At 41.3% G+C, this 288,358-nt stretch overlaps 3 protein-coding genes, 1 long non-coding RNA gene and 3 other non-coding genes across 18 annotated transcripts; 1 reads left to right on the top strand and 6 right to left on the bottom strand.

Annotated features, from left to right (window-relative positions):
* Nucleotides 1-46,938: 46,938 nt before the first annotated feature.
* Nucleotides 46,939-73,094, top strand: LOC127581667 (delta-type opioid receptor-like). Its single transcript, XM_052036263.1, has 3 exons — nt 46,939-47,425; nt 69,722-70,077; nt 71,616-73,094. The coding sequence occupies exons 1-3, from the start codon at nt 47,160-47,162 to the stop codon at nt 72,140-72,142; spliced, it is 1,149 nt and encodes a 382-aa protein (XP_051892223.1). The 5' UTR covers nt 46,939-47,159; the 3' UTR covers nt 72,143-73,094.
* Nucleotides 73,095-83,036: 9,942 nt separating this feature from the next.
* On the bottom strand, nt 83,037-111,694 carry rcc1 (regulator of chromosome condensation 1). Of its 2 annotated transcripts, none has more exons than XM_052036297.1 (10): nt 111,469-111,694; nt 109,973-110,063; nt 102,275-102,465; nt 96,027-96,206; nt 91,482-91,578; nt 89,407-89,529; nt 88,647-88,799; nt 86,158-86,277; nt 85,779-85,931; nt 83,037-83,615 (listed from the first exon to the last, which is right to left on the bottom strand). In XM_052036297.1, exons 2-10 carry the CDS (start codon nt 110,046-110,048, stop codon nt 83,440-83,442), a joined length of 1,269 nt encoding a protein of 422 aa, XP_051892257.1. In that variant the 5' UTR covers nt 110,049-110,063; nt 111,469-111,694; the 3' UTR covers nt 83,037-83,439. The 2 variants fall into 2 exon arrangements, with proteins under 2 accessions (XP_051892257.1, XP_051892256.1); XM_052036296.1 differs by lacking the exon at nt 111,469-111,694 and adding an exon at nt 110,812-110,917.
* A 5,915-nt stretch (nt 111,695-117,609) lies between these two features.
* Nucleotides 117,610-121,109, bottom strand: LOC127581763 (uncharacterized). The gene is made up of 5 exons (XR_007958009.1): nt 121,016-121,109; nt 120,070-120,148; nt 119,315-119,350; nt 118,593-118,675; nt 117,610-117,804 (listed from the first exon to the last, which is right to left on the bottom strand). It is a non-coding gene; the product is annotated as an uncharacterized LOC127581763 (long non-coding RNA).
* LOC127581906 (small nucleolar RNA SNORA73 family) lies at nt 118,343-118,554 on the bottom strand. The gene has a single exon (XR_007958031.1). It is a non-coding gene; the product is annotated as a small nucleolar RNA SNORA73 family (small nucleolar RNA).
* LOC127581905 (small nucleolar RNA SNORA73 family) lies at nt 118,749-118,963 on the bottom strand. The gene has a single exon (XR_007958030.1). It is a non-coding gene; the product is annotated as a small nucleolar RNA SNORA73 family (small nucleolar RNA).
* On the bottom strand, nt 119,819-120,025 carry LOC127581907 (small nucleolar RNA SNORA73 family). The gene has a single exon (XR_007958032.1). It is a non-coding gene; the product is annotated as a small nucleolar RNA SNORA73 family (small nucleolar RNA).
* Nucleotides 121,110-129,407: 8,298 nt separating the features above from the next.
* LOC127581662 (phosphatase and actin regulator 4-like) lies at nt 129,408-258,753 on the bottom strand. Of its 11 annotated transcripts, none has more exons than XM_052036246.1 (16): nt 258,609-258,753; nt 236,431-236,513; nt 217,290-217,352; nt 192,838-192,880; nt 162,057-162,224; nt 154,727-154,807; nt 146,502-146,693; nt 144,986-145,336; nt 143,192-143,750; nt 140,492-140,700; nt 140,009-140,165; nt 138,725-138,780; nt 137,794-137,855; nt 135,716-135,853; nt 133,777-133,853; nt 129,408-132,297 (listed from the first exon to the last, which is right to left on the bottom strand). In XM_052036246.1, exons 8-16 carry the CDS (start codon nt 145,302-145,304, stop codon nt 132,282-132,284), a joined length of 1,593 nt encoding a protein of 530 aa, XP_051892206.1. In that variant the 5' UTR covers nt 145,305-145,336; nt 146,502-146,693; nt 154,727-154,807; nt 162,057-162,224; nt 192,838-192,880; nt 217,290-217,352; nt 236,431-236,513; nt 258,609-258,753; the 3' UTR covers nt 129,408-132,281. The 11 variants fall into 11 exon arrangements, with proteins under 11 accessions (XP_051892206.1, XP_051892208.1, XP_051892204.1 ...); XM_052036248.1 differs by lacking the exon at nt 154,727-154,807 and adding an exon at nt 254,092-254,127 and having other exon boundaries at nt 258,574-258,690; XM_052036244.1 differs by lacking the exon at nt 236,431-236,513 and having other exon boundaries at nt 258,609-258,724.
* Nucleotides 258,754-288,358: the final 29,605 nt, after the last annotated feature.

The raw sequence follows: 288,358 nt of genomic DNA, 5'->3' as shown, positions 1-288,358 counted from the left end.
CTTCTTAACCTGTATGTCTTTGGAATATGGGAGGAAGCCAGAGCTCCTGGAGGAAACCCATGCAGACATGGGGAGAACATACAAACAGACATCAGTGGGAATTGAACCCAGGTCGCTGGCACTGTAATAGCATTACGCTAACCGCTACACTACCGTGCCATCCAGACAGATCATGCCATACATAGTTACAGTGAGGTAGTAAAAAGAAAATAGAGTGCAGAATACAGTGTTGCAGTTACAAAGAAAGTTCAGTGCAGGTAGACAAATAAAGTGCTAGGACCATGATGAGGTAGATTGGGAGATCGAGATTTCAAGAGTTCACCTCTTAGTATACGAGAGGTCCGCTGAAGACTGATAACATTGGGATAGAAGTTGTTCTTGAGTCTGGTGGTTCATGCTCTCAGGCTTTTGTATCTTCTGCCCGACAGGAGAAGGGAGAAGAGAGAATGACCAGGGTAGGAAGGGTCCTTGATTACATTAGCTGCTTTTCTGAGGCAGTGGGAAGTATAGACGGAGTCAATTGGTGGAGGGGGGGGGGGGGATGGAATGGTTTCTGTGATGTCTTTACTTTGAAGATTTTAATACTTGGAATTCTCTACTCTGGAGCACTGTGGAGGTGAGTATATTTGGGCCACTAAGGAAATCAAGGGATATGGAATTGAAATGGGAAAGCAAAGCTGAGCTAAAAGATCAGCCATGATCTTACTGAAAGTAAGAATGGGTTTGAGATGTTCATACAGCCTAACCTTCCTTAGATTTCTTAACTTACTACAGAAAGCTGTTAACTCACTAATGTCTTTGACATGTATTCTTCCAAATAAACTGCAAAATAGCACATCCATCCATTTTGAACCATGTTCTGAAAACAAATGCATTAATTTCGAGAAAATGCAGAACATTTGATCTGACACCCAGAAAGAACATGATGACAGAAAAATGAGAAGTCCAAATCTGAGAAAAACAAAAAGCAAACACCATACTGCCTTTGAAGGGAATTTAATATTCAAACATTACCTGCAATTTAGAATTTTGTTATCTGCTTAGTATACCCAGCCCTTGAAGAGTACACAAATTGCTATTGGCAACACGAATGTGTCAAGTTTGAACTTGGTGTAATTGGACATAATAAATCATTGGGTATTTTTTTAAATAATTTCCTTGGTCATGTAGGGACCTCAGACTCCTATAATGAACTGTCAAGGTCTGACAGTCATCAGTGGTGTTGTAGATCTCACTGGTAATATTATGCCTGGGAATACAAGTATTTTATAATTAGGCTGCAGACCCGCATAGCAAGGTCTTGCCTTCAGTCTCGTCATTCAAAAACCGAAATGCAATTGTGAAATTTAATGAGAAAAGAGTAGCTTCCTGGCTGCTGGCTTTTAGTGAGTCTCACAGCCCAGTTTTAAAGTTTTACTATCAGTCTTGGACAGAGCTATGTTGTGCAAATTGGCTCGATTTCCACACTTGAAAGTGGCCACAAGAAACCCCATTAAAGGCAAGTTTGGAATTACTTTTGTGGGACCTGGATAAGCATTTCTGCTCCCAGACATTCCATACAACTAAGCCAGCATTTGTCCGACAAAAATTTCCATCCTCCCCATCATCTCCCTACCCCTACGATGCACTTATATTTGGAGACAACTTCTTTTATGATTAATAGCTCACCTGCCCAATGATACAGGCTAGTGCCTCAAAAATACATGGCTACCTCCTCCCCACAGCTACAGACAACCAACAGGAGCCAAAAACCAAATCTTATAGCGTGATTGACACATAGAATTGACTCTCAGACAGAGCAATGGAGGAAAGTACCTTGCAGTCAACTTAGAAACAATTGGAAGTGCAATAAAGGTAACAATAGCTGCCTAGAAATTCAGCTTTGGTCAGACCACTAATGGCAACATATAGCATGTCAACACATTCAATTAACTGAATCTTAAAGACAGATACAATAGGGGCAAGTATGTAGTATGGCGTGTTCAGCTCTATTGGTTAGGGTTGAATTTCTTGGCATGCATCTTTGCAGAAAGACAAACAAATATTTATCATTAATTCCATAAATACCTTAATACATTTATTCTTAAAGGCAGCCATTTAGCTTTAAGTTTGAGCAGTTGGACAAATTTTTGCATATACTCTGTTCTGGAGCACCAAGCTGAATCACAAGGCTTGGAGTCTTTATTCAAATACCATAATGTTCTTTTGGCTTTCTCTGCTTCACCAGCTTGGCAGTGAAGCATAAACTAAGATCTCAGAACAAATCAGCCCCTTATGTTTCTCCACCCTGGTCTCTGTGGCAGTAACTATCATATCGACAGCTGAAAGAAGCTCAAATGGTCCTCCTTACAACCCAATGGAATTTATTAAACTATTTTCTCTGCACCAACGCAATATAATTAATACTATTGGTGATATAATTAATACTGTTAGTAGCCCGCCATCTTGTTAAGCTCAGCGAGACTTCCTTTGTTGGACATGAGGGTTGCAATACAAGATTAACACCTTAGTGATATGACCCTTTTCTAGCTGAGCTGAACTGCAGATGGACAAATTTTCAGTGGAGCACTAATTCCAACTTTTCACCGAATCCTTAATTAAAATTATTAGTCATGCAGTAGTAACTAATTATTATCGTTGAAAAGTTGCTGGCGTTGCTTTAATTCCACTTCACAAGTCAGACACTTGAACATTATGCTCACACATAACCCAAGGCATGGCAGGTCCAACCTTTACAGGAAGATTATTCATCCCTTAATGCCAACCCTTCATTGATTAAGTTCCTTGCAACAAATTTTAAAGATCATAGTTTAGCCTCATTAAGCAAGGCATGAGCAATAACATTTCTGGCCCTATATAGTATTAACACCCACAAACATTGTTGTGGTACTGTGAAGTGTGAAATTAAAAGCATGATTAATAACAATGAGTATAGTGTCATGGGCTGTCTAGTGCAAATTGGCTCTAGATCACCTTTGGCTCAAGACCTACCTGGAATTTGACCTTAAGCCTCAGTTCAGTAATCCTAGCAAGTCACTCTTCAAAAGAGACTTGAGGACTGAATAACCTCATTCTATACTCTTCTATGATTCTACTCTCATCTCCAGAGAGCAAGACATCAAAATTGTGTCTCTTCACCTGAAGCACTTGTGGAATGGCCAATCAGTGGTGCACTGGAGTTGGCAGAACATCTGCACCTTGTTTTCAGATCCTTCATCAATCCGCCCCTCTCCTTCCCTATAACCTCCACATCCTAAAAACTTTTGAAATCTCTCCTCTTTTCCAATTTTGGCTTCTTGCGCATACCCAATTTTCAATGTGGTGCTCTTGGAAGCCAAGACACTAATCTCTGGATCACCCTCCTCAAACCTCTCCTACTCTTTTAAGAGGCACTTTTATTCTATTTTTAACAAACAAGCTTTAGTGTTCTATCATAGTTGGCTTGGGATCATATTTTTATTTGACTATGAACTTTTGGACCTTTCTAGTATTTTAAAGGTGTCACATAAATACAAGTTGTTGGTCTTGTTGTTTCCTCCTCCTGGCCCCACACCAAATAACTACTGATACACTTAAAAAGACCACTCGCATATCTATTTGCCATGAAGAATCCCAGGCAAGCAAGCCCAGCACCTCTTCCACTAATTGGTAAAGGGTCCAAAGTAAGCAAAGAAATCCTCATGAACTCATAAGTTGTTATATTTATATCTACATACTCACTGCTCAGCAAAATGTGCTTTCCTTTATTGCTAAAATACTGGGCATGCTCAGAACTATACTCAGTCTTAAAGAGGAAGTGCACACAAAGTTCTTAAAAAGGAACTGTATTAAGATAGCAATAATCACATAATATAATAATATTATATAATATACATAATATATTTACATAACATAATATCTTACATAATATAATACACTAATACGACAGTGCCCAGAATGAAGTTGCTGCATTGGAGTGAAAACATGTGACTCATAATTCTTTACATTCAGGAAAAAAAAGGGGTACCAGTGGGAAGAATTCTTGCTTGAATCTTTAACCTGTCTGCCTCTCACTTGATCAGTAAGGCCTCCATCCCTCTTGGTACTGAATACCTCTTTAATTCAATATAACACTAAATCAGTACCTTGCATCTTACAATCCCATTAACATGGTAAAACTTCCCAGCGATCTTAACAGAGAATCACTGAGAAATAGTAACAGAAACAACCAGAAGCATAGTTGTATTGTTAATTTTTAAGGGGCATTCTAAAGGCAGTGACTAACAAAGACAGGCATTTTGGGGCAAGTGTGTCACTAAGTCGGACCAGGATGGTTGAAGGCTCTGCCACCAAGGACAGAGTGAATGGAGCAGTAAATAAAGCCCAAAGTTGCAAGAGAATCACTAAAACGATAGCAGGGCTTGGGGGTTTGACTGGATGAACTTGTGCTGCATTGACTTGGGCTTGAAGCTAGAGAGGTGATTTAATTTTGATATTTAAGATGTTAAAATAGTTTAACGGTTTTGATACAGAGAAACTATTTTCTCTGGTGCAGGAATCAAGCAAATTTAGATCTAGAGTAACTCAGGAGAAAAATCTGGAATAAAATTTTTAATTCAGCAGTAAAAGTCAGTTACACTTACTCCTAAATGACAGTGGATCCTGGTGACTGGAGCTTTCAGGTCTGAGACCAATGGATTTCAAACCAAAATTGTGTCTCTTCATCTGAAGCACTTGTGGAATGGCCAGATGGCCAACCACTGGTGCACTGGAGTTCGCAGAACATCTACAGCTCACCATGGCTAAAGCTTTCATGGACTAGGTAGGAAAGGCACGTAAATGGAGTTAAGATCAGCCACCTCCTCTCGTAAAAATCTTGGCTCATTTTGGAATGCAGAGCTGCTGATACCAGCCACCCTTCACCGATAAGCTATGCCACTGCAAAAGGCATCAAATATAAACCTGTTCAGCAATTTCCTCTTAGAGTACAGGATCAGAGAGTGGGTGGGAAGGGGGTGGTGGGAGGGGAAACTAAACTAGATGGTGTTAAATAAAGGGTCTAAGAGTCCAAGATGCACCATTAGCTCATTAACCTGATAGAGGGAGTGTACCATATTCATCCTGCCTGCTAATTACCTTGACATCACTTTCCAGCCAACATTAGCAGCACTGCCAGCTGATTTAATACATCAGCACCAAATCATGAGTGCCAGGCAACAGTTCAGGTTAGCTTGCAGTGCCTACACCTCTTAAGTGTAGCAGAAAAGAGAAAGTAATGGAAATATTTAGCGGGGCAAGCAATGTCTGTAGAGAAGGAAACAGTGTTAACATTTCAGGTTGAAGACTGCTCATTGGAGCTGGGAATAATTGGAAATAAAACAAGCTTTAAGGTGCAGAGAAAGGGGGCAGGAAAGAGACACAAGGAAAGGCCTGATTGATAGTGTGGGAGGCAGGAGAATTAAATGACAAGAGAGGTGACAGGGCAGTGTGAAAGAGGGCAGTAAAGGAATTAGATTGAAAAACAGCAAATCTGGAAGAGCTATAGAAGGAGACACAAGAGATTCTGCAGATGCTGGAATCTGGAACAACATGCACAAAAAGTGCTGGAGGAACTCAGCAGGTCAGGAGAGATGAAGGCTCTCAACCTGAAACGTCGACTGTTTATTTCTCTTCATTGATGCAGCCTGACCTGCTGAGTTCCTCCAGCACTTTTTGTGTGTGAGCTATAAAAGGAAGCAGAATTTGACATCGCCAGAAGCTGTGAATGCTGGAAATGTGAAATGCAAAAGCCGGAAGTGCTGATTATCTGAAGTTGTTGAACTGATCACTGAGTCCAGAAGGCTGCAACATGTTCTGTTTTCCAACACCTGCAGTATTTTGCTTTGGATTACTCTTGATGAGAATGTGACAGTTGCTGGATATCAGTTCAGAGTTGATCGCATCTTGGTAGAATATGTGGAACAACATGGGGAAGAGCTGGATCCATGATCATCAGATGCTTTCAGGATGGCAACTGTCTGTGGGGATCCTGGAGATTCTCCAGGTACATGTTGAAAAGGCAGTGGGAGGATACGGCTGCGGCAGTCACTGGCAAGAATCAAACAGGGAGGATATGAATGTAGTGTCTTAAAAAATTCAATCAACTGGTGAAGGTCAGTAAACACATTGTCAAATGGCTCATCTTCTCAACTGCATCACAAGCCAACAGACTCTCTAATAGATTGTACTCTCATCACTCACTTACCAACAGTCATGGTCTAGCAGTATTCAGATCTGTATAGACCACCACATCTTAATATAAAAACCAAGCTTTCCACCCACAGGTCATGTTGCCACACAACCACTGTCACAAGTCAGGCAGGATCTGTAGAAAGAGAAACACATTGTTAACATTTCAGATTGAAGACTCTTCATCAGAAAGAGGAAATGTCAGAAAGCAAACATGTTTAAAGTTGCAGAAATGGGGGCGGAGGTAAAGAACGTCAGATAGGCTGGAGATCAGGAGGGACGATTTGTTACCAGTGGTGGTGGTACTGCTTAAGTGAGAGAGAGGGAGATGAAAGCCTGTTTATCACAGCTGGTCCATCTACAATCCAGTAGTTTCTGTCGTCACTGAATTTAATTAGCTGAGTTCAGAGATCTCCAGCTGCTGCAGTAAAATTTGAATTTGTGGCATGTTTTTATTGATAGTTTTTGCAACATAACCACTATGCCACCTTTCTGCTGAGTATAAGTAGCATGAGCCTCACTTTATGAGAGCAGTTTCATCCTCACCTCAACACAAAATGTGTCTAAAACTCATTTCCAATTAAAATCTACCATTAGAATGAGAATCCTCTATTTTAAAGTAATTTCAATTCATTTCACAAAAGCATTTGCTTTCCATTTGAGCAAATTATTTTTTTTACAAAAAGCTGCACTGAAATAAGTGTACTCCCTATAAAACAGATAAATGATGAAGCCATGCACAGTTTAAATAACTTTTCTTAAATGTTCACCTTTACAAGCTTTCTGCATGGAGAGTTTCACTCTATGACTTTAGACATAGTGAAAGGTTTACTGACTGTTATTATACATTCTTCTTGAGTTGTCATCTGTAATGCTGTAGAATCTATTTGTTGGGATCATGCAGATAAGTGCTCAATTTTTAAAAGCCAACAACCACATTGAACTTTACTTTTCCAACCACCCATGATGATAATGCAGCTTAATGGGTCAATCATTTTCCCAACCCATTCATTTTGTGAAAATTTGCACTTTGCATGTGGACTCCACTGACAAGACTAAGATTTATTGCCTTTTGCTAGTAGACTGAGTGACTCACTAGTCTACTTCAAAGGACAATTAAGAATTGGCATTGGACTGGAGTCACGAACAGACCAGAGGAAGTAAAGACAGGAAATTTCTTTCCATAAAGGATATCAGTGAACCAGTTGGGGTTTTATGGTAATCCAAAAATCTCTGTTACTAATAGCAGCTCTTTAATTTTAGTATTTATACTGATCAAATTTTCAAACTGCCATGGTTGGATTTGAACTCACATTTTCTCCTGACTGCTACCTCACCACAGTTTTACATTCACCTACTCAACCATTTACATGCACATCAATTGTCACCAAAAGGTGAAGCCGCTTCCTTGATGCATTCTCATTGATGCATTCCAAACTAGTTCTAAGAGTTAGCAGAAAAATCCAACTGATCACATAAGTATTGTCACAAACATAAAGATGCACCCATCAGCACAAAATCTGTGGTAACAATAAGCCACGTGAAAAGTAAACAGTAGAATGTAACAGGGGTAAGCTGGCAGAACAATTTCCGCCATTAAGGATTGAGTCCTACATCAGGCAGGAGAAACTCCTGATCCATTGGCCAAGCCTCATAACTTAATCCTTCAATCACTCTGGTGAGTTTGTGCTCCCATCCCTCTCGCTACAGATAATGCTTTGGATTTGAACCAGTAATTTATGGGAATTATCAGGGCCCTATGGTGTATGTTAAACCCAGCTCCAGTAACGTCTTAGGGTCACCCAACTATAATACTTCAGACATTTATAGCACCAGCCAGAAATTGACCACAGGCCAGAGCTGACTGGCACTGTACCATCACCATCTCTCTATATTCCAGCCCCCACTCACAACCCACACCCCCCACGAAGCTCCTCCTTGAGAAAAAGGCCAACTTGTTCAATAAGTTTGGAGCGGGAGCTTTGAAAAGAGGTGAGTCTCTATGCTTGTGCGTTTCACCTTGCAGAAGTCTAACCGAGCCACAATTGCAAATTGGTAATAGTTGATTGGCTAATTGACAGCAGCCAATAAAAAGAAGGTAGCATCAAGCAGAGTAGCCATTTTGGAGCAGCAATTGTGTGAGTGGACCAGTGTTAGAGTGGGAGACTGAGGCTTTGGCTCAAGAGGTTTCAGTGAGAGGAGGCAGAGGCTAAGGTAAGTCTCTGTTAAGTTTCTTTCTTTCTTTAATTTTTCCTTTAGTGCCAGGCTAGAGTATTTAGTACGGCTCCAGGGCCAGTGGTATGTTCATCTTGCAAGATGTGGGAGTTTTGGGAAACCTCCAGTCTCCCTGATAGCTACATCTGCATGAGGTACATCCACCTGCAGCTCCTTACAGACTGTGTTAGGGAACTGAAGCTGCAGCTGGACAACCTTCAGCTCCTACGAGATAACAAGGAGTTCATAGATAAGAGCTACAGGGAGGCAGTCATTCCTAAGCTGTAGGAGGCAGGTAGCTGGTTGGCTGTCAGGAGAGGGAAAGAGAATAGTTAGGTAGTGCAGTGTACCCCTATGGCCGTCCCCCTGAATAACAAATATACCTAAGGTTTAGAAAGCATTGATCAGACAGGGCTCTGGAGAGTTACAAGGTAGCCAGGAAGGAGCTTAAGAATGGACTTAGGAGAGCTAGAAGGAGGCATGATAAGGCCTTGGCAAGTAGGATTGAGGAAAACCCCAAGGTGTTATACACGTATGTGAAGAATAGAAGGATGACTTGAGTAAGGATAAGACCGATCAGGGATAAAGAGGAAACATGTGCCTGGAGTCAGAGGAGTAGGGAGGTCCTTAATGAATACTTTGCTTCAGTGCTCACCAGAGAGAGAAACCTTGATGTTTGTGAGGATGGCGTACGACAGGCTAATACGCTAGGGCATGTTGATGTGAAGAAAGAGGTTGTGGTGGAACTCTGGAAAAACATTAGGATAGATAAGTCACCGGGCCAGATGGGATATATCCAAGGTTATTACAGGAAGCAAGGGAAGAGATTGCTGCACCTTTGGTGATGATCTTTGCATCCTTGCTAGCCACAGGAGTAGTGCCAGATGATTGGAGAGTGGCAAATGTTGTTCCTTTGTTTAAGAAAGGGAGTAGGGATAACCTTGGGAATTACAGACCTGGGAGTCCTTACTTCAGTGGTGGGCAAATTACTGGAGAAGATTCTTAGAGACAGGATTTATGAGCATTTGGAGAAGCATAGGCTGATTAGAGACAGTCAGCATAGCTTTGTGAGGGGCAGGTCATGCCTCACCGGCCTGATTGAATTCTTTGAGTATGTGACAAAGCACATTGCTGAAGGTAGAACAGTGGATGTGGTGTACATGGATTTCAGTAAGATGTTTGATAAGGTTCCTCATGGAAGGCTCATTCAGAAAGTCAGGAGGCATGGGATCCAGGGAAACTTGGCTGTGTGGATTCAGAATTGGCTCGCCCATAGAAGACAGGATGGTTTTAGATGGAAAGTATTCTGCCTGGAGGTCAGTGACCAGTGGTATTCCACATGGATCTGTTCAGGGACCCCTGCTCTTTCTGATTTTGTAAATGAATTGGATGAAGATGTGGAAGGGTGGGTTGGTAAGTTTGGAGGTGACACAAAGGTCGGTGGTGTTGTGGATTGTATAGAAGGTTGCTGTTGGTTATAAAAGGACATTGATAGGATGCAGTGCAGATGGTGTTCGACCTGGAAAAGTGTGAAGTGATACACTTTGGAAGATTGAATTTGAAGGCAGAATACATGGTTAATGGCAGGATTCTTAGCAGTGTGGAGGAACAGAGGGATGTTGGGGGTCCACGTCCATAGATTCCTCAAGGTTGCTGTGCAGGTTGATAGGGTTGTTAAGAAGTCGTATGGTCTGTTGGCCTTCATTAGTTGGGGTATTGAGTTCAAGAGCCGCAAGGTAATGTTGCATCTCTATAAAACTCTGGTTGGACCACACTGGAGTATTCTGTTCCCTCCTAGTCACCTCGTTATAGAAAGGATGTGGAAGCTTTACAAAGGGTGCAGAGGAGATTTACCAGGATGCTGCCTGGATTGGAGAGCATGGTCCTATGAGGATAGGATGAGTGATCTAGGACTTTTCTCTTGGAGAGGAGGATGAGAAGTGACTTGATAGAGGTGTACAAGATGATAAGAAGGCATAGATCAAGTGGACAGTCAGAGACTTTTTCCCAGTGTGACAATGGCTAACACAAGGGGACGTAATTTTAAGGTGATTGGAGGAAGGCGTGGGGGGATGTCAGAGGTAAGTTTTTTTTTTTACAAAGTTTGTGGGTGCGTGGAACGCACTGACGGCAGAGGTGGTGGAGGCAGATACATTAGGGACATTTAAGAGATTCCTGGATAGACACATGAATGAGAGGCTATGTGGGAGGGAAGGATTATATAGATCTTAAAGTAGGATAAAATGTCAGCACAGCATCATGGGCCAAAGGGCCTGTACTTGTGCTGTATTGTTCTTTGTTTAATAATGACAACCGCCTTACAATGCAAAAGCATGGAAGTAAGAATAGATTGATGTAATGACCTATTCTGTGTGTTGTAACAGACTTCTAGCATCATTTGTTTATTCAAGTGACATTCAAACGGGTCAATAATTTGCTTATGATGAGAACATTTTTGCTGTTATTGAATTGATGTGTGATTTTTTTTTTTTAAACAGCTGTAGGCTGGTTCTATTGAATAGACATGCACATGACCAAAGGGTTAAAAATCTCTGATTTCTATTGATACTGGCATATGTTTACTGCTGACATTTTCAGAGAAGCAGGGATCGGCAAGATCAAGATGAACTACTTGTACAATGAAGGCCACAGGTTGTTCCATTTGGAACAAGAAGCCATTTAGTAACGACCTGGAAAAGCCTCTCAGCTGTAACCCTGGCCAACAGAATTAAGATCCTCTGTAATCAGAGGTGTTAATACATATGTATCATCTTAACAGGCAAATGTATTTTTGAAATATGATGCGGTTGATCAGATTATAAAAATTGCAGAATAAGATCACATCCTAATTTTTGAAAACTATTGCTGATGTGCATCTGCAAAGGCTGCTTTTTTTATTTTTGCAAATGAAAGTGCACTGGTGATTTTTACAGTTAGCCAACTTTTTGTGAAGACCTTGATAACCTTTATTCTGATGTTTAATATCTCCCTTTTCTTTGAGGACAAGGAACGATCATGCAATTGCTTCTATTAACTGTGGTCAGTTATGGTATCTGAAGGTAACAGTTCTATTAAAAAAAAGGTTGACATCCAGGATTCTGTTAATCTCTAACCATCAAAATAAAGGTTAACAGCATCTTCTCAAATCTCTCCTCATGTTTTCTTTCATTCATTGCATAACAGCGGGCTAGGCTCCATATGCCTTTCATTCTAATGTTCCCAGCAGAGCTCTCCATTATGTGTTCCTATGGCATTACTCTTCTGCAGAAATTCAGTAAAGGAGACAGGGTGGGAGTTAGAATTCATACAACTGTATGTTCTCATCGCTCTGGAGATTTGTGTCAGAGTTGAAATACTTGAGCGAAAAGCAGCATTAGGTGAAAGATTTAAAAAGGGAAGAAAGTGCAGAGAATTCAGGAGAAGGATTAATCAGAGGAAAAACACAGGCTAACATTACAAGTGTGATTTCTGTACTTTCAACAGAAATTGACTTGACTACCATATGAGAACATTCACTGGGCTTTCATTCTTAATTAAAAATTATATTTTTTTATGTAACCCAAGTTGCATTAGGCCCCATGACAGCATGATCGCTGGGTGTTAGAAACTCCTTAAAAGCCATTCTTTCTTGATTCCTCACTTCTTCCTCCTTTCCACCTCTGAATACTGCTTGGATCTTCTGCCATAAATGATGCTGGTGAAGTGACAATAAATGTGGCAAATGTAATATAATTTCACACAAAGGGCAGTGTTGATCACCCGATATATTCCATAGAATTCACCACTTTACCTGGTTGTGTGAAAGGAAGGCTTCTTAGTGCAGTAATTTCAGCTGTGCAAAAGCACAGAAAACAGTAACAATGACTGGTTGTACCATATTCAAAATTGGAATGAAACTTGGGACTTTTCAGACCAGACATGGGTATGGAAACAGGAATATGCTCCTCATACTGCTCCACTATTTACGGCTGATCTAATTGTAGCCTCAACCCCACATTCCTGTCTACCCCTAGTAACCTTGCACTCCCTTGTTTATCAAGTAACTATCGACCCCTGTGTTAATAATATTCAAGGCTCCTTTTACCATCCTTTGAGGAAGACCCAAGGATTCCAAAGGCATGTGCTGATTGGGCTGAAGGGCCTGTATCCATGCTAATTGCTCGATGACTCACGACACACAGAGAAAACACATTCACCTCAAGTCTGTCTGAAATGGCTGACACATTACTTTTAAACCATGATACCTGGCTCAAGGTTCTCTCACAAGGGGAAACATTCACCCTATCAAAACCTCTCAGGATCTTGTATGTTTCAATCAAGACCTGACTCGTTGACACTCCAGTACATTGCATTTTTTTTTGGTTTCTGTAGAATTGTGTACGGTATCTTTTGCTGGACCAACTTTGGAATGCATTCATAACTCTTTAAGGTTCTCTTGGATATTTCAAGAGTAAGTAATTGATGTGGACACTTCTAAATTTTATCCCCTATTTACACAAGAAAGCCCTCTATACCACAGACTTCCAATATCACTTTATCCAACATCCCATTTCTGATAATTATTTAGGCAATATTAACACACAAACTCTACACATTGTTTAAAATATCTTTCTGCAGCTGACTCATAATTTCACTTTTGTTTTGACTGTCTCTCTTCTACTGTCCTCCAGATTTGGCTGAACTCAGCTCCTTCATGTTCTAGCTTCTACATATTGGCAGCTCAGCAAGAATACAACCTACTTTGGTAGGTGGAGTATTTCTGTAGTTCAGCAAAACATTTGCAGATCAATGGCCCATTGTTAAAATTAATCACCCTTGTAATACTTGTTTCTTGAGTGGTTCCTTAACAATTCCCAGCTATACCATTTGACTTGGTGAAATGGTTATGTAAGCACATAAACCATTTTCTTTCATAATGCACCCAAAGAGAAATGAGCAAAACTACAGGCTATTCTCCAAGACCAACTCTTTTGGTGATCCATGACAGGAGAAAATCAATCTCAGTTCTTTGATAATATAGCCTGTTATAGTATAGGACATAGCACGAACCTCAATCCATTTCAAGTGACAGTCCATGAGTACTAGAGAAACAATCCTGAAGAAGGGTCCTGACCCAAAATGTTGACCGCCTGCTTTTCTCCACAAATGCTGCCTGACCTGCTGAGTTCCTCCAATACCTTGTTGTATTTTCAACCCATGAGTACTAAGAGTTTTCAATCCCCATCTCACTATAATCAACTCTTTGGAAAGTCATTGATGGCAATTTCTAACTTTGTAAAAGTGTCCTCACTAGCTAGGCATTGCAGTCTTGGGGATTTTCACATTTCTTTGCTTTTATGGTTGCTTTCCTTTTGCTTTTGACTTGTTGCAATCCACTTGCATCTATCTTTAGCCCAAGCTAAAGTACTTCCTTCTGTATGAATGCACATTTGCTTCTTTTGAGATTTACATTGTGTTTGTATAGCTTCATTCAATATTCAAAAATTTTCTTTGTTACTTCTTGTGGTTATTAGTGCATCATTGAATAGATAATAGTCTCATCCACTTGCATTAGATTCTGCTTTGAAACTAATTTTCACTACCCGTCTATAACAGTAGACTGGTGTTGTAATTGTATCTTGCATTGAACGCAACTCTTTAGCTTTCCTCTGAGCAGTTTCCACAGACATCATAATTTTGCACACAAGGTCAAATGCAAGATTCTGTGTGCTTCATAACTTTGAAATTGTTCATCAGTTGAACCACAAACTTTTCACATAAGAAAGCCAAGATAATTCTGAAATTACAGGACCAAGACAGAACCTTCAATGAGACAACATATTCACTGACAGCCTCTTCTGACTTCTGATTTCTAGTTCCAAATTCATAGCTCTCCACGACGTGAGTGTTTCTGATAAAATTGACCCTTTTAACCTTTGCACTAAATGAAACATATTTGCTTTTTGTTTTGTTAAAGATTTTGTTAAATAGCATGCACTTCTGAACCCATTTCAAATCACACAACAGCTTATTTTGAGCTCGTGCGTAGAAATCACTTTGTGTAGGCATATTCTCAAGGTTCAATATGTTATGCTCAATGATCAACTTTCAATAAGTTATTTGCTCCATAAATAACATTTACACATGAGCCACATCTGAGCTGAAAGACACCAATTCATAACACCAAGACTGACAATGTAACCAGTTGGCATCCAAGCAACCATTTTGTTTTCATCATCTTCCGATGCCATTCCCACTGAGACTGATGATGTTACACTAGAATGGGTGAAGCTTTCCACTGTTTCCATGAAACTACTATGCTTTTCTCAAAGTAATCCCGATACAAATTGGTATTGGTTTATTATTGTCACTTGTACCGAGGTACAGCGAAAAACTTGTCTTGCATACTGATTGTACAGGTCAATCATACAGGACCTGTCAAGTGCTCTCCCATCCCAGCCCACACACACACCCAAAGTCACTCCACTAGCCATACTACAGCAGTGTAACTTCACTCTTCTCTGCAAGAGTTGTGCCTGTACTCACCCAAAATATTCGCCCAGGGGCTTCTCATATCCTGAAGCAGAGCTAGGCCAATGTTCTTCCATTGCTGGTACTCACTCGGGATTCGTGGTGCTCTGCTCAGCAATGCAACCATCCTGCTGCTGTAGTCACCAATGCTGCTAAAATGCTGGTAAGTCTTCTTGCTTGACTCAAAGTTGTTTTACCTCTTCACATGAAATCCATTCTCTTTTCTTCATGCAAGGTCCATCTTTATTGCTAATTTTAATGTATGTGTGGGTTCTTATCTAACTGCACATAGTTTCAGAAACATAATTAACCATGAAGAGACACAGAAGACTGCTAAAACCTGTGCATAGTGTTCATTTCACTCTTTCCAACAGCACTGTGCATACGTCATGTATAATCGAGCTTGGCAGGGGAAGGGAAGCAGAACAAAAATTCAGAAGGGGGGAAAGCAGAGCTGTACATGGAAAGGAGAAAATTATTGAGGGAGTTTGAAAGGCAGAGAAAACAAAGGGTGAAAAATTGACAAGAAAGGAGAGGCTGTTTTTTTGATGGCATATACCTAATAACAAGGAGTGCAGGGAAGAAGGCAGATGAATTGAGGTCACTGATAGACACATGATATTATAACAATTATGGAAAAGTGGCTTAAAGAGGGACAGTACTGGCAGTTTAATATTCTTGGTTAGAGGGTTTCCAATGTGATATAGAAAGGGAATAAAAAGAGGGCAGGTGACAATGATGGTTAAAGAAACAATCACAGCTGTGAGAAGGGATGATTGCCCAAGCAGTCTGAGGAAGATAGAAGAATTTTATGATAGGCTGGTCATAAAAGTAAAAACTCATGGGATCCAAGGGAAAGTGACAAATTACATCCAAAATTGGCTCTGCAGCAAGAAGCAAAGATTAATTGTTGATGTGTGTTGTTGTGACAGGAGTGTTGTTACCTGTAGAGTTCCACAGGACTCAATACTCACTTCTCTGCTTTGAATATATTATTCAGTCCGAACTGTTGGGGGAATATGTGGCCTCCTCTACAAAGACGAGACCAAGCATAGTTATGCAGAACACTTTACATATCAGCAATCGCCATCCTGACTTTGCGATTTCATGCCTTTTTAAATCCACTTCCCATTCCCACACCGATCTGTCAGTCCTCGGCCTTCTCTACTGCCAGGGTGGGGCCAAACACAAACTAGAAGGGCAGCATCTCCTTAAATGTATCTGTCTGTAGTTATTTTGAAAAGCTTGGATGATTTATTCCAGTTGATTCCACATTGTAATTACTCTCAGTTTCTCTGGAGTTCCACTCTTCCTTCAGCATGCATCTCCAAAGTGTGGAACGAGATATAAACCTATGCTGACAGCTGTGGAGGCGCACTGTTAAGAGACCCCTCTCACCCTGCTTGGTTGGGCATTAAAAAGAATAGACTATGTTGCTTGCAAGTTACCTGATGACAGATCGATCTTGGTCCTGCTCTCTGGAACATTCTGCATACACTCTCCTAACTTTCCACTCCTTTTCCCTTTCAAAATTACAGAAATAACTGGATTAAAGTCATAAGGCATGTAAACAGTACCTTGGGCCCACTGAGTCAGTGCAGACTATCAAGCATCCATCTGCACTAATCCTATTTAATTCTCCCCATGTTCCCATCAACTCCTTCTGCTTCTACCACTCACCTACACACTAGGAGCAATTTACAGTGGCCAATTAAACTAACACACAGCAAGCCTTGAGATGTGGGAGGAAACCGGATCACCTGGGGGAAAGCCAAGTGGTCACAGGAAGAAAGTGCAAATTCGACACACAGTACCAGGATTGAACCCAGATCCCTGGAGCTGTGGGGCAGCAGCTTTATTAGCTATGTGACTCTGGCTTCCAGCTTAGGAAGATCATTTGGACAAATCCATTTCAAACACCCCAAAAGTTCTTCCAATGTAATGAGCAACAATTTTTTAAAGTGATTCCAGACTTCCTTAAGGTAACTTGCTGTTAACCAATTGATGGCATCGCAACTGTTGGATGCTAGAACTAATGCCTTATGGTAGAAGAGCATAGACATTGAATTGCACCTATTTTAAATGTGCTAAAACACGGCTGTGTTTAGTGCCAACACTCAATGTGCCAACATTTATTTGGGTCCCCTGTAAAATTAAAGTCGCAAAATTGGCCAGTACGTTTTCAAGCTAGTTTACACCCAGAAACATGACCTCAAACAGGACCATACTCAGTTCCATGCATGTCCCAACACTTGTTCATGCACAGCAGCAAGAGGTTGGCATCAACTTTTTAAGGTGCGCTTCCCAGAGAAGCTACACGGCAGCAACTTTCGTTGCCATGAAGGAGACAGAGATAACTATCATAATCCCTCAAAAGGACCCACAAGTCCTGCTCATCAAGATCTAAGCCAGGAGGAAGCTGTCTCATTAAGTCTCCCAATGTCAACAGAGTGTCACTTTAAATAGTATCAAAAGCAACAGAGTACTGTCACACATTCCTGATTCTCCTATGAGGGTTCTATGACAACCAGGAGTGTGGAGCTTTCTGCTCGGACAGATTCATGCATTATGTGAATAGTAATGTCACTTGATGCACACCCGATGCCAGGAAACCATCGGGTGCACTAGAATCGTAGAGTAATACAGCACCGTAGCAGGCCCTTTGGCCCAACTCATCCATACCGACCAGGATGCCCATCTGAGATAGTCCCATTTGCCTGCATTTGGCCAATATCCCTCTAAACCCCTCCTATCCATGTACCTGTCCAAAAGTATTTTAAGTGCTATTGTACTTGCCTCAACCACTTCCTCTGGCAGCTCATTCCATACATGCACCACCCTCTGCATGAAGAAGGTACCCCTCAAGTCCCTTTTACATCTTTTCCCTCTTGCCTTAAACCTATGCCCTCTAGTTTTTGATTCCCTTTTCCTGGAAAAAAAGACTGCATTCACCCTATCTATGCCCCTCATGATTTTATACACCTCCATACAGTCACCATTCAGTCTCCTAGGCTACAAAGAATAAAGTCCTAGCCTGCCCAATCTCTCCCTAAAACTCAGACCTTTGAATCCTTGCAACATACTTGTAAATCTTCTTTGCACTCTTTCCAGCTTAAATACTCCAGCTGCAGCCTCACCAACGTCTTGTACAATTGCAACATAATGTCCCAACTCCTACAGTCGGTGCCCTGACTGATGAAGGCCAGTGTGCCACACGCCTTCTTTACCACCCTGTCTACTTGTGATGCCACTAAAGTGAATAGCACATAGAACTACCTGGCCTAATTTTGCATCTGGTCTGATTTACCATATACCATATGTAGTATGAAAGGCCATGGCTGTCAGATGACTGTAATAACACTACTGACCCCCATGGTCGGATGATAGCATTGCCCATCGGGTCAGAAGTGACACCACTGTCAATCGAGGGTTCAGCTCTGCCCCACCCATCAAGAGCACACCTAAGGATTGGCTTTGTAACACACCTTTGTTCTTGACCCTGAATCATTGGCTTGTTTGAATTACCTGAGCGAGCGGGCTCCAGCCCTATGAAAGATGGTACACGTGGGCAGCTCTTTCTCTTTTCCGATTGCTGCCAGAGTCGAGACCACAGGTAAAAGGGTGCACTTCCACAGGGGTCTAGGAGTGTCCTAAGTAGATTCTCAGTAGCGTAGAGGTGTTGTTTGTCCAGATTCAGGGGGTTCAGACAACGTATTTGTTTGTTCTCTGATCATTTGTACTAGTTTGTTGCGTGTGTGTGTGTGTGCGTGCGCGCGTGTATGTGCACTTCACCCTTGTTGCGACTCCCCTCACGTTTCGCGATCACCCGAGTGCGAGTGTGCATTTGTTCCTTCTCATTCTGTGCCCACATCAGTCTTTGTAAATAAAATTCTCCTTTTTAAAGTACAAAGACTGTGTGACCAGGAACCTCTATCTTTGAGATCCAGAAGAACCTTTCTCATAACACCATATTTCTTTATGACATACAAAGAGGCATTGGGCCCATCAAATCCATGCCGGCTCACAGACCAATCCCATTTCCCACTAAATTTCCCTGCAACCTATTCTTCCCCAATTCCTACAGAAATAATCAGGCAAAAACTGTTGTAATGATGACTCCAATTTCACAATGGCATTCGGACTCAGTTACAAGTTGCCAATTGAAAATTGACCTGGCATCAATTGCCATCTACAAGAGAGATTCAAAGTTCTACCAACTATGATATTGACTTTTATGCAATATGCACTGTGCAAGGCATCAGACACAAATATATAAACACAAAAATGTCTTGTGGGCTTATTTTTTCAGTTACCTGTAATACAATTATAAAATAAAGTCAGGTGACCCAGTGAATTATTATTCGCCAAAGGAAATAATAGACCTCATCGGGTCTAAAACAGAAATAAGTTCATCCAATACAGACTCTCATAGCAGAAACACTAATGGGCTGCAAATTTTTCAGAAATATTTCCTTGTTTACTAGCTGTGTAATTAAGCAATGATTAATGAAAATGTTCCATACCATCAAATAATCCATATGAGGAGTAATATAAGCAAAAGTCATAGTGTGTTAAACTAACCAATTGAACATAAACACATTATATTTGAGAATAGCATAAATATTGTCATTTTATGTTCCAAACAGCTGCCACGACAAAGTTTTCCATATTCTCACTGGCAGGGGATTAACTTTCAAATCCAATTTACGTATCATTTTCATAACCAATTGTCCAACGATTTCAGTTTAATACCTGCATAAAGCATGATAAGAGTTGATCACTGACACTGGATGTTATTTTTCTCATTTGCATTGCTACAATGGTATTGCTATGGGAGCTGCAGCAGACATAACATGTATTGAACACTAGGAAAAGCAGGAGATCTCCAGGAATTAAGCATTAATCTCCCGGCTTCTACTGAGAGCAATTGGGCAGAAAAATAGTGTGTTTATTTTATTGCTTTTTAGTTAAAAGTGGGAAGAAAAAGCACTTGTTTGTCTGTCTTTTCATTTCACGTCATCTTTTACCTCATCTGCCAATACAAAATAGCGCTCATGAATGTAACAACCATGAATGTAAAGGTTTTTTTCTTCCTTTGCATATATTTTTTATTATGAATAAAGTCTATTTTTGAAATTAAGAAAAAACTGGCCCAGTATCCAGCTCAATTATATTTGAACACATTGCATTGTTCCTCTGCGGTGTTATCCTACAACAATTTTCAATAGTTTGCTGTCACCTGTATCCATCTCGCCCTTTGGCCAAAAAAACTTCAGCCTTGCCCATATCTAAAATCTGAGTAATTATAATCTGTCTGTCCTTTTCATTGAATTTGGCCATATAATGCTTCCTATTGGACAAATCTGACACATTACTTACTCTAATTAAGTACAGAGGCATAGACATCATTTTCCAGAAGTAGTAATCCAAAAAATTGAACTAATGATTTAATGACATGAATTCAGATCCTGCTAATACATCCGTGGATTTCAGGTCGATTAATTCAGATCCCACTAATACAGCTGTAGATTTCAGGTCAATTTATATTTAGAATTAAAAGCCAAGGACCATGAAACTACAGGATCATCCTAAAATCCACTATGGATAGAACAGCTGAGTCAAACTGCATTAGTAACAATAAGAAAAGGTTGATGGACACCAACAACATCTCTTTACTCTGTTGGGTTTGACTGTTTTAAGTAGTTTTTTAACATGTATAGTGTTTAATACACCTCAAGTGGCTGTACAAGAAATGGCTGCTTCCTAGCTTATTGGTTCATCCATCAGGTGAATATTTGTTTTCTCAATAGTTGGTTTTGCAACAGATATCTAATAGGTTTCTTGATTGGACTATTGTTAGCTAAGGAGTACCTCTTATCTCAGGTATAAAAGGTGTCATTTTTTGTTAATCACTCTCTTCCCTCTATCTATCTCTAGGTCTCTTACCCCACCTCACCCACCCACCCCCCAGCCTTAGCTCGTCTTTAGTTTCCTTTGTCTTGGCTCATCTTCCTAGTAGTAAAGCTAGTGTCATGTGCTCTGTGACTGTTTCTTTGTTTTAAACTTCTCCAATAAAACTTTGTGAAGCACCAAGTTGTTTTCAACTCATTCTTGGACTCCTGAAAGAACCTGTGGATTCGAAAATAAACTGATCTGACAACTCCAAAAACACTTCTCTCCTCCAACCTGTGCTTAGCTGACATTGTTGATCTGGGCCTTGACCAATCTAATGCAAGGTAAGGTATAGATTTATAGAGATTCATAGGGTTATACAGCACATAAACAGGTACTTCAGCCCAACTCATCCATGCCGGCCAAGATGCCTATCTTCGCTAATCCCATTTGCCTGTGGTTGGCCCATATCCCTCTAAACTTTCCCTATCCATGCACCTGTTCCAAATGTTTTTAACCTGTCACTACCGCCTCCACATACCCACCACCTTCTGTGTAGAAAGTTTCCCGTCAGATCCCTTTTAATTCTTTTCCCTCTCAGCTTAAGTCTATGCCCCCTAGTTTTAGTCTCCCCTACCCTGGGAAAAAGACTGTGACAATCCCCACCCCTTTATAGGTCTCTATTTTAGTCCTGCGCACCCTGTTCTTCCAGTTTGGACAAGAGGGGAGTGTTGGTTTATGGTATCCAATGACCCAACCAAGGAATTCAGAAACAAACATGGTTAGAAAGTGAATGACACAGGGACACCAGTTATTAGATAGTACTTAAAATTAGATTCATAAAGATTCCCTCTCAAAATAGCAACATAGCCACAGAACAAGTCAACATGGTCCTTCAAGCCTGTTCTGCCATTAAATTAGATCTTGAACAACCTTTGTGTGAAGAATTGCTTCCCAACATCATCTATTTGTGAACTAAATTTTAAACACATTTTGCACTGGACTTTTCACCATAGAAGTAAAGGTTTATTTTACCTATTTTATCAACTTCTTTAATTATCTTTAACAATAAATTTTTTCCTAATCTTTTGAAGGTGTTGATTTACACACAATATATTTCCTTAGATGTTGGTTTCCTTTTAGATTCTACCCAGTCTTCCTTGACATATCTGCAATCTCTTGCATCTTCCTTGATTAATGTTGGATGTAATGATACCGATACAATGGGCTGAAAAAGATTAAAGCCACTACAGGTTGAAGCCTGCAATGGACTGAATGTTGCAGGCAGTAGCAAATCCCCAAGCTCACAGTCTATCCAATTTCTCAGCTGCCTTTCATAACCCATGTTAAGAACTCCTTGGACAAAGCCAACTGCAACCACAGTAATGAGATTCTGCATTGAGGGAGGGTATTCCTTTGGGAGAATTCTATTGTGGAGCTGTGGGTGAGGAGCAGAGCAAGATCCACACATAAAACTAGTGAAAATGCATAGGCACGCTGACTAAGCCACTTCTCTTAGCTTAACTGGCTGTCGAACCTGTCAAAACAAATAATATTCCAAAAACAGCCCAAAGCTATTAACAAATTTATCAAACTCCAAAAAAAAGCTTAATTAGAAAAAGTTAGAAAAAAACAAAAACAGTTAAAGCATTTAAAAACGGTAAAATAAACAATAAAAAAAAATCTGTAAATATTTCACGTTAATCCCTCAGAACCATTCCCCTCCAAAGAAGTTTATAGTGAGAATTCCATGACAATGGCAGTGAGTAATTTTAGAGTTGCCAACAACAGCTGCTTTCAATTTTGAGACTTTCCATAGTCTCGCACACTTTCATAAGAATGTTAAGTATTGGCAGGAAGGAAATGCTGGCAGATCTATGTGGAATTTTTGACATTCCCTGCAAAATCCAACTCATTACCTTGTTATCGGTATGGAAGAAAATCTTGATTTCTTAAACAGTTTGAAAGCTACCAATACACATCAAAGCTTCTGTGAAACAGTCATGAAACAGCTTTTCCAATTGTCAGTTAAGATAAACTAATCATTTCTAGCCATCACTAGTTTTGTTCACTATATCACACTCTGTACAACAAGCTGCTGGTACCTACCTTTAAAATATTCTGACTTTTCTCAAAGTAAATCTCACAACTAGCTGCCTTTGCCTGATCTTGCAATTTTCTTCTTTCAGAGCTAGTCACAGCCACTTTTTGACAGGTATGCATATTAATGGCCTTCATTTATCAGGGGTGTTTGTCCAAGCTCATTTTGCAACTTTGACATAAACTTGGTGGAAACCTCGGGCAATCAATGAAAATCAACATGAGGAGCTGCAGTAGAAATTCTACCCTAGACAGCAAAATAGCAAATTTAGTACAAAATCAGGGGATTCATGGACCAGCTTGCAATTAATAAATTTCATGGAAAACGGACATGCCAACAAGTAAATAAATGGATCAATAATGGAAGAAGTGAATTAATAACCACAAATCAAGATATAATGGAATAAAAGCTCACATTAAAACATTAATGGATCATTGGGCATCACTGAATAATAGTCATACAGCACAGAAACAGGTCCTTCAGCCCATAACGTGAATGCCAACCATGTATAATAATCCCATTTACAGCACTCGGTCTGTTGCCTTCTATACCTTGGTTATTCAAGTGCTCATCTAGATACTTCTTAAATATTGTGGGAGTACCTGCCTCCACCAACCACTCAGGCAGTGTGTTCCAGATTCTACTCACCCTCTGGGTGAAAAAGGTCCTTCTCAGATCCCCACTAAACCTCTAACCCCTTGCCTTAAACATATGCCCTTAAATTTTATTCTTCTCTGCTGCAGAAATTGCCTTTTCCTGTTTTTGGTGCCATAGTTCTATGAATCTATGGTTACTAATCAGGTTAGTTTTACAAGTAGAGACACAAGAGACTGCAGATGCTGGAACCTGGAGCAACAAACAAACTGCTAGAGGAACTCAGCAGGCCAGGCAGCATCTGTGGAGGGGATAGTTGGCATTTCGGGTCAAGACCCTTCATTTGGACCTAGTTTACAAGTAGTCTTCTCTTGCATTATTCACATGCTGACTGTGAAGGTGAGTTTAAAATAACAAATAGGATGCCTTCAATATTTTTAAAAAACTGCTTTTTCAGATTGGAAAACACGTTCACCATTATTCATTGAAGTTCCAGAGAAAATCTCTGTTGGGAGTTATTGTAAGACCAGCAAAACCTAGAAGAAATGATTTCCCAAATGTCCTTTTGAATTCAACTATAAAACTACTGCGTGTTAAGTGTGGAATGTGGGGCAAGCAAGAGCATTGGCCTCCACAAGAATAATCTAAAAGTATAATTAATGTGCATTTATGGTTGCTTGTGTTCATTTGTTCCATAACATTAAGAATATGTGTCCACAAGCCAGATTCACTTCCTGTTCCAGATTTTTTGCATTTTAAACTCAAACACAACACTAACCTGTTTTTGACAGCTAAGGATCAGCTTGTGGTCAATCCCTGCAGCCTAAGTGAGTGACAAGGCTTACTGCTTTTTAACAAGTGCATGGGCCAGAATGTCCATCCCCACCCCAGTACCACCCTTTGACTGATAGTCACTGGCTTTCATTGTGGTTTCCTTTCGGAAGGATTGGCAGAGTTGCTTGCCAACCATCAAGCCACTAACCTGTCTGACTGCCCACTCGCTGGTGAAACCAGCCTCTTGCTGTGCCGCTGGGAACTGTAATCTCCCAGCCTTAGGGTCAGTGGGTGACCTCCATCACTGTCGATACAGGCTCCAGCCACCTGAACCACTGAGTGGTGGGAGACCTCCAGCTGAGTGAGACCCCAGGAAAAAACAGAATTTCCAGCTCAATGTGGGTTTAGAGGTAACAGAGGGAGGAGCAGGCTCTAGAAAACATTTGATTGCAAAAGTAACTGCTTCCAGCTACTTTCAGTGGAATAGTAGAATTATAAGGCAGTCAAAACTCGGCATTTTAGGATAACATTCAGATATTGAGTCTGTACTTTTCCCCTGAAACAAAATTAATGCCTAAATTGATGCAAATATATCAAAGGGGGCATGTTAATTGCAGACTTGATTGGTATCTTTGAATTGTTGTGGCAAAACACCTCCTCATGTGCTGCTGATTAACCATCTGGCAGCCATGGATACATAATCTGGAATGTCGCCATTCTCACTGTGAATTTAATGTTTGTGTCATACAAGGTTGCACTCATCCAACTGCATTTCACACCTCTGACTCTACTTATATAAAAAAACAAATCAAAAATTTTCCCAGGGCGATATTGGCTAACACAAGGGGGCATAATTTTGAGGTGATTGGAGGAAAGGTATAAGGGGAATGTCAGGGGTAGGTTTTTTACACAGAGAGTGGTGGATCCGTGGGGGCAGATACATTAGGGACATTTAAGAGACTTTAAGATAAATACATGAATGAAAGAAAAATTGAGGCGATGTGGGAGGGAAGGGTTAGATAAATCTTAAAGCAGGATAAAATGTCGACACAACATCGTGGGCCAAAGGGCCTGCACTGTGCTGTAATGTTCCATGTTCTATGTTCTAAAATTTTATTCCAATCTTAACAGCTCTCATGTAGTAGCAGTTAATGTTACGCTATTACAGCGCCAGTGACCCGGGTTCAATTCCCGCCACTGTCTGTAAGGAGTTTGTATGTTCTCCCCGTGTCTGTGTGGGTTTCCTCCAGGTGCTCTGGTTTCCTCCCTCATTCCAAAGATATACGGGTTAGGAAGTTGTGGGCATGCCATGTTGGCGCCAGAAGCGTGGCGACACTTGCGGGCTGCACCCAGAACATTCTACGCGAAAGATGCATTTCACTGTGTGTTTCGATGTACAATGTGACTAATAAGAAATCTCTAATCTCTAATTTATGATGCCAAACCAAATAAAAATAAAAAGTTGCAGATGCTGGAAATCTAAAATAGACACAGAAAATGCTGGAAATACTCAGAAGGTCAGGCTGCATGTGTGGGGAGAAGAACAGAGTTAACATTTCAGTCGAACCTTTCCAACTCCTACAGTCTTTTATATTCTCAATAACATGGACCCTTGACCTCACAATCTACCTCATTATGACCTTGCACCTGATTGTCTACCTGCACTGCTCTTTATTTGTAACTGTAACACTTTATTCTGCATTTTGTATTGTTTTACCTTGTACAACCTCATGCACTGTGTAATGAATTGAATTGTATGAACAATATACAAGACAGGTTTTTCACTGTACCTCAGTACAGTGACAATAATAAACCAATTCCAATTCCAATTTTGTCAATGTTCTGTTGTCTATGTTCTCACTCTCTAACTGCTCTCATTCACTCATTGACCAGATAACTTTGTTTAGTAACATAAAGACGCAAGGAGTAGGAGCAGGAGGAGGCTATTTGGCCCGTCGAGCCTGCTCCGCCATTCAATAAGATCATGGCTGATCTGGCTGTGGACTCAGATCCACCTACCTGCCTTTTCCCAAAAAACCCTTAATCCCCCTACCATACAAAAATCTATCTGTGTCTTAAATATTTAATGAGCTGGCCTCCACTGCTTCCCCGGGCAGAGAATTCCACAGATTCACTACTCTCTGTGAAAAGCAGTTTCTACTCATCTTTGTCCTAAATCTATTCCCCCAAATCTTGAGGCTATGTCCCCTAGTTCTAGTCTCACCTATCAGTGGAACCAATATTCTTGGCCTCTATCTTATCTATCCCTTTCATAATTGTATTTGTTTTCTATAAGATCATCTCTCATTCTTCTGAATTCCAGCGAGTATAGTCCCAGGCAACTCAAACCTCTCTTCATAGGCTAACCCCTTCATCTCCAGAATCAACCTGGTGAACCTATTCTGCACCGCCTCCAAAGCCAGTATATTCTTCCTCAAGTAAGGAGACCAGAACTGCACGCAGTACTCCAGGTGCGGCCTCACCAGCACCCTGTACAATTGCAGGCATAACCTTCCTGCTCTTAAGTTCAATCCTTCTTGCAATAAAGGTCAACATTCCATTTGCCTTCTTGATAACCTGTTGCACCTGCAAACCAACCTTTTGCAATTCATGCACAAGCACTCCCGTCCCTCTGCACAACAGCATGCTGCCATCCTTCACCATTTAAATAATAATCTGATCTCTATTTTTCCTTCCAAAGTGGATGACCTTGCATTACCAACGTTGTACTCCATCTGCCAGACTCTTGCCCACTCACTTAACCAATCTATATCTCTCTGCAGACTCTCCGCATCCTCTGCACAATTTGCTTTTCCACTCAATTTAGTGTCATCATCAAACTTAATTACGCTACACTGGGTCCTCTCTTCCAAATCGTTAATGTATCTTGTGAACAGTTGCGGGCCCCGCACCGACCCCTGCGGTACCCTGCTCACCACTGATTGCCAGCCAGAGAATCACCCATTTATCCCAACTCTCTGCCTTCTATGAGTTAACCAATCCTCTATCCAGGCTAATGCATTACCCCCAACTCCATGCATCTTTATCTTATGGATGTCTTTTATGCGGCACTTTATTGACCACCTTCTGGAAATCCAAGTATACAACATCCACCTGTTCCCCTCTATCCATTGCGCTCATTATATCCTCAAAGAACTCCAATAAGTTTGTCAAACAGAACCTGCCCTTCCTGAATCCATGCTGCATCTGTCTGACGGACCATTTCTATCTATACGTCTCGCCACTTCTTCCTTAATGATAACTTCAGCATTTTCCCAACTACAGCCATTAAACTAACTGGCCTATAGTTACCTGCCTTTTGCCTACATCCTTTTTTAAACAGTGGAACGACATTCACTGTCTTCCAATCTGCCGGGACCTGCTCAGAGTCCAGAGAATTTTTGCAAATTATCACAAACGCCTCTACTATAACTTCCGCCATTCCTTTCAGTACCCTGGGATGAATCCCATCAGGACCAGGGGACTTGTCTTCCTTTAGGTCCACTACAGTTTATTCCCAGGGTCACCCCAGTTTTACCCTATCAGAGACCTCCCCTCCCCCATCCTCCCTGCAGATTAACAAGCTTCTTTTGTCTCCTTCCCATTTCTGACGGAGGGTCTTCGACCTGAATCGTTAACTTTGTTTCTCTTCCCACTGATGCAGCCGGACCTGAGTATTTACAGAATTTTCTAGTTTTATTTTAGCTTAAGCTAAATATGAGATGTTAATTGCAGAAACAGAATAGGTCTATTACATGACTATAACCATTGTTCCCCCTTGCAGGGCTGGTTATCCACTACAGCTGTTCATTATTCTGCATTCTAGTTTGCTTCGAAGCAACCTTCGGCATTCTAATGTTAATGCGATTACCAGAGGCAGCTCTGGGTACGGCAAAAGCAACAGCTTTTGTACCATTTCTTGCTTTGCAATAGACTAAACTTGGAAAAAAAAACCTAATGCACAGATCCTGCAACCAGTGGAAAGCATATTCAGGGTCAAATTGGTATTTTTTAATATATAAAAAAAAGTATTTATTCGTCACACGTACATCGAAGCACACAGTGAAATGCGTCTTTTTGCATTAACAACCAACACAGTCTGAGAATGTGCTTGGGGCAGCCCGCAAGTGTCGCCACGCTTCCAGCGTCAACGTAGCATGTCCACAACTTCCTAACCCGTACATTTTTTGGAATGTGGGAGGAAACCGGAGCACCTGGAAGTGAACGCAGTCATGAGGAGAACATACAAACTCCTTACAGCCAGCGGCGGAATTGAACCCGGGTTGCCGGCGTTGTAATAACGTTATGCTAACTGCTACACTACCGTGACAAGGAAACACCCAGATACTCAAGGCAACATTGGGAGCAGATCCCAACCTGTACTCACTTTGTCCTTTGCTCTCTAAAATGAAGTTCAGTTCCACTTCAGTTTGTAACTAATAAATCACATGGTAAGTATCCCTTCTCTTACACTTGGCTGAAATAAATTATTACCTCTACCTGCAGAAATCGGTTTTGACTTGAAGTCTCTCAACCTGTCAGGTGTTGCCTGTGATGAAGTTGAAAAGCCAGTATTTCTTGAGGGGGGGGGGTGGGAGAAGTGGGTGGAATTGGTTGCTTTTAAAGCCGATATCATCTGCAAAGCTGAAAGCCAATCATGTGTTCTCACCACATGCCAATGAGACTAGCACAGGACAGGATCTGTGAGTGGAAGGGACTGGCGAACTCAAGTCAAGAGTTTGCCAAGGGGTTACCAAGTGCCATACGTTACATCAGGGGAAAAACTGGTGAGTGACACTCTGGACCTTCAGTGCCACTAGGTTGGGATGAATGCTTCTTACCCAAAATTTATCCGCTGTTGACAACTTTAGTGAAAGCCTGACAATCCAGACAGAAAACCTGCATTAGTAAACAAGAGACGAAACAACTCATTTCACAGTGAGATAAAAATTACAATGATAATAAGGATCTGATTAACTTCATCATCAGTGCAGTTCTATATAAGTTAACAACATAGAAGCAAAACAATTTCATTATCATTTTACTAATTGAACATTAAATCAGAGTGTTTTTTTAATTATTATAAATCATGAGGATCAGGCTGTCACTGATGAGAATTGCCCACAGGACTGCTGACGCTGAGTCTAAGTTATGTTAAGAGAGAAATATTATATCATTGTGACAATCTTCTGGAAATTCTCCAACAAGAAGTGACCGCTTCATAGAGGCACAGGTCAAGAGGAGTCCATTCCCCTTTGTGCCCAGGTTGACACTTCCCCAGTTCAAATATAGATCCAATTTAGAACATAGAACATTACAGCACAGTACAGGCCCTTCGGCCCACAATGTTGTGCCAACATTTTATCCTGCTCTATTTTATTCTTTGGAAAATTATAATACCTTTGCTCCTGTTGCATGTGGTTCTTTTTCCAAATACATTACTGACCCTCTACTATCATCTGATTTTTCTCTGTTTAAGATCCTTCATGATTCTGAACATCACAATCAAATCAGCCTTCAGTTTTCTCTGCTCCGAGAGAACACACCAGTCTTCCATTTCTCTCCAGGTACCCAAAATCTTTAGTTCCTGATAATATGAATCTTTTCTGCAGCCTTTCTCTAGCCTTGATCCTTCCTAAACTGTGCTCAGAATGCAATGTTGTACTCCCTGAAGCCAAACCAATGTTTGATAAAGCATTTAGAATGAAATAACATTTGACAGCAATACAGTACAGCACATGTCCATCACTAGGAATATGTTCTGATGAAAGGTCATTAACCTGAAAGGTTAACTCTATTTCTCTCTCTACAGTTGTTGCCTAACCTTCTGAGTGGCTCCAAAATTTTCTGCTTTTATTTCAACACAGCTTCTGTAAAACTTCATAAGACATTTTCCATGTGAAAGAACTCTATTGATGCTACAGATACATAATTAAATACAAGAGATTTCAGACAATCTTCTGTGCAATTCATATCCAGTGGTTGAACCAGAGATTCTGACAATATACAAGTTAAGGTAAACAAACAGTTATGGCAATAATGTGGACAAGTATAAGTGAAGCCAATTGTTCATGCTGCGGATAGCTATTGAAAACAGAAAATGCTGGGAATGTTCTGCAGATAAAGCAGCATTTGTGGACTGAGAAATAGCATTAACATTTCTGGGCAGTTGCCTTTCATCTTTTGTATTCACCCTACCCTGTGTTTTGGTTTAATATGAAGCCATGACGGACACTTAAAAGAATACAAATCATTTCAATCCTAACTCAGAACTAAGTTTGTGACAACTTCTAGAATCTTGAGATTTGAGAATATAACCTTTCCAAATCCAGTCAGTAGTCAGACTGTTTCTCAAAGGAATGGGTTGAGTCCTTTGAACTTCTCCAACATAGGTGTTATAGCTTACTTAGTCCTTTGGAAGTATGGTAACAAGTGGAGGAAAAGCAGCATCCAATTTGCTCATGACAAGCTCACAAAAACAGTAATAGCTAAATCATCTGTTTTTGCTTTATGTAGTTTCGGTTAAGAGAAAATAATCGGTCACACTGTTCGCTGCTGCTTCCCTTCCACTGCTTTACCTCTGGGAGATGTTGCACTATTTCCTTCAATAGGCTGCTATTCATATAAAAAATAAGAGAAGGTTTAGATTTATAACCTTAGGCAATGTTTCATATTCTAAAATCTTACACACTTTAATCAGTGTATTAACTTTTGCTGTTGTTAATAGTCTCTTGGTATAAGTGATCTGTTTTTCTCTCCATTGTAATTAGTAAATCAGTAGCTAATACTACCAGTGACCATGTTTCTACAGACAAATAGAAGGGTGTGGTGATTATTCATCCAGCGCCTTGTAGTATCCTAGTTTGTTCCAGAGCACTTTGGAGCAATAAACAACATTTGAGCATCATCATTGTTTTGAGGAAATGAGGCATCCAGTATGTGCATAGAATTGTCTCACAAAGAACAGCAAGAGAAACATGCAGATACCCCTGCTGAGATATGTAAGTGGCCACCTCCTGGTATGAGTTATCCTTGCGTGTCTGACATAATCTCCTCATGAGATTCACATTAAGGGACATCATTCCCTCGACATTATTCCTTTTGCAAGGAATAAATTTAGGCCACATTATTCTGACAGCAGCTATCAGTGAATACTCCTGGGACAACCAGGTTTACATCATACTACTCTGGTTGGAACCCCACTAAGGAAGTCCTATTACTTATGCTTAATCTTCTGAGGTCCCCAGTATGGTACCAAACTTCTAATCATTCCCTTCCAATCATCATTCTCCTGCATCCTGCATCCCACCTCCCACTCTGCAATCACAGTTGTACAGTTTATCTCTCCCCTGCTGCTGACCATATTATCCACTCGGCTGAAATGCAAGATGAAAATCCTGCACCAATAAGCTTTCCAAACTAAACTAATGACACGAAGTACCTAAATTGGCATGGAAGTGTTGGCAAATGACTGTGTGTATTTGCTGAGTACATTCCATTCAGCTTTGATGGTCCTGGTGCTCTGATGCTGTGCTATTCCCAGGAGTTGCTGCAGCCTGGTTGAAGGCTGCTGACTCTCAGTTGAGGAGAATGCTCAGTTGAGGAGAATGCAAGTGGCCTTGGTGCATGACATGGAGCAGCTGTGGTCCAGAGAGCCAAGCTTTGAACTGCACCTTTTCCAGGCTGGCGAGCTGATCTGTGACTGTGAGAGTACCAGCTGAGTTTCTGTGCTAGAAAAGCCTGTGATTTGTCCTCAGCAGGGTCATTCTCCAGAGGCAGTACCTCAGATGTACCTTTGGTATTGGTATTGGTTTATTATTGTCACTCATACCGAGGTACAGTGAAAAACTTGTCTTGCATACCGATCGCACAGGTCAATTCATTACACAGTGCAGTTACATTGGGTTAGTACAGAGTGCATTGATGTAGTATAGGTAAAAACAGTACAAGGTGTCACAGCTACAGAGAAAGTGCAGTGCAATAAGGTGCAAGGTCACAACAAGGTAGATTGTGAGGTCAGAGTCCATCTCATTTTATAAGGGAACTGTTCAATAGTCTTATCACAGTGGGATAGAAGCTGTCCTTGAGTCTGGTGGTACGTGCCCTCAGGCTCCGGTATCTTCTACCTGATGGAAGAGGAGATAAGAGAGAATGACCCGGGTGGGTGGAGTCTTGTAATCACTTGTAATTACTTGTAATCAATTGGACTGTCAGGACACCTAGCAAGCCCTTTTGAACACTGGTATCCACACCTTTGGTGGCAGCAGTCAGAGGCTTCTTGCTTACGACCAGTGCTTGCAAAACAACGATTTATCCGTCCATGGCAGAAGCAGCTACAAGGTGTTGGGTGTCACTTTTGCTGCATTGGAAGTTTGTGTACAATCTGCCCATCAAGCAATGCCTTGTGATTGTCTACAAGTGTGCAAATGAAAGTGCCCAATATTTCCGTGCTAGACAGGATGGGCTCCAAACTCTTCTCGTGGCCCCCAGACACACCTGCGATCTTGTTTTTACGTGCAGGCTTATTGGCACGTAATCTCTATGAAGCACTTTAATTTGCGTTCCTACTAACCTTTCTCCAGCAAAGTCTTTATCTCTGCAGCAGAACCCTCGCCACAGCACAGCCTCTTCAGCTGCACCACCCTTCTCGCATCCCCTGCCTGACAACCCCTCATATCCAGATCCCACTCTAACCCACTCACTAAATTATGTGCTGCACTTGTACCTGAGCTGACGGCTGTGAATGGGTTAAATGATGATGTGTCTGTGCCTTCCCTCTCTCCTTGCTCTTCTACAGCTGACTGGAGGTTGCAATCCTTGGCAATCCAAGAGCAGAAAGGCATAAGAAGACGAAATCAAAAGTAGAGGTTTACACAACCTGCAGCCCTTAAATCAGAAGACAATGTCGGGTAAGAGGTAAGTGGGGTGTAAGAAAGGGGGATAGATATAAGGATACCCTCCCCTTTTATTCCATCAGCTACCTCAGGTCCCAGACTGTAGTAACAGCAGCTCCCTGTTGATTAGTCTTGTCTCCTTTACATAGCTAAGGCCACACTGTTGTTCCTCTCCCCCATTAGTTTGGCCCTGCTGCAGGTTTTAATGTCATTAGTGAGGGTAGTGTGTTAGTCAGTGTGTTTGGTTCATGAGCCTGGTGAATAGCTGGCAGCTTGCGCAGGCTGTGAGAGACCTGGGTGCAGCAGTGTTAATGTGTGAGGATAAGGTGCAACTATCAATGTTAGATACAAGCCCTGAGCACAGAGGTTATTAGTAGGTCAGTGTTGAGGGTGTAATGCAGTGACTGACTCTGGTGTTGCCTTTTCTGGGGTTGGTATTTGATGATTCAGTCTCTGACCATGACCACTGATGCTATGGCTTTGAACTTCTTGTGGCCTGACTTCTCACATTGACCAGCAAAACTACCTCGTACCAAAAAAAGAGAAACAAAGGACTGTAGATGCTGGAATCTGGATGAAAAACACGATGATGCTGGAGGAACACAGCAGGCCAGGCAGCATCCGTGGAGAAAAGCAGGCGGTTAACGTTTCAGGTCAGGACCTTTCTTCAGGACTGAAGATAGGAAAAGGGGAAGCCCAATATATAGGAGGGAAAAGCAGAGCAGTGATAGGTGGACAAAGGAGGGGAGGCAGGGTGGGCACAAGGTGATGATAGGTAGATGCAGGTAAGAGACAGTGATCGGCAGGTGTGAGGGAGGAGGGGAGAGCAAATCCGCCAGGGGGTGGGTCAAAGGTAAGGAGAGAGAAGGAAAAACAGTAGAAAAAAGAGGCTAGGAAAGGGAAGAAGAGAAGAAGCACGGTGGGGGGGAGGGATTTGTGAGGAAGGGGTGTGAGGATTACTTAAAGTGGGAGAATTCAACGTTCATGCCATTAGGCTGCAAGGTTCCAAGACGGAAATTGAGGTGCTGTTCCTGCAGTTTGCGCTTGGAATTCTCCTGGCAGTGGAGGAGGCCGAGGACTGACATCTCAATACCTCCTCCCAAAGCCTGTCTAGTGTGAAACCAGCATTCCTCAATACAAAGGCTTCGTATCTCTCCACCAATGCCTTCAGTGCAGAGGGGGAAAAATATCTTACAACCCTCTCTGATTCACGTAATGACATCCTTCAATGTCTTCCAATGCAGACGGTGACCTGACCTAAAATAACCACAAAGCACCTCCAATTCCAAATGTGCAGCATAGCCTTGGATAGCATTAGCCACTCACCATTCTGCTGAAGAGTTAAAAAGTGAACTAAAAGATGCATGCAGGAAAAATGGAAGCGGACAGATAGCACTGAGTTAGCTTGCACTGGAACATACAGACACTGGCTAATCTCAGTTGCACCCATTTTCAGGGACTTTAAATAAGGCCCCAGTCAAGGAATAATCTTTGTGATGCTCAGTACTTTAGAAGCCCAACTTAAACAGGTAAAAGAGAAGGTTCTAAATAAAAGGGGTTAGATTCACTGGTGGACCTTTTCAAAAATGTGCAGGATGTAAACTGAATTTAAAGTGAAGGTTCAGATCTGTGGTTGAAAGGAAAGGAAACATGAAACAGAAGTGCCAGTCAATGCTGGAACTTGAGAGATGTCACAAAGATTAACTAGAAAGCACTTAAAATAAGATTAGTCTGTCCTTGACTTTCTCTGTCCACCAGTTACAGTGTGACTGCCTGCTCCAATCATCTGAGAGCTTGTCTCTGAGATGACAATGAATTTCAGTCAATCATCTTGAATTACATACAAAACAGACACAAGACTTTAAACAATTTGAAAGTAGCTTGAAGAATGCGAGTTCTTTCTGACATGTTATTAAAATATATATTCATTTATACAGTATAATAAAATATATATCCGTATGAATTTCATGGCTGTAAAATTTTGCTTCCTGTTGTCGTATCTCTACCACAACTTTGTCTCAAATTGTAAATTGATAGAAAATTGTGATGAGCTTAATAATAGATAGTAAATAAAATAGAAGTGCTATAAGCTCAGCAACTCAGGCCACATCTGCGGAAAGAGAAACTGAGTTCCTATTTCAAGTTGGAGATCTTTTATCAGACGAACATGTATGGAAAGTGCATGTAGATATGTAAGTTCCCCTTGTAAGTTTATTATCATAATTGAAAGTACCTATGTAAACATTACACTGTAATTACACGCTCGCACCAGTGATGGGCTTATCTTTTACCTGCCCAGACCCTGGCAGAAAAAATCCTCTGCTCCAATTGTCTGCATGTCTGCTTCCCAACTTACCGTGCTTTGTTATAAGAGTAAAGAATTGAAATACATGAGGGCTAAAATAATTTTGTGCATTTTTGCCCAATTATTCTCTGACTCCAACCCATTGATAGAAACTTAGAAAGGAGAAAACCTTTGGGTTTGAACATCTGTAGATGAGAGACAGAGGGCAACTGTTGATGCTGTCAAAGTTACATGCTGAGAAGACACAATGTGTTCTCAACTTTAGTCCAAAATATTTTTCAGCATCTTACCAATATTATCCAGAAGTAATGATTAACTCTGCATTTTCTAGACAGTGTAAGTTAATTGATAGATTTTTTGAAGTGATTGTAATCTTGTAGCCATTAAACAATACTCCAAAGCGATTTTCCAGCAAGTTCCATCCTTGGTTCTGTTTGATCACATCCCTCACCTAGCAACCTAATCATTCAACAGGCATTAAAATTAATGCCAAAATTTAAATAAAAAACAAAAAAACAGGACTTTGATTCAATACAAGATATACAGCAAGGTGGAATGTCTGGACATATGAAAGAATGGCAAAGAGAAGTGGTAGAAGTCTTGGAAATTCCCACCATTAATCTAAATGGACAGAGGTTGAATGAATTTCTTCCTGACCAGCCATCCTCTCCAACCCAGCCCACCCTCAGTAATCAGTTCCATCCCTTTAAAATTACATTGTATCTGTTCCTACCTGTGGTGGACTCCCAAACCATAAATATTAAATAGACACAAATAATTCCAGTAGGAAATTCAAAGGAAGCATCTTAATGCTTGGAATGTTTAGGTAGTGGAATTGCCTTTCACATGGAGTTACTGAGGCAGAAAGCAGAAATACAGTTAAGGAGACGCGAAGCAAATATGATAATATCGGCTTTCACTCCCAGTCCGACATTCAGCTGCACACATTCTTCCTGCCATCACAGCCACTGAGATTGCAGCCTCTGATCTTGTTTCACTGCCAACACAATTTATTGTCTTCTGTTCAAAAAGAAGGATCACTTCTCCTCCTGGCTGTCCCGTCATCCTCCCTTCCTGCCCAGCTTTGCCTTCCTTTGTAAGGCAGTGCTGCTTATGCTACTTTAAGGAAATCACACATAATGTCAGAATCGAACACTGAGAGAAAGTTACAGGCACAGGCCTAAAAATTCTGTGGGTGATTTCTTTCAGTGTTACAGAAATGAGAATCGGATTTTCACCAATGGCCATCTCCAGGTCAATTTGCATCACATTGGAATTTCATTTCACCCTTGCCCACCTAATGCTGGAGATGGCATCAAGATGACCATTGCTGGGGACTCCCAGGATAACTAAGTCTTCACAAATCAGTACTGTATTACAACCCCTGTAAACTTAGCCCTACGCTAAGTTGTGATCTTTTGAGTCCAATCATATGCAACACTCACCTCCACCTGCTGCCACTCCAAGATCCCTCAGTACGTGGCCCAACTCCCCAAAGCAGTGATAGGCCTGTCCTGTTATACCATCTAGCCTACCATTTGAGACCACTAAAATTTTTGAGCTGCAGAATTTTGCAGCACCAAAACAGGCCATACCCCATACAGGTCAAATTATCAAGGCCAGTGGTTCTGGTCCAGACAAGGCTCCTCCCAGCCAACTTCACCTCATTCTATCTGAAAAGTAAAGCTTTCATTACTCAGAGTCAAGGAAGTCCCAAAGCACTTCCACAGTCAATGAAGCCAATTCGAAGTGCAGCCACTGTTGCACTGTAGGGGATGTGTAGCCTGTTTTGTGCAAAGCAAGCTCTCACATCAGGATACCTTCTCGCCCTTTGCCTGGAAACACCAAGATAAGATCTTCCCTTTAAGTGCATCGACATTATCCACCTGAACTGTGACAAGTGGAAGTGAGTTCCACGGTCTGACCACCCTAAGGGAAAGGAAGTTTCCCCTGAATTCCGAACTGGATTTATTATTTCTTGTCCTCCACTTTTAATCTGTAGTTTTAGATTCCACTGCAGTGGAAACAGATAGAATTACAGGCTTAAGTCAAAACTGGATGCAGGATGGAACCAGAGTTGGAGAAACATGCACGTGCTTTCAAAGATGGCAGGACAATTTGTTCAGAATGCTTTTTAGGATCTTTGGAGTTTAAAAATAGAGGGACAAAATATCCAGACAGAGAATTAAAGTAGGATTCAGATAAAGCATTGCCCAAAATCTGGACCTGGAATAAAGGAGAGAACAAACAGACCTGAATGGTTCCGGGGTGAGGGTCATCCATTAACTGGAGACTTTTTGAGCAGAATATTGTAACAGAGGCATTGAAGATAAGGGAATTTTGGCAGTCAGTAAAAACGTATTCCCTCAAGCAAGTGGCTTACTAACTGAAGGATAGAAATTTAAAATAATTAATAGGGAGAAGAGCTGACTTTATTTTATAGTCTGCGACTTGAGAAGATGTGGTAGGCATTGCCTGGAAGGGAGGTGGGAGGAGATTCAAAAGCTCTTTTCAACTAAAAAGAAATGTACAAGGCAGTGGGAGATATCAGAGAAGTGGGATTAATCTGACAGATCTAAACAGCCAGCACTTGACTGGATAGTCTGAAGACCTTCCTGCTGTAAGGTTTGCTGGCACAATTTTACCCCAATTTCTTCCTCCCCTGAGATGATCACATTAACTGCTGATGGCATGTAAAATTTCACAGATGTCCAACACTTTCCAACATGTGCTGTAATGTTCTATGTTCTATGTTGATGAATCTAGGAGATGTCAGAAGGCTATGTTATCGTGGGATGCGTCATAACCAATTCCAGGCCTTTCCTCCTGATGTCTGCACATGGATTTGCATCAGGATCATAGACAACAATCTGGAACAGAAAGCTCAGTGGTGATTGAGGTCTGAGATCCACAAATGTGAGATGGCCCAGAAGTCATTTTGTGGTCCACCACTCTGCTCTCTGTGAGTGGCTATCCAAGTGAGCTCCAATGGAAGACACTAAAGCATTTAACTTAGTGCTGTACAGCTGGAGTGCTGCACTGCCAGCTATCGATTTCCAAAAAAGATGTTAAACCAAGGTCCAAATGCCATTCCAGATGGATACATAAAGTCATAGAGTTATAGAGAACAGAAGCAGGCCCTTCAGCTCAACTTGTCCATGCCGAACAAGGAGTCTTCCTGAGCCAGTCACATTTGCCTGCATTTGGCCCATATCCTTCTGAACATTTCCTATCCATGTATCTGTCCAAATGTCTTTTAAACATAGTAATTGTACCCGCCTCTACCACTTCCTCTGGCAGCTCATTCCATATACTCACTACCCTCTGTGTGAACAACTTGCCTTTCAGGTCCCCTTTATATCATTCCCCTCTTGTCTTCAACCTATGCCCTCTAGTTTTAGAGTCCGCTATCCTGGGAAGAAGATTGAGACAATCCATCATATCTATGCCTCTCATGATTTTATGAACCTCTACAAGGTCACCACTCAGCCTCCTTCAATCCAGGGAAAACAGTTCCAGCCTATCCAGTTTCTCCTTATAACTCAAACCCTCCAGTCCCATCAGTATCCCTGTTGGACTCCCTGATTAATATTGGAAAACCACCTCCTCTTTTACAAACTGACATCATGCCCGAAGACTCCATACCCCAAAATGTTGTGTCCTGCCCATCCTTCAACCATGTTATCATGATGATAACAATATTACATTGCTATGTGTTATTCATAAGATAAGATAAGATTTCTTTATCAGTCACATGTACATTGAAACACACAGTGAAAATGTACCTTTTGTGTAAAGTGTTCTGGGGGTAGCCCGCAAGTGTTACCATGTTTCCGGCACCAACATAACATGCCTACAACTTCCTAACCCGTATGCCTTTGGAAACCGGAGCACCTGGAGGAAACACACACACACACGAGGAAAACATACAAACTCCTTATAGACAGTGGCCGGAATTGAACCCAGGTCGCTGGCGCTGTAATAGCGTTACGCTAACTGCTACAATTCATCTGCCTTAGTTGTCCCTTCCTGATTAAATGGAAGTGATCCAGCTTTGTATTCCTCCCATGTGCTTTATCAAGTCTACATATGCTCTGCCTACTGCACAGACTTAGTTTTCCTTCTATATTTGTCTGTTCCTCATCTTCCACTTCACTCCTACTCAATGACCCATTGCTGCCAGATCAGTTTAAGCCTTTCCCTGAAACACAAGCAAACTCCCCCGCATGAATGTTGAACCCGTTCTGGTTCAGCTGCAACCTTGTACAGTTTCCATCTTCCCTGGAAACAGTCCCACTGATCCAGAAATCTAAACCCTCCTTTTCACACCACCTCTTCACCCATGCATTCATCCAACCTACCCTCCTATTCCTATACTTGCTGACACATGGCACCAGAAGAACTCCAGAGTCCACACGCTCAGTGGTTTTGCTATCTAATTCTCAAGATTCAAGATACAGCACCTCATCCATGTTGTGACTGAGAACTGAGTCACCAGGGAGACACTGAAGCTGGTGACATAGAAGTCTTTATTCAACACAGCAGATCTTCTGGAGAGAATCTAGTTCTCCTCTCCTGACACAATGTTTTATACTTTTTGAACACAAAGACAACAATAAACTATTAACAACAGTTTCAATGGCGCAGAATTGCATATTTACAATGGTGGCACATCCCAACTAGCGGAACCCCTTTTAATATTTAAATACTGGTGGCTGGTCTGAAAGCTTCTGAGCACAAACTCCACACTCTCAAACTATACTTCTTTTGTTACAGGGTTGAGGGATGGCTCCCTGAATATACAACTCGTCAGAATGTTAAGTGACGAAACAGACCTGTCCTAAACTGTGCATTAAGTGGCAGGGAGACACCTTCAATGTGTTAAAAATACAATTCCAATTCCAATTAATACAGGAGATGCCCATTCCATGCCTTCCCTGATCTCATCCTAAAGTTTTCAAATAAGTACAAATTAACATGAACATTCATCTATTGTCTTCCTCTGTGTACTTTCCATGGTACAGAATCAGAATGTCCCTCACCAAATGATTGGTTTCCCCCTTTATAGTTCCCTGCAACTGTTCTGTGACATCCTAGACCACGGCACCAGGGAAGCAACACACATCCCTGGATCTGCATCTATGGCCATGGAAGAGCCTATCTATGCCCCTCACTATCAAGCTTCCCGCCATTACTGTTCTTGGTGTCTTGCTCCTCTCCCCCTTGTGCAGTTAAGCCACCCACAGTTCTCTGATCTTGGCTCTGGCTACATCTCCCAGAAGATCATTCACCCCACTGTTTTCTCGGGTCAATTACTACTGGCAGTTATTGTCCGTCTCCAGTTATCCTTCAGAAGGTGGTGGCAAGCTACCCTCACAAACCAATTCAGCTCTTCTCTTGAAAACACTGTTTGAAAAAAGTTTCCAGGATTTAACCCAGCAATGAGGAAGGAACTGTGATACATTTCTACGTCAGGATGTTGTGCAGCTTGAGAGAGGAACTTGGAGATGTCCCCATGCACTAGCCACCCTTGCCCTCGCTGGTTCGGGAAGTGCTGTCAAAGTTGACAGAACCCTGCCTCCTTCACACATCAGCCAAACAGAGGAAAAGCCAAAGAAACAATGTAGAATGGTGGCAGGGAAATGAGAATAAAAGCAGCAAAGTCACAAATTGATTTCTTGATTTGTGTGAGGTTTGAAAGCTCTATTGACTCTGAGTGCATTGGATTACAAACACTGGTAAATACATGCATTAAGTAACAGTTTTCAGTTAAAAGTTTAGGATGAAATTGGCTTTCAGGGCCATGAATTTTAACCGTTTTGCAATAATCCATTAACTGATAACCCTGCTCTGTTGGCATGAATAGTGGATGGCATATGGATACAGTAGCTGCATACAAGCAGAGCTGCCATAGCAAAGGAACCATTTATAAAATGTACACAGATAGAAATAAATACAAATATCAAACAGTGTGACTCAGTGTCACTCAGTATATTACTGAGGCAATGTTACTTGATGATAGAGGTCACCATCAAGCTGAAATGTTAAAGCAAAGTCCTATCTGCACTCTCAGCTGGATGTTAAAATATCACACATACCATTTCAATGAAGGGGCCTTTCTTTGGACAACTTTAACCCTTCAAACAATCAAAGTCAAAGTCGAGTTTATTGTCATATGCACAAGTACGTGCATGCACAGGTGCAATGAAAAACTTGCAGCAGCATCACAGGCACATAGCACCATATAAGTAACATTCACAAGAAAAACATAAATTAAGCATAAATTATACTCAATTTTTACAATTAGAACAACGTAAAAACAAAGTCAATTTTAGTGAAAAGTGATCAAAGTGGTCATAGTTTTGCTGTACTGAGGTAGTGATTAAGATTTTGCTGGTTAGATCAAGAACTGAATGATTGAAGAGAAGTAGCTGTTCCTGAACCTGGTGGTGTGGGAATTCAGGTTTCTGTACCTCCTGCCCGATGGTAGCTGCGCAAAGATGGCATGGCTCAGGTGGTGGGAATCTTTGATGATGGATAATTCCTTCTTGAGGCAGCGCCTCCTAATGGATGGGAGGGATGTGCCCGTGATTTATTGGGCAGAGCCCACAACTGTCGCTGAAAATCCAGATTGTCCATTCATTATCACATTACTACTTGTTGATGCTGCCTAGAAATTATTTCCCATCAGTTATACTGAACATACTGCATCGTCACATGGACAGAATTGTGAAGGCAGAGTACAACACACTAAATGTAGCATATTTATCACTTCCAGCCAGGGATGGATTTCTAGTTAATATTGTTTCCCATGTTATAGCAGTGACTATTCTTCTAGAGTACATCATTGTATGCAAAGCATTTGGGCAAGTGCTGAGGTTGTAAAAGATGCTATGTACAGGAACTCTTTCTTTTAAACTTTCACAAAGTTCAGAATATTGCAATAAAAGAGGAGGCTTGATGCACAGCATTTAGGTAACCTGGTCATCAATTGCTTTTACAACAGTATGACATTTTTTCCTACTGTTCAGAAGCTGCAGCTTAAACAAAAGGAATGTTCCACAGACACAGAGTTTCTTTGGTGACACATTCATGAGGCACCTCTTCATATGTGCAGTCCCAAAAATGGGACTTGCCTCAGAAATGGAACACTTTCTGTGCAAGAGGTGCAGCACCTCAGCTGTGTGCCTCTATAATTTTGAAGTTTGTACATTCTCCCCGTGTCTGCGTGGGTTTCCTTCGGGTGCTCCGGTTTCCTCCCACATTCCAAAGGTGTACAGGTTAGGAAGTTGTGGGCATGCTATGTTGGCACTGGAAGCGTGGCGACACTTGCAGGCTGCCCCCAGAACACTCTACGCAAAAGATGCTTTTCACTGTGTGTTTTGATGTACATGTGACTAATAAAGATATCTTATCTTAATTCTGAAAGTAATAATGTGTTTTAAAGGCATTCGTCATTAGTCAATTCATTTTATCTCTGCTCCTGTTAGACCCATTGATCAGCTCCAACTCTCCATTTATCACAAAGCTTCACAGTATTGATTATTTATCAGGCTTGTTTAACAAGCTAGTGTGGACATCATATTGCTATGTAGATTCCCAATTCAGCTCAGTGTGCCTCTATTAACAGTTGCCTTCCAGTGTAAACAAATTGCTTGATATATACTGACTTAAAAAATAATTAGATTGTTAATGCTGGAAAGATTGCAGCAATAGTTGAAAATACACAAACATCCCAATAGATTGTAGTGCTAGAGGAGATCACAAATGCTGAGGCCGTGTGAATTTTAAGATCCAGTCTCTGCCAGGCCTGGAGCCAATGTTGATCAATGAGGTCAGGAGCAATGTGTGCACAAAGGGTTTGATGTAAAATCCCTTGACAAAACCAGCTTTCTTGGACTCTTCCTAAAATGTTATCCTTCCTTTTCCCATTCAGATACTGAGGTTACACGTTGTTCTCCCAATAAAATGAATACGTACACTTCTGCTTCATTTTCAAAGGATCCACCATGAAGACCAGCAAAGGACATGGAAGTGAGTGCCCCATGTCATTTTCTGACAATTGGGTGATAGAGATGGCACCTTACAAGTGTAGTGACATCACCCTGCTTTGAGATTCAGTGTTATATAATGACACAAGGTCAGCAAATAGATTCAATAGTGTCAAGATTAGGACTTGAGCCACAAAGGAGTTACTAAAGGAGTTATTGACACCAATACCATGAATTTTCCAAGTGGTTCCAAAGGATATTAGATTACAGGTTGTCTTTATGGCAAATTTCCTTTCATCTCTTTATAACTGAAATACATAACTGCAAATAATAAATAGCTTGCTTGTTTTCTTATTAGGCAAGGTTATACAAGTAGGATTAAGAAAGCAGAAGCACATGGCATCCAGCTCCATGCTCATTCTTCCCGGATATGATCCCAAACAGGTACCTGGATATGAAAACTCTCAAGCTGGGATATGGATTTTCAAAGAAGGCTGAGTCATTTCTGAAAACCTTCTTAGAATCCATTTTTCTGCAGTTAATCTCTGCTTTCCTAGGTTGGTACCTAATCCTTAAATCTGCACATTGTTTTGGGGAATTAAGGGGTGTGTGCAGATTCAAAGTGTTGTTTGCAAAAGGATTCATACAATCACTGAATTACAAAAAGAGTGGAAGTGAGAAGAGTAGGTTTCTCCCTGGGTACTCCATTTACCTCCACCATCCCAAAGACTTGCTGACTGATGGGTTAATTGACTACTGCAACTTACCCCTCGCATAGGTGGATAGTAGGAGAATTGGGGTGAAGTGGAAAGGCATGGGAAGTAAGTGGGGGAATAAGATTGGCAGGATTAATATGAGAGCTGGCATAGACCTGATGGGCTGACTAGCCTCCTGCTACTATGTTGCAAGACATATGAGAAACAATCTTGTTTATTGATAGAACATTAGATTTAAGCAAACTGATCACTTGGACAATAATAAAATTTATTTAAGATCAATATCAACTAAACTGGGGCTGGAATAATAATTCTGTCATTTGGATTAGCAAATGACAAACAAATTAAACAAACTATTCATCTCAATTTCACATGAGGGACACATTAGGGTTAACCTCTGCTTGATTTTTACTCATCTTGTGATCAGATTAGTTCGTAAAGAATCCCATGCCCATGGCATGGCTCCCAGAGTATTGCTGAAGTAAATTTCCTAATAATTGACAATTTCATAAAAAGTCTTAAAGCATCAAACACTGAACACTGTACTTTGTTTCAATTTAATTTAAGAAATAGTTTTTCCATTGGGAGCAAGTGAAATTTAAGACAGATTTAACTAGTTTTGAAAGCAGTCTAATATTCACAGAGCGAGGTAAAGCAAAATTGAACAGTGATGTGACTAGACTGGAAAGCTTGTAATAATCATGAGAATGTGTTTGTAATCCACTGTAACAATCTAAGAATTTGATTTCATGGAAATAAACTAATAAAATGGAACATGAAGCTATCTGACTGCTGTAAAAGTCCAAATGATTCATTAATGCTCTTGACAGAAAGAAACATGTTGACTTCTCCCAATCTGGCCTATATGCAAGCCCAGGTACACACCAGCTTGGGTTTCTCTTCACTTACCCCCAAAGTGACATAGAAAGCTATTTGGTTGCATTGAACCATCATATTCCCTATGGGCAAATGGGACTAGCTTAGATGGGAATCTTGGTCAGCGTGGACCAGTTGGGCTGAAGGGCCAGATCCCATGCTGTATGATTCTATGACTCTAATACAAATCTGACTGGGATTTTTAAAAGAAAGTATTTTTTTAAATTTCCACTACCATCGCAGTGTAACTCTGATGCCCCTTACTGGATATCAGACAAAAACCAACTTATGTGTATCTCTGTATGTGAATGAGAGAGTAAGGAAGCTTCCTGTGGCATTGAAGGATGGAAAGATTTTTTGATACACCATCCAATCTACATGGAACGCAAATTTCTAGATAGAAAAATCATTTTGTAACTTAGATATAGTTAAAATATTGATTTTCTCTGAAACTATGAATAAAACTCTGACCAAGTTTTTAACAATAGTAAGTTTCTTTCAGTGGTTTTAGTCTTTCCACGGGCTCTACGCGAGTAGGTGCGTGTGAAGGAACTGGACCCTTCTAACTCATTCCGGTCAAGGCGACATCCCGGGTGTGAAGTGAGTGTCCCAGGGCTGTTCAGAGACAATATCCTCCACAGATTCTGCCAGCAATCATTGGACATTTTGCAAAGGAACTCAAATTAACCCTTTCTATATCTTGGCGCAATCTGTAGGTTGGCTTTGTATTCTGTTTTGTAGTCGCTTTGTTTTGTAGACCTAACCTGATTTATATGGAAAGTGATTCTCCTGGCAGTCTTGAAAATGGAATGACATTGCGGATTGGAGAGCCTTGCAAAGTCACGTGAAAATCGGCATTTAACGAGATCATAGCAGGAGACATCCCGATCACAAGTTAGGAGGGAAGTGGGATGGTGAATCTAATTGGATAACAGTTCCTAAGAAGAAGCTGTAAGGGGTGAATGAGACTTGGATCCCCTGATTAAAGCGTCTGTTAAAGGTGTTTAAAATAGATTTGCACTTATATTTAGATCCGTTCACAATCACAAGACGACAGAGAGACTTCTACACCCAATGAAGTACTTTTCAAGAAATGTACCAACGTGGGAAAAGCAGCAGCAAGTTTGTGAACAGCAAGATCCCACAAACAGCAATGAGCAGGTTTCAAATGTTATGTCGTTAATTGGGGGAAATGATATTTGCGAGGACGCAAGGGATAATCCCCCTGCTTTTCTTCAAAGCAGTGCCGGGAGACCAAACGGGATCTCTGGTTCACGATTCACCAGAGAGACGACACCCTCAGCAGCGCGGCCACCCCTCAGTTCTCCATTGGAATCAGCCCGAATTTTATGTGATCACGTCCCCGGTGAGACTTGAACTCGAGGCCTTCCAGTTAAGAGAGGAGGGTATACAGAGCAAAGAATGAAGCTAACACATTGAAGCCCTCTATGAATCGGGAAGGTTCCTAATACAGGGTCATTCTCGGGACCGGTCCTTGAGAATCAAACCACCAGCTGAACACAAAACGCTGCAATTAATCATTTATTTTCATTGGCCAACGATATAGGAAGTGATAAAGCTCGGTCTGAGAAACTAAATCCACTGAAGCCCACCAATTCTTTGTTTAGAAAAGGCTATGCTTGCATCCTCTAATTCCGCCCTGGTCTTATATGCTGCAGGTTTTATACTTTATGCTGACTATTTGGTTCTGATCTAGAGAAGGAGTTGGAGCTAAAGAGAGAGTGTTGTATTCTGATTGCAATTTAGTGGATTGTGAAGAGTTAGTTAATTTTTTGCATTCATGATTGACAACCGGGTCTTGGCTAGCACGTGGCTTTGACGTCGATGGAGGTGTCACGTTTTATAAGAAATCATCAGAGTGGGGAGCGAGAATCTACAAAACCTTCATCCCGATTCCAACGCAACAAAACCACCTCGCCTTATTTCTTCACAATTACCAGGGCACATTGTCCATGTAGTGCAGTGTAACGCAGCCGGGGCTGTAGAATTAGTAGCTGCAAGTGTAAAGTGCCGTCCTGAACAATCACTCTGAGCTTGCACTTGGTCATTCTAAAGAAAGAACCAATGGAGCTGTCCACGTTACCGAACACTGAACGGGAGCTGTTCACAGACTATAGTGCTGAAATGTACTGGAGCCTGGCGTTCAATGCTACCTGGGAGGATTTGCAGAACAGTTTTCGAAAGAATATTAGCCTGGATAACGGCACAAGGTTGGATCCGGCCAACGAAACCACGTCCACGATCCACGCTATCGCTATCACAGCGCTCTACTCGGTGGTGTGTGTGGTTGGGCTCATAGGCAATTTTTTGGTCATGTACGTGATTGTCAGGTAAGGAAAGATTCAGTGGTGTAAGAGGGTCTTTATCCTATTGATTTCCCCTCAACGTTACAAGAACGGTAACTAAGGTAGCGACCTATTTGCATTGAAAGATCCCAATGCTGGCACGTTGTCCCTGAGTTTGGGTGCATTTCAACATTAACCCACACAAGCAAACGAATAATCCAGAAAATTTGGACTGCTGGAAATCTGAAAGTTCAGGAAACATCTGCGGTCATCGACCTGAACCCTTAACTCTGTTTCTCCCTTCACGGGCGCTCCCTGACCCGTTAAACATCTGCATCATTGTCGGTTGTCATTAAACCCTCTAATTAAAGAGGACAGAACCACCGAGGGCGGACTAGGTTAGAGAGGCAGCCGGAAATCCCGTCGGAGAGCAGAGTGGAGCTTCTTCAGTCAGACATTCCAGGGAAAGAAAGGGGCAGTTAGTTCAACAAGTAAATGGGGGGGGGGGACTGCAGATGCTGGAAATCTAAAATAAAAACAGAAAATTCTGGAAACGCTTAGCGCCTGAGGCAGCATCTGCGGGAAGAGAATTAATGTTTCAGGTGGAAGGATTAACTTTGTTTCTGTTCGCACAGATGCATCCTGATCTACTGCGTATGTCCAGCATTTTCTGTTTTTTTTAGATTTCCAGCATCTGCAAGTTTTTAAAATATTTTCAGCCCTCTGGTTTATCGTTTAGCGCCCCTTTCAGCTGCCACGCACACCCCACCCTTCTTGCCTCCCCGGTTTCTCTTGACCCTCCTTCCCCAACCCCACTCCCACCCCTTTATGTAGACTCGCTAACCACGAGCTGGTGTGTGAAGGGATTCCTACAGGTTCAAGATAACCCTTTGAATTAACACCGTTAGTTCCCCCCGTTGTCTGAACTGCTATTCGTCACTCGTCAAAGCTGAATCCAACAATCCTGAAGTAGGAAATAAAAACTGTGCGCATTTTTAATGTCTTGAGGAGAGGTGATTAATATCATTCTGAAAATGTTTTAACTTTTTTTTTAAAGAAAGGGAATTCAAAATAGTTTCTCTGTCAAATCTCCAACACTTCAGGAATTTCACATGAGATCTAGCCACAAACTAATTTAATTAAATGGTCGGAAACACTGATTGAAATTTAAGGGAGAATGTTTATTATCATCAAAGTGCCTTTATTTTAGCAATTTATCGGTTAACTACAGTACGACATTGGTTCCCAGCTGTTGTGCTGCTATCCCGGTGTACACCTGACCTGTGCATTTAGGTGCTGATAGACCCCACAGGGGCGAGCAAATGCCTATGTTATCAAATGAAGTCCACCAGCGTCCCGCCTGATATCACAAAACTGCTAAAATGACATTTTGTTTCCTGAAAATAAAATATGTAATACATTCCAAGTGAAAATGTTTGGAATCGATTCTATCCGATATTACTGAAAGTCGCTATTTGCTTTGTAGTGCCCAGTTAATCCAAGGCCAGGTCCTTTACAAAACGACTAAGAAACTGGAGCCACAAGAGACTGCAGATGCTGGAATCTGGAGCAACAAACAATCTGCTGGAAGAAGTTAGCGGGTCAAACAGCATCTGTAGGAGGAAAGGAATTGTCGACCTTTCGGGTGGCAACCCCACAGATGCTGCTTGACGCGCTGAGTTCTTCCAGCAGATTGTTTGTTGAATAGGAAACTGTTTCAGAATATGAAATTTCATGACCTGGGATGCAGTTATCATTTGAAATTCAGACACTGAATAAACTCATAAATATTCACTTATTGAAAACAAAGGTCGCACACACAACCACTAATCACGTCCAAACAATCACATCAACGCACCTACACCATCACACCCACGCCCGGGCGATCTAACCCACCCACACACAGTCTCACACACACGACATCCACACAATATAATCACAAACGCGGCCATTCAATGTGAAAAACATTAATACAAACATCCCTACACAAGGACAACCACAAACACAGACACTCGTACATATGCCCACCGGTAGACAAGCACAACTACAGAAATACACCCAGACACAAAAACAGTCGCACCCACACAAATACACCCAGACACAAAAACGGTCACACCCACACAAATAAGGAGAGGCCCCTGGAGACGTGCGCAGGTCTGTCCGTGGCTGAGTGGTTCATTGAGTTGGTTTTGGTTCATTTTATGAGGAACAAACTGCCGACGTTTCATGGTTACATTGGAATCTGGCGACGGGCGCAAAGGTATGGAGTCGGTGCAGCTCTCTGTGGGTGAGGGACTGCCCACCTGTTCACCCCTGCTGTCATGGGGACCAGGGGAGGTTTCCAGCTGCAGCTCAGGCCACCGCGATGTTGGGGTTATTTTAGTTTGTTTTTCTCTCTCATCTAAAAAAAATGATGTTTTCCGTGCAGTTGTGCATCATGTCCTGCATTGGGTTTGGAGGGGGTCGAATTATTGTCCCAGTTGGTTTTGTACTGATTCCAATGTGGGTTCAAGCCAACTCGTCTCCCTGTGTATATCCTTCAGTATGTCCCAATGCTCAATACAAGAGGGCATGGCTTTGAAGTAATGGGTGGGAAGTTCAAGGGAGATATCAGAGGGAGGTTTTTTACCCAGAGAGTGGTTGGGGTATGGAATGCGCTGCCTGGGGTGGTGGTGGAGGCAGGTACATTGGTCAAATTCAAGAGATTGTTAGATAAGCATATGGAGGAATTTAAAATGGGGAATATGTGGGAGGAAGGGGTTAGATCGTCTTAGGCATGGTTTAAAGGTCGGCACAATATTGCGGGTCGAAGGGCCTGTATCATGCTGTACTGTTCTATGGTTCTATGGTTCTATAAATACACCCAGACACAGTCACACCAACACAAATACACACAGACACAATCACACCCACACCAATCACAGCCGGAGATAGACGCTTGCACCCACACAAAGACACCCAGACACAAATAATCACACCCACATAAATACAAATAGACACAATAACGTCCATAGAAACCCGCACATACACACAAGCATACCCACAATAAACACACACACACACACACACACACTGTCCCGGGCAAAACCACAAATGATCATATCGTACTGAACATATCGAAATATAATAATTGTAAACTGAATCCCCTACACAAGTCATATACACACAACCAAACACAAGCGCACTAAGTACGTGCACCCGGGAATCAGGGATCATTTCAAAATAATATTTCGATGTTTTTCTTTGAGTATTGAGATTTGAAATCAAGAATGATTTTAGCATTGTGTAATTTCTCTTTACCCGCGGGTAAACACATCAGTGTTGCACAGCAGTCGTTCCATTCGCTGCTGTGATTGAGGAATGTCAGCTTTACAAACGCTGCAAGTTCTGTCTCACTTGTGAGTGACGAGCGAGAGATCAGCGTTGCTATCTAAGTGTCAATTTCATCGGCGGGGACTGGATCAGCAATAAGTCTAAATCAGAATCGCAATTCCTGACACCTGCAAAAAATGCGGGTTTTACATCTCACGATAAATGTAATGGTCATTCTGCAATTTATTAAATGTGCAAGAACTTTGCAAATGTGGTAGAGTGTGCACACGCGGAAATGGCACCACCTGGCGCTGCGATCAAGAATTGCCAACAGAAGATGAGTTAGGTTCCACCTCACTTTGGCTGTTCTTGCCTGTGATTGCGGTCCTTTCCAGTAATTGTCAATCTGTGTTATAGCAAGTCCTCTTCAGCCTGCAATTAATCACTGTTTTCGTAGATGCTAAATGAATGAACTGTTGAGCTAATGCGGCCGCTGGCTAAAGTCGATTTGAATGGGACTTACCCCAGCATTTACAGGACAATCAAACTGGGAAACATGCTTCCACCATTCCCCCATTGCCTACAGTATGCAAGGGCCCACCAGATAAATCCCTGGAAATTAATATATTATAAGCATCTCCCATCTGAAAAGTATATATTAATATTTTAGTCATAACCCAGTTCTGATAAAGGCTGTCTTGTGAACTTGATGTCCTCTTCCAAGTGAGTTGCTGTGTAGGTACCAGTTACACGAGTTAACCTCCCCAAAGGGTCATTGTATTTAGTATGTGGCAGGGGATGGAGGGGAGGGTTGATGGGGTGGTATGTTTTTCTTTCCAAAAGTTCTTGGTTGATGATAACACATGCTGCCATATACGACCACTGGTAATCATGCTTCCTGCCTCCCCTTTCTGTTATAGGGAAAAATTATTACTCAGTTGGCAGTAACTCTCAGCTGAGTCAGAAGGTCACGGCTTCAAGTTTTCCTTCAGAGACTCAAACAAAAAAGTCCAGGTTGACTCTGTCATAGTTCTGAGTGAGTGCTGCAGTGTCAGATGGTAGCTTTAGAATGATCCATTAAAGTGAAGCCCAGTCTGGCCTTATATGTGGACTAAAAAAAATTACTTAGTTTTAAAAAGAGCAGAGGTTCCTTCCTGGTGCCCTGGCCAATCCTGTTCCAACACCACTAAAAAAAAGAGACTATCCAGTGATTTTAACTCCATTGGTATCTGTGGAAGCTTGCACATATTAACTGCCTCCTCGCTTACATTAAACTGAACTTCAAAACTGCACCACTGACTGCAAAGTACATTAGGGTGTGCTGTTATTGTGATAGGAACTGCAGAAATGCAATTTCTTTTGATACTGCGAGCAACATCATTTGGAAAACTAAATCAATGCTTTGGTATTTCTAAGTATTCATATATGTTTGTATTAACAGTAATCACAGGGAGATATTCTGTGTGTTCCATCCTTAATAGTAAATATTGAGAGAAACAAAAGGAATTTTCATTTCTATTCTGAGTCTTTCACAGAAACTAAGTTCCATTAGAGCCAGTCAATCACTTCAGAACTCACCTTCTTGCACTGGGCAAGGGGGTGACTTTAGATCTCTGCTTTCCAAACAACTGTACCAACTGGGCTTTTCTTTGTGTTGTGTCTGGATTTGATAAAGATGAGTTCCTGCAATGACTCAACTGTGATATCATTGTACCAACGAACAGTGGTCAAGTAGCATCCATGAAGAGAGAAACTGATTTAATATTTCAGGTTGACCATTCATTGAAATGGTTCTGATGAAAGATCATCAGTCAGAAACATTAATTCTATTTGTCTAAAGGTGCTGCTTCACCTGATGAGTACTTCCAGCGCTTTCCGTTTTCATTACCAGGTCTCAGGATTTTGTTTTTGTGTTGAATACCAACTTATCTGATTTTTGGAAGTGCTGGTTGAGGAAGGAATATGGACCCAGACTCTAGCAGAATGCTCTACTTTCTGTATTGTACCCATGGAATCATTTAAAGCCATTGGAAAAGGAAAATGGGACCTTGACTCAATACCTCATTTGAAAGACATCAAGCTGACAGTGCATCACCTCCTTAGGAATGCAATAAAGTACGTGCTCAGCTCCTGGAATGTGGCTTTAACTTACAGACTTCTTTACAGGGAGGTAAGAGAGGTAATACTTGAGCCAACCTGATACAGATAGACCCTATATGGTGTTTTTTTTATTTATTCCCATAAGAAAAAACACTGAATGACATGAATAGCAATCAGGTTAGACTAGTATAATGACTACATGGTAACAATAAGGATAGAATCACAACATAATGACACTGGAAAGATATTGGTTGGGTAGACAAATCCTTTGTCTTAGCCAATTTCACACCAAAGAGTCAACCAGTTTTTAAGGTGCACTCTGAGCTCAAGGAAAAATGGATGTTAAAATCTTCTGACAACAATGAGCTAGTCTGTGAATAACTGATCGCTTTCCAAGGATCAAAGTTTTATCCAGCTCCTTGTATACTTCCAAAATTCTCAGCAGCACAGTGACACAGTTAGTAAGCTGCTGTCTCGCAGCACCAGAGACCTGAATTCAATCCTGCCTTGGGTGTTGTCCATGTGGAGCTTGCACGCTCTCTCTGTCATTATGTGGGTTTCCCTTGGGTGCTCCAGTTTCCACCCACATCCCAAGGACGTGCAGGTTGGGAGGTTAATTGGCTGCTGTAGATTGCCCCCAGAATGTGGGTGAGTGGTAGAATCTGAGAGAAGATGGTGGAAGTATGGGGATTTGTGTAAGATTAGTGCAAATGGGTGTTTGATGGTCGACACAAACTTGTTGAGCCTGTTTCTGTATTGTATGATACTGAGTCTGTGACTTGAATTGATTCTCCCTGGACTTTGATGCTACAGTCACCATTCAATAACTTGTTCAAACAGCCAGATGAAATATCTAAACTGAGCCAGTCTGCAGAATGACTATTCCACCACATGAGTCATCACAATTGAGCCAAATGGAGTCTCAAGAGACTGCAGATGCTGGAATTTGGAGCAACACACAAGATTCCTCCAGCACCCTGTGCATTACGATTGAGCCTAATCGTGTCCTGAGCTGCATTCCTGCCCTTGACAGATGTAGCCAAAAAACAGGATGTAGAAGCAAGAACCACGGCTGCTTACGCCCAGGAGTGCTATTGTCACAGGAAATGAAGAACTAACTCAGGGTCAGCAAGGAGTCAGTTCTGCCAAAAGCATTCTGGAAGGCTCAGTGTTAAATTGGGCAGTGTATTCTTTCACCAGGCCACTGGGAAAATTGACCAGGAGTGATTTAGCTCTTGTTTGTTTTGCCAGTGGCATTGTGTATTCAGGCAAACAACAACAGATTATCACAAATGAGTCTGCACAAAAGTAATAGAGACAATTCAGGTCGCTTCATTGCAGCATGGAAAACAGATAGAAAGGAAGAAATATTTACATAACACCTTTTTATAATCCGAGCACATCCCAAAGCAAATTGCAGTGCAGGGTACACAGTAAGTATGATTCTAATTGTGTGATAGTACACCAGTGAGATGAAATCCAACAAAGTAGCTTTCATCTACTGCAATTGAAACATTGAATAAACTCTCAGCTGAAATAAATAATTGATTCAGGAGAAAAGAAGGGGAAAGATTAGCAACCATTGTAGGAACTGAATTTTTTAACTGATTTTTCATCCACTCTCATGTTGTTGCCATTAACAGATGTACATATTAATGGGGTGATTGGGATTATACTCATCAGGGAGTGCTGGGTGACAACTGTCCAACAGCGCCACAGCAGAGGATATTCCAACTGATCTGTCTGTATTCAATCAGCTGCTATAACCCAGCCAAAGGAATCTTTGTACATTAATCATTCAGGAAATATTGACATAACCCTGTGTTCTTTATATCACTGTGTAGAATTAGAATCTTACACCCTGCATCCATATGACACTTTAACTACTTGTCCAGGAACTCTGTAACAGACAAAGGCTGAGAAACAAATTCCTTCAGAAGATGACTTAAAAGCAAAAACCTGCAAATCTGAAATAAAAACAAAAATTGCTGTAAGTGCTCAGCAGATCAGACGGCATCTGTGGAGAATGAAACAGTTAGTGTTTCAGATCAATGACCTGAGCATCACCCAAAGCAATTTACAGTACAGATACTCAGTAAGTATGATGTTAAGTGTGTGACAGAGCAGCAGTGGAATGAAATCCAATAAACTAGCTTTATCCACAGCAACTGAAACATCAATTATGACGAATCACCATCAACCTGAAAGATTAACTCTGATTCTTTCTCCACAGGCGCTTCCTGACTTGCTGAGTAATTTGAGCACTTTTTTTCCCCTTTCAGAAGGTAGACTTTTGAATACATTTTAGTAGTAAATATAGAAAAAAGTATATCTGAATGCTGCCTTTCATATTTAAATCAAAGGCTTTTTGAAACCATTGCCACTCATTTCAAGCAGCCTTCTAGCAGAGATTAACTGTTTCTTGGGATGACCATATAGAGGCACGGTCAAAGTGAAGCATATATGGATGCACAATACCACAGGTTTTCACCTTTCAAAGTGTTCTGTGCCATGAAACAATTTGAGTTAAAGTCAGGTCAGGGACTGAGGAACAGTTACAGAAGAGACATCTCAAATAAAAGCAGGGAATGCTGGAAGCACTCAGCAGGTCAGGAAGCTTCCACAGGGAAATAGATAGTCAGCGTTTTAGATCGATGGTCTTTCATCAAGCCTTTCGACCTGGTCGTCAAGCTGAAACATTAACTTATTTTTACCCTTTGATGAATGCTGCCAAACCTGCTGAGTGCTTCCAGCATTTGCTGCTTTTATTTTAAATTTCCAGCATCTGCAATACTTCAGTCTCGTGGCGCAATGGCTGACAGTGTGCTTCCGTAAAGAAGAGTAAATAGAGTCATACGGCATGGAAACAGGCCCTTCAGCCCAACTAGTCCATGCCGACCAAGATGTCCCATCCAAGCTAACCCATTTACCAGCTTTTGGCCCATCACCTTCTAAACCTTTCCAATCCATGTACCTGTCCAACTGTCTTTGAAAAGTTGTTATTGCGCTGCCTCAACCACTTCCTTTGGTAGCTCATTCCATATACATACCACCCTGTGTGTAAAAAAGTTGCCCTTCAAGTTCCTATTATATCTCTCACCTTAAAATACGCCCTCTAGTCGTTGATTCCCCAACCCTGGGAAAAAGACTGAGTGCACTCACCCTACCTATGCCTCTCATAATTTTATACACCTCTATGACATCACCTTTCAGTCTCCTACGCTCCAAGGAATAAAACCTTAGCTTGTCCTACTTCTCCCTGTAACTCAGTCCCTCAAGTTCTGGCAGCATCCTTGTAAATTTTTTCTGACTCTTTCCAGTTTAATAACACCTTTCCTATAACATGGCAACTAAGCCTGAATACAATACCAAGTATGGCCTCAGCAGTGTCCTGTACAACCACACCCTGACCTCCCAACTTTTATACTCAAAGCCCTGACTTATGAAGGCCAGTGTGCCAAAAGCCTTCTTCAGCACCCTGTCTACCTGTGACTCCACTTTCAGGGAACCATATACTGGAACTCCAAGGTCCCTCCCCAGTGCTCTGTCATAAATATGCATCTCCAGCTTTCAAACGCGGAATTCCAAAAGCTTTGCTACCAGAATATTGGTAAATTACCTTCCACAAGGAATGGTTGCAGTAAGAAGCATAGATGCTGGATATGTACATTAGGGACATTTAAGAGACTCTTAGATAGACACATGAAAGATAGAGAAATGGAGGGCTATGTGGGAGGGAAGGGTTGGATAGATCTTAGAGCAGGATAAAATGTCGGCACAACATTGTGGGCCGAAGGGCCTGTACAGTGCTTTAATGTTCTATGTACACGAGGAATAAAAATTACGGAAATAGGTTGATTGATAAGAGGTGGGAGAAAGTTCATGTGGAGCACAACATCAGAATGGAACATTTGGCCAAACAGCCTGCTTCTGCTCAATATAATTTTACAGTTTAGATCTGTCCTGTTTCTGCTTTTGAGAACCCAAGTTAAAATAAAATTAAAAATGTTTTCCAAAACAAAACATACTTTACTTGTGAGAGGAGCAGGAAGAAGAAAGTGGAAAGTTACTGAACTACTAACACTGACACTATTATCATGAAAATAACCTAGATAATTATATTGGACTATCTGCCACAAGAATTGTGCTAACCTCAGATTCTGAAAATGCCAAGTGCAGCAAGAGGAGGTTATAAGATTGATTGGGTAGAACATCTAAATCTTGCTTCATTGCACAGTCTTTGAAGCACAACATATTAATTAATCTACTTCAGGAATCGGAATTGCTGCTATTTCTGGACAACTTTTACAGCTGAACATTAACATTTTCAGGACCGTGCTACAATAGGAGCTCTATAATTCTCAATTCTGTTATCCACCAATGCAATTAACCACCAACTCATTTGCAGGACAATACATTACATGAGACCTCATTGCACAATGCACAATTTATATTCCTGAGGTATGGTTACAAGGCAGTTTCACTATACATCGGGAGAACAGATTCCTCTATTAAGGCAGACAATGGAAGAGAGAAAGATCTTGCATTTATATGGTGCCTTTTCATATTCTTGGGCCACCTGAAAGTGCTTCACGACCAGTGAATAATTTGTGATATGCAAACTCATCAACCAATTGACCAACAGCAAGATCCTGCAAAGAACACATGAAACGTCAAACCATTTGATCCATTATTATTGGTGATATATGAGGGATAAATATTTATTCTTACACTGGGAAAACTTCCTTGAATGATCCCACGGAATCTTTTATTCCAGGTGAGCAAAGAAGTAACAAAGAAGTTCATTACCTGACATATCTCAGTCTCTAGAAATATGTAAGGCCAAAACAAAGTTTTGCTCTTGCACGGGCTGGAACATAAACCTAGATCCACTGGGTCGATGCTACCATGAAGCTAATTAAAACATCACTGTGAATGTAGTATTACAATAGGGTTATGAAGTCATAGGCTATTGCTTCTTTGTGATAAATAAACCATAATACCAGACACAAATGTTCAAAACAGAAGAGCAAAAGAGACAAGGAAGCCCAACAGGTAATGACCATTGCCTCAGCCAGTCAACTATGTCCAGAGATTACAATGTTTATTAACATAGTCTTCCCATTTTCTACACTATACATTCAAGCCTGGGCATCTATGTGTTACAAGCAACCTTCAGTAGACTGAAATGCTCAATTAGGAGAGATAGCAGGTGACACTCATACATGAAATCGAGAGAGATAAATCCTGCCTCAACCCCTTACTTAATATGTTCAGCAACACTGTGCGAAGTGTAGCAGAGTTAATCCTTCTTTCAGTTTCATGTTCCACAACCAATGCACACCGTGTGGTCTCTTCTACATTGGAGAAACCAAACAGAGATTGGATTCAGTCCACAGGGGCAACTCAGAGCTTCAGTTGGCTGTAGCTTAGGCTCTCTGTTCCAGTCCCACTCTGACCTATCTGTCTGGCCCCCTGTTCTGTGCTAATGAGGTCCAAGGTAAGTGTAAGAATAGCACCTGATCACTTTGCTGTCTTCTGGATTCAAGATCAAATTCAACAACTGCAGATGAAGGGTCTCCATGATGACTGTCTATTTCCCTCCAGAGATGCTGCCTGACCTGATGAGTCACTGTCTCTGTTTGTATCAGAACTGGCCAGTCCTTCTGTAGGTTCTCAATGTAATGGTAACATAGCTTTTCTCTCTCTGATAACTATGCCAAATCTGCTAGGAATTTCCTACGTCCCTGACCTACATTCCAAAGGTTTTACATGTTCCTTTGGTTTTTGTCTCTCTCTAACTGCCCTCATTAACCTATCAACCAGATAGTTTTGTCCACAGCTGATCACCATGGCAACCTCACTCCATCAGAAACATTCCTTTTGTCCTATCCATCCTTTCCTTAACATCTCTGCAACTTTTTCCTCTCTTTCCCCATGTCGATGAAGGGTGTTCAGCCTGAAACATCAGCTGTTTCTCTTTCTATAGATGCTGCCTGACCTGCTAAGTGTTTCCAGGATTTTCTGTTTTATTTCGGATGAAGTTGGGATTGTTCTCCTCAGAACAGTGAAGGTTAAGAGGTGACCTAACAGAGATTTTTAAAAAGAGGACTGGTTTGTTGTAACTGTGAACTGAGTCACTGGAGAGACACTGAAGTTGGTGATATAAAAGCTTTTATTCATCACGACAAGCAGGCATTCTCCTGGAGACCTTCTCGGAAGAGTCTTCCCAACCTCAAAGTACATCATGTTTTTATACTCTTAAGATCAAAGGTAACAGTAGGTGATTCAATACAATTTCAATAGCTACAATGACATTGTTTACTTCAGTACTTTGAGTCTGACAAAGCTTCCACTGAGTTACATATCTACAATGGAAGACACCTCTGAATGTTCAAACACCTTTGCTGAGACAAAGTAATTCTAAAGGCTCTGAGGACCAAGAACCCAGACATCCAACATTAATGCTGTGAGGGCTGACTCTCTGAGTACACAAATACCCCAATTATTGATGGATCAAATATACCTGTGGCTACGTTTGATGTGCTCAGTGACAACATCAGTCTGGTCTGCAAGCTTCCTTGAACTCAGTCACAATGGTGCAAAATAATGTAGCCAGTGTTGCCTGGTTTGATGTAGGAGAATTAACTTAACCCCATTGCCTTACATTTGGCTGATACATACAAGAACATCTCATGGTCACTTCACTTTGCAAACCACATCTGTTGAGCAGCAAGACCCCTGCTGTGGGCCAGTAGCCTGTGCTCTGTAGACAGTCCCGTTTGTTTACAAAACTGTCCTTTTAACTTCAAACTGATTACTGCTTGCTTACATTAAAAACTGAAGACCCATTCTTGTTTGAATTAATGACTGCTATATTCACATAATTCCATAACTCCTGGATCACAAACAGTTCCAATAGTGCAGATAGGGAGAGTCAATAGATGAACTGTGCATAAATAAGCAGAGGCCATGGATTTGAAATCATTGCCTAAAGATATAAAAGGGAAATGACATTTTTTTTCCAATCAGAGAGTGGGATCTGGAAAACTCTTCAGGAAAATGAGTTAATTCAATGAATGCCCTCAAGTCTTGTGAAGAACATTGGTGGTTGTGGACAAAAAAGTAGGGATTAAATAAAACCCCCTCATTCAAAATTGATTGAAAATTCTCCTCCAAGGCTGAGTGAAATATCAGAGCGATGTATCACCAGGATTTACTTGGAAACTGAATGCAGCATCAATTTTTGGTAATTGGATTTAGTTCTTTTATTTCAAAGAATAATTAGAGCAACATATTTTATTACATTTGTGGAACATAAAACTAACAAGAACTTGACATCTTTATTGAGCTGCTACAGCTTTATATGCAAATTATACTGGAGTAATTTAATGGAGGTGTTTAAATTGTTGAACAGATTCATCTTGGAGTGGAATGCAAAGCAAAGGAGACATGTTCCTAAAATTTGAACTCGACTGCTTAGGAATGAAACCAGAAAGCACTTTTTCCACACTGGAGTTTTGCAATTCTCTCCCCAAAAGGTGCAGATATTGGGGTGAATTAAAATTTTGAAGATTGAGATTGATAACCATTTATTAGGCAGGAACACTGGTTAGGTGCATCAGAGGTGGGTAACTGGAGTGGACATACGGATCAGGTACAATCTGATTGACTGGCAGAATAAATTCAAGGCCTTATCAAGTCTCTTTCTTATTATGATTCTTTCTTTTTGTTCTCATCCCACTGGTTGAGTGAAGTATAGTTTAGTTTCAAGCCAGAACTGAGCAGTCTCAGATCAATTAGAGTACTGTTAAGTGTGGGGGAATGTTTTCTACATTCTCCCCCAATAAAGACGTCAGAAGAGATTCTACACTGCATGACTGAGGCACTTGTACATCCCAGCATAGTCCAATGGTAGACTTCTTGAGTGAAACGAGAATCATTTTCATTCCATAAGCAATTCACAGAAAAGGATGTGTAGTCCACTGGTTTGGGCTGACTTTGTCCTCAGGACCAAGAGATAAAAGGCCAGCATCACAATCCTGCCGTCTTCCAGTGTTTTGTGCCAATAATGCATTGATAGTGACCTGTGGAACCTGATTTTACAAAGGCAGAAGTAGCTATTGACTACAATTTTCTAGCAGAGTTAATGCCAATAATTTGTGTAATCACAATACGCATCTACAAACACTTGGGGAACAAGACAAAAGAACAAATTCAAATCAGCTGTTGCTCAGTGTGTAATGCTCTCTTACCTCTGAGTCAGAAGTTGGTGGGTTCTAATACCCACTTCAGAGAACAGAGCCCACAGATCCAAGGGTGTGCCTCAGCATTGCATTGAGAGAGTGTTGCTGTGTTGAAGGTATTAGTTTCAGATGACATGTCAGATTGAAGTCCCATCTGAACTCTCAGGTGGATGTAAAACATTCCTTTGCACTATTTGAAGAAGAGCAGGGGAGTTCTCCTCAGTGTTCAATGCAGTAGATAATCTAGTAATTATCACATTGAAGTATGTGGAAGTTTGCTGTATAATAATTGGCTGTTGGGTTTCCCACAAGAATACCTCATTAATACTAAGGTTCTTTACAATGCCTTAAGGTCATGAATGGCATTCTATCAATACAAGTCATTGTTTTAATTCTTTATAATTGCCGAAGTTTATATCTAATAGGAACAGGAGCATAATAGGAAAGACAACTATGATGAGTCATTTAGGTATATTTACAGTTCCTACGATCTGAAACAGGCTTTAATGAAATTTTTCAACAGATTTCTGCCAAAGAAGGGAAGTTAATACAATTGCAGTCGTAGTTGCACTTGTGCAAGATGTCGGTGAGTCCGCACCTGGAGTATAGTGTACAGTTTATTGTGCCTGCCTCAACTTCCTTCTCAAGCAGCTCATTCCATGCATGCACTACCCTCTGGTGAAGAAGTTGCTTCTCTGGGAAGGGGAACCAAGAACTAGAGGGCATAGGTTTAGAATGAGAGGGGAAATATTTAAAAGGGACCTGTTATAGGAAAGACATCACTAAGTTGGAAAGGGTGCAAAGAAGATTTACGAGAATGTTACCAGGACTTGAAGGCCTGAGTTATGGGAAGAGGTTGGGCAGGCTAGGAATTTATTTCTTGGAACCTAGGAGACCTTGGGGTGACCTTATAGAGGTGTAAAAAAGTCATGAGGGGCATAGGCAGGAGCATATGTAAATTACATAGTCTTTTTCCCAGGGAAGGGGAACCAAGAACTAGAGGGCATAGGTTTAGGATGAGAGGGGAAAGATTTAAAAGGGACCTGAGAAGCAACTTCTTCACCAGAGGGTAGTGCATACATGGAATGAGCTGCTTGAGAAAGAAGCTGAGGCAAGCACAATAATATTTAAAAGACATTTGGATAAGTACATGGATAGGAAAGGTTTGGCGGGATACGGGCCAAGCACAGGCAAATTGGACTAGCTCCTTGGCCGGCATGAATGAGTTGGGCTAAAGGGCATGTTTCCGTACAATATTACTCTATGACTCTAATTCAATCCTCCTCAAACATTGCACTACTGATAGTTTTCCAAGCTGTCTGCTGTTAATATACATTCAATCATTCACCTCCCATACCACCATCCCACTCCCTCAGGTAAAGAAGCATTAGCTCACATGCATGCATGCTATACAAGATTCAATGTTTGAATGCTGCAAGATTGATGTGTTGGTGACCAACAATGTCATACCAATGGCAAGGAAGGAGGATTTCAATGCAAACTGAACCAGATATCCAGAAAGTGCATGTTGCAACCGAATTGAGATAAACTACTTCTGGGAGCTGAGGGGAGTGAGCCGGGAGCAGTGCTCCAGCACTGTTTCACATATAGAAATGTAAATGTGTTGGATAATGGACTGCCATGTGTTAATTATATATTGAGAAATGATCCAAGGCCATAAATTATGCAGACTGTTACAGCCCAGCCCATGTAATCAAATGTACTTTTCCAGCTGAGCCGTGGAAAGGAGCTTGCAGAATGCAATATTTATCACATTGTTAACGTGCGAGTTGAATTTATTGAAACTTGCTCCAAGCATTATTTTTGCAAAGGAGCTGAGAGGGATGGGGCCATCAGTTTTTGCAGCCCACTGCATACTGTGCCATAGTTTTCTTTCCGTCTGGTGCAGAATAAAGAACCAAAGAACTAATGTGTCTTCAAGCTTTGTGCACTGTTTGCTATTATAACTCAATCTTTCTTTCTGCAAACTCATAAATTGGTTATATTTTGTTGTTGATTATAATCTTTCTTTGGAAAATAAGGTGAAGTGGATGAGAGATTCACGGACAGTCTGGCATTGTGGCAATGGTATTGATTTTATATTATATTTTTCCCTTTGGGAAAGGTGTCAAACCTGAATAACATTCCAGAAAAGTGGGGATTGTAATATTTTTGTTGCTTCACACTCCATGGTGGCCATTCCACATTCTGGGATAGAAGATGCCAGGATTGCAGAATTCTGTTCCAGATAAGCCAAATGAGTGGAGACCAGACTTCCAACCTAGAAGTTTGGGCTGTCATCAGTAGGGTACCTCTTTCGGACAAATGTGGGTTATCATCGCCCACTCCCCCATCATAAGCATTGTGGCAGCCTCTAGAACCCTCACGCTGCAGGGGATGTACTCTGCTGCAGAAATGGGCACGAAAGGAGCTTTCACATCAGGGGCTGTGAATCCTTGCGCTTTGAAGATATGAAACCAGTGCTGTCAGTCTTCCCTTTGTCTCTTGAAATTCCCATCCCCAACAACTAAAAAACAAAATTAAACTGCAGATGCAGTAAATCTGAATTTAAAAGTGTTGTATAACAGGAGGCATCAGTACAACAGGAACAGTTCACTCTGTCCCTCTCTCCACACACGATGCCTGACCTGATGTGTACTCCCGGCACTTCCTGTTTTTATAATATCCTATCCCCAAATGACTGGAAATTTAAGTTATTATGTTGGGGAAGCAAGATGCAGGTGGATAGGCAGGAGACACTAGCCTAAGGGCCAGGGAGATGTTGGCAGGATGGGAATATACAAATGAACCACTACAATAATGCTCACAAATAGGGCAACCAGTTCTTTACCCAGAGAGGGGGAATAACGTGGAATTTACTAACACAGGGAGTGGTTAAACTGAATGGTAGAGATGCATTTGAGGAGAGGCTGGACGAGCTTATGAGGAAGAAGGAAATAGAAGGTCACACTGATGGATTTAGATGAGAAATGACAGGAGGATCTCACCGGAGTGCAAATTCCAGCATGGATTGTTTTTTTTTAAAAAACTCTATTTACTTACTTGCCCAGTTTTAGGTTCTCTTCGATCTTTATTTCACAACTGGCTTGTTGTTCTGCTCTTTGGTGAATTGTCAAAAGTTCTGAAAGTAATCCTCTGCCTTTTTTCACCTATGATTTGTATTATAAGTTCAACACAGTTTGGAAGAGAGTTTACAACCTCAGTGTAATGCCTGACATATAAACGTCATTTGTGATTAAAAAGAGAGGAAGGAGGAAGAGAGAGATCATGAGAGAAATGAGAATAGAAATAGACGGGGGGGGGGGGGGGGGGGGGGGGGGGAGTGAGAGAGAGAGTGAGAGAGTGAGAGAGAGAATGTGATGGAGACAGGAGAATTATTGGAAGAGTCTGTCAAGAGGCTCAGTGGGCAAGTTGAACCCATACACATTTACAGCAGGAAGATCCCAGCCTGACTTTCTTTAAGACAGTTCCTCTGATAACAAATGCTTTGCTTCCACTCCAGGTCTGTGGGGTTCTGAGGTGACTGATGAGACCATTGTGGGACCCACAGACTCCTCCACAGGTAGAGGTGCTTGATGTGGCTGGTGGGTAGTTTGGGGGCTGGTGCATTCATTCCACCATTTACGCTGGGCTTTGTGTGTTTCAAGAGTTTTGTGCAGGGTTTGAGGTCTTGATCTACAAAGACTTTTACTTAGGTTGGCACACTTAAGGCAATGGTGAATTTCATCATTGCTTTAACTGAGAGGTACCCCAAGATATGTGGAACTGTCCATATCTTTCCAAGGTCACATGGTAGACCTTTATTGTCAGAAGGAAATGTTCAGATCGGGATTTCCTGGAGGACTTTTGATATGCACTTGTTGAGCTTAAGGCTCATCCTCCAGTAAGCTTCAGTGGACGAGATGACAATGACCCAGAGATGGCCTCTGAACATACACATTTGCAAGTGATGTTTGCATACTATAGCTCAATAAATGAAGCTTGGGTGACCTTAGTTCAGGACCGGAGACAACAGATCTTGAACAGTTGCCCTTTAGTCCTGCGGATTCACCTCACTTCAGCGGGAAGATTGTTGGAGGCAAGGTGCAATGTTGAGGTGAGATAGATTATTGCGGCAATGAAGCAGACTTGTTCGACACGAAGACTGGATCTATTATGGATTTGTTGGTTCAAGTCACAGCTTGAAGTCAGAAAGCAAATGCAAGATGGAGACAAATTTCTGCCAACAGCCATAATGGAAAAGAATGCTCCATATTCCTTCGACTGACACAAAGGCTTTCGTGAGCTTAAGCATGACGAAGTATCATGATTGATGCTGTTCCCTGCATTGTCTTTGGAGTTAATGCACAGTGAAGAACATGACCATTGTACCATGACAAGAAATGTCATCCATCCATCATCCTGTGTCTGAGGAAGGACAGAAGGGATGACAGTGGGCCACTTCTCGTAACCTTCCTCCTTTGAATCAGTTTGAAATATGGTGGTTCTCTTTGGAGGGCATTCGGAAGTCCAAGTCAAAGTCGAGTTTATGGTCAAATGCATAAGTACATGCATGCACAGGTGCAATGAAAAACTTACTTGCAGCAGCATCGCAGGCACATAGCATCATAAAAACATAAATTAAACAATGTTGGTCATCAAGGTTGGTGTGCGTTTAGCCATGCTTAGCAGGGGTGTGCACTTCAGAACTGAAATCAGGAGAAATTTTAGCACCTGGATGGTTGTGAAGCTGTGGAATTCTCTTCCAAGACATTAAGGAGGTAGATACATCTCTTAATGCTGAGGGGGTCAAGGGATATGAGGAGAAAGCAGGAAACCTGGTAGTGAAGCAGATGATCGGTCATGCACGGTGCAGTAGGCCCACTGGGCTGCAAGGTGACACCTGCTCCTATTTTCTGTTTCCTTCTCTATGAGGAGCATTAGTGAATCAGCTGCATTTTTAAGACAATCTGGCAGTTCATGGTTGATATTTTTAACCGAAGCAAATAGTTATTTTCCAGATTTTCCCCTATTTCAGCATTCCTTCATTTGCTGCAACTACTGCTCTGAAACTCACCTTCATGTGCACAATCTCCAATGCTGACCTTCCCACGAGTGTATCAAAAGAAGCGAGATCCTTCCCATTTCCCCAAAGAACAGCTGGTATCTTGTGGCAAATTACCAAGTTACCCCAGCACAAGGCAGAGGGCAATTAATGCTGCAGTAGCAGCTCATCTTATTACACTACAAATTTGAAAAAAAACACTTGTGTCTATCCACACAAAGCAGCTTATAATTGGCTAATTGCTGTACTTGTTTTTACAGTTGGTTTAACATTTTTATTGCTGCAATTTGCCAAAGCAAAGGGAGCTTAAAAACTGTTCCATACTGCCAAGCTGACAGATCTCATTATGTTTTACTTGGAGATTAAAACTTCCTCTCAGCATAAATGATTCCACTAAAGGCAAGTCACAGGGGTTCCATGGGCAGGTCAAACAATGGGTGACACTCTAATCACATTTATGAGTCTCAACCAGATAATCTGGATCGACACTGAGGGAGCGCTGCAGTCGAGTTCCATACATCACAGGAGGAGATCGTTCAACCCAGCTCACAAAGAAATCCCATTTCCCCACTAATTTCCCCATAACTTATTCCCTCCGCATTCCCATCAAATCTACCACCCACCTACACTAGGGACAATTTACAGTAGCCAACTAACCTAGCAACCTGCACATCTTTGGGATGTGGGAGGAAAGGGTCATATTCTGAGTGGAGGTCAGTGACCAATGGTGTACCTCAGGGGTCTGTACTGGGACCCTTGCTCTTCGTGATTTTTATAAACAACCTAGATGAGGAAGTGGAGGGGTGGGTTAGTAAGTTTGCGGATGACACGAAGGTTGAGGGTGTTGTGGATAGTTTGGAGGGCTGTCAGAGGTTTCAGAGGGACATAGATAGGATGCAGAGTTGGGCTGAGAAGTGGCAGATGCAGTTCAACTCAGATAAGTGCGAAGTGGTTCATTTTGGTAGGTGAAATATGTTGGCGGAATATTGTATTAATGGTAGGACTCTTGGCAGTGTGGAGGATCAGAGGGATCTTGGGGTCCGAGTCCATAGGACGCTCAAAGCGGCTGCACAGGTTGACTCTGTGGTTAAGAAGGCATATGGTGTATTGTCCTTCAATCGGGGAATTGGATTTAGGAGCCATGAGGGATTGTTGCAGCTATATAGGTCCCTGGTCAGACCCCACTTGGAGTATTGTGCTCAGTTCTGGTCGCCTCACTACAGGAAAGATGTGGAAGCCATAGAGAGGGTACAGAGGAGATTTACAAGGATGCTGCCTGGAATGCGGAGCATGCCTTATGAAAGCAGGCTGAGGGAACTTGGCCTTTTCTCCTTGGAGAGACGGCGGATGAGGGGGGACCTGATAGAGGTGTATAAGATGATGAGAGGTATTGATCGGGTAGATAGTCAGAGGTTTTTGCCCAGGGCTGAAGTGGTGGCCACAAGAGGTTTAAGGTGCTGGGGAGTAGATATAAAGATGTCAGGGGTAAGTTTTTTTACTCAGAGAGTGGTGAGTGTGTGGAATGGGCTGCCAGAAACGGTGGTGGATGCGGATACGATAGGGTCTTTCAAGAGACTGTTAGATAGGTACATGGAGCTGAATAAAATGGAGGGTTATGGGTAAGCCTAGTAATTTCTAGGGTAGGGACATGTTCGGCACAGCTTTGTGGGCCGAAGGGCCTGAATTGTGCTGTAGTTTTTCCATGTTTCTAAACCGGAGTACCCGGAAGAAACCCACCCAGTCACAGGGAGAACATGCAGATCTCCACACAAATAGCACCAGAACTCAGGATGGAACGCAGGTTGTTGGAGCTGTGAGGCAGCCGCTCTGCCATCTGTGCCACCCCTCTGTGCCAACTTGCAAATGAAATAGTAAACCAAATCTCCTCCTATCCTTCCAGATGCACGTAAAGATTTGGCTGCATATTAAAAACTCTACCAATTACACTTTGCATTCCAACCCTTCTACCAGTAAAATTTGCTCTGAGGGGATTGTTTAGTGTTTGATTTAATAGGCTCCTATTTGTTCATTTTAATGGTTGTGTTAAAAATGGGTGAATTTTAATGCAGCCATTCAACCAATTATCTAAAGTGGGTAATGTATGGTGAAAGCAAAATAGTGGAAATCTGAAATAAAACCTGTGTCAGACAACAACTTTGAATACAAAATGTTAACTCTGTTTCCCTCTACAGATGGCACCTCTGCCGAGAATTTCCAGCACTTACTATTGCATTTCAAAACATTATAAAGCAGAATTTGAGCACATCAACCGCGTACTGTCAAAAAAAATCACAAACACACAAGAAATTAAATCATCCAGGGAGCAGTTATGATTTGAGAATATTTTTAGATAGCCTTTTGAAACAAAAACAGGACATACAATCCAAAACCAGGCAGGTGGTAATTCAATTCCCATCAATCCGCCACTGCTACAGTCTAGACAATGACTTCTGTTAAGTGTGAGCACGAAAACAGAGACACAATTTCCAGGACAAAGCTCCATGTGGGTTAAGCCTGATTGTGTTTCATTTCCCTGTTCTGCCAAAGCTGAACTTCCATCCATGCAACTAGGACTGAAGGTAGCAGTAACATCTATGGTCATGTCAGACACCATCAACAACTGTCAATGAGATGAGTCGAGCAGAATTGACTGTGGTCTTGTAGTTACTGCATCATCAAGGTGCAGATTTCCTTTAAAGTCAGTTGTGTCTGGGTAACACATTAGAAATAACATTCAAAGCTTTCCCAATACCTTAGTGTGCAGTAGTAGTACTCTTGCCTTCAAATCAAAAGGTTGTGTGTTCAAGGTCTATTCCAGGCAGATACTCTTAGTGCAGTACTGTGGAAGCAATGCACCAACGGGGTGCTGTCCTTCAGGAGGGATGTTAAATCTTGGTCCCACCTATCTTGCCATTATCACACTGCTTCTTAAGGGATCTTACTTTACACAAATTAGCTCCAGGTTACAGCACTGAAGTCTGAAACACCTCAGACCTGAAACATTAACTCTGTTTCTTTCCGCAGATGCTGCCTGACCTGTTGTGTGTTTTCAGCATTTTCAGTTTCCATTTCTGCAGGGTTTTTTTTCCTATTTACAACACTGTGTCATTCCTTTCGTGACTTCAAGATGTCCCAAAATGCTTTTGAGCCTATGAAGTACCTTTTGAAATGTAATGTAGCAGACCCAGCAACCAGTGCACACAGCAATCTCCCACAGTTAATGATGATTAGATCACCTCTGTTCTTATTAATCCTGATTGAAGCATAAATATTTGCCAGGACACCGGGGAGAACTGACCCTCAGAAGTATTCAGTTGGCTGCAATGGGAGAAATGTCTAGGCAGGGGTTAATAAATTATACAGACCTGCTCTAATCTTTGGCTTGGATTGGGTTAACTGATCTCAGCCCTGGTGCCACCACTGGAAGACTGGAAGCAAATTGGCACAGGCCAGCAAGGCACTCCAGGCTGTCAAAGCTCAGCAGGGGACCAACAGCAGACTCCACCTGCATCACCGGAAGTCATCTCTGCAAGAGTCAGTCTCTGCAGGAAAGGGAGGGATTACTCCACTAAATATCCCAGCTATAATGATGCTTCTATTGTTTTCTCTTTTCTCCAGGTACACAAAAATGAAGACAGCTACAAATATTTACATCTTCAATCTTGCGCTGGCAGATGCCTTAGCCACAAGCACACTGCCGTTCCAGAGCGCCAAATACCTGATGAACACCTGGCCCTTTGGGGAGTTGTTGTGTAAGATAATCATATCAATTGATTACTACAATATGTTCACCAGCATCTTCACTCTCACCATGATGAGCGTCGATCGCTATATTGCGGTCTGCCACCCTGTTAAGGCACTGGATTTCCGCACACCCATGAATGCAAAGATTGTCAATGTCTGCATGTGGCTACTGTCTTCAGCCATCGGGGTCCCAGTCATGGTCATGGCTATCACCCGCCCGGACGATAATGGTAAGTGTAACTGAGCTAGCACACATTGATCACCTCCGCACACAGATAGTTAAGAGGACCTTTAATTGCATCTCTGAAAATCATGGAGGCTTTTGATAGATTAATTAAGGAAAAAGTATCTCTGCTGGCAGGGGGCTCAGTAACCAGAGCCACACAGATTTAAGGTCATTAGCAAAGGAACCAGAGGGAAAGATGAGATATAATCTTTAATACTGGGAGTTGTTGAAAACTGGGGTACACCACCTGCAGGGGTACTGATTTAGCAGCAAGATTCAAAAGGGAATTGAATAAATAGTTGAAAAGAAATGAACTACTAAACAATAGGAAGAAGTCAGGGCACATGGGGCAGCTCTTTCTATGTGTGGCAGGCCAAACAAGCTCCCACTTTCCTGCAAAATTGCATGTTATTTGGAATGTGATATCCACACAGAGGAAGATGGTTGTGGTTATTGAAGGTCAATCATCGCAGTCACAAGACATCACTGCAGGAGTTCCTCAGGACGATGTCCTAAGCCTGACCATTTTCAGCTGCTTCATCAATGACCTTCCATGTCTGTTTGCTGATTACTCAGTGCTCAATTCCATTCACAGCTAATGAAGTGTTCCTTGCTTGCATGCAGCAAGACCTGGACAACATTCAGGCATAGACATTCACACCACGAGTGCTAGGCAGTGACCATCTCCAAATAAGTAAGAGTTTAAATACCTACCCATCATATTTACCATTGCCAAGTCCCCCACCATCAATACCCTGACAGTCACCATTGATAAGAAACTCAACTGCACCAGCCACACATGGCTTCAAAAAAACATCAGAGGCTGGAAATCCTCCACCAAGTTACACAACTCCTGATACCAGCTACAAGGCACAGGCCAGGAATGTTATGGAGTATTCTCCACGTCTGGATGAGTGCAGATCCAACAACACCCAAGTAGCTCTACATCAGTTAAGACAAGGCAGCCCACTTGACTGGCAACCTATCAACCACCCTAAACATTCAGTCCCTTCACAACTGGTGCAGAGTGACTGGAGTGTATACCACCTCCAAAATACACTGCAGTTATTCATCTAGCTACTCAGATAGCACCTCGATCTCTACCACCAAGGACAAGAGCAGCAGGTGAATGGGGACACCACAACCACAACCTGCAGACTCTCCTCCACTATACACATTTGGAAATATGTTGCCAGTCCTTCATTGTCACTGGGTCTAAATCCTGGAACTATAATTTACATTTTTTCTTCTGCAGCCTAACTCTTTATTCATGAGTTGTGAATTCCATTGCCATATCCTGAGGTCATGAAAAACGTTATATAAACTAACTCTATTGCCTTTTGAATATCACAAACTTTTAATAAATACCCCTTGGGAGCATTTTCACAAATGGTCTGTAATCGTTTAATAATAATAAGAAGCCCATCATCACATTCTCAAGGGCAATAGGGGTAATAAGGAAAAAGCAATATACTTGCCTGGGAATGAGTGCATTTAATAACTTTTCTTTTTTAATGTCCATGTATCCTTCTTCACTTTCAGGCAGTGTGATGTGCGGCATTCAATTCCCAGAGCCCAAAAAATACTGGGAAAACGTAACCAAAATTTGTGTCTTCATATTTGCCTTTGTCATACCGGTGTTGGTCATTACCATCTGCTACAGCCTCATGATTCTGCGTCTGAGAAGTGTCCGACTCCTCTCGGGCTCCAAAGAGAAGGACAGGAACCTGCGGAGGATCACACGGATGGTCCTTGTGGTGGTGGCCATCTTCATCATCTGCTGGACGCCCATTCACATCTTTGTCATTGTCAAGGCTTTGGTGAAAGTTAACACAAGTCCCTTGATTTCTGTCAGCTGGCACTTCTGCATTGCCCTGGGGTACACTAACAGCTGCCTCAACCCTGTGCTCTACGCCTTCCTGGATGAGAACTTCAAGCGGTATTTCCGTGAGTTCTGCCTGCCCCTGCGTACCAGGTTGGAGGAGAACAGCTTCACCCGAGCCAGGAAGACCACCAGAGAATCAGTTTGCGCCTGCACCCCCTCTGAGATGGTCAACAAGCCGGTATGACTAGGCGTGAACAAGCCCAGAAAGGGCTCACACTCCAGGAGAGAACAGGACCTGAATTCTGAAGTAACACAAATCACAACTGAGTTTTAACAATTATTATTTCAAATAAAGTCTTGATGATTGTAATTTAAATCCTTAAGGAGAATAAACAAAGCATTGACTTACTCGCCTCCAGGGAGTTTAGGTCATACTGTAATCTAGTTAGATTTTCATTTACAAAGTTTAAGTGATTGCTTGTAACAAGGAAAAATAACTTAGCAATTATTTTTACATAGGAAGCTTGTATATACACATACATATATATATAGCCTCTGGCACAAAGGTATACTTTTTTGAAGAAGTTGCCTAGTTTCAATGTGTCAGGCTGTTTTACTTAATGTTGATGTTTTCTAACCTTTGTTGGAAAAGTGGAACTAAACATTTATTTTACGATTACCACAATTACGCAAGTTCTGTTATACTTCTTATTAGACGTTAAATGTATCTCCCTGCATTGAATTATGTATATGTTTTTATACACTCACTGCATAGATTTAATTATCTTAGAACCATAGAACCATACGGCACAATACAGGCCCTTCGGCCCACCATGTTGTGCCGCCAAAGAAGTGCCGCCATCTTCTTAAAGGAATGTAGGCAGATCCGATATCTCCATTCTTGCTGACAACCCTTTTATGAAACAATCGCCTTATTTCCTTAGAATCGTTCTCAACCCAAAAGGACATGCAAATGCATCATATAACAAAGGAGGCAAAGACTGAAAACGAGTTCCTTCTCTTTCTCTGTGGTAGTGTTTCGATACAAACATGGGACATTGAAATTCAGCAGCTGGACTGATGTCAAGGAGAAATTTATTGGTTAATATTTTATAATGCTGTAAGTGTGGCTGAAGTTATTGCTGTAAAAATGAGTAAAGATATGTATCATATTTCTGGCATTGTAAACACATTGATTAAAGAGTTGATCACATTTTCTTCAGCCAAGCTTTATTTCTCTCCATTACCGGATCGCCCCTGGTCTATGATGTGCTGCAATAGGCTGTGATACTCAACAACGTGCCTTGATATAGACATTAGTACTTTGCTTATTGCTACCCCACAGAGGGCTGATCTGTTACAGTGCTCTTGGTCCAAGGGGAAAGTACATGAAATTAATTAGAAAACTGAAGAAAAAAAAACAGCTTTCGGGACTACCAAGTTGTCAACTGTAGGTTATGTTGTTCACGTGGACTTGGTGCTCGGCCAATGAAAGCACAGTACATTATGACCACGTTTAGAGCCGAACCAATCAGCAGTCTCACTACCAGGAACGTATCCTGAGTGCTGAGTGAGATACCAGTGTCAGGGTGAAACAAATTCTGGCATGTCTCACATGATTGTTAACAAACACATTTTGATGCCAAAACATGCAAAGACAGGTGATCAAAAGCTTGGTCAAAGAAATACACTGGAAGGAGCATCATAAAGGGCTAGAAGGCAAGGCAGATGATGACACAAACATCAAAAACTGCAGAAGCCGGAAATCTGAAATAAAAACCAAAAATGCTGGAAACACTCATCTCGTCAGGCAGCATCTGTGGAAAAAGAGTTAACGCTTCAACAGGACAAGGAAAGAGAGAAAAAGAGTTTAGTTTTCAGTAGTAGAGAAGGTGGGGGAGGGATGGATAGAACAAAGGGGAATATCTCTGATAGTATGAGACCAAATGAGGTTATGGGGCAGTTGAAGTATATTGTATAACATGGAACAGTACAGGACTGCAACAGGCCCTTTGGCCCACAGTGCTGTGCCAAACTAATTAAACTAGGAATTAAATGCTTAAGTAAACTAATCCCTTCTGCCTACACAAAGTCCATATCCCTCCATTCTCTGCACATCCATGTGCCTATCTAAGAGCCTCTTAAACACCTCCATTGTATTTGCCTCCACCACCACCCCTGGCAGCACATTCCAGGCACCCAACACCTTCAGTGTAAAAAAAACTTGCCCCACACATCCCTTTGAACATACCCCCTCTCACTTAAATGCGTGCCCTCTAGTATTAGACATTTTGATCCTGGGAAAAAGATACCAGCTCTCTGCTCTATCTATGTCACTCATAATCTTACAAACTTCTATCAGGTATCCCCTCAGCCTCTGGCACTCTAGAGAAACCGATCCAAGTTTGTCCAACCTCTTCTTACAGTACGTGTCCTCTAATCCAGGCAGCATCCTGGTAACATTTATTTTACTTTGTGTGTAATGTATTGTTAATAGTGAGGCTGTGGGATATGACCAAGCAAGCCAAGTTATATCGTAGAAACAAAAACGGGGCCAAAATGACGACAAGCAGAAATGGCCATTTCTGATACAGGCAGAAAGAGCGAGCTGTCAAACGTTGGAGAGTTTGATACCCAGTTGAAGCCTGCCACATGCCCAGACAGAAGACAGAGTATTGTCCCTCACTGCGTCAGTTCAGGAGGGCACAGAGAGAGTTCAGAGTGGGAGTGGGATGGTGAAATGTGGGAAGATATACAAAGCATCAATCTCAGTCAGTTAGAACAGTGTGGTCACCAAATTTGATTGACAAGAGAATTACAGTCAGCTCAATTCTACCTGGCTATGGTATCACTAGGTGCAGAACTGTAGTCACTATTGCATTGAAGGAAGCATGGATGCCAAATTTATATACAGGAAGATCCCATAAACAGCAATGAGATTAAAAGGCACTTTATTCATTCATAGGGATGTCAATTTTGGGATAAATATCTGCCAGTACACTGGGAAGAGATCCCATGCACTTCTTCCATTGTACGGTTGGATCTTATTCATACAACATATCTGGATGTTAATTGTACCCCAATGCACCCTGATTCCCATTCTAAATCAAGCTGCTATATTTCATCCACCTAATAGGAAAAGCAAAACTATGAGTATGCTGCTGAGCTCATAAGCCTTCACTAAGCTGCTAAACTCACCAGCATTACTCTTCAGATGAGGACCAGTGTGGTTATTACACACACCTCTTGAGCAAATAGGTTCTGGATCCAAGTCTCACTGCACAGGAAAGTACTTAATGTAGGCTGACACACACATTACAGAAGAAGCATTGCACTGTCGGAGTTGATAACCTAAGAATGATGTGTTAAATCATGGTCTGTTAGCTCTCTCAGACTGATGTAAGTGACCTCATGACATTATTCCAAATATCAAGTCAAGTTTTCCAGCATTCCTGTATAATCTTTATGCTTCAATCAACCATTTGTGGTATCCTGCATTGTGCAAACTGACTGCTGCCTTTGCTACATTATGGGACCAAACCTCCATATAAAAGCATATTTAATTACTTCTAAGGCACCTGACACATGCTGAGATTGTGAAAAGGACTGAATAAATGGAAGCCACCACCTTTCTTTCAATAAAACTTCCCTGCTCTTCTGGATCTTCACCCCAGGTGATCCAAATGGACTGACACAATGATCTTTCTTTAATCAACCTGCCTTATGCAGCATCAATGCAGTAGTTCTAATGGTTAAAGAAATCCTTAAACTGACAAGTGCAGTAGAGTTCCACTACTCATCGAATGTGTCCACGTTGGAAAATAATTGGTGGAGAGATAACTCTTTCTCAACAATAATCCAAGTACAGCTGAGGGGCAGCTCAAACCCAGGAGTTAGACAGATCACGGAGTACTGGTTAGAAGTGCACATTGGCATTTGCCATGAACCTGCCCTAAAAGCGGAAATTAGTGGGAGAAATACAAGAAGGTTATTTTGCACCGTTACCCCCTGCCAATGAAAGGAATCCACATTGTGGTGTGTACTGAGCCGTACAAGCTGGAACAGTCTGTGCTGTTGACAAGCAGGAACAAACCAAACAACTACCAGCAGGACTTATATTCCTGATGATCACTCAATCAACTCTGCAAGACTACACTCATGCTGATCAACTTGAAGGGAAAGGACATTCTCAACTGTGTCTCAACATCAGCTAAGCAACACTTCTACACCCACCTATGCATGAAGAACATCTTACCTAGATAGGAGGGATTGTTAACCAGTTGCAGGTGCATATCTTTGCAGTATTACTGGGGATACTCAGTTGATGTTTCAGTTCAATGATTCTTAGTCAGAATGGCTTAACAATGAGTTGCAGGTGCTCTGTCCCTCCCACTGCTTCCAATTTGACATGCTGATTATCTGATTGACAGTACTAAATGAGCTGAAATTGCCTTTAATTTTATCCTGGGAACACCTGGGTCAATGTCTGTACGTTTCCACCCTATGAATTCTGTTCCCTGATCATTGACTTCATCTTTTCTCTTTGCCACCCAAACCAGTCTATTTGCAACCTCATCTCTTAGCTGAGCTGCCAGTCCTTATCCTATGCTTCACAAGACCTCCTACTTCACTTCCAATCTGTCACCCCTCCTGCCCCTCCCTCAGCCCATCTGGTGGTGAAAGCTTTATCCATGTCTTTGCCAGCTCCATGCTCAACTATTTCATTGCTCTTGTTCTGATCTCTCACACTGCAACCTTTATAAACATTCACACATCTGAAACTCTGTTGCCCGCATCCTAACTTGCACTGAATATCTATTCCCTCTGACCCAAACTGACTTCTGCTCCAGAAAAAACCTTCAATTTAAAGTTCTCATACATCTGTTATAATCCCTCGTCTCTTTCCATCTTTGTAACATCTGATCTACCAGCCTTATATTCTACTCTTTACAATTGTTCCAGAATTTTGAAATATAAAACTAATTAAACAATTTACATAATTTCTAATTCTCTTTACAATATTGATATAGTGCATTCAGATCCAGTGAAATGCTCAATTGTGCTGCAGAGCAACGTGATCGAGACTTGTGAGGGGAAAGCCTCCTATGTGCAGAACATCACCACTCATTTCACATGCCCTGGAGCTTCTGCCATTCCAGTTCTCATTCTCACTCCCATTCTGACCTGGAGTCATAAAGCTGACCAGCACAGAAACAAGCCCTTCGGCCCATTATATTCATTGGTTAGCCATCAGGAATGCGCTCTGTTGGTCGTTGCCTGGCTTATTCCTGCTCGTCGGCACCAGACTGATTGAACCTGCATTTGGTCCATTTCCTTCTACACTTTGCCTGTTTAAGTTCCTGTCTAAATGTTACTTAAATGCAGTGATCGTATCCGGTTCCACCACTTCCTCCGGCAGCAAGTTCCAGCTATCGTTCTCTGTGTTAAAAAAATTTGCTCTCAAAACCCCTTTAAAACTCCTTCCTCTCATTTTAAACCTATGCCCTCTTGCTTTTGATATCCCACCATGGGGAAAAGATTCTATCTACTCTATCAATGACTCTTATAATTTGATATACCTTCCATAAGGTGACCCCGTAGCCTCCTTAGCTCCTGGGAAAACAAACCAAGCCTATGCAATCTCTCACCATAAGTAAAGTCCTCTAATTCAGGCAACATCCTGGTGAATCTCCTCTACACTGTCTCCAATGCCATCCCATCCTTCCTACAGGTTGGTGAGCAGAGCTTCACACAAATAATCCAAGTGCAGTCTAACTAGTGTTTTGTAAAGGTGCAATGTAATGTCCCAACTTTTATAATCCAATCCCCAATCTACAAAGGCAAGTATGCCATATGCCTTCATCACCACCCTATCTACCTGTGTTGCCACTTTCAGAGAACTATGGACTTAAACGCCAAGATCCCTCTGTTCTTCACCATTTTTTCAGCACCTGATGTCCCACTCTACTAGAATTCGCAAAATGCATGCAACTTGCACTTGTTAGGATTAATTTCCATCTGCTAACTGTCTACTCAAATTTCCAATTGGTCTATTTCCTGCTGTAGCCTCAGACAATCTTCCTCAATATCCACACCACCACCAACTCTTGTATCATCCACAAACTTAGTAATCATACCTCCTACATTTACATCCAAATCATTAACATTTATCACAAATAAGGGTCCCAGCACCAATCCCTGCAGTACACCACTTGTCTAATCAGTAAAGAATCCTTTCACCACTTCTTCTGCCTCCTATCACCAAGCAAATTTCAGATCCAATTAGCCAGCTCACAGAGGATCCCACATTCCTTAACCTTCTCGACAAGCCTATGAAGGGACCTTGTCAAATGCCTTACTAAAGTCCATATAGACAAGTCTACCGCCCTGCCTTAATCAATTTCCTTTAGTTACTCCTTCAAAAAACTCGATCAAATTAGTAAGACAGGAGCTCCCCCGCATAAAGCCATGCTGACCATCTCTGATTAGCCTCTGCCTTTCCAAATGTACATAAATCTTATCCCTTAAAGCTTTCTCCAATGATTTCTCTACCACTGACGTAAAGCTTAATGGCTTGTAGTTAGCTTGCTTAACCCTGCTGCCCTATTAAAGGAAGAACATTAGCTATCCTACAGTCCTCAGGCACCTCACTTGTAGCTACAAAGAGGCCCCAGCAATCTCCTCTCCTGCTTCCCTCTGCAACCTGGGATAAATGCCCAGTGCCAGCTGAGATGTATCAACCCTTCTGCTTCCCATGACATCTAATAGCTCCTCCTCCTTAATACTGACCTGCTCCAGATTATCCACATACCCCTCCCTGCACTCACTATCTTCCATGTCCTTCTCCTTGATGAATACAGTATTCACTCAGGACCGTGCCCACATCCCATCTCTACGCATAAGATTTACCCTTTGTTCCCCAAGGGGACCCACTCTTTCCCTGGCTACCCTCTTGCTCCTGATAAACTTAAGAGATTCTCCTCAATCTTACTTGCCAAGGATATCTCATGGCCGCTTTTTGCCCCAATTTCTTTCTCAAGTTCTCTCCTACACACTCTATATTCCTCAGGAGATGCCCTTGATCCCAGTTGCCGAAACCTATTATGTTACCTTTTTCTCCTGATCAAACCTACAATACCCTTTGTCATCCAAGTTTCCTTAATCTTGTCATCTTTTATCTTTCACCTTTACCAGAACACACTGGCCCTGAACACTTACAAACTCTCTTTTAAAAGACTCCCACTTGCCAGTTGTCATTTCACCCACAAGCATCTGCTCCTAATCTACCAGGTCCTCTCTTGTGCTATTTAAGTCAGATTTCCCCATCAATTTCTTAAGCTGTTGCACAAAGATCAATAGAAGCTCAAGGAACATCGCCACATCTGTTCGTTACAACCTTTATAGCCCCCGATTCCTCAGCAGAGTAAAGGACAGGCCAGCTTTGCACATTCTTGTGTTGACTTCTCTTGGTGTCTCTGTCAGTTGTCATCTTATTTCCCCAAGTAGGCAGTCCCTTTTCCTGTATTGTTACTTGGCTCTGAGTGTTCAAGCTTACAAAACCAGCATATGAAATGGAGACTTTCTGGAACAAGAGCTTGCAAAAGAGCCCCAGGATTTTTCTGGCCAAGATGTATCATAGATCAAAAACTGCATTGGTGGACAAATGCAAATCGTTTTGTCCAGATGAGGTTGGACATGCTGATGATGTCTTGGATGCCATCAGACACTGTCCTGAACTACAGCCGCCTGGTTCAACACCAACATTACAAACACTGTTCAAATATCAGCTAATGTAGAATTGTAATGGTTCTGGTGCTCCCATTTACAGCTCCTCCAGCAAAAGCAAAATACTACCTACTGGAAATTGGAAACAAAGGCAGGAAAGTTGAAAACATCATGATCAGGCAGCAGCTGTGGAGAACAAAAGTGTGAATATTTCATTTTGATAGTGACAAGAGTTCCTGTTTTGCAAGGTCATCATCCTGAAACATTAACACCATTTTCTCTTGACTGATACAGTTTGATTCCATTTTTACAGCATTTTGTTTTCTTTAAAAATCACCGATTGTTTCTAGTTATTTCTGACAGCAGATAGCAATATTTAGATTTTTAAAAGATTGATATTAAAACTGATACAGGATCGCCATCTCCTGGTGGAAGATAGTAGTGCAGGAACAATGTGGAAAATGTGGATACAGAATTTTACATATCAGGTGACCTGGCCCATCAACTCTGTGGTATCGCCCTGGAAGGGTTATCTGAGTTATTGTCCATCTGCATATTCTTGTTCTGAATTTATTTTTCAAATGTCTTATTTGCCATTTAAGAGATGAAAAGATTGTGCTTTAATCTAGTTTTGTACATTCTAATCTCTACATTGAATTTTCAGCTTTAAAGGGAACAACAATATTTGATCCCAATTTGTTCCATGCTGGCTTTGTCTGGGCTGCACTTGGCACCCCTGAAGTGCCCTACCCCAGAACAGAAGTCCAGGATGTAGATGCCAAGCTAGGGGGTGGGGTGATTGGATAAAAAGGTGTAACATCATGAACTTCAATTTTCCAAACACAGCTGTTCCTGATCTATTTCTCCCATGAATTCAAGAGCCATGAGGTGATGTTGCAGTTCTATAGAACTCTAGTTAGACTACGCTTGGGAGTATTGTGTTCGGTTCTGGTCGCCTCATTATAGGAAGGGTGTGGAAGCTTTGGAGAGGGTGCAGAGGAGATTTACCAGGATGTTGCCTGAATTGGAGAGCATGTCTTATGAGGATAGGTAGAGTGAGCTAGGGCTTTTCTCTTTGGAGAGGTGAAGGATGAGAGGTGACTTGATAGAGGTGTACAAGATGATAAGAGCCATAGATCAAGTGGACAGTCAGAGACTTTTTCCCAGGGCAACAATGGCTAACACGAGGGGATGTAAGTTTAAGGTGATTGGAAGAAGATATAAGGGGATGTCAGGGGTAAATTTTTTTCACACAGAGAGTGGTGGGTGTGTGGAATGCACTGCCAGCAGAGGTTGTAGGGGCAGATACATTAGGGACATTTGAGAGACTCTTAGATAGACACATGAATGATAGAGAAATGGGAGGGCTATGTGGGAGGGAAGGGTTAAATAGATCTTGGAGCAGGATAAAATGTCGGCACAACATCATGGACCGAAGGGCCCGTATTGTGCTGTAATGTTCTGTGTTCTATAAGCTCATCATCCAATTAATTTCAAACCTCAAATGACTCAACTTCCACGAGAGCATGACTGCTGCTGTGCAGACTTGTCTGTCAATCTCCACACTTCCATCTTTTTCTCTACTATTCTTCACCATGAAGTCCTGGGACAACCCCTCTGACATTACCAGGTGTTCAGACACATTGCAGTTCAGTGCAGCATCTGGTGGCATCCAATACATTCCGAGGTCATCATCAAGTCCTTTTCTCCATCTGGACAAAATGCTCTGCATTTGTCCACTAGTGCAGTTTTTGATTTATGATCAATCTCAGCCAGAAAACTCAAGGCTCTTTTGCAGGCCCTTATTCTGAAATCGCCAGTTTTTATGCTAATCTTGTAAGCTTCCTATACCCTGCGCCAAGTAACAGTGCAGGAAAAGGGATCACCTACCCTTTAGGTAAATAAAATGCCAACTGCCTGACACCAAGGGAAGTCAAAACAATTTGCAAAGCTGACCAATCCTTTAACATCAGGATGTCAATCCAAGTGTGAACAAAGTCAAAGCCAAGTTTAACAATTTAGCAAAAAATAAAATTAGCAGGTGTTTAGATATTCAGTAAGCTATTGGAGTACAGCTAGCAGCAGCCTTGGTGAAGACAAGGTATATGACATGCTTAAGAGCTTCACTTGTATTGTCAGGAAAGGTAGATATAACACATGTGGACTTCTAGAGGAGGAGAGATAAGGCCTCCCACAAGAATTATATTTGGAAATCTGAAGAGATGTGGCAGTATCAGTTGAAGATTGGCAGCTAGACAGGGCAGCACAGCAACTTTGATCTTGGGCGTTAATTCAAGTACACATTTTAATTGGAAGCACAGCCATAAAATAATAGTCAACAGAATTTGCAATTTTATAATTAGGGGCCTAAAGGACAAGTAAAGGGTAACTCTAGATAAAAGGTTAATTGCAGTTAATATGCATTATATAGGCACCATTAGCATATCAAAGCTAAAGAGAAGATTCACAGTAGATCAGAACAACAGCAAGGATTAACTGTGACAATGAGATGGCAACTTGGCAACTATGTGAACTTTAACACAATGTTCAATAGAGTTTAGAGAGTGTGCGGAGAAAATTAATTTCCTCAGGAGAGACTGTGACGATGATGCAACAATTATAAAGCTGGATAAGGAGAAATTAGTTGTTGAATCAGCAACTGGTTTGGATGGAGAATCAAGAGATTCTGCAGATGCTGGAATCTGGAACATCCAATAATCCACAAATTCTGCCAGTTCTGCACCACCCAAGGCCTGAACATGCTGGATTAACGGGGTTGTACTGTAGTGGGTAAAACAGAGCAGGTATGATAACATAACTTGGGGAGCCTCTGTGACCAGTTATTTCCCCCCACATATTACGTCCCACACCAGCTGGCTCACATTGGGCATAACCACCCACAGCAGCTGCAGGATCTGGGCCACAAGAAGTGCCCTGCAGGTTCCTCTCCTCCCCTCTGTTTTACAAATGTGACATCAGGAATGACAACACTTGGAGTTCAAAGAATCTCTCAGCCAGAGGCCATTCTGTCTCTCATGCCTGTGCCAGCTCTTTGAAAAAGGTATCCAAATAATTCCCTGATATTGTTAGAATGCCTTTTCAGGTTTTTATCCAACTTCTGTATGAAAGTAATGACTGAAACTGCTTGTGCATCATTTTTTTTGCCCCTTAATATAATCCGTCTCTTTTGCCAATGATCTTAAATCTGTATCCTCCCCGTTTGAACCCTGCCATTGGAAAAGTTTCTCCTTATACATTTCCATCTGTGCACTTAGAGCAAATTTAACTATGGATGAAAACACAACAACTGCACCCTAATGAAGTCCCACAGGTGAAATCAAACACACTTCAAACATTCAAGCTCCCAAAATCAGTCAAGTTACACAAGGACTATAAACAAAAATCTTATAGAAAACTATCACAAAAAGATTTATTAGATTTTAAAAGAATATTTTTTTTCCTCTTCAATCTACTTGCCTGCCCAGTCACTTTCCCCCCAAACAAGCTTGGGAGTTTAACATAAAAAATTGATAACTTAAAATGAAACTTAATTCACATCAAAGTAAAGACATCATGGTTCATACATCAATTAATGAAAGGAACAATAAAATGATACAGCAGGGTACACTTGTACCAGGCCCAGATAGGATGTATATTCCATAGGGTTATAGAAAACAAACAAATGAGTAAATTAAAAGTTAATTCCTGTGGTAACAAACATTTCATTCAAGGGTTGCGGGGAAAGTGCAGGGCTCAGTCTTTACAAAGGTCGAGGTTTGTTTTGGCAGTAGGTTTTGTGCAGAGTAGCCGATATCATCAGCTCTGTCCACGATCTGCTACAAGTAGCACAGTGTGCTGGCCTCCACTGGAGACGGACAGCACTATTCTGTTCTCCAGCTGCTGACCTGTCATCTGGATGGGACTCCACACATCTTCCTCATCGCCCGTGCTCAGCTGGAAATTTGTTCCCATGCCCCAGGCAAAGGCTCGGCCTAGGAGAACAGGGAAAAGTGAAGTGCATCAGATCCTAGAGAGTGAATGCAATTTGTGGATTTGTATGGCAACTTCTATGAACATAGGATACCCAAGCACCTCATGGCCAATGAAGCAGACACCGTCATATTGAAGGAAACACAATAGCCATACTTAAATACTGCAGACTGAGTTCGAGTAAAAAAAGGTCTCATTGATAAAATGCCAACAGGTATTGACATCAATAGATATTAAGAGGTTGTATCCTCTCATTAGAGAATTTGGATCAGTGGGGCACATCTAAGGGGTCAACCACTTAGAACCATAGAACAATACAGCACATTACAGGCCCTTCGGCCCACCATGTTGTGCCAACCTTCAAACCACTCCTAAGACTATCTAACCCCTTCCTCCCACATATCCCTCTATCTTAGATTCCTCCATATGCTTATCTAACAATCTCTTGAACTTGCCCAACGTATCAGCCTCCACCACCACCCCAGGCAGCGCATTCCATGCACCAACCACCCTCTGGGTGAAAAACCTCCCTCGGACATCTCCCTTCAACTTCCCACCCATTACCTTAAAGCCATGCCCTCTTGTATTGAGCATTGGTGCCCTGGGAAAGAGGTGCTGGCTGTCCACCCTATCTAGTCCTCTTAATATTTTGTATACCTCTATCATGTCTCCCCTCATCCTCCTTCTCTCCAATGAGTAAAGCCCTAGCTCCTTTAGTCTCTCCTCATAATCCATATTCTCCAATCCAGGCAGCATCCTGGTAAGTCTCCTCTGCACCCTTTCCAACGCCTCCACATCCTTTCTAATAATGAGGCGACCAGAACTGGACACAGTACTCTAAGTGTGGTCTAACCAGAGTTTTGTAAAGCTGCATCATTACTTTGCAGCTCTTAAACTCAATCCTACTACTTATGAAAGCTGACATTCCATAAGCTTTCTTAATTACCCTATCCACCTGTGTGGCGACTTTCAGTGATCTGTGGATATGAACCCCCAGATCCCTCTGCTCCTCTACACTGCCCAGAATCCTGCCAGTTACCTTGTACTCCGCCTTGGAGTTTGTCCTTCCAAAGTGTACCACCTCACACTTCTCCGGATTGAACTCCATCTGCCACTTGTCAAGCCAGCTCTGCATCCTATCAATATCCCTCTGTAAGCTTCGACAGCCCTCCACACTATCCACAGCACCACCGACCTTTGTGTCATCCGCAAACTTGCTAACCCACCCTTCCACCCCCTCATCTAAGTCAATAATAAATATCACAAAAAGTAGAGGTCCCAGAACCGATCCCTGTGGGACACCACTAGTCACAGCCCTCCAATCCGAATGCACTCCCTCCACCACAACCCTCTGCTTTCTACAGGCAAGCCAATTCCGAATCCACACGGCCAAGCCTCCCTGGATCCCTTGGCCTCTGACCTTCTGAAGAAGCCTACCATGTGGAACCTTGTCAAACGCCCTACTAAAATCCATGTAGACCATATCTACTGCACTACCCTTAGGACAGAGATTAAGCGATTTTTAATTTTTTTTTAAAAAAACACAGCCAAACCTTTGCAACTCTCAACCCTGGAGGGCTGCACGTGCTCAACAGTTGAGTCTATTCAAGGCTGAGATCAACAGATTTTTGAACACCCTGAGAATCTGAAGGCATGAAGATGGGGCAGAATTTTTGATGGAGCACAAGATCAGACATGATGCTATTGAATCGTGGAGAAGTTCTAAGACCACGTGATCATATCTTGCTTCCGTTTATGTTCTTGCACATGCTGCGGTGGACAACAATGAGACAATAGTAATGCGTTTTTATGTTGGTTGGAAGTTAGGGAGGCTATTGCGGAGTATGAACCCACTGGGCCTGCTGCAGGGTTTAATTTCAATGTAATTTTATTATTGGATAGGACAGATGAGAACTCTCCTTCAAACCAAGCTGTGGAATGTTTTGCATCTATCCGACAGGGATAAACTCCTGATTTGTGCCCAGGCTCCTTCACTGGAACAGCAAGTATTGACAAAGACAGGACCAAAGAAATGGCTTGGCTCATTTCTTGATCCCAAGGTCTGTTTTTGTGCACCTTAATCATCTGGGAATCCTTTCCAATATGGATAATGACATTAAATTGGGGAGAAAACCTGACAACTCAGAGGAAAGGCAAATCCTTACCATCCTTGCTGATGGCATAACTGACAGAAGCCCCACAAGCCACATCAGCGATAACAGGGAGTCCTTGAATGGCAGTAGGTGTACTCTTCTCTGTGGCATGTTCTCCCAGCCCGAGGCGTCCATACTCTGCTCGACCCAAACTGTGTACTTTACCTTTTACATACAAAAAAAGGCAAGATAGAAATTTAATCTGACAAGAGGGAAAAAAATGATAAAACACCACATGCCTGGATAGGAACTGTACATAAAAGCCAGCATCCAAGGAGAAGCGATTGAACTTCACCACCTTGCCAACTAGTAAAAGCTTAGAGAGAGAGATGGAAAGTGACCCCCACTGCAAGCATAGGAATATTTCTTTTCCCACCGCTGTGACACCTACCATCAGAGTCCAAGCACAAGGTGTGATGCTGTCCACCAGAGAATTTGGCCCAAGACTTTGCCGAGTTCTTAAATGCAGTTAGCTTATGTGCTGAGTAACAGGGGGTCGTGCCCTGTGTTCCTGTGGGATAAACAAGACAGCACAACTTACATACACCTTCTGTTCTCTCTGTACCTCTTCACTTTGTTTCTTCCTTCCTCAGCTCTGTCACCTGAAAGGAGTCACTCCTGTTACGGGACACTTCCCTGCACCATTCTGGAACATCATCCAGTCTGCCACTTTAGAAACACAGCCTCAATAATGAACATCAACAAAACTATTCAACAATTGAGGTCAGCACTTATGGGCCGAGTCAATGCTTGGTCTGTTAACCACACACAAACTTTCCACAGTAAAAAGGCAAGTCCATTTTCCTTGCTGAATCACAGAAGCTGGTAAGGGCCAGGCACATTATACATGATGCCTTTACGTACTTTACTAATCACAGCTGAGCTTAAACTGGAATATTGTACCTAATTCTGGCCATATTTTAGAAAGGACATCAAGATCTTCAACAGGGTGCAAAGGAAATTTAAAATGGTATCAGGGATGAGGAACTTCAGTCACGCAGAGAAGTTGTGATTATTCTCCCTACAGCATGGACGATAATTATTGATATAACAGAGTTATATTATTTGGGGCTTCAATAAATGAACTAAGGAGAAACTCCTCCCTCTCACAGGTGTTTAGCAACCAGTGCGAGGATTCAAAGTGACTGATATAAAGAACCATCATACCACAAAGGAAGTACTTCTACACAGTGAATTATTCTGATGTGGAGCAGAATGCTGAAAGTTGCGTGAAAGCAGATTCCACAGTAATTTTCTATAGTGGATTACATAAAAACGAGAAAAGGCAAGATTTGCTTGTCGAAAGGGGAAGAGCAGGGGAATGCATATTTCTTTCAAACTGGCAACAGCATGTTGGACAAATGGCCTCCTGTGTAAAAATATACGGTCAAGGAGATCATTTAACTCAACATATCCACACCAGCAGTAATGGAACTGCAGAAATTAATCCCACTTCACAGCTATTTGCCTGAAGTTATGGCAAAGCGCTATGAAGTGGGATTAATCTCTTCCAGGCACCTTTAGTGCAAGGAAGAATTCCATCCCCATCAGCCTTTAAAGCACATGGATCTCAATACTACTTGTAGGGCTTTGCTATGTGGAAGTGTTGCCAGTCTGTTGAAGTTGGCAGAGAAGAGGACTTAAAGACAATATTGGTCAGTGAGCACAACAATAATGGGTGAACATGAAATGCTGTGAGATGGATTACATGTTTCCTACAAAACTTACTGCTCTTCATTGGCCATAAAACACTTTAGGATGTTCTGTCATTGTCAACAGTACACTGTAAATAGGGTCCTTGTTTTTCTACATATAGGGAGACGGCAACATCAACAGCACGATCAAGCAGGGCAAGGAAGAAAAGAGCCCCTGAATAACACTGCAACTGTTGAAAGACGGCTATGGAGGAACCATTGCTGATTAAACAATTCAATGTAAAACTTGCGCATAGGCTTCATGAACATGTTGCGTCCTTCTTTATCTACATAAAGATCATAATTCACACTCGGCAGGGTAAGTGGACAGGCAGTGAAAACATTGGCTTTCCACAACTGAATCATGAATTTCAATGCTGTAATCCAACTCCCACCATTGGCTAATCCTCATCTCCATAATCTCCAACAGACATACAACACTTCCACAGCTCTTCAACCCTCCATTTCCAGCCTCTTTTGCATTCTTGATTTTATTCCTCTAAGGGGGATGGCAGGGGTAAGTTTTTTTTTTACAAGAGTGGTGGGTGTGTGGAACGCACTGCCTGCAGAGGTTGTGGGGGCAGGTACATTAGGGACATTTAAGAAACTCCTAGATAGCCATATGAATGATAGAGAAATGGAGGGCTAAGCAAGCCTTTAGTCACTTATCCCAATTTACTCCTCTGTATCTCAAGATCAATTTTGTATGATAATGCTCCTGTGAAATAACCTAGCAACATTTTACTTTATTAAAGTTTTAACAAGACATCGAAAGCATCGGTGCTGAATTGATGGTTCCCTGCCAGAGGTGTCAAGAACATGGGTTCACAGTCTCAAAACAAGGGATCAGCCATTCAGGAGAGTAATGAGAAATTTTTTCAGCCAGTGGGTACTGAATCTTTGGAATTCTTGAATGAAGAGGGCTTTGGAGGCTAAGTCACAGAGTATACTCAAGGGAGAGATCAACAGGAAATAGCATTGAGACAAAAAAAAAATCAGCTTTGATTGTATTTAATAGCAGAGCCGACACAAGAAACAAAATGCTAAATGCCCTACTTCTGATTCTAAGACACTATATGAATGCAGATTCCTACTGGTACATAGACAGAAACGAGCTTTAGTGCTGGGGAGGGGAGGTGCACATTTAAATAATGATGTATGGTAAATGTTTTTCAATTTTGCTCACCTAGCTGATGATAGTTGGACAGTCCAAAACCATAGATGTGGCCTTCCTTTGAAATTGCAAATGTGCAATAGGCACCACAGAAAACATCACGAAATTTCACCTTCCCGCTCCCCTTGGATTTGAGGTGAAGGCTCTTGGGAATCAGTAGTCGCTCTGAACAAATTAAACAAAATGATATTGTAAACATCTATGGTACACGAGGCAGCTATTTGGGCCATCAGGATGCATTAGCCAAAACAGGTTAATCCTTCTTCCCAGCTATGCATCTGTTGCTCTGCAGATTGAAACTCTAAGTGTTCATCCAGGTACTTGTTAAAATGAATGCCGAAGGCACTCATTGCATGAAATACAATTACCAACTTTATGCCCCATTGTTCCTGGCCTCCATGCCAATGGAAACAGTCAAGTCCTTTCTTAAATTTATACACCTCAATTCAATCGTCCCTGTCTCCTCCCCTGCCTTCCAAAGAAAATGACCCCAGCCAGGACAACCAATAAGCTTGGCAACAACAGATTACTACTGTAAATGGCACCAGTTAACCAATCTCGGGGGGGGGGGGTGTAGAAGGGGGGTTGCAAAATAAATTTGTTACAGATTTTGATCCATTAAGAGCCATAATTTGATCCAATACAAGGGATACAGAACTAATGGACTTGAGGTATAAGTGCACTGAGATTTTACAGGATGGCAGAGCAAGCCTGAGGGGATAAACGGCCTGTTCCTGATGCATCTCCACTGTCCAATTTAATTTTTATTTACCTAGACCTCGCCGTCCTCCCCGATTTGTGAAACACTCTGCAATTCTTCCTAGTTGTCCTTGCTCGCCACAGCCAGAAGTGAAAATGTCACCATCAAGAGAGAGCATTGCCAAGTGATCATTCCCTAAAAGGAAAAAAAAGTACACTTTTTTTAAAATATTCAGTGCTCAAAACAAGTCTATTTCCATTCAAGCCAGAGTCAATGCAACCATCACTAAGATGATCAAAAAGAAACCGTTACTTTCAGCTAGCACTAGAGTGGGGACATTTCCAACACTGCTGAGCTCCAGCGCAGCTGCCTCAGTGGAGAGGTGTGCATTGATATAGCACTTTTCACAATCTTGGATAACCCAAAGACCTTCACACCCAGTGATGTATATAGATACTATTGCAATCTAGGATATGTCAAGTAATACATGTAGCAGGCTTCTATAAGAACTAATGTCATAATTGTTCTTTAATTTTGTTGGTTGAGGTTTATACACTGGCAGTATACAGGGTACCTCTCTAAATAGTGCTAACAGATCTTTTTAATCCACTTCATCTGAAAGGTGACATGTCAGGTGGTGCAGCACACCTTAAATCCTGTGCTAGGATGTTAGTTACTAAGTTTCTAGACTAGCAATATAATCTCAACTTGCCCACTTAAAATTTGGTGTGAAAGTGCTTGCTTAGACTTTATTCCTGCAGTCAACCAATAGTGATCTGCCATGGAGTAGGTTGTTCTATCAAGAGCTCTACTTATTTAAGAGGGAAGAGATTCCAATCTTAACAAATGGCTGGGTCTGATTATAGCCCCATAAGCAATCAATTTGGTCAGGAGGCAACACTAACTTTTCCTCTGGACTCAGTATTCTGCTTCAAGAAAACAACTTCACCAGTACTAAAGTCAGAGAGGTGTTGGGGGTGGGGTGATGCATCTTCAATGTGATGTTACATGCTAAACCATTCCCCTTTGGCTCATCAGTGTATACCCTGCTCTCCCACAGTTTCCTCTGCTGCTGCCAATGGTCCAGCCAGTTATTCTGGGTAGTGATTTCAACTGCATCATCAGTGCAGCCGGATGATCCAGACATCAGCAAACTCAAGTCCACATCCAAACTTCTGTATGGAACAGCAAAAGATACAAAGCTGTGTGAGGTCTTTAGCAACCACAACTGAATACTGGCACAGTCTAAGGTCCTAGACCATCTGCTGAGGGATGCCCCGAAGCTGGATGAAGCTGTGGTTATGGGTCTGTGGGAAAAGGGCCACAGTTTAAAATCCTTCTACAATTGCACACTAAGCCAACGGAATCTGTTAAACCCCATGAACTATTTGCTAAAGGGTTGTATATTAACAATAATTGATGGCATTGTGATGTTATGAAAATTTTGACTTGAATATTCTATGTTTAATACACGTGATTTTTTTTTAAATGAGTACAGTTTAAAATTTAAAAGAAAACTTAGCTTTCTGACTGGCAAGCATTACTGAGTCAGAATCTACAAAACAAGTGGGTCAACATCAGCAATTTCAGACTTTTATAGTGAATTACTTTGTTATCCATATCCCAATACTGAAAAATCAAAGAAATATTCAAACATCAAAACATACTAATTCTAAAAAAAAGCACCTACACAAATGTAATTTATCACTATACAGGAATTGAAATTGGTATTGGTTTATTATTGTCACTTGTACCGAGGTACAGTGAAAAATTTGTCTTGCATACCGTTTGTACAGATCAATTCATTACACAGTGCATTGAGGTAGTACAGGGTAAAAACAATAACAGAATACAGAGTAAAGTGTCACGGCTACAGGGAAGTCCATTGCAGGTAGACAAGATGCAAGGTCAAACAAGGTAGATCGTGACGTCAAGAATCCAACTCATCGTATAAGGGAACCATTCAATAGTCTTATCACCAGGGGACAGAAATTGCCCTTGAGCCTTTTGGTATGTGCCCAGGTGTTTCTTTTGTTACTTCTCAATTGTGCCCTCCCACTACCTCAGGAAGGTTTTGTCCACTGTATCTGACACAAAAAAGCCTTGTGGACCTGAATTAACTACTGTACAAGTAAAACCTCCCTTACCTGAGACAATTTTAACAATAGGAACATCAATGGGGATCTGCTGTGGCAGAAAGCTGGTCTTCAAGGGTTCCAGCAGTCCAATGACTCCATTGTTATCCTGCAGAATTTCAAATTTAAATATATCAAGCACAGTTCTCAAAAGGTACAGTGCCTCAAGAGAAATGTTAACAAAACTTACAATCTTATGCTGAAATGGATGGAAAATTACATTTAAAAAATGAATGGTTTGATTGCCCCGAAGACAAAAATTGGTCAACTCTGGCTCAGTAGAAGGCATTCTTGTCCAAGTTTGAGGGGGTTCAATCTTATCACAGAAGCTTGAGCACAAGATCTACCCTGACAGTTTTGTGCAGCACTGAAGGACTGCAACAAATCTGGAGGTGATTTACCTTCCCAATGAAACACCTTGTCTGCCCTCACAGTCAGACCATAAAGATTCTGTGGCGGTATGTTAAAAGAAAGCAGGGGAACTTTACCCGGTGGCAAAATTTATCCCCTAACTAAATAGTCATTTACCTCATTGCTGTTTGTAAGAATTTGCTGTGTGGCAATCTGCTGATGCTTTATCTACATTAAAACAATGACTACATTTCAAAAGTATATTTTCTGAAAAATGCTTTGCAAAGGCCTGGCGTCATGAAAATTGCTGCATAAATCTAAATTGGTAAATTGGTTTATTGTCACATGCACCAAGATACAGTGAAAAACTTGTCTTGCATACCATTCATACAGATCAACTTATTACACAGTGCATTGAGGTAGTACAGGGTAAAACAATAACAGAAGGCAGAATAAAGTGTTACAGTTACAGAGAAAGTGCAGTGCAGGTAGACAATAAGGTCATAATGAGGTAGATTGAGATTGTGAAGTCAAGAGTCCATCTTATCATACTAGGGAACCATTGAATAGTCTTACAACAGTGGGAAAGAAGCCGTCCTTGAGCCTGGTGGTACGTGCTTTCAGGCTTTTGTATCTCCTGCCCAATGGGAAAGGGGAGAAGAGAGAGTGTCTGGGGTGGGTGGGGTCTTTGATTATGCTGGCTGCGAGAAGTATAGACAGAGTCCATGGAGAGGAGGCTGGTTTCCATGATGCGCTGAACTATGTCCAGAACATTAGAACATAGAAAAACTACAGTACAATTCAGGCCCTTCGGCCCACAAAGCTGTGCCAAACATGTCCCTACCCTAGAAATTACTAGGCTTACCCATAGTCCTCTATTTTACAATTCTGCAGTTTCTTGCAGTCACGGGCAGAGCAGTTACCACACCAAACCATGATGCATCCAAATAGGATGCTTTCTATGGTGCATCAATAAAAATTGGTGAGGGACAGAGAGGACAGCCAAATTTCTTTAGCTTTCTGAGGAAGCAGAGGTGCTGGTGAGCTTTCTTGGCTGTAGCATCTATGTGGTTGAATCAGGACAGGCTATTGGTGATGTTCCCTCCTTGGAACTTGAAGCTTTCAACCCTCTCAACCTCAGCACCATTGATGTAGACAGAAGCATGTGTACCGCCCCCTTCTCTGAAGTCAATGACAGGTCTTTTATTTTGCTGACATTGAGGGAAAGGTTATTGTCATGACACCATGTCACTAGGCTCTCTATCTCCTTCTTGTACTCTGAATCGTCATTATTTGAGTAACGGCCCACTACAGCGATATCATCTGCAAACTTGTAGATGGAGTTACAGCAGAATCTGGCCATGCAGTTGTGAGTGTATAGGGAGTACAGTAGGGGGCTAAGGATGTAGCCTTGTGGGGTACCAGTGTTGAGAATAATCGTGGTAGAGGTGTTGCGACCTATCCTCACTGATTGCAGTCTGTTGGTCAGGAAGTCAAGGGTCCAGATGCAAAGGAAGGTGTTGAGTTCCAGGTCTCTGAGTTTGGAGATGTATTTGCTTGGAATTATAGCATTGAAGGCAGAGCTGTAGCCAATAAACAATAGTCTAACTTAGGTGTCTTTACTGTCCAGATGCTCCAGAGATGAGAGTAGGGCCAGGGAGATGGCATTCAGCATAGACCTGTTTCAGCAGCAGGTGAATTGCAGCGCGTCAAGGTTGTCTGGGAGGCTGGAGTTAATGCGTGCCTCTTGAAGCACTTCATGATGGTGGATGTCAGAGCCACCGGGCAGAAGTACTTAAGGCACGTTAACCTTGTTTTTCTTCAGTACCAGGATGATAGTGGCCTTCTTAAAGCAGGTGGGAATCTCTGAGGACAAAGCCAGGGACACCATCTGCACCAGATGCTTTCTGCGGGTTCACTCACCAGAAGACTGATCTTACGTCCGCAATGGTAACTGTGGGTTCAGGTCCACTGGTGGCTGTCAGGGTGTGTGGTGATATTCCAGTCCCCTTCTGTTCAAAATGTGCATAGAATATATTAAGCTCATCTGGAAGGGATATGTGTTGTTGTCAGCGATGCTGCCTGACTTCGTTTTGTAGCCCGTTATAGCATGTAAGCCCTGCCATAACTGACAGCTGGTCTGGGACTCAATTTTGGACTGGTATTGTTTCTTTGCATCCCTTATAGCTTTATGAGGGCAGTATCTCGATTTCTTATATAGGTCACGGTCACCTAATTTGAATGCCGCAGTCCTAGACTTCAGTAGGGAGTGGATCTCCTGGTTCATCCATGGTTTCTGGTTTGGGAACACCTGGATTGTCCTCTTTGGTGCATAGTCCTCAACACATTTGCTGATAAAGTCCATGACGGTGGTGACATACTCATTCAGGCTGGCAGCTGAGTCTTTGAACATGGACCAGTTTACCGACTCAAAGCTGTCACATAGAAGCTCATCTATTTCCTCAGACCAGCGCTGTACGGCTTTCTGTACTGGATCCTTCCATTTCACCTTCTGTTTGTATGCAGAGAGAAGGACAACCTGGTGATCTGACTTACCGAAGTGTGGGCAGGGGGGTGGCTTGGTAGGCATCTTTGGTGGTTGTGTAGCAATGGTCAAGGGTGTTTGGGCCCCTGGTGGGACAGGAGACACGCTGGTAGTATTTTGGTAACACACTCTTTAAGTTGGCCTGGTTGGAGTCACTGGCAATGATGAAGAGGGCCTCAGGGTATCCCGTTTCAAGGCTGTTGACCACAATGTATACAGTAATTCATTGAGTGCAAGCTTAACATCTGCCTGGGGTGGGATGTAGACTGCCATCAGGACAGCTGAAGTGAATGCCCCTAACAGGTAGTATGGGCAACACTTCACTTCACCAAAGAAAACAGGACTGCTCTGTTGGGAACTAACATGGACCCAATGGACTGACTGGCTTCCTGTGTCCTGAGAAAATGTGCAGCCACAGTACTTTTTCTTTGGTTGGGGAGAGAGGGTGGTGGAAGAGCAAGCAGATACAAAAAGGAGAAATGAATATTTCTACTTTGCACTGTCCTTTGAGCGAACAAAACATTCACCAACTCACCTCCAGACAGATCAGTGAAGCAGCTGGCTGTCACCCTTCCAATATCCACTTCTTAAAACTGACAGTCACTGATGCCTAGCATTAAAAAGGCAGCCCTCTGTACTCAATGTTTGAAGTGACAAAATGAACTAGAATCACATGGCACAGAAGAAAGCCATTTAGCCTAATGTATCTGGAATGGATCATGGAAAGAATTAATAAAAGCAAAACACCAGAACTACTTTGGTCAAACGTCACCTTCGGAGTGTGAAACAATTAACATTTCAAATCACTGAACCCAGAAAATGAGGTGATTGGAAATCTGAAAATGTTAAATGACAAAGCACTTCAGAAGTGTCACACCCTGGAGGTGTGAAGAAACTGAACAGAGGAACTATAGAGTCAAGATGGGAAGACATGAATTCTGAAGACCAAGAACAAACTGAGAAACTGAATCTACCACTACAATTCTGAAACATTAACTTTTTCCACAGGTGCTGGCTGACCTGTTGAATATTTCCACCTGATCCCCTTTCTAATTCATATTTAAAGCATTTTGCTTGGAAGAGTTGTACAATTATTCCCCAATGTCTTGCAAATTGCTTCTCATCAAGTATTTATCCAACATGCTTTTGAAAATTACCATAAAAATTCAATGTGTAAACTGCTCCCCTCTTTTGAGAATTTCAATGCAAGGAAAACACCCTTTGAGAGTTTAAAATATTTAGCTCTTCCCATGTAATCTTCAGGCCAATGAGGAAAAAATCAATTCAAGGTTTGGAACCTTACTGATTTCATTGATAATGTAACTGTTATACTTTACATTTTCACTATTTTGAGTAGAGCATGAACATGAAATTACAGACCTCAATAAGCAGTATCTTGAGAATAAACATTGCATTCTACCAAGCCTGATTTTATTAGACAAACACAGTTCTTTTGTGTCTGTTTCCACTGTCCTTTCAGGCAGCATATTCCTGATCCTAATGACTCATTATGTTTAAAAAAAACCTCACTTCCTTCTGGCTTTTCGTCGATTACCTTAAACCTACATCTTCTGGTTAGCAACCCACCGCTTTCAGTCTCAAAAATGAACATTATTTTAAATTGCTCAATTAAATCTCCCATTAGCCTTCCCACAGCTCACCCTGAAGGAGCCCCAGATGTAGACTTGGCCATTTTCAGTCAGAGCCGCAGTATGACTGTCACCAGCAGAAACTTGGACCACATGTTCATCGAGCAGAACCCGGACTGGAACCATTTCTGATCCATCCTGTGATGTATCCCGCCCAAGTGCACCTTCATCATTGCAACCAAATGTGTAAATCTGAGGATAAAAAAGATCAGTTGAGTCATTCCAGTCTGTTACAGCGGCAGTTCTGACCAATAGTCATCACTCAACTATCATAATCTGGTCATCTGTTTCCCTACTGTTTGTGGAAGTCTGCAGTGAACAAGTTGAACAATGTATTTCCAGTTTTACACCATGAGCAACAATTTGGAAAAGGTCTAATTAAAGATCACCAAAATGAACAGGTAACTTTGTTTCACTCTCTACAAATGGTGCTCAGGTACTTGCAGAATTTTCTGCTTTTAATTCAGATTTCCAGGATTTGCAGCGTTTGCTTCTGAAGACAACCTCATCGATAAGGTGCATTGACATGTCCCGTGGTGGTAAAGAGGCACCAGGTCATCTTACACAGACAGAAATAGAGTTAGCGTCAGATATTTGCATTTCATTCAGACCTGACAAATGATCAGCCACTGAAAACAGTCACTCCCATTCTTCTCCCATCGACTGACTCTGTGCGCTTCCTACATTTGGAACATTTACAAGAATGTTGCCAATACTCAAGGGCCTGAGTTATAGGGAGAGGTTAGGCAGGCTAGGACGTTATTCCTTGGAATCTAGGAGACTGAGGGGTAACCTTACAGAGGTGTATAAAATCATGAGGGGCATAGATAGGGTGAATGCACACAGCCTTTTTCCCCAGGGAAAGGGAACCAAAAACCAAATGGCATAGGTTAAAGGTGAGGGGAAAGATTTAAAAGGGATCTGAGGGGCAACTTCTTCACGCAGAGGGTGGTGCATGTATGGAATGATCTGCCAGAGAAAGTAGTTGAGGCAGGCACAATAACAACATTTAAAAAAACATTTGGAGAAGTACATGGATAGGAAAGGTTTGGAGGGATATGGGCCAAACATGAGCAAATGGGACCAGCTTAGATGGGCATGGATGAGTTGGGCTGAAGGGCCTGTTTCCGTGCTGCATTATTCTATAATTCTATTACAGGGCCTGACATACTATGAGTGAGCCATCTAATCACTTTTTCCTCAGAGCCCTGGAAAATCACACTCCTTTAAGTATTTATCCAATTCCCCTTTGAAAGCTATTATTGAGTTTGCTTCCACCACCCTTTCTGTTACTGGGTTCCAGATCACAAGAATTCATTACCTTTGAAATAAAAAAAGCTGTCAGTGATTCATTACAGATCACCCCCGGGTTACGAATGCCCGACTTTTGGACACTTTGTACCTATGAATGAGCCTTTGGGAGATGGGTGTGATGGATTTGCCAGCTGCTGTGAGGCTGCAAGCGTCTTCTGCTGGGTGGGAACAGCGTATTTTGTCAGCAACCTGCTGTAAGGTTGCCTACAATTGCATATAATGAAAGGGAAATTTGCTGTGCCAATTGACACCGATATAGGATGCTAACTTTCCTGTAAAACCCACAGAAGCTGATACAATAAGGATCCCCAGGAGAGGCCTAACTTCCTAAAAGCAATGTGCCATGTGCCAGTGTCATCAGTGTGTGGTGATTAGCAGGGATGCTGTAGCTGCAGATTCAATGTAGGACAACTCCCCCACAATCTGGTAGGGTCCCTGGTACCAACCCAGTTCCACACCTGGGACAGAACATCCATCGTTGATATATCCAGGGACCATATCAAGACATAAACGACCTTTTGACACCAGTCCAGATCCAATTCTTGGTGGAATTGCACAATACCAGTGGGTATGGATCTGTCACTATAACACTAGTATAATATTGATGGGTACAGATCTGTCATTCTACAACACTGAGGTGCAAGTCTGTCACCACTAACACTGGCGGGTATCATGAAGAATTTACAACACATCGTGTCTGTGCTGTGGGTACAGGTCTGTCGTAGTATAACACCACATCACCATAAAGTTAAGTGCAGGTCTGCTACAGTATAACAATAGGTAACAGCACAGGTGATTAGATGTCTGCCATAGTATAATACTCGGGTATAACAGTGGTACAGTATTGGTCCACCATATAACAATTGCGTTATTTACCGGTGTGTGTAGGCGTTTCACTGGCACTAACTGCAATTTCAAAGAGCTCCTTTGAAAAGCTTGCACAGTGGGCTGCAAGTTTCTTTGAATTATGACCCTGTTCCCTCTCCCCCACAATCAGGTTTTAAATCTCGTTAGAGGGAAATACATCGACACGATCCACAGACAAAGCTGATGCAAAGTACAGGGATTAATGAGGGCAGGCAAAAAGGAAATGGGTACAACTTCCCGACTTGGAGAAGTGGGAAATGTTTGCCCTCCGAGAGGGAGATGTGCTCAGCTAGCTTTTAAAAAATACTCATCTTTTATGTATACCTTCTGAATGGCTTGGAGCGTTGCCTTTAGAACTTAGTTCCGAATACAGAGTTTACCTGACCTCAAGGACTCCAGAGGGCCCTAGTGACTGTTGGGCAACTTTTGATTGATTCATTCAAATAAAACACATTCTTCCTCGTGTATCAAGGGGAGGCTCAGAGAAAGAACGTGAGAAATGTTGAAAAGCAAAATACTGCAGTTGTTGGAAATATTCCATGGTTGAGACAGCTAATATAGAGGAAAAAAAACAAATGTTTCTGATAAGATCAGCAGCCTGAAATGCTTACTGTTCCTCACTCCACAAGTGCAGCCAGAACTGTTCCCCATATCAGAGGTAAATAAAAATAGAGGAGATAAATTTAGGGTAAAGGGTAAGATATTTAGAGAGGATCTGAGGGACCTTTTCTCCATCCAGAGAGTGACAAGCAGCTGGAATACACAGCCTGAGAGAAGAACAGAAGCAGGGTCACCGACAGTATTTGATTTACCTCGGTATTGAAGGCTGCAGGCCAAGTGCTGCAAAGTGGGTTGACATGGACGTAGTGGGTAAAATAGCCTTTCTCTGAGCTGAAAGACTCTATAAACAGTACTAAGGTGATTGGTATCTAGTTACATGCAATTAAAGTAAACCATGTTTCTCACAAGTGGACCAGAAATGATTTAGATTGCAAATCTGGCTTTCTCAAAAGTTTTATGCATCAGTAGTCCAAAGGTATATATGAAGAATGGTTGCTAGAGGAATGGCTCACAATATCAATTGCAAATTAAAGGACAGTGGGTCAGGGTAATATATTGGCACAAATGAAGTTGTGGCTAAATAATAGAAATCAGAGAATCGAGATAAATGAATCGTTATCAGATTGTCAATCAGTATCTAGTGATGTGCCACCGTGATCAGTATTGGGAGCTCAACTATTTATAATCTACATTAATTAAGAGACTAAGTGTACCGTAGCCACATTTGTTGATGATACAAAAATAGGTGGGTTAGTAACCTGCTACAATGACAGAAAATCCTTGCAAAGGAATGTAGATGGGTTAAGTGCATGGACAAGTTAGCAGATGGAGTATAATGTGGGAAAATGTGTGGACATCTACTCTGGAAGAAGGAAAAAGTAAATCATCGAAATGGATTGACACTACAAAGGGACCAGGAGATCCGAGTACATGAAACATTAGAAGGTAGTATAGTTACAGCATTTGGTTAAGAAACTAAGAGAATGTTGGCCTTAATTGCAAGGGGCATGGAGAATAAAAGTAGAGAAGTTTTGATGCAACTTTCCAGCATGCTGTGTATAGTTTTGATCTCCAAATTTAACAAAGGATGTACCTGCATTGCAGGAGAGGCTCACTTGTTTGATGATTTGGATGAAAGGGTTGATATATGCAGAAAGGTTGAGGAGTTTGGGCCAATACAGACTAGAATTTAGAATAATAAGAAGTGGATCTTGAAACAAAAAAATTCTAAGGGGGGGACTGAAAAGGTGGACGTTTCTCCGAGTGGGCATATCCCAAACCATTTTCGGAACAAAGGCATTTAAGATGGGCAATAAAGAGGAATTTCTACTCTCAGTGCATTATCCATTTTTGGAATTCTCTGTACCAATACCAAGTGGAGATTACACACGTTTAAATTTTGAGGGAGTCAGGGTAATGGCAAGTACAGGAAAGTGGTGCTGAGGCAAACACAGGATCAGCCATAATCTTATTCAATACCGGAACAGGCTTGGGGGAAGCAATTGTTCCTTTTTCATATGACTTGAAAGCAAATAGAGGAAAAATTTATCTTGTTTCCAGAGGAATTCCTAGAGTTGGCTTATTATTTGGCAGTGGGGAAAGAAAAACATTAACCTGCACATTCAGTGTGCCAATTTCAAATATCATTGCATGATCACTAATGCACTAAACATTCATGAACCACCTACAGATCCATAATAGGGTTCCTTTCAAAGAATGCATTTTAAAAGGCAAGTGAATACAATTTCATACTTAACACAAATTATCTAAAATTTCTCACTAAATCACAGTCAACAGTAAATCTTAAATCAGTATTGTCCCCGTGACTAACTGAAATGTCACTATTTGCATTTGATTCAGAGTAATCAACAGCTGCTATGAAGCAAAGCTGTTGGTCATTAACTTGACTAACTCACTAACATCGATATGGAAGAATTAACAAATACACCACTTCTCAGTACACACCAATGAGACATCCCTGGGGTTGCTGATTTATTTCTGGAAACTTCACCTCAAGAAAGATATAACACTTGTATTCACCACACCAGGCCCTGAAGGGCCAAATTATAAGGACAAGTTGCATGAACTTGCACTTAAAAAGTTATAGAGCATTACAGCACAGTACAGGCCCTTCGGCCCACAATGTTGTGCCGACATTTTATCCTGCTCTAAGATCGATCTAACCCTTCCCTCCCACATAGCCCACCATTTCTCTCTCATTCATATGTCTGTCTAGGAGTCTCTTAAATGTCCCTAATGTACCTGCCCCCACAACCTCCACTGGGAGTGTGTTCCACGCACCTACCACTCTCTGTGTAAAAAAAACTTACCTCTGACATCCCCCTTATATCTTCCTCCAATCACCTTAAAATTATGTCCCCTCATGTTAGCCATTGTCGCTCTGGGAAAAAGTCTCTGACTGTCCACTCGATCTATGCCTCTTACCATCTTGTACACCTCTATCGAGTCATCTCTCATTCTCCTTCTCTCCAAAGAGAAAAGCCCTAGCTCACTCAGTTTATCCTCATAAGACATGGTCTCTAATCCAGGCAACATCCTGGTAAATCTCCTCTGCACCCTCTCTAAAGATTCCACATCCTTCCTATAAGGAGGCGACCAGAACTGAACACAATACTCCAAGTGTGGTCTAACCAGAGTTCTATAGAGCTACATCATCACCTTGCGGCTCTTAAACTCAATATCCCGACTAATACCCCGACGAAGGCCAACACACCATACGCCTTAACAACCCTATCGACCTGCGCGGCAACCTTGAGGGATCTATGGACATGGACGACAAGATCCCTCTGTTCCTCCACACTGCTTAAGAGTCCTGCCATTAACCAGGACCAGGTGTTACTTAATCCAGGTACTAAAAATGATAGGGCAGCTATTTATCTGGTGCTGGAAAGCAGAAGAAAGTGTACTTGATCTTTACATTAGCACTGGACTTTTAGGAGTGAAATTAGAAATTTTCTCACTTCATGAGTACTAGGCTAATTGAAATTGCAGGAGGCAGGATAGGAAGAAGCATAATCAAGTTATCAGTGGGAGCCTGTGGGCTTGTAATGGAAGTTGGTTCCCCGAGATGGAGATGTACCCAAAGTGTCACAGATATAAAAGTGGGAAGGGATTGGATCAGGGGAGAAAGTTTGGAGTCCAGGCAGGAAGAGATATGTTCAGTGGGGCAAGAGCAAGCTGAAAAAAAATGGATCTGCCCGGACGGTCCTGCTTGTGGATCTTGGGCAGAAGGTAGGACTATGCTGCACGAGGCTAGTCACTACAAAGTTGGAAGCCGTGAAAGGAAGATCTCTCGAAGAAGAGGTCTGCGACTGTGTGGAGGTAGTGGCCTGATGTTCGATACTGGGGTTATGGTCCAAAGGGAGATATGAAGATACTTCCGAGAGCTGACAATCGGCCTCTGCAAGATAGAGGTCAGTTCACCAGACCACCATAGCACCACCATTGGTCAGTAGGTTTGACCTAGACAAATGCAAGCCCTTGCTTCCTGTACTTACGTTTCCTGTCAGTCCAAGGCACACAGTATGCATTCCACCAGCCTCCACTTGCACAATCTTCTCTGGTAGCTCCTTGACCAAAGCAGGTTTCTTCCTCTCCATGATATCTTCCCCAAGGCCGAGTTGGCCAACATCACCCTGACCCAGCGTCAGGACAATTCCTGGGTTTGCCCCATGGGAGGAATGTGAGACTGCAAAGAAAGAAAGACAGATCAAGTTTCCAGCATCACCAGGAAAACCACTTAGGCTAAGCTTGTGCTTAGCTTAGAAGGGTGTCATATTCAAGAGATCTACAGACTAAAATTTAAATTTTTAAGACCCACACTACGCAGTGTAACACTATTTTGAGGTGCAGTCTTTCAGATGAAATGTGAAGCCAAAGCTTCAACTCTCTTAGCTGAACCTAAAAGATCCCACAGGTTCATAGAAGTCCAAAGGAGTTCTCTCTGAAGTCTTGGCCGACATTTGCCCTGCACAGATGACACAAAAAGCTTACCTAGATATTTATCACACTGATGCTTGAGGAAGGTTGCTGTGCATAAATTGATTGCCACATTTCTTCTATCACTACACAATCTCTCTGTTTCTGATATTGGAGAAAACAAGGGGACATACTTCGGACCACTCAAGGGCCAGATTGGGAAGAACATAGGGCAGAGGAAAACCAGAAATCCTCCACAAAATTAGTTTTAAAATTCAAAGCAGACATTGTAGGTTCTTCTTAGACAGGGTTATAGAACAAAGATGGCCAAATGGCGCAACAATAAAGAACTACTTGAATGGCAGTGAAAAAGGCTCAACAGGCTGAATGACCATTTTTTGTTTCTCTGTTTCACGAACCACTTCTGTGGAATATTCAGTAGATCAGAATCAGAAGCTTCCTTCCAAGTTGCACTGACATTGCCCTATCCCTGCACGTAGCAGTCAGCCACATCAAGGATCAACTCGGAGAGGTTCATTGAAGCCAGGAGCCAACCTTTATACAAGAGCTTACCACTGAAGTAGCTTTTTACACCATTTCTATACACTATTTCTATATCAGATCTCAAGTGACTTTTTTAAATTCATTTTTGCTGGTGCCATTGGCAAGGCCCATCCATAATTGTTCGAGAAGGTTACCAGTTGACTGCATAACTTCTACTGAAGATACTTCCACAGTGCTGTTGGGGGGGGAAGACTTCAAGGATTTAGAAATATTTGTAAGAATGGTGTGTGACTTGAAGTGGAGACTTTCTTTGCTAAACATTTAAAAAGAATGATGCTTCCAAAAATATGTCAAAATGTATTCTCCAAACCTTTTCACTGTATAGAAAAATATGGGAAAATATTGCTAAATATCTAACTTGCAAATGACAGCAAATTAAACATGTGCAGCAGCACATCATGAAGCCATTCACATTGAGGAGACTCAAGTGTCATTAGGTTACCTGACCTGGATGTCACTGAAACAAATGGGATGACAGAAAGACTGGGTACCTGATTCCAATACCGTCACCATGATACAGAATACTCATGTCTTAGGTCCCTCAGGTTCAAGGACAATTTGCTTCCATTCCATTTCTGTAGACTCGATTTGCCTTATGGCAAAAACCATGGAGACCCCTCTGTAGTGATCACAATCGAGTTTGTGCTCTTTCTTGATAATCAAAATTACAGCATTACCCAATCCCCTTAGCCCAACTCCCACATCTGGGAAGAGGAAAACAAGGCTGTGAATGCTTATCACAAGTTCCTCTCAACAAGTATTATGACTTCAGCAGGGAAACTGCCTAATCCCAAGGGCTTCAATTTCTTGTCAGTCTGGGCTGACAGCAAAGTTTGCTGAGGAATGGAGTCAAGGGCACTTGCATCAAGGATGGAATCATGGTGGAGAGAGTTCTTCAAAGAGCTACTTCTAATAAATGCCTCCACCTATCACCTCCCAGCATCTGTCACTGTTCCCACTCTTCCCTGCTCCATCTGCCAATCACCCCTCCTTACCTGGATCCACCTATTACTTGCCAGCTGTCAACCTACCCTTTCCCCTCACCTCTTTATACTGGCTATCTCACCTTTACTCTTTCAATTCAGATAAAGGGCCTTGACCCAAAATGTCAACAGTCCATTTCTCTCAACAGATCTGCCTGACCCACTGAATTCCTTGAGCAGTTTGTTTTTACGCTCCAGATTCCAGCATCTTCAATCTCTTGTTTTTCCAACAAATGCCGACTGCCTCTCTATTATTGATAAGCTCTCCTCCATTTTTTGCTCTAGAGTGTGGGCATTTGAGGGTTATGCAACACTTATGAATCTGTGCATGTCATTGGCAGTCAGTGTGTCCCTGGACCTTGTGCACTCTTTCCTCACATCATCTGTTTTTAGCTCATGGGTTTTCTGTTGGACGTCAGTCTTCATGTGCATAATCCAATCTGTGACATCTTGCATTTGTGGTTAATTAGGTCCTGATAATTCACATCAAACAGTCCTTGTGTTTGCTGGTAGGGAAGCCAAAAGTGTATTTGTAGGTGCCGATTAATGTGAACCTTGGGGGAATCTAGATTCTGTGGACACTCTGTGGCCCCAGTCAGAGGTCGTCAAGGCACATCCTCATTTTCTAAGATCAGCTTTCTTGTTTGCAGGGTCTCTGAAACCTTCAGCTTTATTTTCTTTTGCTGTCATTATTTTGGGACCAGGCCAGTGGAGATAAAGTGGATTAGGCAGTGGTCATGCGCCAGAGTAGGTCATTCTTGATGCCAAAATCTATCCCATGAAGACAGCACTTCTCTTCTGTTCTTCCCTTCCAGAAGGTGTATCCACTGCTTCCTTATACGAGCTGGTTATTTCCTCTTCATCAATCAACATTGACGTGAAGGACTGTGGAATTCTCAGCCTATCTCAGCAGAACGATGTTCAGTTTTGTTCTGTCGGGGCTATGCTCAACTACTAATATGCTCATAACCCCAAAATTCATACTGAAGAGAAGATGCCCCGTGACTTCTTCGAACATGGGACAGCTGTCGCACACAAGCTACCACACAGATTTGGCAGACTAAGAGCCTTGGCCAGAGCCAAGGGCATTCAAGACACTGGAGACCAAGCTCTGCTACATGGATGTTAACACACACTTGGGTGGGAATGTGTAGACACTCTCACACACACTTTAACCCACTGCCATCTCCTCACCGCCCTTCACTACCCACCCTCCTTTGACCCTTCTCAGTCTCTATTCTCTCTGACCCTTAAAGATCCTCCACCCCTACACCTCTGTGCACCCTATCACTCAGTCTCTTTCCTTGCTTCAACCTGAACTCCTTTCCCTTTCTTTCTTCCAATTGTCCACTCTCTTTCTCCCTTTGTTCCCTTGTGTGTGCAGAAATGATGCTTGCCATTAGAAAACATTTTCTCAAAATTTGTCTGAAGAATCTAACACCCCAGTCAGTTTCCAAAGAACAGCTGGGTTTAGGCAGCTGTATCCAAGAATGACTTAGCACTGCAGGGGAACATACAAAACCTTGCCAGGACATCATTTACAACGATTTACTTTCAAGGCGTACTATATGAGAGCAGAGCAAGTGCATAGATGCCACAGCAACTTCATTACAATCTTAAAGAACACAGCAAGAAGTGGTATTTTCTTAATCAAATATTCATTTCTTCCACTACCTGCAGACTTGCAAACAACATTGCAGCTAATTACCAAAGATTCTTCAAAAGCAACTCCCAAATTCACAATTTCTGCCATTGGAAGGACAACGTGACCAGCGGCGTACTCTCCTCTGAATTATACAACATATGGCTTGGAAATACGTCACCTTTTGTTCATTGTCTCTGGGTCAAAATACTAGAATTCCATGCCCAACAGCACTTCCTCCACATCATCTTATTTTGTGATACAGCTAGATGCTTCACTGCATCTGCTGAGAACATATTACACAAGTATTAAGATGCCTGTTGGAATTTAAGTGATTGCTCCACCTTTAATGACCTTCAGGGCTTCTTAATCCATGGATATCATAAGTTTAAAAAATATCTGATGGCAACTTGTTACATCATACTCGACAAAGTGTACGTTGAGTTCCTCCAGTATATTTTTTTGAACCATACTCAACAAGGGCTTCCATGTTTAACATAAAACATTTTGCTCAGGTTCAGCTGTCAAAGAGTGATAGAAATTAACTATGGAAAAGGTTCATGCTGGGACCACCACTACAGCCAGACTGGATCAGAAGTACCAGCACCAAAAGTTTAGGGGCAGAGGTGGAGGGGTGGCTGCTCACAGCCTCCCAAAGCAAAAGGACTAACTTCCTTTATTATATCTGGACTTGATCCTTCCAGACACCCATCTTTCATCCTGCTTTTAAGAGAGTGTTGAGATATCAGAAGATGGACTGCTGAAATACATTTCAATCCAAGACAGCAGTGCTTTCTCCAACATAACACATGCCTAACAGAAAAATTTGAACCTAGACAGCTAGGTAATGATTTTCATGCATTTTAACTAAGCCTGGCCAAAATATCACCTATCACAAAAGAAACCCATGGCAGCAGAGATCCAGTCCCAAGTTCATATCTCCTCAACTAATTGACAAGCCTTTACTTGAGACTACACTTAGAGCGTTATTCAGCCTTGAAAAGCAGCAAAGCTAAACCCAGGCCCTTTGCTCATTGTCTACTTAAGAGCTCCTTAGACAGGATTCAGTGAACAGCTACTGAAACTTAATTAACAATTCAAAACTTACAGTCAACATGCTACCGAACTGGGTGCCTTTACCCAGTTTGAAGCTGAGCTTGCTTTGTTACTTACTCTTCTGAACCCTGTATTCTTTGACAAAGGTGCATCCACTTCCCAGCTCATGATATCCACAGCTACAAGAAGCAAGTAAAAGGTGACACAATCTTTCAAGTGAAGCCAGTAGTGAAAGTTTAGATTTTTACTCAATGAACACAAGGACATAAAGAGGCCTCCACGAAGGCAGTCAGCACTTACTGAGACAATATCATCAACCAGCAAGACTGACACTGCGGGAAAAGTAGCTGTGATGTCACAAATAGGGCCAAAAGAAAAAAAGGATCAAACCACTGCACATGTTCTCTAGCCCTTCCCAAGAGATCATATGTTCATGAAGTAAGAATACAGGGGCACAATCACTTAGTGTGATGCACAGAGGATGCCATGGTACCAGAAACATTAACAAAACAAAAACAGCAGACCTCATCAATAGAGTCTGCAGACATCATAAAGCCATATAGCGATGTTCGGTCAGTTTAAACTGCCTTCAGGAAATGCCATTTTATTTCCCTCGCACTTAAAACAGAGGTCCCATGGAACTTCTGGATATCAACTTCTTTAATCCCCTTCCTTGGTGGGACTCACCCCCAACATTCGTGGTATTTCAAGGAACCGATGCACAATTGATCTGCTACTTTTAATATGTTTGGTATAGATCCATGAAATTACGGATTATAAATCTATGTAACTGTCAATTAACCAAGAAAAAAATAAAAGCAAACTGTTTATCATAATCCTCACATCTTTTATTAATCGAGCAAACAAATGCAACTGGGCAAGCAATGCATCAGAAACTGTCAGGTAATCTTTGCCAATTTGTGTAGTTAGGTATAGCCCAAGCAGTGATGGAAAGCTGTGGCTCCAACCTAGCAAAGGCAAGCTAAAATCCACAGCTGGCACACCACCGAGATAGAACAGCAAGGACCCATTTATACATGCCAGCACCACCACTACTGCCAGTCTGGATCAGAAGTATCAGCATCAAAAAGTTTTGGGGCAGAGGTGGGTTCACAGCCTCCCAAAGAAAAAGGACTAGTTTCCTTTACTATGTCTGGACTTGATCTTCCAGACACCCATTTTTCATCCTGCTATGAGTTCACGTTCCTCCAAAACTCAGCTGCCTGTATCCGAAATTGCAATAAGTGCGATTCACTTTGTGATTCACCAGCCTGCACCGACTCCCAATATGGCAATGCCATAACTTCAAAATTCAAAACCTTCCACAGCCTTGCCCTTCCCTGTTTCTGTGATCAATATCCAGTCCTGAAACCTTCCAAGATATTTGCAGTTCCCCAGTTCTGGTCTCTTGCCAATCACCTACTACCTTTGCTCCGCCATCGACTGCCAACATCCTACATTCTGGAATCTACTCCCTCCTCAGCTTGTCCCTTGGATCAGACTTGCCCTAAAGTTGTCTAGCAACCCAGTTTGTTGATAACACAAGGCTGCCTACCATGCAAAATACATCAGGACCAGTCCAGCAAACATCAGAGACATACATGGGCAGTGATTGATAAAGGAACTACTAACCAAGAGTCAGCTAACCCATAAAGACCATTCTCCCAATACAATTAATTCCCTGTTCATTGTTTAATCAGGTGTTCACAGTCTCGTTCAGATTATCAGATGCAGACATCACTAGCAAATCTGCCATTAACTGCCCGTCCCTAACTTACGCATAAAGGAAGCAGTTAAGAGTTAACCACATTGGCCAAGACAAGGACTGTAGATTTCCTTCCCTTAAGAAGGTTTAGTTAACCAAATTGAATTTTACAACAATCTAGTTGCTATCTGGTCATCTTAGATTTACGTTACTAAATTTATACAGATTAAGTTATATTATGAGATTATTTTCCAGATATATTACTTGAATTTAAATTCCACAGCTGTCACAGTGGGGGGTTCAAACCCATGTCTTTCAATCAATAGTCCAGGTCTCCATAAACAATACTACTTTGTTAGGAGTTTGAGATTTGGTATGTCAAAGACTCTTACAAATTTCCTTTGATGTACAGTGGAGAGGATCCTGACTGGTCGCATCATAGTCTGACATGGAGCCTCCAAAGCACAGGATCGCAAGAGGCTGTAGAGGGTTGTGGACTCAGCCGGCTCCACCATGGACACCACCCTCCCCACCATCCAGGACATCTTCAAGACGTGGTGCCTCAAGAAGGCAGATGGAGTATGCTCTATCATGCTCTATCATCATCTACCGGATGTTCACTATCCAGGACATGCCCTCTTCTAGTTACTACCATCAGGGAAGAGGTACAGGAGCCTGAAGACCCACACTCAATGATTCAGGAACAGCTTCTTCCCCTCCAGCATCAGATTTCTGAACAGTCCATGAACCCATGAATACTGCCTCATTATTTTTCTTGCACTATTTAGTTATTTTCATAATTTATAGATTTTTGTGTCTTTGCACTGTACTGCTGCTGCAAAGCAACAAATTTCAAATGTCTGGGATAATAAATCTGATTCTGAGCTGAGAAACTTAATATACCAGAGTTCTCAAACAATGAATGGAAAACAAATCCCATTTCTCAGAAATTGGTCCTAACATCCCACTAATCCATCATTTTGCCAAACGTGCCACCAAATCTTCATCTGTGTTCTCCCATAACGTTGACCTACATAGTTTCGGTACAAACAAAAATGCCTCAACCAACGCAGACCACCAAAATGTCATACTTAACCCATTCTTCTCTCTATAAAGAGTCCAAGCACTCTCCAAATACTGAGAGCAGACTGCTGTTTTATCAATCAATATATATTGGCCGATCGAACACAAAAAATTAAAGTTGCAGAAAACATGAATAATTTACATGCTTAAAATGCACCTAAAATAACAAAAAAATTAGTTAATAACAACAGGAAATCATGACACTTGACAATTAGTGATTGAAGAAGTGAATGGATATACTCACTCTTTATCTTTTTACTTTCTTCATCTTGCTTTTTCTGATTATCCTTTGATCTCTTCACTGGTCTTTTTCCTGACATTGTATTCCGAAATTCCTGAGAAGCAATATTAAGCAGTTTAAGTGACTGTGAACAGAGACATAAATACATATGCACGACTTGTTGCCATGAGATTTAGCTGCACCCATCTGTGAGGTTCTTCAGATAAAAAGTGTGCTAAAATATCCTCCAATCTTCAAAGTTCCTTTGTTAAATAACCCATTGCTTTGAGAACTGCTGCTTTTAATTATAAATACTGAATGTGTATAGCATTTTAATAAATAATTGGAACACAAGAGACTGCAGATGCTGGAACCTGGAGCAAAAAATAACCTGCTCGAGGAATTCAGCAGGTCAGACAGCGTAATAAATAATGATAAACTAATAACACATAACTGATTTCTGTGCTAACTTATTGATTCTTACTAGGTCAAAAAGGCACAAATATTATATTACATTGGATCTTTACGACATTTCCTCATTAAGACTGCAGCAGGCTATCATTAAGATACAGCAGACTACATTTTAAAGCATGTCTAGACTCTTGTGGCATCAAGGTCAGCTCAGGGCCAATGTAGCTCTTTGAAAACAGTCCCATCCGTCAGTCCCCCACCCACCCACCATCGATTTATTCCTTTCTTCAAGTACATTTCCAAATCCTTGTTGCAAACTAACTCCATCGATTAAGACAAAATCACATCACTACCACAGCAAAGAATTTTGAAAATAATCCAACTGCCTATAATTCTCAATGAGACCACAGCCAGGCCTTATAATTGTGCCCACAAAAATAAACACTCCTTACCCACACGACTCGTATAAAAATAGGCTGAATATGCTCAAGCGTTTTGCTGTCATCCCTACGCACCGCGATAAAAGAAATCAGGCACACTGCGCAACTCCAGTTCTTAAAACTACATTTAAAACCAGGAGAATGCAAATAATTAAACAATAATGCATCAAGCCCACCCCCGCTGCATCGGAAGGGGCTCCAGCACGGGCCGGGGGAAGGGGCCTGAGCTCGGCCGGGGATCAGCAGGACGGCTCCGGCTCATCCTCCCAGGCTCAGGCCCCACCGCGTTTGAAATTCCCGCGTCGCGGGAACCCGGCCCCACTTCTGCAAAGGGAAACTTTAGCAGGAGGCCGACCGGCGGTCGCCGGGGCTTCAATCACGGCGGGGGAGGCGAGGAGCACCGGGGGTGGGGGAAGGGGGAGGCGAGGAGCACCGGGGGTGGGGGAAGGGGGAGGCGAGGAGCACCGGGGGTGGGGGAAGGGGGAGGCGAGGAGCACCGGGGGTGGGTGGGGGGACGGCTTGAGGGAGGGAGGGAGGGAGGGGGAAAGAGGGTTGAGGCGGGAGATCGGTGCGCGCCCGGGGATCCAGGCCCCGGGGTAAAGAGGCGGCCGCTGCCGCCTTCACTGTGAGTGAAGAGAGCCGACCGATGGAAGGACGTGCGCCGGTTACCTCGGCGCGGTCGGTGATCTGCCCGCCGAGCCGCGCTCGCCCGCTCACTGACTCACACGGCGGGCCGGCGGCGCATGCGCAGTTTGAAATCGATGGGGCGGCGGGGGCGCGCCCGGGCGGACTGTTCCCGCATGAAAGCTAACGCCCTTCCCGCCAGCTCCAACGTCGACCCTGGTTCCCGTTCCACAAGTCTTTCCAGCTTTAATGTCAGATTTCCAGAATTTGCAGGTTTTGTTTTGATTTCACCAGCTCCTAAAAGAAAAGCAAGGGGGTGGGGTTGGGGGTTGAGTTGGTGGTTGAGGTGTGGGGTTGGGGTGTGGGGGTTGAGGGTGGTGGAGGGTGGGGTGGTGTGTGGGGGTTGAGGGGGGGTGAGTTGATGAGTTGGGGTGAGGTGTGGGTGGTAGTAGGGGTGTGGGGGTTGAGGGTGGTGGAGGGTGGGGTGGTGTGTGGGGGGTGGGGGTTGAGGCGGGGTGAGTTGATGAGTTGGAGTGAGGTGTGGGTGATAGTAGGGGTGTAGGGGTGTGGGGGTGGAGGGTGGGGTGGTGTGTGGGGGTGGGGGTTGAGGGGAGGTGAGTTGATGAATTGGGGTGAGGTGTGGGTGGTAGTAGGGGTGTGGGGGAAGTATTGCAGACCATAGTTATCCAGTGGTCTTTCACTACACATGTGATGCCAATGGACTGAAAAAAAAGAGAACTAATTTAATTCAGCTAGTGCAGACTCAATGGGCTGAATGGCTGCCTTCAGTATAATAAGAGAATATAAAAATGAGCACTTAGAGAGGCTTAGGTTATTCAGGAACAGCAAGGTCATGTCTGACAAAATTATGTTTTTAACAAGGCATTTGATGAAGTTCCACATAGTACAGTGATCAAAAAGTAAAAGGACATGAGATTCTGGGGAAACTTGGATTCAAAATTGGCTCATTGGGAGAAAGCAACAGGCGATGATCAACAGGAATTTTTGTAATTGGAGAGCCGTATACTTCCTTTGATGGCTGAGGAACTGAATGCAAGAGCAGTGAGATAAAGCTAGAATTGTGTAAAATTCTAGTTGGATCATAACAAGAATATCGTTGATATTTTTGGTTACATTATTACAAGGAGGGTGCAGAGGAGATTTACAAGGATATTTCAAGACCTAGAGAATTGTACTTATGAGGAGAGATTATTGAAACAATTAAGTGGTTTAAAATTACGAAAGGTTTAGACTGGTAAAATGCAGAAACCCTCAGATAGGTTTAACAAATAAGAAATAAACTGAATCCATTATATTACCCTCGCCCTCTCTGGATTAAAGGAAGTTAATAATGAAAAAAATAACAACAATGAACAGAAAAAATATTTGTAATCCTAATCGGTATTTCCTCATTGAAAATGCAATCAATGCTGTTGCCTTTTTGACCTCCTTCCCATTGCAGGAATGTCAGTAAATAGAGGGGATTGATTTAGGTTAATTGGTATAAGGATTATAGGAGAATTGTAGGGAACAATCACTCAATAAACAGGGGTCTGGAGCTCGTTGCCAGAAGAAGGGTGAAGGCAGAAACTCTCACAATATTTTAAAAGTACATGGATGAGCATATGAAGAGCCATAACATGTTGGGCTGTGGACAAGAGCTGGGAAGAGGGATTAACCCTAATTCCATTTTTGATCAGCATAGATACAACAGACTAAATGGCTTCCTTCTTTGCTGTAAATCTTTGATTCAGCTGACAGGAGACAGCATTGTTTTTTATAGTGGCTACCACATGCTCATGGTTGCCATTCTCCACCAACACTGCACAAATTATTGTTTAAATTGTAAACTGTTGGCTCTGGCACTCTTAAATATGTTTTAGTTAGCATTTTACCAGCTAAATTATATTAGGGGTGGTGCAGTGATGCACAATTATCCTCAATAATCACAGGAAGCACATTAAACCAGTTATGAATGTGTCAGCTCCTTATAAAAAGCTGTCCAACTTTCAACCTTCCATATTCTGTACAGAAAGCTAAGTGCCGATTGTGTCCTAATGGCTCAGTGGTAACAGCAAACAAAAAATGAGTACTAAAACAAAGTGCTGTGATTCTGAGAGATGGGATTTGGGGGGTGGGGAATAGGAATTTTGAAAGTGCTGGAAATCCTTAGCATATTAGGCATATCTGTGGAGTTAGACACAAAGTTAATAGTTCATGTAAATTATTTTTCATCAGATTGATATTGATGTGATTTAGCTAATTCAGTGGTTGCTCTCACCTCTTAATAAACAAACATTCAAAAGCTGCTCAATCTATCCCAGTTCATGCTAAATCCAGTTACTACATTGTTGATCAAAGCTGACTCTCTATGTCTCAATCTAAAAATTCTCAAGTCTCGTGCTCAAATCCACTCGTGGTCCATCACTATTTAAACTCCTCCAGCGTAACAGCTCTCCAAGAAATTTGCACTCATCCAACTTTGGACTCACCATTGTCATTTGTCGCATGTCCCCAAACTGTCAAATTCCTTCCCCGTGCCTCTCTGGTTTTTTTAAGATGCTCTTTTAAAGTATCTCTTTGAACAGAGTTCGGTTGCTTGCCTTGATGTATCACTCTCTCTTTGACATAATATCAAATTTTGTGACTACTCCAGTGAAGAGAGCTGAGACATTTCACAATATTAAAGGTGATAAATAAACCAAAATTGTGTCACAGTCAGCTGCTGCAACCAAATTTAGGGGAGGAAAAATAGTAAATTTCTGGCTACTGATTCCTGTACAATAATCTCTGGTGGAAGTTCTGCATTTGTGATCTTTGGGCAAGAACAGAATCAGGCTTCACAGTCAAACAGCTGATCAACACTCATTTTTAAAGTTAGAACATAGAACAGTACAGCACAGAACAGGCCCTTCCACCCACATTGTTGTGCTGACATAGCTAATCCCTCCTACCTGCAGAATGCCCATATCCCTCTATTTTCCTCTCATTCATGTGCCCATCCAAACCCCTCTTAAAAGCCCCCAATGAATTTGCCTCCACTGCCCATTCCAGGCACCCACCACTCTCTCAGTAAAAACATACCCCTCACATCTGTTCTGAACCTACCCCCCTCGCCATAAATACATGCCCTCTGGTATTGGATCGCTCAATAATGAGAAAAGGATGTTGATTTTCCACCCCATCTATGCCCTTCACTTGATTAGTGCCAGAAAACACCCCTACCTTCAGTATCAATGGGAGCTTCATGAACTTGGAGCATCACCTCATTACAGATTTCAATGGATGTTAAATACTTTTTTTTAGAAAATAAAGTACTTTTAAATAAAGTCTTCAGTGAATGGTAACAGAATAAACTAGCAGTGTTTGGTTGCTTTAAGAGAATAAACAACAGCTGCAATTGATGGGATTAAGATTTTAAACACCAGCCATATCGGGCATGCTTCAGTCCCCAGACCCAGCTGTTGAAAAGAAATTCATCCTGGGTAGCTCTGTTAATAAAAGAGATCACTGCAGTGGTAAGGAATGATATTGACGCAGAAGCTCAAGATGTTTCATTGTCTTTAAATGAGGGAACTGGTGGGAGTTGTATACAGGGCCCCTAACAGTAGTTACATGTACAAAATGGACAATTTCAAGAAATACTGAGGGCTTTTTATAAAGGAACTATAATGAGCAATTTTAATTATGATATAGTTTAGACAATTCAGATGGTTTCTGAGAACCAGAGAGCTATTTTAGAATTAGTATCGTGGAATGAAACAGGAGCTAATCCAAGAATGGCATCAAATTGATAAGGATATATGTTGCCAAAATTAGTGGTAAGCCTCAGGACTGGGATTTTCAGAAGTGAAAGAATGACCAAGAACAGGTAAAAGATAGAGCACGAGAGTAAACTAGCAAATATAAAAGACAATAGTAGCTTCTACATGTTTACAAATAAATTGTCCTTTAAGAATGAGACTAGGGAGTTAAAAGGGAAATGGAAAATTTCCAATTTGATTCATCTACACCATGGAAGACAGCAGAAACATTCATCTAACAAGTTACAGGGAGAAAATAACACTATGGTTAGGGTTTTTTTAAATATAATAGTAAAACTGAAGGCTGACAAGTCCTCCAGATACATATCTTAGGATCTGGAAAGATTGTTGATACATTGGATGCAATCCACCCCAAGTCCATGGAATTTGAGATCCCAGATTGAGAAACCACAAATATAATCTCACTATTCAAGAGGTTAACATGTTATTAAGAAGATGCTAGAATCCAGTTAGATAATTTAAATGATAATCAAAAAAGTATCTTCCTCGATACAAGACAGTTTGAACTCCTTTAAGATGAGGAACCAGCAGATGCAGTATATTTGGACTTCAATGAAGTATATGAAAAGATACTGCACAAAAGGCTATTGCAAAAAATCAGTAGGATTAACATTTATTACAAGGCATATAGAGTATAAAAATTTTGATGAAGCTTTACAGTATACTTTGAGTCTGCATCTGGAATACTTAGTGCTGTTTTAGTCTTATTTGAGGATCATGGCATTGGAGAATGTAGACAAGCTTCCTCAAAGGGATTAATAAAGGTTGAATGGTTCTGCTTATTTGGGATATGGAATGACAGGTGACATTAAAAAAAAATGGAGGGTTGATGGGGTCATTGCTGAAATGTTTTCTCTAGTGCAGTGGCAGCAGAAAGGGTGAGCTGCTTCAAGTTCTTGAGTGTCAACACCTCAATGAACCTATCCTGGGCACTTCACATAGATACAACTATGAAAGCAGCATGCCAGCCAGCATCTTTACTTTGAGAGATTTGGCACATCAAAGCCTCTTGACTTCTTTCTACAGATGTGCAATGGAAGGCATTCTGACTGGTTGCATTACAGCCTAGTATGGAAACTAAAGCACAGGAACACAAGCTACAGAGAATAGTGAACATCCAGTTCCATCATGGGTACAACTCTCCCCACCATCAAGGATATCTTATAGAGGTGATGTCTGATGAGGACATCCATGATCAGGGACCTCCAGCATCTGAGCTATGCCCTTTTCTCAATGCTGCCATGAGGCAGGAGGTACAGGAGCCTAAAGTTCAACAATAGCTTCTTCCCACTGCCATCAGGTTCTTGAACCAACCCAAGATAACCCAGACTTATTTTTCTCCCAATTTGATTTTTGTCATGTATGTATAATTTAAGTTCAACTGGTCATTTTTGGAATGTACTAAGCTGCAGAAACCCCAATTTTCATGGCATTTATACATGGTATGCATGCCCATGACAAGAAACTTAAAATGTGTTACCAGAACTGGTATTCTGGTAGCAGAATAAGGCATCACCCATTTAAGCCATAGAGAATTTTGTTGTGAATACTGAATTCTAATATTTGCAGCATTAAAGTCCAGGACAAATTATTACGACAGCACAGAAACAGGCCCTTCAGCCCAATATCTGTTGCCAAACAATGTTAAAGTAATTCCATCTACTTCCACATGGTCTTTATGCCCATGTTTCCTGTCTGTCATGCACTTTCAAAGTGCCTCTTAAACAATGCCATCATACCTGCTTCCATTTCATGCATTACAATTCTACCTTGCCTCTTTTACCCCCAGCAACTGGAGTTGCATGAAATACTTGAAATTTGGTCTAATTGAAGTCCTGATGAACTCAACACAACAGAAGGCAAGTATGCCACATGCTTTCTTCACCACCCCCTCCACAAGTTGGCACTTTCAGGGAGCTATGAAATCAGACCCCAAGATCTCTGAACATGAATGTCCCCAAGGGTTCTGCCATTTCCTGTATACATTGTAAGAATGCAAATTACCACAGTTAATTTTAATTTTCTCCATGGTCCCCCAAAAAAGTATTTGCATCTGCATTAGTTGCTCCATAATGAAAGAACCTGAGAAAGCTTCTAATCTACAATGTTTAAGACCGTAAAGGAACAACCACTCACAAGCTGATGGAACTTGACAAATTACTGCTCAGTGGAAGACATTTCCCTAGTAAATAAAGGAACCCAACATTATTAAAGAGCTTTCAACACCCATTCTGTCTGAATCAAGGACATGCTTGATTCAGCACCTTTCATAGCTTATGGTCATCCAAGGACTTCTACGGCTAGTAACATACCTACAAGTCAAATTAAAATGCAACTGGAAAATTAGTGAAACAACCAGCACTTCAACATGAATTTTTATTTAAGTGTGTAATACAAAAGCCACAAGTACATATCAAATCAGAAATTTCAAAACAAATGTTGATTGTAGCTTCTGCAAACCAAATGCTGGCAGCTCCAAAGAACAGTTGAATGCATTTAAATTCTTTGGGAGCCCACCTGAAGATCATGTTGCTTTCTTGTTAGAGCACCTGGGTACCTGAAGTAAATAAGAATTGAAATTGGTAAATGAGCACAATTTATTATCTCAGAAACCAGCAATGGTTAAGATCAGCACAGCTCCCCCAATGCAGTTGCATAACTGTTTCACAGTACTGCACTTCTGAACACATGGATGAGATTCACTATATTGGAACTGAACCTCAAAGCAAGATGAAACTCAACTCCACTATGAACACTGAATATGGCACCACAACTAAATTGTAAACAGAGGTCACATCTATTCACACAGAATTCCAGCCATCACTGGCAGCAATTTAAATATGTATGGCTCAATATCCCCCAATCACCATTAATAGCATTGCCTTCTACAGCCATATTGGAGCACATGGGATACAGTTATCATGCAAAGGACAATATGCTGGTAACACTGAACATTTAATACATTGCAGCCTTGAGGCTGAAGGCAACCTGAAGCCCAGGAAAACCAAGTGGAAGTTATTAATCTGAAACTCTTCAAGTGCTGCCCAATATGTTGAGCCATCTCAAATAGTGCTTTAGTTTCTGGTTTACAAGTTTACTGTATCGTGCATGGTTTATCTCCTCAGTCACTGCAGACAGAGAAGGCCTAGGAATATACAAGATGCAGTCCTCACCAGCTTAAAAGCTGGGGACACTTGCTCTCCAATGTCGTGGAACAGGACTGTACGTCACAGACCAAAGGTCTACGCTCCCACATGCCACATGAACAGAGCCAGACAAGAGCGAACTTGCTGGATGTCCACATTGGGTTTCTTATTCTAATGAATGAATGATTAAATACTTCACCTCTCAAAGGTGCATCTCGCAGCATTCCTGCCTTTCAGTTCTTCCCAGTTGAAAGATGGGCAAATCTTTGGTACTGTGGAACACTAAAATCAGAACAATGAGTCACCAATCAACCAAAATTCATGAAAAATCCATCTATTCCAAACACAATGAAATAATTGTATCCTGCATGGTTTATCTCCTCAGACATTGCAAAGACTGAGAAGGCCTAGGAATATACAGGATGCTGTCCTCACCAGCCTAGAGGCTGGGGACATACCTCTCTCCAATGTCATGGAAGAGGACTGTACATCATAGACCATAGGTCTATGCTCCCATACGCCATGAAGACAGAGCCAGATGAGAGGAACCTCACTGGATGTCCACATTGGAACATCTTAGTGGAGAAGCCAAATCCACCACTTTCCATTGATCAAAGAACATTTCAAATCTTCACTAAGTGCAAACACAACTAAAATTCAATTTATATTATTCAAATTTTTATACAGGTCCTTCCCAGGTTTTTAAACACCAAACATGTACAAACCATATATACACGTGAGCATTTGAGAGACTGGCCAGATGGATGCCAGCTGCTGCAGGCATCCTCTACTGCCTGGGAACCTTTCAGCCACATTGCAGACTTACAAATTATCCAGGTTACAGGAAGAATCCTAACAACCTGGAGAGGACCTGAATTCTACTTTATATCCAACATTTTTAAAATTTGGCTCAATACTCACCATGAAATCTCAGCCAACTTTGTTAAATACTCCTTCCTGCAAAAAAAAGGAATAATTTAATCTGAATTCTCCCCACCATTCCTGCTCCAGAAGCTACAAGCTAATCTTGTACACTTAACTTAATGGTCTGATTTCTTCAATTAGCTGAGGAAGGAACTGCACTTCCTGAGAAGTAGTAAACTTAATTCTAGTGTAGTTCAAGAGGCAATTCATTGCCATAAAAGTTTCATTCTCAGCAGATATTAAGGGGAAATTGTCAAAGGAATTGGGTAGGAAGTCATTTTCACTAAGGGGGTGCTATGGAGAAATTCAAACAACTGAAAATCAGTGCCAAATAATCCACACCAGGAAGATCTTGAGACAAAAGGCAGAAGTCCCCAAATCAAAATAATTTCAATTCTTCCCACATCTAATCAAAACAGGAAAACACTAAAGTACTAACATTCTGACCAAAGGTTAACTGCTTCCTCAGATTTCGCCCGACCAGCACTGCTTTCATTATAGACATGTACCCTATATGGTTTATCTCCCCAGTCACAGCAGACAGGGAAGGTCTAGGAATATATGGATGCAGTCCTCACCAGCTAAAAGCTGGGGACATACCTGCTCTTCAACGTTATGGAACGGGACTGTACATCACAGACCAAAAGTCTATGCTCCCACACGCCACACAGACAGTGCCAGACAGAAGCTGCTGGATGCCCACGTTGGTGGTTGCATTTCTTCTTAAAAAATGTAGATATTCATCAGCTCACCTCACTAAAAGTATGTCTGATCCCAGAATTCCTCACTTTGATTTTCATCCATTTTGGAGAAGGATAGAATTCAGTCTGCCTGGAGAAAACAGGTTAAGCAAATCAGAATAAACCTCAACTCTGAATCTGTCACTAATATGTTAGCACTTATTCTCAATCTCACCCACAATCTTCAATTATTTTCACAATCAATTACATTTTGCAAACCTTTTTCTTCCTGGTTACTGCAGGTACCAAAGTGGCCTAGGAATATATAGGGTGCTGCCTTTACCCATCTGAAGGTCAAGAGACCTGCTCAATCACCAATCTTATGAAACAGGACTACATGTCAGTCCAATGTCTACGCTTCCACACCATGAATGAACAGAACCCAGCAGGAGCAAGCTCACTGGGTGCCCACAATGGAACATTAATGGGAAAGACAAATCCACAAAAGGAAACCCCCAGCATGATGGCCAATAGAATTGTGCCCTTACAGAATCCTCAAATCACTACCCACACATTTAACAGAATAAAATTCACTCAGAATTTGTTAAAAAACTTTCAACTCTCATTTCTTGATGCACATGCTGATGTGGCTTTCTAAGACAGAAAATTGCAGCATGGTTCATTTTCTAGAATCACAACTGCTGCCACCACCCCCAATTAGACGGGTCACCGGGTACCAGTGTTTAATTGCAGAAAGAAAGCTGTTGCAACAAAATCTGCATAATTACACATTTATATTTGAAGTGTTCATTTTTTCCACTTCTCAAGTAACATCTGATCTAATTTGCCTCAAGAAATTCAGCATTATTTCTTTAGTCATTTTTGTAGCCCCATGTGGCACATGTGCAGTACATATTTATCGATTATCATGGAACATGTGCCTGTGAAAAGGAAAAACTAAACAGAAATCAAACCATTTAGATACCTAAAAACATGAAGTCAATAAAATTAAATTTACCTCCATAAATGCAGCAGCTACTCAGGAATACTTGCCAGTACCCACCATGCGAAGCCAGTAACAATGCCATTGTACTGTGGAAAACAACAAGTTCAGTTGGTAATATACACCAGCACCATGTGACCTTCAGCCCCTGTAAATCATGTCCCAATCACAGCATTGCAGAGTCAATGCTGAAACTTAAAGTTCTTTCATACCTGGAGACCTCATTTGTCCAGAAGGGGAAGGCGTCTACATTAGAACACTTATCCCAAGCAACCTCCGATTCAAATTTGCACAACCAACTAACCAACTAGAGCCCACACTAAGTCTGAAAACCAAACTAGCCTGAACATCAGTATAGATCTACATGCAGGCCGATTTTGGAATACAACTTATCACTTGAATTACAAGTGAACAGTATTGCAATTTTAGTGATCCATGCTGTGGTTCCTTCCTGGAAAAGAGGTGTCCAAATGGGTGCTTAAAATTTTCAAGGGAGTGTTCATGATGCAGTAGATGCAGGGAATAGACGTTAGCACCAATAACAAACCGATTTAAAACTAGAAGCCATCAATATAATATCATTCATACAAACACGACCAGTATGGGAGAGGCAAACAGGGTCAGCAGCGGTCAAGAAGCTGGAACAGGGGTTGAGAACCGTGGGGAGAACACCCAACAGATCATTTGAAATAAACTGTTAAGGACAATACTTTAACTAGTCAATGTAGAAAGAGTCCCTTCGGCCCACGAGTCCGTGCTGACTAACCCTATTTCCACACTCCCACCAAGCCCCCCCCCCCCCCGATTCTACCACTCACCACCAGCAACAGTTTACAGCAGCCAATTAACCCACCGACTAGCACGACCTTAGGATGTGGAAGTTGGAGCACCCGAGGGAAACCACGCGGTGACAGGGAGAACGTGCAAACTCCACGCCGACAGCACCCGCGGCCAGGATTGAACCCGGGTCACTGGCGTTGGGAGGCAGCGCATTAAATGCGACCCAAGCTGCAGGAAGCGCGGGGCTCACGGAACCTGCAAGCAGGGAGGCGCTGGGTCAAAACCCGGAGGGAGGCTGGTCCGGGGAGGGAGAAGCCAGGATTATAAAGTGGGGAGGCAGGAGGCGCCGGGACCCCCGGGGGCGCGCTGCACGGGGGGGGGGGGGGCGACCGCCGCCGCCAGGACCCTCGGGGGTGGGGGAAGGAGGGGAGCTGCACGGGGGGGGAAGGAGAGAAGAAGGAGGGGAGCTGCACCGGGGGAGGGGGGGGTTCGCCGCCGGGACCCCCGCGGGGGGGGGGGGGTGGGAAGGAGAGAAGCTGCACCGGGGGAGGGGCGCTGCACCGCACCGGCACGTGGTCCGGGCTCCTGCGCTGCCCGGCAACCGACACGTGCCGGTATCCCGGGGAGATGCGCTCGAGGAGCGGGGTGCTTATGGGGGGGGTTGGGGAAGCGGGGGTACTGTCGACCCGACCCGGTGCGGCGCCCCCCGTTATCCTCCCCCCATTTATCCCCGCCGCCCTCACCTCCGCCTCCTGCTCCGCTCGACCAAAAGGCAGAGAAACCCCCGACACGCCCTTATATAGGGTGAACGACCGACGAGCCTTCCGGCCACCAAGAGTGCCCCCTCTCCCTGCGGCCCTCCGCCCGGTGCAGTGCCACCCGCAGGCTGGGAGGCGCAATGACTCAGAAACAATCTTGGGTGGGTTGGATGGTGACTGCAAAACCTGGTCAGTGGCTAAAGTATTGAACAGTCTGGAAGTTCAAAATTGTCATGGAGGAGTGTGTGCAGTTCTGGTCACCAGTTTTGTCATTAAGCTGGAAAGGGTGCAGAATATATTCAGGATGATGTCACCGGGATTGGAGGGTTTGAGCTATAAGGAGAGACTGCATAGGCTGGAATTTTTCCCCCCCGGAACGAAGAAGGCTGAGGGGTGACCTTATGGAGGTTTATAAAATTATGAGGTGCATAGGTTAGGTCACAGTCTGTTTTACTAAAGTAGGGGAGTCTAAAACTGGAGGACAGAATCAGATATCACTGACATATGACATGAAATTTGTTGTTTTGCAGCAGCAGTACAGTGCAAAGACATAAAAATCTATAAATTACAAAAATAAATAAGTAGTGCAAACGAAAGGAATAATGAAGTAGTGTTCATGGGTTCATGGATCGTTCAGAAACCTGATGGCAGAGGGGAAGAAACTGTTCTGAATCGTTGAGTTTAGGTCTTCCAGCTCCTGTACCTCCTCCCTGATGGCAGTAACGAGAAGAGGGTGTGTCCCGGCTGGTGAGGGTCCTTAATGATGGATGCTGCCTTCTTGAGGCACCACCTCTGAAGTTACCTTTGATGGTGGGGAGGATTGTGCTGCGATGGAGCTGGCTGAGTCTACAACCCTCTACAGCCTCTTGCAATCCTGTGCATGGAGGCTCCATACCAGGCTGTGATGCAACCAGTCGGAATGCTCTCCACCGTACATCTATAGAAATTTGTAAGAGTCTTTGGGACATACCAAATCTCCTCAAGCTCCTAACGAAGCAGAGCCGCTGGCATGCCTACTTCGTGATTGCATCAATGTGTTGGGCCCAGGATAGATCCTCTGAGATGTTGATGCCCAGGAACTTGAAGCTGCTCCCCCTTTCCACTGCTGACCCCTCAATGAGGACTGGTGTGTGTGTTTGTGGTGTGTGTGTGTGTGTGTGTGTGTGTGTGTGTGTGTGTGTGTGTGTGTGTGTGTGTGTGTGTGTGTGGTGTGTGCGCGCACGCGCGCACGCACATAGGTTAAGGTGAGAGGGAAAAGATTTAAAAGGGACCTGAGGGGCAACTTTATCACACAGAGGGTGGTGGGGAGATGTAACAAGCTGCCAGAGGAAGCTGTAGAGTCAGGTACATTTACAATGTTTAGAAGACATTTAGACAAGCACATGGATAGGAAAGATTTAGAGGGATATGGGCCAGGCAAATGGGACGAGCTCAGATAGACAATTTGCTTGTCATGGATGAGTTGGGTCAAGGGGCTTGCTTCTGGGCTGTATAGCTCTGTGACAAAGCCTACTGCAACAAAAACAGAGAATGCTGGAAGGCGTCAGCAGATCCTGCAGCATCAGTGGGAGAAGAGAAACAGGCGATGTTTAGCGTCAAGGAGCCTTTATCAGAACTGTGTTACATGTTTCCCTCTAAATCTGAGACACTACTGACTTGGAAATATATCACTGCTCCTTCATCATTGCTGGGCACCATGGAAGTACTTTCATCAGCAAAACGGGAACGGTTAAAGAAGGGCAACAATGGCTAACACGAGGGGACATAATTTTAAGGTGACTGGAGGAAGATATAAGGGGGATGTCAGGGGTAAGTTTTTTACACAGAGAGTGGTGGGTGCGTGGAACGCACTGCCGGCAGAGGTTGTGGGGGCAGATACATTAGGGAGATTTAAGAGACTCTTAGATAGACACATGAATGATAGAAAAATAGGGAGGTATGTGGGAGGGAAGGGTTAGATAGATTTTAGAGCAGGATAAAATGTCAGCACAACATCGTGGGCCGAAGGGCCTGTACTGTGCTGTAATGTTCTATGTTTTAAGACAACTCACCAACGTCACCTCAAGGGCAATTGGCAAAATCCAGTAAATGTGAAACTGTCCAACATTCAATAAATGCCCAGTTATTCCCAAAATTAGCCATTCCATTGTGGCATATATTCTTGTGATCGAAAAGATGTGTGCTCCGCTTGAATTTTCTGCGTTGCTTCCAGACCGGATAGTTGAGAAGAACAACTTCACAATCCAGCTCTCTCAGTGCTGGGGTTGAAATACCATGTAGTGAGTCCTAATGGTCATGAATCTATCTCCCATTTCTCTGTTGGACAGAATGTTGTGGTTAGGATTGCTAACTCTCCAGGATGGGCAGGGAGTCTCCAGAATATTAAGGTTGATCTTCAGGACTTTTCTTGGAAGTAATCCAGAGAAAAATCTTAAGGCCCTTGGGAAAAGGAGTGTTTTATTTGCTTTCAACATTCTGTTAATTAGTCGAAAAAAGGTTAGGAATTATTGATTTGATGTCTGAGGGAAGGTTGACATCAATGATGAGATTCACCATCACCTTCAGTGTACCAGCACAGCCTTTGGCTACCTGAGGAAAAAAGTGTTTGAAGATCAAGACCTCAACCCAAGACAAAATCCATGGTCAACCAGGCAGCCATGATCCCTGCCGTCCTATAAGTTTCTAAGACTTTGACAGTGGGTATACAGCATACAGCAGGTATATCAAGGCACCAGAATTACCACCAACAGCAAGCAAAAAAATCGGCAGGTCAAACAGCATCTGTGGAGGCAAAAGTTGTGTGTCAATGTTTTGGGTTGAGACCCTGCATCAGAACTGAGAGGGAAGAGGAAAGATTGCGGTACAAGAGAGGGGTGGGACAGAGGCCGGTAGGTGATAGGTGGAACCGGATGGGGAGGGGATGGGAATGATGAACAAAGGGAGAAGAAACTGGGTGGACAGGTGAGTGTGCATGGCAAAAGAACCAAAGCATCTCTGCAAAATCCTCCAAATCTACTGGCAGAATAACTCAGTGTCCTTTCCCCAGTCAACATCCAGCATCGAGAGTCTAATTACTTTGAAGGATTCAAGGATGTTCTGAAATGCTTTATCCCTTGGAATCCCTAGCGCATGCTGACTCAAAAATGGAGAAAGAACATTCACAATGGCACTAAGACCCTCAAGACCATGCATCAAGAGCACACGGGAGCCCAGTATAATTACCAGAAGGAATGCTCCACTTCACAAGCCGTACACCTGCCTGTCTTTGAAAGGGAAACCTCCTGCTCCAAACTTGACAGAGACGGCAGGTCTCCAGTTATTTCAGGACCCAAAGAACCAGAATGCAAGCTAGATACCTTTGATCTCAAAGGGCAGGCACGGTAGTGTAGCGGTTAGCGTAACGCTATTACAGCACCCGCAACCCGGATTCAATTCAGGCCACTGTCTGTAGGTAGTTTGTACGTTCTCCCCGTGACTGCATGGGTTTCCTCCGGGTGCTCCGGTTTCCTCCCACATTCCAAAGACGTACCGGTTAGGAAGTTGTGGGCACGCTATGTTGGTGCTGGAAGCGTGGCGACACTTGCGGGCTGCCCCCCAGCACACTCTACGCAAAAGATGCATTTCACTGTGCGTTTCGATGTACATGTGACTAATAAAGATCTTAATTAATCTAATCTCCAATAGACTTAATTTATCCTGCATTTTGTGAATAAGGGCATACCTAGGCAATTTTCTATATTGTCAAGCAGATGTCAGTGTTGCAACTATACTGGAACAGCTTAGCTAGAAGCACGGCTAGTTCTGGAACCCAAAATAGTTGGGATGTCGCTCAATTGCACTGCTTTTGTTGTATCTAGTGATCTCAGCCATTTCCTGATATCACATGGAGTGAACTAAACTGGCCAAAGATTGGCCGCTGTAATGCTGGGGATCTCAGGAGAAAGACGAGGTGAATCATCTACTCTGCATTTGTTTGAACATGATTGCGAATGTTTCAGCCTTGACTTAGCACTCACAGACTGGCGCCTGCCATTGTTGAGGTTGGGGAAGTACTTGGAGCTGCCTTCTTTCATCAGCTGTATAAAAAAATTGTCCACTACCATTCATCACTAGATACAGTAGGACTGCAGATCTTTGATCTGATCCATTGGTTATTAGATTCCACAGTAGATGGAACATCTTCACTGCAGAGTGCGCCACTTACAAAATGCAGTGTAATTAATCAAGACACAGGAGACTGCAGATGCTGGAAACTAGAGCGACACAAAAGGTGCTGGAGGAACTCAGCAGGTCAGGCAGCATCTATGGAGAGAAATGAACGGTCACTGTTTCAGGTCTATTGATGCTGCCTGACCCACTGAGTTTCTCCAGTGGCTTTTATGTTCTGTGCATTTAATCAAGTAGGCAATCTGTTGTGAGATCTATTGAATACTGTTTAGAACACAGGTAGCCAGCCCTGTGTTTCAGTTTCACTGCATTGGCACCTCATCATTTTAAGTGAAACTGGGAGCCTCGTGCTGCTCCCAGCACCCTTCTGATCTCCTCACTGACCCAGGGTTGAAATCCTCTCTTGATAGTAAGGTTAGAAAGTAGGATATCCAGGCCATGCGGTTACAGATTGCAGCAGTATACATTACTGCTGCTGCTCATGATCCAGTTTTGATCTGCTACATCTGTTGTGGGTCTATCTCACTTAGCATGTTTGTAGTGATATACTACGTAGTAAGGGTGTCCTTGATGTGAAGAAGGGACTCTGTCTACACGTAGATAAAATGGTGCTCACTTCTTTCCATTTTATTGTTAAACAGATACATCTGCCACAGGTAGATTAGTGAGCACAAGGTCAAGTAGGTTTGTATTGGTTCCCTACCTTCCCAAGACAGCCTGGAGACTGCCACCTTCAGGACTCGGTCAGCTTGACCAAGCTCTCTTGGTGATGGCCATTGATGTCCCTGAGCCAGAGTACATTCTGTGTCCCAGCTACTTTCAGTGCTCTTTCCAAGTATTTGACATGGAAGAGAACCGATTTATCAGTTAGGAGGTTTCCTAGTCTATGTTTGACCTGGTGCCACAAGACTTGAGAACTCCCAGGGCTGTTCCCTGTTGACTCATCTCTATTTATGTATGTCCTATCTCTGCAGAGGTTGAATTTCAACCTGGTCTTTTAACTTCGCTCCCAGTACAGATGAATTTCATAACTGAGGAACAACGTGCTTTTTTCTGGGCTGGAAAGGTGTAAATAGTGGCTTGGTCCAAGGATCAGCCCTTTCCCTCAATTATTTGCTATCTATATTCATTTATTTAGTGGAGAGATACTGTAAGGTATCCAAGTTTTCTGATGATGTGAAAATAGACGGGAAGGTATGCTGCAATGATGATATTTAGACTCTGTATATAGATAGTCTGAGTGAGCAGGCAAAGACTTATCAAATGTGCTTAAAATAAGAAAGCATTATGTCATGCCTTCAGTAGAAATCAAAAGGCAGACCTACTCATTGGGAGAGACTGCAACTGAGAGGAGTACAGTGGGGTTTATGTATTGTGCACAAAACATTAACATGTAGCCACGGCAAGTAAGCAAATGGTACATTGACTATTATTGACAGATGGTTGCAGTTTAAAAATAGGGATGTTACAATTGTTCAGCATGACCACACCTGGACTACTGTGTTTGGTTTTGGTCCCCTTATTTAGGAAAGGATACACCAGCATTTGAGGAAGTCCAAGAGATTCACGAGGCTAATTCATGGGATGAGAGTGTTGTCCTAACATAAATAAGGGCAGTTCTGTATCCTTTGAATATTAAAACATGGGATGTTCTTATTTAAATATGTAAGGTCTTAAGGGGGCCAACAATACAGAGCGTGATATTTCCCTCAGGGAGGGGGGGGGGGGGAGTCTTCAATGAGGGGACAAGATGGGAGACCAATCATTTAAAACAGAGGGTGGTAAATCTCTGGCATTCTACATGCCAGAGGTTTGTGAAGGCTGACTCACTGGAGGTACTTGCAGTGGCAGTAGATATTTTCTTTTGAAAGGTCGGGGAATTGAGAGCTATGTGGAACTTGGTACAGATTTGAGGCCTGGGACAGATCTGCCATGATCTTATATTTTCTTTCACCATGATCTTTTACCTTCCAAATCCCTCCAAGCTTCCACTGTCACAGGCCTCTTCTTTCTCCAGATCCATTTGATCAACAGGAAGCTTCAATTATTTTTCTCTCCAGATGCTGTTTGGTCTTCTCAATACTTCCACATTTATTTCCAGCTTGGTTGAATGTGAATTTGAAGAAAACATCTCCAGTAGTAATAGAACTTGAAATAAAAAGTCAAAGCTTTATTCTCAGCTGTCTGAATTCTTATGATTAACCCCATCGATCTTGATGTGACTGCAGGTGAATAGAATTAACCAAAATCCCCAAGTGTAAGCAAAATGCAGGCAAAAATCACTTTGACTGCCAACCCAAAAGCTCATTCACCTGTTTCCTTCACCTCCAACCACCAAGTCATTATTATGGCTGTTTAGAAAGCAGAAATGAGATTAACATTTCCACTGTAAGTTATTGATAAACTGCTGACTGAACAAAGATGCTATTCTACAGTTAAAAAATCCCATTGTAGGTGGAATTCTTAAGACGTCTGTAGAGCACAGAACTTTTAATTGCTCAAATCAGGGTGGACTTTTATTCTCCCTCACATCAGCTAGCATGTTTTAGATGAAGGTATTTTTTTAAACTTCAACTCCTCTTACTTTCCACATCCAGTTTGTGCTGAGAATGTACCACACTGCAAGCATCACAAAGCTCACAGAAATGGTTTTTGAGGCAAGATTAACACTAAAAAGAACACTGATCCACAACCAATAGGAATCTATTTTTTAATAAAAGAAAGCAGCACTGAATGAGAACAAAATACACCAAAAAAATTTATAAGAGCAACAATAATCGTTCAATTATTTACAACTCATATGAAAATGTACATACAACAACTATACAGATCGCAAAAAATTTCACGCCTCTTTGCTTAAAGTTTCTGACGGGGACGGTTGGATTTTTATCCGGTCTTTAACCTTCCACCCAGTACAGCAGAACTTCATAATTGAAGAACAACTATGAAAAAGGTTTTAAAGCAATTTTATACCCTGGATCCCCTCAAAACACAAAAACACCATGGTGTGGGTTCAATGAATAAACTGATAAAGCTGTGTCAGGGAGAAAGGATACAAGGAAGACCATTTTAAAATATACAACACTTTACAAAAAGGAAATGTATTAACATATTTTGCTAAAAATATTACATACATGTGCAATAATTCATTCCAAAGAGGGGAGGGTATTATTGATCCCTGCCACATTGTATGTACTGGCTTAATAAAAATACTAAAATTTAATTGTTAGCAGTTTAGCATGCCCATTAGGCTCCAGTGTGTTGCAGCACCCTTGCTTTCTCATCTTCCCTCTCTTGATCACTGACCAGAGTAGGAGGGCACTGGAAATCCTCTAGTACTTGCCCCATGTGGCTATTCTTCATGTGCAACTTGGCTCTTCAATATCCCACCACATCCAGTCCTGCATGCTGGCTTCCCGCCAGAAAATAACAGATAATCAGGAGTGGGAACCCTGAGTTGACTTTCCTCCTCAGCCCAAGGGCCCCCAAGGATAACTACAGTGCCTTGACTGTTAAATGCAAGCCGTTAAGTTAGCACATAAGGAGATCAGAATAGGGACCTTTCCAACCTGTACAACAAGTCACCATCCACTGTGTTAACCAACAAACCATTGGATAACTCCGCCATCCATTAGGGAGGGACATTACTGTATTATTGACCCCATCGACCAATAGTGAAGTGCAGCACCAATGTATTTCAAATGCTACTTGTCACAATGACTTGAATAGTAAATGAAACAAAATGTTTTTTTTATTTAAAGCTTCCTCTCATTAAAGAATCCTCTCATATTCTTGCCAACTTTAAATGCGCAAAGGTAGACGAGAAACAGAAGAGAAATGAAAAGGATAATGCACAAAAACTGACATGGTTGAACCTGACTGTGTTGTAGCATCACAATGCAACTGACCACCGACTGGCTGCTCAGTGCCGTCCTGCTTTTCACCTCAATGCTGCTGCAAATTTGTTCTTTCATAATTCTATTAAAACTCATCAAATAAATCAGCAAATGCACATCAAATACTTAGGTGGGGTTTGATGGAGAATCTTACTGCCAGGATATCCCAAAGCTTTAATTCAAAAGATGTACTTAACTTTGACTGTCCCACTGGTCTGTTCACAAACAAGAATCCTGTAATTTTGCTGATATGTATCCAGACTTCGAAGACTGAAAATGTTGCAAATTAAAATAGAGCAAGAGCCTCAAGCTTTCCAAGTAAGAAACAAACTCTTAGCAAGTTCAGTACATCATTTCAACCCATTCACCACATTCCACTGTGAAACAGGACTAGAATTAACTGAGCTGTTCACTTGGATAAAGAACTAATATAAAACACAAAAGATGATTGGTTGACAGAGGTAAAAAAAACAAGGAGTTGAAAAACAAATTACATTCTTCACTGCCAACTTGTCTATGCAATCATCTGTTTGAGAGCAAGACTGAGAAAATTGATTTGTTATAAATTACAAGGCAATTTAAAATGTCAAGGAAATAAAACTTAAAACTAGGATGCAACTATTTGACAGTTTGGTTGTGAAGGAAATCAGTATAGTGTTTTAAATGGATTCTGATTTTTTTAAAAAAAAGTCACAATTATAATTTTATTGAATATTTAAATATGAAGACAACTGTATACATATTCACTCGAAACAAAATGGGGAGGTGCATTTTTTTTCCCATTGAGGCACGATTTAACATTCAATGCAAACCAATCACTGCCTATGTACAAAGGTTTACGGTTTCCCTGCACACAACCATCCTTTCCCCACTCCCATGGTGCCTTCAGGTGAAAGGCACTCGATGCAACGATATATTCCTTTCAAGAGACCCGCTTCAGTGAAATCAGCACTTGCTGATTTTGTTTTAAAAAAAGGAGGGGGGGGGGGGGGGTCTTACAAGAAATTGGTAGTTAGAAAACCCTCGTTTAAAGCTTTTGTTCTGTTCCAGGAATAAGTTTTGCTCCTGGCGACACCAGCAACTAAAGGGTAATGGAACTGATGGTGGTTGTGAGGGCAATGCAGAACAGGAGGGCCAGACAGCTTCTCAGGGGTCCTGGGTGATTCGACAACGGTTGGCACTCGGTCCGTGGATGGCTTTCCTCGAAACGTCAAAGTGCGTGCAAAAGCAAAATCGTAGGGAGAAGATAGCCTTGAGCAGGAGGTTGGGGAGGTGGGGGGTGGGAAGAGATCACAGTCCATACAAAGGCCTACTATTCTTTCATCTCTAGTTTAAAAAAAAGAAACAGTCATTCCCCAGCACACCATCCCAGCAACGTTAACAAGTGCTGCGATTTTGAAGCAACTGCAGTATTGTATAAATCTGGAGGTGCAGAAACAAGGGATATGATCAAGGGAAACCTCCATTTTCAGGATGTATGAATTGGTGAAAACTGGATTTACATATATGTTTATCAAGTATTGATTTTGTCCCCCATGGCACCAGATTCACTGAATTTATATTGAATACATTGTACACAATTGTCAATGCAACACGGCTTCCGGTACAGTACTTGGGCCTCATCCCCATCTCTGCACAGATACCATATAGTTAGATTTCCGTTTGTATCTGTACACATTCTTAAGGCCGATGAAACCTAGGGGGAAAAAAAAACAATTAATCACAAAATGCCCAACTGTTTTAATTCATATAGTCCCTTTTTTTTCTCCTCTTAGTCTTTTCTTATTTGATTAGATTTTCAGTTCCAGAAGGTGTGGGATTATGCATGACTCTGGAGATGAGAATTTATGCCAGCACAATCAAAGATACCAGCCACCCCGACACGCTTCTCCCCTCCTCCCATCAAGCAGATGATACAAAAGCCTGAAAGCATGTACCACCAGGCTCAAGGACAGCTTCTATCCCGCCGTTATAAGACGGTCCCCTAGCACGATAAGGTGGACTCTTGACTTCTCAATCACTCATTGTGACCTTGCACCTTACTGGCTACCTACACTGCACTTTCTCTGTAACGTTTAACACTTTATTTTGCACTATATTGTTTTTACCTTGCTCTACTTCAATACACTGTTGTAATGAATTGATCTGCAAGGACAGCATGCAAGACAAGTTTTTCCACTGTACCTCAGTATGTGACAATGATAAACCAATTTCCTAACATGGCACTGAGGGAGCATTGCAATGTTAGAGATGCCACCTTTGTGCTGAGATCTTAAATTGATGCTCTCTCTCTCTCTCCCCCACAAGGTAGCTTTGAAACATTCCATGGTGGCATTTCAATGAATAGCAAAGACATTTTCTCAGTTGCCTGAATGATATTTTTAATCTAATATTAAAAACAATGATTTGGTCTTGTTACCGACTTTGGAACCTCAGACTGCATATTACAACATGACTCCCGTTTAAAAATAATTGTGTGCTGGGAATCTTGAAAGTCATGAAAACGTGAAAAGCCTTTTCGTCGCTTCTCCCTACACTTTGACGGCTTAATAGATTAATCAATCACCCAATGGATAGCAGAATGTAGCAGTCAGGAGAGTTGCTGTCTGTTAGGTCCAGTAACCTGGGTTCAGACTTGCTTTACATATACAGCATGTATTGCCCTCCCTTGTGATTGCATGGATTTCCTTCAGGTGCTCTGGTTCCCCCCCTTATCCCAAAGATGTGCACACTCTATCTTCAAAGACTGCGAATATTGAGCAATTGAACTTTGAAGGCTGAGTTTGATAGATTTTTGCCAGGAATGTCACATGACGTGGATTCGAAGTAGTTACACGAGCCAAACTGCAGGCCAGTTGCGATCTAAATGAATGGTGAAGGGTTGTGAGGATGTAAGTGGCCCACTCACATCCTTGCTGATCTTACCCACAGCATCCGTGCACACAGAACGGAGTTGCAGCACAAGTCAACATTCAGAAGTGGAGAAAGTAGCTGATTCCCTCTTTATTGCCTTAGAAGAACAAAGGCAAATTGCAGCACACTAATGCCAGCAAAATGGACACCAAATTAGAAATCATTTCAACCCTAAATGTTTAACGCTAATTGGGTACAAGATTTAGAAAGTGAACTGATACTTTCTACGTGTTTGTTCCTTTGAGTAAAAAGCTGAATTTACCTTGTATACATTCTGCTTTCTTCATGCACCTCCATCTCTGTACTTTTGAATTCGTTTAGTTCTTTGCGTATTGCTGCCTGTAAGGGTGGAACCACAAGAGAAAGCTTTTGAAGTAAATCTTTATTTTATTCTAAATCATTGCATCAAAAAAAAGGATGCACAACTATTCTGTCAAAAGTATCTTCTGTACCATGCTGGCATTGCTAATGTAGCGCTCGCTAAGATCACCATCAGGCTAGCAGCCGACTTCTGTATGGAAAGGTACCTACCGGTGTGATCCATTTTGTTTTGTTTTTGAGGGGCACATATCATCCATACACAGGAGTTTAGACCAGCTTAAAGAAACAATGGGACAATTTCCTGACTCAAACAAAATGTGGAAGCCAATTCATTACAAACATATGCCTAAAGAATGATTTCATCTGAATAAAAGTGTTGAAGGTATTTGGTAGGATAAATGTTTCCACTTGTGGGAAGATTAAAAACTAGTGCCCATGAATATGAAATAGCTACTGATAATTCAAATTAGGATTTAGAAGACATTTCTTCAGTGAGCAATTGGAATATAGAAGTTGAAGCTGCAAATAACAGCTTTAACAATCAACAGGTTCATTTAAAACCGAGTTGAATAAGCATGTGGAAGAAAAGGGTAGAAGTATTTCTTGTCAAGCTGAGAGGAAAAGGGTGAGAGGAGACTTGCAGGCAATTAGTATGCTGACTGCCTGTTTCTTTAATGTTACGTAGCTACTGAGCACTTGTGATCTAAGGACTTTCAGAACTCTGAAGACTGGACCTCTTTCCCCCTCTTGTTGAGAAAACTAAGGACTATTAATGATATTGGAAGTGCTTGGTGTATTGATACCCATGAGATAACATTAATTTCACTTTAACACTTGTCAGATGACACTCTTAACTCAGAGCTCCTACACCACCAGCGACAGACCTGCAATCAATCACACTTCACATCCTGATGCTAAACATTGCAAACAGACCTCTGGCCTTGAATGTGTGTTATTGAAATATTTTCATCAGTTCAGTGGATGCACCAGTGAGGAATAATAAAGTGGATAAATGGTGGTTATCACATGGGACCCCAGAGGCTGGAAATGGAAAGATGGGAAAGGAACATCAAAAGAGAGAGTGAGATGCCAACACGTCTGCAAAAGGTGTTAATAATGGGGATTGTTGGATTGTGGAAGAGATCTGATCGTTAAGTACTAAGCACCTTTGACATCCCCTAATCTCAGTACCAAGGCTGGCCTGACCCCAGAAGAATGCCAAATGCTGGAAAGCAATAAAAATATTCTTTGCAGCCTGTGAAAAGATCTTTGTTGGGGGTTGGGGTTTGTGTTCAATGTACTCCCACGTTACGGCAGTTCACGTAACAGAAATTCACACTTACGAATTTCACAAATCACTACCATAGAATTTGAGACACGGAATAAAAAAATCATTTTTTTATGTGACAGAAAAAAATAAACTAAACAGACACAAACTGCGAAAGCAACAACAAATTGCCAATATTTGGCATTACGGAAAATCGTGATATAGCCTGTTTTATAAGAACCCAACCGCCCCCACTGTAACGTGGGTGTCTAAGTACCAACTTTGCATACGAGAAAGCCAAATACCCCAAACTGGGCAGATTGTAGGAAAACTACAAATAGTTCTTAAGAAAATAATGCATTTTCAATGAGTTACTCACAAACATAAGGATGTTTGTATTTCGTGTTGTGCACATATTCTATTATCCTAAATAGTCAATCAGAGAAATTTATTTCAAATGCATAAGTATGAATTGAAGCACAGTCCCAACAAGATTTGTTACAATTCGCACCAATTCTAAATGCAAGAATTAATGCCAATCCAAGCTCATGTTGTACGAAAGCAGTCAAATTTACAAAGACAACATTACAGCTAACGACAGCATTTTCACTACCTTATCTGCTGGTGTCAGTTTTGTCCATGGCTTATCCGCACGTCGATCATAGTCATGGGCATCCGTTACTTCAACGTATTCATGGAACCGCAGGATTTTTCTTGCCTGGAGTTCTGCCACTGTGGGTCTTTCACTGAGCTGATAATCAGAGAATATAGTCACAAAACAGTGAACAATATACTCGCCATGAAGGCTCATAGTAGTAATCAAAAGAACTTTTGTATCATACAATATTTGCCAATGTACCACATTCTAGAATTCTTAAACTGGGAAAAAGAACAAATAAACCATTTTAGAAATGCAGACAGAAGGAATGGGAAGAGTCACCTCTGTGCACCCTGAGATCATGGACAGCACAAGAGAAATACAAATAGGACTAGACTATTTGGACCTTTGAGCCTGCTCCAATATTCAGTGACAATGGGTGATCTACCTCAACAGCATTTTCTTGCCCTATGTCTATATCCCTTATTCCTTTAATATCCAGAAATCTATAATCTCTGCACTGAATGCAGCCAATAAATGAACCTCTACAGCCTTCTGGTGCAAAGATTTTCAAAGATTTACCATCCTTTGAGGGAAGAAACGTCTCCTCTCAGTTCTAAATTGCCCACCCCTAATTTTGATACTGTGATCCTTAGTTCTACACTCCTTGGCCAGGGAAAACATTATCCCTGCATTTACCCTATTGAGGCCCCTGAGAATATTGTACATTTCAATGAGGCCACCTCTTAATTTTCTAAACTCGAAAGAATAAGGGTCTAGTTTACTGAATCTCTCCTCATAATAGATCCACCATATTAGGAAGCAGCCAGGTGAATCTTTGCTGCACTCCCCCATTGCAACTATGTGTTCCTTTTAGGTAAGGAGGCCAGAAATGTACACAATTCACCAAGTGTATTCTCTTCAAGGCCATGTATAAAACTATTAGAAGCCATCCTCATTGCAAAAGGATTTGAATACAAGAGTAAAGGACAACATACCATCTGCCTTTCTAACTGCCTGCTGTACCAGACTGTCAGCTTTCAATAACTTGTCTACAAGGGCACCAGTTCCCTTTGAGCATCAACATCTTCCAATCTCTCACCATTTAAAAACAAACTGCTCATTCATGATTTTTCTACCATAATGGATAACCTCACATTTTTCTATCATAATGGACAATCTCACATTTTTCTATCTTGTATTCCTTCTACCATGTTTCCACCCACTTTGTCTAGATTCCTCTGAAGCCTCATCACTACTCATGTTCACACTTAGTTTTGTGTCATCAGCAAACTTAGAAATATTACACCTAGTCCCTTGTTGATATGGACAGAGTAGCTGGGATTCAGGCATGGATCCCTGTGTTATCCCACAAGTCACAGCCAACAAGCCTCAGCAGGACACATTTATTCCTATCCTTTGCTTTCTATTTGTTAATCAACTCTTAATCCATGTTAGTTAGTACAATACTCCAAATTCCACGTGCTCCATGTTCAGCAACCTCCTTTATGACACCTTATTGAAAACCTTCTGAAAATTCAAGAAAACAACACTTAGTGGTTCATTCTTATCAACTCCAATAGATTAATCAAACATTAATTACCTTTCATAAATCTATGCTGACTCTGCTGAGTCATATTATTATTTCTTGGCACCTTAACATCACACATCCTTTATTATAGTTGCCAGCATTTTTCCAATCATTGACAGCAGGCTAACAAGTCAATAGTTCATTTTCTCTCTCCCTTCTTTCTTGGATAGTGGGGTCACATTTGCTCCCCTCTGATCTCTAAGACCCATTACAGGATCGATAGAATTTTGGTACATGATAATCAGAGATTCACTCTCTCCACAGCTGCTTCTTTCAAAACTCTGGGAAAATTTGACTGTTCCCATTCCCAGGCTCACATTGATTCCAAGACCTGTTATGGAAGCATAAGTACAAAAAGGTTCTAGGTTTGGTTATATACCTAATTTTAGTTAAAAAAGCCACAAACTCAAGTTGAGGTGTCATAGTACCAATATAATTACAGTTCATTTTTTTCTTAATGCAGACCTTCATCCGACAAACTACCCATTTTATAGTCTGGTACCTTTCTAGTGAGCCGTCTCTTGATTTCCCGTTTTTCTGCCTGCTGTTGTTCTTCATCTTTATCTGTAGAGGTAATAAAGGAATTACTTCATCTGTTCCATTACTCAAGCTGAGATCAGAAGAGTCAACATCATATGCAGCACACGGAATTACACAATCAACAGTTTCATAAACATATTACCCTGAGTGCTAGCCACATAAATCCATAGAGTTTTTTTTACCAGGTTTAATCGCAACTGTCTTCTTCACCCAATTCTCCCCCACTCCCTACACCTTTCTGATTGTTTTCAAGAATCATCCTCTTGCCTTCCTGTTCCCAAACTAGCTCTTCCCATGCTCAACGCCACCATATCCCTTTCCCTGCAGCAGTGCAATTCTCATCGAGACATTATCAACACAGATAGGCAGATGAGCATGTGAAGGAGCAATCACCCGTTTACTAACTGAACCAGTGTATGAGAACCAATTCGAAAACTGAGTACCATCCATGATCAGGAAGCTGCAGAGGTAATAAAACAGCGGATCTGCCTCACCCAATCAGTACTCAGAAAATTATTTTAGTGATGGCACCACAGCAATCCTGCTTTAAAAATAACAGCAACTCTGCAACAATCAAAAGCATGACTCTCAGGCAAGAAGACATTTCAAACAGATTTTATGAAAAGAAAATGGGGGACACAGTGGCCCTGAATTTGGGGAACTTTTACAAGGCTATCCCCAAGGATATCATGTTGATGAAAGTAACATTCAGTCACAATCCCAGACAAGTATCCCAAGTTGTAATTTCATAGAGTTTCTATTTATCCCCATTTCTCCACAAGCACCAGGATGCTTAAAAAGTTAAATAACCAGTAATGATTAAAATCACAGCTTCCCATTACAGTTTGAACTAAATTAGCATCTGGAGATAGAAGAATAGAAAATATACTAACTTTTAAGGATATTTCTTTGCTCCAGTTCTTCCGCAGTTGGCCTTTGACTCAGACGCCTGATGAAGTGGAGGATAAATTATTACTTGTGTCAGGTCTGTCCACAGTTGGCTCAGTTTTAAAAAGCAATAGCAGTGCCTTAAGATTGAACACGTCACACTAAGTGGATCAAATGCTCAATCTGTCCCCCTTTTAAAAACTGTGCATAACATCCAATAGTAGCATGTCAAACATCTACCTGTACCGAGATCAACTAATTCAGTACAACCGGAGAACTGTACTCGAAGCTTATGGGTATGTGTGGCTATGATACCTCATTAAGTATTCCTTTACGTCTGGGATACATACACCTCTGAATTTCATTCTTTCCTGTCCTGCACTTATCTTCCTGGAGGCCGTGTGGTATTGAAAGGGATGCGAGAGTGTGTGCAAATACTGGTTTGTATGACACATTCTGAACTGCTTTGGAGTGTTGGCATGTTGCAAAATGGATCACTCTCCTGCTGCTTGGTGTACAAATGGTGCAGGGATATTGCTGAGCCGTTAACCAGTTGCTGGCAGCTGGCAAAACACAGTCACACCTGTTGTTCCAAGAACCATACTATTTAAATGTGGGAACCGTCAAATATTTGGAGGCACATGTACCAATGTGGGAAACAGTGTACTACTAATAAGACTACCAACGCCCAAGTCTTGAAAGTCGTTCACAATCCACATTGAAAAAAATAAGACTTGAATTTATAGGGTAGTTTTGCCTGTCTCAGGACATTCTAAAGCACTTTACAGCCAATGAAATAACAAGTTCAGCCACCTTTGTCATGCAAGGATAGTCTATTTATGCACAGCAAGCTTCTCCAAAGAGCATGATAATAGATAAGCTATTTATTTTTAGTGTTGCTGGTTAGGAGATAAATATTGGTTGAGACACATCCTGTACCCAAGTTCTTTTCCAAATATCCCTGGGATCTTTTACACCTATCTGGGAACTAACAGGGCTTTTACTTCCAAATGGCAGTATTTCCAATGATGCAGCACTCCCTCAGTACTGCATGGGAAGTGTTAACCTATAGAGTGAGTGCTGGAATGGGGCTTGAACCAAAATTTTAACTCAAAGGCAGAAGTGCTACCCACTAAGCCTCAATGATAATAAAGCTCACTCAGTACCTTAATATCCATTCTATCACCGTCAGACAACATGATGAGCAAGTAAACAATGTGAACAGGAAAAGCAGTGTTCTCTATAGGACTGAGGTACCTACTATCCATTCCATTCAGACGACTCCCTACCTGATGAGAGCTGTTCCAATCTGCTGTCGAATCTCAAGCCTCTCCTGATCAGATTGGCGAGGTAGTATGTTCTTCTCTATAAGTTCCTGTTTTGTAGGTCTGTTGCTCAGTTTGAGAGCTAAGGTATCTTTTCGCTTTACCTTACTGGCCAACGAATCTACACAGTTTTGACAGAGGATGTTTAAGACGACAAGATATGTGGACTATTGCTCAGAAGAAATAGCTACTTTCTTATGTACGATCCTTTGCTATTTCGTGGAAACAATCCACTTACCAAAATATAAAAAATTATCCAGATCATTATTTCAGGCAAGGCACATTAAATCTGCGAAAGGGCACATTTCACTCATTCAGCTAGAGTTATGGCCAGTTGGTCTAGGTTTCAGCACTAATTTGACACTTCCTACTTTTCAATGCTTGCTCAAGTTGATCAACTTTTTTGTTTGCATGCATAAAATTTAAGTCAGTGAATTAAATACATACTGGGCTGATCATCTTCCTCATCCTCATCATTGTCATCCCTGTATAGTACTGGACCATCATCATCAGAATCACTTGTGTCTTCATCCTGTCTCACGAGCTCTGGAATGATAATGACCGTTGAAACTAATGCTGGATCATCCTGCTTCTCGAACCTTTGTTCTGTCTGTTCCTCCTCCTCTTCATCCTCAGTGTTCTCATCATCAGAGGGGCTGGCGATCAGGTTACAATACAGAAGGTTAGCTAGTTAATGAAAGGCATGACAAGTGCCATACATGGGAAGTAGTACACCAGCCTCAACATCAACAGAATTAACTATCATGAAGACTCAACAGATTAGTAGATTGACAGAGACAGATCTGATGAAATTCAACACAAGAAGAATAATTACCAATAACGTATCGCATTGAAGCAGGCCAGCTGGCCAATTCATTCAATGCTAGTGCTTGGACTTCACCCCTTCCTCAAACATCATTTCCTTTCCACCTAACTTTAAAAAAAAATCTGACTGTACTTAAAATCCATATTTCTATATTCCCTTACAACACACGAGGCAGACATTCAACCTGCCTGTTTCTATCTCCTCCCCAAAATCCACAAGGAGGACTGTCCCGGCAGACCTGTTGTCTCCACATGCTCTTGCCCCACGGAGCTTGTATCCTTGTACCTGGACACTATCCTGTCCCCTTGGTCCAATCCCTTCCCACCTACGCCCGTGACACATCACACGCTCTCCAACTCTTCCATAGCTTTAGTAACTGCGATCTGCATCTTCCTGTTGCCAGTCACTTCAACTCCCCCTCCCACACAATCAGTGATATGTCAGTCCTCGGCCTCCTCCACTGCCAGGAGAATTCCAAGTGCAAACTGGAGGAACAGCACCTCATTTTCCGTCTTGAAACCTTGCAGCCTAACGGCATGAACATTGAATTCTCCCACTTCAGGTAATTCCAGCCCCCCTTCACCACCCCCCCCCCCCCCACCATGCTGCTTCTCTTCTTCCCTTTCCTAGCTTTATCCCCCCTCTCTCTCCTTACCTTTGACCCATCCCCCGGTGGATCTGCTCTCCCCTCCTCCCCCGCACCTGCCTATCACTATCTCTTACCTGCATCTACCTATCACCACCTTGTGCTCACCCCGCCTCCCCGCTTTTGTCCACCCAACACTGCTCTGCTTTTCCCTCCTATATATTGGGCTTCCCCTTTTCCCATCTTCAGTCCTGATGAAGAGTCCTGACCTGAAACGTTGACTGCCTGCTTTTCTCCACAGATGCTGCCTGGTCTGCTGAGTTCCTCCAGCATCATCGTGTTTTTCATCTAGATTCCAGCATCTGCAGTCCTTTGTTTCTTCAACCTATCAAGTCTATGCCAAACAATCCCATTCCACCACTAAATTTTCCCTATAATGTATTCTCTGATCAACTCCCCCAGATTCTCCCACTTACGATTACATTTGAGGCAATTTAGAATGGCATATTAACCTTCCACTGTGCACATCTCTGGGATATGGAAGGAAACCACAACATCTCATATTTGATAAAATTATTACTTTTAAGCATTTAGACAGACATCTAATTAGATAAGGCGTAGAAGCATGCGATCCAAATGCAGGCAACTGGGATTGGTGCAGATGGGCAAAAAGGTCAGCACGGATGTGTTGGGCTAAAGTGCCTATTTCTGTGCTGTGGGGCTATGACCTTAAGAAAACTGACACAGTCACAAGGAGAACATGCAAAGAGCACCAGGTCAGGACTGAACTCAGATCGTTGGCGCTGTGAGGCAGCAACTCTACAAGCTGTGCCAATCTGCTATTTCCACACTTTAATCAATTTAGGTTTCCATTTGTCAAATGCTATACATTCAGGTTTAGAAGTTGCAACACCAGATCATCAGGGTTTTTGCATTTAGTATCTTCATATTAAAAATAGTGCCATTATGCAAAGATCTGTGAATTCTGGTCAACAATCCTCCTCAACTAATTGAAGAAGCCAGAGCCCTATTTCCAGAAGCTAATTCAGATGGACATGAACTCACAGCACAAGATCCACCCGATCTTGGGACCAGTTAGCAGCAGTACTCAGATGGTGATTGTGGCTAAAAGCTCCATTGGGTCATGTGGTATGTTGGAGCTACTTTACAATGGCTGGAATTGAGATACGTTCATGTTTGGGGGAGAGGATAGGAAACTGTTCTGCTGCATCCAATGGAACCAAAACTTGGGATGTTGAGGCTAGTGTCATGTAAAATGGACAGTTCCATTACTGGACCACTTGGACCATAAGATATAGGAGGAGAATTAGGCCATTCGGCCCATCTAGACTGCTCCACCATTCAATCATGGCTGACTTTTTTTTTTAAACCCCATTCTTCTGCCTTTTCCTCATAATCCTTAACCCCCTTACTAATCAAGAACTTATCAGTCTCTGCCTTACATACACCCAATGACTTGGCTTCCTCTGCCCTTCTACAGATTCACCACCCTCTGGCTGAAGAAATTCCTCATCTTAGTTTTAAAGGGACGTCCCTTTATTCTGAGGCTGTGCACTCGGATCCTAGACTCTCCTACTAATGGAAATATACTCTTCACGTCCACTCTATCCAGGCCTTTCAGTATTCGGTAGGTTTCAATGAGATCCCTCCTTCTCACCTTGAGGAACAGAACATTAAAACTGAGAACACTTATTGAACAAAAATCCACACTCACCATTTTAACTTTTCCAAGGTGACTTGCAATCCTCTGTTCTTATTAGCATCTTCTATGGCAGTCTCAAAAAGCTGCGACTTTGCTGTATTTGAAGCATCAGCTGCCGTGATGACCGGTCGAGGGCTACAGAGTGCTTGCTGGATCATTATGTGCAAGGGAACTTGGGACTGACGATTTGGAAGGAGTTCGGAGTCAGAGTTGTCATCAGACGACGAATGAGGCTGCTGATCTGGTTCTTTCTCACGCTGTACAGTGGTGTGACAGAATGTCAGTGCGGGTGGAGTAGCTTTGACTGTTGGTCTCGGTGGGAGGGACTGTCGAGGAGCAGGTTCTGGAGCAGAAGGTGGGCGTGAAGGCAATGATGGTGATGACACGGGTGCGTGCACTGATGTCGGTACTTTCGTTGGTAATTGTACTCTCTCCTTGCTCTCACACACATTTTGAGTAGTGTTGTTTGGCTCGGTCACAGGTGTGTTGAAGCTTATCCTCCTGTGTGGCACTGGTGGCGAATGCTTACCTGGCAAAACTAAGCCAGGGGTCATGACGTGACTAAGTTCCGCTGAAATAGAATATTGCGAATTGAGTTGATGTTCCAAAACTCGCCTGTTTTAAACAATGCAGTACTATTCATTGCTTAGAAACACACGCCTTGTCCTGATAAGGGCATCGCAAAACCTTCTGCGTGAAACAAACAGCAAGGCAATAGTTTTGCAATGTTTACCTGGACAAAATAAAATATCCTAAGGCAGGCAATAGTGGACAGTGTATGAAAATATTAAATAGGGCATTATGTTTAGTATAAGGTTGAGCATTCCTCTCCTCAGTTTCCTACATTTGAGACTATCTCGAAAGAACACAAGTTAAACTTCAATTAAGCACAGCTTCATGGCCCAAGCTCTTACACCAGCATGAGATATGTGCAGACACCAGATTTATGACATCAGAGGAACAACTGAGTAATGCTGCTATATATGGACACAGGGCAAAAGGGAGAGGTTATTTCACAAATTTGAAGGTTTTTTTTTACCATTGTACACAAAGATTGAAGGGAGCTCATTATTCGATGCGCTCATCCTTGAACTTCACTCAATTAGAATTAATCGGAATCATCATTGAATTCCTAAACTCTCACAATCCTGTCCTAACTTTTCAAACCTATTTCAAAGTTAAAATAAATGTTCAATTTTCTAAAACAAATGCTCTCATCATTTGACGTTCAGTTATTTTCTCCTGGCACTCAAGAGTTTGGATAATAAAACTATAAAGGCTTCTTTTTCACTCAGCCAATATCCAAAATACCAGATTGACAAGGCGGACAACATGCATTTGAATCAATTATAAAATATATAGTCACATCAAATTCTGAAGAACTGCTGTTCAGAGAATTTTTATTGAACCCACATGTACCAAATCAATTAGAATTCTGCCTTTTCTTGAAAGAATTAATCCTGTTTATTCATTCCAATCTTTCAAGAGAACATGTCCACTGTGCTCAGCAGTAGTCAAATAATCTCAGTCAAGTCTCCCCCTTCATTAATGTCAAAGCAGAGATCCAATTTCATTCTAAAGAGATAAAATAATCCATTGCCTCATCTTCAGTGATCAGCAGAGTGTATCATTCAGACAAACTGATCATAAATTTAGCTTCCAATAAACTCTTGGCAAATTGTCTTCTTACATTCGCAAATCAGTAAAGAGGTAAATGACATTTATAATGCCTTTCTATTTCAGCATTAAATTCTACCTTCAGCTTTTAATACAAAGTGTGCCATGCAGTTGCATGCCATGACTCACCAAATAAAGGATTGCTATTCCGGTTAGGTTTTGGAGGTGGGATGGGAGGTTGCTTAGCAGGGGCCGTGGTAGTCGAGGTGACAGCTGCGCTTGAAACAGTGGTGGTAGTATCTGTAGTGGCGGCCAAAGATTCAGTGGTACTGGAGGTAGTGACAGAACATGAAGTAGAGAAAGAGGAGATAATGGGGGAGATATCCTTGGCGTTAGTCACATTGGCTCCAGAATCTTTCACCTGCCCCTCGCCTGCTTCCAGAGTGGGAGCTGACATAGGTCTTTTGGGAGGAAGCAAAGCCTGTTTCTGCTCACGAATGGGCTCCATTTCTGACAATGGTCGTCTCTCCACAGCCTCTGCTGGGTAATAACATTGAAAGTAGACGTACATCAGGCAAAGCAATGCAAGCACGTGAGAATGACAAGCACATAAAAACACAAATATAAACTTAGCAGTTGTGCACTGTCAATGTACTTAGAAAAGAATGGTTTTCACTAAAAAACAGACATGTATATATGGAAAAAAGGATTAGATGGCACTTCGCTCTCAATCTTTTGAACTACAACACTGGAACAAAAAACTGATTTATAAAGCCACTATGATATCCCTTTTAGGGGACATGCTCAGTTCTTTAACTGGACCTGTCTACAATAACCTTGTTTCATTGACTTTTACCCTTCTTTTATTTTTGGTGGTTGGGGGCGGGGGGAGGGGGGGGGTGGGAAGGATTACATTGATTTATTTTTAAACCAGAACTACTTTCTTCTGCAAATGACAAGTATCTTCCCCTCTATCCACCCACTCCACAGGCCAAAACCCACAAAATTTAAGTACAATTTAGGATACCTTCCCAATATCCAAGCAGAAATTCAGGGTATTATTCAACAGTTTGAAAGGGAAAACCATGTTGGTCAGTAAGCAAGATCCTGAGGAACGTAGTAAATTTACAGAACTCACTTAGTTCAAGCCCAACGTTTTCAGTTTGGTAAATCAACCAAAAAGGTTTTGCAAGTGGTACAGAACAAAAGAGAAAGCTGGCCATACAAAACATGTTTTGCATCTTTAAGTCAAACAGGATCCTACTTCGGAATGAAACACATTGAAGAATCTGAAAAAATGTGTTAGCAGAAATTAATTGCACTCCTGGAATGGTTTTTAGCTTTCTAAATCAGATTACACTACTGTTGTTCATCTATACAAGCACTGAACCAAACTCAAAATATATTTACCTAGTTCCAAGTTTATAGTCATAAAGTTTGGAAAGATGTCTGTGGGTGAGAATAGGTCAGTGTCCTGCCTTTTTGAGCTGATTTACTAGTAAAAAAACTGGTTACTTCTAAAAATTAATTTCAAGTACTGCATGTCATTTATACTATAAATAAGAGAATGTTATTCTCGGTCATCTTCCTATACGTCATATATAAAACAGTAACAAAAGGTGTTTTCATAAGTGACCAACCAGAAAAAGCTTAATGCCTTGTAATTTAAAAAAAACAGTCCCTTTTCACGGTTTTGATTTCTTACCTTTCGTTTTTTGAGGTTCTTCAACAGAGCTAATTTTTTCCTCACCATCCTGTGGAGGTTTTGAAACGCTTGATCTTTTTTCAGCTCAAGCTGCTGCTTCTGGCTCCTTTGAGGTGGACAACTCACCCACAGGGACTGTATGACCATTCTTTAGTGTACTGTTCTGGACAGGTTTGCTGTTAATTTCCCCATCTGCAAAATGTGAAAGAAAGAACCCCATTTTTGACACAGATATTGAGGTGACTATTTTTTTAATAGCAGGAAGATCGAGAGCCAGTGGAAACATACTTAACTGGCAGAGAGTCTAGAAATGAAACTAACGAGAGTTTTTAATCTTACATTGCAAGCTATGATCTGGAATGCGTGGTCTTCCAAGGATGGAGGAGGCCAATTCAATAGTGATTTAAAAAAAATGAAAAAAAAATACTCAAAACAGTAAAATTTGCAGGGCTGGGGGTAGGGATTGTAGAAAAAGGCAGAGAGGTAGGTGGCAGGAATAATTCTTTCTTGAAACTGCACGAACACAATGGCTTGAATGGTTAAATTCTGTCTTGCATAGTTCACACTATTTCACTCTATAAACTTGCAGCAAAACAAAATGATACTTGAGTGTGAGAAATGTCCTATAACAAACCTGTTCTCTCAACATAACTGTTACTGCTCACACAGTATGCCCATAAAAATTCCTGTGTAGCCAGAGGACCATTTATTTCTGTCCTGCTACCTTCTCCTTTCTATACATCAGCTTTCTCAATCTTTCTTCACCTCTTAGCTCCATGAGGCATTTCCATCTGTTTGGCAGTCTCCACTGCATCACTTTTCATGAATCTCTACCTTTACCCTTCTCTCTGTGGTCCGTGAAATGACTCAGGCTTTCCTCTACCACAATTACTTCTTAGAAGTTTATGCCTTGACATTCCAAAGTACTCCTGGTATATCTGACGGATATCCACCATGAACCTTCCTGTATCCAATAAGTATTGGCCATGAGTTTCCCTCTTGCTCTGAACACTCATGGAATTGATGCTGAAAACAAGATGTGAAGGGCACTAAGTTGACTGAGAAATTCAGCCTCCATCCTATCAATCACTTTGATACACACTAACTGCCAATTTGCAGAGACTACATCTAGGAGAACTGTGAACAATTTTGGTTCCCCCATTTTAAGAATGGTATTATTTTATAAGAGGTTTATGAGGATGATCCTTGCTACAGAGGGTTGTCCTACAAGGTTAAAACAGGTCAGGATACTACTCATTCAAGTTTAGAAGAATGAGAGGTGACCTTATATCACGATGCAAGATTCTTAGGAGTCTAGACAGAGTAGATACTGAAATGAAGTTTCCTTTCATGGGGAGAGTCCAGAGGACATTGTCTCAGAATAGGACCCTGACGAGGAAGAACAACTTCTGAGGGTTGAGCGTCTTTGGAACTCCTTGCCATAGAGAGCTGAGGAGGGGGGTGGGTCAAAGTCCATGGGTATTTTTTAAGGCTGAAACAGATAGGTTCCTCATCAGTGAGCGAATTGAGGGTTATGGGGAAACGGCAGGAGACAGACTTGAGGAATGTCAGATCAGCCAGGATCCTATTGAATGGGTGACTCTCATCTCTACTATTATTTTCTTATTGGAGGGCATGCATGAACAGTTGCCGAGAAGGATTCATGCAGCCAATCTTATGGCGATAACGTTATAAAATCATGCTTCCTCTACACACTCGACATTCGTCACCTATCACCTCCATCTTCATCTTCATTCACAAAGCTCCACTTCCCTACTGCCAATTGGAAATTGAACAGATCCCAATACTGGGTTGGCCAAAACTTGCCAAGCCGGCTCCTCTGTATTTGTTTAACTAACAAATATGTTCAAACTAAGGGGCAAAAATCCTAATTTTTAAATTTTTTTTATCAGTTCCTGAAACAGTGCCCAAGAGATCAACATTTAATTCCTGAAAATCCCAGAACAATCATGTCAGGCAGGGAACTGTATGTACATCCAAGTGTGACTAAATTAACAAGCTGACAATTATTAATATTTGCAGCAGGGGACACCCAGGTTAGAATAAAATCCATTTATATTTTGAGGGAAATGAAGGTCATTCATTCCTCAATGTATTTTTCTCCATTTTCAAGTAGTCCCAGAACACCTACTGACAAATTTTTTTCCTCTGTTTCCTGCATTGTCATCTTCAGCTGGTCATTGCAAACTATTTCAAAGGGTGCAGAAATAAGAGTACACCAGCTGCTCGTTCAGTAAAATCATGACTAAATCTCTACCTCAATTTCACTAGCCCACCGTATCCCATTAATACTTCATTCCTTAATGCTCAACACCTCAGACTTTGTCCGGAATGTGTTCAATGAATTAAGAATCCACCATCTTGAGCTGGAGAATTTTTAAGATTCACGACCCTGAGTAAAGAGATTTCCTCATCCCAGTCCTAAATGGTTAAATCCCTTATCCTAAGAAGATGATTCTGAATTCCAAACTCTCCTGCTAGGAGAAACAATTTACCTGTCAATGAAACCTCCTTCTTCCAAATTCCAGATCAGAGCAACCACGTGCAATTATTGCACTTATTTAATGAAAGTCCTTCCAAAGGTGGTTCCAAAAATATCTTGAAATAACAGAATCACAACATTTTGCAATATAAAATGGTGTGCAGCCCAACTTGGCTACAATGCCCTGAGAGTTCATGTACTTCACGACTGAGTCTTGGTCCTTTCTCGATGCACTAACATTAAGAAGAAAAATCTACAGAAATTCCTTCTGCATTGACCAACCAAAACCAATTCTATATTGCGAGTGTACCTTCATCACACAGAACTGCAATGGTCCATAGCAGTGGCTCACCACACCTTTCTCAAGGGCATCCAGGACTGACAATAAACACCAGCCTTTGCAAATGACACTGAGTCATTCTGAGAATCAGCATATATTACAAAGTGCTTTTTGACCAATACTGCAGTTTTTACAACAATATCACAAACACTGGAGATTACCGATTAACAAACAACTTGAAAGGTGGGGTTTGAAGCTCACTGGAACCAGTTACACTGGCAAGTGGGACTGGAACCAGATTCTAATTTTCTATTGCAAATTGCAACCATGAGGTGAAAAATGTTTAAATTAATTGGTGGCTTTTAAGTACCAGTTATAAAAGTTGCAACACAGGGATACAGCTGTCTACTTGCATTAGTGATGTCTCTGAAAGAGATATCCAATTAATCGCATTCTTCTACTCTTTCCCAATAACAGTTTCCTTTTGAAGAATTTGTCCATTTTCCTTCAGAAAATTACTACTAAGGACCTGTTTTCACCACCCTTTCAGGCAGTTCATTCCAAATCATAACACACCAGTTGCAGTGAAAACAAAATCTCTTGTACCTTTTCATTCTTTGGTCCCTTCCATACATTTACTAACCATCCTACTGAAAACCATCTCTCCTATATATGCATGTTATAATGGGCCCACTTAAAGCTTGCCACAAACTATATATTAATACACTGCTAAAAAAGAAAATTTAAAAAGCTTACTTCGCATAAAATGAATTTTCAGGGTGAGCTTGCTAATTCTGCAGAAGATTTATCTACTTCAAAATCCTAGTTACTGACCCAATTTTAAAAGAAAGATTAACATCTCTAGTGTGAATACATTAGCTAGATATGTGACAAATCCTGTCACTGTCCTTCTAAAATTATTACATTTTGAAATGCAAGGAGTTAGGTTGGTGTGTTGATACATTTTGCTTATTAAGAAAATACTCAGAATGACAGCAATCTCAAAAATCCTATTAAATGCAGAAAATTACATGTCAAAACTAATGAAAATGCCTTGTGAGCTCTGAGACCCTTTCCTAAACTATTTTTACTGCAAACTTCTCTTTGTGGACTGCAACATTAGAGATAAAAATCATTTATAAATCTGCATCTTAGATTAATACAAGCCTCTAAATGTTAAGCACAAGTTCTTCAGAATCCTGATATACAGAATCTATCCATCTGTCGCTGGGTCAAAGCCCTGGAACTCCCTTCCTAACAGCACTGAGAGAATATCCACACTTCAAGAACTGCACTGGTTCAAGAACCGGCTCACCACCAGGGCAACCAGTGATGGGCAGTTAAATGCTGGCTCATCCTGTGAAGACTGCATCCCTTGAATGAATGAATATATATATAGGACAAATTTATATGAGGGTCAGTGGCAAAGCTGGTCAAAGAATAAAACAATGAGTCAACATAATGCTTCAGTGGAGATTGCTGGGTTGAACAATGCTTCCTGGACATTGATTCCACTGAAAAGGTAGGAACTGCTCTCTTTATACAGATTGTTAAGTTGCCTTAAGCATACACACTTTTTTGTTCTAATATTCAGACCTCCACCACCAGACAACAGGGTCTGAAAAAGAAAACTCCCACTTGGATCTAACATAGGAGGCAAGGTTCAGTCTTGAGCCTCAGCTTCACAGGATGACATTGAATCACTAGCAAGAAGCACACCTAGCTGGTATTCTTCAAAAAAGCCTCCTGAATAGACACATTCAGTTTATTTCTCTCACCATCATGTACTGACATAGCTTTTCTTTAAGTGTATCCATACAAAATACTACAACTCTTTCTTGTGATAGTGAGTTCCACATTCTAACCACTCTCTGGGTAGAAGTTTTCCCTAAGTTTCTTAGTGGACTTAGTAACCCTAGTGGCCCATATCTTTGGATTCCACCACATGCAGAGACCATATTCACCCTATCAAGCACCATCATAATTTTCAAGATTTCTGTTAAGTATTTGGCACTTTCAATGGATGTTTTCCTTTTAACATAAAGACATTGGCCTTTATGGTTAACCTGAAAGCGTCAAAATGCAATGCTGGAATAATGGGCTTAGAAACTTTCAGGTCGGTTCTGGGACCTCTACTTTTTGTGATATTTATTATTGACTTAGATGAGGGGGTGGAAGGGTGGGTTAGCAAGTTTGCAGATGACACAAAGATCAGTGGTGCTGTGGATAGTGTGGAGGGCTGTCAAAGCTTACAGAGGGATATTCAAAGGATGCAGAGCTGGGCTGACAAGTGGCAGGTGGAGTTCAATCCGGAGAAGTGTGAGGTGGTACACTTTGGAAGGACTAACTCCAAGGTGGAGTACAAGGTAACTGGCAGGATTCTGGGCAGTATGGAGGAGCAGAGGGATCTGGGGGTTCATATCCACAGATCACTGAAAGTCGCCACACAGGTGGATAGGGTAGTTAAGAAAGCTTATGGGATGTTAGCTTTCATAAGTCGTGGGATCGAGTTTAAGAGCTGCAAAGTAATGATGCAGCTTTACAGAACTCTGGTTAGACCACATTTAGAGTACTGTGTCCAGTTTTGGTCATCTCATTATAGGAAGGATGTGGAGGCATTGGAGAGGGTGCAGAGGAGACTTACCAGGATGCTGCCTGGATTAGAGAGTGTGCATTATGAGGAGAGGCTAAAGGAGCTAGGGCTTTACTCATTGGAGAGGAGGAGGATGAGGGGAGACATGATAGAGGTATATAAGATATTGAGAGGAATAGATAGAGTGGACAGCCAGCACCTCTTTCCCAGGGCACCAATGATCAATACAAGAGGGCATGACTTTAAGGTAATGGGTGGGAAGTTCAAGGGAGACGTCAGATGGAGGTTTTTCACCCAGAGAGTGGTTGGTGCATGGAATGTGCTGCCTGGGGTGGTGGTGGAGGCTGATACGTTGGCCAAGTTCAAGAGATTGTTAGATAAGCATATGGAGGAATTTAAGATAGAGGGATATGTGGGAGGAAGGGGTCAGATAGTCTTAGGAGTGGTTTGAAGGTTGGCACAACATGGTGGGCCGAAGGGCCTGTATTGTTCTATGGTTCTATGGACAGAAGCTGCCACTTAGCCCATTTTTGCTTGTGTTAGTTCTTTCAAATGACATTCGGTTACGATTAACAAGCCCTGAAACTGAACCCTCCTGAAGGAAGGCCAAATATTTAAGAGTATTGGTGGAATCAGAATCCTTCATTCTTTCAGGTGGAAGATTACAGATCCAACATATGAAGAAATTTCTAGTCTCCCACTGATGCCTTTCCATCATATGTGTCAGTAGAAACAGATTCTGCCTACTAAAACCACTCATCACTTAAAATATCTATTAGATTTCCTGTTTGCTCTAATGAAAACAATCTCATTTACACAAAGAACTCCAACCTCACCCCTCCTGACCTCCAGCCCTAGCCGTCATCCTGGTAAATCTACACCGGAACCTTTATACCCTATCTATACAGTACAGTACATAACACTTCAATCTAATCAGAGATTTGCAAAGGGCTGCAGCTTTAATGAAACAGTGAGCCAGTACAACACTGGCAAGCAACTTAATATCACACAATAGCAAAATCTGCCATCAGCAAAAGCTGGTTTCAGCTCCTACAGTGCCAATACAACTTAGGAACCTGTTAATGAACTCCCCAATGATTCCCCCCTCAATAGATCAGATATATCCTTCACTGTACATGCTACACTTTAGATTCTCTTACACGAATGTAACCATTGCTATCCTCACAAAATCCCCCTTCCCAGCTCAATATAAGAATTTCCCATAAAGAATTGTTACAATTTATTAAACTTAAAGAAATTGCACATCATTGATCTACTCACATTCAGTCCCAGGAACTCAAATGTCAATCAGATTTTACCATCCTTGTATTCACTCATGTTTGTTTCTGGTTTTTGGGTTCTAGGATCATTGCAACACTGAAAAATATGATACTGTACCCAACAGCCCCAACACCTACCATGGATATAAGTACTAAAACAGGCTGGTTTGCACTAGGAAGGGTAGGTTCAGCCAGTAATTCACTCGGTCAGAAGAGCAAGTCCACTATATCAGGGTTCAGATAAACTCTTATAAGCTTGTAGCAGGGTTCTGATATATTTACTTGTTGCATGTTATGAACAAATTTCAACACAATGCAATTTTTTGCCTCACGTCAAAGATATGCCTGACGTCTCGCCTCTGCATTCCCCTCCCATCCGGTTTAAGAAAGTCAGTTTGGCTTCATCCTTCCAATCTCAACGTGTAAATGATTGCAACATGATTAATTATTTTGAAAACAATTTTTTTTCCCCACAAAAAACTCAATCACATTGCTTCTTTAAATGTTAACATCTTTATGACCATTGGCCAGCTTATTTCCTCATTGTTTGGAATACCTCAGAATTTTCCAACAAAGGAGACAATGTCTATAACGGCTTTATCAAACAGCAATCTGATTGGCTGTACACCTACTCGTTCCCCATGTCCAAGCTAATGTCTCAGTTTCAACTGGACATCCAATTCCCTTTTGAAAGTTACAAATGAATCTGCTTCCCCCATTCTTTTAACCAGTACTTTCCAAATTACAAAAGTTACCGAATTTACAGCAGACAACTGCGCCATTCTGCCTATTTGGTTCTCATTAAAACAATATGATTGAGAGATCTAATATAATTATTCAGCATCAAGGAGCTTTTATAAAGAAAGATGTAATGCACCATGTAAACCACCTTCCATCAGTGAACCCCACTGGCATAATGTATTAATCTATCCACCCTCCAAACTGTATTCAGATTGGCCTTAATTGGACTTATGTTGTTCATCAACCGTACCAAATTCCATATTCTAACCAGTTCCTGAAGAAAGTCATTTCTCCTGCAAGAAACAAGTTGACACTTCAGGGGAAGAACATATCACACTAAACCATTTGCTTTAGGTTATTAGCTGATTTGCAGCAATCATGCTGAATTGCAGGCTTGAAGTGTGAAAGCAACAGCAGATTTGTTAAAGGAACTGCAACTACTGTTGTCACCAGGCATTAGCATCAATAGTAACAAACTGTACACATTTTGTGTGTATTATTTTCAAGTAAAAGTACACTGATCTGTTTTATTTACTGCCCCAATGTTGATTGTCAGTGACAGATCTGTAATGACCAGTTCGAACTGCTGCTGCTACAGATCTCAGAATGCTCTGTCCATACACCAGCTAACTCTACAATGAACTGGATACTTTTCACGATTAGCAAATTTTCTCAAATCCCACGTTGTATTTTAATGAAATAGATCCTGGTGACAACACTACATTAAGGTGTTCCTTGAAGTGCTTAATAGGGAGAAGGGATCTAATTTCATGATTTGATTTGACTATTTGATGAAATCTCTCTTCATTCTGCACACATCATACTTGCCTTGTTCAGGAATCTCTTTCAACACTCCCTTCTTAACCAGTTCAGCTCTGCTCTGTCTCACAGATAATTTCCTGTCCAAAACTGGAATTATAAAAACATTACCGTCAACAGGCTTTCAAATAAATGTTTTTCCACAAGCTTCCTCATGAAGCACAAATTATATAGCTCCAGTCACAAACAAAAGAATGAGGCAAAAGCTAACAGAAATTCTCTGCATGAGATTTTTTTTTAGGTCATGGAACATCCTACTGGAAAATATTATGGAAACTTAGTCCACCACATGCTGAAACATATTCAAAACATAAATATTCACCAGGAAGTATTAGAAAAGGATTAAGTGGATTGGTCTTTCACTGAGCCAACACAGGCACAATGGGTCAAGGGACCTTTGCCATGCTTAAATCTTATTGATCTACCTTAATGAAGAGTTTTGAACAGCTTTAACAGAACAAGGCATTCAGATTTTTGACACCCATACTGATGGATTGATGTTGGTAACACTTTCACAGCTTGCTTTGCACATTGGAAGAAATATCTTGTAAAGAAAATCATCACTTCAACCAAAGCACTTCAAATGCTTCATGAACACAGCCACTGACTGGCATCTGCACCATTCAGTTTCTAATCATAATGGAATAGCTTTTAAAGAACTGGCAGACACAATGGACTATGATCTATAAGTCATAAACATCTTACAGCAGTAGAGAGCTCTCCTTTTTCCTTTCCTACTTTCAAGTACATTTTGGTTGAAGTGTAAGAAAAAACTTGCTTAGGCTTTTTGCGGTGTGAGAAAATGGAACTTTCAGTTGTAGAAATCATTCACCATATATTCAGAAGATTTCATATTCACCTTTCTTATTAGGTCTATTCAAAAATTTAATTGTTTTAGTCGAAAAGTGAGCTTTCCAGTGCTAAATGAATAACTAGCTAACTCAAACAAGCCCTTAATTGCCTACTTTGAATCAACAAGAGATTAACCGAGAGCTTTTTTTTGTAATGCACGTTTCACAGAGTTGCAATTTGAACAGCTGCATCAATGGCTTATCCAATAAAATGAGGATATAAAACCACTTACATTTACAGATTACCTTTCTTTCACCATATGCTATTGGGAACTGTAGATTAGTGAGCTAGATCATGCTAAATCATTGGACCAGCCCTAATGGACAAATGAAGAACAGTGTAGTACTGAACCATTCAGTGAATTCTGTTAGCTCAACTATGACAAGGTGATTGCTGTGACACAACAACTAATCTCCAAGCCCCATGAGAAAATGGGGGCCAGAATACAGAAAGCAAACAGAAGGTAAAGAAAAACAAAATTAGATGGCAGTGTCATTGCTAATCACAAACCCTTGAATTTCACTGAGCTGAATTTCAGCCATTTACAGTGTTGCATGCTCTTTCACATCATTTGGAATTGCACATGTAGAATGGTCACTCGTTCAATGTGCCTGGGGCATCTGATCACCGAGGCAAACGGCAGTTCATAAAAAAAAGTCTATCACCTTGAGTGGAAAGATTAAGAAAAAAAAACATGAACTAAGTTTGGTTATTGTTGAGCAATAAAACACTAGCATCAGTTACGCTGACCATGAAATTACTTAATTGGTGTAAAGGGAACCCGATCTGATTCAACAATTTCCTTATGTCCCATGTCTGGGCTCCACGTGACACCAAACTTATCACTGCGATTGATTCTTAACCGCCCTCAGAAACGGCCTAGCAAGTTCCTCAGCTCAGAGATAATTAGGCGCAGGTAATAAACAAGTCTGTGAATGAATAAACAGACTTGTGTTTTTTGAGAAGATCAAAAACCTCATCAAAATATAGGAACATATGTACCATTAAGATTTTACGCTTTAAGTGGGTGAGTATTGAGCTGGCTTTTGTGTGGTGCTGAAACTTTGCCACTGTAAAAGAATTGCTCTCCAAAGTTATGCCAATGCTCCTTGTGAGCACACTTAATATTTTGCTTTCTCTTGTGGTGGAGAACCCTAAGTGAGTCCCTGCTAAATTATCAAGGCCTAGCAGGACTGAAGATGGTGGGAGAAGATGAGGTTGACTAATGCTCAGGTTGGATGCAGGAAGGGCCCCGTGATGTGGCACCACTGATGTGAAGCACTCCCAGATGTGACCTTGTCATTGGATACAGGATATTTCACCATGAACCACCTTAATTTTACTAGGATTACGATGGGTTCGGATCTCATAATTACTTATGGGGAGCCTCGACTTCCCATTAGCATTGATAGGTTTGCTTTAAATTCCAACATCTTCATAACCCAAGTGTTCTGAACTGCAAATAATGAAATTACTCGAAAGGAAGTGGTACATCAGTATTTCTGAGATGCAAAGCATTATATCCTGATCTCATATTTTCTATTCAAATATCCTGGATGACAGGTCAGTACACCTATAAAGCAAATACTTCTCTTCTTCTCTTACCTGAACAATGTGGAGGAATGTGCGAATGTGCAAATACCATCACAAGAGAAACAAAAAAATAATGAATTTAATATTTATTCTGGATTGTAATTGAAACCAAGGAAACAGGACAAGCAGGTTAAACCAAGTTAAAGATTTTATCTTCTAAATGCATAATTACCTTCAATCTCCAACCTCTTAGTTTGTTTAGTTGTCCTGCAAAGTATAAATAGTTAATATACTTCACTTTGGAAATTAACCCTGGTGATTCCAACTGAGATTTAATTGTATTTTACATCAGTTTTCCACCTCGAGCTCTGATAGAGAAAGGTGATGCAAAATGCAATTAAATCTCAATTGTGGGATATTTTAAAAGGCACAGATAGTGTTCTCAATGTTGAGCTAGAAGGATAAATCTAGTCTGAATTGCAGAAAGCTTGAAACCAAGGGGTAGCATATTGGTAAATCCTGCAGGCCTACATTAGTTGGAACCAGGCATCGAAAGTACGCAATTCCCATTCTCCCACAAGGGGTTAAGGAGAGTAGAGCCAGACATTCCTATTTATATTTAGTGACCTTTGGAGACCAATTAAGACTTAGCTGTGATGCACAACTACAGCATCATAAGCCAGTAACAACCTTCAAGATGAGAGGCAGAGGCAATGAGGCCAACAACTTCTCAATGTTGCTATTCGCAATGCTGATCTAGGAAGAACTAAAGCAACAACAATCCTCTTGACTGGCATGCCATCTATAACCTTAAATAATCACTCCTAACTCTACCAGCTTACTTTGACGCAATATACACCTTCAAATGAAAGGAATTGGTAGCACTTGTTAGGGCTTCTTTGCCAACGCTTCATACCTGTAATCTCAACAACCCAAATGGATATAGACGTTAGGTTCTAAGGAACACCAAATTTCCATCCTATCACACACCAACTTGAGCAAGAAAATCATCACCATTGCTTCATCATCATTTAATTAAAGTTCTGAACCTTTCACCTAACTGTGGTTCATCCTGGTGGTCTACAGTCATGTTCTCAAGGACAATTAGGCTCGGCCAAAAATGCTGGCCTTGCTGATGATGCCCACACTAATGAATGATGACAGTAAGACAAACTGTCAAGCTTTTCGATATTCACCCTGCCTGTTTGACAGTGCAGCCTCATATATACCACCTTTTGTCACTACAGATAAAGCTCACCTCAGGAGAGGCATGAAACACAAAAGGAAAACTTGTAGACAAATTTCAGAGAAACTCTGGGACTCACTTCTCAATTTCCTGAGGCAATGAAGCAAACTTTCTGAGACAATGATAATGCATTGACAGACTGGATGTAGGAAGAATGTTCCTCCTGCTGAAGGGTCCAAAACAATAGGTCATAGCTTCAGGATACAGGGTAAGACATTGAGGACTGAGATGGAGAAATTTCTTCATTCAGAGAGTGGCAAACCTGTAGAATTCTCTAACAGAAGGTGGTGGAGACCAAGTCACTGAACATATTTGAGAAAGGAAGTAGATATCTAGGCACAAAAGACAAGAGATATGGGGGAAAGCAGGAAAATGGCATTGAAACAAATGATCAGCTATGAATGTGCTGAAGAGTGAAGCAGACTCGAAAGGCCAAATGGCCTACTCCTGGCTCCTGCTTCTATGTTCCATCAATCATTCTGAAATGTTAATATTATGCTGAATATTCTTGTTGACAGTTTTTAAACCCAATTTAAAAGGATTTCAAGAATATCCATAATGGAACCTTGTTTCTTAAAAAAAACTTGATTTCTAATTTTGTTGAGAAAACATGGGCTTGGAGGAAAATGAGAAATAGATGTAGTTGTCAAGAACATTAAGAACAGACAAGAAAATGCACACTCATCCAACCAGCCTGCCCATACAAATTAATACATTGTTGTTCAAGTTGAGTTAATTTCAAACGCATTGGTGGATGCAATTTCCTTGTTCGTAATCTCTCTTTTTCTGCCACTTGTTCTGAAGTTCCATTCAGCATCTCTTAATCTAAATGGAACATCAAATTTGTGGAATTCCACAACTCCAGTAGTCCTACCTCTTAAAATAAACAAACACTTAAAAGTGGGAAACTATAGGCCAGTTAGTTTAACATGCATTGTTGGCAAGATGCTAGAGGCAAAAATAGAGAAGCTTAATTAAACCAAGTCATAGTTTTTTTGAAAAGAAGATCATGTTGGACAAAATTGTTTCTGGATATCCAAACACATGACATTACAGGTTCCATTCTATCAAGGATGTAAAAAAGCAGAATTAATAAAGGGGTAGATGCAGTGCATTTTGATTTCCAAAAGGCATTTGACAAGGTGTCAATATAAAGGCTTGTGCACAAAATAAGAGCTCATGGTATTGCAGGAGTGTGTTAACATTGATTGAACACTGGTTATCACATAGAAGACAGAAAGTTGGAATAAATGCGCCTTTTTCCACTCAGGAAGGATATAACTAGTCGAGTGCCCCAAGAACCATTTCTTGACCATCAATTATTTACTACCTATATTAATAACTTGATGAGGGCAGAGTTAAGGTGTTCAGGTTTGCTGAAGACATGAAAATGGGTGGAAGGGCATACTGTGATGAGGATAATGTGGGCTCTGATTCAGGACATAAATAGGTTGAGTGAGTGGGTGAAAACTTGGCAAATGGAGTTTAATAAGAGAGATCATGCACTTCAGTAGGAGGAATTAAATGGCAGACTATTGTCTAATTGGAAAGAGGTTCCAAATGATTGTACAGAAGGATCTAGATGTTCTTGAGCACGGAACACAAAATGTTAGCACGCAGGCACAATGAGTAGTTAGGAAGGCAAGGGGGGGTTGGAGTTTAGAAATAAAGTATTGTTACAACTGCACAGTGTTGTCAAGGCTGCCCTTGCAGTACTGTGTACAGTTTTGGTCCTGTTATTTAAGAAAGGATTTGCTAGCATTGGAGGTAGTCAAAAGGAGATTCATTAGTCTAATTCCTAGTGAAAGGGTTGTCCTACCACAGATGGCTTAAAAAAAAGTTAGATATGTATTCTTTTAAAAGGGATAAATTTACTGAAACATACAAGATTCCAAGGAAGCTTGACAAGACAGATGTTGAGATGTTTCCACCAGTTGGAGAGTCCTGATCAAGGGGACTTGGTTACAAGGTAAGAGGCTGATTGTTTAAAACTGAGGTATACAAGAATTCCTTTGTGCAGAGCGTGGTGAATCTTGGAATTCTCAACCCTGGAGGTGAATCACTGAAGGTATTTACAAACAAGGTAGGTAACTTTTTGAAAGATTATGGATTTGAGGGTGGTGGGCAAATGGCACAGAATAGTTGAGGCGTGGTACAGATCAGACAGGATGCTGCAGAACTGTGGTGCAGGCTTCAGTGGCCAGCTCCTGCTCCTATTTTCTTGTGTGACTTCAGTGAACCAAAGCTGCTCAAATTCTCACCTGTTCTAACTTTTTGCATTATAGACCTTGCACATTATCCTTCGGATGCTAGTTTTGATTCTCTCGGTCGCATGTTGATCTCAGAGCTACAAGTTTAAGTTACACTGCTGTGACTCGAGTACAAAATTGAAGCTTTCAGCCTCAACACAGGACTGAGAAAGACTTTAAACCATGCCCTCATCTGCCCTTTCAGATCAACATGCTCCTGTGGCACTACTTTGAATGGCAAAGAGTTCTCCACATTTCTCAACTATCAGTTACGCCAACTGTTAAAGTCCTTATTTTGCTTCAGCTGAAGTCATGTACAGGCCATCCCAGGGTAATAAAAGGGTTCCGTTTTTACACATGTCCACAAGTCGATTTTGTCCATGAGTTGGTAAATACTCAAAAATTACTCTGTATGTTAACCATATCTCCACAGTAATGAATGGTATCAAAAGCACACCACTGATAAGAACATTTACTAAAAGCAGAGAGAGGAAGCTATTTCTGCAGTTCATAGTAACGAATGTACGTACATGTCAGACTTTTGAATTTAATAATATTATGGGAGTTCATTCATATGTAGGTGTCCATAAATCAGGAATTCTTAACCCAGGGATGGCCTGGATTTAGTTCTGAGCATGATTCTTTGGAAGAGATTTACTAGACTGGTGCCAGGGATGAAGACTTACAATTGGAGGAATGAAGTGGCAAAGTTGGGATTGTTCTACCTGGAGCAGTGAAGATTAAGAGGTGATTTGATGTAGTTCAAAATTACAAATAGTTTTAATAGAGAAAAACTGCTTCGAGCAGGAGGAGGATCAGGATGGCAGATTTAATGCACTTGGCAGCAGAACTAGAACTAATGAGAGACAACATTGCTTTGCACTGAATTACACCATGACAGGGCAGAGGAAGCAGACTCAATTGTTACTTTCAATAGTGAACTGAATAAATAGTCGAAGGAGAACTTCAGCGAGACTGGGGTTCGTTGAAAAGTCAATGAAATGAAAGAATAGAAATGCCCTCTTCAGTGCATTACTTTACAAGTCTAATTAATTAATTAACGGTGCTACCCAGAATGGTTACCTTCCTTTTCATTATCCACTCCCACTACATTTGATTTTTTCTTTTACTGAAAGTGCACACTGTGGCTGGGATACAATATCCATGGCACCTCCCCTCTCTTGCACCTCGCGAGATGCTACTAGAGCAAGCTGCAAGTCGGACAATGAATGCTGGCAGGCTGCCAGACAATGAATGGCACAAATGAACTCAAATGTTTCATGCAATGTCCAATAGAGGGCACCGAGTCCTATGAAAATTTCAGTTTCTATGACTTAAAAGAATTCACAATGTTCTGTGGAAAGGCTGAATGACTTAAAATAATGTAAAATTCTTACATTTATTAAACTGTTCTTTCAAATTACGGAAGCATTTCCCACAACAGTTCCCCGTTTCTTACCTGCAGAGGTTTCCTTGAACTTTTCACTGCTTTTCTTTTTCCTCCATTTCCATGGTTTGAATATTTTTCCAAATCCTGGAAATTTTCCCTTCCTCCGTGCTGTGGGCGTATTTGAACCGGAGACGTCATTCCCTGAGCCCACTGACGGATGCTGCTCCTCTTCCTCAGCTGTAAACATGCATTGGGAGGGGGAAAAAATCCCAGTTAAATTCAGGTGGTGTCAAACTGGGAAACAGAATTAAACTGCTGAGCAGGAGTCCTGTCAAGGATTCAATTCTTCAACACTTGAACTGAGTACTTAAATACTCTTTGGTACAAGTCATTCTCAATCAGTGTCAGTCAGCACAGGAAACTGTTGTTTGTGGTTTTATAAAGAAAATAGTTTGAGGATGATGCTGAGATGTGCACCGAATACCACAGACCCAGTTGACGACAGCTATTTATGTCAACTAAGCTTCTTCTGAGAAATGGGTTCCTAAAGAACAATGGTTTATAGACCACACTGGAATCTACGTATGATTTTTAAAAACAAAGTATTTTAATCAATGAAATCCCTTTTGTTTCTTTCAGCTCAAAATTCTCAATTTTGCAATGTTAGTTGGTCAATTGAACAATAAAAATAGTTGGAGTATTTTAAACTGGTAACTAGGGATTTCAGCATCAATCAAGGAAGGACAATTTCGCCACCATTACCAAAGAGTCAAACTGCAGATTGTAAATTGGGTTTTGTACACACTTACACTTCTGTTATTTGGCTAATTTTTCCATCGTAAGAGAAGCGATATAAAATGACTCATTTATCTATTTTTTGTTTGAAAACAACATGTTTCAACCTGTCACAGTACTGAACACAACAGCAAGACAAGATTGACAACCCTGAATATACAACCAAGTGTGTTCAGGAGCATTTTATACTTCATACTGCCTTTTCATGAAATCTTCATTAAGCAAGAAATGTCTTTAACATAGCACTCAGACTACGATACGATGATAAACTGGTTTATTTACTCTTTGGCCCAGATTTTAAACCTAGCCAAGAGCAGTAATTCACGACTGGATTGATGAAAACTATCTGTTCATGTTTCTATTATATAAAAGATTACCAAAGAACATAACCACTTGTCTGCTACAAGTGGTGATTATTTGGAGTTGGATGGTTTTGACTTCATACACAGTACAGGTGTTAAAACAGCTCCAAAACCAAATTAATTCTGATCACTGCATTAATCCAAGAGAATGAGTGGCTTGAATAAATGATCAGGAAAACTATGGGAGATATTGTTTAGATAAAGGGAAATGAGTAGGCTTTAAATGTGAGAATAACAACCTTTCAAATGGCTGGAGCAGTGGCACTCAGTAGCCAGACTCTGGAGCCACATTCACAAGCATTGACCAAAAGAACCAAATGAATAATGGATGTCTTGCACACCACCTACCAAACACACAATCATATCAAACATACAGCTTTAGATAAAACCAATTCCTCTAAAAAAATCATCAAAATATTCAGAGCAATAAAAACTAAATTTAGCCAACTTGTTTATTGCATGTATTTAATTATCCGGCTGCCAATTGTACAGCTGTCCCTCTGAGACGTGCTCAGTCAGGCCAGGTTCTACGCCTGAGTCGGCAATTCAAAGTGACCGTTGTGCTGGAGAGAAAATCAAATTCATATATTATTCTTCAGCTTTGATATTCTGAATTGGGCAATCAAACTCTTGCAATATTAAGCAGGTGGATTTACCTCCATTAGTGGACGAAAAGAAATAGCATTCCCATCCCTTTCTAAAAATTTGTGATTCCGGTGAGTCAGAATCATACAGGAGGTTAAACAGGCCCTTCGGCCTACCACGCTTGTGCTGGCCATCAAGCACCCATCTATACTATCCCATTTCCCAGTACGTGTCCTGTAGCCCTTCATGCCAAGGTGTTTCAAGTACCCATCTAAGGTTCTTAAATATTGTGAAAGTAATCTGCCACCACCATCCCCTCAGGCTGCATGTTCCAACTCCACGTCCCCTCAGTGAAAAAAATTCTTCCTCAAATCCCCTATACCGTTCGTTAAACCTATGCTTACTGCTAAGGGGGAAGAGTTTCCCACTTTCTATCCTAGCTATGCCTTTGATAACTTTGTACACCTCAGTTAGATTCTCCATGCCAAGAGAAACAAACCCAGCACATTCAGTGTCTCCTCGCAGCTGAAACTCTCCATCCCAGGCAACAACCTGTTGAACCTTGTCTACAACGTCTCCAGTCCAATTATGTCCTTTCTATAATGTGGTGACCAGAACTGCACAAAATACTCCAGTATTGGTCTTCATACTTTTCTTCGGTATCCTGAGCCGTGGGCATGAACCTAAACATGTTAAAGCAACAATGTCTAGAGGAATGCATGTGATTGCTCAAAGAATTCTGATTTTTTTTAAACTGCTGTCCTAGTGTGGGAAGTGTACAATTACCATACTCAAGACTGGTATAATAAAATTACATATTCCAATACAGAAACTGGAAGCTCTGTACGTCAAAGAGCTGTGGTATGAATATCATTGGGTTAGAAACTTCAAACTGTCAGTAAACCAAGGGATTGAATCGTCTCTATACTGGTTTATAAAATGTACTCTTTCATCTCAAGAGGGATAGAGATCAAGTCTGGAGGTGAAGGGGAGGCGAGCAAGCTTTTGGGTGGTCGTGAGGAGGGGCAGGAAGAAGACAGACCAAGATGAAGGCAAATGTAGATTAAAAGGAAAAAGTAGTACATGCATCTTAATCACACACTAAGCAAAATCTTGCTAAGTAAATATTACAGAACAGAAACAGGCCATTTAATGAGTTTTTGTTTCTTCCTGACCCACAACTCACCCGATCAACATTTATAAGTAGATGCTTTTAATACGAATTAGCTTCTCACACAATAGATAAATTTCCAAAACTGCTTAGGTCAGAAGGTAATCCATATACTTTTTTTTAAAAAGACACATTATTGAAATGTTTCCAGTTGTATAAAAGCAATACTAAATCTTGAAAAATATATTGAATGCCATGAGCATGGGTCCTGCAGAAAACGTGCAGAAATAAAAAAGTTCATTGCTCTTTATGCTTGGTAATATCATTAATCATATATACACAATATATAAATCAATCAGGTGGAAAGAGGGATGAGGGGTGTTCAGTTCAAATTCTCATCACTTCTGACTCTTTGGGTCCCACTCAGAACTGTTCTGAAGTGTACAACATTAACTTATTGCTCACATTCTGGAATACGATCTGATACACTGACCTGCTTCAGAAGCAAGACGGCTGTCAGAACATTTTACCAATGTTGTAGAGAAATCTACCAGCCGAAACAGAACTGGTACCAGACTGAACCAAGGCAATTGAACAGGGTATTTCCTGGCTGGTTGTTTTGCATTATAAGCAATGATTGATAATTAAGTGAAAATGTTCCAAGCCAAGTCAATTCGGAAGCAGCATTTCATCGCTCAGCTATATCAACACAAAATACAAAAGAATAGCAACTCCCATTGTACACATGCAGGAACTCCCAGTGCAGGCCGGACTTGGTCTAGTTTTGTTTCACATGCAGGGTTATAATCAAAGGTTCTGCAGAAACATGCAAGAAGAAAGTTACTCCATTTATAAAGAGTCCATGGTGCCAGTTTGATCACTATTGATGCCACAATACTGCCCCTCTATCAACAGTCATTATTTGCTTTAAACCCTAAAGTGCAGCTAAACCCTTAAACTTCTGACTGAGTGATCCCACTAGACCAAACAGAGAAAATTGCATGAGATGCAACTCCTGTGGCCATTTATTGCAGAAACCACGTACTAACTTTTGAAACCTATCACTTTCTAATGTGCACGTGCGAGAGTATTTTAGTTCCATGATACCATTTTGGCTCAGTAGTATCTGTTCCCAATTGAAGATTATTGATTGACATGCCACTCCAGTTTACACTCACGCAGTCCAGGTTGACATGCCAGTGCACATAGAGGGAATGCTGGTTTCTGGAAGCCTTCTTCAAATATGACATTAAAGCAAGCATTTGTGTATTCTGATTGTCAAGCTGTTAAGAATACTCTGGCACAACTTAAAGAGTTCTGCTGATTTTCTGGTTAATATTATATCATCTGAATTAACCATCCATTTATTTCTGTGGGTTATTCCTTAAACCATGCTAATAACTAAAACATTAAAAGGATGTGTGGTACATTAACAGCAATTATTAAGGAATGGCTTATAAACACATGCAGTTCCTTCATGATAACTTCTGAAAATCTATTCCCACAGCATAAACTTAAGCATCTCACTGAAGATATTTCCCCACCATGGACTGCCATTTCCCCTAAAGTTTTCATCAGTCCTATAAAGCACACTTTTTACAGAAGGTTGAATGAAGGGTGCCCATCAAAAATTATGCATCCATCTCTCTCTCTCCCTCTCTCCCCAAATGGTATGCTGTGCATTTTCTTTCAAAATCCTGGAATTCAGTGACTATTTTTATCTTCAAGGCTTATTGCTCATCCTATATATTACTGATTCCACTTGCCCAAGGTTACTACTCAGAACCCCTTCATGGAAGCCACTTTAAGCTGCCTTATACCAGTCTCCGACAAGCTCCCTGCCAAATTCCATCTAACTGGTGTTCCATCTCCAACCACAACATGCCTACTCCCTCAACTGCCCTGCCAAGTTTCTCCCACGTTATACACACTGCCGCTGCTTTCAACAGCAGAGTAATGATTTTCAATGGTTCTTTTCTTATTGTCTCCTCATCCAATCCTAACCACTTCCTTCAAGTCTGGCAAAGCACTGACGTTGTGGTTATGAGAGAATGTGAGAGAAACATTGGATGGGATAAACATAGTAAGAGTTAACGTTTCAGGTTGAAGACCCTTCATCATAATTGGGACAAGATTTGACAACATCCCAACATGGTAGACGAGTCAAAGTTAAAAGCCTGTGGGATCCATGGATAAATGGAAAACTAGATCCAAAGTTAGATCAGTAGCAGAAAGCAAACTGTTTTTTTTGTAATGGATGGCCATTTCAAGTAGGTCTTCCACAGGGCTCAGTATACTATCTCTTGCAGTTCGATGTATATATTAATGATATAAAACTTATGGGGAGAAAAGACAGAGGCTACAGGAGATCAAGGAGAGTATCAACAGGCAGGTCCATTGGGTAGAAAAGTGGCGAATGGAAGTCAATCCAATGTGTGAGGTATTGGTATTGGTTTATTGTCACTTGTACCGAGGTACAGTGAAAAACTTGTTTTGCAGACCGATTGTACAGGTCAATTCATTACACAGTGCAGTTACATTGGGTTAGTACAGAGTGCATTGATGTAGTACAGGTAAAGCCAATAACAGTACAGAGTAAAGTGTCACAGCTACTGAGAAAGTGCAGTGCAATAAGGTGCGAGGTCACAACAAGGTAGATCGTGAGGTCATAGTCCATCTCATTGTATAAGGGAACTGTTCAATAGTCTTATCACAGTGGGGTAGAAGCTGTCCTTATGTCTGGCGGTATGTGCCCTCAGGGTCCTGTATCTTCTACCCGGTGGAAGAGGAGAGAAGAGAGAATGACCCGGGTGGGTGGGGTCTTTGATTATGCTGGCTGCTTCACCAAGACAGCGGGAGGTAAGAGTCCAAGGAGGGAGGGGCTGGTGTCCCTGATGCGCTGGGCTGTATCCACAACTTTCTGCAGTCTCTTGCAGTCCTGGGCAGAGCAGTTGCCGTACCAAGCCGTGATACATCCAAGTAGGATGCTTTCTATGATGCATCAATAAAAGTTGGTGAGTGTCAAAGGGGACAAACCGAATTTCTTTAGCCTCCTGCGGAAGTAGAGGCGCTGGGGAGCTTTGCGTTTGGGGAGGTACGAGGCAAAAGAATAGATAATAACTGGTGTTACGGACTAGGTTACTATTGGTGAATGTCCCTTTAAGATAGAGCTGTGTGTGTGTGTGTGTGTGTGTGTGTTTGTGTGGTTACTACAACAGAAGATAAAGGACGTAATGATGTTTTTGAAGCAGTCAGTCGGAATCAGTCGGAGGAGAGAGAGAGAGAGAGAGAGAGAAAGAGAGAGAGACATCAGCCTGCTACTCTCTATCGATGGATGAAAAACAGTAACTGCGTCTGACACTGCAATCCATGTATGGATTTTTGGAGTAATCCGGTGAAGTCCACTTTGTCGTTAACCTGTACAGGGAAACAGGTATTTGTGTGGACGGCCACGATTCGAGTGCCTTTCGGGGTGGCAGATACTTCAGAACAAAGGAATGGCAGTGATTGAGGTGTCGTATGAGTTGCATTGTGGAACATTTGGATTTCGTAATTACTCTCTCTTTTCTCTACATTTCCTCTTCAGTCGACGGTGGTTGTTGAAGAAGCCTTTGCTCACGTTTTCCCTTATGGCTTGCTGAACTGAACTTTGAAAACTATTCCTGGACTTGGAGTTTGGGAGTTTGCCACACACATACCACGAGTTTAGTTTTTGGGGTTAATGCTTAAGATCTAACATTTTTACTTCCAACATTCTAACATTTTTACTTTTATTTTTCTTATTATCATAAGTAGTTATTCATAAAGTAGTTTTTAACACTGATACATGACTCGGTGTGTTTCTTTTGTTGCTGGTTCGTAACACTGGGATGACATTGAGAAATGTGGAGGAAGAGAGGGACCTCAGATTGCATGTCCTCAGATGTTTAACAATAGCAAGGCAGTTGGTTAAAAAAAGAGATTCTTTTCTTATCAACCATGATGGAACACAAGAACGTGTTATGCTAGAACTGTATACCACACTAAAGGCGGCACAACTTGAGTTCTGCCTACAGGTTCAGTTCCCACATTACAAGAAAGACGTGATCGGACTGGACAGGAGGGTGCAGAGGAGAATCAGGAGGATGGTGCCAGGACAGGAAAACCTTGGTTATGATGAATGATCGGTAAGGTTGGGATAGTTTTCTTAGGAAAAAAGATGTGTGAGGGGAAACTTAACAGAAAGGTATAAAATCATAAAGGTGCCCAAAGGGAGTGAATAAGGAAATGAAGGAGATAGATGGAGTAGATGAAGAAAATGGGAAGGATTAATTGTTCCTATTAAAGGGATCAAAAACCAGGGAGATGATTTAAGTTAATTGCAAGAAAGATCAGAAGGGAGATAAAGAAGTGCTTCTTCACCCAGAGGGTGGTGCTGGTCTGGAACTCATGCTGAAAGGGTGGTGGGGGCAGACACACTCAAACAGTTAAAGAGGATTTGGATGTGTGCTTTAAAAGCCATAACATGCAGGGCTATGGATCAATGCTGTTTTCTCCTCGTTTTAAACTGGCAGGGCCATAGCAGGTCAAGTAGCGTCTTCCAATGTAATACATTTTCCCTGATTTCATAAAGAGCTACAGAATGGTTCGTGAGTGTCAGGTAAACTAGATTGGTTTGAGATCCTTATTGAAAGACAACCTGTCCTCTTAGTAGTATGTAATAATAGAATGAACCATGCTGAAGTGCTTCTTCCAGCACCCAGCAATTTCTAAATTGGTTGTAGATGGTCTACATTCAAAAGGATACAAAGCAAAACTTGAATGAAAGCATATTTAAATCATGTAATTAAAAAAAGTTTTGAAAATGTTTCAGAAGTTCTAATCTTTGATGATAAATTTAAAGAACACAAAATCTTTCAGACAAGGATCAGTACCTGGACACCAGCCTCCAATGTGCATGCTCAACTAGTTCAATTTTGCTTGACACCGCCTTTGTTTATTTAGGTCTCTCCACATTGAACACATGGTAATTTAATTCTCAACTGATTAACATTAACACAGGATTTTTAGAAATCTGCAAATTTAACAAGTATCTTTGCAGTTATGTTGTAATTTAAAGTACAAATCTTTCCGCTACCATTCCAGAACTATGATTTTCCTAGTGTCAGCTCAGCAATCTGCACATCTCTGCTCACATATCAAAAGAGCCATCACAGAGCTTAATACCAGGTACCAATTTATTAAATCTGGAGGGAAGTGACGACAGGCTGCATGTTAGAAAATGGTTTCTTTTTTGCTTTTACTTTTAAAATCAAAGTTAGAAGTATAATTAGATGATCACAGTGGGCAATCAATACTATGGAACAGGAAAATCCAGAGACTAACAGCTCATCCAATGAAGCCCACCTCAGAGGAGATTCAATTGAAACTCTCAGAATTTTCACAGGACCTGACAGGCGGGATACAGAGAGTACGTTTCTCCTGGGTGAGCTACCTAGAACCAGGGGAGAAAGCGTGGGGATCAGAGTTTCAGAATAAAGGGTCGGCTGTTCAGCACCAAGATGAGGAAACATTTAAACATTTCTTCAATCAGATGAAGGCAAATCTTTATCAGAAAATAGCAAAACTGTATTTCATGTGAGATGCAACATTGATGAAAGACACAGAGCAGAAACAATGAATAGTTCTTGAGTGCCTACCTCTCCCACTGAACTGAGAGAGTGCTTTACTGTCAGACGTGTTGGGTTTTAGATAGGATGTCAAACCAAAATCATCAGCTCCCTCAGATAAATGTTGAACATCCTAGGATACAAATAGCTTGTGTGATGGCCAATTTCTATAACTCAATCAACATCAGAAAATCAATATTTATTCATTGATTGCAACACAAATTGGTTGCCGCATTTCCAACATTATAATGACATCTGGACTTCAAAATGCTAGATGTACACATAAATAAAAATTTTTCTTTGCTAAGCTGAGTGAAAGTCTGCACTTTGAAGAGAAGGAAGGGTGGACCAGGAGTGGAAAGAAAATTGGCAGGAAAAAGGAAGAAATTAGAATTCTGAATCATCAGATCCCAGAAACACGGTGTATTGCGATGAGGTTCAATGTTATTCAAACTCGACAACAGTTTCCCTCAAGCCCTTGCTTCCACACACTTTGACTTGTTCCCATATTAAAAACCTCCCAAATCTCACAAATAGGGACATGCGAGCTGAAGTCACTGCATCAATGTACTCCAGCTAAAAAGACAAACAACTGCTTACTATTCACTATAACATAGTGTGTAACATGAATGCTTTTCAGCAAGGCTAACTTGCAGCTTTCCCAGAAAAATCCATAGAATTGAGAATACAACAAAACATCTTCAAGGATCCTGGAATTCTGCTTTTACAAAATATTTGACCAAATTTGTCACAAACACTTGGCCACTCTTTCAACAACTTGAAATTTTTATCCAGAGGTGACTGTTTTATGACAATGTTAGGTGGAGCCCATTATTAAAAATCCTAATGAAAACTAATGAAACTGTTACTCCAAGATACAGCGAGCTTTCATACCCAGCAAATAAAGATTAATTGTTTAAGGTTCAAGAAGGGGGGTGAGGGGTAAGGGTGGGGGGAGAGACAGGTTCACATTATTTAGATGGGAAATGCAGGGTGTATAGTTGTTCTTCTGCCAGTGATAACTCAGAGCAAAGGGAAAAAAAAATCAGTAAAGTGCAAGTGACATGAATTGGAGGTACAAAATGATTCAGGAAGAAAAATTGTCAGACGTATCATCCAAGAGAAAACAGAACAGTCTTCCAGCTTAAATCTATACCTGTAGGTTCCTTCCTTCAAGAGATAATGGTTGCCTTCATTGAAAAAAAATTAAATACATTCCGTCCCATTTACAAGGTTCCTGGTATGCCTGAGCCCTTGCATACATGAAGGTACAACATACACAAGGCCTGCATGTCTCTTCCTTAGCTGACACACCGTTGAGTGAAACTTGATCTACAGCAGTCTTTTGGAGCCCTTAAATTCCTATCGCCTCATCAGTTCACCTGCACAGAATGCAGTAACGCCATCCTAGCTCACAACACTTACCACAAACATCTGCCTCAGGCACCTTAGAAAAGGAAGCGTGTCCCATTCCAAATTTTCTTCCTGTGCTTTTTATTTTAACAATCATGCGGTCCCAGGATCACTAACAACGTGGAAAACTTCAGCTGGACAACACAGCGTTAGTTAAGAGACGTGCCGAGCAATTTGACTCATTCTCTTTCAATTCTCAAGAGCTGCCCTGGGTTCATAAATAAGATAATCTTACAACTTCCCTTCTCAGATGAATGCCTATCATTCCTCAATGCAGATTACGTGAAGCCAGAGGTTAAAGGGGGGAGGGGCTTTGATCAGGAGAGAGAGAGGGAGAGAGACAGAGAGAGAGAGGGGGAGGCAGCGAGACAGAGAGAGAGAGGGGGAGGCAGCGAGACAGAGAGAGAGAGGGGGAGGCAGCGAGACAGAGAGAGAGAGGGGGAGGCAGCGAGAGAGAGGGCAGAAAGAGAGCGGAGAGAGAGAGAGAGAGAGAGAGCGCAGAGAGAGAGAGAGACCACACACGGGGGGGGTGGGGTTGTGTGTTGTGAAGATACACCACCGCTGGATCCTAATATAAACATTTGGTTGTACTCAGATTCTGTAAAACAAACAGTAAATTCTAAACATTTTAATGGCCTGGACAAAGACACCATTTAAGAGCTCAGTTAAACCTTGTTATTTGTGACTTCCATTCACTATTTTTCTTCAGATGCCATCTTGAAGCACTCAGTTGTAGTTATGGTTTGTTGGTAGCAGAGGTGGGGAGTTAACCCTTTCAAAGCAAATCTGATTAACAGAAAGTGCTTCAGACCACTTGTGGTCACTGCAGCTACCATGGGAAATATCAATAAGGATTCTTGCTCCAGAGGGATGGCAATGAAGATTCACTAGTCCGATTTCTCATTTGGGTATGTCACACGAGGAGAGATTGAGTATGCCAGATCTCTAGTCTTTAAAAGAATGAGCAGTAACCTCAATAAAATGTAAAAAAGAGATTCCATAGGGTAGAAACAGGGAGCAAGTTCCCTTTGACAGTTTCAAAATAAGGGCTTGGCTATTCACGACTGAAATGAGGAGAAATCCCTTCATGCAGAGGGTGGTGAAACCCTAGAAAGTTGTGGAGGCTCAGAATCGCAGATTTCTGGAAGTTAAAGAAATTGACGGATATTGGGAATGAACAAAGAGGATTGATGCAATGTAGAAATTCAGCTACAGTCTTGTTGAACATTGAAGCAGGTTCAATGGCTGTATGGCCTCCTCCTTCAATTTTTGATGTTCCACAGAAATTGAAAATAGAGAGCCACCTTAAGACAGTCATTGAAAATGAGATCAGGGAACACTGAGTGAGGGTGAGAGGTGTCAAATGGGGCAAGGAGGCAGCAACATGCAAGGCCGCTATGCTCAATTTCACCCCTATTTGTAGACAAGTGTAGTGATAGTTTCCTATACATGTGCCCACATGTGTGTGTGTCAATGTCCATTCAGCAGAGCCTAATATCCAGTTGACTTTAGCTGCTCCTGCCAATGGATCCTGACCTCAGCCTAATAAAACAGTTTGCATGGCTATCCCATGCTAAAAGACTCCATGAACAATTCCATGTTATCTTCATGGGATTGGATTTTACCATCAAGAATGAGCTTTGCTGGTGTCTCAGTTACTGCCTGTGGGATGTCAACGTCTCATGGCCCACTGGCTCACTGCAACAATAAACAAACCATGGTCTTCAGCAGATGTGCCCCAATTCTTGGAAGCTGCTGATGAGACAGAGCAGTCCAACCCTGGGGGAAAAAAAACCTTGGCCTGCATCCCAGGAGGCAGTAAACTGCTAGGGAACTTCAAAGGCAATGCTGAAAAGAATGCAACCCTTGGGAAGGTGTGATTAGCAAAGGAGGAAGGAAAGCTAACCCCAGTGGAGTCCTCCCACTGATTAAATGCTGGGACCATCTTGGCATAACCAACACCTTGTACTTTTATCTCTCTGATGAAACAAGACTTCACAATAGACCCCAATCAGACATTGGCATCTGTTAATCTGTGTTTTATCATCCGAGGGAGAAATCATAGGACCTCTGGATCATGCCAGATACTGATGATTGGTGTATTGATCACTTATCTCCATTCATCTGTCAGCAAGAGCAGCAACAGAGACAGTACAAGAAAATTGATGTTGAAGATCACAAAGATCCCACAAAAAGAGCTTTTGTCAAACAGTACTATAAAGACAACCTGATAACCCCCACCTAACAGGAGACAGACAACCCTGATGTCCACCACCACCTGCACTTAGTTTCACTAATGTGGAAGCCACATCGAGAGCATCGAATGCAATAGACAAAGTTGGAGGAGATACCTGTGAATCTCTGCCAACATGTGGTCTGAACTGCCAACTAATCTGTTTGCCTCACGTCTTCTATAAAATGCAGCTATTCAGCCTATCAAACTTGTGCTGAAACTTGGCTCAGATTCCTTCCCCATGCAACGATCCCGGTTTTTTTTTGGCACCAAAAACCTGCAGACATCATGCACACGAGGTTGAGATGTAACGTGGCAATCAATGGTATCAATGGTGCAACCAAGGTGTGGGTGTTGGGGGGGGGGGGGGGGGGGGGTGGTGCGATGATCGAATACTTGGTTAAAGAAGAGCATTTAAAAGGAAGAGATCCAGAAATTCATTCCCACAACTCCAAAGAAAAACATGCAAAGTTGTTAGAGAACGTGCTCAACTTGTCAGAAAGACTGACTCTTGACGTTTCACCACAGTATTTTTTTAAATGAGCACCCTTAATCTGGCATAAAACATTCTAAATAACATCAACGGAAGTGCAACGTGCAAAATTAATAGCAGTGAGATTTTTAACCTTACTGGGCCAAACAGGCATTCTTCATCCTCACTGAGACCTGTGACGTCAATCACATCCTGAGACATGTGCCTAGACTACCCTGCCTGTGGAGATCATAGACATAGTCAACCTCAGTTTCCTAGCATCAGGATGATTGCAGGCTGCTGATCTCTTCTGCACCTCAGTTTGCTGCTCACTACTGCATTAGGGAAGCCACAAATTCCACATTCAAGGAGAGACTTCATCTTTTTCTTTTGAGCCATCCACAGCAGGAAGCATATTGTAGAAAGGTATTCCATTGCAGACTTCCCCGTAGTTCAGGCAGGCCCTAACCATAACCTTGGAGGGTCCTTCATGCTTCCTTGCACAAAGAACATGCCTCCAGTGGGAACTGTACTTTCACCAACCTGTCCAGGAGTCTGATCCCCTCAGGAACACTCCCATACACCTTCTGTTATTGCAGTAGCCATTCATTCAGTAGCAAAGTCCCTCAGTAACTGGGGACATCTTGCATTATTGCATGCATCTTAAAGTCCTCAGTTCAGAGATTGCATGTTGCATTAAATGCTGGTGGCTATAAAAACTTGCAGCACAAAATAAGAAATGCCACAATGATGGAGAAATGCAAGTTTCAGCACAACACTAAAAACCAAACAATGCCGCTCTGGGAATCTTGTAATTGAAGATCGCAAACTTTATGGGGCTATCAGAGTGTTAGGTTCATTCACAATACAGATCTCAATGCCTTTAAAGAGCAGAGATGGAATTTCTAGCCCAAGGTCTTAAAAGAGGAGAAAAACTGGAGAATTAGGTAGAAAAATTCCAGAGCACATGTTCTAAACTGATAGGTGCAAGAAAAAGAATGACAGTTGCCGAGGACAATTTTGAAAGAGTGCAAGTTTGGGTTTCAAGAGTGCAAGGTGTTAGGATCGAGGAGGACATTAATGAAATGTCAGAGGATCCAGAAGCCAATGCGTGTCACCTAGTGAGCAAATCGGAATTGATGCTGTAGAGATACAGGGAATAGAGTTTTAATGAGCTAAATTTTAGAGAAGATGGAAGATACGAGGATGGAGAGGAAGCATTAGGGTAGTTGTAGTCAAGTAATATATCAGGTGGGCTAAGGCAGACCACCTTAGAACCAAGTAGAAAATACTTTCAGACGGAACGTGAAGTTGGACACAGATAGAACTCTGTCTGACAACACTGCTGTGAAACGCTTTTTTTTCCAAACTACCTTACAAGGTGGTATACAAATTGAAAATGAAACAAAACAGGACAGCACAGGAACAGGCCCTTCGGCCCACAATACCTGCGCTGAACACGATGCTGAATTAAATCTCTTCTGCCTGTACATGATCCATATCCCTCCATTCCCTGCATATTCATGCATCTATCTAACAGCCTCTTAAGCACCACCATCATACCTGCTTCCACCACCATCCTTGGCAGCCCATTACAGGCACTAACATGCTGAAAATATTCAGCAGTCCGAGCATTAGCAAGAGAGTTAAATGTTGCTTTGGTTAAAATTCTGTCAAGATCGAGGGGCAAAATCAAAGGAGCAATTTATTGATGCTTTCCTTCCCTATGAGGAATCATCTAGCTCCTGCATTTGACTCCACTGCTGAGGATGTGTCTTAAATTCTGACAAAGGTACTCAGAAGGACTAATCTTCTTCTGTCATAAATTCAATGGCTGTTTGGCATTTCCAACCCTTTTTTGCTTGCATTTCAACATGCAGGACTTGGGAAAAACTAATTTCCTTCCTGTTCTTTTGTGAATCTGCTATCTTCAGAAAGACTACTGTAAAAGTCAGCCGCCATGAGAGGGCAGCCTCCTACAACATTGAATTAACAAACTGGCTTCACCATAACAGGCTAAGATTATTTTGTTTTTATTTACTCCCATGAACTGAGGTAGCGATTAAGAATCAACCACATTGGTGGGACTAAAGTCACATCAGAATCAGATTTATTATCACTGACTTGTATGTCGTGAAATTTGTTGTTTTGCAGCAGCAATGCAGCTCAAAGACATAAAATTACTATAAATTACGAAATAAATAAATAGTGCAAATAAATGGAATAACGAAGTAGTAATAGCATACAGTCAAGGATGGCAGGTTTCCTTCCCCAAAGGACAAGAGCGAACCAGGAGAATTTTCACAAAGTTTAGTGCTTCTTGTGAATGAAACTATTTCAATTCCAGATTTAATTGCGTGAATTTACATTTCTCACTTATCAAGGTAGGATTTAAACTCAAGTTTCTGGTTCAATGGACCAAAACTCTGGCTGTTAAACCAGTAACTTAACCACTGCACTACCATATCAATAACTTCATCCATATTATGCACCCCACATTATTTCCCAACGTTATCTGAACCTTCTAATCTCCTGAAATTCAAAATTCTCAACCTTGAATATACTCGATGTCTCAACATTCACAGGTAGAGAATTTCAAAGGGTGAAATTGCTCAATTTAGAACAAAGTGGTTGGTCCCCAGGTGAGACCCTGTCCCTTAGTTCTTTAATGCACCAACAGGGTAAACGTCCTCACTGCATCCATTATGTCAAATCCTCCAAATCTTACATGCTTCACTGCAATTACCTCTCATTCTCATAAATTCTGTAGAATATAAGACCATCCTACTCAATTGGGATACAAGATGTAAATGAGCAATTAAGAGGAGAGGGAGGCCAAGGAGAGAATTGCAAAACTGAGGGCCCAGACAGCTTGAAGGCAAAGCACCTGATGGTAGAGTGAAGGAAACCCAAGAAGTGAAAGGTAATGGAATTGGAGGTGCACAGAGACATGACATTTCAAGGTTACGAAGTTAGGTAGGGATGAGGCCGCAACAACATAATCTCCTATACACTTATCCTATTCTGTAGCTTGTGCAATCACCTACTAGCAACAAAATAAAAATTCTTTGCGTCTTGCATGGCTTAAGCAGTCATAGCACATCAAACAACTGAGCCCCTTCATTTACCAAGTTACAGCTGGGTCATGGGTGGGAAGTGAGGTACAAATGCCTTGTAAAAGCATAATAGCTCTTCCACCAGCCCTGCACCATGCAGAATCTGACAATACCACAAATCCTGAGTGGCACAGAATATTTTACACTTTTAAACATTACTATCCATTCACAAGCAAAAATGGGACTGGTCAATAATGTAAGTCTTGACTGTGACTGGTCATCACAGAATTCCATTACAAAAGATTTGAAATCAGTGATCCAATGGCAGTGCTAATTTTCTGATTATAAATACAGAAAATGATTTAAATTTACATCTTGTATTAAATAACTTTAATGTTGTAAAATGAAGAAATACAGTAATATGTCATAAAATTTGTCATTAAGTAATATGAGAGATCAGTAGGTTTTAAGAGAGCTCAAAAGAAGAAATTTCAGTGGTAGGGCCAAGGCAGCTAAAAGCAAAACATCCTGTAGTACTTCAGAACACAGTTATTGAACAAAATTTTAAGTTACTGGCCAGCAGTGATGACTGACTTTTTAAACTGCGATTGAGCTGATCATAGCTTCAAGCGAAGGGGAAATTAGAACTGACCTGATAGCTTGCCACTTCCAAGTGTCAAGGAAAGGCAAAGATGGAGTGGGAGAAGCAGTGTACAGGGAAAAGTGTTTGAGGAGAAATCGACAAATAGGACAAAGAAAAATAATGGAAAATGCATATTTGTCATCATAGCGATCTGATTTATTAGATTCTACATCTTGGTGAAGAATGATTCAAACTGGGACCTGATGTGAATTAAATGGCATCTCAGTTCTTGCTTCCTCATGATTACAAGTTGAACTTTAGCAAGGGTGCTTATACTATATATAGTATCAGATTTCAAAATCCTGACTCAGTGTACCAGAAAAACAGGTTCTGCTTGGAAAGGTGATCTTGCGAGTTCCAAATGTTCCATCTTGAGTGTACAGGAGGAGGAGAACATAAGAAAGCTCGTTTCATGTACACAGAGGGCAGTGGGTAAATGGAACATGCTGCCAGAGGAAGTGGTAGAGGAAGGTACAATTAAGGCACTTTAAAGGCATTTGGACAGGTACATGGATAGGAAAGGGTTAGAGGAATATGGGCCTAACACAGGCAAACGGGACTAGATCAGGAAGAAAGATTGGTTGGCGTGGACATTGGGCTGAAGGACCTGTTTCTGTGCTATATAATTCCATGACTTTAAAGAGAAGGCCTCATGCCTGCTCCTTCATTCAGTAAAATCAAGATTGATCTTGTAATTCACCACCACTTTCCCATACTCACCCCTTATCCCTCAATTTCCTTAATAGCTAAAAATCTAATTTCTACCTTGAATATACGTATACGATTTTCCACAGACCTCTGGGTAAAGAAATTTCTTATCAGCTCAATGCTGAATGGCTGGGACCTTATTTTGACACCATGAGTTGTAGTTCTAGAAACCACCAGCCAGGGGAATCATCAATTATATAACGTTAAGCCCTGTAAAATAAAATTAAACTGCATTGAGATTACCACTCAGGTCTTCCAAACTTGTGAGTATACAACAAACCCAGCATTCTAGGGTAGATGGAGAAGAGGGGGCCAAGGGATGGAGGGGGAATAAAAAAAGAGGGGGCACAGGTGAAAAGATACTGAGCAGGATGGGAAGGAGAGGGTATGGGATGGAAAAAAGGCAATAATGAAAAAGGCAATATAAAAGAGGATAGGGAAGAGAGCTGGAGTGGAAGAGGAGGAGAGCACACGTAGTCCCAGTAAAAATGTGGGAAGTTCCAAGTCACCAACACCCTCACATTGCTCTCACCAGAATTTCAATCCATCTTACCCATTCACTCTCTGGTTTTGAATTGAAACTAGGACAAGATGGGTGATGCACAAGAGATTCTGCAGATGCTGGAATCTGGAGCAAAATACACAAAATGCTGGAGGAACTCAGGAGGTCAGGCAGCATCATGCTACTGCCTGACCTGCTGAGTTCCTCCAGCATTTTATGTGCAAGAATGGTGATGCTCTGTGTTTTGTCCAAGCCATGTCAGCAGACAACATGGGTGCTTTACTCTGCTGTGAAACTCAGACATAACTAGGAGAATGCTCAATTTGATGTCCAAATTGCAAACAATTCATTCCCAGAGCAACATTCCTCACACCAGGTAAAGTACACAAAAAAGCATCAAAGTAAGTTGACAGGAAACACAAGCTGAACAGAGAGAAGACTGAAGCTGCACTGGGGAAAAATGGAGATCACTGTGTCAAGCTCCAAGTTGCTCTACAATAATTAGATTTGATGAGGTCTCACAGAGGATCATCCTGTACTACAAGTGGTCACAGGGGACTTGCAATAGCCAACTGTCCTTAGAAATCGCCAGCATGCAGCTCATGCCATTCTTGGTAGGTTTATGGGTTGGGTGAGGCAGGAGGAGATAAAAAAAGGAAAGAAAAGACACAAGTCTTCCTGCAACTGTCTGAACAATAAATCTTAACATTTAAAATTCGATTTTTTTTGGTCATGTATTGCATCTCACACTCAAAAGGAGCTGCCAACCAGAAAATATAGCATACTCATCTTTGGGATCACCACTGGCTTTGTAAAATCTTAGACTATGGGTTCAACATTAAAACAAAATTAAAACAGCAGCTTCAGTACTTCCCGGGTGTGAGAACGAGTGTGCCATCTGCAAACCATAACAGTGTGACTACAGCTAAGGGCTGTTGTCTAATTACACCCTTGTAATCTGTCACTAGGCTGCAAGTATTGTTAGAGAAACATGCAATGTATTTTTCAAAACATCTTTGAATTCTGTGAGTCACAGCGACAGGGAATTGGAGTCTGGCCTGAACAACAATTCAGTATACAGACCGGAATATTATCTACTTCAACTCAGCCATTCATTCCCCCCCCCCCCCACAATCACATGAGAGAGCTCTGATAGCTGTAGAGTGCATAGAAATTTGTGAGGACATTGCTAGGGCTGGATTGGCTAGACTGCAGTCATTCTTTTTGGGACAGCAGAGGCAGACAAAAGATTTGAAGCATATAAAAATGGGAAACCCAGACAAGGTGAGCAGGAAGAACCTATTTCTTCTAAAATTCATGAAATACAGGTAGAACAAGTAGAGTGGAGTGGAACGAAAATATTTTCATCCAAAGAATAGCAAGGATCCAGAACCCATTGCCTGAAGGGTGTCAGAAGTAGAAGACTCAACTCATTTGAAAAGTACCTGGTTGGGCACCCTACAAAGGGATAGAACAAGAGCTGGGAAGTGGGATTAGTCACATTAGCTATCTTTTACTTGATAAGGACACAATATGACAAATTTCATCCTTCAATGCCATTTTTTATATAGTTGTGGTGAGATCATTTCTTTGAAGAACTCATTGTTCAGTTGGTCACTCCCTCAACTGTTGGTCATAAGATCACAGTGGGTAAAAATTTACTGGTCCCTAATCTTTGGAATTTCCTCCCTAAATCTCCCTGCTTCTTAACTCGTCTCTCTCCTCTCCTCTAAAACATTCCTTAAAACCTATTCTAATATCTCCTTATGTGGCTGGGTACCAAATTTTGTTTGGTATTACTCTTAGGAAGTGTCTTAGGATGATTTACTGCAGGAAAACATTGTATAACTGAAAGATGTTGTTCACACCATAGTTAAGAGAGTAGTGCAATTTCTAAAGAGAAAATACAGTGCAATATAGTTGATCTGCTGTACTGAGAAGTTAAATTAGACATCCATGTACAATTATGAGTGGATGCAAAGGATCTCATGGTACTATATGAAGAAAACAAAATCTGCTTAGTTCCCTGACCAATACATAAACCTCAACCAGTATCACAAACATATTTGAGCATTATATCATTGCTACTTGTGGAGGTTTGCTGCATGGAAGTTGGCAACTGCTTTATCTACACTACAACAGAAAATATACTAAATTACTTCATTGATTGCAGAGTACTTTGTGATGTCCTGAGGTCACAAAAGCTCAAGTCACTGGTGTTGAAACCACAAGCTTCCGAATGAGAGGGGACGTCAGAGAATTATGGATTAGTTACTATAATGACCGTCCTCAGGAAACACCGGTCTATAATTAATGACAGTTATTATCTGAACTTTCAGAAGGCATTTGATAAAAATCCCTCATAGAAGACCGTTAGCTAAAGTTGAACCTCATGAAACCAAAAGCAACTTATAGCTCTTGTTTAAGAAACAGGCTGAGAGGCAGGAGATAGTGTAGGAATACTGGACAGGTTTGTCAATTTGCAGAAAGTGTCAGAGCTTCCATCCCACTGTTTTTCCAATACATTCATCATATTTATTAACAACTTAATTCATGGTTTTAAACTACCCACACTAGTTTGCCAATATTACAAATTCAGGCAGTGGTAAAGATGAGAGGATGAACTTGGACAATGATTAATTGATAAAGCCTAAACTTTGACAGATAGATTTCAAGGCAGGCAATGGACCCAGAAAGGACAGAACAAAAGCTTCTTTCTAAATGAAAAGCTAGAAACCATGGAAGACTTAGGGATTCATGGACAAATATCATTAAGATGTCAGAAAATAAAACAGGAAATGCTAGAAATACTCAGCAGATTATAAAACATCTCTGCTATTGCATTGTTACAAGACTCTTGAACTGACTTCCTGTACAATAAAAGGTAAACTCTTGATCTCTCAATCTACCTCGTCATGGCCCTTGCACCTTATTGTCTACCTGCACTGTACTTTCTCTGTAACTGTAACACTATATTCTGCATTCTGTTAATGCTTTTCCCTTTATACTACCTCCATGTACTTATGTTTGGAGTGATCTGTCTGGATGGCATGCAAAACAAAGTTTTTCACTGTGTCTCAGTACATGTGACAATAATAAACCAATTACATCTGTAGAAATAGAAAAACAAAAGTTCAAATTTCAGGTGCTGCCACAAATGCAGCCTGAGTATTTCCAGCATCTCCTATTTTATTTCAGATTTTCAACATCTGTATAATTACACTTTGGCATTACATGTCATATTGATATGTACAGGAAATAAAGTGTTATGAAACACTGACCTTTAGATGTAAAGGACTAAAATAAAAGGGTATACAATGTGTAGAAGCTACTCTGCAAAGAGCAAAGCCCTGGTTAGACCACATCTGCAGTATTGTCACATTTTAGGGCAGTGCAGTGGTGCAGCTCATCGAGCTGCTGCCTCACAGCTCCAGCGACCTGGGCTCAGTACCAATCTCTGGTGCTGTGTGGAGTTTGCATGTTCTCCTTGTGACCCCATGGGTTTTGCCTGGGTGCTCTGGTTTCCTCCCACATGGATTGGTAGGCAAAATGGCCACTGTAAGTTGCCCCCAAGGGTAGATAAATGTAACGGTAGTGGCAGAATCTGGGGAGAATTGATGAAAATGTGGGAAAAATAAAACGTATTTTCAGTAGAGTTGGTGTATATGGGTGCTTGATGATCAGTGTTGACTCGGTGAGCTGAAAAGCTTATTTCTGTGCTGTATGACTCTTAATATACTTTAGGAAGAATATACTGCCCTTAGTAAAAACAGAATAGATTTACTAGAATGAATTCTCGACTCCAAAGTTTAAATTACAAACAGAATTTTTAAAAAATCAGAGCGCTATTCACCAGAAACTATAAGATCATGGGCTGATTTGATTAAGTTTTCAAAATATTCATAGTTAAACAAATTATTTCTGCTAGCATAGAAGACCAACCCGAACAATTAATGGCAGGCCTTGCAGGAATGGGAAAAGGAAATAACTCAACATTCAAAGCCTGACAGAATTTTGGAATTCCCCACTGCAAATTACATCTGATGCTGTATCAATTGTTAATTTTAAGTCTTGGATTGACATATTTTTCTTTAGTAAAGGCTATGGCAAGACTGTATATATGGAATTCAGGCACAGATCAGTTGTAGAACGATTAAATTGTGTAAAACCTTCCTGTCCATGTTCCAGAAGTGACTACTGAGCTAATACTGACATCAATAAGTAATCCCCCTCCCTCCTGTCCCCCAACAAATGAACGGGAAACGTTGATCTCATCAAATGATGAACTAACTTCTGTCCTTTAAACTTTAACACGACGCATTGTTCCAAACTGAATTTTCCAGCTGGGCCCTCCCTCGAAGTCCCTGCCTGTCCATCACTCACTGTCCCGGAGAAATTCCATAGGCTTCCCTTCACAGCAGGCATCAAATCTACCACTATTTTTACTTCAAAAAAACAGAAACCATAACGCTGAAAGAGCTCAGTGAGCCGAGCAGCATCTGTGGAGGCAAAAGGTGTAAATCAACATGTCAAGTTGAGACCCTACATCAGGACTATTTTTACTTATTGATTTCACTAGTTATTGGATCCAAATTCCTCTATTATTCTTCCTTACTTTCTCGTGAGTGATTTACTCCAGTCAGTAAACTCAAACATCCAGGTCTAAAATATTGCTCAACTATAAATTTTAGCTATTGCTGACACTGAGCTCTGTCCACTGCACAGATGGAACCCAATGCGCTGGCAATTGCACTGTTCTTGGAAAGAAAAGATCTATCCACTACTGAACTGACTTACAGCAAAAGTCCCTTAAGAACGTGTCTTCAAATATATTCCACCCTCTGTTCAGCATCATTCCCCCACCCCAACCCCTCTCCCCTCCTCCTTGTGGACTGCGATGAAAAAAAATCTGCCAGATCAGCGCAAGTGGTCGCTAACACTGTCCAGGAGCAAGGGGAAAGAAGGACTATTCTAACAGACAGAGTAAGCATGCTTTGTGTACTTATTTTCTACAGATACAGAATATTAGAATTTGGTGCCTTACTTATCACATTCTCGGGAATGCCAAGGACCGTTTTCAACCAATGGCCTCGTTTTGAGAAGTATTGTCTGCTGGAGCTGCACCTGCAGAAGTGAACAGGGGGGCAGCAAGAACACAGAATAATATTCCAGCAGCAGGACAATCGACTACTCTGGTAGTACAACAGGAGAATATCACTGATTTTTTTCCATAACTTCCATGGGATCCTCTCAACACCCTGTACTCGTGTTAAGGCTAGGTGTTTAAGCATACTGACTCCAAAGCAATTTAAGACAGTTTGGCTCCATCGATCCGCACACCAATTAACACATGACATAACCACATTTGTCCAGTAGATATGAGCTAGCTGATTTCCCATGACACAGTGATCTGACAGTTGGGGTTGCTTGGAGTTCAGCTAACAAGAAACTCCTGCTGGCAAGGGCAAGCTGAGGTTTGGCCACCCTTGATGAAACAGCCTTTAGACACTCACAGCTCTTACAGGTTATACCAGATGAGTAAGGCTAGGTTTTGTATGGCAGGTGCTGCCGAAGGAATGACACTCAACAGGGAGCCAGCAGCTTGCTTAGCTGAAGGTTAGAATTTATAACAGCAACAAGAAAATCTACCCTTGTGAAAAACAATTTCCCCATTTTAAACTCCCATGAAATTGGTTCACAGTGCAATTGGACTGGGTGAACCTCTCCCCAGCGCGAGAGAGAGCGCGAGAGAGAGACAGGGCACCAGGAACAGCAAGAAACATTATGAGCAGAGGTGTCAAAGCACACTGACCACAAATGCAACACAGATTAATGAGAAATGAGGAAACAAAAAATTAAAAATAAGAACCCTTTATAAAAATAGCATGGAAATCATTGGGAAATCATGAATGCTTAACATTGGAACTCAAGATGAGCTGCTGCATCAAAAAGCATTTGCCTGCTTGTTAAGACGTAGGAGGCCATTTAACCCATCAAGTCCATGCGGGCTCCCAGCAGGACAATCCCCATCAGTCACAATCCCCCTCTCTATTTTTTCCTCTGTAGTCCTGCAACTTAGTGTCTCTCATCAGCTCTCCCTAAACTTTTATGGCCTTCTTCCTTTTAAGATACCCTCCCCCCCCCCCAACCACCAATTACCTGCACTTAAGGGATAGCCAGTTAATCTACTAGCACACCTCTAATCTCTAGGATGTGGGAGGAAATCAGAGCATCCAGCAGAACCTCACGCAGTCACAGTGTGAACACATCCCACAAAGACGGCATCCAATCTCAGTAGTGAAACACAGACCTGCAAGGGAGCAGCACAAATGCTGCCATAGCTATGAATCTGAATCTATTTTGTAAAGCAATTAATTACAATAATCATCTGCATTTATACATCACCTCTATTCCAGAGAGGAGTCCTAGAGTTCAATATAGGAATGCCATCAGATAATATTTTTGTAAGTGACATAAGATGAAGCTTTGGAAGACTGATCAAAAGTTTGGTCAAAGTAGGTTTTAAGAGCATCTTAAAACAAGGAAGGCCAAAGTGGTTTAGTTAGAGAATTTCAGAGTTTTGTACCCAAGCTGAAGGCACAGCCACCAATGGTGGAGTGAAGGAAGATATACAAGAAAACAAAACTAGAGGACAGACACCTAAGGATTTCAGGGCTGGAGGGGAGTTAGAGAGGGGGTTAGGCAAGACCATGGACCCAGCATTAGGCACAAAAGCAATATGTTTTTTCTGCACAAAGTTAATGCCTAATTCAGTCTAATGATCGTATTCCTTTTATCCCTGTGCAGAATTGAATCAGCAAAGTACATCCCAGAATATGGCTGGTACAAAACAAATCCAGAGTCCTGTTACCATCTCACACTATAATTAGTGTACAATATTAAATCGAGTTTTGCACAGCATAAAAATATTTCAAGACTGAACATAATTTTCACTTTAGAGAAAAACACCTTCACGATAATCAAACCAATTGCATCCATATTTAAAGACCAACCAACGATAATCATTGGTGTGGTCCAAACCCAGCCAAAACCCTCCTCAAATACTATACAAATCCTTTAAAAGGTTCCTAATTAACTGCCTGTAAACTATGCAGAGTTTAGAACCAAGAGTCAAAAATGATGACACACCTTTAAATGCATTATGGGTGCCGACTCGGAGGGTCGAGGAGGAAAGGTAAAGTGAAAACGGGTGTGAGAGTGGAAACCATACATCAAAAATGGAACTTAAAATAAACTTACTTTCATTCTGAGACACCAGCTTTGTAACACAAGATGTACAAAACATGTAAACAGCTGAAACAGTGCTCCACTAATCAGCTGGCTGTCTTTGGTTCCTGCTTCAAGCCTGCTGCCGTTGAAAGCTGTGTGAAACTGAGGTGGGCGTAGGTTTGATTCAGCAGCGAATTACGTAGAGGAGGAGGAGGAGGAAATGTCTTGCTCACTGATTATCACAGGGCTTTAGAGTAGGAGCAGCAGAGCTAATCTTTACAGTTAAAGTGATATTACAGCCAAGTCAAAATAGCCCTTTAAAGTCTTCCTTTTTCTCAAGAGAACAGGGTGTCTAGAAAACAATGGGATTAGTACAAACAGCACATGGGCGTGACCCAAACAGAACAAAGTATCAGAAATACAGGACAGTAAATCCTGGCTGGAGACCGACTGGTCAGAACAATTTTATTTAAATACACAGGGTTTTCCTCGTAACTCGAAGAACACTATTCCTCAGTTTGTGGAAACTACTGTCTTGATCGGTTAGAAAAACAAAGGACTACAGATGCTGGAATCTGGATGAAAAATCAAGATGCTGGAGGAACTCAGCAGGCCAGGCAGCATCCGTGGAGAAAAGCAGGCAGTCAATGTTTCAGGTCAGGACCCTTCTTCAAGACTCAAGATAGGAAAAGGGGAAGCCCGATATATAGGGGAGAAAAACAGCAGTGCTTTGTGGGTGGGAGGTGGGGTGGGCACAAGGTGGTGATAGGTAGATGCAGGTAAGAGATGGTGATAGGCAAGTGCGGGGGAGGAGGGGAGAGCAGATCCACCAGGGGATGGGTCAAAGGTATGGAGGTAAGCACCCCATGGTGGAAGGGTAGGAAAAAAAATAGGTGAGGAGAAAAAAAAAGAGATAGGCTAGGAAAGGGAAGAAAAGAAGAGGCATGATGGGGGGGAGGGAGGGGTGTTTGGTTTAATTAAAGTGGGAGAATTCAATGTTCATGCTGTAAGGTCCCAAGACAGAAAATGAGGAGCTGTTCCTCCAGTTTGCTTTTGGACTTCTCCTGACAGCGGAGGCAGCCAAGGACTGATATACTGACATCTTGATTGGTTAATAGTATGAGGTGGCTAAAGACGACAGGCTTGGCTTCAGCTGCCACCAAGGTCCAACAGGGGTAGATAGATGTCATCCTCATCACCTAAAGTAAAGCTTCTAGCTGCTGTCAGAAATGCCTTGGGGAATTACACCATGCCCTGGATTGTGAAGGCAAGCTGTGGACTACATAAAGGAGGGACCTCAGTGTACAAGGGTAGGAGACACACCATGAATGGTAGGGGAGTATTGAGAAACAGAGGGACCTCAGTGTACAATAGTAGGACAGATCCCCAACCACAGATAACACTGGGGTTGCCTGTATATTGACTATGTTGCCAGATTGCCACTGTTTGAGCTATAATACTAACCAAAATTTGCTAGGATATCCCAAAGTAAGTCATAGCCAATGAATTTATACCCTAGGACTGCTGTCGTCATTTTAATGCACAAATGAGTTGCTGCAAAAAGACCTTCGTTTATATAGTGCCTTTCACAGCCTCAGGATTGCTTTAAACCCACAAAGCAACTATTATGTATCATCACATTGTGATGGAAATATGGCAACTAATTTGAGCATGGCCAACTCCCACAAACAGCAACCTGATAATGACCAATTAATCTATTGTATCACTGATTCTGGTTTAGGAATAAGTATCAGCCAGGACAATTGAGAGAACTTTTCTGTCCCTTTGTGAGCAACATTTACTAAAATTGGTAAATTGGTTTATTGTCACATGTACCGAGGTACAGTGAAAAACTTGTCTTGCATACCATCCATACAGATCATTTTATTACAACAGTGCATTGAGGTAATACAAGGTAAAAAATAACAGAATACAGAATAAAAAGTGTTACAGTTAAAGAGAAAATGCAGTGCAGGCAGACAATAAGGTGCAAAGCCATAACGAGGAAGATTGTGAGGTCAAGAGTCCATTTTATCATATTAGGGTACCATTCAATAGTCTTATGACAGTGTACCTTGAGTCTGGTGGTACATGCTTTTGGGCTTTTGCATCTTCTGCCCGATAGAAGGGGGGCAAAGAGAGGATGTCCGGGGTGAGTGGGGTCTTTTGAGTATGTTGGCTGCTTTACCAAGGCTGTGAGAAATGTAGACAGAGTCCGTGGAAGGGAGGCTGGCGTACGTGATGTGCTGAGCTGTGTCCACAACTCTCTGCAGTTTCTTGCAGATACAGGCAGAGCAGTTGTCATACCAAGCCGTGATGCATCCAGATAAGCTGCTTTCTACAGTGCATCGATAAAAATTGGTCACTACATCTAGGAGATAACACTGTCAACAGCACTCATTCAATACTGCACTGGGAATGTTAGCTTAAATTTTCCTGCTTGGGTTTCTGGAGTGGGCCTTGAACTTGGAACTTTCTGATTCTGAGGCAAGCGATTTCCACCCAGCCACTTGGGCATTTGCCATGTCTGCTCTTTGACAGACCCTTCAACTCCTCACACTTTTCTCCTGCCAATGTTCAATGTTTTTGTTTTGCCTCTGAAAAGCTCAGGGGAACCTTCATCGTAGAGTCAGAGTTGTACAGCACAGAAACGGGCTCTTCAGCCCTTGACATCCATGCTGACCTATTTGTCCATCTATATTAATCCCATTTGCCCTTGTCCTGTCTTAGTAATGGGATGGGGGAAAACAGAGGGACAGACCAGTAGGAGTGGGTTACCTGAAATAAGAAAATTCACTGTTCATACCATTAGCCTGTAGGCTACCCCAAGCAAAACAAAGTGCCGTTCTTCTAGTTTTCGTTTGGCTGCACCGTTACAGCAGAGAAGGCAGAGGTCAGACATACTGATGTGGGAATGGGAAGGGGGATTGAAATGAGGTGAAACTGAAAGCTCAAGAGGGCCATTATGGACAGAGTGCAGGTGCTCTGAAAAACAGTGACCTCGTCTACACTTGGTCTTGCCAATGATGTAGAGCATTACAGCCCAGTTTGATGCCAAGTTTAGCAGCTCTCAGTAAGCACTTCAGTGCCTAGCAACCTGGCCTTTTAGCAATTCATTGTGAACTTGCTTGGTGCTAACAGTACCCAAGAATGAAACAATCAAATCATAATTTATATAGGGTCTTTCATATCTTCAGGATGTCCCAAATGCTTACAATGTAGGAAAAATAGCAGCCAATTTGCAACATGCAGGGCCCCACAAACCATGACAAGATAAACAATTTCACTATATTTTAGTGATACAGAATGTGGGATGAATATTCCAAAGGACACTGGCAGGCATCCTCTGCTCTTCAAAATGGTGCTATAAAATCTTTTGCATCCAACATGAGATATGGAGCTTCAGTTTAGCACCTCTTCCGAAATTAAGCAATTCTGAAGCTTTGTCAAAATTCTGACTATGTGTGTTTATTTAGTTCTGTACCCTGGCACAAGGGAGGGGAAGTCAATGCAAAAAAAAGACATTTCAGAATTTCAGATTTCTTCAGTGTCCTAGCACAAGGACCTGAATGAGCATCTGCTGAGAAATGATCACCCTCAAAGTTAGAGCATCTGCCAACATCTGCAGCTCAATTATAATTTCTGAAGACTGAGCTGAAGCACTGTGCCAAGAGAGGCAGAACAGAATGGGCAAAAAGCCCTACGTCCCCAATAAATGCACTGAACAATGCTCTGCTTCTATGGATCTACTAGAGATAGACCATTATATATATGTTGGATGTGGGTTTGAGAAATAAACCAGCAGCAGTAAATCTAGCAGGTTTCCCCAGATTAGGATAACTCCCACATGATGTTTTCTTTCTTTAAAAAGTTATTCACTAAAAAAAATCTATTTACTGAAGTACAACAAATATATACATTACATACCAACAATGACAAAGGAGGATGCCATTCAACCCATTTATTCTATGCCAGTTTCCAGTCCCATTCCCTATCTTATTCTCCCGTAGCCCTGCACCTAAACTAAACCAAGGAGTAATTTACAGTCACTAATTAACCCATCAGAGCAGTTTTGAGATGTGGGAAGAAACCGGAGCACAAGTCACAGGTAAAATTTGCAAACTCCACACAGTCGGCAACAGAGGTCAGGTTCCAGCACAGGTCTCTGAAGCCATGTGTGTCTGTATGCGGGAAGGATAACTTTATGGAATCCTCAAATAGCCAAGGAGCAAAAATAAGTGGCAAATTGATTAAAAAAACCAGTTTCTATAGGTCAGATGACATCAGAGTATGTAGTTGTCAATCCATACCAGCTGTGTGTTCCAATGGAATACCTTCTCAGCTAGGATTTTTTTTTAAATTGCCCATTGGTCAGCAATCCCAAATAAACAGCAGCCTCATATTCAGGCTTTGAAAATGAGGACAGTTTTCCTATCAGACATCACATGAAAGGCCGACTAACCATCAGTGCTTTATTCTTTAACCACTTTCAAGATCAGACAGGGAACTGCTGCCAATATAAATGTGTGAACAAGATGAGAAATGTTCCCTTCCATCTCGTTTGTGGTGGTGCATAGTTTACCCAAATATAATGACAGATGCAACAGGAAAATCAAATAATTAAATGACATCCTTTTTTCACAAACATTCCAGCTGGCCTGTCTTGGTACGAGTCAAAACTGTCACCAAAGCTAAACGCGGTCAATGAAAAATTATTTTTTCAGTAATAGAAAGAGAGACTACTAAGAACTAGAACACAAGAGATCCACTTGGTTCTCATTTCATAGGTTAATTTGTTTTTAAGTTAAATGTTCTGTTGGAATGCATTCAAAATTTTTTAAAACTGCATTGCCGGAAAGACTCTCCACCCTAAACAATCCAGACACAATCTTATCACTCGTCTACACAGTCACTATTTCAGGAAGCCCAAAACATGCACTTCATCATTCAGAACATCAGTGACTGAAACCAGTACTGTATTGGCTGAAAGAACAGGAAGTAAAGGGAGTTCACTACATACTAGAATCACTACTGCTCAATTTTTCATGACCACACTAGCAGGCAGATACACCCAAAAAAGATGCATTGAGTAAACAATTAAATAGCAGTTGCTTATTCACATTATTTTGGGTTTGGCTTGTGTAAAATTCACAGATGACAGTAGAGAATGTAAATCCTGCAAATGTGAAGCATTTGCTCCAAAGCATATGGAACTTTCACGATGCTATTACCAGCAGCACTTGACTTAACATCAATCATTAACAGCACAGCAATTTCTCAGTATGGATTTGGACCTAGCAGCCAAGCCTGAGGGAGAGCAGGTGGGAGGGAGATGTGGAGGGGCCGAGGCTAAGGCTGAAGATGAGGGAGAGAAAGGTGCAAAGTTCGAGAGAGAAAACAAAAGGGCAGAGAAAAGGAAATGGAGGAGAAAGAGGTGGGGTGAGAGTTGGGTAAATGAGGGCAAGGCCAATGGTAAATTATTTTAAAACATTGCATTATCTTAAATGTTACTTCATTTGATGCCACCTGAATTACACCGATACCTGGAAGGAAAGCATGCAGACTTGAGCCAAAACTCTAGCCCAAAATTTCTTCAGCCCTCATACCCCAACTCCTTCACCCTTCAACAGCGCAAGGCACCAACAACTCTGTTGAACTTAACTGAAGTCAAGACTTTTGAAGTGGTGATTCAGATCAGATGCTAGATTTAGTACCAATACCTTCAAATATAGTACAAGTGTTCCAGTTACATAATCCCATTAATTCAGCTGTGATGCAAGAATCAACAATAAACATTCTGAATATGATTCTGAAGCAATTGTAGCAGTGGGTAAAGGTTTGTTTTAAGCCCAGCAAACTCAGGAAACTCAGAGGGTGCTTACAAGTATTCCACCACAGATGCCTTGCCCTTTTCATTCCCAATCACTACCCATAATTACTGACTGCAAAAAAATCATTCACTGCCATCACTAACCCTCAACTGGTCAGTTAGTTCATGATCTAACATACTCAAGTCCACTGGAAATTGCACAGAATTATTCAGCAAATCACAAGCTAGAATTGCAGAGCAGCACATGGCATCAGACACTTACCAACACGATTTTCCATTCCTAGCTACACGTCTCCGTGACCACACTGTAAAAGAGAGAATAGTTATTGTACAGCAGGTCTGTTATAGTTCACTATTACACAATGTCATCATACTGGGTACTTTGCTTGATAAACAAGTTATAGGTCAAGTCCAAAGTACCACACTGCACATTACTTGCACTTAGGAGCTGCACCTAATCCAAACCAAACAGAACACTTAATACTTTAATGCTCTTCTAACTAACTTCTCAGTGCAGATTTCAACAAAGCAAACTGCTCCAATGTTAAATCATATTAAGAGTTTTATTTAAGCAGTCATTCATTTTAGGCTTCTAGCCAAGGATGGGTGCTTTGTCCTGAGCTCCACCAACTGTCGCACCACGAGGTGCCACTGAAACCATATTTTGAACATATGTTATCACTGAATTCATAAAGCTTCAGCAAGTCTTAGCTTCAAACTTCTCTAGCCAACAATTCTACAGCAACAGTTTATGAAGAGCATGCATACCACCAAGTATGCAGACCCCACCCAAAGGAATTAACAGGGACTTTGATATCAGAGGCTTCCATTTGATCCAGTTCCCCAGACAATTCCATCAGGAGTTATTCCAGTCACACATTATCTGCATTTTCCTGCAGCTCTGCAAATCTTAATCTTCAAGACGACATTCACTTCCCTTTTGAGAGCCTTGAATGGTGCAGTTTCATCAGGGACCTGAATAATGGCAGTGACTTCTTTAGTTTTGTACTCAAATCATCTTGCTGTATCTGCACATTGACCGCTAGTGCTTCATGTACAAGGACAACCAGGTCCCCTTGAACACCAACATCTTTCAATCTCCCATTTAAAAGCAGAACTCTGTTTTTTCTTTTTTCTCTACTAAAGTTGATATTTTGGTTATCAATCTCCTGAATATATTCAGCAACTGACGGTCCACAACTTTCATATTATATTCCACATTCATAACCATTCATTTAGCTTCTCTGCACCCACCTTATAATGCACATTGCTACCACTTTGTTTCATCAGCAAGCCTGGATATACTACACATGATCCCCTCATTCAAATCATTAATAAAATCATGTGACGGCAGGTGCCCTTGTACCAATCCCTGCAGCACGAGTCACAGCTTCCTAAGTGAAAAAAATTACTCACTTATTCCTAGATTCATACAGCACAAAAACGGCCCCCTCAGTCCACTGAATCTGGGCCAACCATCAAGCACCCATCTACACTAATTTTTTTTTACTCTCCCATATTCCCATCAACTCTGCCATCCCCTTATTCTCCTACCACCCATTATACTCGCAGCAATTTATGGAAGCCACTAACCACTACATCTTTGGCAATGCGATGGGAAACTGGATTACCCAGAGGAAACCCATTTGGTCACCGGGAGAAAGTGAAGATTTCACCCAGATAGTACCAAAGGTCAGAATTAAACTCGGGTCTCTAGAGCTACTATAACCAATTGTCTTCTGCCCATAAACCTCAATCCATGCCGGAATAATACCCCTAATCCCATATGCTCTAATTTTGTTTAATGTAAATGTGGCACTTTATCAAAGGCCTTTTGAAAGATCAAATATACCATTTCACTCATTCCCCTCATCTAATTTGCTTGTTTCAACCCCTAATTTGTCAATCATAGTTTTCAATTTATAAGTCTAAACCAACTCTGCTCAATCCTATTATTATTTTCCAAGTGTCCCACTACCATTTCTTTAATAATATGGCATTTTTCTGGCTGCTGATGTCAGGATAACTGGTTTGTAGTTCAGCTGTTTTATCTCCCCCTCCTTTCTTCAATAAGAATTACATTTGCTATCTTCCCAACTTAGAGAAGGAATGTCAGAGTCATACAGCCTAGAAAAAGGCCTTTTGCACTACCAAGTCCACGGCAACCATCATAAACCCATTTACTGCAAACCCATTAACAGGGGCAACGTAGTGGCCAATTAACTCATCAACCTGCACACCTTCGGAATCTGGGAAGAAACCAGAACACTGTGGGGAAACCCATGTGGTCTCAGGGAGAACGTGCAAACTCCTCACAGATCGCACTGGAGATCAGGTTTGAATCCCGGTCACTGGAGCTATGAGGCAGCAACTTTACCAGCTGCACCACAGTGCTGCCCAACCTGGGGGAACAGTTTTAGTATCTATGGAATTTTGGACGATGAAAACTACTGCATCCACCATTTCCACAAGCATCCCTTTTAAAATCTTGGGATGCAGGTCATCAGGTCCTGGACACTTAACAGTTTCAGTCCCATTAATTTCTCCAATGCCCTTTGTTTTGTTTTAAAGTGAATGTTAATTCTTTTTAGCTCCTCATTCACTCCATACCTGTTGTTCTCTATTTCCAGGTTTTCTATCGTCTTTTTCTACCCTCTGCTATTTCTTTACTTCCCAGAATAAGTTCTCCTCCCCGTATCTGTAAGAGACCCATTTTAACTTCTGATAATTTCCTTTTCACATATATATCAAAGCTTTTACAGTCTGTTTTTCTGTTCTTTGCTTGATAATTTTTTCCTTTCTTTATCAATTTCTTGGTCCTTTCTGAATTCTCAAGTTTGCCTAATCCTCACGCCCAACTGTTCTTTTTGGCAACATTATAACCCCTTTTCTTTGATCAATTACTATAGCTCACTTCTCATTAGCCAAGGCGGGACCACTTTTGTTGGACTTTTGTGCCTTAGAGATATTTGCTGAAAATAATGCATTAATTCTTTAAAAGTTAGTCTTTGCTCATTTACTGTCAAACCCATTAATATAAATCCCCAATCTAGCACCACCGACCTACAGTTCATACTTCTGTTGTTCAAATTTAAAACCTGATATCTGATTGAATTTGTTTTCAAATCTTTATAATTCACGTTATAATCACTCTTCTCTAAAGGCCCCTTAACCACCAGATTATTAATTAACCCTTTCTCACTGCACAATACAAGACACAAAATAACTGCTTGTTCTGTATGCTTTTCAATGTACTGACCTGGGAAATTCTCTCTCAAATTTCATTTCCACATTTCTATAATCATTTTGGTTTGCCACATCTTCAGCAAATTAAAGCTCCTCTTTATTGTATTTTCTGCCTGGTTCAAATGAAGCCTATCCTAATGGAACAGCTTCTTCCTTCTCCACTACTAAACTGAACTGAAACTCATTTCTCCCACTGCAATCTTTGAGCCACACATTTATATCTCTGATCTTCGGGACAATTTGCCAATTTTGCACATAGTTCATAAGTAATTCAGAAATGACTACCCTTGAGATATTGATTTTTGATTTGGATCCTAGCTGCTCACACTCTTTCAGTAGAACTTTCCAACTCTCACCTGGACCGTGACTATTGGACCTTTCTCCTCCAATTCTACATTCCTCCAGCCCCAAAATGTCTTTGGCTGTGGCACCAGGCAAGCAAGACCACCTTTGGGACTTATATTCACAACTGTAGAGAACAGTACGAATCTTCCTAATGATTCTGTCACCTATTACATACCTTTTCATTCCCTCAACTTGAAGAGATGAATGATAGGATGACAATCATAGTTATATAACACAGAATGACACAATGCAGGCCTCATGCATGCAGGAAGGTCATTTAGGTCAAAAATTAGGAAAGAAGAGTTCCAAAAAAATTGTTCTGACGTGCAAGCAGAAATTCTGCAATGCAGAGCTTCCTTCAGCGTGTTATTCACCACCATCTACACCTAAAGCAAACATTTTATTGCTTTAATCGACTCATTGCCCCAATTAAAATAAAAATAGGGGAAGACAGTTTTTTTTACATTACTTCAAGCTAAGTAAACAGAATTCAAACTATGCAAGAGTGGAGTATGTGACATGCTCACTTACCACCTTTTGTGGTAATTTAAAGTGGTCTCCTCTACACTGGAGAAACCAAACACAGGTTGGGTGATAGTTTTATAAAAAAACTCTTCATTCTGCAGGGGTGATCCTGAACTTCCAATTGCCTATTATTTTAATTCTCCATTCCACCTCCATTCTGACCTCTTACACAGTTCCAGTGCAGCCCAATTCCAAGTTCTCATCTTCTGATTTAGCACATTACAGCCCTCAGAACTCACAAGAACACAACAAAATGAGTAGGTCACTTGGCCCTGCAAGCTTGCCCTGCCATTCAATGTTGGCCTCAAACTCCTCTTCTGTGCCAGTTCCCCATAACCCTGAATTCCTCAATCTTTCAAATATTTATCTATCTCCACCATAAGTGTACTGAATGGTCTGGTCTCCATCACCATCAGGGGCAGAGACTTATTTCTTCCGAGGGAAGTGTCTCAGCAGATGGAGCTTCAGACACACTGATCACATGAACCAAAGTGTAAAAATGGCATTCAAGTGTAAAAATGGCATTCCAGTGTTAAAAGCACTCACTATCTAAGTTGGTTACTCAGCCAAAAATGGAGAAGCCCTTCTTTCTCCCAGCACATGCAATGGCTTGTGTTTTAAAAGAAAATCCATTGCCACTGCTGGAGACAGCAGCTATGCCATGTGTAATTTCTTGAGCTTCTGATTAAAAAAAAACATCCATGGAGCCTTATGAAATAAAATTCACTTGCTCAACTGATTTGATTACAGATCTTGTGTCAGCAGGAAGAAAATACAAAATATCAGCAAACATCAGATTACAAAAAAGCAATTCAAATCAATAGTATCCCAAACAAACAATTGATTAGATTACCAAGGTCAGAAGAATAATTGCTTATTTTAATTTGATTCCAAAAATATGGTACTTTAGACCATTTTGTCTATTTTAATCATTAGTTTTTATTGGTTCACATCATATCCTGCAGAATATTATTTATTCAATACTATTCATAACTGTTGAGAAAGACTGGATGTGCACCTGAAGATCTGGTATGTCTCTAGATCTACACAGCACATCTGGCATTACTTTAAAGCCTTCAAATTCTCAAAGCTCCTCCAAGTCAGAATAGTTGTAACCCAGGAGGCCATTCAGTCCATCATTTGCCAGGGCAACTCTCTAGTTCCACTCACTGGCCCCTTCTCCATAACCATACAAATTTTTAAAAATTTCAACCCTACCCCTAACTGAATACAGTAATCTTTACTCAAGTTTTTGATACTCATTATGATTCATTGTTAAATTTGTTCTCAGAAAACTTTAGAATGTTTATCTAAAAAATTAAATAAATGTTAGTCAGAAAATAAGAGCTTTTATGTATACTTCAAGAAGGCAACGCAGCATTAGGTTCAGTACTTTGGATCACCATATCTCAGAGTAATGAGGCATTGTGCATCCAATCTAAACCAACACTCCAAGTAATGCAGTAACAAAAATGCTACCTTCTACACGTATGGTAGGCAGATTAGTCTGGATGCATGTTCATGCAAAGATAAAAGAATCACAAGTCAATTTTATGAAGAGCACGAACTGCCCTGGTTAACTTTCATCCCTCAATTAACATCACAATCAAACAACTCAAATTGTCATCCATCTCAGTACCATTTGCTGGTTGCCATATTTAGTAACTAAACAGTGAATGTGCTTTAAAATTAATTGACCAAAAGTCCTGGATAGGAAAGCGCAATGTGTATACAAGCTTTTTTGTGAAGTTTAAGCCACAGTTGCAGAACTGTACATAGCTTTGGGCGCCTCATTATAGAAAGGATAGAGGACATGAAAAGGAGAACAGCAGATTTTGTGGAATGATACTGGGGATGGGATGATTTAATTCTGGGAGAGTTTAAAAACTGCAGTCATTGGAGGAGGGGTTTGGTGGTTGGGAGGTTCTTTTTGATTTCCACTAACAATAACAGAACCATTTAAGGTTTGAGTGTAGTTGGCTGACAAATTGCCAGAGGTACAAACTCAGGATAAGTGCTGACAGTATAAAATTAAGTAAAAGATATATTTCACACACACAGGATTATTATAAATATTGAAGCAGCGTCAACCGTATTGATAGAATTGACAACTTGCAAGGCATCAAGTGACCTTATTCTTCATTGGCTTAGCTCAACAACATGTGCACTGCTCCACATAGGATGTTTATACTGGCAAGCTTTTACTTCTGTACTGCTCTGCAATTTGGATCATCATGGGAAAACAGATTGGATAGGGTATATAGTCGGAAAATTTTCCCCTTAAGAGAGAACACAGGTTTGGAAGTGATCCAAGGAAGAATGTTTCCACCCAGAGAGTGGTTGGAATCTGGAATGTGGAATGCATTGTCTGAGTGGGCGGTGGAGGCAGGTACTCTCACAACATTTAAGTATCTGGATGAGCACTTGGATTGCGAAGGCATAGAAAGCTATGGTCCAAGTGCTGGTAAGTGGGATAAGTACAGATGGGTAACTTGATGGTCAACATGGACACGATGGGCCAAAACAGCATGTTTCTACAGCATGTTTTTTTTTAAACCCATGTCCCATCACTGAAATCCAAATGTTGTTGGGATCAGTATGATTTTGTAGTGTTGTTAGCAGCTAAACTGTGTGTGTGTGTGTGGGGGGGGGGGGGGGGGGGGGGCTGCAGGCAAGTTCTATAAACAGTATAATCCATGGAATTATCTAGAAAAAAGCCATTCCACACTATACGCACCATGGTTACAAGATCCCAGTAAAACTGGAGAATAGGAAATTGTTCAGAACATTACCCAATGCCTTTTTATTTAACGTTATCTGCACCAGAACAAGTTACAGCTACTTTGCATAATATTTCCATAAATAGATTATTTTCTTACAATGAATAAGCAGCTTCAACGTTGCTGGATACAAATTTGCAATTGGATGCTGGTTTACATCAGTGAGATTAAGATCTACTGAAACATCTCAACACACCCATCTACCTATGTAAACATGAACTTGAGTCAAATGCTCTACAGGATCTTCATTAAAAGCTGATCACGACACACCTCTGATCTGTAGAACAATGCAAGGTCAATAGGTATTAGGATGCCACAGTTCTGCTCTCTTGATGATGCACAGCACCATCCCTTGCTCCCACTACCACCTCCAGCAACTTCTTCCTCCCATCCACATGCTGTACTTTGCTGAGCCTTCTGATAGTATTGAATGCCAGCATAATGAATTTACAAAAATGCTCATCCTCATTTTCAAATTACTCAGTGGAAACAACCCTTTCTAAAACCTTTTCCAAGTCCTACAACCCTTGTAGCTCCATCAGGTCTGGCTTCTTGCCCAACCGTGATTTCAACAGTCCAGCATTGGCACGTAACATGGGAGTGAAGTATTAAAAACATTCTTTGTAAACCACATGCATAAATTAGTCACTTCTTGCTTCAATGTTCATGAATATATTTGTCATCCCTTTTAAAATGGAATTGGAATATTACTGTCATTTGCACCAAGGTATAGTCAAAATACCTGTCTTGCATACCCTTCATACAGATCATTCATTATACAGGGCATTGACGTAGTACAAGGTAAAACAGTAACAATGCAGAACAAAGTGTAACAGTTACAGAGAGAGTGCAGTGCAGGTAGACAGTAAGGTACAAGGTCACAATGAGGTAGATTGGGAGGTCAAGATTCCATCTTATTGTACTAGGGAACCATTCAGTAGTCTTATAACATCGAGACAGAAGCTGTCCTTGAGCCTGGTGGTACGTGCTTTCAGACTTTTGTGTCTTCTGCCCGATGGGGTGGGGCGGGCGCGGGGAGAAGAGAGAATGGATGGGGTGGGTGGGGTCCTTGATTATGGATCTTTCACCTGGATTCTCAGAATCAGTGCACAATTCAGTAGTTACTGGATTAACAATCAATAAAGAAATTATTTTTAAATTCTTCGTGTTGTTTGACTCCATCGTTGTGCTTCACTGAACATGCCTTTACATTTCCTGCTCCCTGAATTCTATCCCCATTAAACAACCAAGCACCCAATATCCCTTCCTAGATGCTACATTGGCTGATATTGTTAATGGTCATCTCACTTCAGAGGCTGCCCATTGCTCTATCAGTAAATGCCTCAAAAACAAATCCCACTATCATCACAAACTATCGCCCCATGCCTCAATTGAGAGTAAAACGATTTTCAAGGAGTCAAAAAAAGGCCACATATGGTTGTTGATGCTGCTCCCTGCATCCTACTTGGGAGGTATGACATGACGATCATTTCTGTGATGTGTCTAGGCGGATGAAACCTACAATAATTTGGACACCACCTCTTTTGACCATTACAAAGGAGTGGTTATGGAAGAACCATGCTAATAACTTTGCCTGCTGCAGGCAACAGGGAGATTACTCTGTAGGTACTACAATCAAATCTGTCACCTTTCTTTAAGACGTTCTTGATTTCAGCACCCTTGAAAGCTCCAGCATATCCTCCTCCATCCAAATGTGGGAGATGAGGTTGCAAATTCATTACTTAATTTCTTCAATACCACATTGTAGAACACATTTCCAAGGCCTTCTGATTATTTAACTGGCAAATGTCCTTTATGACATCTTGTTGATTGGAGTGGCAGAGAAAGGTTAGACCAGATAATGTGCTGTGAAGTGAAATCAAGGGTACTCTTGCCAAGGACAGAGTTGGGGCTTAGGAGTCCTTCAAATTGTTCCTTCCACCAGGCTCTGACTACCTCTCTCTCATTGATAATTCACCTCAACTGGGTGGGCCTTTTCAGCACAGGAGACAAGATATCTTTATTAGTCACATGTACATCAAAACACAGTGAAATGCATCGTTTGCATAGAGTGTTCTGGGGGCAGCATGCAAGTGTTGCCACATTTCCAGTGCCAACGTAGCATGCCCACAACTTCCTAACCCATATACCTTTGGAACGTGGGAGGAAGCCAGAGAACCCGGAGGAAATCCACGCAGACACAGGGAGAACGTACAAACTCCTTACAGACAGCAGCCGGAATTGAACCCGGGTCATTGGCACTGTCATAGCGTTACACTACCTTGCCTGCCCTACCTGTGCACCTCCTGCACTCTTTCTAAACCGCCCCCCCCCACCACCAAACACCTGTTTTTTAGGTTAGAGGTTTTCTGTTGGACTCATGCCTTCAGCTGCCTGCAGAACTTTCTTTTCCTTTGATGCGTGGTGGAATTTCCAATCCAAGAACATTTTGTATTTGCAGTTAATTTGGTCCAGGATCTCCTGGTCATTCTCAAACAGTCCTAGGGTTTTCTGGTAAGAAAGCAAAGAATTTCTTTACAAACCGAGTACAGTGGACTTCAGGACAATCCAAAGCCTTTGGACACTGCAGTTTCTGTTGATTGAGGAGTCATCAGGTTTGTCTGTGAGGTGCAATCTGAGGAGAGCTAAATATGTGGGGTCCTTGAGACTTTCAATATCAATGTCCCTGTGGCAACATTTCCACTTTCATCATTTTGGTGCCAGGCTGATTGGAGACGAGGGTGGTGGCCAGCCCAAAGTTATCTTTACCTGTCGTGGCGTGGATTATGAGGAACCACTTTGCAGTCTCTTGCTTATGACAATCCAACAAATACCAGTGCGCGAGACTTTGTGCTGACTTTTTTTAAAAATGAAATGTGGCATTGGTTATCATAAGATCATTCCCCAAGCATTTTGCCATGAGGATAACTCCATCAGGGTTAACTTTCCCACTTCCCCCTTGTCAGAAATGCCTTTCCAGGTTCGTGTTTCCTGAAGTCACCCAGGAGAGTCAGGCTAAGGATTTTACAAAGTCGGAGTAGAATGCCTTCTTGGTCAGTTCCAGTGAAAATGAAAGTCAAACAGATTGCAGAGTCTGGAAATCCAAAATAAAAGCAGAAAATGCTGGAAACACATTAACAGGCTAGGCAGCGGCTAAGGAAAGGGATTCAGAGTTAATGTTTCAGATCAAAGGCCCCTCGATAAAAGCTCAGAACCTGGAACTATTCAACTCTTCAACCTGAAACATTAACCCCCATGTGTCTTCCCACCAGCACTGCTCAACCTGTTGAGCGTTTCCCTGCATTTTCTGTGTTTATTATCACTTTCCAGTGTGGAATTGGAATTGGTTTATTATTGTCACTTGTACGGAGGTACAGTTAAAAACTTGTCTTGCATACAGTTAATACAGATCAATTTATTACACAGTGCATTGAGGTAGCACAAACAGGGTAAAACAATACAGAATGTAAAGTGTCATAGCTACAGAGAAAGTGCAGTGTAGGTAGACAATAAGGTGCAAGGACATAACGAGTTGTACCTGCTGATGACTGCAGCATACTGGCTCTGCCTTAGATTTAGCAAAATGTTCATTTTATCACACAAGGGTCTCAAGGATACTTATTCTATTGTTAAGATTGCTATCAAGAATGATTTCATTTGCAAAGTACACCCCATGAAGACCGTATTCCTGTTCAGTTTGCCCTTCCAGAAGACGGATTGAATTCTTTGCTCTTTGAAAGAGGCATCTCCTGCCTGCATGTTTCACTCAGGATGATAGTCAACACCAAAGCATCTGGGTTACTGAGGCTATGATTGCGAAGCAACATTTATGACTGTTGCGGTACAGACTGTCAACTTGGATCCTGGAGTTTCTAGTCCAATGCACGACTACCTTTAATGAGAAATGCTTTGTACTCCAGCTACCACTTCACAATGCATGCTGTTGAAAAATTAGAATAAAAGAGTTCAAGCTCTGTGCAAAGAGAATATTTAACTCTTGAGCTTTTCAAACTAAATAGGGGAATACATTCTTCACTGTCTAGAGACTCAGTTTATCACCATCAAAAATAAGATCATCAGCCATGGCTCAGTGAGGATAACCAGAGTCATTAGGGAGATTTGAGCACAAGAAGCTGTTAGAGCCAATGCATTCTTGAGGGAATGCTACACAGTGAAAGGTTAATTCAGATGAAATACTAAATTGTCTTCCAAGCAAAAAAAAAATCCCATAACACTATTTCGAGTAAGACTTGGCTCCAGTGACATGGACATCTGTGGCTCAATGGCTATTAAAACTAGATTTGATGATCATCATTTGCAGTTTGTGGTACCTCTCTATGCACAAACTAACTTTAAAGGCAAGAGCGACTCTTCTCAAAAGTACTTGACCTTTGGGATTGTGAACAGCACTATGTTAATTGCAGGTCACAAACAATTGTGTCATTCGGAAGCATCCATTGAGGGAACCTGACAATAGAAAACAACACTTCAGAAAGCAAATAAACTAAAAATGCAGCAGGGATGACTAAAAGCTTGTCAATAAGATGTATTTTGAGGTTGTTTTTGTTGAAACAAGAAATCCAGATTGAGGCAAGATGAAAACTGCATCTGAGGGTGGACAGCATCCACACGAGGTCACGGACAATCAGCTGTAAGACTCAAAGGAAACAGGTTGGAAATAAATTATTGAAAAATCTGTTTCATCGTAGGAACCGTTGGTGTCGGAAATAGATAAGAGGTCACACTCTTAGGCTAATATCAACACTGGACTCCCAGAACGGGACGGTGTTCCATTTCTCAGCATCAACAACCCTTACCAATGCAAGCAACAAAATTTCATACAAAAACAAAATAACCAGTCTTCTGTACCAGTCACACTGTTACATAAGATTCTCTAATTAATTTGGCTGGGGTGGTACATATACATCTGATTGATGACTGCCAATATGGGTCCAATTAACACACTTAAAACACTGGTATTGCTCTTAGTCCTCCACCATGCATTTACAGGCAGAGTCCCCGAAAACAAAACACTGCAAAATAAAACATCTTTCTAACAGCTTCACTGCTGCGTTATAGAATCAACCTCAACCTTTCACAATCCATTCATCTATACACCATCATGCATTTATTCACAACAGTCCTGACATTTTCCATGTCGATCTGACATACATAAAAGCAGCTTTGTTCACAGAGCTCGACTGCAGGGTATAATTGAGCTTCACATTAGTAGACGTTTAAGACTTTAAAACAGGTCAGATTAGATAACTCTTTGAAAGAAGAAATTACTTACCCTTTATACTCATGTTGGCATCAACTATATTACTGAGAATTAAAAAAGTGATCAGCTAGTTTTCTCTTAAACTGTCATTCTTTACAATTTTATTTCTGTCTTCTTTAGTGTCAGAGGGCAGAGTTAAGATGGTCATTATCACATTTCAAGAAACCTAATCATTTACATAAACAAAACCTAAATCAATATTTTCCAAAGGGCATAGATTCAGGACTGTGAAAGTGCAGCACGTTCTTTACAAGAGTTAGAATTAGGTTGCTGAAGTGACTGTGGGAATAAGACAGTGAAGTCTAAGAGGAAGCTACATTCTCTAATGGGGAGATGGATGGATAAAATATCAAACCATTTTAATAGCATTCATTTTAGAAACTGGCACAATCAACACACATGCTTGGGTATAGCTCTACAATGGTCTTGCATCCCTTTGTGCAAGCCTTTGCAGATCACTGCACCGCAAAGGTTATCTGGGTGAGCCTAATATTGTGCTCAACCGACAATCAGAGCTTGCAGAAGAAAGGTTCAGTGAACCAATCACCATGATCATATATTGTGGCTTCTTGAACCTCTTAGTCCAGAGTCCAAAAACTACAAGAGTAACATTCCTACGACTGTCTCTGTCCAAACTAAACAATGTAACACAAATTACATAATGGATCCTGGAAACTTCTGATCTAAGTGACTCATCATTGTATTATTCTTGAATCTTCCTGCCCTTTTATTCCTCTCTTCCTTGAAGACTACCTCACTGGCCAACTTATCCTAATACTGAATTAAGTGTTTCAGACTGAATTTTAATTGATAATGCTTCGTGAAGTCCCTTGGGATAATTTGTTGTTAATAGCTGCTGTTATTGCTAGTCACTGCGAAGTCCTTTAGTCCACATAAATTCTAATTGTACTCTATTTTACAACCAAGGGATTACAAAATTACAATTGTACACTCTGGCAAGTTATTACTATTAGGAGCGCGTTGCTGTTTAGGATAATTTTCCCTTTCAAAAAATTACATATCTAGTCACTTTTTAAAGTTATTAAATTGTAAATTTAAAAAAATTGGTAAATTGCTTTATTATCATCACATGTGCAGAGGTAAAGTGAAAAACTTTGTTCTGCATGCAGATCATTTCATTACAACAGTGCATTGAGGTTGTACAAGGGACAACAATAACAGAATGCAGAATAAAGTGTAACAGAAAAAGTGTAGTGCAGACAGACAATAAGGTGCAAGGCCAGAAAGACGTAGATTGAGGTCAAGAGTCCATTTTATCTTACTAGGGAACTGTTCAGTAGTCTTATAACAGCAGGATAGAAGCTGTCCTTGAACCTGATCGTACATGCTTTCAGGCTTTTGTATCTTCTGCCCAATGAGAGGGGGCAGAAGGAAGAAAGTCTGGAGTGGGTGGGACCTTTGATGATGTTGGCTGCTTTACCAAGGCAACAAGAAGTGTAGACAGAGTCCATGGAGGGGAGGTTGGTTTCCGTGATGTACTGAGTTGTGTCCACAATTCTCTACAGTTTCTTGCGGTCATCGGTAGAGCAGTTGCCATACCAAGCTGTGATGCGTCTGGATAGAAAACTTCCAATGGTGCATTAATAAAAACTGGTGAGGGTCAAATGGGACATGCCAAATTTCTTTAGCCTCCTGAGGAAGTAGAGGCATTATTAATGGATCCATTTCCTTTTCAAGCAGCCTATCACGTTTAATTTTCATCATCTTCCTTTTATTCAGTTGCCTCAAACATAGGTTGAAAGGCCTACTCTTTTTCTACAAATTGTATTCAATTGCTCATTCAATTCTCCTCATAGGGAAAAGCTACAAGAGCCAAGCAAGATGCAGGTGAATGCCTGTTGCCATCTTGAATACAATTGACTTTTCCTGAAATTTGGGTTCTCTTGTGATTACAAGCCTCAGATTACATTTGCACCTCAGCTCCAACTATGATTCTGAATGAAGAATCAGAATATCTTTTGCCAAGCTAATTTAAGAGACTGCAAAGCAGGATATTCACCAAATCTATCTTAGTTAAAACACAATTGAGCATTGCCACTTTGTTTTATATGCGCATTGCTTCATCAGTCTAGAGGGGGGATGATAAAGTGGAAGGATGCATTGATTACTTTATGACTTATGGTACAGACCACAAGTGAGGAGCTAGACTGCACTCTCCCCATCATGGTATTGGAAAGTATACGGCATAGGTCTCTAGTTTCTTGGTAAAAGGATGAGAGGGGGAACGGTGGAAAAAAAACAATGGTGGGCTAATCAATCTTCACAGACAGTTCAGTCTCAGAGCAGGATTGAAGCCTTACACAAGAAACAAAATACAACACAGCTTTGAGACAGAAATCTCTTGATCAATGGTCTATAATGCAGCATCACTCAACAAGCCCAATTAATTTTTTTCCCCCCTCTCATCTTTCAGCTCAAAAAAAATAATGAAGTGAGAGCTGTTTACAGCAGGGAAAGGACATTAGTGAACTCAGTGAATTTTGGAACTATTATATCACACTAGTTGATGGGATTCAAGGATTAAGGAAGAAATAGGAATGATGGAGAGGAAAACAGAAGTAGAATCAAATCAGGTACAGAGTGGGAAAGTAAGATTGAATTGAGACAGGATGGAAATAAAGACCATATTTTTCTACTTCTGTGTGAAGAATCAAACTGGATATTTTAAATTGCTCCTTTTTAGTCTAGGAAGTGGGTTGATATTCTAATAATTATCACATTGTTAATGATGTTGAAAGGTAATACTCAATAAGCTCACTTTCTACAGCAAGTTTAAGTGCCGTGGTGCAAATCCAATAAAATTTAAAAAATAAAGATAAGGCTATGAATCAAATACAGCATGTGCAAAGCAAATGATGGAACAGCCCAAAGCAATTACCAAGCTGTAGAGATTATAATTCACAACTTACTTCTTAATTGCCTAACAAAAGCATGTGCTGTTTTGATGTTTCGTGTGACTCAATCTCAATTTGCACAATGCTTGAATACTATAGGTTCTAACGTTTGGGTGACAGGTGATAATTTCTTACAGAGAAATAGGGAATTAAAAATCCTATCAGCATTTACAGCAGCATATTGGCAAGGTGGTTTCAGAAAGCAGTCTCAACTGATGTCAAGTGACCAAAAAAAACAATTTACTTTTCATTTCCAAGTTACCAATAGTCATTCAACTCTGTTCATATCCTGAACTCAGTTGTGGAAGGCAAGTGTACCTGATAATTAAGCGAGAGATCTAACCTGAAACCACTGCATTCTGTGACAACAGGATAGTACTCCACTAGGGGAGCCAACTCACCAACTACTAACTCACCAGCTGATACACACATTCGGTCCTGCATGTTCATGTATTTGCTAGTTTAATAAAAATCCCTGACAAACCATACTAAACCAAAGATTTCTGGTGAAAGATCATCAACCTGAAACATTAACCCTGCTCCTCACAACTTCTTAATCGTCTAACAAAAGCATGTGCTGTTTTGATGTTTGCTCCACAGATGCCGTCTAACCTGAGTATTTCCAACATGTTCTGTTTTTATTTCAGAGTCAAAGACTTCTTACTTTGATCTTTGTTCAGTATTTTAAGGCAAATGAGGCTTAAGTTATTGTATGTGAGACAGATCGAAATACTCAAGTGCAATGGTTAGTTTAAAAAAACAGGGGTTTAATCATGATGTTTCTCTCTTGTAGACGAGAGATTTTTGCTGCAAATCCCCCCTCCCCAAGTGCTTGTCCAATTTCCTTTTACAATTAGTTGAAAGGTCAGCACCCACCGTTTTTACAAGCAATGTTCCACATCATGACGTCTGGATGGAAAAATAATCTCTTCAGAACTTCTGCCACCAAATTTGAATGTCCCACTTTCAAGTAGAATGATCCTTTCCTGTCTATTTCCCCTCCATGCTTTTTGAGGGATTCAAGTCATAACAGGCATTATGAAGGAATAGCAAATTAAGACCTGTTCATTGAGCCTTAACAATTTTCTCCCAGTCTATTATTAAATCAATTTAATCTTTAATAAAATGGTGTACCTATCACACCCCCTAGTGGAACCATCGGCACAGCCTGGAACCCAAATAGATCATCCAAAACAGTGGCCACAACCCCTGTGCTGACATTACTTCCCAATTTGTGCTGCATTTCAGCAATCTAATTAATACCAGAGAATCAAGTGGATGCCTTTGTTGATTTTAAAATCAAAATAACTACACGTGTGGGAAATCTGAAACAAAACCAGAAAATGCTCAAAACACTCAGGTCAGGCTGTACCTGTGGAACCCTGTTAACTTTCTGTTCCACTGATACTGCCTAATCTGCTAAAAGTTTCCAGCACTTTCAGCTTTTGCTGTTTTGTTGTTTTGATGAAAATCAAGCAGTGAACTCTGGCATTTCGATCTGTGCACTCCTTCCAACTTGACATTTTTCTTACACGACTGGTCAACCCCACCCGCCAGCTTCCATCAAAGGAACAAAGTTTCAGCACCTGGGGTATTGATCTTCTGTACTTAACCCTGATCTCTGCCAGCTGAGACTTGCTCTACATCCCACATCAAAAGTCTGGGATTTTGAGTTTCACCTCAGACTTGCACACAATATTTCAATGACCTCCACACTGTCAGGTGCCATCATTTGTACGACTCATCAAGCAGAGGCCTTGTCCATTCTTCAATGCAGCATGAAAGACACAATGCTACTATTTTGGTGAACAGGATTAGTATTGCCAGCGATCCAAGCTATATTTTAGCCTCAGCTAACGTCACTAAACAAATTACCTGACCATCACATAGCTATTTTGGGATGCTTCTCCCTGCAAACTGGCTACATGGTAAGCATCTATACTTCAAAATACTTTGTTGGCTGCAAAGTGCTTTAGGATGTGAAAGGTGCCATGTTGATGCAATTTTTCTTTTACCCCTTGCCTCTTTTCTGTTCTTCAGACTGAAGGGGATGGTCTGTCCATAACTCTCATGCATCTAATGCCTTCACGACAGAAGGCAATGTTGACGGCAGATACCATATCCAGGCCCATCAGAAAGCTCACCTTAACTGTCAGCAAGCTACCCTACCATGGGAGGCAATATCACAACAGACCCTGACCTACTACTCTGCACAAGCACCCAAGATCCTGGAGCAAAAACAAAGCTTCAATTGCTGTCCTGCTCGCAATTAGCTGGGCAGAATCAAGACCTGGGATCTTACTGGTCTTTGTGGCTCTGTAAGTCACGATAGATATACATTTAGCCATTAAGCTGTCATAATGCATCTGCATTTGATATTTTATAAACTCATGGGATTACTGTGTTCCCAACTGTGAAAAGCTGAGATTTTCAATGAATGGGGAGAGACTAGCTGATTGCTGAACCTCACCATTTACTGCTGACACACAAGTGAGTTGATGACTTCAATGCAGAGGCAGACAGGTTATCGTGACATTCTGAGCCACTTGACAGCCTACAAGAATTAAAGACAACGACACAAACACCGTTTTAGTTGGAGAAGTCTTTGCCCTAGAAAATAAAAGGCTTATGTTGCTCAATCAATTCTACGATAAAAATGTTCAGAATATCATCCCCTTACAAGACATCGGCAGAAAGCAAAGTCACAATAGCATTGGAAGAACAAGTGATTTTATAAGGGAGTAAACATGAATCTTCCCTGATCTCGTTACGCATTTACAAACATGGGTAACAAAGATCTCTGGATGCATGACTCTTCCCTCAGCCCAGAGAAGCAAACCGATGTGATCAGGTAGTCAAATCACACAGTGTCTCACTGAAACAAACAGGGAAAAAAAAGTATTTGCATTTGTACAGCATCTTTCGTGATCTTAATACAGCCAGTAAATATTTTCGGTCTAGTCACCCTTATAATGAGGAAATATGGCATGCAAGTTGCACACAGCAAGGTCCCACAAACAGCAATCTTATCAGTTAACCTATTTTCGTTGAGGGATAAATCTTGTTCAAAATAACCATTTGCATTGGCTCGATGAAGGCAGAGAGGATCAGCGTAAAATGCTTTACCCGAAAGGTGGAAATAAAAACAATGCTGTATTTATATAGAGCCCCATATATCCTGAAGCAAACTACATACATCTTAAATACATCATATGCAAACACTTATCTTCAGTGATCTTCAGACAACAAAACCCTTGTACAGCAAATGAGGCAATTCAGTTTTTGATCTCACTGAGGGAGGAATAGCACGACTGGATCATTTATATCCATATTTGCTTGTTTAAGATTTAGTTTTCTTCCCACTTCAAAAGTCAGTCGTCTGCAATACACAACTTCACCCGGCTTGCTCTAAATGTTAGCCACAAGGTTCCAGAGGTTAGTGATGCAGCAGCAAAGATAGAAGTGTGCCTTGTTCTAGATGTCGAATCAGTCAAAGCTCTATGCTATTGTTATCACTGGCACCATTACCTACACATAAGCCTAAGAAACTCTTCCTATTGTGGTATTAGCATGATCGTACACTTGCTAAAAGCATTATATTAATGACACCACTGTCGTCATCAATACGATGCAGGGCACAGCAAGTACCAATTCAGGAGTTTGTGTAGTGTCAGTTTCTGTTACGCACTGTTGAAATTAGTGATAAGTACCAGCCCACATCTGAGGCAACACAACACAGCTGCCTGACACACGGCCAAATTTCCAATCTGCTCCATTTTTCAGGATGTGAAAAACAAATAAAATGTTTTATTTGAAACTGAGCACAAACTGCCCTGAGCCTCACGTACACCATTTGCTTGTGCAGGCATATTTTCAAGTTTGGCAAAAATTTGTAATTGGTAACAGGGTATGGCCAAAAAACAGACGAGGGCAGCTCAGAAGACTGGTGTAAACAACATCCCAAGTCATCACATCAAATGTACAGTGCAAAACAGGCCACTTAGCCCAAATGTGTCAATTGTGCCTCCTCACCATCCCCCCCACCGCGCAACTCCCCCCCCCCCCCCCCCCCCCGCAATTTCTCTTCTAACCCCTTCAGAGTTTCCTACTAATCATCCCTCTGCCATATTATTATATCTCACTTTCCTTTAGTTAAATTCCCAAGTTGGGGCAAGGCCAATTTTCGTAGCTTTAGACAGGAAATTGCAAAGGTTGACTGGAAATGGTTGCTTGCTGGTAGGGAGGCATCTGGCATGTAGGAGGCTTTTAAAAGTGAGATAGGGAGAGTTCAAGATCAACATGTTCCTATTAGAGTGAAGGGCAAGGCTGGCAAGATTAGGGAACCCTGGCTGACAAGGGATATTGAGGCTTTGTTCAGAAAATAAAAGGAGGCATATGCAGCTGGGATCAAGCAAGTCCCTTGAAGAGTATAAAAGGGATGTAGGAGGAAATCAGGACAGCAAAAAGGGGACACGAGATATCCTCAGGAGATATGGTAAAGAATCCGGAGAGATGCTATAAATATTAAGAGCAAAAGGGTAACTAGAGAAAGAGTAGGTCCCTTTAAGGATAGTGTGGTAGTCAATGTGTGGAGCATGGGAGATCGGCGAGGTCTTAAATAAATACTTCTCATCTGCATTTTCCACGGAGAAGCTCGTGGAAGCTAGGATATTCAGGGAAGAAAACAGTGATGTCCTGAAACATATCACAATTATGAAAGAGAAGATGTTGATGGTCTTAAGACACATTAAGGTGGATAAATCCCCCTAAATGTACCCTAGTTTCAGGAAGCAAGGGAAGAAAATGCACAGTGCCTGACAGATTTTTTGGCTCTTACTTAGCTACAGGTGAGGAACCAGAAGACTGGAAGGCGGCTAATGTTGTACCTCTATTTAAGAAGGGCTGCAAGAACAAGGCAAGGAACTAAGCCAGTGAACTTAACATCAGTGGTGGGTAAATTACTAGAGGAGATTCTGCGAGACAGTATCTATCCACATTTGGAAAGGCAAGGACTGATTAGGAATAGTCAGCATGGCATTGTGTGTAGGAAATCATGTCTCATGAATTTGATTGAGTTTTGTTTTGAAAAGGTCACCAAGAGGATTGACAAGGGCAGGGCAGTGAACATTGTCTGCATGGATGTTAGTAAGGCTTTTGACAGGGTCATGCATGGTAGACTGCTCCAGAAGGTGAGATCACATGGGACCCAGGGTGAGCTAGCCAGTCGGATACAATTGGCTCGGTGGTAGTGCAGTGTTGTTTCTCAGGTTGGAGGCCTGTGACCAGCGGTGTACTGCCAGAATTGCTGCTGGGTCCCCTGCTGTTTGTTATATGAGGATGAAAATGTTGTCATATGAGGATGAAAATGTAGGTGACATGATTAATAAGTTTCCGGATCACAGCAAAATTGCTGGTGTGGAGGTCAGTGAATGTGGTTGTCCAAGGTTACAACAGGATTTAGATCAACCAGGAAATGGACAAAGGAATGGCAGATGGAATTTAACTCCAACAAGTGCACGTCTTGCATTTTGGGAAGTTAAACCAGGGCAGGACTTGCACAGTACATGACAGGGCCCTGTTGTACAACAGAGAGACCTAGAGGGCACAAGTACCAAGTTCTCTTAGAATGGCTTATGACATGCTTGCCTTCATTGGATGGGGCATTAAGTATGAATTGGGACATCATGTAACAGCTGCAAAGGACATTGGTGAGACTGCACCTAAAATATTGAATGCAGTTTTGGTCACTCTACTATAGAAAGGATGGAAATAAACTACAGAAAAATGCATAAAAGATTCACAAGAATGTTGCCAGGACTCGAGTTATGAGGAGAGGCTGGATAAGCTGGGTCTGTTTTTCCTGGAGTGAAGGAGACTGAGGGCTGACCTTAGGGGTTTATAAAATCATGAGGAGCATAGATAAGGTGGATGGTCAGTCTCTTTTCCGGGGTAAGGAACTCAAAAACTAGAGGGCGTAGGTTTAAGATGAGAGGGCTAAGATTTAAAGGAGAACTGAAGGGCAAGTTTCTCCACACATTCAGTGGTGGGTATATGGAATGAGCTGCCAGAGGAAGTAGTAGAGGCAGGTAAATTACAACACTTAAAAGACATTTGCACAGGTTCATGGATAGGTTTGAGGGATGAGAGCCAAATGCAGGCAAATGGGACTTGCTCTGGAAGGCACCTTGATCGACACAGATGAGTTGGGCTGAAGGGCTTGTTTCCGTGTTGTATAACTTTGATTCTATATAAACAACTGATATTAGTTAACCCTACTCAATTAACCCTACTCTCACTACACACTGGTTAAAGAAATTTCTCCTAAATTCCTTCTGTAAATGACAAATCTAGAAGTTGTATCGATGGCTAAACTCCTCCTCCCCACCACCACAAGCAAAACATCTTCTCTAAAGTCTAGCCTTTCATTGAAAGACAACACCCCTCAGCTTTCTGAAAAACAGGGAAAGAACCCCACCTTGTTTAAGCTTCTCTAAACAGAAGTAAACCGGTCTCATTCTTGCAATATGTATTTTGTACCTTCTCCAGTACACTGTATCCTTTTGGTGAAATGAAATACACTAATCAAAGTCAATGAGATGCAAATTTGAAACCAAAAACCTGTTTGGTTTTCATTTTAAGCTATTGATACCAATGTTCAGTGCATTAAATTCACACCACAAAAGCACAGAGTAAAAGGGAACACATAAAACATTATCCATTCCACAGCAAGTTTCTGCTTGCCATACTAACAACCGATTTTACAGATAAATCCACTGCCTTAAATTCCTGCCTTTCTTGCAGCTTCTTGTTCTGACATGTTTCTCAGCCAAGATACCATGCAAATAACTTAAAGCATTAACCAACAGCCAACGTGTCTTCCCCCTCACACCATCACCGACAGCTGATGCAGCACCATGTAGCGCACATCCAGAGCTATCATCATCAGAAGAAAATTCTGATTTATTACAACACGTGATCAAAAATATTCAAAAACAAATCCTGACATGCACTTAAAATCAAAACAAGTCCGTTTCACTCCAAATGAATATCAACTGTTTGGAGATATGAGGTAGATGCATGTTCAAATCTTGCACCAATTGATAGTAACTGACTAACACATTCCAAGTGGAAATTCAACAGCTCACCACGTCCTAGGCAAGTGTCTTTTCTCCTTCTACTTCTGCCTCAGATTGAGCAGGAAACTTGCCGGGTGATATACAGACTGAGGAAATGCAACTGCAGGAGAGTGGAAGTGCTACTCCTTCCTGAAGCTAACACTACAGCTGAGAAGCAACACTGATCTAGCCGCCAGGAAGCTTGCACAAAAACCGAGAAGGGTCCCAAAGCAACCTGCCCGCCAACATCACCACCAACACAAATCTGACTCTGTAGTCAGATCGGTAAATGCTACGGACTTTGCTACAGATATTGAAAGAAAACAGAGCTCCAGGTTCAACTCCCTGCTTTTAAGCTAGATATCATTTGTTGGAATGGGTGTAAGGGATGCAACCACTGGCTGCAACAGCAGGGGCTGGAAAAAGGAGAAATGCCAACCAAAGTTCTGCTTTCTGCTGGAAATTCCATGAATGTTAGCCAAGGGCAAGATCAGGACTGACCAACTGTACTCTACGACACTGTGGGAAACAAGGGAAGAAATTGCTGGGGCCCTAGCAGAGATTTTTGAATCTTCCTTAGTCGCGGATGGGTTCCAATTTCCTGATATTCAGCAGGACTCAGTTAGGCAAGAAAAAAACAAAACCTGTTGCAATTGAATTCTAAGACAGAGTTCATCACTTCTATTAAGCAAAACAAAGCAAAGCAACATGGAGAAAAGAAAAGACAAGACTGACAATTAGAATTCCTCCATAAACAGGACTAAACTCCACTGGCAACAATCACAAACTGTCATCATTACCAGTAATGGCTGCTATTTTCAAACAACAACACAAAGCCATGCAATGCATTATGTGTATGGGTATAAAATTCAACTCAGTGTTAGTTTCAAATATGTAATCTTATCCCACTTTCCTACTCCCTTACAATACATTGATATTTTTTCAAGCCACTGTCTAAATCTCTTGAAGTAATAAACACAGTTTACAGTAAAGTATTCCATATTTCTAATCATCCCAGTATACAGAGATTTATTTCCTAATCTCCCTTTCAAATTCTTTGATGCTCTCTTGATATAGTTTCAAATGCCAATTAAATAAGGTAAAATATCTTATTTAAGGTAGAAGATGTACATCGAAACACAGTGAAATGTATCTTTTGAGTAGTGTTCTGAGGGCAGCCTGCAAGTGTTTCCACACTTCCGGCGCCAACACAGCATGCCCACAAATTCCTAACCTGTACATCTTTGGAATGTGGGAGGAAATCCATGCAGACACGGGGAGAACATACAAACTCCTTACAGACAGGGGCCAGAATTGAACCCGGGTCGCTGGTGCTGTAACAGCGTTACGCTAACCGCTACACTACCGTGCCTGCCCATGTTTGTATCACTCATAAACCATGGTAATCCCAAAAGCCTTTAATGTCAGCCCATAAGCTTTTCAACTTGTAAGAAATATTTGTACGAGTAAAGCTCCAACAACACATGGCGCACAATAGAGGGATGACGTAGCTTGCTCAATTGCCATCTTATTCACCACCTTAAGCATACATTCCCTGCAAAATGTACCATTTACAAGATGCACAGCAGTACCTTGCCAATGCTTCTTCAACATCTTGTGCCCAGTGGGATAAAGGCAGCGTATTCATGGGAACACCTCAAAGATGCATCTCAAGCTACCCCTCCAAGTCATATACCACCCTGCCTTGGAATCGCACCACCATGTCTTCATCACTGCTCAGTCAAAACCCTGAAACTCCCTACTTTGATGAAAGAGTGGGATTGCCATAACAACTTGATAAGGCAGCTCACAACCAATTTTTTATATGCAATTAGGAGAGGCCAATAAACCTGAGTCTTGGCAGTGAAGCCCACGTTCTAATAATGAGTAACTTTCAACTAGTTTAAACATTTCCTTAAACAGTTCAAAGCAGCAGAACTTGTTTAAATCTATAAGGTTGTCAAGACTCTGGGAACGGAGAGTTGCCCCTTCTTGGGGCTTCTCAGTGCAATGTTCACATGACTTTTCTCCATAGGTCAACTTCTACTGACATCTGGGGAGATTAACAGTCGGGAGTTTGAAGTCAGTGCAGCCAAACAAGCATTTTCCAAGTGTAGTCATTGTTGTATTGTAGGAATCCTCCTAAAAATCTTATGCATCATTCTTATAAACAAACACACTGCAAGGTAATATACAAGTAAGTGACTTTTCTGATACCTTGCTACATGAGCAACTCTTCAACTAAAACTCTCGTCCTCACTGAACCCCCACACTTCTTTCCCTCCCAAAGCACACCAGCTCCCCTTGCTCCATTACAGAAGTTTCAAAATTGTTTCTTCTATTTTCAACTTCTACACTGGCATCACCCCATTCTACCTTAAACTAGCTCACTTTTTGCACCACGAACTTGCCCTGTGCTCCTGCAATAAGCATCACCTTCCTCCCTTTGATCTACCAACAGTGGCCATCTTTCTCTAACCAGGTTCCTCCACTTTCAATCACCCTACCTGCTTTTCAACCGTGCTCTCAGTCCCACATTCAGTGTCCTCCTGCCCTGAGAAACGCAGCATCTGTGGAGAGAGAAAAAAAGATTTTACGCTTTAGGTTGATGAGGTTTCATCTTCTCTGACCCAAAAACTAAGAATAATTCATTCTCCACAGATGCTGCCCCACCTGCTGAGTAATTCCAGCATTGTGTTTTTATTTTAAGGAGAATTGATCTAGCCCCTTTGGTCTTCCTCATAACTGAAACGTCCCATCCCAGGCAACGTCCCGGTGAATTTCATCTGCACCCTCTCTGGCACTATCATATTTTTCGTTATAGTGTGGCACCCAGAATTGCATGCAGTATTTCAGTTAAGGCCGAACCAAAGATTTATAAAGTTGGAGCATAACCTCACTTCTTTTGTATTCAATGCCATCTAATGAAGGCCAGTATCCCATAAGCCTTCCTAACTACGTTAATTACTTGCGATGCCACCTTCAAGGATCTCTGGATTTCTACTCCAACTTCCCTCGATTCATCGATGCTCCCTAACACCTGACCATTCATGGTACATGTCCTAGCCTCATTAGTACTTCCAAAATGCATCACCTCACATTTATTCAGATTGTGCTCCATCTGCCATTTATCAGCCATTTTCACCAACTATTCAATATCATCCCGTAGCCCAAGACTACCCTCCACAACCTTCACATCATCTGCAGACTTACTGATCATGCTTCCTATATCCACATTCAAATCACAATTCACAAGCAGCAAAGGTCGCAGCACCGATCCCTGATGAACACTAGGAACAGGCATCCAATCACCCTGCGTCTCCTATTGCTGAGCCAATTTTGGATCCAAATTGCCCTGGATCCCATTGGCCTTGTCTTCCTTGTGAGACTTTGTGAAAGGTCTTACTGAACTCCATGCAATCCTCATGCATTCAGACTTGCTTATAATTTCCTGTAATCATTATTAAAGATATATGGAGACAAAAAATAATCCACAGTTTTGTTTCTCATGTGAATTGGTGCTTGGATATTTGTGTATTTGTATTACTGAACTGTTTTCTCTAACTCCCATTGTACACTAAACTTTGAAAGACTACAATAATAAATATAACTCATTAGTAATGCTGAATTTTAAAAAAATGAATACACTTTAAACAGTAGGGTTAACGGTTTACATTATATATTGACGGGTAGATTATATAACTCGCTTCGCTTCAATCACCCATTTGAAAAGTGACGTTGACTAACCCTGATACCAAGATGGCTTTGAAACTGACAAATACTAAGGAGTAACAGTGCCAAGGTCGAAAGTGTTGACAGCTTCAAGTTCCTAGGAGGGAACATCACAAAAGGTCTGTCCTGGTCCAACTACATTGATGCCACAGCCAAGAAAGCTCACCAGCACCTCTACTTCCTCAGGAGGCTAAAGAAATTTGGCATGTCCTCTTTGACACTCACCATCTTTTATCAATGTACCACAGAAAGCATCCTATCTGGATGCATCACAGCTTGGTTTGGCAACTGTTCTGCCCGTGACCTCAAGAAATTGCAGAGAGTTGTGGACACAGCTCAGCACATCATGGAAACCAGCCTCCCCTGCATGGACTCTGTCAACACTTCTCACTGCCTCAGTAAAGCAGCCGGCATGATCAAAGACGTGCTGGCTGCCTTACTGAGGCCCACTCACCCTGGACACTCTCTCTTTTCCCGTCTGCCATCAGGCATAAGATACAAAAGCCTGAAAGCATGTATGACCAGGTTCAAGGACAGCTTCTATCCCGCTGTTACAAGATTATTGAACAGTTCCCTAGTAAGATAAAATGGACTCTTGACCTCAATCTCATTATGACCTTGCACCTTATTGTCGACCTGCACTGCACTTCCACTGCAGCTGTGAAACTTCACTCTGCATTCAGTATTGTTTTACCTTGTGCTACCTCAATGCACTGTGTATTGAACTGATCTGTATGAACAATATGCAAGACCTATTTTTCCACTGTACCTCAGTACAAGTAACAATAGTAAACCAATTCCAATAAAGTAATGCATCATGCAGTACAGATTGAACATAGCAGACCAGGAAATCCAAGCTTCACTTCTTCTCTACGCTTAAGTTACTCTAAACAACATCAATGGAAGTAACATCACCATTACCTCGATACCTTTAAGTAAACAGAACTGTCTGCAGTAGGCTAATATTCAGTATTCACTGCTGCAGTCCACATATATGCAAGGTGCAATCACTGAGCAAAGAGAAGACAAGGGAAAGTTGAAGTCAAATTAACATGCCCTCAATTGCCAGAGACCGAAGTACCAAGAACGTGCGTCACAGGGATCATTGCTGGGACCCTGGTTGTTTGCGATTTATATTAACGACTTGGTTGTGAATATAGGAGGAATGATAAAGTCTGTGAATGACAAAAAAACAATGAGACAAAAATCGGTGGTGTTGTGGATAGTGAGGTAGGTTGTCCCAGGCTGCAGTAGGATATAGATCAGATGGAAAGTTGGGCATAGCATTGGTAGATGGGAATTTAGTCCCAACAAGTGCAAGATGATGCATTTTGGGAAGCAGGGGTAAGAGATGTACAGTAAATGATAGGGCATTAAGGTAGATTATATAATTCTGTTCACTACAATCACCTCTGATTGTAGTGAACAGAAGAGCTTGGGGTTCAAGTCCATAGTTCTCTGAAAATGGCAATACAAGTAGATAGGACTAGGCTAGTTTTTCCCTGGAGTGAAGGAAGCTGAAGGGTGACCTTTGAGGTATATAAAATTATAAAAGAAGCATAGATAGGGTAGAGAGTCAGAATCTTTTTCCCACGATAAGGGCATCAAAAACAAGACAGCCTTTATGGTGAGAGGAAGAGTTGTAAGGGGAACTCGAGGTGAAAGTTTAGTTTTAAACAGAGAATGGGTGATATCTGAAACTCACTGCCAGAGCTGGTGGAGGAATCGGATACAATCACTACAGTTAAGAGACATTTGGATAGGCACGTGAACAGGCAAAGCTTTGAAAGGTTCAGATGTATTGCAGTTAAATGGGATATGTACAGATGGGAAACAAGGTCGGCATGGATGTGGAGGGCCAAAGGATCCATTTCTGTGCTGTACAACTCTTATGACTGTGACGAATGGACTAATTGTGATTATGTCACACAACTAATAATGACTAAATTTAGGTAGGGAAACAAGGGCTGAAGCCACTTGAACCACTAACTTTCACATCAATCAGGGAAGAGGGCTTTGAACAGCAAGCAATTATGGGCATTTTGTTCATTAATTTGACTTTAATGTGAGGTGTTGCAACTGGGTAGGACTAATGTCAAGAGGCAGTACACTCTTAAGGGCAAGACCCTGAACAGTGTTGAAGAGCAGGGAGACCTTGGTGTGCAAGTCCAAGGCTCATTGAAAGTGGCTACACAGGCAGATAGGGTGGTTAAGGTGGCTTATGGAATGCTTGCTTTCATTAATCGACGTATTGAGTATAGGAGTCAAGAAGTCATGATGCGTCTCTGTAGAACTCTGGTTAGGCTGCATTTAGAGTATTGTGTGCAACTCTGGTCACCTCACCATAGGAAGGATGTCGAGACTTTAGAGAGGGTGCAGAGGAGGTTTACTAGGATGCTGCCTGGATTAGAGGGCATGTGCTATCAGGAGAGGCTGGACAAACTTGGGCTCTTTTCCCTGGAGCAGCGGAGACTGAGGAGTGATCTGCTGGAAGTGTATAAAATTATGAGGGGCATAGATAGGGTGGACAAGCATCATCTTTTCCCCATTATTGAGTGATCCAATACCAGAGGGCATGCATTTAACGTGAGGGGGGTAGGTTCAGAAGAGATGTGAGGGGGAAGTGTTTTTACTCAGAGTGGTGGATGCCTGGAATGCGTTGCCTGATAGGGTGGTGGAGGAAAATTCATTGGGGGCTTTTAAGGGGGGCTTGGATTGGCACATGAAATGAGAGGAAAATGGAGGGATATGGGCATTCTGTAGGTAGGAGGAATTAGCTATGTCAGCACAACACTGTGGGCTGAAGGGCTGTACTGTTCTCTGTTTTAACATTAAAGCTTTTAAATAAGTCAGACTCAATGTTATTTCCTGTTTACGGAAACATCAAATCCAATTTCAGTTAGCAAAAAGATCCAGGTATATTTCCACAGGAACTTAAATTGCTGCACATTTATCAGAACACACACAACCTTTAGAATCTTTAGTCAATTAGCATTAGACCAATACACAAAGTAACAAACAGAAATGCACTTTGCAAATCAAGGTTTCTACAGCAGTGATTGGTTTCAATGAAGGTCACAGACTGAGGTTCAAATGGTACTGTTTACCACAGCTTATGTTATCCAATATCATTTCTGTAGAGTTAAATAAGAGCATGGCAGTAGTTGACAAACAGTTGTTCAGATTTGAAAGCATTTCCTACAACGTTGCAAAAAAAAAGAACAAAAGAATATCATTTAATTCAGAATTTAAATCAGCAATTCTAAGTGAGTATTAACTAGGAAAAACATGAACAGGCTGAACAAGACTCACAGGCCATGATGCAGATATCACATCACCATTTACTAAACACTGGGCAACTAACAATGTCCATTAATTGGCCATTTCCTTTAACTAGCCTTCAAAATGGCTTCAATAAAACAAAAGTTAAACACATCTTGTTGTTACCTTGTTGTGAACTTGCACCTTATTGCACTGCACTTTCTCTGTAGCTGTGACACTTTACTCTGTATTGTTATTGTTTTTACCTGTACTACCTCAATGAACTCTGTACTAACCCAATGTAACTGCACTGTGTAAATGAATTGACCTGTACGATCGGTATGCAAGACAAGTTTTTCCACTGTACCTCGGTACAAGTGACAATAATAAACCAATACATCTTGTCCTTTACTGCAGCAGCTTCACGTGGAAGAAAGGGGGCCAGACATCTACTCGATCACTCACATTTTCATCGTTAGTAGAACTGTGTTCAAATAAACAGTTGAATTTGCCAAAAACTCAGTTGGTAATAAGCTCTCCAATGCAAATCTGACTGCTCCAATCCAGTCGGCGAGGTAACGATCCTCGGTGAAGGAGTGACGGAATTCACATGGCTCATGTGACAATTCACCAAACATTTCTTGAGCAAACATGAGAAGGGAATAACAGTTGGAAGATAAAAGGAAATTAGCTCCTGATCACCATTCAATGACCTCAATTGGTTAGTCTTCAAAGGACATGAACTTATCTGCAGCTCATCTTCCTCCACACAACAAGCATTGATTCCCAGATCAGTTCTGAAAATAGGTAGTTTAACCCAAAAGCACTTTTATTTGGCTTCTTATTTCAGCGAACCTATGGAACACACTGCTTCAAGCTGTAGGGCCATCACTCTCGGAGCACAAGGAGGTATCAGGAAGTCTGAGAACAACAGACGACCCAACACATAATCCACCCTAGAGAAAGTCAGTCTGAGTAAAAAGAAATTTCCCAATGAAATTGTATGGGTTGCTGGTTTCAAGGGATGAGTGAGGAATGGAAAAATGTAATAAAAAAATTATTCCAGCTACGTCAATTACATATCACTCTTTAATAGGTACCACATTCTTAAGTGGAAAAGTCACCTTGAAAGCTAAATGAGGATGAACTGTTCAATTTAAATCAACAGTGAGTCATGGGGACTAGTTTTAGGTCTGCAGTGAGGAAACAAAAAACACATTTAAGTTCTGCTGAGCAGAGACATCATCAGTGCCTACAGAGAGCAAATAAGCTGCCTGTACAAATGCATCTGCAGTCTACGGCATTACATTGAGCATATCCAGGAGTGACAGACTATTTCCATGCTGCATTTTAATTCCAAGCAAATGGAGAATAACCACGTGTGGTTATTCTGCCTAGTTTGGCATAATTACGTAATTGCATGTTTTGGACCAAAGTGACATGAACAATGCAAAGGCTCAAATGCAAGATTTGGATTAGATTTTTCTGTTTTCAGTGAGAGCCCAAGATTAGAATCTTGCAGCATCTATCATTTTTACATAAGAAACAGGGTCAGAATGCAAAGTGCAAGCTTTGCATTTTCTTCCTGTGCATCAGCTGTTGACATTGGTAGTACAGGTTAATTAATGCCAAATAGCACCATTCCCAAATCACCATTCTTCACATAAGATTGATTGTGACTCTTGACAGCAAAGCTATCGCGTAGCTGAGGCCAATCTTTCCATTAATCTTCACATTCATAAACAATTTTCCTCCACAGGCAACTCACAACATTGTGATTGGGAGGATGAGGTGTAGCTGATTTACCCAGAGACAAATATCGCATCCCAGCTGAAATCAAGAATATCACTGCAGTCCAGGAATAAAACCTGGACCTTCAATCTGACTTGCTTAAATCCTTCAAGCATTAGTATCACAGAGAGATGGAAAATTCTCAGCCAGTTGTCATGCAAACTGAAAGCAAAAGCTGGGGTGTTTTCCCTTCTGGGAAGAAAGGTTATTTTGGGGCAATTATGTACAGCTGACAAACCTCCACAACACAGCCAGTGGCTTAGTGTATGACTGAGGAGGCCAAGGGTGAAAAACACGAAAATTTTGCCTGTGTCGAGCTTTCCAACACCATCTTCCTCCATATCTCTTCATTCTACGCTTTGGTCAGATCAACGATCTTTCAAACACTGTTGCTTGCCAAATTTATAAACAGCCTTGACAGGGCTGGCTCAAAGGACCAGACGTCTACTCCTGCCCCCAATTTTTAATGCTCTTAAGCAATGTATCTCTACATCATATTGAATTTCAGCACAATCTCTTTGGTGAAGATAGATTCAACTGTGTATTAGCTATTGCAAGGAGTTGCATATTGGAGACTCAATAGCCTCCTTTAGCTATTGGATAGCATGCCAAAACATCTTTTAAAGCACAAACAAAAATAACCTACCACCTTCTTTCACACAGTAATAGAGTTACCAAGTCTTTCCAGCATTTGTGTTTTTTTATTTTTAACTTGCAATTGCACTGCACTTCCTGTGCCAACTCCTCCTCACATATGTCTATGTAAAAATACAAACTTCTTCACAATGAACAAATAGAATTTTTTTTAGTGTAAGGTGTTCAGTATCTGTAATCCAGTGATCTGCTCTTCACATAGGGACTGGTACCAAGCTATGTACATTGTATCCTTCAAGAGGAATTCTGAATCTAATGTTTAAAAGATTAGGGGAAACAATTAAAAGGAGAGGAAAAGAAAGAGAATATGCCTGAGAGAGAATGCAGGGGAGAGAGAAGCGGGGGGGGGGGGGCGGGGGGGGGGTGAAATAGTGAAAGAGGATAAGGATAAACAGATTCAGAAGTTTAACTCATGTAAATATCAGCAGCTCTGGACATAGCCATACATTTGAAATTACAGTTGTCAGTCAAATAGTAGTACTGCCAAATTAGAATTCAAAACCACAGCAATATTACAGCATGCATGCATCCAATTTTCAAAATGTCAATCGTGCTTCAAGACCTTATTGAAGAATTCTGTGCACATTATCCATTAACTACACATTGCACAAACATCTCTCCCTGTAAACTTCCCTGATGAATCTGCAGTGTAGGTCTTTAAAATGACCAGATGTGATTATCAGAATTTCATCAGTCAGGAACTGAACATAATCTACCTTCTTAGAATTAGACTCCTCTTCTTCAAGTTGCTAGCTGAGGCTATTTTGGTGCACTTTTGCTGTGACAATAGCAGCACTTAGATTTGCACCACTAACCCACAGCTGACACAAGTACAGCAATGGTCACCACGTCTGCACCAATCAACTCTTTGGAGCTGTGAAGTGCATGAAGTTTATTCCTTAAATACAAAAGTAGATATATCCCCAACTGCCATTATCAAGAGAAATCTCCACCTCCTTCTGACAGTGATAGTATTCCTTCTGTTCAGGAGTCCCAAGAGCAGCTGTTATTAGGTTTAGAATACATCCCTGCATCCAAGGGATGATCCAAGAGTCTTCAGCTATCGCTCCACACATGCAAATTTATAGAAGAAAACAAGGCAGTTCGCTAATCTCTATTTAAGAACTAATCACTCAGTTTTTGCATCAATGGAGAAGCATGATGAATGTTTTTTCCATTCTTCTGTCTAAAAATAATTAAAATGAGAAACATGCTGGATGTTGCTCCTTATTTCACAGGTATGGCAAAAGATTGGCACTGATTGCATAAGTCACAAGACTAAAACATGGCAAGTGCTTCTAGCTTTGATGGGAACCAAATAGGGATACAATTCCCATCCTCACTGCTGCATCAGTTTCACCTCAACCAGCTCCAGGTGTTCAGGACTACTCCAGAACACATTGTTATACCAGGTATTTACACGAAATGGCATAGCAATGGTGAGTTCCTGGAATTCATTGATAATGAAACACTTGTTATCACTCACCCCATGACCCAACAAATACTGCAGAGGGCCTCTCAAACCCAAAACGATGTAGATCCAATGTTTTTCCTTTAAGTAGGGAAAAACACAATCTAAGAGATATGAGCAGATGCAGGCCATATATTCTCGAGTATGATCATGGCTGACCTGACCCCCATTTTCCTTCCTCATTTGAGCCTGTGTCTTCAAGAAAAGGTCAAAGGATGAGGTGAAGTAGATGTGTGCTTGTATATTGGGGTGGGGTGGAAAGAAGCAGATTGAAGAGCGGAGCAGTGGAGAGTCAACCACTATTTAACAAATTTAAAGTCTAGCTAAAGTGAATTCTAGGTCAGTAAGACTGTTACTTCAGTACATCTAAGGTTTTGAAACATAGTTAACTGCTAGTCGAGCACTTCGGACAACTTTAAAACAAGATCAGGTGGCAAATGTGTAATGCATACTGTAAGCAGTTTTGAAGTTGTAAAGGCTTTTTATAAGCTGCTTTTATACTATCTCATTATTTTCAGTAATAAATGCACATCAGATTGTTCCGAAAAAAGATCCTCTTTCAACATCAGAAATGGAAAATAGGTTCCAAGACCACCAGATTCTGTTTATCCTCAAGTTTGTTGACGAGCCATTACCTGTATAGGAATAATGGCTCCCTGTTAAAGGAGAATTGAGATAAATAGCTTGCACAGAGAATGGATCTAAGGAAAGTGCTTTCTAAATACTTCTACAACAGCTGTAATAAACAGTTGGAGACCTAACTTTCACAGTATGACATCTGTTAAGCTGGTGAGATTCAAATCAGAAAGAACATCTTAAGGTTGACAAACTTCAAAGAAAAGTTACATGGTCATCCTTCAGCTAAGATATTAAACTACAGTCCTTCATCTGTCAAGGATTCAGATGGACATTGAAGATAGAAAGACTTGCATTTCGAGAGCAATATAAAATGACCTCCAGCATGTCACCAAGTACTACATGGTCAATTGAAGACTTTTTGTTAAATGTAGGCATTGCTGTAACAGACAGGAGTGTGAAATCCCACAAACACCAGTGATAAGTGACATGAACCTGTTTATAACTGAAACTGGTTCAGGAATAAATACTACCTGGGAGTTTTTCTCCAAGCTGTGACATGTGACCTGTTAAGCTCACCTGAACAATGCAGCACTACTTCAGTACTTTTCTGAAACATCAAGTTATGGGGTTGAACCCCCAAATGCACAACCTCCTGACACAGATGAAGGGAGCTCTGTCATAATGGCCAATATTGACATTTCAAAGATTCACAAGGAATGATTCAGTGTTCCCCATCTCCTAGGCTCACCCCAACATACACAAGTTTCTGCATTTCTTCTGCAAGGTAATTAAAACACAAGTACTTTTAGGATTTTGAGACACGTGATATTATGATGGGCAGCACAGTGGCACAGCTAGCAGACCCGCTGCCACAGAATGGCAGTGACCTGGATTCAATCCTGATCTCAGGTGCCACCTGTGTGGAATTTGCACCTTCTCCCTGTGACTGTACAAGTTTCCTCTGAGTTCTCCAGTTACCTCCCGCATCTCAAAGATGTGCGAGTCAGCAGGTTAACCGACCACAAGTGTGTAGGTGAGTGGTACAATCTGGGGGAAGTTGATGAGAATAAAAATGCACTTAATGAAGGATTAGTGCAAATGGGTGGTTGATGGTGGGCAGAGTTGGACTGAAGATATGACTCTATAAATGCAAGTACTTTCTTTCAAGAGCACCTGTCAGGGTCCAGTCAAGCCAATGAAATCCACAAACTGTTACTGTAGGACATAAAGAGAGCAAGAGAAAGGACAAGCTTTGCTGAACATTTAAAAGTTACTGGTTAAGCCACAGGTTGGCCACCTCATTTTCAAGAAGATGTCAAGGCCTGAAAAATGGTACAGAGAAGACTCAGCATGATGGTAACAGGGATGTAGAACTTCAATTACAAAAGAGACTACAGAAATGGGGGTCATTGTTAAGAGCTGCAGTGGTTAAGAATGATGGCCTCCAGTGGGAAAGAGGGTTGCTAACCAGGGATTAGAGATCTGGCAGAAGGACCAAAAGTCAAAGAAGGGAATGCACAGAAAGGCTATGTTGATCTAGAATGGATGACCTGAGGTGAGGGTAGGAACAGATTTAATTGAAACTTTCGAAAGGGAATGGACTAAATTATGTACCGTGTGTCTGGGCAGGAAGAGCAGGGGAGGGCGATGAACTGAACAGGTCGATCAAAAGAACTGCCACAGACAGGACAGGTAGAATGGCCGCCTCCTCTGCTGTCTCATTCCGTGATGATTCTACAGTCCAGAAATGAAGAAAGACTATTTTGCTGGGAAGATTTCCTTTAATAAACAGCATCCAGGCAGTGATCATTTAGAAGAAATTGCAGCTAATTACATTACGAATATGTAAAGCCACATGAATTGAAGAGGCCATGTGTATATCTGCAAAATATTTTCAGCCACAATTTTTCTTCCCTCACAAGCTCTGCTTGAAAAGGTAATGAGGTCAGTGATTTATGAAGAAACAAAGTTTTGTGTAAACAACAGGGTTTTTTTAATAAACTAAAAATAAAATGTTACACTTTATGCTAAGGCAAGAATACAACAACTGCGCACAAATGAGCTCAGCAACTGAAGATGACAGTCAATCATAAACAAATCAAAAGACACTTTGTTCATTAGCACAGGATTACACAACCTGGTTCTTGATAGAACCAAGGCCCAAGGAATAAAATGAACACTTAGTTTCAGGGTAAAGAAGGGAAGCAGAAAACAGCATCAGGAGATTACGCCCTTTATTGCAAACTGAAAAAAATCATAACACACTTGTTACACAACTAGTCACATGAGAAATAAGCTGGCCAAACATTCTATGTAAATATATTCATTTTTGGGAGATGGACACCACTGACAAGGCCAGGATTTATTGCCCATTCTTGACTTCGCCAGAGGTGATAGTAATGTTACTGAGTTTCTTGCTTGGTCATCCCAGATGTTAGTTAAGAACTAACTACACTGGTGTTGGATTCACAAGTGTCAGACTGAGCAGAGATATAGATTTCCTTCTCAAAATAGACATTAACGAACCAATTGGGTTTTTATTACATTACAACATCACCATCATCATTTTTGCTGGCATCAGCTTTGGATTTCTGAAACGGCAATGGTAAATATTGATTTGCGTTTATCAGATCATTAGCCCAAGCTCCTAGATAAACAATAGCTAGATTTAGAGATGTCCATGCCTCTCTCCAAACCACCTCAACCCCCTTTCGCACAAAAAAGTTACACAACGAAGGATATCCCAGCACTGGTTCATTTCCTTCCATTGCTGACAAAAAAAAATGGTTGCAGGCAGTTCTAAATGCCCCTCTACGTTGTGCAGAGAAATATAACTCAGGTTAACCTCACTCTTTCTCAACTCAAAGATATTCATTTGACTTGCTTTTTGGTTCCTTTTCCTGAGTGTAATCCAATGAAGATGTTTCCACTGGCTGCAAACTAATGAGTGACTGCAACTCAATTACCACCAGAACAATGAACAGGAAGTTAGAATCGTTTCCTCTGCCCAGAGAAATACTGGAATATGAAACCCTTTGCCATAGGTGACTGTTGACATTGTGCTTGGCATCAGGTTGACTACTTAAAGCATGAATAAAAAACAAAAAAAAACGTGATAAAGAATAGGCCTTCTAATTTGCCTAAACTTGAGATTATCAGGAACCCCAGTTTAATTTTTACCCTTAAACCAGTAACTCTGCATGGATGAGATCAAAAACTGTGACATGCCAATCAACATCAGTAATTCTGTGCGTTTCAAATGGGCACTTTTATGACTCATTCTAGGTCAGTGCAAGGAACACCTTGACTGCTTTAAGCTGCAGATCAAAGTACACACCAATTGGCCATATGAGAATTTTCACAAGCACTTTTAACATTGCACAATATTTTTATATTGCCTTCATATCAGAGACAGTATCATTGGGAGTGGTTCTTGGTACATAATCTGAATTCTTTGTGTTGATTCACTCCCAACCCTTTCAGATCCAGGATGCATTCAAAAGCATAATTGCTTCAGGTTTGAACACTAATTGCTGCACATTCTACACCAGTGTGATAGCTGAATCAGCAAATACAAAACAGAGCAGACTGTTTAGCCCACCCAGTCTATCATGCTATGTTCCGCACGAGCCTTCTTCAACTAATTCCTTCATCTTTACCAGCATACCCTGATATGCCTTCTGCATGTGTTTTTTTTCCAACTTTCCCCTAAATACATCTACACTAATCACCTCAAACACTTCTTGCAGTCAGTAAGCTCCATATCCTAACCAATCTTTGCACCGAAAAGTTTTTTCAGAATTATCTGCTGGATCTGTTAGTGATCATCTTATATTTGTTGCCCCCATCTTTAGACTCCCTAAAGTGGAGGCATTACTTCCTCTCTCCCCATTAAACACCTTCATAATCCCATAATACTAATCAGGACAGCCTCAACTTCTCTTTCACAAGGAAAGATATCATTCTGGACAAGCCAAACTGAAAGACTAAAATGCCCTCCATGACATAGAGCATCATATCTGCTGCCATACCGTCTGTTGATTGGAAATCCAACAAGATCCTCTGGTAGTTTTGAAGCCAAACCTGCAAAGTAAATTAGGGTGTTGTTCCATTACTTCAAATAACTCATTGACAGAATGACCACGTGCTCAGGTGAACTTTATCCTGGAACGATACAGCTTTGATTGCTCTCCATGTACAAAATAATATTTGAAAAGAAGTCTTTTACTACTGATTGTTTTCCACATCAAGTAAGCTAGTAGCAAAATTTAACCATACACTGTTAATTTCTTCAGCAGCACCCTTATAGGAGATTGAACTCATGTTAATACACTTTCATGAAACCTTTCCTAGTCTGCAAGTTATAAAAATTTGCAGCATGTACAACAGTTAAAATTATTATTAAGCTCATTAAAACAAAGCCTGTTTATAATATTTTTAATGAAAATATCAATAGCCTATGCACATCAAGATTAAAATACAATCCATATACTAACACATTTCTTGGCCAATGGGTCTACAGTTACTTATGCAATCCATTCCAATCAATTCAGTGCATCTTACTCAAAAAGCAGAAAGCCCAGCAAGTTTTGAACTTCTAATAAAACTGCAAAATAATCCTCTTTTGTGAAACTATTTCCAATTTAAATAAAAATCAAAATAATAATCTGAATGGTATTAATGGCACCCAGCCTCGACAAAAAGACACGTACAGAGGTCCTCATGACCTTTAACAGGAAATATCCAGTGTAAACTTCCAACAGCCTCAGCACCAGTTATTATTGCATGCCTGTCAAGGATACACCACGATCCTGACAACACTTTACACGGAACGAAACAACTGCATTTTACCTGCTGCAGACCCTAGCTAGGTACAGCTATCAATCCTCAAGAATGAAAGGGTAATCTCCAGGACACTGCAAGAAACATCCAGGAACAAAAAAATTGATTTAATTTTCTTTGAATACTTGTTGATTAGGCACATAAAAGTGCAAATATAGCTAGCTAACTACTCTGCTTAGTTGTGGGAAATTGGTGCATCATCAGGATGAACAAGAGATCAACGATAGAAATCTGAAGCACAAGACTGGATAATGAAACCACCTGGAATATATCTGCAGTTAGCAGCCGAAGAATCATATTTTAAATACGCTAACAAAAATTGCTGTTATTGGTCGCTTGACTGTGAAGCAATGGATACACTAATCATCTTATAATTTTTTTTAATTCATTCATTTTTGGGGATCCGGGTACTGCTATCAAGGCCAGCATTTAAAGTTCCATCCCTAATTGTCTTAAGAAGGTAGAGTGAGCTGCCTTTTTGAAACATTGCAGAGCTTCTAGTGACTGTGTTGCAAGGTAGAGTGTTCCATGATTTAGGCAGACAATGAAGAAGAACCCGCCCTACATTTCCAAATCAACTTGGAGGGGAACCTGCAGGTGGTGATGTTTCCATGTGCCTGGTGTCCTGGTCCTTCTTGGTAGTGTAAGACCTGGGTTTGAAAGATGTTGTCAAGAGTAGTCTGGGCAAGTAACTACAGTACATTTTGTAGACACCACACAATGCAGCCACTGAACACGGGTGGTAGAGGGATCGAACATTTAAGGTGACTGGTGTGCCAATCAAGTGGACTGTTTTGCTCTGAATGGTGTCAAGTTTTGAGTATTGTTGAAGGACCACTCATACATGCAAGTGAAGAGTATTTCATCACACGTCTAATGTATCCTGTAGATAGGGCTCAGGCTTTGAAATGGCAGATATTGAGTCACTCACCACATGATATCCAACCTGACCTGCTCTTGCAGAGGTTGATCCAGTTTAATTTCTGGTCAATGATGATGCCCCCAGGATGTTAATGGTAGGGAAATTGGCAATGGTCATGCTACTAAACATCACAGGTAGATGGTTAGGCTCTCTATAATTGGAGATTGTAATTGCCTGGCACTTGTGACTTGAATGTTACTTGCCACTACCAGTCCAGGGCTGACTGCTGTCTGGGTCTTGCAGCACACAGATGTGGGCTGTTTCATTTGCTGAGGAGTTGCAAATGGAATTGAAGAGTCAGGAATCATTTCCACTTCTGACCTTATGATGGAAGAAAGGTCATTCATAAAGTAGAGAAAGACAGTTGGGCCAAGGACACTATCCCGAGGAATGACTCCAATGCCGTTGTAATCCTGAGACAACTGACCTCCAAGAACCGCAACCATCTTTGTGCTAGTTACAACACCCACTAATAAGTATTTTCTTTTGGATGTTCATCAACTTCAATTTTACCAGAGCTCCTTAATAACACAGTTGGTCAAATTCTGCCTTGATATTAAGGGTAGTTACTCTCAACTCACCACTGGAATTTAGCTCACTTTTGGACTAAAACTGTGATGAGGTATGCAAGTGCTCCTAGCAAAACCCAAACTGGACATTGGTGAACAAGTGCCAATTGACAGAACTTTTACCAATACCTTTGATCACTTTGTTGATGATTGAGAGGTAATTAACTGGATTGAATTTGTCCTACATTTTGTGAGCAGGACATACCTGGGCAATTTTCCACATTATTGAGAAGATGCCAGTGTTGAAATTGCACTGGAACAGCTTGACTAGATGTGCAACTAGAACTGACACACAAGTTTTCAGTAGTACACCAGGGATGTTGTTCAGCCCTATTAACCCATGCTGTGAATCAAATTGGCTGAATCCTGGCTTCTGTGATGGGGATCTCAGAAGGGAGCCATAATGGATCACGTACACAGCACTTCTGGCTGAAGATGATCACAAACACTTCAGCCTTGTTTCTAGCAACATTGAGGATTGGAATATTCTTTAAGCTGCTTTCCTCCGCCATCTATTTAATTGATCAGAGTGAAGTTCAGCAGTCCTACCACTGTCATTCACTGAGACTGCAGATCTTCAAACTGATCCACTGGATGCAAGATGTGAGTGTTAACTACAATTTTGCTGTTTAGCACACATAGCCCTGTGAAGATTAACAAGGCTCACACCTTATTTTTAAGCAAGTCTAGTGTTGCATGAGGTATGTCCTTCTGCACTCTTCATTGACCTAGAATTGATCTCCCGGCTTGACAGCAATGGTAGAGTGAGAGATATGCCAGGCCATGAGGTTAGATTACAGTGTTGTACATTTCTGCTACTTATGATGGGCCATAACATCTCATGGATGCCCAATTTGGAGCTGCTGTATCTCTTCAGAGCCTAACCCATTTAGCACAATTGCATTGCCACGCAACACAGCGTCCTCAGTGAATTTTGCATTGACAGACACCAACAAATTAAGCCAAGAGTAAAAAAAAACACTACCAATTAGAATCTGATCATCATTTCAACAGATCAACTTCAGTTAGTAATTGGGGTGGCCTTTCCTCAAGACTGACTCAAAAGAAAACTCAAATTATAAAATAAACAGAAGCACCTGGTTTGAATGGTCAACATTCAATCCTTGGCTCAATTCATAGCATTTAGTACTGCAAGTCAAGCTGCACTCTAGCCACTTGACCAATAGCAAGAATGCAAGTGTGGGTCTGGAGTTGTGAGGCAGGGAGTTATGGAATTGCCACCAACCAAGATTTGCTATCCATGATTGAAGAGAATCAATTTCCTCTTCCCACCTATGATTTATCAACCAATACCTCTAACTTTAAGGTGATCCAGTTATCTTTCAAGTGCCAGCTGAACACTGAATGGAAGTCTCTTTCACTATCCACTGACAAGGAGGGGAGGCATTTTCCTTCTATTCTTGCAAGTAATAAATTAGAATCATAAACTTTGATTTCTGTTCAGCAAAGGGAGCAAAATTATTTGATTACCAAACTAACATTTGAAGAATAAATTGCAGCAGTAATGGGAAAATGCTTGAGTGTATCAATTTCTCTTGAAATGCTGCATTATTTTAACCCAGATGTTTACACACCATAGAAATATATGAATCTTGATACCAGGGGAACAATAGAGGCTCTTTCAAATACTACAGTAGTCACTAGTACATTAGGCAACTTTCAACATAATTTGGAGGCCCCATCATGCATCACACAATTCAAAATTATCAAATTATGTTTGGTATTCTGCCGTATCTATTAATAAGAAAAGATTGTTTTCAATGGACAATTTAGGATGTAAAGATCAGAAGAGATAGGGAAAACCACCCTTACCAAAGTTTGTTATCTGCAAATCAGTAGGCCTTATAGACTTGGCCATAAGAGTGTTACAAAGGCTGCCATTGCAAAAAAAAATGGAAGATTTACATTTCTATTGCACCTGTTCATAAGCTCAGGATGTTTAAGTGAGCTCTGCTGCCAATGAACAACTTTTTCATGGCATTCAGCGCATTGCAGTTGCTTTAGAATTTCAGAAGTGGGCAAATAACCTTAATCCTGATTATTGACCCCACCTGGATGTGCCCTTTTGTAGGGTACAAGAGGTTTTGTGAATTAGAAACCACCACAAAGCAAAAGACATGCTTAGAGAGAGGCAAAGGAAAAATTGGCAAATAAAAAAGGGGGAAAAGACATAATTAATTCAAAACTAGGCCATTGCTTCAAAGAGCTTTTATTTATGTCTCAAAAGGGAGGGCCATTACCTGGTGTATTAATCAAGAGCCTCTTTACTGAACAGTGCCAGAGTACAAATATAGAAGCACTCTTTGATCCTGTCTCTTCACAGCCACCTGCTAATTCACACTTAGAAATAATACTAGGAATCTGTTCATTTTTCAAGCATTACAGATATGGTCATCCATGCAGTGTTCTGCCTTCCCACAGCCACCTAGAAACAGTTTAACCAAAAGCAAAATACGGTAGACACTGTTACACAACAAATCAAACAGCATCAGCAGAATGACAAACTAAAGCTATTTGTCCTGCTAATGATTTACAACATTTTTTTTGTTTGTTTTTATTTTAGATAACAAATAATCTTCCACTCTCAGTTGAACGATTCTTCAAACAGACAGTGTAGTTGAAAGTATTCATCTGGAATTTTCTCTCAGGTGTCACTTGCAGCACTGTCTAAGAAATTATCTAACTAATGACTTCAGAGCAACCCTGCATGGCTGGCAATAGGTGTTGATGGTGTTAGGTGGTGTAAAACAGAACAGCCAATGCACAGTGCAAATGGAATCAGACACAAATAGTGGCCTCTTCTTGCTGCACTTGTGATTTTTGGTGTATGACTGTCAGCTCACATGTCTATGGGCTCCATCATTTTAGAATACTCTGTACCAGAAGGAATTCTTGACAAAGACCTCAAAATCTACCTTGTTGTGGCCTTGCACCTTATTGTCTGGCTGCACTGTCTGCAACTGTAATACTTTGTTTTGCATGCCATCCATACCGATCGTTTCATCACATCAGTGCATTGAGGTTGTACAAGGGAAATCAAAAACATCATGCAGAATAAAGTGTTACAGTTTTTCCACTGTATTTTGGTACATGTGACAATAATAAACCAATTTACCAATTCCTTTAAATCTCTGAAAGGGAGTCAGAGCTGAATGTTCATTGAATCACAAGCACCAGATGTTTATTTCTCTTTGGGGGGAACAAAAGACGGAGTTTAAAATAGACTGCCCAGGCCAAACAATTAGCACAATGGGATGAACAGCCTCTTGGGTTGTAAATTCTTTAGAATTTGAACCTCAAAAGACTAGATGCTCCATTATTCAGTATAGTCAATAACAAAATAAGCCTTTAATGGACCAGAGAATCAAGCAATATAGAAATTGGTTGGAAAATGCAGTCCAAAGAGATTAGCCAAGATCTTGTTTGTTGACAGAACAGGCTCAAAGAGCCTAATGATGCATTCCTAATTCTTTCATTCTACTCTGAAGAGATTATTGGTTCCGAATGTCTGTGGTTTCTTTCCCCAGTTCTTCTGAACCTGTCTAGAAGTTGCCAGAGATCCTACTAACCCAGAGCAAAATCTTACTCAAGTCGGCTAAGAGATTTTAATTTTGTTTAGGGACCTTCTTGGATCCAACTGACCACAAAGGTCACATCAACAATGCAACATTTGCAGCCGTTTTCTCAGATCAATTTATTGTAAAGAACTCCAAGATTCTTTGTGTAGGGCAAAAGCACTTGCTGCAATCAAATTTTCCAGTGTTACAATGGTATCAATGTCTTCCCAAATTAGTCAGAATCCATACCAGGCAATCAACTGGAGACTTCAGCAAAGTGCCAATGGAGAACTGTTTGTCTTCCCATTCTTGATTTCACTGATCCGCAGCATCTGGGAGAAAATGAGAAGTTGGCTTGTGAGTGCTGTTGAATCCATGGCTTCTGTGATGGAGCAGTCAGTTAAGATGGTATAGGATAGAACCCCACAATCTATGCTTATAAAAAGAACATGTACATTTTGCTCAAAGTAACAACACAAATACCATGTCCTTTACGTTGAAAGTTTATAAAGATGTAGGATGCATTAACAAAAGACATGTATAAAAATCATATGTTTTTTTCATATGGTGCTTTTGAACATTGATACTGCACTTGTGAACATCAACAACATTGCATGCCAGTAATCAAGACACTGGTAAAACCCAAAATTTTACCTCTATGGTTGCAATTATGATTTTAAAATTATTTTAGAGATTGGGGATACGAAATTATATCCTATTTTCTGCTCTTCCCCTCGGAGCCTGAGGGACACAGGAAAAGCAGTGCCATCTTTGCCAATATGGCCGTGTGTGAACCTAATCACCAGGTGCCACCACCACACTTAAGCACATGGACTATCAATTCTAAACTTCAGCCTAAGCTTTCCTGCTCACCTCACTTCTAACAGATAAGACCACAAATGAACATGGCACAGACAAAATGTAGCTGCCCTCATCTTAGAACAAAGGTCAATCAGTATTGTCAAGATAACCAACCAAAATAAAAAACATCGACACAGTATAGGATGATTCCACTCCAGACTCTTGAAAACACCAAGAGATACATGCATTCCTTGCATTCAAAAGCAATTTCACAAGACCTTATATGTTTACTACTACCCCACTTGAACCCAATCTCAATTTCTACGATTAAAATTATATTCCATTTAAGAACCTGATTGCAACATACATTCTTTCACCATTGGGGCTCACAAATGAATTCCCTCTGAACTTGCAAGACAATTGCCTCTCTTGCCTTTGGCATTCGAGTCAGGAAAGTTTAGCTTTTCCAAGTTTAGCATTAGAAAGTTCACCCACAATGATCTATTCTAACGCTGCATATTCCTACAGGGAAGGAGAACAGCTGAATCAAAGTTTCATTCCACATTTGATCACGCTGGATGCAATCAAATTCCTTTACGTGCAACATCTGGACATTCACGAAAAATGAATGAAATCATCCTTCTGATCATTTTGGTTCTTCCAGACCACGTGCGACCAGACTTCTACTCCACTTGAATTTTGACATTACTAGTCCCATTTGATTTTCCATGTCTCTGCAAAGATTTTAACTTTCCCACAAGTAAGACTGACCTCTCGTACACTGCTGGCATAGAACAAACTTTTTTCTTTAAATACCAGAGGACAGAGTTAAGGACACTTCCTGTTTTGACAAGAGACTGTCACAGAACTCTCAGCATCCATTCAAAGTTGCGCACTTTGGTTACAGGGCTCAAGCTCATTCCCAGCTTCACGTAAATTGCACAAAATCATGCTGAACACGTAAGAAACCTTTAAGTTTCCAGAGCAGCAAACACTTCTGTCCACGAGTTCCAACATCTATTAAATCCCAGCAAGTTCCACTTTCAAACAATAGATTTGCTAAATCACAGGCAAATGATGCTGATCACTATCTGTGGAAGCAGCCAGGTAAAGAACAGACCTGGCAATAAAGACCACCGATCAGGCAAATTACACTTAGAAGGTTTCATGAATACGAACAGAGGGGAGAGATTTAAGACGGGCCCTGAGGAGCAGATTTTTCAGAGGGTGGTACATATACCTGTACCGTATATAGGTGGTACATATACCTGCCAAAGCAAGTGGTTGAGGCAGGTACAATAACAACATTTAAAAGACATTTGGACAGGTACATGGATAGGAAAGGGATATGGGCCAAACACAGGCAAATGGGACCAGCTCAGTTCAGCAACTTGGTCGATATGGACTAGTTGTGTCAAAAGGTCTGTTTCCGTGCTCTATAACTAACAATGATGGTCAATCAAGGACCCATTGGCCCACCCAACCAGCACCACACAATTGCTATTTATTGTGCAATATGTATATTTACAGTAACTCCAAAACCAGTAGAAGTAACACAAAACCATATTGGAAAACCCCAGGGGTATTGGGGGATTATAAAAACTGGAGGTTATTGATTTACCCAATGATGCAATCAAAGCTAGTCCCCAAAAAAATCACAACAGAACAGATAACTCCCTGCAGAACCTAATTTTTGGGAGAAGTGATCTCCAGCCAGGAGCAGATCATGCTCTCACTTGAAGAAATTTAGCAAATTCCTGTCCACTGCATAACATAGTGGCACAGTCTTCAGCTCCAATTATCTAAACAAAAATCATTTCCAACAAGTACCTAGATTTGATCTTTACATAACTGCCCCGGGATAATTTGTTTACTTTTCCTCAAATTCCTTTCTCTTCTTTCAGGGGCCATCAGCATCAAGCTAAAGGAGATGTATTTGGTGGTACAAATGAGGAAATTTCCAAGACGTCAGGAAAATTGCCCTGCATTTCTCCACATAATGCCATGGAATCTCCTCCAGCCACCCAATCAGGTAAATGGAGACCCATTTTAAATGCTCACCTGAAAGACGGCATTTTGAAAGTTAAACTTCAAGCAAGATAGAACTTTATTCAGGTGTATCTGGACTGCAGTAGCCAGCCCTGAAGTACATTTGATCACAGACCTTCCAACCTCAATGCAAAATTAGTCGGAGCCAACCTAATCTGAGAGTTAATCTGAGATATTTTCCTTTTAGGCCAAAGCCGCAAAGACCAATCATAGCCACTTCAGTAAACATCAGGCTCAAAGTATAAAAGCATTTGCACTTCCAGCTTGGATTCTCCTTAGATTGATGCATGTTTTCCTACTTCAACCCATGATAATTTTCATTATAAGAAACAATGTTAGGATAAAATAAACAGGTCTGTAAAATTATCAATTTACTTGCACTTGCAATATCCTTGCACATAATGCATTCAGAAAACCAATGTAAAGAAAAATGCAAGGATGCTCGCTGCAATGTGCTACCATTTTCAGAATTTATATTTGAAGATCACTGTGTTGCACAAGGTGTAGAAGCATTACAAAGTGACATATTACAGTGCTAAATTATTTTACAATGCAAACATGCACAAACTTTACATGTTGCATAACATGCACCATACCATCAAGGATAATAATCAGAAACAGGGAAAAACTAACCAATTCCTAGCTCAAGGGTACTGAGGCAAGCCATAGCTGCCAACATCTCATGCAAACCAACCTGATAAATTTGAGCAGTGCTATGGAATTTTTTTGTTATTTTGTCAAGGTGACGAACATTCGTGGTAGAGAATAGAATAGCTTTCCCTTCTGGGCCCTTTTCAACATTGAACACTCCTGGGTCGGCTAGTGTTCTCTATTCTTCCTTTAAATACCCTTTCATACATCTATTATTGTACTACTGAACTTTTTCCATTTCCCACACTAATCCTTTGAGGCTTCCATCATTGCGATGACTGACATAACTTTCAGACTCCCAGAGCAAATTAAAGGCAATAAAGCAAGCCTGAGGTACTGCAGTAATGCAAGAAACATACGAGTCAATTTTCACATAGCAAGTCCCACAAACAGCAATTTCATAATGACCAGTCAATTTGTTTCAGCTCCTCTGGTTTCCACAAATTACTGCCAAAACCAACACTTTACTGCAGCCTGTTTTTCCTCACAATCAAAACAAGAATTAAACCATGATTATGCTATTATGTTCAGCTCCAGAGCCTTCATAAACATCATTCATGTCACCGACCTCGGATGTATTAGACCCAGAGGTACAAGGGCAGCCTGCTAACCCACATGCACTTTTCACACTTCACAATGCCATAAACAGAAAGCTAATTATTTTAAACTGAAGCACTGGAACCCATGGTAACCCAAAACCAATTTCTGTACAAACCTCAAATTCTGCAGCACATATTCCATCTGGTGACATCATAATCTCAACATTGATATTATTGCTAATACTTGACTGTAGATACAGTGGCATGCAAAAGTTTGGGCACCCCTGGTCAAAATTTCTGTTACTGTGAATAGCTGAGTAAAAGATGACCTGATTTCCAAAAGGCATAAAGTTAAAGATGACACATTTCTTTAATATTTTAAGCAAGATTACTTTATTTCCATCTTTTACAGTTTCAAAATAACAAAAAAAAGGGCCCCGAAGCAAAAGTTTGGGCACCCTGCATGGTCAGTACTTAGTAACACCCCCCTTTGGCAAGTATCACAGCTTGTAAACGCTTTCTGTAGCCAGCTAAGAGTCTTTCAATTCTTGTTTGAGGGATTTTCGCCCATTCTTCCTTGCAAAAGGCTTCTAGTTCTGTGAGATTATTCGGCCGTCTTGCATGCACTGCTCTTTTGAAGTCTATCCACAGATTTTCGATGATGTTTAGGTCGGGGGACTGTGAGGGCCATGGAAAAACCTTCAAGCTTGTGCCTCGAGGTAGTCCATCCTGGATTTTGAGGTGTGTTTAGGATCGTTATCCTGTTATAGAAGCCATCCTCTTTTCATCTTCAGCTTTTTTTTTTACAGACGGTGTGATGTTTGCTTCCAGAATTTGCTGGTACTTAATTGAATTTATTCTTCCCTCTACCAGTGAAATGTTCCCCTTGTCACTGGCTGCAACACAAGCCCAAAGCATGATTGATCCACCCCCGTGCATAACAGTTGGAGAGGTGTTCTTTTCATGAAATTCTGCACCCTTTTTCTCCAAACTTTCCTGCATCCTCACCACAAAATTCAACATCAGAAGTTTGCAAAGAAACATCTAAACAAGCCGGATGCATTTTGGAAACAAGTCCTGTGGACCGATGAAGTTAAAATAGAACTTTTTGGCCGCAATGAGCAAAGGTATGTTTGGAGAAAAAAGGGTGCAGAATTTCATGCAAAGGACACCTCTCCAACTGTTAAGCACGGGGGTGAATTGATCATGCTTTGGTCTTGTGTTGCAACCAGTGGCATGAGGAACATTTTACTGATAGAGGGAAGAATGAATTCAATTAAGTACCAGCAAATTCTGGAAGCAAACATCACACCGTCTGTAAAAAAAAAAGCTGAAGATGAAAAGAGGATGGCTTCTACAACAGGATAATGATGCTAAACACTCCTCAAAATCCACGATGGACTACCTCAAGAGGCACAAGCTCCCCCAACCTCACAGTCCCCCTACCTAAACATCATCGAAAATCTGTGGATAGACTTCAAAAGAGCAGTGCATGCAAGATGGCCAAAGAATCTCACAGAACTAGAAGTCTTTTGCAAGGAAGAATGGGCGAAAATCCCTCAAACAAGAATTGAAAGACTCTTAGCTGGCTACAGAAAGCATTTACAAGCTGTGATACTTGCCAAAGGGGGTGTTACTAAGTACTGACCATGCAGGGTGCCCAAACTTTTGCTTCAGGCCCTTTTCCTTTTTTGTTATTTTGAAACTGTAAAAGATGGAAATAAAGTAATCTTGCTTAAAATATTAAAGAAATGTGTCATCTTTAACTTTATGCCTTTTGGAAATCAGGTCATCTTTTACTTGCTTGCCTATTCACAGTAACAGAAATTTTGACCAGGGGTGCCCAAACTTTTGCATGCCACTGTATGTACTTCACATCAAAATTTCCAACTGATTCCTATGTGCATACTTATAATGGATACTACAAAAACTTGTGACTGTATTACCACTGCAAGAAGATAGAATGACACGTTTACGTACAATTTTCCTTATAAAATGTTCATAATTTATAATGTAAATATTGCATAAAAGAGAATACAAAATAAATTTAAAAATCAACACAAGTTGTTTTTGGATCCCGGTAAGATTATTTTACCCTTTTAGTCCTTAACCCTTACCTCATTTATAATGCAAAGTAAAAGACTAGAAATAATTTTAATATACCAAACATTAACCTAAACTGGTGATGGTTCAATTTATGACATTCAGCAACTGCCGCCACTGAATTAGCACGGTAATACCACTAGATCGTAGATGTCTATTCAATATATTAATCACATCAACCTTTCTTATTCATATTGACTTATAGTTCACCAATCTCCACACATCGACATACTTGATCTAATAAAATGAAATCAAGTTCCTGCAAAACTAAATCATGGGGTTCCATGTCAGTAAAAAGTGTGCACAGGGAACATGGAACTCCACGTGAATGAATGGAAATTTGGTATCTTGGCACTCAATATTCATAACAATTGGCATCCCCTTGGGTTTGTTCAAAAAAAGATAAAGAGCCACAAAAAGCTTATCATCACTTCACTATCTGTAAGGCAGTCATATTCCACCCAACTTTTATTTACAACATTTATTTTCCCTGCATTATCACAAAATCAATGTCCAAGATTTCCATATATATCACCCTGATGGTGCACCACTGACATGACAAAAGTGCTCCAAGCAAAGTCTACAACAATCTTCTAAAGTTAACTCAACTCATGATGGACAGTAAAATACAGATTTGTCAACAACATTCATTTGAAAACTTAAATAGGAATTACAACAAGTAAAAAGCCTCTGGAGCCTGCTCTGCCATACATTATTGTAACAATCTTGTTACAACAGAAACAGATCTCTTTAGCTTGATGAATTTAAAGCAGGCAGTTTCAAAGTGGAGTATAGTATTAATCTGTTTGTAAGCTAATCAAAATCAAGTTCCCTCTTATGAGGAATGCAGATCATTTGAAAATGTTAAAACTTGAAACTCAGCAATACTTTCCAGTTAGGACCAGAAAGAGCACCCTAAGGAAAATAGAAAAGATGCCAACAATCAAGCTATTCAAAAAATACATATTTTTCACGGAACAATTGCAAAGGAACAACTTACACTTCCAAATAAAAAAAAACATTCTTATACTTTTGGACCTCAATGGATGGTCTATTTACCTAGCCATTCATACAAAGGAATAGAAACTCTGTCAGCGATGTAATGTACATTTCTGCAAGAACTTGAGGAATTGCTCAAATGCTGCAATCAAGTCAATATAATTTGTGAGACATTTTGTTTTTGTGCTTAATAGCACCATGTCTAACTTCCTAGAGTTGTTTATAATTTTCCAAATAAATCTGTAAGCACAAGTCTGTATAGAATGGTCTAATGTGCTTATTTTTTTGCCTTCCGAGGCAGTAGAAAACCAGGACGACATCTCATGTTCCCCAGTAAGTGATTTCCAATTTAATATTCATTGACAAGATTTGCATAAAATCAACTGGAAAAAGTTCAAGGTCAAAGAGTCTGGAGTCGGTTTATGAGGAATGCAGCCTGCTGTTCCAGTGATTGCAGGAAAATAATCATGTGACAAGGAAGCACAAAGTGCAATTTCTCAACATGCAATAGATCCAGCTAATCAGTTTAGACCCACTCCTCCCCAGACACAGATAGTGGACAATTCCTTATGTATGCAAAAATGTGACTAGTAACCTTACTGGGTCACAACTTTCTTAGAAGAGAAAGCAAGCCCAGCTTCTTTGATAATGGATAAATTTTACTCGAACACATTAATTCACCGACGTTGAACTCTGCTCCTCCAGTTCTGGCCACTTGAACAATCATAACTTTCACTGTTCCATCAGTACCGACCTTGTTTTTAAGGCTCCAAAACCTTCCCTGAAGTTATCTTCCTTTAAAACACTCCTTAAAACCTAACTTTTGATCAAAATTTTGGTCAACTATCTAATATCTCAAATAGTTCAGCATCAAATATTGAAATATTTGTTTGATTCTCTCCTTCAGATGTCTCCCAATATTAAAAATGCTCTATACATACAGAGCACTTTGTTTAAAAGCACAAACTTCAACACCAGACAGCATGCTGTAGAAGACTTTTCAAGCTTTAGTTTTCATTCACTCACACGCCTCCAGTTGCACTCAGATCTTTACAATTTATGATTTATCCACAAATGAAGCACCTGTGCTAAAAATTGCCACTTTACCAACTCCCAGTCCCACAAGAGTCAATCCAAACAAATTAGCCAATAACAAGGCATAAAGTTAACTGTGGTCCCCTGGGATTTGAGGAGCAGACTGTTTTGCACCCGTACAATGAGGATTAGACACCACCCTCTTTTCTAAAAGCAGCCAATCTGATGTAAAACAGCATTATCTTACCTGCTCTAAAATGTGATTAAAGTACCATCTTAGTTAAGAGGCTCCAAACATTGCAACAAAGCACTCATAACTCCCACATGACCCATTAGTTTGTATTTTCCCTTTCAACTATGGAGAATGGGAAAGTTAACTCAGTAAACTTGTTCTAATCGAAAATGCTGCTGAAAGCTATTAGTCATAACTGTAGGTCAATCGAACTACAACTGTAAAGTGGAAGTGGCTGATGGAGCACCCTAAATGTGGAAGAGTAGGCAACATACTTGGGTGGAGAAGCCCCTCCAACAATGACAGAGCATAAAAGTGGCAATGGTGTTATGTTTGTTTGTTGTTTTATTTCCTCTTTAAAGTTTACAATAATGAATGTAACAACCATGAATGTTAATGTTTTGTTATTTTTGCACTGTTTCTTCCTTTCTATATATTTATTATGAACCCTCAATGCCCCTCAATGTCCAGTAGCAGAAGGACCCTAGACTGTGGTCTCTCTCCACATAGCTTTGCATTGGCTGCAGCAAGCTTCAGTGCATCCCTCAGCCATGTGCACACAGCCTGGAATGTGCCAGTCAGCAGCATTCCCTTACTGCAGGGAAGCCCCTCAAATGATGAAAGGGGGCCACACGAGTGGCAATGGTGTTATTTAACATTTTGTTTTATTTACCACTACTGAATGTATTGACCAAATGACACTAAGTATGTAAAGAGTATTGCACTGTCTATTCTTTTTGTAAATATATATTATAAATAAACTTTATTTTTGAACATCACTTTAAAAATCCTCAAATAGTACAGCTAATTTTTTTTTCCAAATTAAAACAACAGGTCACCTGGGAATCTCTGATGTCTGGTGTGGCAGCAAGTCATGCAGAGTTGGATTCCTCAGGTATCCAAGGAATCAGCCTGCGTGTGTGTGTGCATGTGTTGGGGGGGGGGGGGGGGGGGGTGTCACAATTACGTGCAGGGAATCACATCTCAGGTTTACCCACCAGCTCCCGCAGAAAAGTTACACAATGAACAAAGGACAGGATCAGCTTCCACTGCCCCTGCACCTTGATACAGGGTAGCTGAACCACAGAATTTAATAGCACAGGAAGCAGCTACAAAGTTTGCATTTCCTGGATCAGCTCTGAAAGATCTATCCATTTAGTCCAACTCTCCCACTCCTTCCTTGTAGCCTTACAAATTCATTGCTTTTCCATTCATCCAAACCAGTTTAAACATTATTATTGAATCTTCTTCCATTACTTGTTGAGGTAATGCATTTCAAATCATTACTATGTAAAAATACTTCTTGTTTTTACTCTGGCCCTTTAACTATTTACCTTAACATTTGTCTTCTGGTTATTTCCTACCCATGGGAAAAATTTCACCACAATTATCAAACCCCCTGAAAATATTAAGCACCTCTGTTATATCTCTGTTTACTCCAAGGAGACTGATAGTATTGCTAGTTTCTCCACATTACCCAAGCTCCTCATCCTTGTAAATCACGATACCTTATCAGTTTGAGTCAGCTCCACGTTAGTGAATTCACAAGATCCTGTCAGGCCACTCCAAGTCACGGAATCACAGGCTCCGAGAAGCCGCAGCAACAGATTTCTCCAAGGTTAGAAAAAAGCTCATCACTGTTACTACTTTTATTTTCCCCAGTATTACTCAAAAATGTTACCTCCTGTGAGATGCTCCGAGACCTAAGGGAGAAACATATTCAGGTGAAGGGCATGTTACAGTGAAGTCCTGTTTGCTTTGTGATTAATCTGGGAACTACAAACATCACAGCGAGATGGAGGACAGAGCTTCTACTTGCCAAGTTCACGTTTGAAATTTCTTGACCCAGAAAACTTTTTCACAGCTCTGCACTACTGATGGAAAGAGCTCACATACATGAGACTGAAGCCCTCAGACTTCTCTTATCCTCCATGCAAAGACCTTGGAAGTCACAATACCTCCAGCACACACTCCCAAAGCTAGCCCCCTACAATCATTGAGCATGTGAGAATACTTTTCTCAGCACAGGTTTATTCCTTTTAGGGAAAATTTAAGAACAAGCCTTCCTTACATACTATTTAAAATGACCTACTCACTTAAGAATATATTATTATAGACCATTGAGTTAATTGGTTCAAGGACATCAGCTATTCAACTGCAGTATCATAGCTGCTCTGGATCTTGAAAATTGTTCACAAATGCATGTTCAAGCCCAAGTCTATTTACTGAAGGGACTAGTAGTAGCCTTAGTGCCAACAAACGTGAAAGAAACTGACATGACAGAGACCTTGGGAAGAAAACCTGGAACCATTCAGAAGGTGTGATATTACACCAGGGGTCACCTGTGCATACTAGACCATTGCAGAAGGCTGCACATATTGCCAAAAAGGACAGGTCTAAAATGTTACAGTTTTAAAAGTGGAAAGATCTTTCAATTCTCACCTTCTGCCTCAGCAATTATCACATCCAAAGGTGATGAGAGTAATTAGATCAGGTGCTCCCAAAATGTGGTCATCAACAGGTTCATAAACCAGATGACGAGCTGGGCCTCTCCAGAACAGCAACCAGCACAAGGGCCTCACTCACCACATGCCTAGTGCTGCTGCCTGAATCCTAACTCTCACTGTTTTGTTCACTCATAACATCTGGTCATTGGTCTACACTGTCCAGCAATTCTCAATTTTATATTTTCCTCATCTTGTAAAACCCTCAAGTCCTTGAGCTTTCTTATCACTGTAAATTCCTGACTCCGCTGGGCACCTTTAATTCAAGCTTCGTGCACGTCCCCAATTTCAATCGCTCCACAACGTGAACCTAGGTCTTCAGCTGCCTCAGTCCCAAACTCTGAAGCCAAACAGCTCCACCAAGCAGTGTTCAATCCTTAACTCCAGTGCTGTCTTTGAGGAGTTTGCACACTTTCCCTGCGACTGCATGGGTTTCCTGCAGGTGTTCTGGTTTCCTCCCACATCCCAAAGACATGCTGATGTAATTTGGCTACTGTAAATTGCCAATGCTGTTGTTGGGGGGCAGAAAAATCAGGGGAATTGATGGACACGAGAGAGTGAACAGAGTTGCAGGATAAAAGGGGGGAATGAAAATGATGGGAGTGCTTCAGGAACCACCATAGACTCGATATGCAGAATGGCTTCCTTCCATGTTGTAAAAAATTGAATTAAAAAAGCACCTTCATAACTCCAACTTTTTAAAATCGCTTTAAGCTACTCCTTTAAACTTTTAGCTTTCTGTCCTAATAAATCCTTGTGTGGCTTGGCAGCAAATGTTGTTTGACAATGCTTTTGACAAAAGCACTGCAGCACTTCGTTGCATTAAAAGCACTGGTATATGTAAAGCTATTATAAAAGTATGGGACCACAAATGGAAATATTTAACAACACTGACAAGTCAAGCTGCTCTCCATTAATTGGTGGATTAATTGATGTGGGAGAGAACCACATGCTATTCTTCAAGATGGTCTAAGGTTTAGTCCCAGGCTCTAGGTGGAATTGACTGATCCTATGGCATTTATCTTGGAAAAGGAGTAATTAGTTATGTTATGGACTCAGTGAAAGTCCCTTTAAGATAGAGAGTGTGTGTGTATGTGTGTGTGGGGCGTGCTTACGTCAATAGAAGATAAAGGACGTAATGACGTTGTTGAAGAAGTTAGAAGAAGAAAGAGAGAGAGAGAAGGGAGAGAGACACCAGCCTGCTTGTTTTCTCTATCGATGAATGAGAAACAATAACTGTGTTTGCCACTGAAATCCATGTATGGAAGTTGGAAGTAATCCGGTGGAGTTCACTTTGTTGCTGACCTGTAGAAGGAAACAGGTATTTGTGTGTGGACGACCACGGTTCGGATGCTTTTCGGGGTGAGGAAGTCACTACCGAGTAAACACTGAAGTGTCGTTTGGGTTCCATCGTGGAACATTTGGATTTCGTATGTACTCTCTCTATGTTTTTCTACATCTACATCTTATCTTCAGACAACGGTGGTTGTTGAAGAAGCCCTTGCTCATGTTTCACCTTATGGCTTGCGGAACTGAACTTTAAGAACCATTCCGGAACTGGGAGTTTTGGACTTTGTCACACACACACACGAAGAGTTTAGTTTTGGGGTTAACGTTCGAGGTTTAACATTCTTGAATTCTAACATACTAACATTTTTTTTTTACTTTTATTTTACGTATTATCATAAGTAGTGATTAATAAAATAGTTTTTAACACTGAATCATGCTCAGTGTGTTTCTTTTGTTGCTGGTTTGTGACAGTTAAAGCTGATAACTGTCAGAATGCTTTGCTGGGAAGTGCATGCTTAATGAGTTCAGGGGTGGAAAGATTCAAGATTGGTGTTGATACTCATGCCCATTTTTAATTTATTTATGTGTTTGAACATTGGCGAGGCCATCTATCCCTCAATGCCCTTGAACTGAAGGCAGTTGAATGAACCAAACTGCTGAGTGTCTAAAGCCACACACAGGCCAGACTGGATAAGGATGACACTGATGGACATTAACAAATCAGATGTTTTTTTTTAAAAATGATAATCCAGTCTAAAGCTGTCAGGGTAGGACTGTGCCAAACTTTTCAATTACACGATTACCATTGAGAAGCATTCCAGGTTTCTCAATGGTAATCATTAATTTAACCATTATGTCATCATGTCCCTACCCATAGTAGAATAAAGAATTATAGCACTGAAGAACATTCAGCTCATCATGCCAGGTCATGCTGCAACTACCCCCACATGCTTGCTCTTTACTCTTTGCACAATGCTATAAACATGGTCCCTTCCCTTTTAGATCCAACTTCTTTTCAAAGGACGCTGCTGAATCTGCCCCATCCAGGCAGGGGATTCCAGATCAGAAACTTGTGCATAAAATAAATTCTCCTTTCATTTTTGAATAATTGCACCTTTCACAACTTCAGGATGCTCCAAAGCACTCTATGGCCACAGTAGCATTGTCATTACTGTAATGTTTGACACCCATCTAACAATTCAAGCAAAGCCACTTTGCACACACACAGCAAAGTAAAACTGCTAACATAATTTGTTCTTGTAAAGTTGGTTGAAGGATAAATATTTTTAAGAACACCAATGAGATCTCCCCTACCTGCCTTCTAAGCAGTTCTGTGGAATACTTTACATCCAGTTAAGAGGAAAAATGCAGTCTTGTTTTCAGGTTGAAGACCCTTCACCCATTCCACTAATCAGCATGGTTCAGACACTCAAGTAGAGCACATCTTTCTGAATAGAACCTATTCAAACTCTGGTCCCCATTGATCCCATAAACAAAATAAATGCTCAAGTCCTTGGGATTCCCATCTTTCACTCTCAGATCAGCTCATTACCAATATATCAAATGGCAAAACAAAAGTACATAAAACACAAAGCCAAGAAGAAAATCTGGTCAGTTATCTTTTGATTTTCAATCCAAGGCACAACCATCTGAAAACATTAGATTCTCTTCTAAATATTCTATTGGGTTCAAAGCTACATGATATGAAAGGGTTCATCATTGTGTAGCTGGGTCCAATGCTGTAACACTGACAGTGAGAACAGGGGAACACTGGTGAATATACAATAAACCATCCGCTGGTTGGAGATCAGAATATCATTGCCTGACCTGGCATTTCACCATCAGAATTTTGTTTTGAAAATTAACATGGGTCTTAAATGCAATGCAGTTTGGTTCAGTATTTTCACAATTAACCATTTAAAACTAATTATTGCTAATTAGTCAAAGTTTACACTGACCCTTGAATAGTAAACAATCAGTACGTTGATGTCATCAGCAAACATCAGACAAGATTGAGGGTGCAGAGATCCTACCAACATACCTTTTTGAACAAGATGAATTCATTTCCTAGGTCTCTGAAGCCAGTTCAGATGTACAACCCATTCTGATATCAGCAAACTGAGATACTTGAGAATGCTGTTGCAAACATCACATTCTTACTGCATTCAAGATCTTCTGACCCATGATTATCACGTCATCTCTTTAAAAAGGCAATAAAATTAGTCCCATTCTGCAACTCTTTCCCCACAACCCAGCAATTTCCTTTACAAGAAAATAACCAACAACCTTTTACAAAATGCTACTAAATCTACCACCATCTTTACAAGTTGTAAATTTCAGATTAGAACAATTCTGTGCATAAAAGACATCTCAACTCATTTCTGTTTTATTTTGCTGATATTTTGAATGATTTCACAAGCTGCCAGTTTTGTCTTGCTGTGAAGCAGATACTGCTACTGATAACTGCACTTGATTCATAAACAGATCATTCCTGAGAGGCACTGGCTGGATTTTTATTGCCCAACTTATGTTCAATTCAAGGAGAAACATTACTATAAAAAGAAATTAAAGAAGCAACGGGAATATGTTATAATTGGATTCTTAATCAGGCCTGACAACACTTAGTATGGTACGTTTTCAACAAACAACCTACTGTTGTCCGGGCCAAGCCATTTACATCATACTTTTGAATATTTATACACAGAAAAATGACCTATTTAAAATCTTGGACTTCACTAAAAATGTGCTCCACTGAATTCAGGTGAACTTAACCCCTTTCCTTCAGCAGCTCAATCTGATCCGTTAGGTGGAACTTATCAGAATCTTTTAAATGACGTTTATCACAAAGCAAAAATGTACAATTCATGCACTTTCATAAGAAGGTGCAACTGAAATATACAGTAGTACATCATTGGTTCTCAAGTTGCCTGGTCCACAGTTCTCACTGCAACAGACCAGGAAATACTTCCTGTCTTCTCTTGTTTATCATCTTGCCTTCACAACTCACATTCCATATCAAACTGTCTCTGTGCTCCAGAGCCAAATCTCCACTTAAACCATTGTGCACATCTCCAGCTAGCTTCCTCTTCTAAAAAAAACACACGTATTCTATCTTTAGCTGATGACATTCTGGATCTTGCAGTTATCTTCTGAATTGCCTCGAATGCCTAAACACCCAAGGCTGGCCGACCAATCCTCCTTGTCAATAAAAGCTCATCTTCATTGCTAGTTCCAGTCGTCATCAGTCCAGCTGTGCAATTCCCAAGGCAGAATAGTCGAGATTTTGTGATCAAAATAAGAATTCTCTCTGATCCACTTAAGTATATTACTTTCATAGCAAGACACTACATTTTAATACCAGGTAGAGTAACAATTTATAAGCCAATTCCTATTCCCCCCACCCCCCAATAACAAGATATCAGATATCAAACAGGATAGTTTCTCACTGCCCAATCAGAACAATAATTGTCACAGCAGTCCCTTAGGATCACATAGAACAGAGTTACACAGGCATAGGAACAGAATAGTGAACTCAACCAATCCGTGATGGAATTTATGCTCTACTCAAGCCACCTACCATTTTCCCTCACCTTAACATCTCAGTATATCACTCTTTTTCATATGCTTATCCAACCTCCCCTTAAATGGACCCATGTTACTGGCTCTAACCAGAAATTTTGGTAATGAGTTCCACATTCTCCACACTCTTTGGATACAGAGTTTCTTATGAATTTTATTATAGTTTTAATTGACTATCTTACATTGATAGGCTCTAATTATGCACTTTCCAACAGTGGAAGCATTCTCTCTGAATCCATTCTGTCAAAACCTTTCACAATTTACAAAGCCCTCAGCTACTTTCTCTTCAAGAGAGAAGGGACCCAATCTGTTTGTCCTTTCCTGATGTGTCTATCTTCGCATCTATGGCCTTTTTAAACCAGCGGTGTAACCTACAGAGGCTGGTGTATTTGGTCTCCAAGATCTCTGCATTCCTCTACCCCACTTAGACTCCGTCTTCCAAATTATGTGACCTCCCTATTTTTCCTAACAAACTAGATTACCTCGCACTTGCCTGGACTGAATTATTTGTCAATGATTTGCCCATGATCTAAACTTATTTATGTCCTCCTGTAACGTATTGCAGTCCTCCTCAGAGTTGACCATCACCAACCATTCCCCGCCACCCACAAAGTTGGAATCAGTGCAAATTTAGAAATATGGTTTTTGATGACAGCAGTGGTCTCAGCGCTGATCCTTACGCAACAATGCCTTCTTCAAATCTCAATAGCTAACCATTACTCCCACTCACTTTCTGTCCCAAAGCAACCCATTCCGTTACTCATTCCCTGACTCCACATTCTCTGCCCTAATTCACAAGCTTATTGTAGGGTAACATTGACAACTCAGATAAATTATATCTACTGCACTATCACTGCCTACTATTCAAACAATTCAATAAGGTTGGTCAAGCAAGATCTTCCCTTTTGAAATCTGTGCTGATTATTCATTGTTAGACTATCCCTAAACGTTGTTTATTCTCTGCTTCATTAGGCATTCCATTATTTTTCCTTCCACCAACTTTAAACTGATTGGTTTATAATTCTTTCGTCATGGTCTACTCCCCCCTTCTTTAATACAGGTGTTCCATTTATATCCATTAGGCCTCAGACACACCATTTTCTAATATATTATTAAATGTGCATGGAAATTCCCCTCTATCTATTCCCTAGATTCATTTAAAATGTGTAGATTTATTCGAATTTTATCTTCCAGTTGGTTTGATTGATTATGTATTTCATTACTCACCACCTCACCCAATGCCATATCCACCTGTTTTATTTCTCTGGTATATAGAAGTAAAATAATTTAATATTTTTCCCCATCTCCCTATCAATACCTGTGATATTGTGCCATCTAAGCCTTAATGGGTCAATTCCCATGCAAGCCGTTTTTACTGATGTATCTGTAAAATATTTCACTATTTCAGTTAAAGTTCCTTGATAATTTAATTTCACAGTTGCTCTTTGCTTTCCGAATTGTCTTCTTGATTTCTTTCTTCACGCTCTCTTACCATGCATCATCTTTTTCCTCGCCCTTAAAGTTCCCTTGCGTTTTTTATTCATCCATGAAATCTGAATGTTTACTTTCTTTCCTTTCAGTGGAATACATTTTTCCTGCATGCTGTTCATCACCATTATAATTGTTTATCATTGTTTTTTTTATATCCTTGTTTGCTAACACTGTTATCCATTTTTATCTTTCCAAGTTCTATTCTTAGCCTCTCATAACATGGCTTTTATTATATTCATGTCCCTCTCTATTGTCATAAAGCATATTATATTTTAGTCACTATTATCTGGGATGTGCCCCTGATTTTACTTCTCTTGTTTTGTACATTCTTAATTTTCAATAGCAAATCCCTTCTTGTTGGACTTTTTACATATTAGTTGAAAAGGTCCTGTATGATTCCAGGAAACCTATTTTCTTTTGATGCAAAGTCTCAATCTGAAACATCAACATAGACATTTTGCCTCCACAGATGCTGCTCGACCTTCTCCAGCATTCTGTTTCTTTTTCCATTCCCCTGGAGTTGGGCTGCTAATTTAAAAGTGTGGAGATGAGCAGGGATTTTAGCTTTTATGAGTTGGGTTAGTTTATTTAATAAATGCTCTGTTAATATTTTAAATGTATGCATTTCAATACTCACTACACCATCCAATGTCAAGTCCACATGGTCATTTCCCTGGTAAATATAGAGGCAAAAGAATAATATTTTTGTCATCTCCCAATGTACACATTGTCTAATTTCTCTTTATCAGACAAAGGGTCTTTGATCTGAAACATTAACTCTTTCTCTCACTACAGATGCTGTCTGACTTGCTGAGTGTTTCCAACAATTTTTTAATATAAATTTCAGATTGCCAGAACCTGCAGTTTTGATTTCCATTCTTTTATCTGCTTGGCTTATTTCTTCTGTTCAATTCACATTAAGGCAAATGCTATCCTTGATTCCTTTATTATAATTCTGCTTTTTTTTTTAAAACCCAATTCCTCAATTTGGCTATGTTTCTTCCACAATTGTACACCGCACCAACTGACGTGCTGTGGATATGGATCACGTGCAGGCAGATAGGTTTAGTTTAGCATCATGGTCGGCACACACATTGTGGCCAAAGGGCTTGTTCCTTTGCTGTACTGTTCGACGATGTGATCAATCCTCTATTTCCTTTATCACTCTCCATATGGATTCTGCTTTTGTCGTTGTTCCAGCATTACTGCTTACATTTTCCACAATAAATACTACTATACTGCCTCCCCTTTCTATCATTTCTAAATAAGTTATACCATACAATGTCTATTTCCCAGTCTTGTTTCTTCCGTAACCATTTCTCACTAATTTTTCGTTTCTCCCAATGCATGATTGCCTTTAATGCTCATATTTTATTAATGTCATCACATGCAATGTTTTGTAGACAGTCCACCTCATCTTTAGTGGCATTTCCTGTCGATTTTTGGTTGATCATCTTCTGAGACTCTTGTGATGGAAATCAATCTGATCACTTGCCTTGAATGGCTTCTATTGCACTATTCTTTCATATGCTTTTTGCTTGTTCTGTTTAAAATTAGGCTGCTTATGTCTCTTGCAGATCCCTTCCCCACACTTGCTAGTTTAAAGCCTTTACCTCCTCCCTGTTGATCTCCTCTGCTTCAGCCCAAGTCCAATCCCATCACATCTGCACTGCCCCTTCCAGTTTCAGGTCTGCCGTCAGAGCCCGAAGAAAAAGGTACCCCACCACCAGTCCCTTAGTCATATTTTTTGTTCTCCAGATCTGCTTACTTCTATGGCAATTTATGTATGGCTCAAGCAGTAACACAGAGATCATCATCCTCTAGGTCATACTTTGCAATTTAGAACTAAACTCCTGACACTCTTTCAGCAGGACATCCCCTCTATACCCACAAACATGTCAGAGTCATACAGCATAGAAACAGGCCCTTCAGCCCAACTCTCCAAGCCAACCAATATGCCCATCCAAGCTGGTCCCATTTACCTGCCTTTGACCCATAACCCTCTAAACCTTCCTTAACCATATACCTGTCCAACTGTCTTTTAAAGTTTGTTATTGTACCAGCCTAAACCACTTCCTCTGGCAGCTCATTGTACAAACACAACACCCTCTTAAAAAAAAAGAGTTGCTCCTTCAAATTCCTATTGAACCTTCCCCCTCTCACCTTAAACCTATGCCCTCTAGTTCTTGATTCCCCAACCCTGGGATAAAGCCCAACTGCATTCACCCTATCTATGCCCCTCATGATTTTATACAGCTCTATAAGATTACCTCTCAGTCTCCTACGCTACAAGGAAAAAAGTCCTAGCCTGTCCAACATTTCCCTATAAATCAGTGCCCCAAGTCCTGGCAACATCCCTGTAAATCTTTTCTGCACTCTTACCAGTTTAATAACATTTTTTCTATAGCAGGGTGACCAAAACTGAACACAATACTCCAAATGCAACCTCACCAGCATCTTCTACAACCACACCATCACCCCCAAACTTCTATACACAGTGACCGATGAAGGCCAGTGCGCCAAAAACTTTCTTCACCACCCTGTCTACCTGTGATTCCACTTTCAGAGAACCATTTACCTACTCCAAGGTCCCTCTGCTCTATAACACCCCAAAGGGCCCTATCATTCACTGTGAAAATCCCACCTTGATTTGACTTTCCAAAATGCAACACCTCACACATATCTGAATTAAATTCCATTTGTCTATTTACTCAGCTGATAAAGATCCCCCTGTAATTTTTGATAACCTTCTTCACTGTGGATGATACCACCTACTTTTTAGGGTCATCTACAATGAAAATTTTAACATGGAGCATGACAACTGGATACATCTCCTCGCTTTCCAAGTTCTCTCGAGCTGCCAAAGATATCCCTTTCCCTGGCATCAGGGAGGCAACCGCCACCGCCCCCCAACCCTCCTCCCACCTTTTGGAAATCTTAACCTTGGCTTCAGAAAATGTTAACTATCCCCCAAATTATCAAGCTCGCTATCACTAGGGTGGCACAGTGGTGCAGTAAGTAGAGCCAATGCCTCACAGCTCCAGACACCCTGGTTTAATCCAAGGGATTTTGCACATTCTCCCTGTGATCACATGGGTTTCCTCGCCAATCCCATAGACGTGCAGGTTGGTTGGTTAATTGGCCACTGTAAATTGCCCCAAGTGTGAGAGGGAGTAGCAGAATCTGGGGACAGTGGATGAGAATGTGAAGATCAAAAAAAAAGATTAATACAGGATCTGTAAATGGGTAGTTGACGGTTGGCATCGACTTGGTGGCCTATTTCCACGCTGCCTCTCTCCAAGACTACGACTTCCATATTCCTCATTCTCAAAAGACTCATTTGACCCATCGAGTTTACGCCAGCTCTCGGGGCAATCCCATTACCCCACTTATTTTCCTATTTCTTCCCTCTCATATGTTCATCATCTGGACTCTCCCATCACCCACCTGCACCAAGGGGACTTACATTTGACAATTAACTCATCAAACAACTCACCTTTGGGAGAAAAATGGAGCACCCAGGGGAAACACAACAATCAAAGGAAGAATGTGCAAATTCTACACAAGCAGTATTGGAGGTCAGAATTCAACTAAGAACTACCTGGTACACCACTGTGCCATCCCATTGGAGAGCTCTCTGAGCCACTGTGCCTTGGTTGGCACAGTGACTATCTACTTTGCAGTCATTCACCTGGTGTTTGTCAGTGAAAAGTTCATCATGACCTCTCCAATTGTCTTGTGCTTGTTTTCTGCACACCTCTGTTAATAATTTCCACTATCAAGTACCACCCTTCACCCCCTGGTTAGCAGCCCCCACTGTTCTACAATCTCCAGCTTCTTCCCAGGTATGATGGCAGCCGCCTTCCCTCCCATTCTCTTCCAGGATCTGGCAGCGTCCAAAACCCTTTCCCATCACCCAGCCCCTCTCATCCAAGGGGTCTGGTGCCAACTGTACCTTCTTCCCCAAGTCTGTAGCAGCATCCACTCCCCTCACCCTCAGGCTTTACCAGTGTCTCCCACTCACCATTCCAGACTTCCAGCCCTCATGCCACCCATTCACCCACTTCATTCCCAAGATGACATAGGTTTCATAGATGACTTCATTCCCAGGTTGACCTTGGCCCCTCACACCACACCAACATTCCTGTGACCCTACTGCCTCACAGGGTTTCAAGATCTCCATTCCCTGCTGTTTCCCATAATTGCCCAGATCCTAGCTCTCCCCTGACCCTCTACATTTTTCCTACACCCTACAGTCCCCTGAACCTCATTATCCTCAAACGACCAGCTATCTCAACCCAGATTCCAAGTCTCCTTCCTCAACCAGCCAACTCTCCTACTGGTTCTTCTTTCCCTCTAGCATCCATTCCAAACTACCTCTAGTCCTTGGTTCCCATTCCATCTGAACAAACTGGCATTTCTCACTGATTTCCACTCTTCCACCAGCCTCTAACCCTTTTCCTACTCCCCTTAATCTATAGAGCATCGCAGCTCCCTTATCCCCACTGACCATTTGTTTCCCATTCTACAGGTCACCTCTTCCCCAATCCATGCTTCGCATCGCCCCTGCTTCATCTTCCCACCTATCTCTTGACCCTCTCCCCTCCTCTCCTACTTCACGCCTCACCCTCTGATCCCCAGTCCACACCTCTCCCTCCAGTCATTGAACCCCGCTACCCTCTTTTCACCTCCTCCCCTCCCCTTCCCCTCCTGGGTCCTCCTTTCCCTCAGTCCCTCCTCCCCCTGGTCCCCCCCCCTTCTCCTCGTCCCCCTGGTTCCCACTTCCCCCTGTCCCCCCGGTTCCCACTTCCCCGTCCCCCCAGGTCCCCCCTTTCCCCTGTTACCCCCAGTCCCCTCTTCCACTCAGTCCCCCCTTCCCTTCCCTTCCTCCCCCTGGTCCCCCCTTCCTCCCCCTCGGTCCTCCCTTCCCCCTGATCCCCCCGATCCTCCCTTCCCCCCGATCCCCCCGATCCTCCCTTCCCCCCGATCCCCACCTCCCCAGTCCCCGCTCCTTTCGCTCTACCTGGCACCACTGTTCCCACGTCCCCATTCCCAACCTGGCCCCAGTCCCTGCTGGCTCCCAGCACCCGATCCCCGCTCCCCACTCCCCTTGACCTACCGCCCACACGCTGCGGCCGCCGACCCCCCGAGTACCTGGCCGTGAGCGGCACAGCGACTCCAGCTGTTGCGAGTGCGCGGCCTGGCTGCGGGGCGTCGGGCTGAACCACAGCGCCCGCTGCCTCACCTCGACTGGGAGAGCGGAAACCGGCCCCGAGGCTCACGGGAACTGTAGTTCCCCAGCGTCGCACCTGCGCAAACGGAAGAGAACCGTGAACTACAATTCCCGGCATGCGTATCACCACACAATCTCTCCGCCTCCGTATCCTTCCGCCCATGCGGAAGTTGTGACTCGGTGCAGGAGGGTTGGCGAAGGAGTAAATGGGCCTGAAACGTCAATCTTTTGTTTCACAGAAATAATTTAGAAATTAAAGTGTTCAGGGAGGCGATAAAAGTCTGTCCATCAAAAACATGAAACTTGCAATTGCGTTGGACTTTCATGTTCCTTGTAGTACTTCTAAGAGTGTTTTCAAGCAAATGTATTTTTTTGAAGTGGCATTACTTACCTTTTTTATATTCAAGTCAGGATCTTGGCTTTGCTGGCAATGCCAGTGTTTTTATTGCCCATCCCTAATTGCCTTTGAGAAGGTGGTGTTGAGCCACCTCAAACCACTGCAGGTTTTCAGGTGAAGGTACTCTCATAGTGCTGTTGGGTGGAACGTTCTACAACTTTGAGCAGCAACAATGAATGCAATGTATTTCCAAGTCAAGATCACGTGCAATTTGCAGGGGAACTTGTAGGTGTTCACGTGGCACCTACTTCCCTTATCCTTCTTGGTGGAAGAGGTTGTGGGTTTGCAAAGTGTCATTGGAATAGCCTGGACATGTAACTGAGGTGCAAATGGTATACACTGAAGCCACTGTGTGCCAGTGATGGAGGGAATCAATGGTTAGAGTGGTTGATGGGGTGCCAGTCAAGCAGTCTTCTTCATACTGGTTGGTGTCAAGCTTCTTGAGAGTTATTGGTGTTGCGCTCACCCCTACAAGTGATCACACTCCTTACCTGTGTCTTGTAGATGGCGGAAAGGCCTTGGGGTGTCAGGAGGTTCAGTTAAGTTCCCAGTCATGGTGATCCCCAGGATTTCATGGTGGGGTTCTCAGTGACGGTAATGTCATTGACGGTAATGTCATTGAATGTCAGTGGTGGTTAGATAACACAAATTAGATTGCCTCATGTTGGAAATAGTCATTGTCTTACAATTTTTTTGGAGCAAATGTTTCTTGTTTCTCATCAGCCCATGTCTGCATGCAGTCTGAATGTTGTTAGAGTTTTGCTGCATGCAGACACGGGCTGTTTCATTTTCTGAGGAATTGTGAATGGAACTGAATATTGTGCAACATCAATGGCCATCCCCAAGTTTGACATTATGATGGAAGGAAGGTCATTGACAAATCAGCTGGTTGGGCCTGGGACAGTGCCCTGAAGAACTCCTGCAGTATTGTCCTGGGATTGGAATGATTGACCTCTGACAATCACAGCCAATTTCCCCTTGTGTGAAGTTTGACTCCAACCACTGGAGTGTTTTCTCCGTGAGGGTGGAATGAATGACTAGTAATTGGCTAGATTGGGATGTGCTTTATTTTTTGTGATGAGTACATACCTGGGCAACTTTCCACATTATTAGGTAGAACAGCACAGCTAATGCTGGAGTTCCTCTCCTCAGTACTACAGGTGAAATGTTTGGACCCATAGCATTTGCTATATCCAGTACTCTCAGCCCTTTTTTGATATCATGTGGAGTCGATTGAGTTAACTGGAGACTGCCTTCTGGGGTAATGGGAACCTCAGGAGGAAGCATAGATGAATCATCTATTCGACACTTCTGGCTAAACCACTTCTGGTTGCAGAGTGCGTGACAACCAAATTGCGCTCAGTAAGCTTGCATGAAACAACATTGTAAAAATGACAAGATTTTATTGATGTTGGTTGAAATATAAGAATTGGCCAAGACACTGAAGAGAATGCCCATGTTCTTCTTCATAATCCTCTACTTGGGATTGAGGAGGACTTGCTTCCACTCTAGTTCTGTGCTTTCTGGGGTGACTGATGAGGCCAATTTGGGAACTACAGACTCAGTTCGGGAACTATAGATGACAGATTGGCAGAGGTGCCTGGCAGGATGGGTAATTTGTGGGGTGATGCATTCTTGTCATTTATGTTGAGTTTCCATGTGCTCCCAGTGCAAGGACTCCAGGTTCTCACTCCTGTTCCAAATGCTTTTTCTCCACTTTGGAGAGTCATGGGTCTGGGATTCCCAGGAGTCAGTGAGGATATTGCATTTTTTCAAGCCTCAAGAATATTTTCAAATCTTTTCTTCTGTCTGTCTGATAATCTCTTCCCTTAACAGAGTTTGAAATGATAGTGTCTGTTAGCTGTTACCCATTATTCTGCATTTTCTTATTGTCTTACCTTGTACTGCCTCAATGCACTGTTGTAGTGAATTGATCTGTATGAACAGTATGCAAGACATGCCATGCTCAAGGGCACCAAAGTTCAAAACAAGAGGACATGGCTTTAAGGTATTGGGTGGGAAGTTCAAGGGAGATGTAAGAGGGAGGTTTTTCACCCAGAGAGTGATTGGTGCACGGAATGCGCTGCCTGGGGTGCTGGTGGAGGCTGATACATTAGACAAGTTCAAGAGATTGTTAGATAAGCATATGGAGGAATTTAAGATAGAGGGACATGTGGGAGGAAGGGGTTAGATAGTCTTAGGTGTGGTTTGAAGGGCGGCACAACATGGTGGGCCGAAGGGCCTGTATTGTGCTGTACTGTTCCATGGTTCTATGGTTAAGACAAGTTTTTCACTGTATCTCGGTACATGTGACAATAATAAATCAATTCCAATACCAATTCCAATAAAAGCTCTATATTATCTGGAAAACACGGCCTTGGGAGCAGGTAGTATCCCTGCTGAATTTCTAAATCTCTGTGGTGAGGAGCTTCAGGCATGAACCCACAACCTCATCATTCACATTTGGGAAGAACAGAATATGCCAGCAGGTTCACAGAGACGCTGTAATCATGACCATCGTCAAGAAAGGAGACAAGTCCGATTGCAGTAACTACAGTGGGGCCTGTCTGCCATCTATCACAGGGAAAGTCATCATGAGGGTCCTCCTCAAGCATCTCCTCCCAGTGGCTGAAGAGTTGTTCTCTGAATGGCAGTGTGATTCTGTTCATTTAAAAGCATATTTGACATGATCTTTACCACACTACATCTACTAGAGAAATGCAGAAAGCATCACCAACCACTGTAAATAACTTCATGAAAACTTTTGAGTTGTCATTTGGGAACAGACTTTAGTACACCCTGTTCAAATTTTGCAGCCGGCAGAAATTCATCTCCATGTTACATTTGCTTCATGATGGCAATCGAGCCAAACCCATGGGTGCACAATGAGCCATTCTCAATAAAAACCTGTGTAAAGCAAGGTTGTGTCATTGTATCAACACTTTTTTCAGTCTTTCTCACTGTAATGATACACCTCACCTCAAACAAGCCTCCTGCTGGAGTGCAGCTAATTTAGAGGACTAATAGAAACTACTCAACCTATGGGGCTTACACTCCAGAAGTGATGTCACCCCAAACTCAGTAATCGAGTTGCAACATGCAAATGACACTTATGTTTGCACACATACAGAGGCTGAACTCCAAATCATTGATGACTCATTCACTGAAGTATGAGAGAGACTGGGGCCTGCACCCAGCATCCACCAGACACATACATTGCAATAATAATTACACCTAAAATATCAAGGAAGCATGTTCAGATTTTTCACTCGTTGGATGTGTGCATCATTGGCAATGTTAGAATTTATGCCCATTCTTAATTGCCCCTGAGAAGATTGCCATGAACTATTATAACCTTGTGTTGAAGGTGGTCTGAAAACAGTGAGAGGATAACCCAGTGTCAAAGAAGAAATTACAAAAAGCAAAAAAAAAACAAGCTGCTGGAGGAAGTCAGCATGTCAGGCCGCATCTGTGGAGGCAAAGGGATAGTCAGCATTTTGGGTTGAGATCCTGCATCAGGACTAGGAGTGTAAACGGGAGATGGACAGTATGAAGAAGTGATGGGAAGGGGTGAGGCAGGAGCTGGTGAGTGATAAGTGGATCCAGAAATAACAACAGTATTCCAGGTCAAGTTTATGGAAGGAAAGTTGGAAGCAGTGGTGTTTCCATGCTCCTGCCCTTGTCCCCTTAAGTGATGGAGGTCATGGGTTTTGGAAATGCTGTTAAGGAAGCCTGAGTGAGTAATATCAGAGCATGCACTCTAGTTTCAAAGGGTGGAAGAAGAGAATGTCTAGGTGGTGAATGAGGTACGAATTAACCGGGTCTCTACTCACTTGGGTGTTGTTGAAACTGATGCAGGCAAGTAGAGTTTAGTACATCACAGATGTTGGAAATAGTTGCGAAATCAGTAAATGAGTCACTCACACATAATATCAATTCTTTGACCTGCTCTTGTATTTCAGGTATCGCAAATCAGTACCGATCCCACAAACAAAACCACAACAACTACCTTTATTGTTCCGAAAACATCCCACAGCACTGCACAGGAGTTTTATGGAACAAAAAATGACACTGAGCCAAAAAAGATTTTAGTTCAGATGATCTAAATCTTGGTCAAAGAGGTGGGTTTCAAGGATAGTCTGTAAGGAAGAAAGAGGAGGCGAGGCAGAGAGATTTGGGAAGGAATTCCAAGGTTTAGAGCTTTGTCAGCTGAAGGTACTACCACCAATGACTGAACGACTGGGGATTGTCTAGTGGTCAGAAAAGGAGGAGTGCAGATATGTCGGTGGGGATTGTGGCTGCATGGTTAGAGAGCCAGGGAAGATTAGAGGGATTTGAAGGGGGTGAGACCAGGAAGGATTGGAAAGACCATGATGAGAATTTAATATTGATATGTTCTAATATATAATGTTTCTTTAGTGGAAGCCTATGTACATCAGCAAGCACAGGGAAAATGGGTGAGAGATTTGGATGATAGCTCAGGGAATAGTATGAGGGAGGGCAGACATAGATGTATAGGGTTAATCAACTCCAGAGGTAACAATGCCATGAGAGCATATTTTGGCAGCAGATGAGCTGAAGCGAGGCTAGAATCAAACACAGTTCCAGGAGTGTAAACAGGTGATCAGATACAAGGTCCAAACAATTCTCCAAACAGGACGTTGAGATTGTGGACAGTCTGGTTCTGTTTCAGAGAGGTACTACAGAGAGGGAACAGAGTTTGTCACAGTATCCAAATTTCTGATCGTCCAATACACAGTCAAGCAAATAGGCTGACAATTTAGAGACAATGGAGGGTTCAAGAGAGACGTGGCTGAGGACTCCAGGTGTCAACAATGCTCATGTGGAAACAAACACCATGTTTTCTGATAATGTTGCAGAGGAGGAGCATGTGGAAATAGGAGGGGATGGATTGATCCTTGGGGAACATCAGTGATAACTGTTACATTTCTGGTCAGTGGGAACCTCCAAGTTGTTGATGGTTTGAGAGCTCAGTGTTGGTAATGACACTGAATGTCAGAAGGGAACTGTGCCACTATGGGCTGCACTGTGTTTTAGTTGGTAGAGCTGCTACCTCACAGCTCCAGCAACCCAATTTCAATCCTGGCCTCCAGAGCTGCCTGTCAGAAGTTAGCACGTTCTCCCTGGATGGATATCCTCTTGGTGCTCCAGTTTTCTTCTACATCCCAGAAATGTGTGGGCTGATAGATTAATTGGCTACTGTAAATTGATCCAACTGTGATGATAAGTGATAGAATCTGAGGAGTTGGGGTGTGTGTGTGTGGGAGGGGGGTGGGGTTGGGGGCAGGGGTTGAGTGGGGGTTGATGAGAATGTGGGGAGAATAAAATGGGCTAGTGTAGGATGTGTCAATAGATGGTTGGCGCAGACTTGGTGGGTGAAGGACCTGTTTCCATGCTGCACCTTTTTACAATTCTATGAAATGTTGAAGATGGCCATTGTCTGCTACTTACATGGCATAGATGCACTTGCCACTTATCAGGCCGTGCCCAAACGTTATTCAGGTCTCGTTGCATACTTTGGCATGGACCATTTGTGCAAATGGAAATAAATACTGTGTTATCATCAGCTGAGAACACTAACTGTAGATTGATATCCATTGATGAAGCAGATGCAAATCTTTGGAGATACAAGACACTGCAGATGCTGGAGTCTGGAGCAACAAACAATCTGCTGGAGAACAATCTGCTGAAAGATAAAAACCTTTATTGGTACAACTATAAAGGAGAATTGGGTTCACAAAAGAATTTGCATCCATATAGCATTTTTGATGACATGATGTGCTCAAGGTTTTACAGGTAATGAAGTACTTCTGCAGTGTAGTCACTTCACATGTTATATTTACTTGTTTTTAATCAGGTGGGGCAACCATTTCAACGCCATAATGGGATAGAAAAGAGAGTACCACTTAATCCACTTTAGCTCAACGATCCAAAAATAAACCATAATTTCTCCCTCTACAAAACAGCATCCAACTCCACGAAATATGCACAGCACAGGAGAAGGCTATTCATCCCTCTTTGACAATGCTATCCATCTAGCTCCTCTCTGCTGCCCTTTCTTCATTGCCTGCAAAGTTTTCCTTTACTTTATCCAATTGCTTCTTAAATAAGCGCTTGCTTCTCAGTTCCAATCCACATCTCTTCATGCAAAAAAGAGATTCCTGAAATTTGCCTTTAATCAGTCTGAATTGTAGTTCCTTGTTCTGCTGCTGGAACGGTAGTGTAGCAGTTAGCGTAACGCTATTACAGCGCCAGTGACCCGGGTTCAATTCCGGCCGCTGTCTGTAAGGAGTTTGTACGTTCTCCCTGTGCCTGCGTGGGTTTCCTCCCACATTCCAAAGACGTATGGGTTAGGAAGTTGTGGGCATGCTATGCTGGCGCCGGAAGCGTGGCGACACTTGTGGGCTGCCCCCAGAACACTGGACGCAAAAAATGCATTTCACTGTGTGTTTCGATGTACATGTGACGAATAAAGATATCTTATTATCTTCATACAAACCATGTGAAGCTGCCTACATGGGTTATCTTGTATATGTGGACTAGGTTATGCTGTCTTTTAGAATGGAGTACTCATGGAGCTGTCCAATGCTATTTTAATTTTATTTTTGGATTAATCAATAGTTGTGGCATACAATACTCTCATCTCATGTGTCAATCAATGCAAGGACAATCAAATAACATGATAAGGACCTTATAGCTTCCTTAAGATCTGTATTCTCATGACATTTCATGAGAGAGTACCCACGCCCCTATGTAATCTTCACCAAAATCTCCTCTGATATCCTTCATCATCTCCCTGTGGTAACATCATGAAGACTTGCTAATATACTACTCTCGTCATGAATTTTATATATAACTATTACACTGATAGAGTGGGAGTTTATACAAAGACCTAACAGCAGGGAACCTTTAATCTTCTGTCCAATCATTTCCAAGCAACAAAAGATATCAGTGTGTTGACTTCATGTCAAACTGCCACAGGAACTTGAGACTTTGGACGACTGCCTAAATGAAGCTGCTGAACGGTAGTAAGCCCTGGTAAAAATGAAAACTTGGCAATGTAATCCAGTGGTAAAGGACCATGTTAACACAAAATAACATTTTTCTTGATGTTCAGTTCATTTTATTCTCCTTGACCACCTCAATTAATTTAGCAATTTGAAATTTTTAAGTCCATGTCCCTTTGAAGACAGTACTGAGGTACATTGCAATAGTTGCTTCTTAGTTAAGAAGATATCCTCCATTATCTTTACTCCAGTCCAGATTTTGGAAGCTGTCCTCTTTAATTATCAATCTGGATGACTGAGTCATCAATCAAAAGCAATTAAAACAAAAATGCTCCTCTTTAAATACTGCACGAAAACAGTTAACTCCAGCTGAGTGAAACCAATTGAACTGCGTCAAATCAACTCACAATGTGCCTGTGTCCATTATGTTCTCTAATCCCTCCAGTGTCTACCAGTCACGGAAACCTTTGAGGGTACGAGCAGGCACTGAGCATTCCCTCCCCTGGCGTGCCCGATGGTCCACGATGTATTTCAAACAGATGGGAAGCTAAGATTTGTCCTCCACGTAGGCTTTCAAAGTTATTTGGCAGGACTTCTAAAAAAGAACCAAGGGAACCTCAAGGGAGTGTCCTTCTCACCATCTCGCTTGTATTATGGTGAGAAGGCCTCTCCCTTGAGGTTCTTCATGTATAGCCGGAGTATCAGTGCTATTTCACACTCCTTTCGAGGCAGCTGCATTAGGGATGAGACTGACATTCATGACCTTTTGGATCGTACATTAGCTAAGAAGGTATGTGAATAGAAGGTCTTTGTTGAGGGTCTACGCAAACAGCTGTGTAACACAGGACTCTGTGCTCAACAGGCTGTTCTCAGGGACATACAGTCTGACAAATATCAACTGCAGCTGGAATATTATCGGCACAATGAAAGTCTGCCCAAAATACACTGGTCTCCTAGTGCAAGGAGCTATCCATGATCGAATATGGTAGTCAGGCACATTCCAAAGTGCAGGACTATGTTTTGAGGAACACACTGAAGCTTGGTGCAGCTGCCACAAAACTGCTATGGGAAAGATCACAGTTTAAGGCTCACTAGCTACTGCACATTGATGGACTGGAACCAATTTTTAAACCCCTGGGATTATAGCTCATGGAATGTTGGTTCTATCTACATCGTAATACAACATAATTCAAATTTGCTTAGAAGATTTATGTCTTGTACTGTGAATGATGACATGCAATTTTTTTTATATATTTGCAAATTTTATGAACAACGTATATTTTTAGGAAAGGTATTGTCCTCTGATCCTCCCCAACACAATGCCTGGATGCTCACCATCTGTTGTGAGAAATCCACATGGCTGTCACGTGACAGTAACGACACTGACCCCCGCTGACCAGAGGACAGCATTTCTCCTCGGATCAGAAGTTATACCACTGTCAATCAAGGTGCGGCTCCACCCATCCCTCAGGTGTGAAAGTACCTTTTGTCTCTGAACTTGCCTGACCACTCTGAACTTACCTGACTATTGGCTGTGGCAGGTGCCTTTGTCTTTGACCCCCACACCATTGGCTCATTTAAATCACAACAGTGAGGCTCCACCCAGCCTCCTAGCACCATAAAAAGGGCTGCAATCCCCTAGCCCTCTCTCTTTTGATGACCCCAGGAGTAGTGAGACAACGCTGCAGAGATTACTGGTAGGAGTGCATCACCACATGGTCTGGGAGCGTTTCACTCAGACTCCGGGTAATGCTAGTGTGGGTCAGGGATTGAAGTGTTATATCCTGAAGTTGTACATTGTTATTGTGTGCTTGTGTGTATCAGTGTGTGTGTGTGAGTGTACCTTACCCCAGTTGCGATTCTCTCTAGTGTTCGCTGTCTCCTGCGTGTATGTGAGTGTGTGTCTGTTCCCATCCATTCTGTCCCCACGTTTGCCTTTGTGATTAAACTAGTTCTGATATCCAAAGCTCGTGTCCAGAGTCCTTGATCCTTAAGGCCTAAAGAAGCATTTCACACAACACCATCTGAGAAACCATTCTGCTCTTGAATTTAAGACATGCACAACACTTCCATGACCTGTTCAGTTACAATTACACACGAAGTTATGTAGAGGAGAGGTCTTCTGTATACTCAAATTCCTCTCCGGGATATCTCAACAACCTTCATTGCCCCAAACTGATGAGATAGGCAGGAAATAAAACTTCCATTTGTTGATCAATTTGTCAGCACTCAATACACTTTCTCAGAAGCAGGATCAGTTGTGCACAATTAATGCCTTGCTAGCTGGGTTTGCCTTCATGCTACCAACTTAGTGTAAGATGATATTAAATCGCTCTGAAACCAGCAGGTCAAAGATCCCAATACATGAAAGAATCTACTGCCATTAAAATCATAAGCAAGCCATTGGCATGATTGAGCAACACTGCCAGTGACCATTCACTAGTATGATAAGTACACTCCCTAGTAATTAATCAGTAAGTATTCCTAGTAAGTAATTTCCTAGTATGCTCCAGTGGCATCTTGTAGATTATTTCCTAGTACGATAAGACAGATTCTTGTCCTCATGATCTACCTCATTATGACCTTGCACCTTATTGTCTACCTGCACTGCACTTTCTCTGTAACTGTAACACTTTATTCTTCATTCTGTTATTGTTTTACCTTTCACTACCTTGATGCACTATGTAAAGAATTGATCTGTATGAATGGTATGCAAGACAAGTTTTTCACTGTACCTCAGTACATACGACAATAATAAACCAATTCCAATTGCAGTTCCAGCACTGACATTAATCAGTGCTCCTGGCCTTTCCTCCACATAAGACCACCACCCTCCACTGCCTGTATTTCCTACATACTTTATTCATCAAGGTGAGTGGTAAGGGTATGAGGATAACATGTTGGATGTTGTCTCCCTTGTAATGAAAAGGGTACCCATGCACTTTGACTGCCACTGGAAGTTTTTACCAATTACCTGGGTGAAGAGTCATGCTCCAATTTGCAGGACACAAAGCAAAGTTGAAGAATGTTGTGCTTTTAGGTGAAGCCAATATATTTTGGCAATTACTGAAGAAATGCCACAAGACAAAGAAAAAAACAAGAGCAAGGCTAATTTTAGCTCAGAATCCTGCTTTACACCAGGTTACCTTAAAGTAATATACCCACAAATTCTCCGCCCTCTTGAATTAGTTTCAAGTATAGCTAGCATGAGTGGTTTGTTGTGTTGTCACGTTGCCTGGGTGTCAAGTAACTTCAAATATTTTAGTAATGGCACAGACACACTCCAACATTACATGTACACAATACATTATTTAGGACTTTCAAGATTATTGCCAGTAAATGAATAACCAGTAATTCATTTCATGATTGCTTCTACTTTAGTTTGTGCAGAAGAGTTACTGGATTTGCTTACATAACAACAGTCAATGCAGCTCTTAAAGCCCTTCAGAAGACCACAAAGAAGCTTTGACACAAGATGCTGTATAATTGCAAACAGCTGAAAATGACTGGCATGTTCTCCCAAATAATATTAAAATTATAAAAGCATTTGGTACAGAAAGGGGCCATTTAGTACATTATATCTGTGGCAGATCTCTGCAGCCCCTCTCCTCTGGTCTTTACACAAAGCCCTGAAAAATGTTTCACTTTCAAGTATTTATGCAATTCCCCTTTGAGAGTTACACCTGAATCTGCTTCCAACCACTTTTCAGGCAAGGAATTCCAGGCACTGAAATGTTAATGTTGACTTTGTTTCTCTCTTCACAGATGCTACCTGGCATGTTGAATATATCCAATGTTTTTTTCTGTTTCAGGTTTCCAGAACTTGTAGCAATTTGCTTCAGGAACTTTGCTTCCAAATCATAGTAACTCACTGTGAAAGAAAATAATTTTCTTTTGCCTTCTCTGGTTCCACTGGTGATTATTTCCATTTTCTGTATCTGGTTACTGAGCCTATTGATAGAGGAAAGAGTTTTCAAACTTCTTCATAATTCTGAACAAGATAAATATGTGAAATACATTCACAGATTCTCCAGGGGAGTAGAGCCTCAGGTATAGAAAAGGGAGAATGAAAGCACTTATATGAAGAATAAAAGGTTCAGAGTTGAATTTGTATGCATCACATGATTCTGGCTAATTTGCATGATGTATGGAATGGACTGTCAAGGAAGGCAGGGATAGCTTTTGTACTGGCAAACTTAGTAGAGAAAGGTACCTGAAGAACAACTTAATAGTGTGATAGAAGTGATGATATGGATTGTGATATTTCCAGCAACGGGAATCTCCAAACCACACTTCTTTTATGTCCATAAATCTACCAGTCTCATTCTTGAATATATGAAGAGACTGGGAATCAATAGCTGTGTAGCGTAGCAGGTGTACGACAAATTAGACCAAATCATAATGCAAGCAGTGCTTCTGGATGTCTCCAACATAGGGGTAGAAGGAAGAATAGCAGAAGGTGCAAAACTAAAATTAAGAAGATGGTACCTGAATTTGAGAGGTTATAACTATCAGGAAGGACTGAATGGACAGGAATTCTTTGCTCTGGAAAACAGAAGACCAAGGAATAAATGAACGGAGAGTTAAAAAATTTTCAGTAAGCCAGGTCTGGAAAAGATGCTTCCGTTTGTGAAGGAAAGTAAAACCAAGAACTGTAAATGTGAGACAGTCACTAACAAATCCAATAAAGATTGCACATTAAATTTCTTTTCATAGAAGGTAGTTAGAATTACAAGTTCGATAGTACAATAAGTGGTCGAGGCAAATAAGACTTAAGTTGTAGCTGGGTTAGTCCACAAGGAAGAAACGAATGGAAGGGTATGCAGAGAGGAGGCTCATGTGGAGCATAAACGTGGGATTGATTAATTAGGCCAAATGGCCTGTCACCTGTTCTGTGCTGTACATATTGTGTGATATTAAGAATCTGTGGAAATGTAAGGCTCCACACATAATAAAAATTATAAACTTGATACAGAAAGTTGGCTGGAAACAGCTATGAGAAAAAGTAAAAAGAAATGTAATTCTTATCTCTTCATATTCCCTTCTCAGCTAAGGAAGGTTCCCTCACCAATAATGGCATGTTCCACATTGAGCACTGTTGCAATCCAGATGGCTGTCACATGACACAATTCTGAATGTCGTATAGCCTAAAACAGCGATGTTAATTAACAACTGGCATCACACATGACTCATATGTTACAGTATTTTTCTACATTGCAACTGTTTTGGCATGTCATTAGCTGTGAGGCACTTTGGATATCTGAAAAGGTGCTATTTAAATATGAGTCTTTCTCTTACACTTCATTATGAGCTGTACATTGAAGGATGTATTTTTCAATTGGTTCTAATCATTACAAACATGTATATTGCTCAAACAATCTTTTTGTATGCTTTTTGACTGGAGTATAACCTATTCATCCAGAGGCTTTTACAATGAGACTGCCAAGATTTGCAGAGATGGTAAATGCTGCCTTATATTTTATCACAATTTAATTAAGCAATTTGACCAGATCTACTGAAGCAAGTGAGATGAGGAGACACAATAACAAACATGTCTCTTTGTGAATAAAGCCTAATCTTTGCTCAGATGATATTTAAATCCCTAAACGTTTTCTCTTGGATATTCTCAAGAGGTACAGGCAAATTTACAGAATAGAAACAGATCTTTCAGCCCAGCTAGCCTAGGCTAGTGCAACAAACAGTATGTTGGAGGAACTCAGTGGGTCGAGCAGCATCTGTGAGGGGGAAGGAATTGTCGACATTTCAGGTCGAAACCTGACATCTGCAATCTTTTGTGTCTCTGTACCCTAGGCTAGTGTTTATATCCCAAATTCTCCCATATCTTCTCACCACGTCCCATGATTTCCTATTTCTTTGTTTTGGGTTTTAAGAATGTGTGAGAATTCAACACCAGGGAAAAAAATATTTTGAAAGAAACTACATTCTTGCCGCCCCTGGAAGCAGAATTAGAAAGTTTCAGCTGGTGTTTTATATTTAACCTTTCTTAATGATTCACCATGCTCCATTCATTCAAGTAAGCTGCAGCAGCTGTCATGAGTCTCAGTTACACCCACACACACATACACAACAGGGCAGGGCTATTGGAACAACAAGCCCTTTCATTCTGTTAAAGACTGCTTCATGGTGATTTTAATGGGCTGCTGCTAGTATTAATCACAGCTACAGCAGAGCTGACTCTGGTGCTGAGGCACCTATTATTTCAAAGCAGCCTAATAGTTGACTACAAGGGAATGATGGCAAGCAATGAATATCATTACTAACCTGTCTCCTATGCATTCTTCCTACATGCAGAAAACCAGTTTTACTCACTTACATTGCACAACTTACAAGAAAACATAGAATGGTTACAACATGTAAGCAGGTAATTTGGCCCAATATCTCCACACTGACTCAAAAACAGGCTTGACAGAGTTCACACTAACATCACTATTCTCTACTAGTTAGGGTAGGCACAGAAATTTAAATTTGACTGCTTTTAGAGAGCTGTGCTATATAAATATTACACACAAATATGCATGCACATTCTAAATGTGCTTGGAGACACAAGAGACTGCAGATGCTGGAACCTGGAGCAACAAACAATCTGTTGGAGGAACTCAGCGGGTTGAGCAGCATCAGTGTGGGGGGGTGGGGGGTGGAGGGTGGTGGAGGGGAAGGAAATATCGATGTTTCCGGTCGAAACCCTGCATCAGGACCTGCTATGCTTTAAGGATTGGAGTTAGAAAACAGTTCTACATGCAGGTGTTTGTGGAGTCTGGAAGTCTCTTCTTCAAAAGGGAGATGCTGCTGATGACTACATCAACCTTAATCTTTTTGAATAGCTGAATAGGCTCAAGAGGCCAAATAGGTACTAATTTCTCCTAGTGTTGCTCCATGCCAAATGATGTATAGATATCCAATGAGGTGAAACATCTCAGAGATGATTGATTAAGTTAAAACATTTTTGAAGTAATGAAAACAGAAACTGCTGGAAATACTCAGCGGGTAAGGTCATGTCCATAGCAAGGGAAAGAGAATTAAAATTTCAGGTCAATGACCTTGGATCAGAACCTCTGAGTATTTCTAACATTTATTATGTTAACATCTGCTGTGTTTTGCATCAGACTGACTATATAATTACAACATTGTCGATGAGCGCAGGAAATGCATTTTTTGTATAAGGAGAAATAAATAAAAGCTGACGAGCTGTTTCAATGTATATTGACATCAAATCTTTGTCACTGGCAGGTAGTGCTGCTGCCTTACAGCTCTAGGGAACTGGGTTTGTTCCTGACCTCCTGTGCTCCCTGTGTGGATGATCCCCGTGACTGCTTGGGTTTCTCCTGGATGCCCCAGGTTCATCCCACATCTAAACCCCTGCTGGTTGGCAGGTTAACTGGCTGTGGTAAATTACCCCTGTGAATGTTGGTGGTAGGAGAGCTTTGATGATGGGCATGTGAGAGAGAATAGGTTATAGGGAAATAATGGGGGAATGGGATTGATGGGATTGTTCAGAGAGGTAACATGGACCTGAAGGGCCAGACTTCCTCCTTCTACATTGTAAGGAAAATATGAAAATATAACAATGATACTAGTTTAGTTGCTGAGATCATTCATTTTCATACAATGTCCAGGCACATCATGAACCAATTTAACAAAAAGGTTTACACACGATATTTCAATGGATTTAAATACGGTATTATTTTAACAATGAATTAAAGACAATGTTCTTGCTCAAGTCATAACGTCAAGAGCTTTTAATATTATAGCTTCAACAATAAAAGAGCAACCTTGCCAGGAAGGATGAGGATTAAACTGGACTGACATATTGGGCTGACCTCCCAATTGCCAGAAACCTTGAATGAATGAATTGATTTACTTAAGCACATAATTTTGATCAAGACTGAGGTACAAAAAAAACCCTCTGCTTTATGCCTGTGAAACTTGGGCAACACATTCACTCTACATATGGGACTGAATCCTAAGCTTCCTTGGAAGAATAATGAAGATCAAATAACCAAACAAGATTCCTGACATCAGAGTTCAACAAAAGCTGGCATGCGTGTTCTTACTGTAACATAGAAAGAGGCCATCGGTTCCATGCCACTCCCAGTTGTGGGCGGCATGGTAGCATAGCAGTTAGCGTAATGCTATTACAGCGCCAGCGACCTGGGTTCAATTCCCACTGCTGTTTGTAAAGAGTTTGTACGTTCTCTCCGTGTCTGCGTGGGTGTCCTCCGGGTGCTCCAGTTTACTCCCACATCCCGGGTTAGGAGCTGTGGGCATGCTATGTTGGCGCCGGAAGAGTGGTGACACTTGTGGGCTGCCCCCGGCACATTCTCAGTAATGCAAAAAGACACATTTCACTGTGTGTTTTGATGTACATGTGACTAATAAATAAATATCTTATATCTTGTGCAATTTCATCAGTCCCATTCCCCCTCCTTATTTTCATATAGCCTTGTATCTTGATCTTTATCACATGCCCATCAATGTCCTTTGATGCTTTTGCCACACCTACACCAAGAGGTAATATACAGCAGGCAATTAACCTACCAGCACCACTTTGGGATGTGGGAGGAAATTGAAGTGCCTGGCAGAAACCCATGGTGACACAGGGAGATTGTGCAAACTCCAGACGGACAGAAAGGTCAGGATCCAACCCAAGTCCCTGGAGTTGCGAAGCAGCAGTACCAACTGCTGCCCCCCGTGTCATGTATCGCCTACTAAAGCACAGCCTGCAATGGTCAGGTTAAGTGATGCAAATATTTGATGAATGAAACCTGAAACAGATCCTTTATTGTCCATTGTGAATCTGGAAATGATTTTGATTTGGTAACAAAACAGGTAGAAAAGAGCACTTAATCAAGGTGAAATATTGTGCAAAACAGGCACTCATAAATATGAACAACTTGCTCAAGAAAACATTGTGAGAAATCACTCATGAAGTCATCTCCTGTTATGTGCCCCAGTACCTGGTGTATTGTTGCTGAAAAGAGTAGCTGAGAAAACTTCCACTGTACAATAAACAAGCCATTGTATTCTTTTTTTCTCTGAGGTATTTTTTCTAACTTCTCTTTAATGCAATGTGCTAGTCACTTCAATTGGAACAGATAGTACAATAGGGAAATGCAGGAAATATTCAACAGGTCAAGCAGCAGCTGTGGACAGAGAAACAGAGTCAGGTAGATGAAATTTTATCAAAACTCACATGGGATCCACTTTTCAATCTGTTGTTGCTTTTTCTGAATTAAAATAGGTCTCAAAGGTCATCAGAGAACATACTGCAAAATGAGATGATATTTCAGGTGTCTTCTTTGATATTATAGAACAAAAGACAATGAAAAAAGCAAATGCTTGAAATTGTTGGCCTAATTATAACTACAACATAGAAGAGAACCACTCAACCCAATAGATCCAATTGATTACTACTAACAGTACAGATTCAAAATTGAGAATCAGAAAAAGGATTACAAATAAAATCATAAAATATTCCTCAAGTCAGGCAGACTCATTTGTAGAGAGAGAGCTGATGTTTCGGGTTGATGACCTTTTATCCGAACAGGGAAAGTTCAGGGATTTAAATAAGTGCAGGGAAGTGAAAGGAGGCGGTGGTGGTTTGTGATCGGTTAGAAGGTAGGAGCCCATAAGAGACAAAGGGCTGCTGGTACAAGGCAAACTGAAGTCGATATGGGACAATAAAAAGGAAGCAAAAATAGTGGAACTAGATCCAATCAGATCCTTCAAAACAGAGTTGTATTGGAGTAGAGGTAAAAATAATTTGCACCCCAGTGTGAAAAGGATGGGAAAGCAGGACTGATCAGATGGCTTTGCAAGGGACATGTATGGATTTGATGGGCTAAATGGCCTCTTTCTGTGCCATTAGCAATTCTATGAATAACTATGACTACTGTTCAAAAAAAAGGAAGCTTTGGTTATAATCTGAAATTTGTTGAACTCAGTGTTTAATACTGAAAGCTGCTGAATATCTAAAGGAAAGATGAGATGCAATTCCACAAGCTTTGATGAGTACATTACGGAAGCATACAAAGAGCAGTGAACTCTGTTTCACCCAAAAGACAGAGAATGATTGATTGGACTCGGAGGATGGTGTGGTGGAAGACAAGGGCGAGGAGAACTATAACATGGTTCTTGGAAGGAAAGTAAGGGTTGAGATCAGAAGTACAGGAAATGAAATTAACAGTCAAGGTGCCACCAACCAGAATGGAGGGGAATCCACAGTTGAGCATTGCTAAGACATTGGTAAGGCATTGCTAAGTTCTTATTTTTCTCTTTCCACAGCTCTTGCCTTATCTGCTGTCTATTTCTAGCATCTTATATTTTTATTTCACATAGCTGCAGTATTCTTCTTTTGCGTCAGAAAATTGTTGTTATTTTGACATCTGGAGTAAGAAAATACAATGATATTTTGGAATCAAAGATTGTTCATCCAGAGAATAACTCCTAAGGGTTAATTTTTCAATCATTTCACAATGCAGAGATGCTCAATGCATCACAATTCATTTTTGTGTTTGTTCCATAAAAGTTTGACAAGCGTGGAATACTGTACATGTTGTCAATTTAAGAACAAATAGTTGATTTTTCTTTTCTCTTTGACATTATTATTTTGTTTTGTTCCCTCCCCAAATCTCCATGTCTCTACTCCTCTTCTCTCCTCTAAGATGCAGTTTAAAACCCATGTTTTTGTCCAAATGAACTCTCCTTTGGTTCAGTTTCTCAGGAGAAGCCTCAGCCACATATGCTTTGCAATGCCACTAAATATGACATCCAGGCCTCTTGGAATGAGTTTACTACCTTAAAAGTACTTTATAAGTACAAGGACTCCCCTTTTCTGAACAATGTCACAAGATGCGAGAGGGTAAATGCTGTTTAACCATTATTCCAACAAAAAAGGCACTTTTGATGATATAATATTCCCTCAGTATTGCTAATCTCTGGAATAGGATTTGAAGTAATAATCTTCAGAAAGTGAATGACAGTTCCAGAAATAAAATCTTTGACTGTGGATTTTTAAAGGTAACAAATTATTTTGAAAGCATTTTCCTTTTTGCTATATCCCCTTAAAATCTCATATTTTGATTCTGATTGATTCTTGTTCGATGATACCAACAGCAAATTCTCAGACATCTGCCCCATTTTCTATATAGCTGCGGTCAGGGCTTCTCAGGAGAAGCCTGTGGTTACATATGTTTTGCAATCCCACTCTGTCACTTTTGAGATCCATCTCATTAAAGAGTTTGCCTTGTCTTCAATGTACACAGGGGTTGTTGAGAAGCTTGAATGAATAAGGAGCTGTTCATTGCTCTTCTCTAGCTTTGGAGCCATGCCCTGTTGTCCTTTGGGAGTAGATGTTGCTTGAACGTCTAAGTGTAACAATATGACTAAGCCATGCAGGTAAGCTCTTCAGGAGTACAGTGGATGATTTAATTATTTGTCCCCTTCTTCTTTGGTGAAGACCACGGGCTGAGCTATACTATTAAAGGCAGAACAAATTATCCATTCATCTTGCTTAACGTCAATGGCTGTGCTGCTAATTATCAGGCCCAAGAAATGCAGAGGCAACTCCCTGCTGTGGCCATCAGCAGATGTGATGACATTTCTGAAAAGTGGGCAGCATAAATGACTTCAAGGAAACTCTAAGGCCAGAATCATCTTCTGAAGAAGAGTGATTGCCATTATGTGTGTCAGATATTAATGTAGTGATATTTCCATGTACAGGGAATCCAAAGCAAGAAATGATTGACATGAGATGTTCACTGACAAAAAGGAATTTCAATTTGGCTCCTTTTAGAGGGTTGTGTTAAACACACAGATATCATTCACATTAAACTATATCGACACATTAGTCATATTAAATCAACGTTACTGAGCAGAGACTATGCACTAGTTGCCCCTCCTCTCTCCCCTCATCCTTGTACATGCGCAGGTAGATTAGTAATTGGTTTATTATTGTCACATGTACCAAAAACCTTTTGTTTGCATGCCATCCAGATAGATCATTCCAAACATAAGTACATTGAGGTAGTACAAAGGGGGAGAAAAACAGAGTGCAGAATATGGTGTTCCATTTACAGAGAAAGTACATTGCAGGTAGACAAATAAAGTGACGAGGTAAATTGGGAGATCAAGAGTTCTTTATCTTTATCATATGAGGTCTGTTCCAAGAGTGTTATAACAGCGGGATAGAAGCTGTACTTGAGCCTGTGATACATGTTCTCAAGCTTTTGTATCTTCTGCCAATGGGAGGGAGGAGAAGAGAGAAGGACTGATGTGGGAGGGGTGGCTGATTATGTTGGCTGATTCTTCGAGGCAACGGGAAGTGTAGCCAGAGTCAATGGAGGGGCAACTGGTTTTCATGATAGATGGGGCTGTGTTCAAAACTCCCTGCAATTTCTTGTGGTCTTGAGCAGAGCAGTCACCATACCAAGCTGTGATGCATCCAGATCGGATGTTTTCTATGGTGCATCTGTAAAAATTAGTGAAGGTCATCGGGGACATGCGGAATTTCCTTGTCCCTGATGATAAAACTAATAGAACATTCAGGAGACTCTTCTTTACCTGGAGAGTGGTTAAAATATGGAGCTCGCTACTAACAATAGTGGAGATAAATGGCACAGATGTACCTTCAGGGAGGCTGGTTAGGTGCATGAGTGAGAAAGGACTTGAAAGAATATGTTAGTAGTGTGAGATAAAGTAAGGTGGGAGGTGGTCAAGAAGGCTCACATGGAGAATAAACACCAGCATAAAACTGTTGTGCTGAATGGTGTCTTTCTGTGCAGTGAATTTTATGAATGGACACATTTTAACCATAATAGATCCATTTTGATGTCAGACTTGCCGAAATTCTAATGGAATCTCACACTGCAACAAATTGTAACCATGGCAACAGAATGTTACCACAACATCTAATTATTTGACATTGTGATTGAAGGCAAGAGCAGCTACTGCCAAGAATGGAACCTTTCCATTTCACGCATCCAGCAGTGTGTAGAACTGGTTAGGTAGAAAGCAGAGGCTCTGCCCTGCACCATTATGGGAAGAGCAACACCTTCTGTACAAGTGTGCTGTTGCAGCTTTGTCTGTCTGACTGAATCCAATTAAAGATGCTTGCAACAAAGAAAAACAAAAGACATTGTATTCTCTGGGCACTTGGCAATGGCACTGATAATAGGTGACTCTCCACAAAGCCTGTCCAATCTTTACACCCTGTCAGCCTCCAGATGTCAGAGAAATAATAGTAAGTGCTGGAAGTATATTAGTCGAGGCATTGAGTTCAAGAGTCAGGAAGTTATGTTGCAGATTTATAAAACTCTTGTTAGGCTGTATCTGGAACATTGCATTAAATTCTGGTTGCCCTATTATAGGAAGGATGTGGAGGATTTAGAGAGGGCGCAGAAGAGGTTCACTGGGACGCTGCCTAGATTAGAGGGTATGAGCTATAAGGAGAGGTTGGACAAATTTGGGTTGTTTTCTCTGCAGCAACGGAGGCTGAGGGGAGACCTGATAGAAGTTTACAAAATCATGAGAGGCATAGCTCGAGTAGACAGCCCAATATCTTTTTCCCAGGGTCGAAATAAGATGAGGGGGAAAGTTCAAAGGAGATACATGGGGCAAGTATTTTTTTACATAGAGAGTGGTGGGTGCTTGGAATGCTCTGCCAGGGTGGTGGTGATGGAGGCAGATAGAACAGAAGCATTTAAGTGGCTCTTAGATAGGCACATGAATATGCAGAGAATGGAGGAATGTGGACGATGTGCAGGCAGAAGGGATTAGCTGTCACTAACTTAATTATTTTGGTAGAACATCGTGGGCCAAAGGGCCTACTCCTGTGCTGTACTTTTCTATGTACTACATTTTCATTGAGGCACAATAATGAGAAAGAGAAAGGAACAGATGGTGTAGGGATGAAAGTGCCATGACCAACTGGCCTTGCAAGTAAATGGCAGTGACAGTGAGGAAAACTGAAGTGAATCCTGGAAAGAAATTGGGAGCTGGTGGAAGAAACAAAACACATTTTCCTGCCTTCAAAAGCCTCAAGAAAATCTGGCTCTTTGACATTTCCTTTGGTCATCATCCCTAATCCTTGCTCCAGGCATGAGTCTCCATCCTTTACCCGAGGTTGTTTTTGTTACGGCAGAGACACTGGATCAATGCATAATCTTCCTGTTTTCCCTTTCCTTTCCGCTCCCTTTTACATGGAGATCTGACATCCATTCTTGTCATGATGATGGTTGACCTTGTGAGATAAACCAATCATTCATTTGCAAATGACAGAAACATTTTACAGATGCTCTATATGTACATGTACTCAAGAAAGTTTGCATTTAACCCAAGCCCCCAATGTGAAAGACCAGTGTCCTATCCAAGGTGTTACTGAATACCTTCCAGTGTAATGTCTAACACTGCACCATAGGTTCTCTTTGTCCTAGAGTCATTGGAATTCATCACACACATAGAATTTAAAGCTCATTCTACCTAAATGGTCTATGATAATGTTTATGTTCTATGATAATGTTTATGTTCTATACAAGTCTCCCCTCTATCTCACTCTATCATCACATTTTTTACTCCTTCCTTCCCTATGTATTTATCTAGTTACCTCAATGCTACTTGCCTCAACTTTTCCTCAACTATTCCGTTTGATAGCAACTGCTCCCTGGATAAAGAAGTTTTCCAAAAGCTGGTTTCTGGATTTTTTTATTGACTCATATATTATTGTCCATAGGTTTGGACTACCCCATTAGTAGAAACATCTGTTCCACAACTACTCTATTGAAACAGTTCTCAAATTTAAGGACTATCCAGTCCTTTCTTGAGACAAGAATCCCAATCTGTTTTGCCTTTCAGCATCATTAAAGATATGTGATATAACTATTGTAGGGCAAGCTGTCTCTTTATGTAATCTTGGAACCTATCTTTAAATTAAATTCTGGATGTTGGTCACATGAAGAAAGTTATGCCTTGTGTCAAAACTACATCCATTAATTTGGTGATGTCATTGTGATGGCCACTGTTACAGGGAAGTTTAATCCAATGAAATCAAGTGCTTCGAGATTTGATTGCTGCACAGTTATAAAAGGTTGCAGGAAGACCTCACTCTTGTATGATAACAGTAATTGGGTCAGCTTCCTCATTTTTTTGTGCTGGTTTCAATCAGCGCAGTAGAAACAGGTTGACTCTAGTGTCAAATGGCAGATTGGGGTGACTCAGAGCTTGACATATGTCATGACTGAAGTTAGATTATTTGCAGCAATGATATCCAGGAAATGCATTTGTGATTGTAGAATATTTAACCACCAGTTTGTTGTCAGTGTTGGTGATGCCAATCAACAGATGCTTTATCTACATGCACGTACATAATTGGCCGAGAAGTGGGTTATGATTTCCTGAGAGAGTTTGCTCCACTATGAGGAAACAGCTTTATAGTGTTTCTGTGCAGCCTCATGCTAGAATGAACAGACTTGTGTCGCATTCATTAGCTGCAGAATCTTGGCAGGAACTGAAAATCTCACATTCAGCTGCAGGATAGGAATGCTTGACTTAAAATAAAAATCATGATTTAAAGAAAGGAATGCAGTTTGGAATTTATCTTATTCCTTGCTCCCCTGAAGACTCTGGTTTGGGCACAGCTGTTATTGGGAGAGTGGTCAAATCTGAGGTACCCTGATATTGAGGCCTTGGTCACTTGCCTGAGGCTGCTGAAAGATGTGGCTTTACTGAGTTTTCTCCCATCGGTCTCTTGAAGCCAAACAGATCTCTTGGGAGAACCCTCAAATCAACTGTAAGCTCCTTGTAATGCACATATCAAAGGACTAATACCCATTACATGCTTGAAGATTGGATGCTGAATTTTGGACGAATGAGACCGACTTCCTGCCCACTATGTTTGTGTATCCCAGACCACAGCTCCATTTCCAGTCGATTGATTCTTATGGGCTTAATAGTCATTGACATTCATTTCCAACGGCATGGAATTCAAACATGGATAATGATCTTTTATTTGAATATTGTGGCATTGAAGACAACCCTAATCACAAACCCATTGTTTGTGTTTACATACATTACTAATATTTTATTATTGTACATTATTTTGTTATCATTCATTAGCTTGACACTGATCTAGGAAAGCAAAGAATTATCCTTTGACTGCATATATGTCAAAGAATAGTTTTTTGTCCACAATGGTCATCTGGTGCTTCCAGTTGGCAGACTTTGTAATTCCCCTTCGCATTCTCACACCCACCTGTCCTTGGCCTCCATCATTACTAGGGTGAGGCCAAATGCAAACTAGAGGAACAGCACCTCATATTCTGCCTCAGTAGTCTACGTCCTGATGGCATGAACGTTGCATTCTGCAATTTCAGGTAACCTGCTCCCCCTCTGACCCTTACTCCTTATGATCTAAACACACACCCACCCACCCACCCACCCACACACACACACACACCCTTCATTCCAAACCCTTCCCCCAGACTCCCCAGACTCCCCTGTCCCTTTCTCCACAGACTCCATCTGCTCATTCCATTTAGATCAGATTCCATCTTCTGCAGCCCTTTGTTGACTCCCAGACGCTGTTATTTTTACCCTTCCCTCCCCCACCCTTCCCTCCTCACTTGAATCCACCAATCACTTGCCAGCTCTTGCCCCATCCCTTCCTCTCACCTCTTTATACTGGCTGTCTCCCCTCTGCTCTTTCAGTCCAAATGAAGGGCCTCAACCCAAAATGTCAACTGTCCATTTCCCTCCACAGATGTTGCCTGACCCACTGATTTCCTCGAGCAGCTTGCTTTTCACTCCAGATTCCAGTATCTGCAGTCTCTCGTGTCTCTAATTCTTTGTCCTCCTAGATCAGGGTCATTCAAGCTAATTGCCAAGATTCCACCATGGCACCCGATTGAAATTGGCTGGATTCATCTGGGGTTCAACCGTGGGAACATCCTGGTCTCTTCAGAAGATTATAAAGTGGATTTAAATTGCAAATGCTGTCTGGTAGCAAAACTAGTTTCACTTCACATCAAAGATAAAGCTGGAGCACTAATCTGGACCTTGGTCTGATCCAGGGAGAAGTGTTGTGAGATATCAGGAGCAGCTTATCTTGTGCTTTGACACTGTATTAAATGTAACTTTCTTGTTGTGTCAAACTAGGTTTAAAAACATTGCTCAGCGATATACATTCACTCTTGCATCAATAGTCTTTGGAGTCAGATATCTCGGAGGGTAGGAGTTGTGTAGAGATTATGTTACCTGAGATAAAATTGCTCCAAGGGGCCAAACTGAATTCTAGAGCATGAGAGTTCAAATCACACCATGTCAGTTTAATTTGAACAGTGTCAAAGAAATCAGTAAACGTGACCAAGAAGCATCAGTGACCAGAGGGCACAGGTTTAAGGTAAATAGGAAAAGCACCAAAGGCGAAATGATGTAATGAGTTGTGACCTAGGATACATTGCCTGAAAGGGCAGTGGAGAGAAATTCAATAGAAACTTTCCAAAAAAAAAATTGGATGAATATATGAAGAGAGAAAAAAAGAGTGCTGTGTGGAAGTAACAAAGATGACACAAGATGGTGTTTCCAAAAAGCCAGCAGATGTATGAGCTGAATGATCAAATTTTGTAAATTGAATGATTTGATTATCACATCCACAGATGACTCCAGTCATGAATTAACATTTCTAACTTCAGTTGTATCAAACTGCTCAGCAAGATTGTGGGAGCATCATGACCACATGCACTGCATTACCCAGCTTCTCAGAGCAAACAGGGATGGGTAATATAAATGCTGTCCTTGCTTGTCAGAGTCACATCTTGAGAATGAATAATCCGTAAAAGAATTAACTACATCACTACAGATTGGATAGAGACCGTTCTTTATAGTGGGTGCAGTACATAGCAGAGGGGAAGGCTTTATTAACAAACCAAATGAAAAATTATATAAAACTTTGGTTTTGTGAATCAACAAATACACAAAAGACCAAGCTCAGGAGAAAACTGAATGAATGCAGATTGGATTACTACACAGGACAGAAGTGGTCTGATCCAAGTTCAAAAATGCACACCTATTCCGTGTTTTACCTTGTCAGCATGAATTCAGTTCCAGTCACTCAACACACATGAATATGCTTTGTGGCTTTGAAGCTTTTGGAATGTTTGGACCAATTGAGGTTTCAAATAAACCCATGGACCAACAGCATGAGATGAGCATCATTTAAGCAGTGGTTAAATGGGAATAAACTACAAAGCTTGTCCCCTTCAGCAAATAAAAAAATATAATCCCCCTTCAGAAGTTTGCACATTAACCTCATGTGTGAAGGTATGTGAGTCGAAAGCAAAATGTGGTTGACCGATAATATTGCAACGTAAAACCTTAGTTATTGAAAAGCTGAGCTTAATGCTCAGTCGTGCTGTGGAAGGGCGAGGAGGGAGCCCAGTCTCTGAACATCCAGTAGCATTGAAATAGAAGGTTATTCAGAACCTTGAGGCTATTCTACAATTCAGTTAAATCATGGCTGATCTGTATCTTAACTACAGCAACTTGTCTTGGTTCCCTAATCTTTAACAATCCCAATAGTTCAACCCTCAGTCTCAATAACATTGTGGTTGGGGAGAGTTCCAAATTTCCATTAGGCTTTGTCTGACATCATATCGAAATGACCTGGCTCCAAGTTTAATGTTAGACATCCTTTGGTGTATTCTCCTACCAAATAGTTTCTACTTACTTTATTAAATATTTTAATCACTTAAGAAAACCTCTATCAGAACATCCTTTCAGTTGCTATATTCTTGGAAATAAAAGTCCACTCTTTGGCATACTTTAACCCTTTACCTGTTGGCATCTGTCCATTGAACCTGGCCTAACCTTCCTGAATGTTGATGATCAGAACTGGATACAGGCACACCGACAACTTTGTGAATGAAGGGTTTTCAACCTGAAACATGAACTCTGTTTCTCTTCCCACAGTTGTGGCCTGACCTGCCGAGTATTTCCAGCATTTTCCGTTTTTGCTCTGTGAATGCGTGTATTTTGATTTGTCATATTAGGAAAGATTAACTAGGCTAGGCCTCTATTCCTTACAGCTGAGAACAATGAGAGATCACCTCATTGAAAAGTACAAAATTCTTCAGGAGCTCAGCAGGGTAGATACAGGGAGAATGAGCCTTGGGGTGGAACTAGTGAATTGCTCTGGAACAAGGTCAGCAAAGACTTTATGGGTCAAATGGCCTTGTTCTGTGCTATAATCATTCCATGATTTTGAGCTAGTCTTGAACTAGGGGTCACAATAAAACAAACGGGAAGTCATTTAGAACTGAAACGAGGAGAAACTTCTTCACCCAGAATATTTGGTATTTGCTACACTGGAGGGCTATGGAAGCACAGTCATTGATACAAGAATACAAGAAGATTGCAGGAGCAGGCCATCTGGTCCCACTAGGTTGTCCTGCCTTTCAATATGATCAAGGCTGATCTGACCCAGACCTAAATCCCCTTCAGTGCCAGTTCCACATAGTTCTCAATTCCCACAGCTTACAAAACTGTATCTACTTCTTCTTTGAATATCCCCAGTGACCTAGCTTCTACAAAGCTCCAGGACAGTGAATTCCAGAAGCTCACCATCTTCTATGGAAAGAAGTTCCTGTCACCTCAGTTTGAAATGACTGCTTCTTTAATTTGCAGCAATGTCCTCTCATATGAGAATCACCCACTAGTGAAAATGTCTCAACTTCTACCCTGTCATGCCTCCTTAGGATCTTAGATGCTCCAATAAGATAACCCCTCATTCTTCTAAGTTCCAAAGAGTACAAGTCTAACTTCTTTTTAGCTGTTCGTGATAATGAGGAAGTAAAGGGTTAAGAAACTGTGACTATACATACAACTGATGGAAAAATAACTTGCAAGCAAGGACAGGCAAGCTACTGACTCAGGGCTAGGTGATAATTGCTGTGTCCAGAACCTTGGTGGCAGGCCGATATACTAGACAATAAGGGTGGTGGGTGTAATAAACAGACTGGAGGAAGCCTGTTTTAAACAATGAGAGTGATACCTGTCTTTGAATCTCTTGATTGAAAATCAATTATATTGGGTGCAATGTCTGCCTTTGGATCTCTGAGGCCTGACCGAAACTCGTGGAGCCGAATTCATTAAGTGTGCGTGACAATATCTGTATAAATTACTGACTGCTCCTTTGGACTGCGGAGACCTCGGGAAGCGACTCTCAAAGAATGCTGAGGAGACCCCTCCCTGGCAGTATACTGCTAATAAACGCGTTTTAACTGAATCAACCTGGTGGCACTGTGTTACTTTGCAGCAGACAGAAGTGGGAATTTAAAATCGGGACGACAATAAGGCAACCATCTCACCCCAGGAATTAGCCTAGTGAATCTGTCCTGGACTGTCTCCAGTGCCAGCATATCCTTTCTTAAATAAGTGGACTAAAAGTGCAAGTGTGGCCCCACCAGCACCCTGTACAATTCTATTTCCATACTCTTTGCAATAAAGGCCATTATGCCATCTGTCTTCCTAACTACTTGCTGCATCTCCGCATTAACATTTGTGATTTATGCACAAGAACAGCTTGATCTCTCTGTACTCCACTCATTATACAATTTTTCTTTGTTTAGATGATAGTCTGCCTTTTGATCCATATTCTTCAAACTCTGAAGAATAGAGGTGCATGATCTTACAGTTTTCTACATTGAACTCCATTTGCTAAGTTTTCACCCACTTTCTCAATCTATCTATATCCTGCTGCTGATCCAAATCCTCATCACATTATGATCTCCCACTTATTTTTCTGTCATCAGCCAAACTTGCATTCTCCTGTCTCTCCCAAGCCCTGTATATATAGTGGCTTCCAACAAGTTATATCCTTCCAGCCTGAAAAGCACCCATTTCTTGCCACTGTTTTCTGTGCGAAGCAGGTCCTCCCCAGCTTAGGAAAGGCTGACTTACGTACAGCCCGTACATACCGGCGAGTGTTGGGAGACTGGCTGGGTGGATTTGCCGGCTGCTGCGGGGCTGCAGGCATCTTCTGCTGGGTGGGAACTCGGTTCATGGCCGCATTTCCGACTTGCGAATTGTTTGGGTTATGAACAGTTTTCAGGAACGGGACCTGCCGTAACCTGGGGAGAACCTGTAACCAGTATTCACTCCATGCCAACATACTTCCGACAATACAGAGAGCTCTAATGCACTAACCTTTTATGTGGCACCTTATTAAATGCCTTCTGGAAATCTAAAAACACTACATTTATAGTTTCCTCCATACCTACTTTGTTACATCCTCGAAGAACTCTGGCAAATTTGTTAAATATGATTTTCCTTTCATAAAACCATGTTGATTTGGCTTGTTTGCATTCAGCTTTTTCTAAATGACTAGCTGCTCCTTCTTTGATTATAGACTCCAGCATCATGCCAACAACAGATGTTAAGCTGAATGGCCTACAGTGTTATTTCTCTCTTTCCCTTCTTCAACAAAGGAGGCAACATGCAGTTTTCTGATTCCATTTTATTCTCCTCACATTTCCATCATCTCCCCCCAGATCCTACCACTCGCCTGCACACCAGGGGCAACTTACAGTGGCCAATTGACATACAAGCCCACTCGTCTTTGGGATGTGGGAGGAAAGTGCAACTGCCAGGGGAAACCTACAGCCAAAGGGAGAACGTACAAACTCCACAGACAGTATTGGAGGTCAGGATTGAACCCTGGTTGCTGGAGCTGTGAGGCAGCAGCACCACCTGCTGCACCACCATGCCACCCATGTAGTATTCAGTTTGTGACCGCCCAAATGATTAGACTTTTTGCCTTTTCCTCCTGCAAGCATTTTAAGTTCCATTGCCCATGGAAGCATGGAGCAAGAAAATCCACCCTGTCAATGCTGGCTTGATAGTAGTCATCCAAGATTTAAGAGTGACAGCCTGGGGCGATTTGTCCACAATTTTATCATGTTAGGTACTTTGCTTTCCTGTCCAGTGGAATGAAATTGACAGGTGGGGAACCAGAAATAATACCTGGAGTACTGGAATAACCCCATCGGCATAGCATTCTCCTCCTTACATCCATCAGCAAATCAAATAGCAAATCTCAAGCCATCAAGATGCCCTGGACTTCTGCCCTAGGCTAGGAATCAATGGCGCAGAGGCTCAACTGCAGTTTCATACCACGTGAAGAGGTGAATAAGTACATAATGAGAGCACATAGTTTTCTGCATCGATTTTCCTGTTAACC

The sequence above is a fragment of the Pristis pectinata genome, chromosome 22, assembly GCF_009764475.1.
Source record: "Pristis pectinata isolate sPriPec2 chromosome 22, sPriPec2.1.pri, whole genome shotgun sequence".
In the NCBI taxonomy this organism is placed as follows: Eukaryota; Metazoa; Chordata; class Chondrichthyes; order Rhinopristiformes; family Pristidae; genus Pristis; species Pristis pectinata.
Note: the sequence above shows the minus strand (reverse complement) of the source record. Positions and strands in the feature narration are given on the sequence as shown.

Bases quoted from the DNA above. Each gene is read 5' to 3' on its own strand.
- LOC127581667 (XM_052036263.1), top strand. From the start codon at position 47,160: ATGGAGCTGTCCACGTTACCGAACACTGAACGGGAGCTGTTCACAGAC. The intron at 47,426-69,721 runs GTAAGGAAAGAT...TCTTTTCTCCAG, and splicing joins GTCATGTACGTGATTGTCAG to GTACACAAAAATGAAGACAG. The intron at 70,078-71,615 runs GTAAGTGTAACT...CTTCACTTTCAG, and splicing joins CACCCGCCCGGACGATAATG to GCAGTGTGATGTGCGGCATT.
- rcc1 (XM_052036297.1), bottom strand. From the start codon at position 110,048: ATGTCAGGAAAAAGACCAGTGAAGAGATCAAAGGATAATCAGAAAAAG. The intron at 91,579-96,026 runs GTGAGCTGTGGG...GAAATTCTGCAG, and splicing joins ACATCTGGGGCTCCTTCAGG to GATAACAATGGAGTCATTGG. The intron at 88,800-89,406 runs GTAAATAAAAAT...TAATTTGTTCAG, and splicing joins GGGAGGACGGCGAGGTCTAG to AGCGACTACTGATTCCCAAG.
- LOC127581662 (XM_052036246.1), bottom strand. From the start codon at position 145,304: ATGGAGCCCATTCGTGAGCAGAAACAGGCTTTGCTTCCTCCCAAAAGA. The intron at 143,751-144,985 runs GTGAGTCATGGC...ATTCTATTTCAG, and splicing joins GAATAGCAATCCTTTATTTG to CGGAACTTAGTCACGTCATG. The intron at 140,701-143,191 runs GTGAGTGTGGAT...CCTGATCGCCAG, and splicing joins ACCTTGGAAAAGTTAAAATG to CCCCTCTGATGATGAGAACA.